This window comes from Thermobia domestica, chromosome 12, assembly GCF_964235325.1.
Source record: "Thermobia domestica chromosome 12, izTheDome1.hap1.1, whole genome shotgun sequence".
Classification (NCBI taxonomy): Eukaryota; Metazoa; Arthropoda; class Insecta; order Zygentoma; family Lepismatidae; genus Thermobia; species Thermobia domestica.
The window spans coordinates 171859778-172127422 of NC_137465.1; the positions used below are offsets into that span (position 1 = coordinate 171859778).

General features: G+C 35.2%; 1 long non-coding RNA gene across 1 annotated transcript; it reads left to right on the forward strand.

Annotated features, from left to right (window-relative positions):
- Positions 1-72317: 72317 nt before the first annotated feature.
- Positions 72318-207203, forward strand: LOC145665816 (uncharacterized). The gene is made up of 3 exons (XR_014127661.1): positions 72318-72552; positions 197753-198208; positions 206533-207203. It is a non-coding gene; the product is annotated as an uncharacterized LOC145665816 (long non-coding RNA).
- Positions 207204-267645: the final 60442 nt, after the last annotated feature.

Below are 267645 nucleotides of genomic sequence, written 5' to 3' on the forward strand. Positions count from 1 at the left end.
AAGGGTAAGTGGGAAGTGTAAAATGAAAAAAGAAAGCGTATAAAAAAGAAGGGAATGTATGTACACCTTGTCTCAAAAAGGTTGAGCGCATTCTTTATTGGTGTTTTGAGGCAAAAATTTTCTAAGTCCAGCTTCGGGTATCTTCGGGAAAAAGTAAGCCAGGTTCGAACCTCCAAGCCAGCCTTTGCAATCGGGAAAAAGTTTGCAGATTTGTTTTTCTTCTTTTAAATATAATAAGACTTGTTACCAAGTGTTTAAAAAAGCAACATTGATTGAAATACTTAATGATACAATATTTCGAAACCTATTTTTTTTTAATGTCAGCACATGCTTGTTTGTCATTTAGCTCTCCATACGTAATGGAACATTTATTTATAAATACGTTAAAGAATCTTTCCATATGTAAAAGAATGCTCAAAGTTAAGAAATAGAACATAATTATCGCCTGAGTACTAAGATAAAAGTCAAAGTAGAACAGAAACAGCGTTTGTAATGGATATGAATGTCATAATTATCTTGAGATCCGTTATACATCGCTAGAAGCATAATTCTACAAGTCCTTGCGTTAGCTCATTGGTAAGCTGTCGGATTTCAAATCTTAAGGTTTTGAGTTCGAATCCCGTCTAGCTTAGTCCTTTTTTTAAAATTATATTTTCCGTAATGCGTGAAAAATTATATAAAATAATTACATTAGAATACATAAGTTGTGTATATATAACATAATCATTGCAGAACATAATAATTATTATGTTTAAAATATAACATCTGAGATAATTTTCACAGTAGGTCGGTATTATATATGAGGATGTAAATACAACTTAAGAAACTCGTTCAATAGCAATAAATAAGTTATGTAGTGTATTTATTTGCATCTATTTGTCATACAGATGTAACTTCTCAATATTATCATTACAGCATGTCATTTACATTCGTGAAATACAATATATTCCTACGGATATAGAAAGTGTATAAACAGAGTATCCAAAGTCGTATCCTGCTTCAAGACACATAACTTTTCCCGATCCCCTTAACGTCACGGGAAGAAACACAAACTCTCTTTAGAACGGAATGTCGTTACTTAGAGTCTCATTCGAATACGTTGAATATGCTTTTGTATATTCATCTCTCTCTCTCTTTCGCTTTGTTTATGTGTGTGTGTGTGTGTGTGTTGCGGAATATCCCAAGTTGAATACAACATTTGCCAAGTATATGAGCATCATTGTCATCGAATACCAGAAATTGAAAGTCGTGTTTCTTCAGGTTGGGTTTGCGTGTTCATGTTAGCTCACTGGTAGAGTACGGACTTACCAATAAAGAGGTCTTGAGTTCAAAGCCTACAGCTAATAATCATTCTTTTGTTAGTAGGATTGCACAGAAATCGGATACAAGGAGTGGTTTACTTCTAGAAATATTTTCAGAAGCGTTTAGGTAGCCCTGAAAAGGGCTGTTTTCGGGAGTTAAGGCGGGGACATTAATATTGTGTCCAAGACCCTTCTGAATTTATTACACGCTCCATTCTTCTGGGCATGGAATCTATTACATGGGTGACAAATCTATCTCCTTCCCCTACCTCCAGCCATGCTTCGGAAACAAGATGCCACAGGTCATCCTGAGTTCTTGGTGGATCTGCCTCAGGCCAACTTTCCCTTAGAGTACGCTTCACTTCTGCCCACATATTTTCCATGAGATTGAGGTCTGCTCCACAAGCGGCCAGTCGATTAAATCAATCTCAGGATGCCCTGCGAACCATTCCTGAATCACACGGGAAGTATGTATTGGCGACTGGTATTGCTGGAACTGAATTACACCATCAGGCTGAAATACTCGTACAGATAGCAGCATGATATTACTGATAATGTCTAAGTACTGAGCATTGTCCAGATGTCCTTCAATTCTATGAAGCTGTCCTGCTCCGCGACTGGAAATCCAACCCCAACATAAAATAGATACATGGCCACTGCGATTGCAAGCACCCACATATCCATGGTCATATCGGGTGCCTCTCGGACGATACACAAAACGGCGTCCCTCCTTTGATGTTGTGAATATGGATTCATCTGAGAAAACTACGTTTTCCCAATTGAGACCCACATTCGCCTGTGCAAACGCGAGACGGTAAATTTTGTGGTCGTCTGAGAGTTTTTCCTTCACGGCAGCAACACGGCCACGTAACCCAGCATGACGAAGCCTTCGCAGAGCTGTATGCTTTTTACCAGGAAAGAGAGAAACTTCCCTTAGCTGTCTAGACGTCCTTAGTGGGTCTAACCGGGCTTCGTTTACTAATCTCGCATCTTGGGCTTCGGTTGACACATGCGGACGACCAGGAGATCGTAAATTATCAGTCTGACCTGTAGCACCATATTTCCGAATCCATCGCCTTCCTGTAGAGGCCGGGACACCTACTCGCCTGCTAGCTGCAGTTGCAGAATAACCTTCCAACTCCCATAAAGTAATTACTGCTGTACGTCTATCCATCGTTACCAATGTTCTGAGCTGTGAGAAGGAAGCAATAGGTAAAAGATAGTACCTGACGTGTGATTGGTTACTTGCACGACACGCCTATTGTGGGGAACAGCGTTGCCAGATCTAGCATAATGATGCTAGATCTAGCATAATTTGCATGTCTCTAGCATCTAGCATCTTGCTTTTAGCATCCTGCCCAAATCTAGCACAATTTCAGCAAGTTTATCAGAAAGCCGTAAAACCTGGAGATGAGAAAGAAGTTGGTCGTGGGAAGAAAAAGAACGGCAGAAATGTATCCTCTTCCATTGATTCATACAGTCGGTAAACCATACAGGCACTCTTATTTTCCGAAGTAAGTTCGAAACGTCTTTGGGATTTTTTGTGGCTCCACCCAGGGTTTTCTAATCCTTTAACTCCGAGGCATGGGCGGAGCTATGGGGGCCATTCTCCCCCCAACTTTTTGACAACTTCACCATCTTTATTTCTGACATTCATGATCATATTTATTCCTGAAATGACAGCTCCGAGACCGACCAAAAATCTGCCGCCCCCCCCCCTAGCAGACGATTCCCAACTCCCCTTATGCTGCGAAGTAATTTTCTTTCAAAATATGTAAACAAAAACTTTGCATTCATTTATACGATATATACGCCATTGAGTCTGGCAACGACTGCATTAATTTAGCTGAGTTAAAATTTTGGTGCGTGAAGTATTGCATTCTTGCTCTCTGTGTATTTTAAGTTACGTTATCGTATCTCAACTTCGTTTTTTTAAACTCCTGAATTAGTAATTATGAGGATCTAGCATAATTTGACCGAATCTAGCATAAGTTCGATCAGGTTTTGGAATAATTCCAAGCTGTGAGTCTGGCAACGCTGGTGGGGAACGACTTGGTCAACGACTCGCGAAAGAAATCTGAAAATGGTGTGCCGTAATAATAATATCAAAAACAGTTTTTATAAAGGAATATTAATACATACGAAAAGCTGTTTAAAGAATGAATTGTTATACTGACTTTACACGTATAAAAACATATACCATATACCAAACAGATTGAGCGATATGATGATAGCTGTTTTGAGACAAACTCTTTCGAAGTCCAACTTCGGGTATCTTCGGAAAACAGTAAACTAAAGCTGCTGGTTCGAACCTCCAAAGCCAACCTTAGTAATCGGGAAACGATGTACAGATATGTTTTTCCTTCTGTTAAATATAATAAGAATGTTGAAATGGTATTAAGTGTAGAAAAAAGTAACATTGAAATACTTAATGATACAATATTTCGAGACTATGTATTCACACTCTCGTTTCGTCATTGTGATTTTCATACGGAAAAGAGCATTTACGTATGAGCTCAGTTATATTTCAGAAGCAGCTTCCGAAAAGCGGTCATGTTAGCTCAGTGGTACACCACCGAGCGTTTAAATCGTGAGTTCGATACCCGTTCAGGTGAAATTCTTTTATGATATTCTACTTTCCTCAATGCATGAAAATTATGTAAAATAGTTACATTACAATTCATCAGTTGTATATATGAGTTGAATATATATATTCATATCATCAGTTGTATATATCAGTTGAATATATATATTCATATCATTTCACGACATAAGTAATTCTTATCTTTAAAATATAACATCTGAGGTATTGACAGAACGTCGGTGTGTTATGTGTGAATATTGAATACAAATTTAAAAAATCGTGTAATAGCAATAAATAAGTTAGGTAATGTATTTATTTGCAGCTACTTTCATCGCAGATAACTTCTCAATATTCGCATTACATCATTTAGGTAGAGCATATCGAAAATCGGATCGTGGTCCAAGACAAAAAACTAGCTAGCCCCAAACTGTCACGTAAGAAATTCGCGAATCGCAAAAGTAAAGTGAAGAGATTGAGAGCGGTAATTCCTTAATCGCTCTCTCTCAACTCTCTCTTATCTGCATTTATACACATAAAAGTGTATGTATGTATGTTCCAACATAACTCATGTATGCCTAGGGCAGGGTTTCTCAACCTGGGAGTCGCGGCCCCTAGGGGATCGCGAAGATAGGCGGAAGAGATAAATATAGTTAGAATCTAATACCAGAAATTATTTTTAAATATTATTTTTAATTTTGTTCTGATAGGCATACTTTTGTTTTTTATATACACTGTAAAGAACAATAAAAAATAAGTCTACTGAACATTTTCAAAGGGTGTAGAATTCGTGTTACTATTCGGTTCAAAGTCTTGTCGTCGCGAATTCTGTCGAGAAATTTGAAGCTTAAAATATACAAAACGATAATCATGCCTGTTGTTCTGTATGGTTGCGAAACATGGTCGCTTACTTTGAGGGAAGAACATAGACTGAAAGTATTTGAGAACAAGATCCTTAGACGAATATTCGGACCCAAGAGGAACGGGAATGGGGAATGGCGGAAACTTCATAACGAGGAACTACATAATTTATACGGTTTGCCCAACATTGTTAGGGTCGTCAAGTCTAGAAGGCTTAGGTGGGCAGGTCATGTAGCTAGAATGGAAGAAAGTAGAAACGCTTTCAAAATCTTGACTGGAAGACCAATCTGAAAACGACCATTAGGAAGATCTAGGCGCAGATGGGAGGACAATATTAAGATGGATTTCGCTGAGATACGAATACAAAGTAGAAACTGGATCCAATTGGCTAAGGATAGAAGTCAGTGTAGAGCTTTTGTGAACGCGGCATTGAACCTCCGGGTTCCATAGGCCATAGAGTTAGTTAGTTAGTAGAGTTGTTTAAAAATGAATTTAAATCAAAGAGGTATGATATAAAACTAATGAGAACTGTATATAGAAATACTAGAAAAATACACATGCAACAAAACCTGCACATTGAAATACAATTAAAATTAAAACCTAATGAGACACCTAAGCATGGTGTAATTTCACTAGTTCAGCAATGTCCGGTTCAATCTTCATGACGAACATTATCAAGCCATTTTCAACTGATAAGCGATTTCTTATCTTTGTTTTAATGTTTACCATAAAAAACACACTTTCGCACAAGTACGATATAGCAAATGGAATTATTACTTTTAAAGCAGCAATCCCCAGACCAGGATATTCTTCTCTCCTCATCAGGCAGAACTTGTCCAAGTCTTCGTTACAAAAAACCAGTTGCAAAGACTTGTCGCATGATCATTCTATTATTTGGTCAAGAAGTTGTGGGCTTAGATCGGATACGTTAATGGCATCTTCAATGAAGGAGTTTAACATCCATCTTGAACCAGCACCTTCGTCGTTGGGAATATAGATATTACAGTTACTGTATCCACTGTCAGTGCCGGGCGCCGAAAAAAGGGGCCACACATTTCGGAGGAAGTGTGTTACTCATGTTAGGAAAGTGCATGTGCACATGTGAAAAATAGAAGGAAAAACGTAATAAAATGTGCTCAAAATTAAGGAAAGGTAGGGTTTATTTTGAAAATGTTATTGAGCTTCGTGCCAACCATGGTGGCGCTTCGTAGCTAGTCTGTCGACGTCACTCATATATACGGTGACATCGTACTATACTCTCGCCCCGGGCGCTGATTTTCCATGGCACTGTTCACTATAAACAAAAAAATGGATTCTACTATTATAGAAATAGGTATGTTAAAAATCCCACACAAGCTTATTATAAAACAAATTATAAAAGGGTCGCTGGCAAGAGCGTGTGATAAAAGGGGATCGTGATAGGAATTAGATTGAGAACCACTGGCCTAGAGTAATTTTAACCACATTTCTTATAGTTTCGAAAAGAGTGCTGTCGGGTTACCTATGGTGAATGGGAGGGGGATACATATAAAAGATTGGTAGAAAATGATCGATATTAGATTCATAGTTTTCGGGGTCGCTTAGATAAATAGTGAGACTTTCAATTTCGCTTAACTCCGATTAAGCTCTCATTAGTAGGGATGGGCACGAACGACTTTTCTTTGAAACTCGACTCGACTCGAAACAGACATCTTTGAGGTCTACTCTTGGACTCGGCGCGAAAAATATCTTCCAACTCGACTCGGATTAGAGTCAAGTCGAACCAAAACGAGCAAAATCCTGTGTGTAGTCCTACCTAGACAATACATAGACAATAATTATTCTATCATCAATTATACTACTATTACTACAAATAATAATAATAATAATAATAATAATAATAATAATAATAATAATAATAATAATAATAATAATAATAATTATTATTATTATTATTATTATTATTATTATTATTATTATTATTATTATTATTATTATTATTATTATTATTATTATTATTATTATTATGACGACACCGTGTACAAACATGAACAATAGATGGTTAGTAAAGGAATACTAAAAGCTAGTTGACTGCCGACGTCGGTACTCATGAACTCTACAAGGCAAAGACATCGTTCATTACTCTAAGCTGTAAGCGTCGGTGGACTACAGATGGTCAACTATTGACCTCTCGCCAGAAATTGGTGGCCCCGCAGCGACGATCCGTGGTGGCCCAAGTTCCATTTTGAAAACTTTACTACCAGCAGCAGAGACGCGATGAAACGCCAACGAACCACAAAATTACTCTCCCAAAATATGTCAAAATGCCTATATGTGTGATTTGTTTATATTTAGGTGAATCAAAAAACACAAAACAAATACCCGGGGTGGACGCAAACTATCAATATTACGATTACTAGGCACGTGTTCTTCTGACTTCTCCACGGAAACGATCATAAAAAGCTTGGTTGTTGAAGGATAAATCATTGACGTCTTAATTTAGCCAATCAGACAAACCCCTACATCTCGAGTTCTAAAAGGTGATACCGTGAACCGTTTCAGATTTATTGCTTCCTGGTGGAGTACTATCCATGAGCAAAATTTGAGCATAATAGCCGACATGCATCTTCGGTGCCTCTTATCTTTAGTACAATTTTAACCAGAGATGGTGTGGGTCAATGAAAATTTGTTCCACGACCCACCATGACCCACTATCACCCACCACCCAAATGCCCCATTGGCCCACTCTGATCCATCAACCATCGTGATCCACTCTGACCCACCACCAACTATGAACCACTCTGAACCATTGTGACCAACTCCGACCCACCAAAACCCATCGACATCAACTCTGACCGATGGCCCACGTCCTCCTCTCCATTGGCTAAAGAGGTTACACTTGTAATAAAACAAGACTGTGAAATTATCACTTATCGGAGTTTGAATTTCTACCGTTAATGGCTCAAGCACCTCTCTGTTACAATACTGGTGGGTCTGACCTTTACGATATATAATGGCAAAGTGTTTCTCATCTTCCAAATTAAAATGAATTTAAATTTATCATATATAATATATCATATATAATTTATCATATATATTTCTTTGTTGCCTTACAGACACATTTCAGTAGAAAATAGGGTGAAATTTGAAAGTTTCAAATCAAGGAAAAGTAGACCAACGTAAAAAAAAACAGAGAGAGAGAGAGAGAAACTAATTTTCTATATAATTAAGCATGCCGTACTAGTTGAAAATGCCCATGTAATTAAGTTTAGAATACAAATTTTATGGCCATTTTTCTCTAACTTTATGGCTTGATTGCCTTATGCTCGGAACTCTCCATATATTAAACACCAGCTTCAGCAATTATAAATAGAAAGCAGTGGGTATAAAATTCAAAAATAACTTTAATTTGCATTACACAATTTGTTTCTCAACTAATATCAATCGTCTTCGATTATTTTTACAAATCAACCCACTACCAATTTCCAATATATAGAAAATGCACCCCCGTCCCCCCGCTCATAAAAGATAATTTTAAAAAATGCCAGGACATGTTCTCTTTATTTTTAATAAAGAGTTATATGCTGAATTTCAGCTCTCAGTTGAACGGCTTGTGAGATACTCAATTTTTCGCTCATGTGGTTCGGATTCCACGTTAATCAGTAGGTCCACGTCTCATATAGCCTCGCTGCTGAAAGGGACGCTAAACTAAACTCAACTCAACTCAATTTTTCGCAAAAATTCGGACTTCTACTCCCCCTAAGGATATGTATTATAATGAAAGTGACACGCGTATGATAACTTCCCAGTTGGGATTGGAGCCTGATTATATACCAAACGTTAATTTATTTGACTTTGCAATTTGACCGTGATGATTACGCAGACATAGTTACTTTCAATTTTTTATGATACATATCCTTATTTCATATGTTACAAATGATTCAAAAATACTTTTTCAAGCAGTTAGCTCCTCTAGAATCTCACAGGCTGCATCCCAAAATCCAACTCCTACTATCCTATGACAATCGAAAAGTGACTGAACTGCTTTTATTAGGAACAAATGACAAAAGAAAAATGGAGATCTTGAAAGTAAAATGTAGAAAAGATCGGTGCCCCCAATAACTACATATTTCTCCGCCCCTTCATCCCGAACTTAAAAATAAAACTTAATTCGAATATGGTTAATTAGTGAATTTATTACTGTTAAATTCCACTCACTACATGCTACAGCTACAACTATGTAACAAAAAATAACAACTGTGAAACATGTTCTGAATTACTATTAGATTTCTTACGCCATTATTAAACATATTAGAATAGTAAAAGAGGATTGTTTGTGAAATAGTATATTTGCTCTTGATTTATAACTTTTTCATACGGAAAAAAAAATAAAATATTATTCAAGTTTTAAACTTTGCACTCTGCAAATATGTTGCCCTCTAGGCAATGGGACTAATGTGAAATGTGGACTATTGTGGACTAATGGGAAATGCTGCACTGTTAGCGGCGCTGAAAACTTACGATTCGATTCTAATATCAAATGATTTCGATAACTTTATGTCGCTACGTAACCACCCTGGGTGCTAATGGGAGCTTAGTTGGACTTGAACTGAAAGTAGAACCATTCACCTAAGCGACCACGAAACTATGGATTCGATACTAATATCGACCCGTTTCTAGCATTTTTGATATGTATCCCGACAGTACTCTTTTTCCAGACTGTAAGAAATATAGTTAAAATTGCTCTAGATATATCAGAATTATGTTGAAATACACACATAAATCCACTTTTATATTCTGTATAAATAGAGAGTGAGCGAGCGAGCGAGCGAGAGAGGGCGACTGAAGGCATCACCACTTCCACATTGCAAAAGCATATATCAGGAATTGAATTGAAAATCTATGTAAAGACTTTCTGCTGTGGCATGCTTCATAAGGACAATTCCAGTCTGCTCACGTGACCTTTGGGGTTCATGAATTTTTTTGTGAGCGTTCCGACTTTGGATTCTCTGTTTATACCTTCTGTTTATGCATCGAATAACTTTTCAAGAACATAAATGACATTCTGTATTATGAATGTTGAGAATTACCCTCTATATGACAAATAGCTGCAAATAAATACACTACATGATTTATTTATTGCTATTGAACGAGTTTCTTAAGTTGTATTTACATCCTCATATATAATACCGACCTACTGTGAAAATTATCTCAGATGTTATATTTTAAACATAATAATTACTATGTTTATTAGATTTAGTAGTACCTGCCGAACATCATGGGAACAAAGTACCGAAGAATAGATATTTACTGTTTATAATGTATTATTATATATATATATATATATATATATATATATATATATATATATATTTAAATAATTGTATTATTAATTGTGGCGTTTCTCTTGTAATTATTATTATTATTATTAATTGTAATAGTAACTGTATCTTTTGACGAAGCCATGAACGCTAAGTTCTTACGGCGGAAAATGAAATAAATAAATAAATAAATAAATAAATACTATGTTCTGCAATGATTATGTTATATATACACAACTTATGTATTCTAATGTAATTATTTTATATAATTTTTCATGCATTGCGGAAAATATAATTTAAAAAAAAGGATTAACCTAAACGGGATTCGAACTCAAAACCTTACGATTTGAAATCCGACAGCTTACCAATGAGCTAGCACAAGGACTTCTAGAATTATGCTTCTAGCGATGTATAACGGATCTCAAGATAATTATGACATTCATATCCATTACAAACGCTGTTTCTGTTCTACTTTGACTTTTATTTTAGTACTCAGGCGATAATTATGTTCTATTTCTTAACTCTGAGCATTCTTTTACATATGGAAAGATTCTTTAACGTATTTAAATGTTCCATTACGTATGGAGAGCTAAATGACAAACAAGCATGTGCTGACATTAAAATAAAAAAGGTTTCGAAATATTGTATCATTAAGTATTTCAATCAAAGTTGCTTTTTTAAACACTTGGTAACAAGTCTTATTATATTTAAAAGAAGAAAAACAAATCTGCAAACTTTTTCCCGATTGCAAAGGCTTGGAGGTTCGAACCTGGCTTACTTTTTCCCGAAGATACCCGAAGCTGGACTTAGAAAATTTTTGCCTCAAAACACCAGTAAAGAATGCGCTCAACCTTTTTGAGACAAGGTGTACGTGTAAATGTAACAGAAAGTGTAAGTGCAGTGTAGGTGTATAGCAAGGCCCACTTAATCTTCTTCCTCACGGAGCAGCACCAGACACGAGACACTCACTATAACAGCCATTGCCGAACTCCCCGCAGAAGTTATAGCCACTCAGGCAGTTAGGAGTCATGAAGCTTAGCGTGATTCCACACGATACCGACAAAATCGGTGGAAGCCCCGACAATATCGTTGTTCTAAAAATCTTCTCCATATATGAAAACAAATAAAAGTAATAATAATCGGGAAAATTATTTTTTAAAACATGGACTACAAAAACTGATCTGAAGAGGTGTGGAGGACGGTACAAAACTTAGATAAAAAGGCCTGTGCCTAAACATGTTTAGATTTAACAGTGCCGTTTTAAGTAGATTTCGTAAACATATTATTTTCGTTTCGATAAGAATTGACGCTGCGGTACATTGGAAACTATATTAGTTTTCATTTTTGTTGAAACAGTGTTACATATTGTATCTATGCATATTATTTTGTTTTCTATGCAATTAACACTAATGTCATAGTAGATTAAATTATAAGATTCGAATTAGTAATTTTGTTTTACATTGCTCCATACATACCTGTCGTTTCTCGTTTCTTTTTGTCCATGAACTCAAAATCCTCGGCAAGGCTTGCATAAACTTCTCGCCAACGCCATGCTTTTTGCTTTCCAATTCTGTACTTGAAAGAGTCCGTTATCTTATCCCATATGCAAGGTCTACATTCCACAAGTTCAATAAGGGTTAAAATATCGTATAGAAAAATTCTTGCCATCTCTAAAATTCTAAGCAAAACTAGAAAGGTAAGAATGCAATAATACACAACCTTTTCATCCAGTACCTTTTCATCCTTTTCATTCGGTACCTAAACTGAAGAACTCTACCAGGGGATCGATCTTGGTACAAAAGGGGGAGGGAAAACTTTCATACATAGCTTTGGTCTTTGTTTTCAATTGCCATTCCACAAACTCTTTTAAAACATGGGGGGTGGGAATAGTTTTGGAAGTGAGAAAAAAGTTCTGCAACAAGTGAAGCATGGAGTCACATCCCTGTTGTTGAAATCACAATCAAGAAAATGCCAAATGAGTCACTTGTCCTTGGAGCTTTGCAAAGAGTGTTTGATTGTGCTGGTTTCATTTCAAAATAATAATTCTACTTGTCAACAAATATTCTATTTTATCATTGCTTATTGAGTGGGAACGGGAAAAGTGATCTGCACACAATTCTGATGAAAATAAAAGGAAATAATAATAATCAGAATTTTTCTTTCATATGCTTATGTTCACAGTGCATCAAACTTTGAAAATTACGCTTAAATTATTTTCTAGAATATAATAAAATTTAAATGCATTAGTATATTTTAAAAATATATAATCAAAGAGAGAGAGAGAGCACAAATAAGGGAGTAGAAAATAATCAAGGGAAATCGGTTATCTAAAATTCTAAATTTCCTATATTCTATTTGATAATAGCTATTTAGTGGGAAACCAGTACCCTTCAGATTTCCCACATTTTATACTTTATTTAATACAAGGAATTAGCTACTCTAAAACAGATGCTGTAAAAAAGTAATAAGCTGTTCCGAAGTTGTTCGTAAGACAAGATAATAATAATAATATTATACAATTGTAATAGAAAAAATTGAAACAACAAAATTCCAGACAAGAAACAAGAATACACAGCGCCTTGTCACTCACTCTCTTCACCTAAACCATTGGCCGGCCGACATTATCGGCCACATGTGCATCCAATCATAAGAAAACATTGTCCCCGACAAAACCGGTGTTGGCGATATCGCCGGCAATATCGGGGGCTTGGCCGACAGTATTTGTCGTGTCGGAGGATCGGCCGATAATATCGGTGGCGTGTGCAAGCTACGATTTGAGTAGATTGAAATCGATTTCACCTCCGACATTATCGGCGCTTCCATCGATATTATTGTTGCCGCGTGCAAACGAACTTATACTGTATCATGCGTAAGCGCTCGAGCACGTGATATTAGCTAATATATTTGGTACTTTTGATAGGTTCTTGTAGAAGCTTTGCCTAACACATACTCTTTCAAACTACGCTCTGAGTACCACCAATCTCGCCCACCATAGTTTATTTTGCTTTAATTGTAAAATTGACTACTTTTAAATGGGTATTGATTAAGAATATTCCGTCATAAAAAAATGTAATTTTACGGGTAAAATGAATAAGTGCACAAGAAAGAAGTTTGTGTAGGACATTAAATCCACTAGCAGAGAAAATTTTCACAATGTAGGAGACCAGTATTAGATGTTTAGAATTGTGAAACTATTACAAGGGCTATACTAGGCTTAAAATGAATGGGTGCATATCAAAGACGACTGTGTAGCATACAATTTCCGCTGGGGAATATTTCTGTACTATGTAAGAAAAATATATTTTATGTTTACAAGGAGAAAGTTAAAGTTCGAAATGATTGGCAAGTAGTTCTTGGTGGTTTTACACGAGAATTTTTTTTTTTTTTTCACTCTCCTCGGTTTTGCGCGTACTTTCTGTTGCTGGCACGCTTATTCCTGCGGAAAGAACCAGCGAGGGCCCATGCTGCACGCCTACTCTGTCCCGGTTAGTTTATTGTTTTATTTTATTGGATATGAAGACAAGAGGTTAGAGAACCCATTTACAGTGTTCATACATTGTTTACATTACTTTTGCAGATACTCTACATCATTACAAATTCCTTTTACTATGTTTTTCTAAAAAAAATTCTGTATTACAACTTAAATCAATTTCATAAACTTTTTTACCTATGTATTATTATAAGTTGCTCTCATTCTCCATGTTCGCGACTTCTCGAGTATATTAGTCCTTGGTTTTCTGGAATAAACAGGGGTAAAGTGAGGGGGAACGCGAGGTGACGCCGTTATCCCACCTCCAAAATATATGTACTGCGTCACCCCAGTTCCTAAAAAATTACAATGGTCAAAGATAGGCAGGGGTTGGCGTGACGTCATGCTGCCACCTACCGTTCTCCTAACTTTTCAGATCCACTTTTACCCCTGGGAATAAACAGTGGTGCTATTCAGCAGGTATGCATCAGTTCGATAGAACCGGTTGTTAAAATATTTTGAGTTCGCAGAACCGTTTGTTATACCCAGACGTAACAGTAAATTTTACCCTTTTATACACAGGAACAGAAAAGTTTAGTTTAACCATCTTTGTTTTTAAACAGCTACAGGATTAAACATATGGGGCCATATGCAGAGTCGTCTTGATGTATGATTAGCATCATACTAAAGGCCTGACTACTGCAGGAAACATATTTCTTATGTAGTCGAACTCTTTAGTATGACACTATACGACTCTATATAAGGCCCATAATCTCTCAGAACAAGGTATAAGCGTTTATTTCTTAATCTCAAATGCTCAGATATCAAGAATGAGAACTGGGTTCACATGAGTGTAGTGGTAAGTGTTATTTATATTTGAAACGCGTAATTCCGATATCAACAATTGTAGATCCATTGCTGGATTAAGGTCGATCCATTGCTTTCCAATACTTTTTGACACCAATCTACTCTTGGATAATTTGTTTCCAAGATATTCGCAGTGCTAGCTAGCTAATTTCGTCACTCCACTTTGTATTAGGATGCTCTGTAGGTCTCTCTCTACTTGTTACTTGTGGTATCCAGTAAAAAAATTTGATTTTGCCTACCTTGTATGGTTTGTTTCCTATATCTATCCTCTCTCTCTCTCTCTCTCTCTCTCTCTATCTATATCTATATATATATATATATATATATATATATATATATATATATATATATATATATATATATATATATATATAGGGTGAGTCAAAAGTCCTTGGACACCTGCATAAGTTTGAAAATCAACGGGAAAAGTGAAAAGTGATGATGGGAACAGAGGTTTGATGAGGGGCCGCAACTTTTGGAGTGTATGTAATTCATGGCAGCCATCTTGAAATCCGCCATTTTGGATTCAAGTCATTTTTTTAAATGGGAAGGGGGGTGTATTACGAATGTGCTACTATTATTTGCCACAAGGGTAATTTCCTGTATGCCATACATCTTGAATCACTGTTAAAAACAGATTAAGATATTTGTAAACACAAAATACAATGCATCTATTACGAAGGCGGCTAACTGCACATCAGTTAGCATTCATATAATCAATTTGTGAGAAATTATAACGGCATACAGCACGAAAATAAGTATGTAGAGTGTATTAGGGAATCGATTTAACCCAGAAAAACAGCCTGACGCCTATTTCTCGCATGAATAATATTTTTATGGCACATTAGTTTATACACATATTATCAAACTGTTTGAGATTGTTGGGGAATCAGCCAAGGAAAAATATACAGCATGTCTTAGGGAATCATTTAAAGCCAAATAATTGAAGTATATTAGTTTTTATTTTGACAGCGTACTGTAAAACTGGATGCATATGCATATAACTACTTTAGGGCTATCATGTTTTTACATTTGCTGTGGATAAATTTTAAAATAAATCCAGCAGAATTGTTTCAGAATTGTTTCACTTAATAGCGTTAAAATCAAATGTAAGTATTCATTCAAGGCGACGAACAGCGATGTTAATCAACCTTTCTTACGCGTAAAATTACAGAATAATGTATAGTGAGTGAAAATGGGTTAGGTTCTGCTTGTTTCTTTCTCAACTTTGATACTACTTAATGCAACAATTAGCACATGATTAAACATCAACATTGTACACAACATTACCCCTGTTGACACTAATGAGTTTAAAAAGACGGATAATTCAAACAATCATAACACTATAGTATTCGGAGACACATGTTCTTCATTTCAGAATTCTTTCCTTGATTATGCCAGTAAGGTGCTCCACATCCGTGCGACACTCGCATACAGAACCATGTTTATACAGTTTTCTCAGCTGCGTGAAGAGTCCCTCGTGAGAGCAAATCAAATTTTCGTAATTTTCGCTAGTAGTGGAGTGTCTGTAAAATTTTAGTATGCGTTATAGGAAGAAATAATTGAAACAATTCAAACTCACATAACGAGAGCCGTTTATTGCCAGTTTAAAAGCTTGTAAAAAATCAAAAAGCCCAGTTTCCTGAAAAGCAGAAATGCAGTGAGTTTCTTCTCATATGTAAACTCAACATACCAACTTCAAAATATCTTAGGGCCGTGGTGGCTCAGTGGTAGAACGTTCACAACTGGTGCATCGGGTCCTTGGTTCGATCCCAGCTCGCGCCAAGTGAACTTTGTGGTGGACAAATACCGTGTGCGTGGGTTTTTTCGGGGTTCTCCCGTTTCCTCCCACTTTCTTCATTCCACCATTTCATCCATTTCTAATCATCACTGTCTCCTTTAGCCTAACCGGCTTAACGTGGGACGTAAAACTCAAAGATTTCATTTCATTTCAGACAGAAATTGCTTGTAACCAAACCTATCCGAAATTACGATGTTAAAAAATATATACAGTAGAACCCCTCTAATCCGTCAGCTTTGGCGTTTGGGGTATGGTCGGAACGCAGAAAAGGTCGAATTATTAGAAAGTACAGAAGAATGCGGATTTACAGTAAAATAAACAATCTCTGAACTCAAAAATGGCTGTATTGTCCTCTACAGTAAAAACAAACATTAAGCACTCCGTGTTCCATAGAGTAAATTAGTTGTGTGTGTGTGTTTGAGGTCTGAGAAAGAGATGACAGAGAGACAGACAGACAGACTCTTGACGAGTTACAGGCTGCACTATTGCAAAGGAGTTGGTCTCTCCCGGGGTCCGTTTTAGCACCATCCTCTGTGCAGTGTTTCTTTCCGGGGGGATGAACTGACATTGAACAATAACAGAAACCAAATACATCAAGTACCCATTCCCAGAAGAAAACCAATAAACGTTCAACCCCTCACAAAACGATCTAAAAGAAGCTTAACACAAGTGCACTCCTAATAAAGAATCCGGAGAAACCACACTGCATATGACGTTTATATTACAGCATGTTTCAGTCTTAAGATAAACTAAAACTTTAATACATATCATTTCTTCTTTCGTATTACAGGATGTGAAGGACGGTTAGATAAAACTACTAACCAAGATGTGATGCGGGCGAATTCTGGAGGTAATAAAAGAAAGTCATCAAAGTTCAAAATAGATCGCCAAGAGGCCGATGAAAGGATAAGAAGAGTAAAGGGACTTATAGACAACGAACAAGAAATCCACAAATTAATGGTGGAAGAATTGAAATATAAAGTCGCAGTGGCAAAAAAGATGTTAGAGCCCAAAGAAAAGGAGATGAAAAGGAACACTGAATATTATATAGAAGAGATGGTGTTCAAGCGCAAGAAATGGTATTTAGCCTAGAACTACAAATTCTGCAGAAACAGCTAAACGACGGCGAAACTGCAAAATCTTGTACCTTAACCGAAACCAACCTTAGTGGAGAACAGTGAAACTTAATTTATTATTTCGTTGCTGACAGTCTCATATACGAGTTTTTTGTTTGTTCATATCTACTGACTTAAGCTAATTTTAGACGGAAGCATTTATCGTAGCAAAAATCGTATCATCGACATCCTACAGTATAAAGTAGTAAATACTATAGCATTTCCCATGGTATTTCTGGTCCGATTGCAGCGCCATGGTGTGTTAAAAATAAGCGAAAGATTTTGTGCCAAATATCCTATGATCTTTGTTTGTTTTGTGTGGGAAATTGAATTGTAGTAAAGAAAAATGAGTTGGAGTAGGGATGCTATTATTATGCTCATTGAAAAATATGGGGAGCATCCTTGTTTGTACGTACAAAGATAAAAGTCATCTGTCTCATAATAAGCATATGCGACAAAGGACTTTAGAAGAAATAGCGACTGAAATCTCTGTTTTTAGTTTCGGAGCCACAATTGCATTATTCTTTACTGATTTGTTTGCTACGTCACGACAAGATGCTTATCAAAATGTTACCGTGTAAAAGCACCATATACTTTTGATGTCATAGAATATTATACGAGATTTTTGGCAGGACATCTGCTACGATAAACGCTTCCGTCTAAAACTAGCCTTACTTTCTTTTACACTATACAAAGATGCTCTTTAGTTTAAAGTGGAGATACGAGGTTTTGCACTTTCGACTCAAAAGTCATGGTCAGAAAATACTGAGATCTTATATAAGTGATTCAATTTATAATTGACTTTCTGAGAACATGTTGGCCCTAATCGATATATCACATGGCTACCTTTCCATTTCGAAAAAAATCACAGATTTCAAAATGGCGGACTTCAAAATGGCGGCGGAGGTTCGTGATCTGCTCTGCTAATTCTTCTTTTGCAAATATGTGAAACTACTACCGTTTGCATTGTCTATCTTTCACTGTTTTCACGATTCAACAGTTTATTTGATGCATTTGAATAACATAGTATAGCCCTTCTCCCAACAACTTTGAACCGCTCCCCCTCCGTTTCTTATGGTGCTCGGCCGCTATAACTTTGCACATGTACATATTTTGACATTCTCTATCAGTCGCACTATATCTCATCCCACAACTCGATTCATCCATTTGGACCCTTTACTTGTTATAGGTACTTTTAAGAGCTCCAAACTCTGGGATGAGCTTTATTTATATATAAAATAAGAAAGTTCCCTCTTCGGGGGGGGGCTATCGCCCCTCCCCATGCATCCGCTCCTGCTATACATTTTTCAAATCACTCTGGACTGAATAACGGAGTAGAATGAGTGAAATTTTATACAGAAGTACGAAAACAATTTACTTATCCTTTGCTGGATGTTGAAATGAAGGATAAAAACCCAAGATATTTTTTTAACCCTTAACAGTTCACTACCTTTGAAAATTAACAAAAAATTATGATATTTCCAGTATGTCGTCTATTTGGTTTGTGTATCATTTGAAAGTAGTTTTCTAAATTTTCCCGCCAATAGTTTTCGAGAACTGAGTTGTGTCCAAATGGTTACTTTGCACAGTTTTCCGTAAAGTGATTTTTGAGTACTTATAGCCATATAGTAATAAAGAAAAGTAGTCTCATAAGAAAGGAGAAATAAATGAAACATGGTAAGAGTTCTTTACTTTATAGGATTTAATATCTAAATCTGGAATATTAATTTATAAGAAAATGTAAGGTACTATCTATGAGTCCACATAGAAAAAATAATAACATTTACATTTCGCTGAAAATACAGATTGAATAAAATATAATATTCAAATATATGCGTAGTTTTATAGAATATTCTTTTTTATTTCATTTTTTATATTTTTAAATTTGAATATATCAACGAAGTGTAACAGTGACTTAGGGGTCTAGAAAAGATATCAATTATCAAGTGACAAAATCATTCCTTATCGTGATACATATACTTACAGATGGAATTCTTTAGTGAACTTGTTACTCCCAACTTACAAAAACGACATATTCCCTTAGATGTGTGGGCTGACCAGTGAGCAACAAACTCTTTCCTTATATTATCACATGGTCACGTAGCAACAGGTCGACATATTTTCACTTGAGGTTCGCCGAAGCTTTCTAAAGATGGTCTCTCTTGTTTAGGCTTTCTGCATGATACTAGTGCAGATGCAGTATCAGCCCGAAACACTTTAAGATGTCTGGGTAATTTCCCAAGTACGTTACACTCTCTTTTGTAAGGTAACCAGCTGTTTACAACAACTAAATTTAGCATGTACCTCAAAATTCTAAGACACCGTCGTTTTGATTTCATTGGTGTACGGCAGAGTTCTATGAACATGTTTGACTTGTCTACACTTCTCATGTGTTTGCCTCAGAAGATAAGAAAAAATCTTATCTTCTGCCTCCTAAATGATTTTGCCTCATTGTTGGAAGAGTTGAGATTTTCATTACATCCTTCAAATATTGCATTTCACACTTATAAAAAGTTATCAATGTACACGACTAAAGACTCAGACTCCTCTATCTTGAATGAGGACGGTGATTTCCTATAATTTTTCAGCAAGACGGAGCTTCACCTCACTATGCCTTATGTTCACGCCAATGGCTTGATAGACTATTTCCGGGACATTGGAATGGGCGACGGAGACGGATAGAGTAGCCCAGATTTTACGCCACTAGAGCTCTTCCTCTGCTATCATCTGAGGAACCTTACTTATCAAGAACCCATCCATGATATCCACCATCTGACGCAGGGAATTTTGCAATGTTGTGAAACCTTTGACATGCTGTTGCGAATCCATGCGGATTGGCAGAGGCGCTTTGCAGTTTGTCTTGCTCAAGAAGGATAGCACATAGAGCAAATAATGCTGTAATGTCAAATTTTCACACTGTGACAAAATAACTTCTGAACCCACAACGGTAGGTGAAGTGGTCTGTATCACTGTTTCCCTGAAATTGAGGTCGGATCAAATGATACCCCACAAATCCCCTTCCATTTTAAAAATCCAAAGTTGGATTCAAGATTACGGCTTCCAAGATGGCCGCCAGGGCAACCATGTCAAACAATATGGTCCATTACCCACCCGAAAAACATATACCATGAACCAAATGTGAATGCCAAGATGTTCCTGTGCTACAGGAGTCTTAACTGACTGATGCCTCACTCTGTACTATATCTCAGGTATATAATCTGGATCGGAATCACTGAAAGTAAGATCAGGTTCTGAATAAGAGGTTCCGAAATCCGATAGATTAGAAGAGAAAGAGATCACTACTGTTGGCCTTATGCTTAGTTTCCTTCCATAAGATATATCAACGGTATCTTCATCTATTTTTTACGAAACACAGTCACCTGCAAAAATGTAAATAGCCTAACAATATTTCTCCTTTGCATCTGACATGAGATTTCACAGTAAAACTTATTTATACACACATATAGATTTACATATATATATTCCATACTGAGCCTTTGTATGAAATTTAAAATTTGACTAATAAACAGAGTACTATGTTTCTTTTTCACGTTAGATTTTCTATAAAAATATCAAATGATACATCAATATAAGCTAGTGCAATATATTGTACTTTTTCCTGTACAAAGTATACGTTTGATCCGTTACCGGACAATGTAACCAAATGGTTACGTAGTATATTTTTATCGCAAATAGTAATCAATTTGTGACATTATGCCGTTTTCATACTTCCACATTGTTGGGCAATGACTTACAAACAAGAACATATTGAGAAAAATAAAATCATAAACTGCTTACCTTCAGTATTTAATATTTTCTGTCTGCTTCCAGCACTGCTTGCAAAACAACAACCTATCCACACACTACTTCCCGCATAAAATTCACCAGAGTTGTCACAAGGGGGCAATAGCTTGCTCTCCCATCGCAGAAAGTATGTACACAAATAACTACAACGAACAATCCGGAAATATAACACTCTTCAACCCAATAGGCAAAATCAAAAAATGTGTAACCAAATGGTTACGAAAACTCGTTAAGGGTTAAGGAAATACGAAAATGTCCGATTTTTTCCATGGTTGGATGATGTGATGAAAAATAATCGATTTTTTTTTTTAACCTAACAACACTTATCTCTGGTGTAAACAATCTCAGCTTCTGTCCTATCCCGTGTAAACTTGTGATACACAAACATCCTGCTTCGAGATTCTTCGAATGAGTGGGTAACCTAGGATGGTGTTGCGAAGCCCTTTCATTACTTCCAAATCGAAGATCAAATTCTACTGAATTCTGAAGTACAGTATGAAGAGCGTTATTATATACTACCTGAAACTAAAGCAGAACTGTGCCGTGGTAGGAGGGCGAGCAGGGCGACGGCCCCAGGCGCCAAAGTAAGGGGTGGCAAAATTCGGGAGGAAAAAAAAGATATATATCCATATATATAAAATGGAAGGAAAAAGTAATAAAAAGTACTCAAAATCAAGGAGAAGCAGGGTTTATTTTTGTAAATTTTCTTGCGCTTCGCGGCTGGTCTGTCGACTTCACTCGTATGTAGTCATACGGAGAAGGGCGCCGTCGTATATTCTCGGCCCGGGCTCTGATTTTCCACAGCACAGCACTGAACTAAATTCCTCAAGTATTAGATATTGAAGTTAACAATCAAACATATTTTTAACCACGACACGAGTGTGATTGTTGGATTTTAATTCTCTCTTCCTTTCTTGTAAAATGTTGCGACTCTCAGCGCTCTACAAGTGCTCTTCTTCAGGACTTCGTTCTCCTTTAGAAGACGTGGAAATAAGTAGTGTTATCAACAATAATACACGAGGTGAAACATGTGTTTTTTTTTGTCTCGTCTCGTAAAGTTTGTAGAAGTATCGTCTCGTCTCGATTTTTTGAAAAAAAAAATTGTTTCTCTCCTCCTCTCGAAAATTTTCTCGTCTCCTTTCATAAATTTATGTGCAAAATTTGTCTTTTTTTTTTTTTTTTTTTTTTTGTTAATTTCATCTAGAAGCTGTCAGAATCCTTCCATATAACAAGAGGAAACCACATTTATCATTGGAGGATGGTTTTCTCGGGATCCTCCCACTTCCTTCATTGCGCCCTTTCACTCATTTTCACTATCTGCCTACACGACATAATCGTGGAATGTATCTAACTGAAATATATAATTTTATATCCAGGAATAGTTTAACTCTACATGAAGGAATTCTATATATGAAGTGTCGTTCGACCACATTTAACATAATATCTTCACGCCCAGATCTTTTAAATATAGTATGCGAAAAGTACACTATGAAACACAATCACATAAAATAATAAAAATTTTGATACGATGTCGTAATTTTGATTCCAAAATTTTACTATAGGCCTACTATTACAATATCTGTTTTATCCTTTATTTATTTGTGCTCTAGTTTCTTTTGTTTTTTTTTTGGGGGGGGATATGGAGATGGGGATTAGTCAGCCTAGTTTTTGTGCTTAATTTTGACAGATCATAAATGAAGTGATCCATTTCACTTCGCTACGACGGTTTTAACAAACAAACAAACAAAAAAAGAAACAAGAATTTTTTTGGGAAATGGTTCTCCTGTTTCAAGATTGAATTTATTTGCTCCTTTTGGTTATATTTTGTACATAAATGGTTGTATTTGCATATGTTAGGAAGGCAATTGAAACCAAATTTTGCTGGCTATGTTACGATTACAAATTGACCTTTCATATTTCTTTGATGGTAATTAAATAAATGAATATAGTAGGCCTATTATTCACATGTTTGAGGTTCAAAAATAGGAGTAAAATGTTTCAACTTACAATTTATTTATTTATTTATTTGAAAAAGTAATAAGCCAGGGCTAAAACAACGCACTTGAAGTGGAATGTGGCTCTTAAGATATTTTTAGTGACTTAAATTAAGACAAAAGAAAGTTAGAAAAGAAATTTGAAGTTCACAACTTTAATTTCTTGTCCCTGTTCTAGTTCCCCCAAATAAACCTAAGACATTGGAGAGGTCGAAATAATGTTTGGTTTGGGAAACAAGTATTCGGAAATAATTTTGGTACGTGGTGAGTAGTTAATTTCAAATCTTTTACTGTATATCCTTTGGTGCTACTCACTTCCTTCAGTAGAAATGTCTGTAACCGCTTTTGCCGATAATACACCTGGATTTGTCTTCAGTTCCGGATTTATTTTCACTCACTGTTCGTTGTCGTTGCCCGCCATCTACTGGCGATTCCGTACACTATTTCGGTACATTTCTCGTAAGCCGCGCTAGATGGCATAAGTGCAATAAATAGTGTTGTAGGACTGCACCGTCTGTATCTTGAGAATTTTATAAAAAAACATCTCATATCTCATATAACAGGAAATACATCTCTAGTTTAACATTATGTGCTTATGCCCAGTGCCGAATTTAGGTTTGATAGGGCCCTAAGCTACTGAACGGGGCCCTTTATATGTCAAGCTTTAGGAGCCCTTTATACGGCAAGGTTTGTTTTTGAGCGACAAAATGTCGCTTTTTTTAAGGTTTAAATATGTATTACTAGCAGCGTTCACCCCGCTTCGCTGCGGTCACCCCGGAACGCAATAAACTTTGTTACTTAGATAATTTTTACTTTTTCGCTTTCAAGTGATATGATAAAAACCATAGAAGATTGCACTAATGTTAACATTATATCGCCTGTCATTTATGTTAACCCGCCCCGCTTCGCTGCGGTCACCCCAACCCGCCCCGCTTCGCTGCGGTCATCCCGGAACGCAATAAACTTTGTTACTTAGATAATTTTTACTTTTTCGCTTTCAAGTGATTTATAGCGCCTGTCATTTATGTTAACCGGCGAGTCACAGGGTCATGCGGGTTGCATATAAGTACGTTTATTTTTATATGATGAACTAATAACAAAGGATTTGTACGTATGGACACCTGAATGGTCAATTATCTCAAGACACTGGTAATTGAAAATTAAAGTGATATGATAAAAACCATCTAGGGTCCAAATCCTAACAACCCCCCAAAAATGAAAGAAATCGGTTCAACCGTATTAGCGTGATGAGCGAACAAAGGATTTTTTCTACGTATGAACACCTGATTGGTCAATTATCTCAAGACACTGCTAATTGAAAATTAAAGTGATATGATAAAAACCATCTAGGGTCCAAATCCTAACAACCCCCCAAAAATGAAAGAAATCGGTTCAGCCGTATTAACGTGATGAGCGGACAAAGGATTTTGTGCGTTCTCTTTTATATATATAGATATGCTAATTTATGGACCTAATAAATATCTAAATGGAAACAAGGGTCCATCATAAGCAGGGCTGGGAAACGGGGCTCCATTATAAGCGGGACTGGATAACAGGGGCTGAGAAATAGAGCCCTATTACATAACAATACAAAACACCATTGTTGTATGTGCGTTTTATCTTATTTGCTTTTTTTTTTTTTTTTTTTTTTGGAAATTACATTACAATCAGTTTTTTTCTTTAATCTTTTCGGCCTCCAAGCAAGTGGGGCCCTAAGCTATATCCTGTTTAGCTTATATGTAAAGCCGGCACTACTTATGCCCAATGGTGCCGATTTCGTTATCACTTTTTGGGACACCATTCAAGTTTGTCAAGTATCATCGAACAATGCGCCAATATGGATTTTAATACAATAATACTTAAGCCCAATCAAACTTCAGGGCCACCAGGATGGGCGCCGATGCTTTTGCCCTAAATAAATATTTAATTTAATGACCCACGTTTATGCCTTTCAGTCTATAGGAGACGAGTAAGGATTGAAAGTGATTATGAAATAATTGGTGGAATGGGAATGTTGGACGAAGTAGGGGAACACCGAGAAAACTTACGATGTTCACTACGAACATTGTCCACCACGAACTAATATTGCCTGGGATGAAATCATGAATTTCTCTGCTTATATGTTTTGTAGGCTCCAAAAGACGAGTAGAACATGATAAGATAATGAAAAGCTACTTTTCAAATTTGGAAAAATACTTTAATTTTTATTATTATCTATAATTGATAGGCAGAGCTGGATTTACGTTTCGTGGGGCCCTAAGCTACTGATGGTGATGTGGCCCTTTATGTGTCCATATGAACGTAAGCACCCTATATACAAAAATGAAGAAACTAATGATATTTTAGGATGCAACCTAGCAGAAGAGGCCTCATTACTTACATCATAGGGCCTACACAATACAAAGCACTGTTGCTATATCTAGATTTTATTTTTTGTTTTTCTTATATTGTGGAAATGTACATTCATTTTTTTCTTTAATTTTAGGCCCCCTTAAAGAGAGGGGGCTAAGGTATAGCTTGTTTAGATTATACGTAAATCCGGCACTGTTGGTAGGTTTGGAGTTTGATGTTTTTTTTAGTACCGAAGCTGGCCCTACAACTTAACGTGAGATCCGAACTCCTAATGGGGAACGAATCCTGGTCTCCTGCACCAAAGGCTCAACTACTTATTCATGAAGGCGCTATCATTATGAGTTGATGATACTTTTAGTCCGTTTCTCTAACAATAGTAGTATACTTAGAAGTTTGAACACTTCAAGGATTGTCAAAACTAATTCTGGATATTAATAAATATCATAACTAATTAAAAAAAAAAGCTGTGCGTAATGAATATACAGGCCTACGAGTGATTTTTATTATTATTTTATTAGAATATGAGAATAAAGAAATACAGTATCTGAAACATCTTCTATTATCCAAATATACACTTCAAAAATGACAATTAAATATGTAATTTTAACGTTGGTTTAAACAGTGATTTCGAAGAGATTAATTAAACTTTTACGAATGAATAATCACAAAAAGGTAAAAACAAAGACGGAGCAAAATCATTGAGACAACTTTAAGAAACTGATTTTTTTTGGGGGGGAGAAGTATTTGACCCGTAATATTTTTTTCTTTAATGTCAAAACTAATGTCAAAAAAAAACTGTTGTTTCTTAAACGCAGTTGGTCTAACTGAGAGACGTTTTGGTCTCCCGTTGTTCTTCATCAATGTCGGAAGTACTATTACTCTGAGAAACATTATGTTAGATACTAAAGCTCCTAAACAAGTTAGTAATAATGATAATGGGGAGAAACGATTTTGTTCTAACCACCTGATAAGCGAGATAGAATATGTGAAAATAGTTTCCGAGGAAAAGAGATGAAGAATTTTTTTTTTTTTTTTTTTTTTTGCCACGAGACTAGAAATTTCTCGTTTTGTCTCGAAAGCGAGGTTTGATTAGAACCGGGAAGTACATTTTCAAATTCGAAACGAAACGAGACGAGAAATGTGACAATTTCGAGACGAGAATCAAGAATGCGACAAGAAATTTCTCGAAAATGAATCGAAATGAAATCTTTCAATTAACGTCGCACGATTATGCCCCATGAGACTAAGGGAGACGGAAGAGTTAGGCAAGTAAATCATGGAAGAATGACAAACATTTTGACAAAAATTTATAAAAGAAGACAAAAAAATTTAGTCGAGACGAAAAAAGCTTTCCGAGAATCGAAGCGAGGCGAGAAAGACTGTTTCGAGAATCGAAAGGAGGAGGGACAGTGTTTCGAGATATTTGAGACGAAGCGAGAAAGTTTCTCCAGAATAGAGACGAGGCGAGAAATATTTTTTTGAGAATCGAGATTAGGCGAGACTTCTACAAGATTTACGAGACTAGACGAAGAAAACTTGTCTCATCGCGTGTCGTATCTTTGGTAACACTACTTATTTTCACGCGTTTTTCTCAGGGAGAACGAAGTGTTAAGAGTTACTGTATCCGGAAGAAGAGTGCTTTCAAATGCTGAGAGTGGTCACATTTTATAATAAAAGAATATAGAATAAAAAACCAACAGTCACACTCGTTTCGTAGTTAAAAATATGCTTGATTTTAAACTTCAATATCTAGTTTACTTGAGAAATTTAGTTTCTGGAATAATAACGCTCTTCATACTGTACTTCAGGCTTCCTCAGAATTTGATACGGTATTCTTCGTTTTGAAAGTATTGAAAGAGCCGAGAAATAACATTTTTCTCTTAATACCTAGATCTAGTTTTCTCCTAATGCTTCTTACCTTAAATACAACAACCTTTTTTTAAAATTTTCATTTATTTTTCATCACATCACCCAACAAAGGTAAAAAAAAAAAAAAAAAAAAACGGCATTTTCGTACTTCCTTGTAAAATTTTCTTGGGTATTTATCTTTTCAACACCAGCATAGGAAAATTGACTTTTTTTTTTTTTTTTTTTTTTTTTAGTACTCCTGTATAAAATTTCACCCATTTTGCTCCGGTAGTTAGTCCAGAGAGTTGAAAAATGTAAAATATGTGTGTGTTTAACGTATTTGACATTAAACTTCTATAAGTAGGTTCCTTCTATCGATGCTCGCACACAAACAGAAAGTAAGATATAAACAAAGTTTATTAATTCATCATAAAGCTTTGAACAAGTCAGTTTCTGTGGAATTTGACCAATAAGTTTGCCTGTGATGAGAAAATTTACATGTTATTTATGGAAGAATATACAATGCAGTATAAGACAGATAAATACATACATCTAGAACATATCTGATATGCTTGTCTTGTGATATCCTTTAACGTAGTAGAGAATATCAATTCACCTGAAAACCCTATTAAGAAATACTAAGATACAGTATATTCTTCTGCTTCTAGCTTTCCCTTGCGAAGTGTGTAATGATGACATTCTATCTCTTGTTTATGTATTGATTTGGGCAATCATGTGGTCAAGAAACGATACACAGTAAAGGTGAAAATCACATGACACCCTCTGTCCACTAGTAGAAACTGGCTTTGTTAGGAACTAAAAGAACAGAGAGAGTAGACCTTAAGATTAAAGGAAAGTATACATCTGTCCAACAATATAATGACCTGCTAACAATTGCAGTGTCCACGAGTTGGAAGGAGGAGAACGTCTTTCTTTTCTTTTTCTTTTTTTTTTACATGCGCAAGGAAGAATTCCGTGAATCCACTAGTAAGCGTTAGAAAAACTATCGTATTTCGTCTTGGGTATACATTACATCTCAGCAACAAACCCACTTATATTTAAAGGTGTAAAACGAAGACTTATTTTCTGAGTATTTGTTAATTTGCGTGGTGGAAAATTTACGCTTTTACTTTCCTGCGTACACCACTTACAATTCGATTTAAACAAACAAACAAATAAAACTACTGGAAATCTTTATTTTGCTATATTAGTGAATAGTAGCGTCATTTCAGATTTTGCTATTTTGAATGGGAGGGTCTCCACCGAAGTAAGAGTTTCAATTTTTATTTTATTTTATTTTTATCTGTATAAACGAATGAGTGTGTTAGCAATGCTGCAGGAGAAAATGACAATTTTAGATATTATTACGAAGAGGAAGAGAAGCTTGTTGCAATATTAAGTTAGTTAAGAGTCTTCATCCCGGCGAAATTAAAATACCGCTAATTTTACAGTAATTATGTGATATCTTCAAATAGATAAGTGATAATCGAAATGTGGAACAAGAGCGCCCTAGACAGTATTATTTTACATGAGATACCGTTATCACGACTCACTTATCTGCTTTCGATTTCGAACCATTTTGAATATCGGCATTTATTTTCGCGTTTCTAAACAGCTGAAAACATAAAGCCACTAGGTGACTTGTGATAACGGTACCTCACGCAAAATAATATTGTCTAGGGCGCTCTTGTTCCATATTTCAATTATATTTCATCTATTTGAAGATATCACATAATTACTGTAAAATTAGCGGTATTTTAATTTCGCCGGGATGAAGACTCTTAAGAAGGAACTGTATCCTGAGGGACGTACTAGAGGCTATGGTGGCAGGAGAGAAAGGGAGGGGGCGAATTGGACTACAATTTATAGACGATATCAAAGCAGAAAAATCGTACGTGAAGCGGTTAGCGAAAAACTGTGGATTTTGGGGAGGAAATATGCCTCCTTTATGAAAAGTGTCTTTCATTCACCTGCTGATCTGTCAACATTTGCCAATATGTTTTGTTTTTGCCCGACTTATAAAAAAAAAAAAAAAAAAAGGGAAGGAGCAGATTCTCAATTCATCCCATATACGTATATATAATGGCAAGAAGGCTACAAGAGCATTAACTTCGCCACGTAAAAAGTCATATATATATATATATATATATATATATATATATATATATATATATATATATATATATATATATATATATAGGGTGTTTCAAAACGACACGACAACGTTTGGGAGGTGATTCCTGACAAAGATAAAACAAAAAGTATAGACCAACCTGGGTGCACAAACGCTTTCTTTCGGAGTTACAGGCTGGCGAAAACATGAAAAAATGAACTTTAAAGGTCTATAGCTGCAATACTATAGGACCTAGCGTAGTCCGGTCAAGATTTTATTAAGGAACTAGTATGTGTCCTATCCAAATATCCATGTTTCAGAATTGTAAGGTACTCACGTAATAGTTTTTAAAGGGGAAATTTGGCTACGGGCGTATAATTTGAAGTACTCACCAACTACCTCTTTAAAAATTGTTGTAGGAGTACCGCAGGATTTTGAAATATGGATATTTCGAATTGACACATACTAGTTCCTAAATAAAGTCTTAACCCGACATCGGTAGGTCCCATATTTGTCAAGCTATGGGCTTTTAAATTCCATTTTTTTATGTTTTCGGCAGCCTGTAACTACGAAAGAAGCACTTGTGCACCCAGCTTTAAATTCAGAGGACACCATATGGCAGTAATGTTGTTTGCACTAGATGTATTTCCACAATTTGTTTAAGATATTCCTAGATAAACTGTAAATAAAGTGTGTTAAATTTACATTTTCTTTTGTATCACTAATCTTTGCCAAGAACTGTCTTCAGTCTAAGCTGGAGAGGAATTTGGATCACTGACAGGGACTGGGTTTGCTAGAATGAATTGTTCGCAATAATCTAGAAAAAATATTTAGTGAATCTACAAAGCTTCTTAAATTAGTATTAACTGTACCTATGACGTCAGCAAAAAGGGAAAAGTCGTTTTTGCACATCGCAAAACTGACACTTTCAAGGAAATGAATGTCCTAACAAAGTTTATCAACATTGCTTATGCTTTTCGTGGAAACAAACCTGATAATAAAAATACCAGAGTTCAACTAGCATGTATTAGACACATTTGCTCCAATCAAAGAGAGGAGAATGGATTGAGATAATTAAATAAGGTGACTAAACGGATAAAATGTTCTGCATTATTTTTTTTTTTAATTTTCTAAAACAGGATTTTATTTAATTTCATATGTCGCATAGCATTTGCATCTAAAATTATGCTGATTAGTCAATGAGTCCAGTTTATATCTTCTATCTCCGATCGTTCATACTGCAACACCCGAAAACATAATCTACCGGCCGCCATTGAATAGATCTTTGCTCTTATTCGCTCTGACCTCTTGTCTCATGCGTATACCTTTCATATATACTACCCCCGAAATATACAGTAATTGTCACATACAATTACCGTTCATATATATTATTTGATTTCTTTGCCTCATTCAGTGAAGAACTGCGTAAAAAAGTGTCAAAGTACTGAAGTTTAAGTTTTGATTCTCTCAGTATTTTTTTTTTTTTTTTTCGATCTGTTTTGTCCTACATATTTATTCAATACAGAAAATATGATTTTGTCACTTATCATGTTTTGCAACTGACGTGTTATGTTTATATATATATGGGGGCCTTTAAGGACCCGCCAAGGGCCCTCAACTTGGATACTGGGTGCAGGATTTTCAATTACTGTAGTGGCTCTCAAATTCGCCTGATCATACCAAATTGAACACTTTTGAGATGTAATTAAACGACAGATCCAAACTCGTCGACACCCTCCGCAGAATTTAAGAAATTAAGTAACTTGTGTGTGAAGATATGGTGCCAGGCCGGTAGCCAGCCCATAATTGTAGGGGGGCCCGGCTGAAGTTACGGGGAGGCGATCCAATCATATTATAGTTCATTTGCAAGCCTACCTTGATAATTTTAGGGGACCAGCAAAAATTTATGGGGGGCCTAGACACCCCTGAATACGGGTCTGTATGATGCGCGATGCCTCCAGTCAGCTACCAAGATTACTTCCACGACAAACCGCACTGCTGCTGTTCTGTGAGTAAAAGTTGGACATGATATTCTGGCTGGTGATGTATAATGAATGCGACAACAACAAGCCATTATAGGCTTACAAAATGATCTTCAAACATTTTATTTTCCGTGACCGATAATTAAATATATATATATATATATATATATATATATATATATATATATATATATATATATATATATATATATATATATATATATATATATATATATTTAAGCGAGTAGTAAGCTTACTTATAGAAGCTTTATTATACCGGATATTTAATTTAAGCTTCGGCCATCCAGTGTGCTTAAACCCTGTATTCACTTGTTCGACTTAGTCGCACGGCTAATCGACTTTCTGCAGGTGTGACTAATTCGAAGCGACTAATGTGTTCAATTATTTCAACCGAAATTGAATGCTGCTTGTCGACTCGCTCTCCTTTGGTCGATTCGAAATTGACTGGCAATTCTAAAGATGTCCAAGCGGAAAGTAATTGGAACAATTTTCCGTGTTATATCACAGTGGTGCCCACCCCCTCATGTCCATGACGCACCCCCCCTCAATTGCCTATCTGTAGGTGTTCTTCCTTGAAAAAAAAAATCTTTTCGATTAATTTTTACACCCTCTCAAACATATTTATATAGATTTTTACCCCCCCCCAAATATTTCAATGACGCAGTTTGCGTCATAGCCCCCCCCCCTTGTGGGCACCCCTGTATATCAGAGTGACAAGAAAAAAGAACAAAATGGTGTTGGATAAGGGAATGGAGATTAAGAAGAGAGTATTTAGAAGCATCCATATACTTCAATGAAATAATTTTCAGAGGAAGATTCTTATGTAGGTTTAAGCACTTGTCATAGTTTCCCAGTTATAACTCTAAACTTGTAAATATAAAATACATGTTCTCTAACCCTACATTATAGAGAAAGATTTCCCTTATTGAAATTAATATGGTAGACAGTCGTCTTTTATATGGACTCACTCATCGTAACCGTAGTATACCACTTGTAAACATAAAATACTGCTTACCTAAATTTTGCAAAAATACTCCGCCAGTGGGAATCAATATTCTGTTAGTCTTCTTGTAGGCTTATTTATACTCAACTCATTTTAACCATAAAATTAACGTTGTTATGACGTTCTACTGTGAACGTGCACATTACATTGTATTAAGAAATCACTAAATAAGAAAAATAATGATTTTTAAACTGACATGATTTTGTAAAATTGCCAAGTTCTTTACTAGAATGACCACTAGTAAGTAGAAACCGTGCAGTCCTAGTTTAGGTACACATACTTAGAATCATAATATGTTCATTTATTTCAGCAGTTTTTTCACTCTTGCAGAAGAGAAGACTTGCATTACTGGATGTAGGTTCACTTTAGAAATGTTTACTTGTTATGGAGACAAATAGAGACTAGTGCCATAAAACTAACATTAAATACGAAAAGCACTAACCAACTTGCTCTAGGTAGCTACTAAAAACGAGAATGTTATCCAAACCACTCAGGGTAGGAGCAGCGAAACCTTTGCTTAGCACAAAATATTAGATTATTTTTAATAGGTCACATCATAATATTTACTATTTTACTAATGGATCTTCGTACTTGTATAATGTAGCGTAAAAGCAATCGGTTTCATGAAACCAAGCTATCTTTGGTTGGTATATTTCATCCGACCTTTTCGAAGCATTTATTTTTGCAACTTCTCTAATAGGCGTTCTAATATGTTTAATTTTATTCCGTAGATTCACAGTTGTAATTTTTAAATTCATTTGATGAATAATTGCTTCTAGTGCTGTTTTTCTAGTAGCAATACTCCTATATTTTCTTTTTGTATTCCATAAGCATTCGTTTTTCTCATATAATCCTAAAAGCAGTATCATCTCAGCCTGTACTGAACGGGCTATTTCCAGGACACTTTCATTTCCGCTGAAAACATTTTGGAATCTGGTGTTTACACTAGGCAACCCAGTTGTCTTCGCTAGGCAATCTGATTCAATCGACTCCAGAAAATAGAACGTCTTTCAATTCAGTAGCCAGTCGATTAGTCGCTTTCGACCAGTAGGCGATTCAGTTGAAGTCCTGTTTACACAGTTGACTGAGTCGAAAGTGTCGTCAGTTCAACTGAATCGACAACAAATCGACTAAGTGTAAACGCCCCATTATGGTCATGTCATAAAGCGTTCAAACACAGTTGACAACCATATAGACCTGAACTTCTTTGTTTAACCCTTTGGGAATCTTATCGTACATTTTGTACGATACGCATTTTTCATCGTACATTGCGTTATTTCTCTTCTATTTGAGCTTTTTCGTCCGGTTTTTTTTTTTGTTTGTTTGTTTTTCAAGTCCAGATACATTGTAGAAGACACTACGTATGGTTTCAGACCGTTCTGCGTCCAGACATAGGAGATGATGACGTCATAATTTTGAAATAGAAATTTTCCCTTATGAACTTTATGTTCATTATTTTTTGGCGGGCTTCTTTTTTCACGTAGAAGATTTAAATTTTGCACAAACATTCAGTCCACCGAGTAGTATTTACCAGATTTTTTGTTCCGATGTCAATGCTAAAACAGGGGGGGGGGGAACCAGAGGGGCAAAGGGTTGAAAAAAGGGATATTTTTACCCAAAAAATCTCGTTTTTCAGGATTTTCCCGCCTCACATACATGATGGGGACGCGTGAGCCATACCATCTGAAAGGCAGTTCCATTCTGAAGAGAAGGACGGTCGAATTATTATTCTAGGGTAATTAGGGCCGTCTCAGTGAATTTTTATCGAAATATACTTCTGTATAGGGTAAAAATGAGGCATGGTAGGAAAATTTTTTCTGGCGGGCATATTTTTTCACGTAGAAGATTGAAATCTTGCACAAACATTCAGTCCACGAAGTAGATTTTTTTGTTCCGGTGTCAGTGTTAAAATAGGGGGAGAACCAGAGGGGCAAAGGGTTAGAAAAGGGATATTTTTACCCCAAAAATCCCGTTTTTCGTCACTTCCCGCCTCACATACATGATAGGACCACGTGAGCCATACCATCTGAAAGGCAGTTCCATTCTGAAGAGAAGGACGGTCGAATTATTATTCTAGGGTAATTAGGGCCGTCTCAGTGAATTTTTATCGAAATATACTTCTGTATAGGGTAAAAGTGAGGCATGGTAGGAAATTTTTTTCTGGCGGGCATATTTTTTCACGTAGAAGATTGAAATTTTGCACAAACATTCAGTCCACCGAGTAGTATTTACCAGAAGTTTTTTTTTCGGATTTCTGCGTAAAAACAAGGGAGTCCAGAGGGGCAAAAGTTGAAAAAAGTTATTTTTAGATCCAAAAAATCCCTTTCTTCGGGATTTTCCCCCTTTACATACATGATAGAGACACGTGAGTCATACTGTCTGAAAGGCAGTTCTGTTCTGAAGAGAATGATGGGCGAAACATGACCCTAGGGTAATTAGGGATGTCTCAGGAAATTTTTTCCCTGAGATCATAGTGTTTTGTGGTAATTTGGGGCATTGTGGGAATTTTTGATAAAATTTCTCCAGCCCTTACTATTCAAGATAGAAACTTGAAATTTGGTATATACATTTAGTTTACCAAGTACTATTTATCAGATTTTTTGGAGGTCTCTACGTTTACACAGGAAGGGGGCAGGGGGGCCCAAAGTTGGACAAAAGCAAATTTTCCCTCAAAATTTTCCCTTCGACATCAATTTTCCCTCTCCTGGTATATGGTATGGGTATGCAAGTAGTACCATTTGAAAGCCAGCTCTATTCTGAAGAGAATGAGGTATGAACCATGATCCTAGGATAAATAATGACGATGCAGTAGCTGCTTGACTGAAAGTCTAAAAAATAGCCCAAAATGCCAGGATCCCCAAAGGGTTAAATATAGAGACTTGAGACTTTTCGCTAAGCTAATCCCTACATTTTCAAATATTTGGAGAATAACTTAAAGATAATGAAGGATATTTTTAAAATATATATAGAAAGTAAGCCACGTGGCTCATACAAGATACTTTTAAACAAAAGAATAAGCCGTTTCTAAGCCTTTTCTTATAGACCGGGCATCCAAATTTCTTATATAAATTTGGGTGTGAAAATTCTGACGTCACAATTGTTGGACACCTAAATTTCTGCACTATACGAAAGGTCTTGGAAAACAATTCACTTTAGAAATTAATTCATTTAATAGCATTTTGCAGATATTTTGTGGCTCATTTTAGAAATTAATTCATTTAATAGCATTTTGCAAATATTATCTGAGTAGTAAAGGTGAGCAGAGCTTATCGAAAAGCCTAAATTGTATTCAGTCACATAATTCAAATCCAGTAGAATTCAAAAACCGGAAATCACCTTTGGAATTTTGAAGTCTCAGAATCTAAATTGGTTAACGAAATTGCAAATGTAATTAATACATATATGAGTATCTACAATATTTATAAAAAGATTTACGGATCCGCTCATCTTTCGTTCCACAGAAGTGTTACCTGATTATTGTACCACTTAACAACCGTCTACATTAGAGATAGCTTGACACAATGAGAATGGAGCTAGCTATTCGGTGTTTTCACTTTGAATGATGTCGTTCTTTAAGCTGTTTTGAGTTCCGTTTCGATTGTTATCCGATATCAATCTCTTTCGATTGTTACTTGAACTTAACCTATCATACTAACAACATAACTTTACTAGATATCATAAAAAGCCCGAATTATTCTTACAACTTCCATATGTTAGTATAATATAATTAAATTACAGTTTTTGTCGTAAACAAAACGAAACAAAAAAATCCTTTTCCTGTAACGTTCAATAAAATCTCAGTCGATCACGTAAAACTTTGGTTAAAGGAACTTTACACTTGAGTTAGCAGTAATTGCTATGGACAATTTCTCTCCCTCCCCTCTCACCAATAACCATTGATTCTTGTGACGTAATTCACTGTAATATAGATACTTCAAATCACAAAATGACAATGATTACTTGGAAAGCAACCAATTTTGGATTGTAAATCTATATTTTGCTTCTTTGTCTTACATTGTTCTTGCAATATAATACAATTTTCTTATTTTACCGATGATTTCAAGCTATAACGGTGTCACCAACTTCGTACTTCGGTTGGAAGTATTCTTTAGGTTAGAGTGAGTGCATTTTGTTAGTTATTTGTTGATAACTGTATTAATCCTGTAAATAAACAAACTGTTCATTTCGGTTGGGCTTCTGCTTCGGCTCAAAACTTTCACCGTGCAGGTCTCAGCCTTGGTGGTAAGAACTACAGTATATACAGTGCTCACGACATTTGAGGCTGTCTCGTTATAAAAATCCATTGTCGTCTTGTTCATCTCGCCTCGTCTCGATTAACCTCGTGTAGGGATGTTAACCGGCTTAGCTCGGTTCAACTGAGCGAACAGCTCGAGTCGGCTTGGTTGAGATGAGGCACCGACTCGGCTGAGGTTAGCCATCGTCTCGAGCCGGTTCGGTTTGTTTTGGCTTGTGTCAGTTGGAGGGTGGGGGTGGAGTGAGCTGTTGGTTCGACTCGATAGGGAGTGAGCTGTGAGCCGAGCCGCTCGAACCGTTGAGAACCCTAAGCCTGGACCAAGCAGTTTTGAACATGTGTGGCTGGCGTCTTCTAACTTTTATCAATTTTTGGTACGAGCCCGATACTTGCTCCTCCGGAACTGAAACCCAGAACCTTGCCTCCTAGACTTCACGACTACCGAGGTCAGCAGTCAACTAGCTTTTAGTATTCAGGTACAAACCACCTATCTTTCATGTTTATACGCGGTGTTGTAATAATAATAATAATAATAATAATAATAATAATAATAATAATAATAATAATAATAATAATAATAATAATAATAATAATAATAATAATAATAATAATAATGTTATAGTAGTAGTAGTATCCTTGGTAATAATTATATTGTCTATGTAGGATACTTGAAGAAAGTACTTCAAACTACACACAGCATTTGGCTCGATTTGGTTCAGTTTGGCTCGACTCGACTCGAAACTGGAGTCAAATTCGAGTCGAGTTTCGAGTCGAGTTGGATTATATTTTTCGAGCCAAGTTCTCGAGTCGAGCTCAAAGATGTCTGTTTCGAGTCAAGTCGAGTTTCAATGAAAACTCGCTCGAACTCGCTCGTGCCCATCCCTAATGATGATGGAAGAATTGGTGAAAGAAGTATAAAATTTATTAAAAAGTATTATGGTTTCTCAAACTCAGGGGACAATTGCCCCCTCTGCCCTCGCCAAATAACGCTCAAGTCTGGGACTCCTACACTGCCAAAAGAAAATGTAGGTGGCCTACTTAAAAAGGTAGGTTATATGCGTAATTCCGGTGGTTTTTGGACTTAACGTACAGCAGACGTATAACTGAAAACGCGTGTTTTATAATACTTTCCGAATAAGTGTACCATCTATACGTACTTTCCGTATGAAACAGTATAGGCGGTCAGGATCTCACATACAACTGGACGTATACCTAGTATAGCATAAAGCTGAGGAATGTAACATAAGTATATGCATGTGATATTCGGAAAACTGTTAGATGTCAGACATCCTGCAACGGCATGATGTAACATCTAAGGACTGTACGTATGTAGCATATGGATAACGTATGCTCCATACTGATTTTTGTAGTAAGCAAGAAGATTCCTTATATTTGTGCAATATACCGCTGTTCGGAAAACTGATTTTTCTCAGTGTATACATGATGCACCCTCAAAGGGCATCAACTCGGGGGGGCCGTGGGGTCTGGGTCCCCCAAAGCTCATGTGTGTCCCTTTACTGTATTTGTAAATTTACAATATTTGGCATAATTTGAATGCAATTTGTTTTAAAATCCTCATATATGCTTTCTGCCTCTGAATTGGCCGCCCCCCAAATTTACAGAGAAATCGGCGCCCTTGGCACCCTCCCTTAATCATTTATTCATACACGTATGTAAAAATAATTTTAAATTTCTTTAATTGTTTTGATCTCAATACATTAACTACCACCTGGATACAATCTTGGTTACTGTTTCTTTTTACATAGATTATGCAGTTTTTATATATTCTGTAGAAATATATGAAATGAACAGTTTGTTTATTTACAGGATTAATACAGTTATCAACAAATAACTAACAAAATGCACTCACTCTAACCTAAAGAATACTTCCAACCGAAGTACGAAGTTGGTGACACCGTTATAGCTTGAAATCATCGGTAAAATAAGAAAATTGTATTATATTGCAAGAACAATGTAAGACAAAGAAGCAAAATATAGATTTACAATCCAAAATTGGTTGCTTTCCAAGTAATCATTGTCATTTTGTGATTTGAAGTATCTATATTACAGTGAATTACGTCACAAGAATCAATGGTTATTGGTGAGAGGGGAGGGAGAGAAATTGTCCATAGCAATTACTGCTAACTCAAGTGTAAAGTTCCTTTAACCAAAGTTTTACGTGATCGACTGAGATTTTATTGAACGTTACAGGAAAAGGATTTTTTTTGTTTCGTTTTGTTTACGACAAAAACTGTAATTTAATTATATTATACTAACATATGGAAGTTGTAAGAATAATTCGGGCTTTTTATGATATCTAGTAAAGTTATGTTGTTAGTATGATAGGTTAAGTTCAAGTAACAATCGAAAGAGATTGATATCGGATAACAATCGAAACGGAACCCAAAACAGCTTAAAGAACGACATCATTCAAAGTGAAAACACCGAATAGCTAGCTCCATTCTCATTGTGTCAAGCTATCTCTAATGTAGACGGTTGTTAAGTGGTACAATAATCAGGTAACACTTCTGTGGAACGAAAGATGAGCGGATCCGTAAATCTTTTTATAAATATTGTAGATACTCATATATGTATTAATTACATTTGCAATTTCGTTAACCAATTTAGATTCTGAGACTTCAAAATTCCAAAGGTGATTTCCGGTTTTTGAATTCTACTGGATTTGAATTATGTGACTGAATACAATTTAGGCTTTTCGATAAGCTCTGCTCACCTTTACTACTCAGATAATATTTGCAAAATGCTATTAAATGAGTTAATTTCTAAAATGAGCCACAAAATATCTGCAAAATGCTATTAAATGAATTAATTTCTAAAGTGAATTGTTTTCCAAGACCTTTCGTATAGTGCAGAAATTTAGGTGTCCAACAATTGTGACGTCAGAATTTTCACACCCAAATTTATATAAGAAATTTGGATGCCCGGTCTATAAGAAAAGGCTTAGAAACGGCTTATTCTTTTGTTTAAAAGTATCTTGTATGAGCCACGTGGCTTACTTTCTATATATATTTTAAAAATATCCTTCATTATCTTTAAGTTATTCTCCAAATATTTGAAAATGTAGGGATTAGCTTAGCGAAAAGTCTCAAGTCTCTATATTTAACCCTTTGGGGATCCTGGCATTTTGGGCTATTTTTTAGACTTTCAGTCAAGCAGCTACTGCATCGTCATTATTTATCCTAGGATCATGGTTCATACCTCATTCTCTTCAGAATAGAGCTGGCTTTCAAATGGTACTACTTGCATACCCATACCATATACCAGGAGAGGGAAAATTGATGTCGAAGGGAAAATTTTGAGGGAAAATTTGCTTTTGTCCAACTTTGGGCCCCCCTGCCCCCTTCCTGTGTAAACGTAGAGACCTCCAAAAATCTGATAAATAGTACTTGGTAAACTAAATGTGTATACCAAATTTCAAGTTTCTATCTTGAATAGTAAGGGCTGGAGAAATTTTATCAAAAATTCCCACAATGCCCCAAATTACCACAAAACACTATGATCTCAGGGAAAAAATTTCCTGAGACATCCCTAATTACCCTAGGGTCTGTAAAATAAATAGCAGTGTTAGTTTTACATAGCCTTTCTACGTCTGATAATCTTTTATATGATTTTTATTTCTGAATGTGATTTTTGTCTGTTTTGCAGTAACGATAGGAAAAGAAAGTATAGCAATCGTGAAAATAATCGAATTCGAGATTTCAATATATTTACAGAGCTATGGTCTTTATATGCCGAAAAGGGAATTTTTGTATGTCTATTCATCTTATGATCCCTCCATTTGTTCATACCAATGTATGTACACTCATTTGGAGGCCATAGGGCCGTAACATGTGGGGGCATGGGGCAACTGCCCCTTCCCCCCAAGGACGCTCGAGGGGGACCACTTTAAGACAAAATTTTCTTACTCCATATACGATACAAACATGAAATTATAAATGAAGCATCAAACAAGTTCACTACATTACATAAACAAAAACAGCACACAAAATGTGGAGCTCCTCCCTGACTAAGCGGTTAGCATACGCGCCTTTGGCGCGGTCGACCCGGGTTCGATTCCCGGCGGGAGCTCATGTGGTTCGGATTCCACGTTAATCAGTAGGTCCACGTCTCATATAGCCTCGCTGCTGAAAGGGACGCTAAACTGAAATTCAACTCAACTCAACTCAGCACACAAAATGTAAATAAAACAAAAACGAGTTGTGGGCCCATTTCAGTAAAAAATGTCTACTGTTAAGGGAACTAGAAATAATATATATTCGTATGGCTTTGAGATTTGTCAATATTGTCTCCTTAATTAATTTGTCATGTATGGAACGGGCCTAGGGACGTAACTAACGGCCCCGCAGACTTCGCCGTGCGGGAGGACCCACAGGCTTAAGGAAGCCCACAAAGAGTAAGAGAAAGATGGAAAGAAGGGGCCTGTTGCGGAGGGAAAACTTTTTCTAGAGGGTCCAGATATTAATGTTCCCCCCTTCCGAAAAAATCTAAGTTAAGGTCTGCTTAAGTATATATAAGATTCTAGAGTTTTTCATTTTCAAATTTTCTTCCTGCTACCCAAAATAAGGGCAATTTACTATCCCACAAGAGGCCGTTTTCTTTTGAGGGTAAGTACTTTTTGAACGATTGCCTTAAAAGGGACTCTCGTGATTTTGTTTGTGAAATGATATATTTCACTTTAACGTCCCACGTTTACGCCCGTTAGGCTAACTGTAAGGGAGACGGATGATTAAGGCTAAGTGAATGATGATTAGGAATGGGCACGAGCCGAGCTAAAACTCAACTCGACTCGAAACTCGAAGCGAATTCGAGTCGAGTCAAAGGTAATTTTCCCGAGTCGAGTTCCGAGCCGAGTCACTGTTTTGAGGTCGAGTTTCGACTCGAGTCGAGTTTGAAAAATGGCTCGCTCGTTTAGCTCGTTTTGAAATCGCTGCCTGATCAGACTGGAAAGCGAAAGCTAGGAGAAATATAAACAATAATGTCGAATACTTTTAGTGTTGCTCACGAGGTGAGACACTGCTCGCATCTCGCCTCGTCTCGATTAACAAGACGACAATGGATTTTTATAACGAGACAGCCTCAAATGTCGTGAGCACTGTATATACTGTAGTTCTTACCACCAAGGCTGAGACCTGCACGGTGAAAGTTTTGAGCCGAAGCAGAAGCCCAACCGGTGTAGGGATGTTAACCGGCTTAGCTCGGTTCAACTGAGCGAACAGCTCGAGTCGGCTTGGTTGAGATGAGGCACCGACTCGGCTGAGGTTAGCCATCGTCTCGAGCCGGTTCGGTTTGTTTTGGCTTGTGTCAGTTGGAGGGTGGGGGTGGAGTGAGCTGTTGGTTCGACTCGATAGGGAGTGAGCTGTGAGCCGAGCCGCTCGAACCGTTGAGAACCCTAAGCCTGGACCAAGCAGTTTTGAACATGTGTGGCTGGCGTCTTCTAACTTTTATCAATTTTTGGTACGAGCCCGATACTTGCTCCTCCGGAACTGAAACCCAGAACCTTGCCTCCTAGACTTCACGACTACCGAGGTCAGCAGTCAACTAGCTTTTAGTATTCAGGTACAAACCACCTATCTTTCATGTTTATACGCGGTGTTGTAATAATAATAATAATAATAATAATAATAATAATAATAATAATAATAATAATAATAATAATAATAATAATAATAATAATAATAATAATAATAATAATAATAATAATAATAATAATAATAATAATGTTATAGTAGTAGTAGTATCCTTGGTAATAATTATATTGTCTATGTAGGATACTTGAAGAAAGTACTTCAAACTACACACAGCATTTGGCTCGATTTGGTTCAGTTTGGCTCGACTCGACTCGAAACTGGAGTCAAATTCGAGTCGAGTTTCGAGTCGAGTTGGATTATATTTTTCGAGCCAAGTTCTCGAGTCGAGCTCAAAGATGTCTGTTTCGAGTCAAGTCGAGTTTCAATGAAAACTCGCTCGAACTCGCTCGTGCCCATCCCTAATGATGATGGAAGAATTGGTGAAAGAAGTATAAAATTTATTAAAAAGTATTATGGTTTCTCAAACTCAGGGGACAATTGCCCCCTCTGCCCTCGCCAAATAACGCTCAAGTCTGGGACTCCTACACTGCCAAAAGAAAATGTAGGTGGCCTACTTAAAAAGGTAGGTTATATGCGTAATTCCGGTGGTTTTTGGACTTAACGTACAGCAGACGTATAACTGAAAACGCGTGTTTTATAATACTTTCCGAATAAGTGTACCATCTATACGTACTTTCCGTATGAAACAGTATAGGCGGTCAGGATCTCACATACAACTGGACGTATACCTAGTATAGCATAAAGCTGAGGAATGTAACATAAGTATATGCATGTGATATTCGGAAAACTGTTAGATGTCAGACATCCTGCAACGGCATGATGTAACATCTAAGGACTGTACGTATGTAGCATATGGATAACGTATGCTCCATACTGATTTTTGTAGTAAGCAAGAAGATTCCTTATATTTGTGCAATATACCGCTGTTCGGAAAACTGATTTTTCTCAGTGTATACATGATGCACCCTCAAAGGGCATCAACTCGGGGGGGCCGTGGGGTCTGGGTCCCCCAAAGCTCATGTGTGTCCCTTTACTGTATTTGTAAATTTACAATATTTGGCATAATTTGAATGCAATTTGTTTTAAAATCCTCATATATGCTTTCTGCCTCTGAATTGGCCGCTCCCCAAATTTACAGAGAAATCGGCGCCCTTGGCACCCTCCCTAAATCATTTATTCATACACGTATGTAAAAATAATTTTAAATTTCTTTAATTGTTTTGATCTCAATACATTAACTACCACCTGGATACAATCTTGGTTACCGTTTCTTTTTACATAGATTATGCAGTTTTTATATATTACCTCGTGAGCAACACTAAAAGTATTCGACATTATTGTTTATATTTCTCCTAGCTTTCGCTTTCCAGTCTGATCAGGCAGCGATTTCAAAACGAGCTAAACGAGCGAGCCATTTTTCAAACTCGACTCGAGTCGAAACTCGACCTCAAAACAGTGACTCGGCTCGGAACTCGACTCGGGAAAATTACCTTTGACTCGACTCGAATTCGCTTCGAGTTTCGAGTCGAGTTGAGTTTTAGCTCGGCTCGTGCCCATTCCTAATCATCATTCACTTAGCCTTAATCATCCGTCTCCCTTACAGTTAGCCTAACGGGCGTAAACGTGGGACGTTAAAGTGAAATATATCATTTCACAAACAAAATCACGAGAGTCCCTTTTAAGGCAATCGTTCAAAAAGTACTTACCCTCAAAAGAAAACGGCCTCTTGTGGGATAGTAAATTGCCCTTATTTTGGGTAGCAGGAAGAAAATTTGAAAATGAAAAACTCTAGAATCTTATATATACTTAAGCAGACCTTAACTTAGATTTTTTCGGAAGGGGGGAACATTAATATCTGGACCCTCTAGAAAAAGTTTTCCCTCCGCAACAGGCCCCTTCTTTCCATCTTTCTCTTACTCTTTGTGGGCTTCCTTAAGCCTGTGGGTCCTCCCGCACGGCGAAGTCTGCGGGGCCGTTAGTTACGTCCCTAGGCCCGTTCCATACATGACAAATTAATTAAGGAGACAATATTGACAAATCTCAAAGCCATACGAATATATATTATTTCTAGTTCCCTTAACAGTAGACATTTTTTACTGAAATGGGCCCACAACTCGTTTTTGTTTTATTTACATTTTGTGTGCTGAGTTGAGTTGAGTTGAATTTCAGTTTAGCGTCCCTTTCAGCAGCGAGGCTATATGAGACGTGGACCTACTGATTAACGTGGAATCCGAACCACATGAGCTCCCGCCGGGAATCGAACCCGGGTCGACCGCGCCAAAGGCGCGTATGCTAACCGCTTAGTCAGGGAGGAGCTCCACATTTTGTGTGCTGTTTTTGTTTATGTAATGTAGTGAACTTGTTTGATGCTTCATTTATAATTTCATGTTTGTATCGTATATGGAGTAAGAAAATTTTGTCTTAAAGTGGTCCCCCTCGAGCGTCCTTGGGGGGAAGGGGCAGTTGCCCCATGCCCCCACATGTTACGGCCCTATGGCCTCCAAATGAGTGTACATACATTGGTATGAACAAATGGAGGGATCATAAGATGAATAGACATACAAAAATTCCCTTTTCGGCATATAAAGACCATAGCTCTGTAAATATATTGAAATCTCGAATTCGATTATTTTCACGATTGCTATACTTTCTTTTCCTATCGTTACTGCAAAACAGACAAAAATCACATTCAGAAATAAAAATCATATAAAAGATTATCAGACGTAGAAAGGCTATGTAAAACTCCCACTGCTATTTATTTTACGAAAACTAATGGGAACACAGTATTATATAACCTTCCCGAAATCTTACTTCCTTAATCAAATTAACCTACACAACTACAATGCTATAGCACTATTTCTTGGTAAAGTGACAAATTTCTTCCAAAATTATACAAATTTGTGGGCCTGCGTTCGACAGTAGCACTGATTAAATCGAAAAATTAATAATACCCATTTTACAATATTTCTAGCGATCGAAAAACAATGAAGGTACGAATCTCCCCTGAAACTTTCTAACTCCAATATCTTAAACTAAATCATATTATGGTGCAGTTATTACTAAAACATCTATTTGTGAAATACGAACATTTTTTTTTTTTTAAAAAAAAAGAAAACTTTATCTAAGGAAGGCTCATGCCATAAAATACACTATGAAATATGGACAAGGTCGCTATAGAGAAAATGGTCAGAAAAAAACACCCTGAAAGTAAAGTGATTTTTTTTCAGGAGGAACTCCATATTATCAGCTAATTAATTAAATATTTATTTATGAAATTTGAACAAAATCGCTAGATTCGTTTTTCGGAAAATCATCCGGAAAAACTCATCATCTGGCTTCTTACGAAAGAAATAATTTATGTCACAGTATTGGGTTAATAAAATATTGATGTATGAAATATAAACAAAATCATTAAAGCCGTTTTGGAGGAAGCCATTTTTTAAAAAATTTTCACCCTTCAGTAAATTAATCATATTTTTGGGGCTAGGGAGAAAATTCGTAAATACGTTGGGAGAACCTTACAAGAAGGTTTTTTTTTTTTTTTTTGCACATAACAAACATAACTTTCTTCTTGCTTCTCATTGCGTTGTCGATCTTATTTTCACTTGCTAGCCTGTCAGTCGAGATACACAAAAAAACCCACCACCTTCAATTGATCCTTCCTGACCTCAGCCTTCTCCAAATTTATTCTATGTATTCCGTGCCATTCCTCTTACTGCGATTACCGTCACTTAATTCCATTATACCATCACTTAATTCCATTCCATAATTTAACTATGATATCATTTAGGAATTACCGAGAAACTTGTGTGAAATTTTGCCCAGAACATATTCTATGTATTCTCCCTATCTCAGTCTAGTTCTTAGTGTTTTCTACATTTTTCATCGCGTATTTTCTTAAAGTAATTAAAACGAATTTAAAATAAATATTTTTGTATTAATATCACGCACTGACCAATTGGTCTGGGAGCACGGAAAATTTAAGGGAGCATAGCTGCGAGCTTTCTTGTTATGATACACTACTTTACTTTTTATTTGGTATCAAATTGAAAAAGTTAATTTTAGTAGGTCGTTTTTGCAACAATGTTACGACGTGTCGGCAGAGAGCGAAAGGACCCGCGACATCGTCTCCAACGCAGATGATTTGTGTTACTTTGTATCACTGTGTTAAAAGCTGATTTCTATGAATATGAATTTTGAATATGTCATTGGAGAATTTAAGACCATGATTCCATTCAACAGAAGCAGAGGCACCAATTTCCGGGGTGTTCCGGTGCTCGAGTACCCCAAGAATCTTTGTGTAATGCTTAGGCAACCACACAAAAATAGAAGAGAAAGCAATAGGGATGCGCACGAGTTGAGTCAAGCCGAGATTTAAGCCTGTCTTGACTCGTCTCGAGAAAATGTTGTCTCGACTCGAAAATATGTTTGTCTCGACTAGACAGTTTCTGTCTCGACTCAACTCGAATTCGAGACGAGACTTCTCGAAATTCGAGTCGAGACAAAATATACGAGTAAAAATATACGTACACATCAGCCAGAACATTATGAATACCTACCTAATTGTCATTGCTCATTTAGAGAATTTATGAAGTTCACTTTATCACAATAATTTTATACAAACTATATAATCAAATATTATTATTATTATATTTGAAGTACAATCAAATATCACGACAGTAGTAGTCCCCCCCGTATATTGAGCCGAGTCAGCAAAAATTTTTGTGACGTCATAGGTCAAAGGTCAATGACCTTGGCCCGGGGTCAATGACCGAGGGGTACCTAGGACCACCCCCTCTAAATTTTGGCAGGGGTACCATGGCCCACCCCCTAAATTTTGGCAGGGGTACATAGGACCACCCCCCTTAAATTTTGGAAATTGCCAAATCTAAAAATTTGGTATGGTAGCCTAGGACCATAGTATGTACCTCTATCAGTATTGGGTGTCTATGTCGTTCCCTTTCATGGGTAAAAAATTGCCAAAAATTCAAATTTCGGAGGTTTTTGACCTAATTTATCCCCTTGGATGAGGTGTTATTACCCTATATAGTTATATGGGCGTATACAGGGGTCCATTCCCTTTCATAAGACATGGGTATATTAATGCACCCCTTTAAAAATTTGGGAGGGGTACCTTGGCCCACCCCTTCATTTTTAGAAATTGCCCAATTTAAACATTGGGTATTATAGTACAGGACCCTAATATGGATCACTATAAATTTGGGTGGTCCACCTCGTTCCCTTTTAGGGGTACAAAATTGCCAAAATATAAACGTAAGCAATACGTTGTACCACGTGTTTGGTTTTCGACCTAATTTATCTCCTTGGATGAGGTCCTATTACCTTATATGATTATATGGTCATGTATAGGGGTCCATTCCTTTCATAAGACATAGGTACATTAATGCACCCCTTGAAAATTTAGGCAGGGGTACATAGGACCACCCCCCTTAAATTTTGGAAATTGCCAAATCTAAAAATTTGGTATGGTAGCCTAGGACCTTAGTATGTACCTCTATCAGTATTGGGTGTCTATGTCGTTCCCTTTCATGGGTAAAAAATTGCCAAAAATTCAAATTTCGGGGTTTTTTGACCTAATTTATCCCCTTGGATGAGGTGTTATTACCTTATATAGTTATATGGGCGTATACAGGGGTCCATTACCTTTCATAAGATATGGGTATATTTGTGCACTCCTTTAAAAATTTGGGAGGGGTACCTTGGCCCACCCCTTCAATTTTGGAAATTGACCAATTTAAACATTGGGTATTATAGTACAGGACCCTAACATGTATTATGATAAATTTGGGTGGTCCACCTCGTTTCCTTTTAGGGGTACAAAATTGCCAAAATATAAACGTAAGCAATAAGTTGTACCACGTGTTTGGTTTTTGGGTCAATTTATCCCCTTTGATGAGGTGTTATTACCTTATATGGTTATATGGTCATGTATAGGGGTCCATTACCTTTCATAAGACATGGGTATAATAATGCGCCCCTTGAAAAATTTGGGAGGGGTACTTTGGCCCACCCCTTAAATTTTGGAAATTGCCCAATTTAAACATTTGGTATTATAGTACCGGATCCTAACATGTATTATGATAAATTTGGATGGTCCACCTCGTTCCCTTTTAGAGGTACAAAATTGTCAAAATATAAACGTAAGCAATACGTTGTACCACGTGTTTGGTCTTTTGGCCCAATTTATCCTCTTGGATGAGGTTCTATTACCTTATATTGTTATGTATAGGGGTCTATTCCCTATCATAAGACATAGGTACATTTGTGCACCCCGGGAGGGGTACTTTGGCCCACCCCTTAAATTTTAGAAATTGCTTATTTTATATATTTGGTATTATAGTACTGGACCCTAACATGTATTATGATAAATTTGGGTGGTCCACCTCGTTCCCTTTTAGGGGTACAAATTGCCAAAATATAAACGTAAGCAATACGTTGTACCACGTGTTTGGTTTTACCTAAGTTATCCCCTTGGATGAGGTTCTATTACCTTATATGGTTATATGGTTATGTATAGGGGTCTATTCCCTATCATAAGACATAGGTACATTTGTGCACCCGGGAGGGGTACTTTGGCCCACCCCTTTAATTTTGGAAATTGCCCCTTTTTACATGTTTGGTATTATAGTATAGAACCCTAATATATATTACTATAAATTTGGGTGGTTTACCACGTTTCCTTTGATGGGTACGAAATTGCCAAATTTTAGTACAACCACGTGTTTGGTTTTGGCTCAATTTATCCCCTTGGATGAGGTCCTATTACCTTATATGGTTATATGATCATGTATAGGGGTCCATTCCATATCCCCTTAAATTTTGGAAATTTTCCAATTTAAGCATTCGGTATCATAGTACATGACCTCAACATGTATCATGATAAATTTGGGTGGTCCATCTTGTTCCCTTTCATGGGTAAAAATTACTAAAATATAAACATAAGCAATATGTTGTACCATGCGTTTGGTTTTTGGCCCAATTTCTTCCCTTTGATGGGGTTCTATTACCTTATATGGTTATATGGTCATGTATATGGGTTCATTTCCTATCATAAGACATGGGTACATTGACGCACCCCTTGAAAAATTTGGGAGGGGTATCTTGGCTCATCCACTCGGTTTTAGAAATTGTTTTAATATAAGCATTTGGTATCATAGTACAGGACTTCAATATGTACCACTATAAATTTGGATGGTCCACATCGTTCCCTTTCATGGGTAAAGAACTACCAAAAATCGAATTTCGGAGGTTATTGACACCTATTTAGCACGTTATATGGTTTATTACCTTTATATGTTTATGTTCCCTTTTAAATTTGGGAATTATCAAATAACAAAATTCGGTAAACGTTTTCTAGGACCCATTGGTGTTCCTCTTATGGCCAAATATTCAAAATTTAAATGTTATTGACCGGCTTTATTATTGAATAAGTACAGGATTTATTACTTTTTCATAAGACACAGGTGTATTTGTGTACCAATCTTTAATTTTGGGAGGGGTACATTTCTTATTGTCATATCAATAATTGGTAATTGTTCTTTGGGTAAATCATTATGATCACGTGATCAGTTATTGACCTATGATGGGATTAGGAGTCCAGGACATTGGTACATTGAAACTTTGTAGGATAATTTGAGAATGCGTCATTGGTATTGATTATTACAGCCAAATATAAACGTAAGCAATACGATGTACCACGTGATTGACCTTGATGAGGTAGTGTACAGGGATACATAGCTAACCTTATTGAATCTTATGACTCATAGTCTTAAGGGAATACATGCTACAACACTGGCAAAGTTATTGTAGATGCAATTTGATTGGTTGATCACTATCTTTCGTGCAATCTGATTGGCTGATCACTATCTTTCGTGCAATCTGATTGGTTGCTGATTTTCAAATCTTTGCTGCATTCAGTTTTTTAAGTTTTGTTTAACATTTAAAAATCTTGGTTTCGTTCAACATTTTGGACTCACTGATAAATATAATCAAAACCGTTTATTTGTTAATCGAATAGTTAAAAACCGGATAAAGTTTGCCGGTTAACCGTGAAACGTAATTTTTTTTTAGTTTGAAATTTTTTGTTTTAATTTTTTGTTTCAGAATTTTGTTTGAAATTTGTTTCAAAATTTTTTGTTTGAAAATTTTTTTGTTTGAAATTTTTTGTTGCAAAATTTTGTTTGAAATTTTTTAAAATTTTTTCGTTTCAGAATTTTGTTTGAAAATTTTTTTTTGTAAATTTTTTGTTTGAAATTTTTTTCGTTTGAAAATTTTGTTTGAAATTTTTCGTTTCCAAATTTTGTTTGAAATTTTTTTTCAAAATTTTGTTTGAAATTTTTTTTGTTTCAAAATTTTGTTTGAATTTCTTTCGTTTGAAATTTTTTTCGTTTCAAAATTTTGTTTCAAAGATTTTTGTTTGAAATTTTTTGTTTCAAAGTTTGGTTTGACATTTTTAAAGTTTGTGCACTTATTAGTAAAGAACCGGAACTGTTTAGAACTAAAACCTCTGGCAACATTGTGGTGCAATAGTACACGTTAGAACATGGTGCAATAGTACACGTCAGAATATGGGGTTGTACTTGAAATGAAAAAAACACAATTCATTGAAATGGATCATTTTATTACACTCCACATACATCCATACCAGATAGTGGTTCTGGATATTGTCGATACAATGTATTTTGAACTTCTTGCACTAGTTTGTCTTTAGCATATAATTTTAATTCCAATTGAAGTCTTTTAAGGTCTATTGCAATATCAATTGGTGGAAACTCAATGTTCATTTGATCACAAATAAACTGTTTATCAATACAGGTATGCACCCACGAACGATGTTGACAATATCTAGATACATGTTGTACAATATGCATAACACATTTTTGAAGGAATATACTTGTTTTGTTGCACACTTCCACTGCATGTTTCACACACTGAAATACGCTGATGAATTTGTTCCATTCTGTTTGTGTTAGATACACCATGTTGCGTGGGACATGGAATGTACTCTTTTTACGTAACAGCACCATCTTCTCTTCGAGGACTGTACGCATCACTACTTCATGATTTGAGCCTAATGATTTGACTATGGTCACATTTAGCTCATCATTCATTTGGTCGATTCGTGACATTCTTCACAGGTCAGTTGTACACCAAATTGTTCTGCTTTGCCCAATCGAATCACTGGGTCAAATGTTCTAGCACTGATACCAATCATCACATGTTTTGTTTATTGGATAATAGCTTGCGAAGATGAATTCTTTATCGTTAGAAGTACACATCTTTCCTCCTGAAAAGCACTTGCTCAAATGATTTCACGGTATTGGTTGATTTATAGTTATTACTGACGTCATTGGTAAGGAATGTGCTGACGTTTGAATTCATGGTTTCATCACAGTTCCTGACGTCATGCTGACCAACCACATTCATACAACTATGTCTGATGTGTTGATGTTTGAATTCATAATTTTGCTGACGAATCCGACTGTGTACTAAATTCAAGTTGATGACTTCGACCCAAGAGTCTTTTATAGCATAAAGATACAGATCCTGTATTTAAGAAACGCAGCAGTTCTTCTTGTTTTGATGCTTCCATGGGTAAATATCTTGCTGGTAAAATTATATACTTATCATTTTCAAGCTTCACTACGATTCTTAATCCAAACTTTGTAGGGATCATTTGGCTAGCTAAGATTCTATAAGGTACATTCTGTTGTAAATCAGTAATCTTGGTAAATGATTTCATCACATCACGTGTGTTTAGAAACTGCAGACAAGTAGCCATGATGACGTTATCATGAATACTAACTCGAACGATACTTATATATGATGCAAAACTGATGACGTTGCATTATCGTGTTCTGACGTGTACTATTGCACCATGTTCTGACGTGTACTATTGCACCACAATGTTGCCAGAGGTTTTAGTTCTAACAGTTCCGGTTCTTTACTAATAAGTGCACAAACTTTTAAAAATGTCAAACCAAAGTTTCAAACAAAAAATTTCAAACAAAACTTTCGAAACAAAAAGAATTTAAACAAAAAAATTTGGAAACGAAAAATTTCAAAACAAAAAATTTCGAACAAAAATTTTCAAACAAAATTTTGCAACAAAAAATTTCAAACAAAATTTGGAAACGAAAAATTTCAAACAAAATTTTCAAACGAAAAAAATTTCAAACAAAAAATTTACAAAAAAAAATTTTCAAACAAAATTCTGAAACGAAAAAATTTTAAAAAATTTCAAACAAAATTTTGCAACAAAAAATTTCAAACAAAAATTTTCAAACAAAAAATTTTGAAACAAATTTCAAACAAAATTCTGAAACAAAAAATTAAAACAAAAAATTTCAAACTAAAAAAAAATTTTACGTTTCACGGTTAACCGGCAAACTTTATCCGGTTTTTAACTATTCGATTAACAAATAAACGGTTTTGATTATATTTATCAGTGAGTCCAAAATGTTGAACGAAACCAAGATTTTTAAATGTTAAACAAAACTTAAAAAACTGAATGCAGCAAAGATTTGAAAATCAGCAACCAATCAGATTGCACGAAAGATAGTGATCAGCCAATCAGATTGCACGAAAGATAGTGATCAACCAATCAAATTGCATCTACAATAACTTTGCCAGTGTTGTAGCATGTATTCCCTTAAGACTATGAGTCATAAGATTCAATAAGGTTAGCTATGTATCCCTGTACACTACCTCATCAAGGTCAATCACGTGGTACATCGTATTGCTTACGTTTATATTTGGCTGTAATAATCAATACCAATGACGCATTCTCAAATTATCCTACAAAGTTTCAATGTACCAATGTCCTGGACTCCTAATCCCATCATAGGTCAATAACTGATCACGTGATCATAATGATTTACCCAAAGAACAATTACCAATTATTGATATGACAATAAGAAATGTACCCCTCCCAAAATTAAAGATTGGTACACAAATACACCTGTGTCTTATGAAAAAGTAATAAATCCTGTACTTATTCAATAATAAAGCCGGTCAATAACATTTAAATTTTGAATATTTGGCCATAAGAGGAACACCAATGGGTCCTAGAAAACGTTTACCGAATTTTGTTATTTGATAATTCCCAAATTTAAAAGGGAACATAAACATATAAAGGTAATAAACCATATAACGTGCTAAATAGGTGTCAATAACCTCCGAAATTCGATTTTTGGTAGTTCTTTACCCATGAAAGGGAACGATGTGGACCATCCAAATTTATAGTGGTACATATTGAAGTCCTGTACTATGATACCAAATGCTTATATTAAAACAATTTCTAAAACCGAGTGGATGAGCCAAGATACCCCTCCCAAATTTTTCAAGGGGTGCGTCAATGTACCCATGTCTTATGATAGGAAATGAACCCATATACATGACCATATAACCATATAAGGTAATAGAACCCCATCAAAGGGAAGAAATTGGGCCAAAAACCAAACGCATGGTACAACATATTGCTTATGTTTATATTTTAGTAATTTTTACCCATGAAAGGGAACAAGATGGACCACCCAAATTTATCATGATACATGTTGAGGTCATGTACTATGATACCGAATGCTTAAATTGGAAAATTTCCAAAATTTAAGGGGATATGGAATGGACCCCTATACATGATCATATAACCATATAAGGTAATAGGACCTCATCCAAGGGGATAAATTGAGCCAAAACCAAACACGTGGTTGTACTAAAATTTGGCAATTTCGTACCCATCAAAGGAAACGTGGTAAACCACCCAAATTTATAGTAATATATATTAGGGTTCTATACTATAATACCAAACATGTAAAAAGGGGCAATTTCCAAAATTAAAGGGGTGGGCCAAAGTACCCCTCCCGGGTGCACAAATGTACCTATGTCTTATGATAGGGAATAGACCCCTATACATAACCATATAACCATATAAGGTAATAGAACCTCATCCAAGGGGATAACTTAGGTAAAACCAAACACGTGGTACAACGTATTGCTTACGTTTATATTTTGGCAATTTGTACCCCTAAAAGGGAACGAGGTGGACCACCCAAATTTATCATAATACATGTTAGGGTCCAGTACTATAATACCAAATATATAAAATAAGCAATTTCTAAAATTTAAGGGGTGGGCCAAAGTACCCCTCCCGGGGTGCACAAATGTACCTATGTCTTATGATAGGGAATAGACCCCTATACATAACAATATAAGGTAATAGAACCTCATCCAAGAGGATAAATTGGGCCAAAAGACCAAACACGTGGTACAACGTATTGCTTACGTTTATATTTTGACAATTTTGTACCTCTAAAAGGGAACGAGGTGGACCATCCAAATTTATCATAATACATGTTAGGATCCGGTACTATAATACCAAATGTTTAAATTGGGCAATTTCCAAAATTTAAGGGGTGGGCCAAAGTACCCCTCCCAAATTTTTCAAGGGGCGCATTATTATACCCATGTCTTATGAAAGGTAATGGACCCCTATACATGACCATATAACCATATAAGGTAATAACACCTCATCAAAGGGGATAAATTGACCCAAAAACCAAACACGTGGTACAACTTATTGCTTACGTTTATATTTTGGCAATTTTGTACCCCTAAAAGGAAACGAGGTGGACCACCCAAATTTATCATAATACATGTTAGGGTCCTGTACTATAATACCCAATGTTTAAATTGGTCAATTTCCAAAATTGAAGGGGTGGGCCAAGGTACCCCTCCCAAATTTTTAAAGGAGTGCACAAATATACCCATATCTTATGAAAGGTAATGGACCCCTGTATACGCCCATATAACTATATAAGGTAATAACACCTCATCCAAGGGGATAAATTAGGTCAAAAAACCCCGAAATTTGAATTTTTGGCAATTTTTTACCCATGAAAGGGAACGACATAGACACCCAATACTGATAGAGGTACATACTAAGGTCCTAGGCTACCATACCAAATTTTTAGATTTGGCAATTTCCAAAATTTAAGGGGGGTGGTCCTATGTACCCCTGCCTAAATTTTCAAGGGGTGCATTAATGTACCTATGTCTTATGAAAGGAATGGACCCCTATACATGACCATATAATCATATAAGGTAATAGGACCTCATCCAAGGAGATAAATTAGGTCGAAAACCAAACACGTGGTACAACGTATTGCTTACGTTTATATTTTGGCAATTTTGTACCCCTAAAAGGGAACGAGGTGGACCACCCAAATTTATAGTGATCCATATTAGGGTCCTGTACTATAATACCCAATGTTTAAATTGGGCAATTTCTAAAAATGAAGGGGTGGGCCAAGGTACCCCTCCCAAATTTTTAAAGGGGTGCATTAATATACCCATGTCTTATGAAAGGGAATGGACCCCTGTATACGCCCATATAACTATATAGGGTAATAACACCTCATCCAAGGGGATAAATTAGGTCAAAAACCTCCGAAATTTGAATTTTTGGCAATTTTTTACCCATGAAAGGGAACGACATAGACACCCAATACTGATAGAGGTACATACTATGGTCCTAGGCTACCATACCAAATTTTTAGATTTGGCAATTTCCAAAATTTAAGGGGGGTGGTCCTATGTACCCCTGCCAAAATTTAGGGGGTGGGCCATGGTACCCCTGCCAAAATTTAGAGGGGGTGGTCCTAGGTACCCCTCGGTCATTGACCCCGGGCCAAGGTCATTGACCTTTGACCTATGACGTCACAAAAATTTTTGCTGACTCGGCTCAATATACGGGGGGGACTACTACTACGACAATTATTAGTTTTAATTAACTGAATTGGGCTGAAAATTAAATCTTGATCTCGAAAAATTAACTATTTGGTCTAGGAATTAATTCGTGCGGTTGGTACGCACACATTGAAGCTGTAGTACAAACACAAAATACATAAATACCTTATAAAAATATTGTTCATCGCTAGCCACCACTTTCGCCCATCTGTCAGGCAATGTACGGATTCCGTGGCGAAAGAAGTCCTCATCCTTGGAAGCGATCCAGTCAGAGACCCATGTTTCGATATCTTCTGAAGAAGTAAACCGCTGTCCAATCAAATCGTTGTTCATGCAATCAAACAAGTAGTAGTCCGAAGGAGCAACGTCTGGTGAATACGGCGGGTGGGGTAAAACTTCCCATCCGACATTTTCTAAATAGGTTTTGACCGGTTTTGCGACATGTGGGCGAGCGTTATCATGTTGAATAATAAGTTTATCATGTCTGTTCTCCCATTCTGGTCGTGTTCTGGCCAGAGCTTGCTTTAAACGCATTAATTGTCGTCGATAACGTTCTCCATTCATAGTTTCACCCGGTTGCAGCAGCTCATAGTACACCACACCTTTCATATCCCACCATATGCACAGCATAACCTTTGCACAGTGAATATCTCGTTTTGGTTGTGATGGACCTGGTTCACCTGGTTTCACCCAGGCCTTTTTTCGTTTAGGGTTCTCGTAATGGATCCACTTCTCATCACCCGTAATAATTCGATGCAGAAACCCCTTTCTGCTCTGTCGTTGAAGCAGCAATTCGCAAATGGTTTTTCATCTTTCAACGTCTCTGTCTTTCAATTCATGTGGAACCCAATGTGACATCTTTTGAATCATTCCCATGGCTTTCAAGCGTTTGGAGACTGTTGTTTGATCAACGCCTAATGCTGCTGCAAGTTGTTCCTGCGTTTGACACGAATCCTGCTCGAGCAATGCTGTCAATTCTTCGTCTTGAAATTTTTTTGGCTGTCCAGCTCGATCTTGGTCTGCCAAGCCGAAATCACCACTTCTAAACCGTGCAAACCACTTCTGACACGTTCGCTCAGCTAGAGCAAGGTCACCATACACTTCCACCAAAATACGATGACTTTCAGTCGCACTTTCCTGCATGTTAAAGTAATGCAGCAGGACACCCCGCAAAAACACTTTATCAGGCACAAATTGCGCCATGTTCACTTAACTACAAACTGGCGTTGTTGACGCTTTAATCCACTGCCCTATACTACGCACGATACGCGATGACAGGGGTTTGCAACACATGTGTGGATACACGGAACTGTGGGACGCTCCGTTCGTTGCGCCATCTCTTGTCCACCCGCACGAATTAATTCCTAGACCAAATATTAAGTTTATGCGTTCTGTACCTTTTTAAAGTAATAAATGCTGGAATTGGTTTCAAGGTTGTTTCTGAGTGAATATTTGCTTCAAAATAATATTAAAAATTATAGAAAGATATTCGAGACATTCGAGTCGAGTCCAGAATTTTACGAGCAGCCTCGACTCGAAAATTCGAGTCAAGACATACATTTGTCTCAACTCGTCTCGGATTTTACAAACTGTGTCTCGACTCGAATCTCGAATCGAATTCGAGTCGAGTCGAGTCGAGATTCCAGACATGTCTCGTCTCGTGCGCATGCCTAGAAAGCAAGGAAATTAAAAAGGAGAAATTCTAATATTTCACCGCATTTCTTAAATGATAGTAATACCCAATATTTTCATAAAGCGGAGGGGATTATATGAAGTTTGGTCAATAGCAGAAATAAAAAATCTTGTAAAATTCCGGAATTGTGGCGCCGAGGGTTACTTTTTAAAGTGGCAAATTGAACGGATACTTTTCCATGCTACTTTAAGCCAAACCTTTTCACATTTCTTACATCACAAATGATCGTCATTCAGAATGTAGTGGCGAGAACTTAGATTGGAATTGGATCCTTAGAGAATTCTGAAATCTGAAAGTTTTGCTGCTCTATTCTCATTCAAGAATAGCTACATGTTTTCCACTGTGAAAAAATGAAGGATAAAGGAAAAATCCATTTTGATTCAAAAATGCCTAGAGGCACGTTGTCACACTAGAAGAACTTGTAGCTGTCATAAAAAAAATCTTGAAACCCGATCTTTCTATTTACTGTTTAGATATTACAACTTTCCGAAAGCTAGAAAGGTATATCCACCCATGCAGCACTGCACTCTAGTGAACAAACAGTGAACCTCCTCATTAAAAACGTGTATTTTGGCTCACTTTCCCTCCCTGTCCAAAAGAATCCGTTGTTTCGGAAGCGGCGAAACTGTTTTTTCCTTTATCAGCGGGAGGGCGATAGCAAGTAGCAAGCAAGACGTCCCAGAAAGTTGCACATGGTTAAACTCCTTGCAAGATGGAAAAAATGTTGTATATCCCTTTTAAGACTATGTTTATATGGTGAAATATGATAGAGTTATAGGATAGGATATGAAATATGATAGGTGAAATATTTAGTTTAACGTCCCACGATTATGCACTGAGTCTAAAGGAGAGTGATGATGAGAACTGAATGAAATTGTGGAATGATGAAAGTGGGAGGAAACGGAAGAGTCCCAAGGCAACTCACGCACACAGGGTTTGTCCACCATAAAACTCATTTGGCGCGAGCTTGGATCGAAATCGAACTAGAGACGCCACGCACCAGAGGTGAACACTCTACCACTGAGCTACCGCGGTCCAACAACAAACATATATGCAAGAATCCAGGAATGGTCAAAAGACGTTCTCATGTTGCGCGACGACAATATTCCCCTACATATCGCGCAAAAAAATGATGCAGGAGTTACGAAACCCTCCTTCAACCACTGTATTCCCCTGATATATCTCCTACGGACTAGATTCGTATTCCGGTATTTGGATTACTTCCTGGAAGGGAATACTCTCCCTGATGATCGGGGTTTCCAACATGCTGCTCAGAGCTTCGTAACACCGGAGACTCTACACTCTTTCGCAAATGAAAGCTGTTGCGTACATTTCATTCACATCAATCTGACACAACATATTTTAGAATTTATCCAATAAAATCCTCAGCTTGAAGTTTAATAACCATTCTTGTAAATGTACCGTATTCGTGATTCATCTACTCAAGGTTCAACGATCAGCAGTTCCTGAGAAATTGCTCCTGATTTAATCCGCTGGAGGATAAGAAACGATTCTTCTGAGTCAGCTGTGTTGGGAAATTCAATAATAATAGAAAAGATTGCTTGGTCTGATGGGTGTTTAAAATTATTACAAGAAATGTGACCCTCACTATTGTGCTGAACGAGGGCCGCGGTGGCTCAGTGGTAGAGCGTTCGTCTATGATGTATGGGGTTCCTGGTTCGATCCCAGCTCGCGCCCAGTGAACTTTTTGCGGTAGATAAACACCGTGTGCGTGAGTTTCCTCGGATTTTTCCCGTTTCCTCCCATTTTCTCCATTCCACCATTTCATTCATTTCTCATCATCATCGTCTCCTTTAGCCTAACCGGCATAATCATGGGAAGTAAAACTCAAAGACTTCATTCCAGTTTTCACTTTCATCTGCTTTACCTTTCAAAAATTCTGAAAAGATCCAGGTATCGAAATACGCCTTTGATTCATCTGACGGAGATTCCAAAAGACTCTTGAAAAGAGCCCCTTCCCCCAACACTTACACACACATATTTTACTATTTAAAATAGTGTTAAAACTGCTCAACGTTTTTAATCCGTCATTTGTATTGTGTCAAATTTAATAAAATATAAAATTAAAAAGCAATTTCCAGGTGCGTAAATAAATTTAAAAAATAAATAAATCTTGAAAGTCTTCTTTCCTGTTGGCTACAAATACGCAAATCATATTTTGAACACGTGTTTTGTTATTACTGCATCTTCTTTTTCCTGTTACAAGTTTCGTTTGAAGACATCTATTACGACCAATTACGCAGAAGACACAATGCTACTAAGACTGTCATAAAACCAACAATAGGGGAAAAAAGTGGTTAGAAACTAATTGCATCCGGCATAATGAGAGGTAACTAGGTCGTAATTTTAAAAAGGTTTTTTCGATTTGTTGCTCCCTCTGGTAGCACAGGACTCAAATTCTTTTCAGAGCTACTTATATTTCAGAGGATTGCTATTAAAACAACTAGCCTTTTCCACCCCTGTGCCCCTGCTTTGGTTTCTTTCCACAGTTTATATGCTACTAAATCAGTATTAGCCAACGAGAAAAGGCATTAGTGTCTGGCCATAAAAATAGCTGGAATTGCAATTGGCTAAATAATAGCCATCTTTGACAATTCGGAACCGTCTTTTGAACAGCAGCGCCATTTAGTAAACTCAGAAAGAGACAGGTGGATTTCCTTTCTTCTTGTTCTGGCACCAGTGCTATTAAACTTGGCTTAGCTACTTTCGGAAGAACGAGTTAACTACTGACCATGCCGTGCTTGTTTCGACCTTCAGATTTTAGCACAACTATGATAAGTAACTACCAATATCTAATGATTTACGTGAAAGAACTAAACGTATCCTTTATAATAGCTTTTAGATTAAATTTTGGTATTTCATTTTACTGATCTATTTTGAGCGGGAAAGTGTTGAAGAATAGTTGGCTACTGCTGTTTACTTAGGGTTTTGTTCTCTGTGTATTATTGTGAAAACTACAAGCACTTAGAATGAATAACTTTTTGACAGCTTTTGCTGTTAATTGATGGTCAAGTAATGAGTTAGCTTTCTAAGTATTTTCATTCCGTGCGTGAATGCTTTCTCGGCATGGTTGTTGCATCTATACTCAGGACCCAACTAGGATCTTTGCCAACCAGGAAAAGCGGATTCTAGCGATTTTTCCTATGCACAGACCGGTAGCCAAACCATTAGAACAGGTAGAGGGAGGAAGATATTTTTTGGGGGGGAAGAAAGAAACTGACTTGATTTACTTTACATTCATATACATATACCAAAGAACAACTGAATGTTCATATGAATGGAACATTACAAATTTAAAGAACTGAAATTTACGAAGTCTTTCAAGACGTTTAGTGGCAACGGTAGACCTATTGTTACTGTTACATTCTATTCTTCGTTAGAATTTAAAAAGAGGTATAATCAGACAAATTATTTTCATGCAAAATCGTAATTCCACCAGATTTAGTCTTATTTACCATCATTTTATATTACTTAAACGTACTGTACATTCGTGATTTGTTGGTATGGATATGATTTTTATTTGCATAATTTATTGAACAAATTTCCACATAGAGTCTGCAAGGCAAGAGTTACAATGAAAGATTAACATCAATATAAGGCAACAGCATTGGGCAAGAGGAAAAAAAATGTACAGCGCCAATAGATATTAAAAGTTATATACGATCCCGTTATTAACTCGTGGAACTAAGAATAAATCCTGCTAGAATCTCAGTTGAATGGAGATCGATCAAATTCCAATGCAGGATTTCTTGATTGTGAAGTAAGCATGTAGAAATGTCACAAAGCACACCATGTGAAGAAATTTGGTTCGTCATAATGTACACAATTTAGAAATTTGAACCTTCTCTCATCCTACATTCTCCACTCAAAATCTTTAGTAAACTGAATGAACAATTAAAAATAAAAAAAATAATATTTAGGTCTTTATTTTTGTCCAGTATAAATTCATTTAATTTCATTTTAGCATTATATTCGACGAATAGATTAGTAGTTTGCATCCTCAACATTATACTAACCTGCTAATCTCAAAAGCACTGCGAGTAGTCTATCAAGCAAGGATGATACCCATAATTACTCTCATACAAATACATGGGGAACTGATTTTTAATTGCCCATATCTTGGAATCAGCTCGGTCGATCACTTCCATCTACTAACTCGATTCATAACTTTTGACTTTCTACATCCTGGTCAAAATTAATGGTGACCCATCAAGTAGTTCTTGAGATTTTCTGTCTCCCGGACGGACAGATAAAGTAAATATCAGGTAATCTAAGCAGTGTTGAGCCTCTGAAGGTAAAAATTGAGAATAATTTTATTGTGAGTTGCAGACAACATTATGGAGCCACAATTTTGTTTGATGAACTTTTGCAATTTTTCTGGCAACATTATGAAGCTGTCGCTGTAGAACTTCCATGGTTTCTGGTCAAAACATTGTGACATATAGTTTCACACGTCTTTTAATGTCATTCAGTGAGTTCTCCAGACAACAAAAAATGTAATTTGACAGTGCCAGGTCCGGGCTATGCGGTGAATACATTAATACTTCCCAGTCAAGTTCCTTCAATTTCTTACGGACTATTGAAGGTGTATGCGGTCTGGAGTTTTCAGCAACACCCGTTTCTGTTGACCAGTATCAGTATTTTGTTTTGAATTGCCAGGTGCATTCACAATAATTGTGAACAGTACAGATCCGAGTCGATCGTTCTACTTGATATCAGTAGCATGTATTGCACGACACCCTTCTAATCCCATCAAACGCACCGCACGAACTTTCTGGGCGTCATTACGGGCTCGCGTCAACCATGATCTTTTCCACTCATTGTTACTGTAGGTTAATATTTTCATCAGTCGTGATCAACCGCTTTAGAAATGGCTCGAGTTTGCTACGCTTCAGCAGAGATTCGCAGATTGAAATTCAGTCTTTGAGCCAGACATGTGGCATGCAAACACCGAGCTTCTTTACATATCCAGCTTTCTACAAATGGTTTAACACGTTTGGTGATCAATGTTTAGGTCTGGCGACGTCAAGACTACTTACGTGCCAGCCTTTCTCGACTTTTGCCAGAATACTTGTGCTATGATTGCGCACTGTATGGGTGATCTTGGACATCGTAATTTTCCGACTAAATCATCCATTGAGTGTTACTTTTCATAACGTATCTTGCCCATATACTGCACAAATTTCTTCACGCCTGCACAGCATGGGCCCCCTTATCAAAGTACAATTGTAAAATGTAGCGTAGTTTTGCAGAAAGTTCACTCTTCATTACCGCACAATACATTACGTCTAAGAGTTCCAACACTTCTTGCACATCTACTATTTTAAACTGTCAACTACCGAATGACGTTACACCTAGCCCGCTGCAAATCATATACCAAGGGATTTGGTACATTAACGCTGTCTCGTGCACAAAAGGCTCACTACTTTTTAGACTACCTAATATATAAAGATTTTTTTGTTAGTAAACCAAACTTCTTTTTTAACTAACTGTTAGATTATGTCCGATTTATATACTAAGGTACCATAAAAGTCCCACATAAAAATCCCTGTATTTCTACAGCATTAAGTGTTATTTTACTCACAAAAATGCAACCACAAGAACCAGTTAGTTTACACATATCCAATGAAAGTTACAGAATTATCGTCCGAAAAAACATTAGAGTCCACAAAAAAAAAAGTGTTTTCATGGTAAGAAAATCAGAAGCACTTGTGAAAGGCCATAGTTTCTATATATTCAATACTGCCCTATTCAATTCATTGTTCCCTTTTCAAGTTGCCAAGTTTAAGTATAATATGCACAAATAAAATGACCTCTTCTTTAACCCCTTTGGGCCGACTCTGCTATGTGGTTGTAAGTAGTGCTGTCGAAATCGGTTTTTGAAAAAACCGAAAACCGGTTTTTGAAAAAAGTGAAATTTCATAAAACCGAAATGTCGGTTTTGAAAACCGCATTTGCGGTTTCGGTTTTGAAAACCGCATTTGCGGTTTCGGTTTTGAAAACCGCTTTTGCGGTTTCGGTTTCGAAAACCGCTTTTGCGGTTTCGGTTTTGAAAACCGCATTTGCGGTTTCGGTTTTGAAAACCGCTTTTGCGGTTTCGGTTTTGAAAACCGCTTTTGCGGTTTCGGTTTTGAAAACCGCTTTTGCGGTTTCGGTTTTGAAAACCGCAAATGTCACAAAAATTCTACAGCACTAATATCAAGTAACGACGAGAAAACAGCAAAGAATCTTTCCCCACACCGGCTCTCAGTTGCCAGATGGAGGGAAATTTCCCTCGGCGGCTTAGGGGAAAATGATCAAAATTTGCAGAAGGAAAAGAAGGTATTTTTTCTTAAAATGTCCTAAAGTGTAGGGAAATTCTATACTTTTACAATTGGCAGAATAAAAAAAAAATAAGCTGCAATTTCTCAAAGAGGCACGGCTATCGTTATTGGGAAGTAAAAAGATACAGAATAAAATATGATCGGTGTTTCCGTCTAGTATAAACTATTGCAGGTGTCTGGGAGTTGCGATAAGAAGCCAGTCGACACATGCAAAACCACAACATTCACATTTATCGGAGTGTCAACAAATCAACAATAAAATTGTGTATTGCGAGAGAGATTTTCTTTCTTTCTTTTCTCTTTCTTTATACTAAGAAAGGGAGGTGGTGCCTTTTTGTTAATAAAAGAAAGAGTGGCAGTACTATTTTTAAAAATATGGGGAGAGAGTAATAATAATATAAAAGATGTCAGTCTAAGTGGATGATATTTCAAATTGAATTTCATGAGTTGCATGTGTAGTGATCTTAAATAGGGATATACCTTATTATATCTCTGAGTGTTGAGTGTTGGCTTATTACCCTATTTTAGCGGGTACCACCCGATTTTCAGGTTATATATTCGTCCCCCGCTTAAACATATCTTAATCACGAAAAACCACCCGCTTTTTGGGATTGGAGAAAAATCTAAGAAAACTTAGTTGATAAAGTGTTGGTATGATATATTCCCCGTAAACCGCTACACCTTTGACAATCTCAATCGCGATTGAGTTAAATTTGGACTCGCGCTCAGGCTCAAGCTCTGGGCTATCTGAGCAGTGCGCGTGTGCAGAATCATTTGCTAATAAGAGATCTGCTCTAATGCACAATGGTTTTCTTTGTATATTTCATGTGTTTTCTATGTAATGTATTGGAGGTTCTATGCGAATGAATATTCGTTTGTAGATGTTGTAACAAACATACTTGAATTATTCATACCTTCACAAGCTACAAGAATGCCGAACGACAATTTCAAGTGTAACTTTAAAGACTCTTATAGAAGCGAATTTACGTTTCTTAGCCAGGGCAGAACTCAGTTTGAAGCAAAATGTACAATCTGGAAAACTGTTTCGTTTGAAAAGTAGGATGCAGGGAAGCAAATTGGACCTCCCCTTATTTTTATATATTTTGTAAACTAGATCACGAGGAACACGAATCTGAAGGCGTTTTGACATTCCGACCTCCGGAACTCGAGATATTAAAACTTAAAGTTTAATATAGACGCTATATGAAAAAAACACAATATTCTCTATACGAAACATTATGTCCTGAGAGATATATAAAGGTAACCAAGAAAGTTCTGTCGCTTTTTGTGGAATTCTGTGTAAAATTGACCCTCATACCGTGAGTTTAATGCGAATGGAGATAAGGCGAAGATCAGTTGTTGGTGTGGGTATATCCGACATTCTACCTGGTTGTGGAAGTTCAGTTACAACGTAAACGTATGTAAGGACGGAGTGAATATGGAACCTCCACAGAGCGTCATAGGGGCGTGTATGCTGTACGAGTTCCAACTTGGATCAAACGCCACTGTAGCGGGGCGGAAGATACCTCAGGCCTTTGGTGAGGGTGTCGTGATTACGCAGACAGTGCAAGAGTGGTTTAGCAAGTTTAAGAACGGTGACGAAACACTCACGAAAGACGCACCACACGTGCCGGAAGACCAACACATGTACAAAATGAGGATCTTCAGGTAGCAATTGAGCCGAACAGACATGTGAGGAACTGGTGCTAACATTCAATGTTAGTCGAGAAACCATTCGCCAGCACCTCCATCAATTTGGGAAGCACTACAAGTTGGGTCTATGTGTCCCAGATGATTTGTTTCCGGGCCAGAAAGTCCTCCTGTGTGTTTGGTGGACTGCTCACGACATCGTGCATCGGGAACTGCTACCGGGCGGTCAGAGAAGAACATCAATGCAACTGTCTACTGTCAGCAGTTGAGCCGTGTTCAAGAAAAACTCAATACCCTGCAGCCAACACTTCTCAATCGCTAAGGGGTTCCCCCATTACGGGACAACGCTATGCCCCACATAGCTAGAATGAGCCGGAACACCATCCTACACCTTGAATGGGAAACACTATTGCATCCGCCATACTGTCCGGATATTATACCGTCCGGTTATCACCTGTTCCTTTCCTTGGACACTCACTTTAGAGGACTCCAGTTCAACTCCGTAGTAGAGGTGCTAAATGCACTTGATACCTTCTTCGCTTCACGGCAAACCAAGTTCTACCGCGAAGGAATCCATGCCCATCCCGAACGTTGGCAGAAGGTCATTGATACTGATGGGTACTATTTTTGATCTTCCAGGTACGTCTTTGGTGACATATCTATGCTCTAAGTGATAGGTCAAAAAGCGACAGAACTTTCTTCGTTACTTTTATACATATTACATAAAACTACTGTATAAGTTCTAGTATCTCGAGATCGGGAAATCGGAATGTCAAAATTCGTTCAGATAATTGCTAATTTTGGTCCAGTTTACAAAATATATAAAAATCAAATAGTGTCCTTTTTGCTTCCTGGTTACTTTATGTTCGAATATCTCGAGTTCCGAAATTCGGAATGTCAAAATTCCTTCAGATTCGTGTTTCTCGTGGTTTAGTTTACAAAATATATAAAAATCAGTTAGGGTCTAGTTTGCTTCCGTTTTCACTGATGTTCGAATATCTCGAGTTCCGAAATTCGGAATGTCAAAATTCCTTGAGATACGTGTTCCTTGTGGTCTACTTTACAAAATATATAAAAATCAGGTGGGGTCCAGTTTGCTTCCATGGTCAATTTATGTTCGAATATCTCGAGTTCCGACATTCGAAATGTCAAAATTCCTTCAGATCCGTGTTCCTGGTGGTCTAATTTACAACATATATGAAAATCAGATGGGGTCCAGTTTGCTTCCCTGCAGCCGAAAAGTACATTGAATAGTCGTCAAAGAAATAACTAAAAAAAAAAAAAAAAAAAAAAAAAAAAAAAAAAAAAAAGCTAAGGATCGAACGTCAGTATTTGTCACCCTAATTTAGCTGTGACTTGTACAGCCATCGAATTATCCCTTTCGCACTGTGCTGCACATATTACCATAATAGTCTTGGAGCAAATAAAAAAAGTTAAAACACACATATAAATCAATACATTTGTCTCGATCGATAGATGCTTTCACAATTGTTAAAAGGTGTAATTAAAAACAGCAAACATTGTTTCTACTTTGAAAAGGACAATCCCTTATAAAACCGCAAACACGGTTTCGGGCCGCTTTCGCTTTCGAAAAGAGCTTTTTCGGTTTCAGTTTGGAAAACCGCATTTGCGGTTTCGGTTTTGAAAACCGCATTTGCGGTTTCGGTTTTGAAAACCGCTTTTGCGGTTTCGGTTTTGAAAACCGCATCTGCAGTTTCGGTTTTGAAAACCGCATTTGCGGTTTCGGTTTTGAAAACCGCATTTGCGGTTTCGGTTTTGAAAACCGCATTTGCGGTTTCGGTTTTGAAAACCGCATTTGCGGTTTTCGGTTTTCAGAAAATCGGTTTTCTCAAAAACCGAAAACCGCAAATGTCACAAAAATTCAACAGCACTAGTTGTAACCTCCTCTTTCTCATATGCTTCCAATCTGTCTACGTGATAATGGCCTTCCTTTCTTTACGCTTCCCATGTCACTACGTCGTAGTGACTTTTGCTTGCAATAAGAGGCCGCGGTGGCTCAGTGGTAGAGCATTCAACTCTGGTGCTTGGGTCCCGCGTTCAAACCCTGCTCCCGCCAAGTGAACTTTGTGGTGGACAAACACCGTGTGCGTGGTTTTTCTCGTGGTTCTCCCGTTTCGCCACACTTTCTTCATTTCACCATTTCATTCATCTCTCATCATCACCGTCTCCTTTAGCCTAAGTGGCATAACCGTGGGACGTAAAACTCAAAATATTTAATTTCAAAACAATTTTTGGTTGCAATAAAATGTTTAAAATAACATAACTTCTAATTTATTTAACAGCGATTTTTTTTATGTATCTTAAAGAAGGTGCTTTGGAAATATGAGTTGAAGGTACAAAATATAAATAACCTTTTGTTTGTACGAGCAAGCAGCAATTTAGACCCTCTCGTCACTGAGGATTATGACTAACACAAGTTTAACTGGATGCTGCGTGGCCACAGTATCAACTGCCAAGTACCAACGATATTACCTGCTGGTTTGCTAGAACGAAGTTTGCTATCTTGTAAGTCGCTTCCTAGTTGGCTAACTACGATGAAAGGACACCACAACTTCTCTGCTCTTATAGTCATCGAACCTTGAATTACGTACAAAAAAGGCATATGTAAGCAATATGCATATACTTATTAAGAAAACACTTCACCATAATGTCCGATGTTCCATGACCAATATTTGCGGATTCGTCACCTTCTTCAAGAGATGTCAACTTTACACTTGGAACACAAGTAGTATTTCCCACGAGATGAGAAATTTCTTGTTTCGTCTTGTTTTTGAGTCGAGAAATGCATTTTCAAATTACAAGCGAGATGAGAACCTCGTGGGGAGATGAGAACACTAAAGATATGCCACATTGACTTGATCCCTAGTCTTCCGTTGCAAGCGCTGCTATCGGATGAAGGAATTCCACTCGCTTTCTCTCGCTTAGCAACAGCTGAACCCTTATTGGCTCAACGCGTGGGTGTGAGGGTGTGAGCTTTAGTTCGCATTTTTGCCACGGATCAAGACATTTTGGCAACACAATAGTTTAACCAAGTCTCAGGTCTCAAACACTGTTTTAGTGTTAACACGATTCATAATATAAAAACTATAAACTGATAAAGCAATTGTACGAACACAATGAAAACCATTTATCGAACTTTTAATAATAAGCAAGTAATTAGGCACATAATATACATAAATAATAAATTTAGTTTAAATGTTGTTATATCACACTCTCGATAGATCTGTCATGATGCGGAAGGATTCTGATAGATGATATCGAGAGAAAAAATAAATCCATAAATTTTACACACAAATTTACAAAACTAGACTATAAAACATTCTAGATGAGACAAGAAATAATTCTCCGAGAACCGAATGAGACTTCTACAATAATTTACAAGACGAGACGACAGAAGCTTATCTCTTATCTCATCTCGTGTCATGGGCAACACTAAACAAAAGCTCCACTGATGTTGGTGAGGGCTAGGTCCACTGAATCGCCGAATGCGAAATCCAGTTATATAGCATGTTCCATTTGTTAGTGAGTGCAAGGAACATTGAAAGGGCTACTAACTAAATCTATAGCCTATGGAACCCGCAGGTCAATGCCGCGCTCTCCCCTGACTTCTGTCCTTACTCAACTGGATCCAGTTTCTACTTTGTATTCCTATTTCTGCGAGATCCATCCTCCAATCTGCGCCTAGGTCTTCCTAATGGACGTTTTTCGATTGGAATTCCAGTTAAAACTTTGAAAGCGTTCTTTTTTTTCATTCTGGCTACATGACTTGCCCACTTGAACCTCTTGATGAGTTGATGACCCTAACAATGTTCGGTAAATTGTATAAATTATGCAGTTACTCGTTATGAAGTTTCCGCCGTTCCTCATTTCCGTCCTTCCTCGATCCGAATATTCGTCTCAGGATCTTGTTCTCAAATATTTTCAGTCTATGTTTTTCCCTCCGAGATCATGTTTCCCAACCATACAGGACAACAGGCATGATTATCGTTTTACGTACTTACGTAAGCTTCAAATTCCTCGTTAGAATTCGTAACGACAAAAGATTTTGAACTGAATAATAATACAAATTCCCGGATTTTTTCGTAAGAGCAAGGTAAGACAAATTTTAGGAGATAAAAAAACGCACATATGTTTGACTGTGAATATTTACATAACCAAACGTCGAAGTCCAATGGAATCAAAAATATGATAAGCGTGATATACAGTACCCTTTGGCCAGTGCAAAGATTTCAAAATACCAGTAATTACTAGAGCCGCTTCGAAATAGTAAACAAGAAGTGAAATGAAGGTTCTGTATTCCTTATTGACAAGACATGTCATGATATCACGTAGAGTAACGATCCGGTCAAACATCCTTTCAGGCTTCTTGGTTTTTTCATCACCCCCTCCAGTCCTGTACCTTTTCATCAAGATATACAAACGTGAGCGGGAAATCATTTTGTGCATGTGATCCGGCGCCACTTTGCTAATTGGTGCAGTAAAACTGTTAAACAGAAAGATTGAGTCTGTCGGTCTCTTTGATCCAACCTCTCCTCTTCAAAAACCACATTTTTTTTTCTTGCTCTCTAGTCGGGAACATTTTTCAGAGCACAAAATGGTCTGCTTGTAAATAACACTCCAATACAAATTCTCACTTCCATGGTATAAAGTAACAAACAGAAAAGAATGAGTTGTCACAGAATAATAACTTTTATCTACAAAATGAAGATGATGAAGACAACAAAATTGAGGAAAACAAGGTAAAAGAAACATAATGTTTCCAGATGTTTCTAGTGATGTCCATTATTTCTCTACACAATTGTAACGGAAATATAAGGTTTGTAATTCTTTTCTTTTCTTTTAATTTTATAATCATGGTGAAGGTTCTTAGCAGTAGTAAGTTTTTTTTTTTTTTTTTTTTTAACGTGAATTGTTTCAGGGAATTGTAATTTTCTTTATTATTTAGCGAAATGAATATGTATATATTTTAGGGAAATAATTTGTATTTCGCATACCTGCACTATTAGTAAGGCTTGCTATACACTATGAGATAAATCCTAGGACATACCTTACATGGGGCTGCCACGTTAGAAGAACTTGTAGCTGTCATTAAAAAAAATCTTGAAACCCAATCTTTCTATTTACTGTGTACATATTACAACTTAATGAAAGCAAGAAAGGTATTTCCACCTATGGAGCGCTGCACTCTAGTAAACAAATAGTAAACCTCCTCATTAAAAACGTGTATTTTGGCGCACTCACCCTCAATGTCCAAAAGAATCCGTTGTTTCGGAAGCGCCGAAACTGGTTTTTCCTTTATGTCAGCGGAAAGGCGATAGCAGGTAGCAAGCAAGACGTCTCAGAAAATTGCACACTGTTCAACTCCTTACAAGATGAAAAAAATGTTTAATGACCCTTTCAAGACTATGTGTACATGGTGAAATATGGTAGGGTTTCAAGATTTTTTAAATGACAGCTACAAGTTGTTCTAACGTGGCAACCCCCTTTTACGATTTTTCCTAGAGTCAAAATCTCAACGTATATGGCACCAGATCGCATGTCATTTTCTATGTTCTGAACGATCTATGAGATTTCTCTTGTTTTGAGCACGCTCTATTTCGGAAAGAAAATCCGAAAAATTTCTATTTAAGCGATATCATGTGAGAGAAAGTGAAAACAAATTTGTTTACTCCCCGCCAGAAAAGATGCTATTTGCGCACTTATTAGTATATACGAGCATACATTTTTATATAATACAAAGTCAATGCACTATCATAATAGTCATGCAAGGCAGGAGGCACTGGAAAACATCGCTGGCCGAGTAGGCTATGCGTTGTGAGACCTGGCACCTCTTTAAAGGAAGTAAAAGATAAAAAAATCTTCACTTGTATGGCACAAGAGGGTAGAATTTCCTACGAGATGTGGCGTAACATTTGTCCTACGTTAAATCCTAAGATATTTCATAGGATTTATCTTGTAGTATATAGCAGGGCCTAACGCTCATTCAAAAATAAGCATTTTTTTAAGCTGGCTCTCACTAAATTTGAGCCACATAGGAAAGTATACGTATAAGCTTAAAAATTAGCATGTCCTAAGAAAATTACAGTTTTCTCACTTCCCCCAGTCATATTTTATGAAATCTGAACAGAATTTAGTGATGATCGATAGACAATATGTTCACTATGTTTTGAACTCCCATAGCAAACCTTCTTTCTTTTGAAGCAAATATAGTGGGAACCAGATTATAAATATATTAATTCGTTTTTTGCATATCTACAGGTTCCTCTATTTGAACCAAATTTAACAGAAGTCATATTGAATAAATGAATTACTCATTTTTGTACTCTACACTTTTTTTCTATTTGAGGAAAATATAATAGGAGTTTAGCAGTTAAAATACTTCCTCCTTTCTTAATATCTATTTCCTCCTGTTTCTAACAAATTTAGTTGGAACCATTGAGAAACTCTTTGATTATTTTTAGCTCCTATACCTTTTACACTTTCAGAATATGTTATGCATAAGTGTTGACAGTCTTATAGAACAACTATGCCAGTCCATTCATTTGTTGACAGGTATCAGAGCAAAAACGTAAGAAGTGTGAAGAAGCGAATTTTTGCAATCGACTCACGTCCTAAGAATAGGTTTCATTAACGCTCTAGTAACGTTCTGTTGACACCAGAAGTGCTACAAATCAATCGTTTCCAGTTTCAGTGTTGATAGCCATAGAACAATAACTATAATACAGGGATGCAAATAACCAATCGCCCAATCTCCCGAGGCGAGTGGTTCATCGATGCGGGCGAGTATTTAATATCATACCGAAGGTAAGTAAATGATTTCTATTGTGAGATGTGGGCTAGTAGCTTATTCCTTGGGTGACTAAAATTTCGTTGCTTATTTGCATCCCTGCTATAATAGATAGCAACATGCAGTTTTTTTTTTTTTTTTTTTTTTGAATCGATCCAACGTTTCAAGAAAGGATACTATCTCCGTATTACTCTATTAAAGCTGGATGTGGAAAGAATTTGCGGTTTCAACAATGATAACCGTAGAACAAAAAAGATAGCAGATAGCGATAAGCGACTACTTAGAATCGATTCAACGTCTCAAAGAAACAAAGTATTTCCACCTAGTAGTAGAAATTTCCTAGTGTTTATGACAAACGAAATCTTTCAGTTTTACGTCCCACGGTTATGCCGTGTGGGCTAAAGGAGACATGATGATGAGAAATAAATGAAATTATGGAATGAAGAAGGAAACGGGAGAACCCCGAGAAAACCAACGCACACGCTGTTTGTCCACCACAAAGCCAGTTTGGCGCGAACTGGGATTGAATCTAGTGCTTCTAGTTTTAATGTTTATTTTCATAGAGAAAAACTTTAAGATATATCTAGAAGGGTTTTCTTTTTAAATCGATTCAACATCCCAAGATTATGTTACATATCCTCCGGTAAACCTCTATTTGTTAATCGATAACTTGCTAACCGGAAGTGTTAGAAATCTGTCATTTTCGACTGTAATGTTGATCGTTTAGAAGGGAAAAAAACGGCAATAGGTAATGTGATGATGTTTTCTTTCGTTCGTTCCTTTTCTTTTCGATTCATTCAATCGATTCATTCAAAGTCTCAAGGAAATACTGTCTCTCTTGAATTACTCTATTGAAACAGAAAGTAATAGAAATTTTGCTTGTGCTTTTGATATCAATATTGATTTCCACTTAACATAAACGGTAATAAATATGAAGAAGCGGTTTTGCGGAATAGATTCAGCGTCCCAAGAATAGATTACACCTCTTCCATTAATCTTCTATTAAAACCAGAATGAGTAGAAATGATCCATTTCCGGTTTCAACTTTTATCGCCATAGTCCGGAAACGGCAACCGATAATTTTTATTTTCCAAGCTATTTAATTTTATAAAAAGATACCTTCTACGGAAGATATCTGTATCTATTAAAATCGGGAATGGTAGAACTTTATTACTTCACAAATTCCATCTCTCACTATCCCTCTATTGCAGTCGGGAGTTATACTGTTTCAATATTGGATTCGCGTAGTTTGGTAGTCTAACTATAGTAGTAAGGGCGCCAGTTGGGCAAACTTTTCTCTGGTTAGTTGAGAGACGGCATGTGACTTGATCATGTGATATGACGTCATAGGTCAATGTCCTCTTGATTTTGATAGGGGTACCTTGGCCCATCATCTCAATTTTGGGAGGAGTACATAGGATCACCCTCTTAATATTTCAAAACTATCAAATTTAAAAAAAAATACTATGGTAGCATAGGGCCGGGGTACGTATGATACCTCTATAAGTTTCGGTGGTCCATCTCGTTCCCTTTTGTGGGTAAAAAATTACCAAAAAATTAAATTTTGTAATCCTCTTTGATGATGTGTTATTACTAAGCTTCGGATTTTTAGGTCCCAAAAAAATCAAATTAGGATTTTAAAAAGTGCATTTTAGGATTTTATAGGTTTTTAAAAACACCGTTTAGGATTTTTAGCGTTATATTACTGAAAACGGAATATTACTACACTTTAAACACTTTGTTAGCTATTTCATACTTAAATATTAACCTTAATTTAGTAAGCTTCATGCTAACCAGTCTTCTGCGTAATAAAAATAATAAAACTCTTCTTACCTTGGACTTTTTTTGATAGCTGAAATATAGTTTAACATATGTATGGTCTGTCGTACTATAGTAGTAGTAGTAGTAGTAGTAGTTTTTTGTCAGTTTTCTTATATTTGAAATTTTATGCAACACCACAAATATCACTTCACTTTTCTAACGATACACTGAGGAAATACGAATGTTCAAATATTGTTTTTCCGGCACTTTTCATGTTTTCTATAGCGCAAAAAGTGGTCACTTCACTCTCTGTAATGGCACTGAACAACAAAATATTTGGCAAGATGTTCTGTTGTGAACTTTTTCCTGTGTGAATTAAACCCTGTTATTGCATTGTTGAAAACTGGTTGACTACGTGTTTGAAAGTATTTTTCAAGTTAAAAATAACTATAAAGAATCATTTAGGACGTTATAGGTTCTAAAAGCTAATTTAGGATTTTTTAGGTCCTAACCCCCCAATTAGGACATTTTAGGTCCTATAAAACTAATATAGTTCTACTTATAGCAACTTGAAATGTAAAGAAAACACGAATATTTTGCATTCACTGTACAGGAATAAAATAGGTTCGAACCTAAGAATCCGGAGCCTAGTTATTACCTTATATAATTATATGGGTAAATATAGGGGTCCTTTCCCTTTCATAGAATGTAGGTACATTGACACACCTCTCTTGAATTTTGGGAGAGGTACATAGGAACAACCTAAAAATTTGGGAATTGTCAAAAAGAAATAATTGGTGAATTTTCTCTAGCATCCAAATATATACAACGTAAATTTGGGTCTTCCATCTTCTTTCCTTTTATGTGTATAAAATTACCAAAAATTCCAAATGTTAAGGGTTTTGACCTAATGTTTCCCCTTTGATGTTTTATCGCGATATACGGCTATATAGTCGAATGTAGGAGTCTTTTTACTTTTATCAGAAATGAGGTCATTGGTGCAATCCTTTTAATTTTTGAGAGGGATATATTTCCCAACCTCGTAAATTTGAAAATTGTTCAAAAACAAATTTTGTTAAATGTTCTGTAGGTCTAGAATATATAACTGTAAATTTGAGTGGTCCTGCTTATACTCTTCTGTGGGTTAAAAAAAAGTCACATATTAGTACTGTACTACTATGTTGAGTTGAGCTGATTTTGAGTTTAACTTCCCTTTCAGCAGCGATGCTATATGAGACGGGGAACCTACTGATTAACGTGAAATCCGAACCACGCGAGCTCCTACCGGGAATTAAATCCGGGTCTCCCATATCAAAGGCACGTACGATAACCGCTTAGCCACGAATGAGCTCCTAACACTACCATGTATTCTGCACGTGATCGGTTATTCAATTAATTTTTCGTCTTTGATGACCCTTTAACACGTTACGTGGTTACATGGTTGAATACAAGTGTCATTCTCTTTTATAAGGTCCATCCCTTAAATTTTGAAATTATCAAAAAAAAGAAGAAGAAGAAGAAGAAGAAGAAGAAGGAAGGAAGGAAAGAAAGAAAGAAAGAAAAAAGAAAGAAAGAAAAATTCCTAAGTGTTCTCTAGAATTACGAATATACAATTCTGCGAATTTTGTTGGTCATGCTTAACTTCTCTGCGGGTAAAAAAAAAAAAAAAAAAAATGTACTCCCACGTGTTGGGAAAGGGGTACATAAGGGGTAAATTTGGGAATTGTCAAATAGTAAAATTTTGTAAATGCTCTTTAGTACTTGAATATATAACTATAAATTTGAAAATCCTGCTTATCCATTTCTAAGGATAAATTTTTTCCAAACCATTCATAATACCACGCAACCGGTTATTGATCTACCTTCTTGTGTTCTTTATGAGAGTTCGTGTCCACTAAAATAGATTATAACATTTAACTATAAAGATAACCAAGAAAGTTCTGTCGCTTTTTCACCCAGCATCTTCGAACATCGATATGTCACCTAAGACGTATCTGGAAGATAAACTTCTGAAAACGTTCTGAAAGACCATGGATTCCATCGCGGTAGAAATTGGTGGGCCGCGAAGCGAACAAGGTATCAAGTGCATTTTACATCTCTACTAGGGACTTCAACTGGCGTCCTGTTAGGTGATTGCCCAAAAAATAGGAAAGGTGATAATCAGACGGTGCAATGTCCGGGAAGTATGGCGGATGCAATAGTGTTTCCTATCCAAGGCGTAGAATGGTGTCATGGGTCATCCTAGCCACGTGGGCTTAGCATTGTCCTTTTACAGAGGACCCCTTTGCGATTCAGAAGTGATGACTCTAGAAGTTTTACTTGAACACGGCTCAACTGATGACAGTACACAGTTGCATTGATACGCTGACCAGCTGGTAGCAGTTCCCGATTCACAATGCCGCGACCAGTCCACCAAACACACAGGAGGACCTTCTTCTGGTGCAGTGCTGCTTTCGGCTGTTTTGGATGCTAACCAATGATGATGGCACCGTAGAGCTTCGTACAGGACCCACATGTCAGCACTGTCCAGAAATGACTCCTTCCTCAGACAAGACCACAAAGAAACACAGGTGTCTGCTCGCGTTGCCTTCTGGTCCGGAGTCAAATCATGTGGGACAAATCGACCCAACTTGTAGTGCTTCCTAAGTTGATGGAGGTGCTGCCGAATGGTTTCTCCATTCACACTGAATTGGAGTCCCAGTTCCTGCCACTGTTTACGTCAAGTGCTACCTGAAGATCTTCATTTTGTACATGTGTTGGTCTTCGAGTGTTGGTCGTCACCGCCCTTAAACTTGTTAAACCACCGCTGCATTGTCAGCGTTGTCACGACACCCTCACCAAAGGCCTGGTATATCTTCCGCCCCGCTGCAGCGGCGTTTGATTCCAGTTTGAACTCGTTGAGCATACACGCCCTTATGACGCTCTGTGGAAGTCCCTAGGGATGCGCACGAGACAAGATTTGAGACAGTCTTGTCTCGAAAATGTGCTGTAAAAGTGATGTCTCGACTCGAAAAATATATATATTTTTCTATTCGAATTTTGTCTGGAATATTCTGTCGACTCTAGCAAGTGATGTCTCGACTCGAATTTTGTCTGGAATATTCTGTCTCTGTCAACTCGACTCGACTCTAGCGCATCCCTAGAGGTCCGATGTTCACTCTGTTCTTACGCAAGTTCACGGTATAAGTGAACTGCCACAACCAAGTAGTATATTGGATATACCCACACCAACAACTGACCTTTGCGTTATCTCCATTCGAATTCAACTCACGGTGTGAGGGCCAAGTGAGCACAGATCTCCACAAAAAGCAACAGAACTTTCTTGGTTACGTTTATACAGGGTGTTTCAAAACAACACCGACAACGTTTGGGAGGTGATTCCTGACACCAAGATAAGACGAAAAGTATAGACCAACCTGGGTGCATAAATGACTTCTTTCGGAGTTATAGGCTGCCAAAAACATGAAAAAATAAACTTCAAAGGTTTATAGCTCAAATGCTATGGAACGTACCGTAGTCGGGTCAAGACTTCACTTAGGAACTAATATGTGCACTATCCAAAAATCCATGTTTCAGAATTCTAAGGTACTCAGGCAACAATTTTTATAGAGGGAGTTTGGCATACAATTTGAAGTACTCACTAACTATCTATATAAAAATTGTTGGGGAAGTACCACAGGATTCTGAAACATGGGTATTTGGATAGGGCACATATTAGTTCGTAAGTAAAGTCTTGACCCGACTTCGGTAGGTCCCATAGTATTTGAAGCTATGGATCTTTAAAGTTCATTTTTTCATGTTTTCGGCAGTCTATAACTTCGCAAGGAAGCATTTGTACACCCAAGTTAGTCTATGCTTTTCGTCTTATCTTGGTGTGAGGAATCACCTCTCAGACGTTGTCGGTGTTGTTTTGAAACTCCCAAGACCCCATCGTCTTTTATTGAACATGAGTATCTTGATACCGGTTGACGTACATAGGACCAAGCCTTAAATTTTGAAATTGCCAAAAAAAAAAAAAAAAAACTTCGTAATTGTTCTCTAGGACTCATGTAAATTTTCTTAATACAATCTGATTAACTAATCACTTTCAAATCTGTGTTTAATCTGTTTGAAAAGTTTTGTGTAAAATTTTCAGTTTGAAAATTTTTAAATCTTGGTATTTTAGTTATTAGTCTTAGTCTAAGATCATTTGTGCAAAGTTAGTCTTGATGCAGTTTGATTGATTGGTTTATCACTTCCAATTATTTGTTTAAAATTTTTAAAAAGTTTCAAAAGTTTTGCTTAAAATTGTTCGATCAGTATTTTGTAATTTTCGTTTGTAGGTACGACTCATAGTCAAGATCATTGGTGCAAAGTTTAGGACTTGAAACCAAATATATAATTACTGAAACCAGTTAATATTTAAGTTACCAAATATTGTTAGGTAACTTACAACTTTCAAATTATTTAATAACAAAAAATAAATAATATGTTTTTCAAAATGTTGTAATAGATGCATGCATATATATATTCAAAATATCTATCAGATGATAGCGTAATAAATCTTTAAAGACACATTGTTTGCTGATAGCAATAAAAGAAATAATATGTTTACAAAATGTTAAAATAGATACACACACACATACTGTATATAAAATGATAATGTAATTTATCTGATAATAAAATAAAGAATACCTTTTACAAAGTGTTTAAATAGGCACACACATATTCAAAATATCTATCAAATGGTAACACTACATCTTTGTAGATAGATTATATAATGATAACAATAAAACAAAGATTTTTTATTTACAAAAGGTTAAAATAGAGATATGCAAATTCAAGATATATATTAGATGATGACATAATAAATCTTTAGATACAAATTGTTTACTGATATATATCTATCATATAATGTAATAAATGTATAGGGTAGGGCACAAAATTTCAAAGTCAGACGTACTCGCCAATTCAAAAATGATGGTCGAAGGTATCTCTCACATACAAATTATGAGAGGCCTCGCCCCCCGACACCCACGGCCTTTGGTTTGACAAAGAAAGAGATCACATCAGGGAATAAAATTTCAAAACCAGACAATGAGATTCAGGATAATCAATTTTGAATTGGACAATTCATATACATGTTAAAAGATATCTTACCTTAAGACTTCACGTTTGTTTAATACACTTTCTCTGCACTGGAGTTCCAGTTGTCGATGCTAGTTTTCGGACCAAAGTCCTTAAGTGAAGGGCCATTGATGTAAATTGTCAGCAAATCATCCAGTGTGTCAGTCTTCAGTGAATTCCTGCAGCATTCTTAACTCTGTTGAGACTACTGAAGCCTCTCTCATATGAAACAGCACTCACATGTAAAACTGCACAAAATGTGACAATTGGAAGGATTTTTTAAAAAATATTCTATGTATTTATTTATTTTGTTATTTATTTATTTATCTCTGACATCGTGACGTCATTGGTTGATCTATTGTAGGTACTGGGCTGTCCCCCAATTCTAGCTTCAAACAGTGGGAGGAAACGATCTCGCGCATTGACGTGACAGGAGGCAAACCATTTCGATTGAGGGTGGGCAAGGAGGGTCGAATTTTAACGTTGAGAAGACTTCACAATCCGTGTTTTCTGTCACTCAATGACAATTAATTTCGTTCGGAACAGAAACTGCTCTGCCCTGTAAGTTTAGGTAGAAATAGGGATGCGCACGAGTCGAGTCGAGATTTGAGCCGCCTCGATTCGAAAATATGTTTCTGTCTCGACTCGACTCGAATTCGAGATGAGACGTCTCGAAATTCGAGTCGAGACAAAATATACGATTTAAAATATACGCACACATCAGCCAGAACATTATGACTACCTACCTAATTGTCAGTATGTCCACCTTTGTCACGGACAACAACAGCGACGCGCCTTGGCACGGACGCAATGATCCTTGGTAGTTCGCTGGATAAAGTTGGCATCACATGTGCACACACAGGTCACCTAATTCCGGTAAATTCCGGGGAGAGGGGCAATGCTGTCTGTCGTCACGTTCAAAAACATCCCAGATGTGTTCGATTGGGTTCATATCCGGCGAGTTGGGGGGCCAGCACATCACTTGGAACTCGCTCCTGTGTTCCTCGAACTACTCCATCACACTCGTGGCCTTGTGACATGGTGCATTATCTTGTCGAAAAATCCCACTACCGTTAGGAATCATGGTCGTCATGAATGGATGTACGTAGTTTGCAAGCAGTGTGCGATACGCCTTGACCGTCATGGTGCCTTCCTCGACCTACACTAGACACATGGATGCTCACGTGAATGTTCCCTAGAGCATAATTAAGCGGCCACCAGCTTGTGTCCGTCCCGCAGAACAGGTGTCAAGGAGATGTTCCCTTGAAACACGACGGAGATTGAATGTCCTTAATAGTCTGTAATCTCTCAGGTAACATTTTAATTTCACCATTCTCAATCAAAAACCCCAAAAATTCAATTTTTGTCCTCAACAATTTACATTTTTCCGGAGAAATGGTAAGTCCACGTTTAGAGAATCGAGACAACACTTCCCCCAACAAAACATTATGTTCCTCGATAGTACTCCCATAAACTACAATATCATCAGCATAGAACTCGGCCCCCTTTCCTCGTAAATCTCCGAGGATGTCGATTACAGCTCTCATCAAGGCTTGAGTGCCTACACGTACTCTCATAGGGAAGCGCTCGTATTCATACAGTTTATCTTGAACAGCAAAGGCTGTCAATTCTCTACTCTCAGGAGACAATTTAATTTGGAAAAAAGCTCGGTGGGCATCAAAAACAGATATCACCTTTGCATTAGAAAGGGAACTAATGCACTTATCAAGAATAGGGCAAGGCAGCCCATTCCCACAAATAAGATTATTGAGCAGAGATAGTTGACCACTAGGCGTGGTGAAGAATCTCTATTTTTGACGAGAAAACAGGCAGATCTATATTCCGAAAGTGAAGGACGAATCACATTGTTTCCTAATAATAGTTCAATAATATTAGACAATTCCCGTTGTTGCGATCGCGAAAAAGAATATTGCCTCTCCCGTACAACTTCATCGAACTTCTTCTGGATATGATATACAAAATCACTCACACAACCAATACGGTGCGTAATAACATTAACTATTTACTTAGTAGCCTATCAACAAAACATCCTAAACTCTTATCTTGTTCTAACAATTGTTTATCAATACCATCAATAATCATCTTTCTTTCCTCGACAGTAATATCCCATTTACTATCATTAGTAGGCTGTAACATATACATCAAAGGATCACCCTGTATTCCATTGACACAATCAGTAACAAAATTATCACCTAAAACATTTTTATGTATCGCAGTATCACTAACATCGAAAACATCCGGTCGTTGAGATGGACCCGGTTCATCGTTATTAAGCGAAATTTCATTATGTTTTATACTCAAATCTCTTCCATACATAACGAAGAGTCACCGCCTACTGCCATTATGACTATTAAAAAGATAACGATACTGCATAACGTGCCATATTTTCGGTTCGATCCCGCCTGCCTTTTACACCAATGAAGACTATTTTAATGCTATTGCAATTTTGTTACAAAATAAGACTTGTCCTCTGCTCTACCGTTGTTGTGGGTGGATAACGTCGTCATTACCAGCCCCCTTCCAGAAAGTTAAACTTTTACGATGAAAAAATCGCAAAGGAAAAAAAATATAAGGTGTCCTTCCTGAGAAAGGTATCCCCAACAGGTATGTATTTTATAACGTCGCTTAGCGCATGTAAAAATGAGAATATAGCTGGAAAAGAGATAATTACTAAACACATCTGAATATTCAGTCTTTATTGGTTGCAGGATTAAGTAGATATTTAACTTGACAAACAACACCTTGGAATAAAGTCGACATAACAAACTTTTATTAACAAAACAAAACAATAAAAAAGATTCAAAATATAACAAGAATAAATTTTCTATAACTGACACGTAGTGTAAAACTTATATGGATCTCGAGTTATCTTCGATTATCGATTTCATACATACACTTAATTATTCCTGAACATCATGGTATATCACATGTTCCTTTTTTTAACTTGAAATCGGTCTCAATATGGCTACTGCCTTCAATTATAATTCAGAGTAACAACGTGAAATAATATTCCAATAATATATTTTTTACTCCTATTTAACTAACAAAATTCTTCAGTAAATGACTAAATACTCTACATTAAATACTCACGTACAGAATAACGAGTAGTAATAACACTAATAAAAATAACCTTTTTTTACAGAAGTTATGAAAGATGTGTTTTACATACCGTTGCAGAGGACAAGTGATGGGCCCTTTCTTTTGTTTCCTATACATCACAGAGAAGACCTATCAGCCAATCAGAATGCAGTACTACAATCACGTGACTTCTACCAATAGCTATGATACCAGATCACTCAATTCAAAAGTAACCAAATATACACATATATATAATATTTGCTGCAGCTCGACAAACAAAAAAGTTAACATCGGAAGAAGGACGGGAAAAAATTTTAAATGATAAACAGCACTGTTCCATAATTTACCAAATATCCCATTTAACTATAGTATAATGTACTTAATATATATAAATACAGAGAAGTGAGGGGTCATTACGCCACAGCACGTTCCTCAGATACATGTGAGGCATGTGCCTAGGGGCGGACATAGACTGTAATTATCACTTGCCATTCATGTGATATTTCCCTCAGAGGTACATAAGGCACATATTGGACACATTCCCATGTACCTGAGGGAACATGATAGTCAAATGCCTGCTATGTAATTGTGCTGTTAGGGTATAGGCAGGGGAGGTGGCATAAGAATCTGTATTATGTTAATTTGACTAGAGAAGTAAGGAGTAGGTCTTATGATTCGCAGCGTCAATGCAATATAATCTTCGGGTTCTCAATTTATGGATTACTTATCCGATACGTTCAGCTAAGCACCACAATATGTATTAATGACAGTGTAGATCGTCTTGTTTTTTTGAAAATAGCCTCTGGAGCCTATTTGCCAGAGCATTCATCTCCAGAGATGAGGGAGAGAGAAAGAGATGTAACGTCTCTAAAACCGATTTGATTCACTAACCAACTATTAAAATTAAAATACTCAATATAAAGAAAGGGAAGATAACTTTTAAAAATATTCTAGAGACACAAATATGATTAAAACTGCAATGTAACTTTTTTCTTATCTTTTACTATACTTATTTGAACATCATAACCTCATTAATATTAAAGGAAATATGTTTAGGACAAAAACTTCTGAAATTTAAAAATTAATCTATAAGTCTTAAATATATATATATATATATACAGGGGCGGATCCAGGATATGATCAATGGAGGGGCTAAACCATAGTTTGCCGCTTTATCCAGTATAAAACAGGATTGAAGTCCATTTTATCTTTTATCCAGTGTATACCTGAGACTCAAGGGGGGCTATAGCCCCTATATCCCCCCTTGGATCCGCCCTTATATGTATATATATATATATATATATATATATATATATATATATATATATATATATATATATATATATATATCAAGAAAAACCTATACAAATAGCCTTATCACCTTTGAACACCCAATTGTAATAGCTGGGCCATGTTTCTACTTTTTTTCTATTTGAGGAGTTTCATATAGAAAATTTCATTTTCTTAACTTAAGGAATTCGTGATATACTAGAGTTTTGGTATTAAATTTGAACTCCCGGTGGGATTCGCGGTTCATTCTCAGCAAATAATTTAACTAAAATAAATTCGATTGATATGATTTCTTCTAATTTGGATTTATTTTAGGACTAATATCCAATCGTCATTTTTTTATTTTATCTGTTTGTTTCTGTTGTCTAAATTCAGCATTTCCAGATTGTGTTTTTATTATTATCATTATTTGATATCAGGAACACATATATGTATATATTTTTTATCGTGAGGTCTTTTCCGTTCGAGATTTCGGTCCGCGAGATTTAGCTAAGCTGGTTTAGACAAAGCAAAATGAAATGAAATGAAATCTTTGAGTTTTATGTCCCACGGTTATGCCGGTTAGGCTAAAGGAGACGGTGATGATGAGTAATGAATGAAATGGTGGAATGAAGAAAGTGGGAGGAAACGGGAGAACCCCGAGAAAACCCACGCACGCGGTGTTTGTCCACCACAAAGTTCACTTGGCGGGGGTTGGGATCGAACCCGGAACCCCAAGCACCAGAGGTGAACGCTCTACCACTGAGCCACCGCGGCCCCCTTAGACAAAGCAAGATTTTGACTCTTGAAGTTTTGTCCAGAAGAGATTTACCGGTGGCGATTTTGGCCGCAAGATTTTTCTTGTGGACTCAAATTTTATGTGTTAAACCATATTAGAGGTAAAATTCTTATCTTTTTACGTGCTCTTACCAACCCGGAGACTGAAAACCTTTTGTAACTCTTAATTCCGAATTTCCGTTCTAAATTTTCGTGTACCTTCTCACCTTACTCACAGTTATACGTTACTAACACATGAAACAGCAAGATTATCAATTATACAACTGGTTCCCATCCCAGGAATCGAACCCAGGATACCTGGCTTTCACCCAGGAGACTCTAGTTCGTTCAAACTATCGAATTCAATATTGAAACAAATCTATAACTTTCTGTTGTGATGAAGGGATAGTGAGAGATGAAACCTGTTGAGTAGTAAATTCCTACCTCTTCTGGTTGTATTAGAGAGATAGGATAATATATCTTTCTTTAACACGCAAAAATTCGTTTTTCTCTACCTGTCGCCTTTTCTGTACTGTGGCAATCAAGTTTGAAACTAGAAGCAGATGATTTCTACTACTTCTGTTTTGAATAACAAGTTAAAGCAGAAAATGGAGACCACTACTTGGATACTGAATTTATTTCCAAAAAAGGCACAACTCGATATCTGTTACCGTTTATATTGAAACGGCAAGTACTAGTAAACATCTTTCACTTCCGGGATTAATAAATCAGCAGGGTAAAAATATCGATCTAAAAAAAAAAAAAAAATCCATTATCTATTACGGTTTCTCTTCTATGTTGATCAACATTGAAATTAGAATCCATTGATTTCTGCCACTTCTTGTTTGAATATAGAATTAATGGAGAAGACGGAACCTATTCTTTCGACACTTAATCGATTCCAGAAACCCGCTTCTCGACTGCTTATAATCGTTTTCGCTGTAACATTTGTGAAGTGACGGTCGGCGACAGAGAGACGGACAGATACAACCGTTCTATGCGACTTCGACACTTATTCATAGATTACTTGAATAATAATAATAATAATAATAATAATACAGTAATAATATTTAGATGTTTATTAGGCAGCAGACAGCATACGTAGCCACAATCGCTCACAGACAACAGGCACATGTTACATGCAACCTACGTTTACAACAGACTAGATTTATTTAACAGGAGAGAAAATACACCGGCAATATCAACTATACGTGCAGTCGAAATCATAAAATAATAATAATAACAAGTACAAAATGAACATACGAAAAATTTTTTAAAAAAGATTACTTATGTAAAAAGTAAAGAAAAAATGCAGTATCCGAAAAAGAAAAAAAGTTTAAACCTAGACTAGAAGAAAAGAAAAGATGATATGAAAATAAAAACTAGGTGACTAAACATTATAGGTCTTTTGGAATTTTTATAAGTTCTAAACGAACTTTAACAAAGTTAGTCTGAAAAATAGATATCTAGAACAGAGTAATATGTTTGTGTGCAGTATCTGTACTTTTATAAATGGAAGATTGTAGAGTAGAAACATTCGAGAAAAAAGGAACAGAATCTCTAATGTTACGGCAAGGACCTCTTATGGAAAATAAGCCATCAATAAAGAAACCTCCATGAAGAATATTATGAAAAAAATATCAGATCGAAAATATAACGCCTATAGGTTAAAGATAGCATGTGGAGTTCTTTAGATATACAAGACAAGGACACGTCTTTGAAATCTTTGAACTTTCATTGCAACCAGGTTCGGAAGTTATTCTGAATAGACTCTATGGCATTAACAAAGTACTTAGCTTTATTGTTCCAAATTACCGTGTCATACTCCAAACGAGAACGCAGTTACACATTTAAAGAATTTTACAATTATTAATATTTGAAAAATTATGGCAAAGCTAAGTTTTAACAATGCTAAGTTTTTCTGGCTTTAGATGTGATTACCGTAAATGTTTTTGGAATAATACTTTATTGTCAAATATTATTTCTAAATCTTTGACATGAATTCCAAATTCAATTCCCTGATTAGCAATTGCATATTTGTAAAGCAAAAGATCGGTTTTCCTCGAAAAAGTTATACCTTGATGAGTTTTGGCAATATTCAAATTTAGAAAATTATTTTCTCATTATTGAACTAATATTTCAATATTTTCTTGCAACGTAATTTGATCATGAACAGTATTGATTTCATTAAAGGCTTTTGTCATCAGCATACAAGAAATATATACAGGTTAACTTTTCAGGTAGATCATTTATGTACAGTAAAAACAGCAAGAGACTAAGAGTGGAACCCTGGGGTGCACCAATGCTAGTTGTAAATGGAGAAAGCATAGCCATTATACCTAACTCTAAATTTCCTGTTACTTAAATATGAATCTAGCCATTTTATTATATAATTTGACAATTCGTACTTGTACAGCTTACTTACTAATAAATGATGAGGTAATTTATCAAACGCTTTTGCAAAAACCAAAGTAAATAACATCAGTCTGACCACCAGATCGAATAGGAGAATCAGAGTTTGAACAAAGTTTAGCAAATTTGTAATAACTGATTTACTATTTACAAACCCATGTTGATTTGTGTCTAACTGATCACAGACAGAGCATTACCAGTAGTTGCACATTATTTATTTTTTATTTCAAAAATTTTAGGAATAACATTCATTATAGAAATTGGTCTATAATCATTGATTTTGTCTTCTTTAGTCTTGGATATAGGTGTTATGGCTACTACCTTCCAAGGATAAATATTTTCATTTTAACTCCAATTAAACAAAGATGTTAACACTGGTGAAATTAACTCAGCCATTCCTTTTATAATGAAAATAGATATGTTCATCTATACCATATACAGATTTGGTCTTTAAGGATTTAATAGCATCTCTTTCATTTTTAGTTGTAATAAGAAGTGGTTTTCTCTCACAGAAGACTTTTGATAATGTCAAATAATTATTTCTATTACTATTAGTTGGAAAGGACTGATAAATGATGTAAAGTACTCTGCAAATAAATTTGCCAACAACCTACTGTCAGTAATCAAAGAATTATTTATAACAATTCCAGATGCAACTTTGTTGTTACCCTTATATATATATATATATATATATATATATATATATATATATATATATATATATATATATATATATATATATATATATATATATATATATATATATATATCCAAAATTTCTAAGGATTACTATTTAATTGATTTTCCGTTTTAATGTAGTAAATACATTTGTCATCTTTTAGTTGAATCTTAAAAGCTTTACGGTAATTGACAAATAATAAATAGTCTTCATAATTTGATTTAATTTTACACCTTTTATATGCTAAATTCTTAGCTTTTAGTAAAAAAAATAGATTTTTTAGAATACCAATAAGGATATTTAGATATTCTAAGATTAGATTTCAGAATACTTTTTTTTTGTCATAGTTGATACAATTACTTTTTCAAGATCCAAAACTGTTTCATTTATATCTGGTTTTAGCAAAATATTATATCAATCAGTATTGGTATAAATGCATAGTAGGTCTAATAACCTTTTGTAAATTGAAAACGTTTAGAAAACTTAATCACTGTACAACCCTTAGGCAAAAACACAATGGTTTCAATCGGATGATGAAAGGAATCAGGATGCACCATGTACTGATTAGTTTTTTTCTTGACACTGCGATAGCATTGGTAATAACAAGATCAAGACAGAAGGTTCAATATACAGGTTAGTATTTTCCCAAAAAACAGATAATAGATGTAACTTCAATTTAGAGTAATAATGTATTCTTGGAAACCGTTCATTATTTAACTAATAAATTATGGAAATATTGAGGTCTCCGAATATCAATAGGGGGTCTATATCATTTTCAAGAGGATTCTACCTGCTAGAAATTTTCAGGTAATTTTCAAAACTCACAAGGAAAAGGTTGGTTGAAGAAAAACACCCTATATTCTTTGCAGAATTACATTTTAATTCAATCCACACATGTTCACTTAGAAGTTCAAGATCAGGCCTGCGATTCACCATAAAGTTTTTCCTTATATCTATCAGATTTATTGATTTATTTTGAGTTTTACGTCCCGTTCAGCAGCGAGGCTATATGAGACGTGGACCTACTGATTAACGTAGAATCCGAACCACATGAGCTCCCGCCGGGAATCGAACCCGGGTCTCCCACGCCAAGGGCGCGTACGCTAACCGCTTAGCCACGGAGGAGCTCTTATATCTATCAGAGATCCACCACCTCTTTGACATGACTCTTCATTATATAATCTGTCGGCTCTAAAACAGATATATGTATCTGGGGAATAATCATAGTCTTTATGAATATCGGGAAACCATGTTTCTGTTACCACAATTACATCATATTTACTGCCATAAATTGAAGAGACAAAGTCTCTACTCGTAGTTCTTAGTCTACGAACATTTTACCAAATTTTAAAATTTAGGTTCGTCATGCCTAATAGGAGAATTATGATTGTTAACAACTTCGCCATAATTCCGTCATTTACCACAGAAAGGTCCAATAAGAATACCTTCTAGTCACACTTTAGGATTAATCGGAAAAAATCTGATTCGTTCACCTCTATATGGAATTAAGAGTGAGAATTATGTTTGCTTTTTGTCTGGTACAAACCACTTTACCCATATTGAGTTCAGGGGCGTCATTTAGGGGGGGCAGGGAGGGACAATTGCCCCCCCCTGAGTTTGAGATTTCTATAGATTTTATCAATAAAATAGTAGTAAATCAGTGAAATACGCGAAATTTTACTTATATCAAGGGGTTTTGCCCCCCACAAGCAAAATCTGAAATGACGCTCCTGATTGAGTTCCTTAACAATGTCTTCAACTTCTTGACTAGTTACTAACGGGTTGAATCTTGTAACAAACAGTGTTTTATTCAGGGCCGGATTTAGCATTTTGGCGCCCCTAGGCCCAATAATTTTTTTCGTCCCCTAGTCTGGTTAAAGTTACTTTCCTAAAAACCTTTATTGAAAAATACAGCCAGTTCCCCCGTGTTTGAGATCAATGTTGTAACGAAGTTTATGCATTATGTTGAAAAATAGTTTAACTTTACTAACAATTATTTGTTCCAATGAACTTCAAAATCAGAATGCTTTATTAGCCTGATTTTTTAAAATCAATTCAAAAAATATGTAAAGTTATGGCTATTTATTTTTATTTCAAGATATTTTTTTTATTTTTTTCTCTCGGCCGTGCGCCCCCTGGGCCTATTGGGAAATCCGGCCCTGGTTTTATTCTTAACTTAGATTTGAATTACCTGAGCCGCAGCCAATAGTGAGTTTCCTTGATTCTCTCCAAGAATCGACAAATTATTAACTTTCTGGACTTAAAATGACTGAGTATTTCTGGATATTACATGGGACAAAAATGAAGGTGTTAACTTAGAGGATTGTCGCTCATCTTCTTCAATTTCACTTCTATCTGTTAAGTTTGGAAATGATTTTAGTCATTGAGGTTAAGAGTTGGTATAAGTTTTTGTTGCTAGTCCTGGTTAGAAGTTGAAATTTTCTGGATATACACTTGTTTACCCATTAACAGTCTCTCAACAAAGAATTTTCTTTCCTTAAATTTACAGTTCGATTTTTAAGTTCAAGTAGTTCATGCAGAAGTTCACTTTTGATTTTGTTTATACTAAATTCAAGTAATTTTGATATCATTTCAATGAAATTACTGAAGACCTCACGATTCAACCTATTACGTTGTGAAGCTTGAGAACAGAGAAGATGGAAAAGTTCCTGCTTAGAAACCATAGAGTCCTGCTGCGAGATACTAAAGCACCTCGACTTACTACTCAGCCTCACCTCGTGAGGGAATGGACAGTTGCTCGTTAATGAAAATTGGCCAGAGAAATGGAAAAGATCTTAAGAGAAATGAGAAACCACGAAGACAAATAATAATAATAATAATAATAATAATAATAATAATAATAATAATAATAATAATAATAATAATAATAATAATAATAATATAATTGTTGACACATTATTTCACATACATAAATCGCCCCCCCCTTCATACACACACGTCAGAAAAAGATAAAAAAGGAGTAGTCACATTGTTTTACCCGCTTTTACCGTAATAGCAGAGCGAAAACTACCTACATATTCATCACTAGTGGCACGTGCGACATTGTTCAGAGTAGTTGGAGACGAACTTCTACACCCGAAAAGCAAAAATGTTAGCGGTACTTTACGTAATAATGATGTTCTAACATGTTTCCTTAATGGATGTTGTCAAACGGATTGGTAGGTCATTAGGGGTTGATGACATGGATTTGGAAAGTTGTTATATTTCTGTTTTTAGTTGTGCTGCCATGTAAAAGGTCGTGTCCTCTTTTTAGAGACTTTATACTGGGTATTTTTAAAAATAATGGAAATTTGAATTAAATCTGTTGATACGTCATTTTGTATTACGTCATTTTGAGAGAATATTTTATTCGTTCACATGTATAACATGTTGAACAATATGTGATAGAATAAAAAAGAAAATGAAATATTTGAGTCCCACCTGTTAGGCTAAAGGAGATGATGATTGTTAAAAATAAGAAGGTGAGAACACTTATAATGTGTGATACGCACTGGAATCGAACCCGGGACCCTTACCACTATTGGTGAACAATGTATTGTACTGAAAATGAGCCTGGTACCCTTAGCACAAGAGATGAATGTTGTATTGCACGGAGATTGAATATGGGACTTTTAGCAACAGAGATGAACGTTGCATTGTACGGGGAATGAATATGGGACCCTTAGCACAAGAGGTGAACGCTGTATTGTACGGGGAATGAATATGGGACCCTTAGCACAAGAGATGAACGTTGCATTGTACGGGGAATGAATATGGGACCCTTAGCACAAGAGGTGAACGCTGTATTGTACGGGGAATGAATATGGGGCCCTTAGCACAAGAGATGAACGTTGCATTGTACGGGGAATGAATATGAGACCATTAGCACAAGAGGTGAACGTTGTATTGTATGGGAATTGAATATGGGAGCCTTAGCATCAAAGATAAATGCTGTATTGTACTGAAAATGAGCGTGGTACCCTTAGCACCAGGGATGAACGTTGTATTTTATGGGAATTGAATATGGGACTTTTAGCACAAAGATGAATGTTGTATTGTACTGTGAATAAACCCGGAACCCTTAACACCAGAAATGAACGGTGCATTGTACTGGGATTGAATATGGGACTTTTAGCACCATTGGTGAACGCTGTATTGTACGGGAATTGAATATGGGACTTTTAGCACCAGAGATGAATGCTGTATTGTACGGGAGACTGAACCCGGGACCCCCAAACACTAATGGTGTATATTGTATTGTACTGAGAATTATTGCAATTCTCACATGTAAATTGGCGAGAAAAAAAAAAAACATATAGGAAATACGAAGTCTGTGTATGTATGATTTATTCATCGTTTTTTATTCCTTATAGTTAACTCCATGTTTACAGCCAAGTTTGAAATACGGAGCGAATGATTGTTGTTCCGTCTCTTACAGAAGACTAGCTTAGAATGCCATTACTTCCGGGTCGTTGCCTCACACGCTTTCACCTTGCTCCCGATAGAACTATGACTTGTGACACGCATGTATAGAGTGTCAATGCACTTTCTAATTTTTATTTCCGCTTGTACTGGAATAACCTTAGACACTTTCTCCTTGACCATGAGAAAACTGTCTGGCAACATACTGAAATATTTTTCCATTAACGATGGTTGTTACAGCGATAGTTATCGGCAGTGATGAAGAAGACAGATAGAAATTTTATGTTTCTTCCCCCTTTAAAAGATGTTTTGGGACAAACACGTAAATGTATTTTTGTGGCAATATCTGATTTTGGCAGAATATCTGATGAACATGTAAGCATTTTTCCTTAATTAGATGAAAACCGTACATAGCCTGTCCTGAATGTCGATACCCTGTCTGAATGAGATTTCTCCAGCGGTTGACGAACTTGAAAATAAGAAATTTTTAGATTTCTCGCTGTGGCAATGAATAAACAATGTTAGCGGACCTTATTTATTTATTTATAATTAATGAAATCGGGTTGAAAACCCTCTGAAAAAACATGATGCTTGGGGGAGGGACATAATGAAATCCTTATATATATATATAGTATTGAAATAAAGTTTGTTATTATTGTTTTTACACAGTTTATAGTGTGTGTGTGTTGAACTTTTTCGTCAGTGATTTTAACAGAGCGAAGTCTGATTTTTTAAGGTGAGAACTTTTTAAATGTCATGTATTATTCACTTCATTATAATTAAGTAAATAATACACGATTTGCTTCTGAGAAACATTATCCGGGAAATAAACCTACGACCATTTTTGTAATCATGACAAGAGGATAAGCTTTGCGATATACTGAAAACGCTTGAAATGTAATTGCGATTTTCGATTACTAAAGTTATTATTATTATTATTATTATTATTATTATTATTATTATTATTATTATTGCATTCTTTCATGCTTGGTACACAAGCTAATAGCAGCTACGCTGTAAACTTGTAAAATATTCATTCTCTCCTAATAAATTAGTCGAACACTTCGTGTGAACTTGTAAATAATTCGTTTGCTAAGCAAACTCAGAACACTTGTAGAGTTTTATTTGCTTAATTATAGGATGCTTAATTATAATATGTTTGATTCATTTGTTACGATTTTTTAACTGTTATACCGATCACTTTAAATCAGTTATACCTAATATATATATATATATATATATATATATATATATATATATATATATATATATATATGTACGTTGTACAGATGGGACTTGAACTGTTTAAGTAAGCTCATTTACAAATAGAGGGCATACTACTACGCTTTGGTAATACAACTGATAATCTTTTTAGGAACGCAAATGTTTGAACTAAGACTAGTATTTGCAGAAAGAAAGAAATGTTTTAGTTTTGGGGGGAGCGCTTTTCCCCTAACATTATTGTGTTTTAATAGTAAATATTACTGAATGTTAGTTATTTGCGTTGGGTGGTAGTTACATAACGCATAGAATAGCTTTAATGTCAAGAAACCCCTAAATACATTGGTTATTGAACACTGTCTTTTGACTTGAAAACCTGTTGTGTATCCGCGAGGCAAAATGAAATGATGTACTCCTATTTGTACCATGATCCTCAATGAAGGGGGCTTTGCCTACCAAATAGATTGCCTAAATTTTAACAGTATTATCTTATAGCAAAAAGAGAATTATGTATGACTATTTGTAGTATATTTTACAAGTAACGGGGGCCCTTCCCCCCCCATTAGTTATGGGTTCCTCTAGATTTTAGGAGTATTGTATTACAAGGAAGCGAATTGAAATTATGTATGGGTATTCCTATTTCTACCATGTCCCTCAACGAGGGGCTTTTGCCTGCAAGATAGATTGCCTAGATTTACCAGTATTATCTTATAGCAAAAGAGAATTACGTACGAGTATTGTAACACATAGCTATAACTGTTGGAGGCCCTACCCCTTAGTTAGGGGTTCTTCTAGATTTAAACAGTATTGTATTACAAGGAAATTATGTATGCCTATTGTAGTATAACCGTATAATTGGCGGGCGACATTCCACCCATTAGTTATAGGTGCCCCATAGATTTAAACAGTATTGTATTACAAGGAAATTATGTATGCCTATTGTAGTATAACCGTATAATTGGCGGGCGACATTCCCCCCATTAGTTATAGGTGCCCCATAGATTTAAACAGTATTGTATTACAAGGAAATTATGTATGCCTATTGTAGTATAACCGTATAATTGGCGGGAGACATTCCCCCCCATTAGTTATAGGTCCCCCCCATAGATTTAAACAGTATTGTATTACAAGGAAATGATGTAGTCCTATTTGTAGTATAACTGGAGGGTCCCAGTCACAGGGTTACTTAGAAATTTTTTTTGAGTCCCCCACGGTTATGCCGGTTTTTTTTTTTTAATTTATTCTCTCGTTTGTTACACAAGCTCGTTTTTTAAATATTTTATTGGATCATTTGCTTTTTTTTTTTTTTGTTCAATCACTTCATTAGAAGTTCCGTGTTAATTATTTGTTTCGAAAATACTAAGCTCGTTTTTAAAATAAGAAGCTCAGAACACTTACAGTGTGATTATTTATTCTCTCGTTTGTTTCTACAAACTTGAACTAAATATGGGAGCTAAAATAAGCTCTTAAAAGTATATAGGAAGTGGGAGGAAACCCACGCACACTGTGTTTGTCCACCACAAACTCACTTGACCAACCAGAGGTGAACGCTTTACCACCGAGCCACCGCGGCCCCCAGGCTTACTTAGATTTTTTAACAGTATTATATTATAGCAAAAGGAAAATCACGTAGCTATAACTGGGCGGGGGCCCATTAGTTATAGGCGATCCTAGATTTTAACAGTATTATAGCAAAAAGAGAATTATGTGTTTTTACCATATACATTGACATGTGTTAAAGTTCCCCATTAGTTAGTTAGTTCTTACAATTGCGGGTTTTTTGAATCGGTAATAACATAATGATGATAATTATGTTCAACTGAAGGGTCCCCCTTAGGGATTTGTAATATAATGAACGTTTGGTGGTTTACTGATAGAAGAATTAACTATGCCCTCACAAATTATGTTTTATTAACAGAACACAACTGCGAGAAGGGTACTTATTTAATGCTATTAGTAGTATTTAATGGCTAAAAAAGAAATATATATATCATACTTTACCTTTAAAATATAAATATATATATTCAGGACTAATAACAAATACGTCAACACGGCTTAAACTAAACTAAAGTTAATTTAAAATTTTTCCGACAGATGGCATAGAACTACAATTTTCTATTATAGGTAATTTTGTATTAAAGTAATGAAAACAAATGATTGAAGAGAATTATATATAATGATTAGTACGGGGTTATTCGATGAAAGAAAGAAAAAAAAAAGTATAGAAGAAGAAGAAATGTAATTTTACTGTTTTAATATGGTTATTGAAAACACATACACAATCTTATTTTTTGTTTCTTGTTGAAAGAATATTTATAAGTTTAAAAATTGATATAGAGATGCATAAGAAAACTGATATACATTTCGTTTGTTCATTTATGACCGATTCAAGGTTTGAACTAGAGACAATGCTTATATGAAGCGAACGTATTTTATTTTTAATAATCACTTTGTTTGAGTTTGTCCGGGTGGAAATATGATTTATATACAGTGAAAAAATAACTTAATTTGTTTAGTCCGTCATATTTTGAGGGAAATGGCGTGAAAGATATATATTTAAATATCGCAGAATACATTTGAATGTGGGAGAATATTTTATAGCTAATTGGATTGGAGTAACATTGAATAAAACCCGAGATTAAATATAATACTTATTATTGAAAATTAATTTCCAAACCTTTGCAGTGTTGTTGTTGTTGTAGGGCATTTAAGGCTAATTGCTTATACGAGTAAGCGCACCTGGGATTTGAACCCGAATACCGCTGTTAAGGTGACTTTGCTTATACGCGTATGTCCGCTCGGAATTTGAACTCATGCACCATTGTTAGGTTTACGTGGAAATTAAACCCGCACGCCGCTGTTAAGATGACTTTGTTTATGCGCGTAGGCTTGCCCGAAATTTGAACTTGCACGACAGTATTAGGTTTACGCGGAAATTAAATCCGCACGCCGTTGTTAAGGTGACTTTGTTTATGCGAATAGGCTTGCCCGGAAATTAAAATTGTACGCCTTAGCACGAAAGGCAATAACATTAAAAAATTATGACATGCGAAATTTGTACTTGAGAACGGAAATATGTTTGCAGTAAAGATGGTAGCCTTAGTGAATACGGTACTATGGTTTTGTTTGCACCAAAAGGCAAAAGCATTAAGGGGTTAGAACATGTTGAACCATTACAAATTAAATTGTGATTCATTTTAACAAAATGCGTCAGCCTTAACGTGAAACTTTTAGGATACAACCGGAAATTGAATTTGTGTTTGTTAGCAGCGTTTATTAAAATATAAGAACATACTGTAAGATTTTAATAATAGTAGCTTAATTTCAGTTAATCAAGGCGTTCAGCAGCATTGGTATATGAGACATGAACCTATTAACTAACAATTATTGGAAACTTTGGGACGTATGCTATTGCCTAAGTTAAATTGATTTTGAGTTTGTTGTTGTTTCGTTCAGTAACATGGTTTTATGAGACGTATACCTACATAAAGTGAATTGATTTTAAGTTTGCTATCCCGTTCAGTAGCATGACTATATGAGACGTGTACATACATAAAGTGAATTGATTTTAAGTTGCTATCCCGTTCAGTAGCATGACTATATGAGACGTGTACATACATAAAGTGAATTGATTTTAAGTTTGCTGTTTTGTTCAGTAGCATGGCTATATGAAACTAGTATTTTACCACCACCACCGGAAATTAAATCCGGGACAGTTTGTACCAATAGCGTGATTATTAGCATTAATCACTATGTTAGGCTACACAGGAACACTAGACTTGATTTAAGTGTGTTATTTTTCTTATAGGTTTTTTCAGAACAAAAACTGAAAATTAAACACAAACACAACTTTAAACTTTGCTCCTGGAAAAAAAAAATTTTAGCACTAATTGGAACCATAAAATCCACACCGGAAATCAGATATAACTTCTTACATGTCGGTCAAATCTTTGTGAAGTTAACCCCCTTTAAAATTATACATAAGTTGTCCAAGTTAAACAATGTAATTGAGCTTGTGATTAGAATAATAGAATTTTATTAGTGTTGATTATAATTGATTTCATTTTGGTGAAAATAAGTTGTACTAATAATACTTTTCTTTATTTTGCAGAAGAAGAAAATGACTGAAATTGAATTTGAAGCGTACACCGCAAACGACTACTGCCGTAAAAAAATAAAAAACCGTGGTGATCGAAAATCATATTTTCTATCATATGTATGCCCACAAAATAAAAAGAAAAATGAAAAATGGCATACATGTGATATGTGTGTAAACATGGAACTTTTAAAAATGTATATAGAAGAAAAAGACAGAAAGTGTAATGATGGGGAAATAATCGGAATACCATGGGACTTGGAGGGACGGGTGAGGGAAAAAGAAGAAGAAGAAAAGCAAGACGAAGACAAGGAGGCAGAAGAAGAAGAAGAAATGGATCAGGAAGAAGAAGGGGAGGGAGGGGAGGTAATTTTGGGGTTTTAATTTTATTTTTGTGTAAATACTTGTAAATATAATGTAAATAAATCATGTTTTGGGTGAATGGGAAAATTTTGAGTTTCCTTTCCTTTGAATTTTTAAAACCTGTGTAACAAAGGTCATAAAAATGTCTAACTTTTTTTTTCCGTATCATATTGAACTTATAGATGCCTTTTATTAAGAGTAACGTTTCGAAGCATAGAAAAAGATATTTTCAGAATAAGAATTGTTGTTAGAATTTTTAAAAGCAGGAAAAAATCTTTATGCTTTTCAGTACGCTGCACTATTCAGTTAACAGTTACCATTGAAGAGTTTTTAAAAGCAGGAAAAAAATCTTTATGCTTTTCAGTACGCTGCACTATTCAGTTATCAGTTACCATTGAAGAGTTTTTAAAAGCAGGAAAAAATCTTTATGCTTTTCAGTATGCGTCACTATTCAGTTATCAGTTTCAATTGAAAAGATTTCAATTTTTTGCTGTCATAACTACTTTGATTTCCCTCCAATATCAAATTGTACTTGAGTTTTCCTTTTATTTTTTATTTTTTATTTTTTAAATTAATATACATAATTGTAGGGTGAAACAAGATTAATGAGATATTTGCTGGTGTCCATAAATAAGAATTAAAACAACATTCTCGTTTACTAATTAGTTGTTGTTATTAAATGATAGTATACTGAAAGAAAAGTCTGAATTTTTTACTTTTTGATTAAATCCGTTTAAGATGAGTGAATGAATTTATTTTATTCACTCACATGTATAAGATGTTCGAAGAATATGTAAGAGAATAAAAGATACTCTCCTAATAAATTACTCGGAGCAACTTATTTTATGCAGACAAGATAGAGAATTTGAATACATTTTCTTTCTGTGAACACTAAAATGTAGTTGGTGTCAGGGAACATACATTGAGAACAGTTTTTTATTCCTTGAATAATTAACTAGGTATTTCTTTTGGGTTTGCGAGCCACGGCAGGTGCAAAAACACGATAATGTCCAACTATCTAAGGTAAATATAAATAAAGGGTTTCAGTGTAGAATAACATGTATGTTAATTGGCATACCATTATCTATTTGGATGAAATGGAGTCCCGTACACTTAGGTCATGAAGATTTGTTGTCTCTTAGACACTTTATAAAAAAGCGACCATGAAAAAACACAAATACTTGTCATAAAATGTTCAAATAATTGGAGCATCCTAGGATCAAACCCCAAGCACTAAAGGTGACCACTAAGCCATTGCAATTGCCAAAGAAGAAGAACTTCAGTTCAGTTAGATACTTTGTGCAGCATGGAATCGAACTCTGAATAAATGTAAAGATTAAATAGCAAATTGTTTCTTAGAAATAAAAAAAAATTACTTACTTACTTACTATTGTGTCTGGGTACGGTTAATTATGAAATTATTTTGAATAATAAATGAAATTTGTGAGTCCCACGATTATGTCGGTTTTTATATTGCTTCGCTTTACAAAGAAAGCTCTTAAAAGTATATAGGAAGTGGGAGGAAACCCACGCACACTGTGTTTGTCCAGCACAATTTATAAGAAATAAATCCAAACTTAATGTTGAAACAATTGATGCATGCGGTAATCGAACCAAAAACCCTAAACAGTGGAAATGAACGCCTTACCACTGAACCCTTATGGCTCCGCTATAAGAAATAAAATAATTGATGCACGCGGTAATCGAACCAAAAACCCTAAACAGTGAAAATGAACCCCTTACCACTGAGCCCTTATGGCTCCGCTATGATAAATGAAATAATTAATGCACGCGGTAATCGAACCAAAAACCCTAAACAGTTAAAATGGACGCTTTACCACTGAGCCCTTATAGCTTTGCTATGACAAATGAAATAATTAATGCAATCGGTAATTGAACCAAAAATCCTAAACAGTGGAAATGGATGCTTTATCATTAAGCCATTATAATCCTATATTGATAAATGAATACCTAATGAAAAAAAAGTCTAACTGTAGAAACCAACTAGCACTGAAAAAAACTAAACATTGAAACTTTGTCAGCATAGTAATCCATATAATTTTATTGGATGCTCAAGGAAATTGTATTTTCAAAAGTGTTAAAATTGAATGTGAATCATTGAGACGGAGCTGTTATGAAAGAATAAAAGTTTGGTCTCGATAAGAAAACAATAGTGAACTATTGCTAACGTACTTATCATCAAATCTTTGAACAAATCTTTTCTGTTTTGAACAGTACATAAGTAAAATTAATGAACAAATGTGTGTCAAATAAGTAAGATTAATATATACTAAAAGATGGTTGTTTTCAAGAACTTGAACTGAAAATTGATTCTACTTGCCTTCTTTTTAAAAAACAAGTGGTTAAATGAAATGATAGGAAAAGGTGGTAGTTTAGTTGACCTCCCCTTTGAACAGTAATGGGGTATTTTATATATATAATCTCACAAAGTTATTGTTCGTGAAGAAAAGTGTAAATAAAATGATGATGATTTCCCACAGGACTATGGTTTGTCACCGCCGCTAACATGGACGCTATCCGCTTAGCAAAGAGGAGGAGGGTCATGTTGGGTGATTGAATCTAATTCAATACAATAGATATATATATAACCTAACGCATTGATATAAACACCCGTTTAAATAAGTAAATGATCTTTGAATATATGTCATATAGACATGAAAAAAGAATACCGATAAATAGGGAATAAATCGGTGATTACTTGTACAAATAAATAAATAAATTTTACTTTCATGAAACTTCAGACATAAGAAGAAGAAGTTTGTAAAACAGTTTATTCTCCTTTGCCATTGCAAAGTTGGTGTTAGTTTTTTTTCTTTCCTATGCTTTTTAACATATAGCATACTTAATGAAAATTCACAGGAATTTCTAGCACTGATCAAATACATAATGTAGGCTTCAGTTTTAACATATATTCACAACTTACTATATCGATTGTCTACAAGATTCCTTAACATTTGCCGAATTTTCGATAGCATTTGTTTCTCCTTATTGTAGGCGATACTTTATTTGTAAACATATTTAGCGAAAGTTCAATAACTATTGTCTTATGATAACAACAGTAATAAATTTTTTAAGTGCGGAGTATTCTGTAGATAAGATAGCACCACTCGTTGCTAAAAGTTGTCACAAAATGAAGTAATCCACCATGTCTTAAATGTAAAATAACCAAAAGCATATTTTAAAAGGATTTAAAAGCATTATTTATCAATACATTGGAATCCAACAGGCTAATTTAAAAAAAACAAGTAAATACAAAAGGAGCTATTGGGGTTCAGGTATAGTGATTTCTAATTATTGCTTTCAATGTGAATATATAGAAATTCAAGCACGCGCAGTAAACGGTTTGGGTGACTTTGTCGCTTGTAAAACTGATGCAAAGATGAAATATTCAAGCTAATTTGGATAATAAAAGAATAGTATCTAAAACTAATAGGGGGTGGGAACTATGAGTTTCAGGTCTACCTTAAACTTGTTTAAACCTGTTTTCATTGGTTAATTCAAACATGTCATTACATCCCACGGTGAAAAGTATAAATACCGCGGTTAAGAAAGCTACATAAGAATATTCTTGTTCTGGTTGTAGTCGATGAAAAGATTTTTTCTTCTTCGTATGGTGGTCAATGAAGATATTTGTGCCTAGTGTTTTTATTTTAGTTTGATCACTTCTTATTTTTTTTTTATTGGTTCGTATGCCAGAGCAGCTACGCTGCGAAATATTAAAAAGCTCGTAATAAATTACTCGAACACTTACAGTGTTATTTAAAATTAAAAAGTCGTAAAAGCAACAACGTTGTGATTATTTTATTCGTTCGTTCGTTTGCTAAGAAAGCTGAGAACTATTATATAATTCGTTTACTCTGTCGAACTGAAAAATGTCTAATGCTGAAAACGTATTGGTTTGTTTCTGCGATAATATTCACATCACCATTCAGTGCTTAATAAATGCTTTTCAAATGTGGGAATCTAAAAGAAGAAGTATGCTTCTTTGCAGTGGGTGTGCACGTGGATTGAAAGACGCAATAAACCATGACTGCATTCTGTTACATAAAAATATATTGAAAACAAAAGTACTAAGTGTTATTATGGATATGGACACACAAAATGAAATTTGGTATACGTTTCAAAAAATGCACGACAATACTTTTAATAAATTAGAACAGTTTTTTCATATATATGATGATGCCATTCATAATGATACATTTGTTAATCAACTGATAGAAATATTTTTGCAGAAAGATTTTAAGAAATTCTTAATTTGGAATAAAAACCAACGTGATAGTGATAGTGATAGTGTTTGTGATTGAAAAAATATGAAGACGTATGGATGAAAATGTTACTCTTCTGTAGGTATATTACATGTACAAACTGTAAAAAAGGCACATTTTGCCATGCTTTTTTTTTTCTGTGAACGTTACAAGTAAATTTTACTCAAGTAAATATCTAAGAAAAATACTTACTGTGTAGTGCAGTGCAGTGCTATCATACTAAACATTTCTTCAAATATTTATGTGTATGAGTTGAAAACTAATTAACACAATACAAATTAAAAAAAAAAAAAAAAACTTGTGTAAAAAAACCAATATAAACTAATGAAAGATGTTTCATATTGCTGAATAAATGAAGACTTTATACAAGCTTCATATTGATGAATAAATGAAGACTTTATACTAATAATAATAATAATAATAAAATCGGAGATTTTTTTATTGTACTTTTTGCAACAATAATAATCGCAAAAGCCTTCGGCTAGCAAAAGTTTACGGACACTAGTTATTAATTGGTAGTAATTATCTTTGTACAGTAAATATATTTGCTTACCACCCTTTATTTCTGAATATATCACATAAAATTCACGACTATTAAGTTTCTTTTCAAAGACAATGGTTTGGTACTTGGATACCAGGTATTGTTGAAATTTTTCACATCATTAATAGTACATCCATTTTGATGTTCAATAGTAACATTAGCATCATCACACAAATCCTTGGCCTGCTTCAACAATCGCTCAGGATTGTTTTTTAACTTGTATACTTGAAAGCAATTTTGATCGGCCTTAGCCTTTTTCGAGGATGATAGTCTTAGAAAGACATTATATGTCCTTGTTTAATGGCATGGTACACTTTTCCAAAAGAGTTGTATATTCCTCATACTTGGCCGATCCACGGGTTCGACATCTTCCCTTGCATGGATTAACAATGTGGATCTTACAATTCACCTTTTTTCCCAAAAAGAAAATGTTCATTACTATTTAAAACATTTTCAACTGTATGGAATAATACATCAGGGTTCAATTTCTTTTTAGGACGTCATGTTGTGTACATTGTTTTAAGTTTAAGGTAGTGCTCTCGATAGTTATTCCTATATAGGTGTTCTTGTCAACATCCTTTAATGCATGAGTCATTCCGAAATCAAACAGATTTCGTATATATTTTTCCGGATCCATACACTTAATGGTTATTTCTGTCCCTTTTAACCCAAAGTAAACATATGTTTCTGATATACTCTTTACTATTTCAAATTCTGATGCATCCATTATCTTAGGTACTTCTTGAAAAACACAATTTAGTTCTTAGGTTCCCCAGAACTAGGAAAACTTGGTTGTGGTAAGCTTGCCTAATAGTAGTTTAGCATTGTCCTTAACAAATAAGTCAGCTGCTTGAACTTTTTCACAAGCCTGATTTTTTATATTATCCTCTCGAAAGAACCCTGTTCGATATAAATCAGAAATATCAGCAGCGGTTTTCACAGCTTGTCAAAATAACATCCTGTCTTCCTTTAAATTGTTTTAATAACTCTGTTAACATTTGATAATATTTTTCATTGGGTACACGCACACCCTTAGAATGATAAGTATCTACCAAACGCTTCCAAAAATCGTTTCTACTCAAAACTACGTACATGCACCCATTGCTATAAAATTTATCTACTATCATTTTCCATCTGTAGTAAACAACTTCGGATGCTTCATATCCGAAACGTTTTGCCATGATTACCACTTGAGTTAGTTCGTTTTCACTTGTAGAAGTCATCTGTAATCGAAATAATGTATTCTTCTATTGAAATAATAATAATAAAAAAAAACCTATAAATTTGTCTATTTCCCACCCATCTTTTACTTCGTTGGTTAGTTCACCCAAGTAGGATCCGATTGTAAGATTGGATTCTCTATTTCGTTGTTGTATAAACATAATGCTGTCTGTGTCACAATATAATATGGCTTCAGGACCTACAGCAGTCAATAGGTCATGAAGACGAAGTCTTGCCCACGATGTGATGAACGAAGCAAGCACAACGTTTGAAAATTTCCAGGGCTTATTCTTATTCTCTGTATTGTGATACGTAAGAATAAGATGTTTATCTCCAATGGGTAATACGCTTTGTACTTCGTATTGTTGTGCCCATAGATAATACAAAAATTTTCCAATGTGTCAACAATCATGAATTGCAACAAGTCCGTTCTTTGTCCACATTTCCCATAAAGCGAGTTGAGGAATATCTTGGAGATATACCTCAATCTTGGGTTCTTCCTGATATTGCTATGATTTAATTGAATGCCCTCATGGGCATGATACTCTTTAATGTATTTTTGTTTGTCTCCTTTGGTTTTGCACCAAACAGGAAATCCTGAAGATTCCTGCTTCATTTAAAGGAAAGAATTCACATAGTCTTTAAGCAAACTATCTGAATTGCTAAGTTTGTAAGTACATGAAATAAAATCCAATCTTGTTTTCTCCGATATCATAATTTATTTATTTATTTATTTATTTATTTATTTATTTTCAATATATATATCGTTTGTGTCAAGATTGCTTTAGCAAACACTAAGTGTTAGTAAATGAGTTACAAAGTATGAAATTGTTAATATCATTATTAATTTCATCCCTAACAAATCATGTACATGTCTATTATTACATATAAATGTTCTAATGATATAATAATGGTATGAAAAACTTTATATAATCACACCTATTTCTTTTCACGATGTATTTAGACATAACAATATAAATTCTATGCGTGCGCATACTCGTGCTAAATTTTCACGCATGTCAGATGCGTGTGTATACTTGTACTTGGTCTTTGCGCATGTCAGATGCGTATGTATACTTGTACTTGGTCTTCGCGCATGTCAGATGTGTATGTATACTTGTACTTGGTCTTCGCGCATGTCACAATATAATATAAAAGCGCGCATGCGTATAGATGTAGTAAATCATATAAAGGAAGTGATACGTTGTTACAATGTACAGTCAAAAGCATTCTGTTTCCGCAGTTAAAAAGCAAAAAACAAATTCTGGTTCTTCATCTTATAATAATAAGAAACGAAAAGGTGAAATTGAAACCAATCTTTCTTTATTGCAAAGTGAATGTGTAAAATCTAAATACATTTCACCACGTGAAAAACGTTTTCAACTTGAAAAACAAAAGAAAATTATTCTTGTACATCCAAATGATCCTGACATTCCTGAAGAAGACGCTGAAAAATATAGGATTATTTATCCAACACAGGAAATTATCATAGACGATACTGTGTATAGACGAAATTTCAGATATCCAAATGAAATACCCTTTGAAGAGGAAGTTGTAGTAAATCAAAATACAATTTCTAATGATATTCTGATATTCAATGGTGTGAAGTGTGGTTGTACTCCTAATGAAGTAAATGAAGTTTGTGTAAAACAGTTACTAGAAAAATATAAACTTTCTGAACCATTACTTTGTGAAGGCTGTGCAAATCGTAGTGAGAAAGAAACTGATCATAAATGTGTGAGTGAAAGTGATGAAGAATTAAATACTATTGTGTGGAATTTCCTAATCAAGAAATCAACACGTGATCAAATATTAAAACAATATCTAAAGATTCATGTGAAATATATAGATGTAAACATTATTCCCCATCTTATAAACAAATTTAATTATTCATATCAAGAAATCACGTTTAATGATTATCATATTTCTGACTTAAGAGAAGCATATCTTGAGCACGATAAAGATGTGTATCAACAATCCAGACTGTGAGTACCAATGTCGTTTCCTAAAGACATACGACAATTGCGAATATCAATGTTCTTCTTTTTCTATAAAAGAACAATGTGTATTAATGTGTATTGACCGTTGGAAACCACCACGAGAACTTTTGTGTTATGGGTGTTTTCAAAACAGGAGCAAAATAGAAGAACACGATTGTATTACTTCGGACTATAATATGTTATGTTATAATGCATGGCGTACAATGGTAAACGGACAAACTTTTGATGATTTATATGAAGAATTTGCAAGAGTGCATTGTGATACTGAAATTGATGATTGGGAATTTACATGGACATTATATAACATTTTATTAAACAAAGATAACATTCAGTTAATTACAGAGTTATTCTTAGTAAAAGATTTACATTATAATATGCATAAGAAATAGTAATAATGGAAAACAAAAACTCTTCTGTTAATCAATTACAAAATAATAATAATAAAAACAATGTGTATAAATTAACAAAGGCACATGATAAAAGACTTTCAGCAATAAATTGGCCAGTATGTAATTGTGCATATACTAATATAAATATAGATTGTATTAAACAATATATCAAGGAATGTATCTGTATGTAAACTATATATATATTATTGAAATTTGTAAATAAAATTTTTTCTCATTTTATATTACATGTTTTATTTATTTCCTTACACATCTTATATATTTTACTTCAACGCGAAAATTTTTTCAATACACTTACAGTGTAAAAGTAAACTATGTTTCAAATATGACTTACAATTTATACGTAGGGAAAAATTCTTTAAAAATTTTTTCATGAAATTAGAACTTTAACAAAAATCCGTATGTTATGATTCGCCTACATAAAATTTGTTTGTGCATTTTATATTGCATGCATGTGAAAAAAAAAAAAAAACTTTTCACATTTTTTAGTTTACGGTTTTGAATTTTCACAACTTGCATTTTCATTTTGACAACTTGCATTTTCATTTTGACAACTTGCATTTTCATTTTGACAACTTGCATTTTCATTTTCGTAACTTGCATTTCTAAAAATTTTTTGAAAATTACATTTTCACTTTTAATTTTGTTCAATCACTTCTTATTTTTTTTTTTTATTGGTTCGTATCTTTTTTATTATTTCGCTTCTTTTTTTTTATTTATTGGATCGTGTTATTTTATTTTATTGGTTCATTTGCTTAGCAAATTCAACTTATTTATTGGTTCGATTTCTATGAAATCTCAGAACACTTGTAGTGTGAACCTACAAATAATTTCGAAAATACTAAGCTCGTTTTTTTTTTTAATATTTTATTGGTTTGTTTGCGAAGCAAACTCGCTAGAGCAGCTATGCTGCGATTATTTTATTCGTTCGTGTTATTTTATTTTATTGGTTCATTTGCTTAGCAAATTCAACTTATTTATTGGTTCGATTTCTATGAAATCTCAGAACACTTGTAGTTTGAACCTACAAATAATTTCGAAAATACTAACTAAGCTCGTTTTAAAATTAGAAAGTCGTAAAAGCAGCTACGCTGCGAACATTTAAATTCCTATGGAAACTCATAAGAGCAACTACAAGAAACTATGTTTTCAAAAATCGCAAACTTGTCAATGTAAAATACTCATCAAACTTTTAAATACTTCAAAGTATTAGTAAAAAAAAAAAAATATATATAAAACACTCATCAAATACCAATTTTAAACGCTTTTCCAAAAAAAAAGTAAACGATAGAAAGCATAAAGGAGTTTCACCTTGTAAAATGTCAATAATACCTTTTATTTAGGAAAGTTTTAATATTAAATAAGAATCAAGAAATGAAATTCGTATATATTTATTTCGGTAATATTATATATATACAAGCAAAATAATAATAATAATAATAATAATAATATATACAATCAACATAATAATATACAAGCAAATAATATACAAGGAAAATAATAATATATACAATCAAAATAATATACAAGGAAAATAATAATATATACAATCAAAATAATATACAAGCAAAATAATAATAATATTACATAAAAGTTAGACAATATATACAGAATCACCGAAAATTAATATTTCTTATTCTTTGACAGTAGAATATCTACTAATTCATTCAAATATCTTGGGTTTCTTATTAATTTGAAATATTCTTCTTCAAATATGATTGTATTTACACACATTCTATGTGAGTTTCGAAATATGTTATAAAGTTCTTTTCTCACATTTTCTTTAATAAAAATTAACCATGTCTCTGTTTCTAAAGCTTCAATGTCCATAAAAAGGCAGCGGTGAGACATTTGTTGCGGACAGTCAAAAAAACAACCCTCACATAATAATACACAATTAGGGTTCCAATTTAAAATAGTGTTTTTGATGCACTTTTCATCCACAAACACTTGTGTACACTTACACTTTTCTTCTTCTTCTTCTTCGTTCTTCTTCTTCATTGATAAGTCTAAGGGCTCCGTTTGTGGTGTTGGTGGTGGTGGTGGTGGTGCTGGTGAAGGTGAAGGTGAAGGTGTAACACTTGCATGTGGTGTGTCGGGTTTACACTCGTCCAGTTCGTCAAATAATCGCAAAATTTCTTCTTCCTCCCCTTCACTAAATAAGTCATGTGAAGGTAGTCTTTCTTCTTCTTCTTCAGTAAATAAATCAGGTGATGGTGTTCTTTCTTCTTCTCCATCCACCTCCTCTTCTTCTGCGGTAAATAAATCAGGTGATGGTGTTCTTTCTTCTTCTTTACTATCTAGTGTCCACTTTAAAGATGTTGGTTGAATGTTTTTTACTCCTAATAATGACGAGGATGCTGGAAGTGTTGGTAAAGATGTCCTCACTCCAACAGGAGATGATGGGATTAATACTGGGTCTTCTCTTAAGTCAATAATTTCTTCCTCTATAATAATTTCTGAGGATACTGGTGAAGCTGGAGAAAAATACTGAGTTTCCTCGTCAATAAATATATCTGGTAAATCTCTCGCAGTTTTAAACTTTTTCCTTGGAGATTCTACAAAGTCAAATGTAGAATCCCAATCTACTTCGTTGCAAAGTTGAATTTCTCGCTGTACTATACTGCCAGACGAATCCATGATGATACTATGCTAGTCTTCTCATCATACCCAGTATATAAGGAAAACTTTATCGATAACATCATATCACGTGGTACTTTAAACATTTTTTCAAACAGTCCTACCACGCCAATTAAAATATTTTCACATATACTTTTCCAATTCTCTATGGAATTTTTATAAATATAGAAATAGCAAACATGTTCTCATATAATCTTTTAAAATATCAACATTTGGTATTTTCACTTTGGTAAAATCATTCCACACATTTTACAACGGTATTCATAAGGCGTACTATTTAATCATCTGTCATCTATGTGCAGATTTAGATACATCACGTGTAAATAAATAAATAGTTTACATGCTTTTAAAATAAAATCTGTTATTTACAACTTCTATTATTATTCATGTCCCTACATACACCAGCATGTTGTCCACGTAAAATAACGGATGCCACAAACTATCTTTGTATTTGCATTCATTCATTCATTATTATTACAATAATATAACAATCTTCTATTGCAATCGTATTTAACACCCCTTCATGTTTCAACATGATCATCATTCAATAGGTGAATGTTCTTTTGCATTCGCGTTCAATAACCTCATATGTTTTACCATTCGTAATGTAAAACTTTCTTTGTATTCATTATTAACAAACTATCATAAAACTTGTTTTTTATTAGTCTGTTTCCAACCTGTGATGTTTATCTTCCGCGTGCCCAAACTTTCTTTTATGTTTTCACCGACATCGCCAAAGTTATTTCTATTAGTTTGTCCACAATTTCTGATGTTTTACATGTGCAATCTTTCTTTTATGTTTTCACCGACAATGTCTTTTGTTCATCTACCACGATACCAAAGTTATTTCTATTGGTCTGTCTGTCCCCAATTTGTGATGTATATTTCCCACGTCCGCAATCTTCCTTTTGTTCACCTACCGCGGCGCCAAAGTTATTTCTATCAGTCTGGCGGTATTCTGTAATGTTTACCAAACGTGTCAACGGTCTTCCTTTGTATTTAAATTCAAGTTTTAGCAAGGCTCTGCAAGCACACATCATCACTCCTACCCAACCGGGTTTTCCAAAAAAGCGCGGGAAAAGTTCAGTTCATGTCTTAAGTTCATCAGCAACAGACGTACGGAATCCACGCTCTGTATATGTACCATCATAGTGTATCATACCGTACACAAAGTTTGCCACGTTCACAACATAGTTGCTTTTAGGAGTATGCTCTGGCATACGAACCATTAAAATAATTACGAAAAAATAAAAAATACGATCCAACAAATTGAAAAGTCACGCATAAATAAATATTTCCCTCCCATCATACAGTATTCAACTCCAATGATAAGGGTCCCGGGTTCGATTCCAGTGCGTATCACACATTATAAGTGTTCTCACCTTCTTATTTTTAACAATCATCATCTCCTTTAGCCTAACAGGTGGGACTCAAATATTTCATTTTCTTTTTTATTCTATCACATATTGTTCAACATGTTATACATGTGAACGAATAAAATATTCTCTCAAAATGACGTAATACAGAATGACGTATCAACAGATTTAATTCAAATTTCCATTATTTTTAAAAATACCCAGTATAAAGTCTCTAAAAAGAGGACACGACCTTTTACATGTCAGCACAACTAAAAACAGAAATATAACAACTTTCCAAATCCATGTCATCAACCCCTAATGACCTACCAATCCGTTTGACAACATCCATTAAGGAAACATGTTAGAACATCATTATTACGTAAAGTACCGCTAACATTTTTGCTTTTCGGGTGTAGAAGTTCGTCTCCAACTACTGTTCAGAACTACTATAACTGGACCACAGAGTCTCATGGCAGTTCCAATACTTAAGGTTGGTTTAAAGGGACAAGTTTTGCCGATAGATCTCACTACAGTCTTCGTATTTCTCTCATGTATTTTTTACCTTTTACGAAAATTCACTATTTCTCTGACAAACTTCAATCGAGAGACGGAATTTTTAAAGAAGGAAAAAAAATGAAATCTTTAAGTTTTACGTCTCACGGTTATGCCGGTTAGGCTAAAGGAGACGGTGATGATGAGTAATGAATGAAATGGTGGAATGAAGAAAGTGGGAGGAAACGGGAGAACCCCGAGAAAACCCACGCACACGGTGTTTGTCCACCACAAAGTTCACTTGGCGGGGGCTGGGATCGAACCCGGGACCCCAAGCACCAGAGGTGAACGCTCTACCACTGAGCCACCGCGGCCCAATTTTAAAGAAGGAATTTCATAACCTAACGAAGGCAACAATCCGTGCCTTTTTTTTTTAAATTTATAATTTTCATTGTTGAAGTGGCTTGAATTTTGAAATGGATATCCAAACCTTTAACAATATAACTGTTTCAACAATGAAGAAAATTCTAAATTAAAAAAAAAAATCGGTCGGATTGTTGTCTTCGATAGGTTATGAAGTTCCTTCCCTAAAAATTTCAAGTCTCTAGGTTAAAATTTGTGAGAGATTGTAAATTTTCGTGAAAGGTAAAAAATACATGAGAGAGATACGAAGACTGTAGTGGCATCTATTGGCAAAACTTGCCTCTTTACACCAACCTTAAAGCTTAAATTGCCATGGTTGAAACTAAATGCTCCTTTTCATATCTGGTTTTGTATGGGACGTGGACCTACAGTTTAACGTGGGATTCGGATCACATGAGCTCCCACCGGGAATCGAGCCCAAGTCGTTATAGTTGATTAAGTAGATATTTTGAACACAATTAATTAGAAGACCATGGAGACGCCTATCCCGCTTGACACGAATTAAAAAAAAATAAAGTTGCTCGCCCCTTGCCTTTGATGCATGAAGTCTCGGGTTCGATCCCGGTGCGACGGCATTGGACACATTACGGTGGTTCGGATTCTACTTTAAACTGTAGGTTCATGTCTTATATAGCCTAATCTTCAATAAGCAAACAAACAATGAGTTTCGATAGCAAGTGAAGATGGTCTATCTGGCTTGGAACCCTCATGGTTTCTTCATTTTATAGATCATTATGTATGTTGTATACAGTGGCGTATTTACGATTTTGTTTCGGGAGGGGCTTTGCTAACTTTCGGGGGGGGCTTTGCCTGGAAATGTGAAAATTCTGCAAAATATTTCATTTACTTTACTATACTAAGTAAGATTTCGTGGGGGGCTTAAGCCCGGAAGCCACCCCCCTAAATACGCCACTGGTTGTATATATATTACGTCTGTAAAGTCCAATCTCCATACCGAGAATAAATAATTGAATGGCACCTGAATTGTAATTAGTCATTCTAACGTGCACTATCTTTAAGAGTACCGGAAAAAAAGAACAAAGCTAAAATAGAGAATAATTAATCAAACAAATTTAGCTTCCTGATTAGAATCTGAGAAGACTTGTGTTATGTCTCCCAAACACCCTGGATACATACGTGAGCAACGACATATGCACACCAAAAGGTTTGACTAATTGAACGCAGACTCTGTACCATGTACCAGCGTCGCGTCGGTATCGTTTGAACATTAGAGAGGAGATCGCCTCTGTAGGTGATGAACAAAAATAAAGGAAGATGAGCTAAACTGCCTTTTCCGCTTTCCTCTTGGTTAAACACTCCACGAAGAGAGGAAGAAAACAAGAAAGAAAACTATACTGTCAAGAATAATCGGATGTTTTCACAGACATATACGCTTTGCGCCATGTTCAAGATATCTTGTTCCGAAGGCGACATTTAAGCTATACCAACAGAGCGTGCTCTCTCATTGACACAGGTTTTCATCGCCAAAACTATTTTCAGCGGAAGGTTTTTAGCATCCACTGTTGCCATCTGACTATTTAACTAAATATGCTTATTGCGATGGTGCGTTTCATTATCATAAATATTCAGGTAGCCAATATCTTCGTTTTTAGAAGACTTGCATTTTACATGATCTACAAACTTCTGCTATTACCTTTTATTAACTAACATATCTGTAAAATGACACCTTCTCAATGTCCTAATCAATATCTTCTTCTCCTTTAAGAATATCTTCACTACTGCTGTTTCCTCCTCAACTTTCACCAATACTTCTTTATTGGCTTTGTACCACTAAGCTATTTTTCAACTTCTCTATACCTACATTAGCAATATTTCCATTCATCTGCATTCACTCTTTTGTAATGCTAAGTTTCTGGGTCCTTAACTCAATTCTCTATACCCATTGTTTCAACTGTAGATACTCCATCCTAGGGGGCGCGCACAGTTGGATTAACCTAATATGGAGGCCCAGAGTTAGAAAAAAATATGTGGCTCCTGCTAACTTCACTTAATACATTTCTGTGAAAGTACAGTAGGGAAGTTAAGGGAAAATGTTTCATATTTTTGGTCATATTTTATTTTATGATGATGATTGTATCTTCATGATTCTTTTTAGATAGCCAGTTGAGATTTTGATCAGAGTGGAGGCCCCTGTCCACCTAGAGGCCCGAGGCTATAGCCCCCCTAAGCCCTTCCTTACCTTAATCCGGCCCTGGGGACGCGCCTCTTGTAGAAGGTGAAGAGCAGTTGACAGAAATAAAGTATGAAATTGTGAATAAAACACTACATGTAATGATTAATTAACATTTAGTTCTTAGCAAACTTTACAGGCGCTACAAGTGTGATATTGTGTCTTTGTCACGGGAGCCTGATGAAGACGGCTGGGAACCAGTGGCGTAGCACACTTTTGCGGGGCCCCCCGCAAAGTATAGAGAAGGGGCCCTAGTTGTAAAGCCGACAGAAGGTTGAAGTTCTACTTCTTTAAATCTTTATTCATCGCAAGACTTCGGGGCCCCCTATACCTCGGGGCCCCCCCGCACTGCGGGGCTTGCGGGGGCAGCTGCTACGCCACTGCTGGGAACCATTACTATACACGAAATATTTTGTTAATCTTTTCTGCAGCTCATTTTATTGAAGGGGCCGCGGTGATAGAACGTTCACCTCTGGTGCATAGGGCCCTCAGTTCAATCCCAGCTAGCGTCAAGGGAACTTTGTGCTGAACAAACACCGTGTGTGGGGGATTCCTCGAGGTTCTCCCGTTTCCCCCTCTCCACTTTCTTCATTCCATCATTTCATTCATTTCTCATCATCATCGTCTCCTTTAGCCTAGCCGGCATAAGTGAGGGCCATAGATTCACAAAAGGTTTTCTTCTTCTTAAAGACTTTGAAACTTCCAGGAGATTGTGCAATTAACTCTTCCACCCCTTAGCAAAATGTTTTTGCTATATAGATCCTTCTTAATTATTTCTTCTAAATCGATATTGAATAATATTAAGATAGGCAAGCATGTCGAATTTCTCTTCCAATTACACTTTCCCATGTCGTTTCTTCTTCTATTTCCTCTCTTATTTGAACTCTTTACATATTCTTTTTTTATATTTCCAGTCCTTACTTTCTTACATGAAATGTTCAAATCATACAATTTGCTAATTTACAGAATGCTGATGACATAACATGTGCTATATCTATCTAACTTGTTTCATAGACACAGGATCGAAATTGGAGACTGCTAAAATAGAAATATGACTAACTTAACAAGCTTTACTCTTTTTCAATTCTCTTTCGTTTTTCTTTCTTTTTTTTCTTTTCTTTTTTTAATGAGGATGAAGTAAAAGTTGTAAGTGGACATAAACACTAAGTAGACTCAAAACAAAATTAGAGCAAAGCGGCTATTTGTTCATATCGGCTCATTTCATGAGCGTTAATGAAAAAAGGTCTGTTCATTGATTCGAAACAATTTTTTTCCGCTTCATTTGATCTACCAGTTAGCAGAATCCATCTTCATAACGAGAGGTCCACAAAGGGTGTGATATAACAATATGAAAAGCTTACTTATGATTGGAGTAAGATTATGTGATTATTTTTTTTATCTTTAAACGTTGATAAATGTTCTTCATTGTGTTCCCGCAATCAGTTTTTTTTTTTTTTTTTTTTTTTTTTTTTTTTTTTTTTGACTGTGAATCGTGTAACACTACAACAGAGTTTGAGACCTAAGACTTGGGTGAACTAGATTGTAGCTGCTCACGAGACGTAAAATATCTCGTCTTTTCTCGAATTTAAAAATATTACAGTAGACCCCTATTTTCGTTTCGGAAGTATTTCTATTAGTGCGAGAAACCTATCATAAGGTCGATGCTTTGCTAGATACATATTACTCATATTCTACGTTAAAGAACGGAAATCAAAATTCTCTTTAATGAATTATCTTCGTAAAAAAAAAAAAAAAAAAAAAAAAAAAAAAGTAAAATTACAACGAATGCACAGAAAAGTTCTGTAATTCGACTAGATTTTAATTTAAACAATGATCAGTACGAGGAATACGCTTGGAGTAAATAGTAACCTGACGAATTATCGATAATAAATAAAATAAAGACTTTGTGTGTCTGTCTGCCTGTGTGTCTGTGTGCGGCTTGGGGACCAGATGAGTGGATCGAGGGTTGCCAATTTTTGGTCACGGGTACCTTGGTTTACACCCCAGTCCAAGACGAGGCGTTCTTTTTTTTCAAAATTCGAACCAGGGGGTGTCAGGGGGCGTTTACCAAGGCATGTAAAAATAATTCAAAATGACCGATATTAGTGTCAAATCCATAATTTTCGCGATCGCTGAGATCAATGGTGACACTTCCATTAACGATGACTTTCAAATTCAGCTACCATAGTATGCGGGCCGGAGGTCACCTGCGCGGAAGGAGGGGGTTCCGAGACATGTAAAAATGATACAAAATTACCAATATTAGTGTCAAATCCATAGTTTTCGCGCTCGCTGAGATGAACGGTGATATTCCAACTGGTGTTGATTTCCAAATACAGCCGCCATCGGCTGGAGACCAGAGACTTTTTTTTCTCAAAATTCGAACCAAGGGGGTCTCACGGGAAGCTTACCGGGATATGCAAAAGTAATAGAAAATGACCGATTTTCTTCCTTTCGTTGTTCAGTTTGTTTACATAGGTATTTTATCTGACCCATGCAAAGAATAGATATTTCTGCTAGTAACGCCATAAAATTGAGCATATCTTCGTCTTACAAGTCACTGTTAAAATACAATAATTGAATGACAGCATATTTGTCAGAAATTAACTGTACTTTTATGATATATAAACTTTCAGTAACGTGTAGATCAACGTCTCATATACACTATTACTGTTCAAAAAGAACGTTCAATTGAGCGCAAGCCAAAATTCTCTGTGTATACAAGAGATGTCAAACTTGATATAAACAAACAAAAACAAAATATACCTTTCGACTATCTTTTCAAATTTTAACTTAGGATTTGGAAGCGTAGCTAGATCTTTTGACAGTTGTAATTTTACAAAAAGCTCCTACTACTACTAATAATAATATCAAAAAGAAGCAAAGACGCAAGTATCTGTTAGTTGGAAGCAGAGATGGATCCTGTCTTGTCATCCCCTTAGTTTTCTTCTTCTTCCTCTTCTTTTGAACTGAAGAACTACCTTCACACCAAAGCAAAGAGGCAGCCTCCACCAACAACCCATTTATCTATGAAGTTAGTAAAGGAAATTGCTGAAACGGATAATTAATTTTCAATTAGTCACTTGTCTTCTGAAACCCCCTTTTAGTTTATCCAGCTGTAATGGTTCATTTTTCGTTTTGGACGGAAGGATTGCTGACTTCTCTTCCTTCCTTTTCTTGAGTTTGTCTGTTCAGATTTTTTTCTTTCTTTAAACACACACACACACATACATACATTGACACGGCACCTTATTTGCGTTTTTGGCGTGATGTTAAAGAACAAAAATAATTTTAGAAAAAAAAACTAAAAGAAATTTTTCTCCACGTTTGAGTACATCTCATTTTTAGGCACTTAATACAGCGACACTGTTTTACTAAGCTCGAAACTGGGAGAAGAATGTTCAGGTGCCACAGGAACCAAATCATCTCTTACGAACACATCAAGGACAAATTTAAAGAGTTCTGCTATTAATCCTCCTCGCTTGCGTCTTCAGAAGTCTCTAAAGCGATTCGCATCAAGTGACAAGTCTTTGGCTAATCTCCATGTGTGACTTCTCTTTACCTATAAGAAACAGAAACTAAACAAACTTGAAAAGTTGCCTTCTTAATTCGATATAGACGTCTTGTTCAACATTAAAATTTAAAAATTATAGATTCTATAATTTGTAGGAAATTAAAAATGGAGTGCACCGTGAAAAACACCTCCAAGTAATATCCTGAAAAGTATGCTATTTAATTCTAATTTGTAATCGGTGTTGCATAACTTTCAGGATATACTAAGGACATGTGGCTTTAACGGTAATTGACACAAATACTATTTCATATAAATAAAGTAGTAAATATAGGGATTAGTGAGTGGTTTGTAGACTACAATGGGTACGCCTATACCATTATCGAGAACTCCACCCAATGATTCGGAAAAACTTCTAGACATTCACAACTCCTCGCAAAGAAATGGCTCGCCGAAAGCACTTGCTAAAAAAGGTGCAGTACTGATACATGAAAGTAAATGATGATGAGAGACTTGAGGTGGAATGAGAATGTGTGAGGAAACTGCAGAATCTCGAAACACGATATTGTCAACCACAAACTCATATGGTCCGGAATCAAACCAGGCGCAAGTGGTGAATGCTTTATCAAGGAGTAGTGTTCCCATGACACATGCCAAGATAAGAAATATGTATTTTTTTCAGCTCGTTTCGTAATTTTTGTATAAGTCTCGTCTCGTTTAGTTTATGTGCAAAATTGATGCCTTGATGTTTTTCTTAGTTTCGTCTACGAGTTGTCAGAATCCTTCCTAATCACGAAAGGTCCACTAAGAATGTGATATAATAACATTGAAATCATATCTATTATTGGAGTAGCGTATATTGTGTAATGACTCGTGTATCTGTAAACATTGATAAATGCTCTTCATTGCGTTCACACAATCACTTTATCGATTTATAGTTTTAAACTACTATGCATTATTTAACACTAAAACACTTTTTGAGATCTAAGACTTGGATGAACTACTGCTGCCCAAGAGATTCGAGAAATTTCTCTTCTTATCTCGAAGAAGAGACGAGAAATATCACAATTTTTTATCTCGCGAGCAACGCACCACTGAGCTACCATGCTTATTTCGCGACTTGTGCTTTCAAATACTTTTGGGGGGGGGTACTGGTGTTTCAGTTACTGGTTCATGTACGTTTGGCTTTTTCTGTTTAGGCTACCAATATAACTACAAATTTATCTCATAATTCCATCTTATCTGTAGACGAAAGATGGATTTCCGTTTTGCCTACACTCAATCGACGAAGGATATTTAGTGTCTGAGGGAATTTTTTTGCGAAGATTCATTAAAGAATTTCATTCCTCAACGTAGACGACAGTTGTGACCTGATTGGGTATTACTCTAGCCAATCACTTGGAGTTTCAAGAGTGCGTCATTCTTTCTTTTTTTCTTTCTTTATTTTAATGACCTTCATTCATTAGCAATTAACTCCACAAAATGTTAAGTTTACTTTTCAGATACTTTTTTGCTAGCAAAATGTAGTTATTTTAAAAAGATTAATTAAATATGTGTCTCGTTTCACAGTGTGAAACTATGATAGACTTCCAAACTATGCAAATTCAATACTCAAACTTAAAGTAGTACATCTATAATTCTGTTCTTCATACGCTGAAGTCATATCTAAACTGCACATTTACTCACCGATAGTTTCATATCGAGATCAATCATGAAATCCTGAACAAATTTAATGCCACTTGAAGACCTTCGGGATGTTTCACATACCAGGAGTAAGTCATCAGCATAAGCTAGTAGGCCAATTTGCTGATCTTCAATTTCTATTTTGTCAGATGTGTCGTTTAGCCTTCCGAGTAATTCACCTATTACCATATTAAATAGCAACGAGCTAAGAGGGTCGCCCTACTCCACTCCCCTACTTAAGAGATTCCGAGATAAGCATAGGCCCTGTTAATAATTGCCACTGTTCTTTTTCCCTTCCGCGTCGAATTTCCAAAATTCCTTCTTTAATGGTACCTTACATCATAAATTCTATGCCCTGTCCAAACTTAAAATTTCTAGCTTTAAAAGTTTGACCTGGGTGTTGATCAATCAGGGCTTCTTCTTTCATATAGAGAGATCTTGATTTCATTGTATAAATAAATAAATTCTTATTAATGACTCTTTGTAAGAAAATTCCCTCAAACACCAAATATCTCAATATTGAGTGTGTGCGATACGTGAATTGGCCAAACGGGAATACATCTGTTACGCTTATTTGTAATTGTTTCAATTACTTAATTATCATTAATATACATGTATCATTAATATACACACTCACTTTGTAGTTAATTCGGCAACACTGTTAGAAAGTAGGCGAGGGAAAGGAACATTCAGGTGCAAGGGGAACCAAGTCATCTTTTGAGAGCACATCAAGGATAATTTCAAAGATCTGCGCAATTCATTTCTCTTGTTTATATCTTCAGAAGTCTCTCGAGCGATACACGTTGGGTGACAAGTCGTTGGCTTAACTCCCATTTGTCAGGAGTGTCTATTCCTAGGTGACCAACAACCATTCCATCTACATTCCATAACATAATGCCCCTCAGACAAATACTTGATTTTAAACTCAATCAATCTACTGAGCTCCAAACACCCTTTCTCTTGGTAAAAATGTGTTACTAACTTCTTCGTGTGTTCCAATTGTATATAGAAACTATATTTCTTTTCTTCGTCCTTCAAATTCAGTTATATTTTAAATAATGATTTCCTTAGTGGAATCTTTACGGGACCATTTAGTTGTAGTGCGACTTCTTCAAATTTGAATTTTAAGTAGCTCAGAATTTTGTCCATTTTGTCCATCCAAGAAAAACTTTTGTACTATTCAAATAAACGAGGAGGGCCATTTCAAAATTTGACAAGCCATTTAGTTGTAGTGCGACATCCTCAAATTCGAACTTAAACTAGCTCAGAATTTTGTCGAATTTTTGTCTATTTTTGTCCATCCAAGAAAAATTTTTGTACCCTTCAAATAAACGAGGGAGGGCTGTTTCAAAATTTGGGACACTTCGATCACCTGTAGTGCGACATCTTCAAATTCGAATCTTAACTATCTCAGAATTTTGGGCAATTTTTGTTCATTTTTGTACACCCAAGAAAAAATTTTGTACCATTCTAATAAACGAGGGAGGGCCATTTCAAAATTTGGGACACTTCCATGACCTGTAATGCATCTTCAATTTCCAATTTTAACTAGCTCAAAATTTTGTTCATTTTTTTCATTTTTGTCTACCTAAAGATAAAAATTTGTATCAATCAAATAATCGAGAGAGGGCAATTTCAAAATTTAGGACACTTCGGTCACCTGTAGTCCGACATCTTCAAATTCCAATCTTAACTATCTCAGAATTTATTCCAATTTTTGTCCATTGTTGACCACCCAAGAAAAATTTTTGTTCCATTCAAATGACCGAGGAACGGCCATTTCAAAATTTGGGACATTTCGATGACATTTTTTAAATATGAATTTGAACTAACTCAGAATTTTGTCCATTTTTGTCCAAGCCTAGAAAAAATGAGTACCATTCAAATACACGAATAAGGGCCATTTCAAAATTTGGGGCACTTCGATTACCTGTAGTGCGACATCTTCAAATTCAAATTCTAACTAGCTCAGAATTTTGTTCAATTTTTGTCCACCAAAGAAAATATTTTCTACCATTCAAATAAACGAGGGAGGACCATTTTAAAATTTGGGACACTTCGATCACCTGTAGTGCGACATCTTTAAATTTGAATTTTAAGTAGCTCAGAATTTTGTCCAATTTTTGTCCATTTTTCTCAACCGAAGAAAATATTTTCTACCATTGAAATAAACGAGGAAGGACCATCTAAAAATTCGGCCAATTCGGTCACCTGTAGTACCAATCTTCGGTTTCGAATTTTAGTTATTCAGAACTTTTCTAGCTTTTGTACATTTTTGTACCAGCAAGAAAAAATAATATTCCAGTGAAATAAACAAGGAGGGCATTTACAAAATTTGTTCACTTCCAATAGCTGAGTGATATCTTCACATTCCAATTTGAACTAGCTCAGAACTTCGTACATTTTTTTGATGAACCGAACCAAGCCGTGGCTCACCTGAGTCGAGCCGATGGGTCATCTGAGCTGAGCCGATGGCTTATCGTAACCGAGCCGGCTCGAGCCGGTTGACATCACTATGAAGATGTCGCACAACAGGTGTTCAAATAGGCCATACTTTGAAATGACCCCTTGTTTATTTAAATTGTAGAAAATCTTTTACTGGTGGTAGAAGAATGTACAAAAATTAGACAAAATTCTAAGCTTGTTAAAAACTGGAATTTAAAGATATTGCACTGCAGATAATCCATGTGGCTAAAATTTTAAAATGTCCCTCCTTCGTTCTTTTAAATATTACAAAATTATTTTTGGTTCTACAACAATGTACACGAATCGGACAAAATTATGAGTTAATTAAAATTAGAATTTAAATATTGTGGCACTATTGGTGATAGAATTGGCCGAATTTTGAAATGATTCTCCCTCGTTTATTTGAATGGTACAAAGTTCTTCTTCGTGGTAAAAGAAATGTACGTAGTTCTCAGTTAGTCAAAATTCGAATAAAAAGATGTCCCACTACAGGTGAAATAACTGGCCACAATTTAAAACTACCCTTCATTGTTAAATTGAATGGTACAAAACTTTTTTTCATGGTGGTACAAAATGAACAAAAGCTAGACTAAATTTTGAATAATTAAAATTAGAATATGAAGATTCTCACTACAAGTGATGCAAGTGGCAAAATTTTGAAACGGCACTAGCTCTTTTATATGAATGAGGACAAAAATTGGACAAAATTCGAAAAACTGGAGCTAGTTAAAATTCGAATATGGAAACAACATACGACAGGTAATCGAAGGGCCAAATTTTGAAGAACCCCACCCTCATTTATTTGAATGGTACAATAATTTTCCTTGGGTGGACAAAAGTGGACAAAATTCACAGCTAGTTAAAATTGAAACGTGAAGATGTCGCACTACAGGTTATCGAAGTGGGCAAATTTTGAGATTGCGTTACCACGTTTATTTGAGTGGTACAAATATTTACATGGATGGACAAAAATCGGTCAAAATTCTAAGTTCGTTAAAATTCGAATTTCGTTTATGTTGCATGTATCAATAACAATGGATAGGAAATTGAAAGTAACACGCATTTTAGACCCAAATATTATTCAGGAGGGGAATGCAAAAGTAGGTATGCACTTATAAGACTTCTTGTTTACTTTATGAGTAGTTATGTATTAGGGTCTATATAATGAGTTCCGGATTATGAACAAACAATAATTTTATGAGTAGAAGTTACCATTATCAATATTGTTGCGTGGTTGTGGAATAACAATGTCCCTTAGCATGTTAAGATACTCGCACAAGTCATAGGTAACAGTCTATTAAAATAGCTAGGCCCAATGACTCATTAACATAAAAGGCTCGCCCAAACTGTAATGCCAGGTTGGTTCAATTGTTGTTCAAATCTTACTTTTTTTCTTAATAGACACAGTTATTCCTATTAACACAGCCTGAAAATTTAAAATTGGCTTCGTCTGACCAACACACATTTCAAATGACGCCATCACCTTTTCCTGCATTCAACGTTACCCCGCAGAACTCTAATTAGCGATCTGGATCATCGTCTAATAAATCCATGAAGTCATATCGATCGATACATTTAAAAACTTAAATGTTGCATCTGGCGCCCCAATGACCTATGGGAACCGTCTAACTCACGAAAAGTTCTCCTCTTTGATTTTTTTTTCGGGGGCAGGCTTTGGATAAATGCCTACACAACTAACATTTCATTGTCGTGGGTAGTAATATTAACCGTTCGACCACTTTTTGGTTAATTACAGATGGAGTCAGTCAGTTTCATCAAATTTATTGCGTAATCTGTAAATTGTTGGTGTATTTGATTGAGGTGTATCAAATTCTGTAATACATTTACTTTGAATATTTTCAGCATTCTTTGTCTTCCAGTATTATTTGATTATCCATTTTCGTTGGTCGATGGTTAAATTATTAGGCATGATTATCGGAAAAATAATTAAAAAATAATAAATATAATTACAATCATAATTATCTAAAAAGTAATAACTATTAAAAATATTAAACTATGTATCTACTTTTGCACTCCCTATATATGAATTTCATATTGTAATGTAGGGCGTCTACTCAATGCCGTGCCGTGGAAAATCAGCGCCCAGGGCGAGAGTATACGACGGCGCCCTCGTACATATGAGTGAGGTCGACAGACCAGCCGCGAAACGCCCCCATGGTTGGCGCGAAGCGTAAGACAATTTTCAAAATTAAGCCCTGTTTTTCCTTGATTTTGAACTCTTTTTATTACTTTTTCCCCTTCCAATTTATACATAGGCACATGACTTTTCCTAACATGAGTAACATTATAGGACCATTTCCTAAAGCAGGAAGAGGATTTAGGATAAGTACATACTAGGTTGTACTGATATAATGCCTAAAATATTTCAAGTAATTCTTCCTTTCTCTTTTTCCTTTTTCTTCCCGAATTTTACGCCCCCTTACTTTGGCGCCCGGGGCCGTCTTCCCTCTGGCCCCCTTCCTCCCGCTCGGCACGGCATTGGCTCTGCTAATATTCAAGTGTACTATAAATTTTAAAAATGAAATCTTTCAGTTTAACATCACACAATTATGCCGTTTAGTCTAAAGGAGACGATGATTTCGCCTAAGGCAAGTGAATGATGACTGAAAAATTAGTGGAATAGAAAAGTGGGAGGAAACGGGAGTAGCCAGAGCAAACCCACGGACGCAGTTGTCCACCACAAACTTACTTGGCCGGGAATCGAACTAGGAACCCCACGCACAAAAAGTAAGTCTCTACCACTGAGACACTGTGCCCCCTTACTATAAATTATGACTGCATACTCGTATGTAGTTGTTAATGTAAAACTGTGTAATACCAAAAATAGTATTTTAGAATTCTGCAATGACGATGAGGCACACATAAAGGTCGTGAACAGATAGTCAGAACTGAAAACCACAAAAACATATCAACCAGTTTGTTACAAGCACAAGAACATTAAAACTGGGTCTGTTCCGGTCAAAATGGGAATATGTAGCCCTATTTATGGCCATTTTGGTCATTTACATAACCTACCACCTCTAAATTCTTTGTCGTCTAGCTATTCTTTCGTTATTGGGTTGGTAACTATGCAGGAGTATTAGTAGCTCAAGTGAAATTGTCCGCCATTATCATCAAAGACAGTAGATGAGTACGGTTTGTTCTTTCATAGATTTATCCAACAAGAAATAAACTTTAAAGAGATAAATATCACGACAATTCAGAAAGGAGAAGGACACACTTTTCTGTTTCTTATTTGAGAAAACATTGTCGTCTTTTACTCAAAGAAAAATCTAACCCCATTAATCAACCTTTCTCAGAGCATCATGGGGAGAAGCTCTTTCATCTGACCGACCGATTTCCCTACTACTACAACAGAAACACACACATATATACACACGCGTCTTCTGCAAAAGCAAATTACAAGAGAAATGCCAACCACAAACTACAACTACTCGGAAGAAAAGAACTTTTAGAAAAGAAAAATTTGCAGATGGTGGTTTAAAACTTATGGTATGGCGCCAAGGAACCTGTACGTAGAGCCACCTACAACTTTGACTCCATCCATAATATTAGCAGACTACCGGACATCATATGTGGAGAAGACAGAGGATTTCTTCAAGACGCACACGTGACATCACTCACAATTAACAGGAAATCAAATCACTCTCATCTTCCACTGGGAACATCAAAAGCCTTGCCGCGTCCTTAAGTATAAATTGGAAGAGACTGCTAACAATATTGCCAAGTGAATTGTTAGTGTTTCTCCTTTAACGTGCATAATTCCATTTTCGACTCCCGGAAGGAAAAGTCTCTATTAGTGTACAACATTCGTAACTCTTAATGTTAGTCGGTTTTCTATTTTTAATTTCATAATGTAAGGTTTATTGCAACCATACATTTTACTCATATTAGATTTGTTTGCAGTGGCGGATCTAGCCAGGGCCGTGAGGCCAAGTCCCCCTCAATATTTTGAGCGATAAAAATAATTGAAGCTGTTATATGTATTTTTTGAAAGTTTATAGAAAGCGTTGTCTTTTATTATTTATTGGAAAATATTTGAAACATTAGATATAACTCCAGTTGCACTTTTTTTTTGTTATGCAATGTACAAAACAATACTTGAGGTCCACAATGTCAACGTACAACCTAGTCATAATATCCATCAGGAGAGAGTTATTTTGGAAACTTCTGCAGGAGCAGGACACATAAAAAAATTGTAAATTCAAAATTGTAAATACCTATCATAGTCTGGGTTCTGGCTGTCCCCCTCAGTTTTAACCTTCTAGATCCGCCACTGTTTGCTTGTTTGTTGAAGCTTAGCGTCCCTGGTCAGCACTGAAGCTATATGAGACGTGGAACTACAGTTAAAAGTGAAATTCGAAGTACCGTCACGTATTCAAACTCAAATGGTCTCCCGTCTGGAAACGAACCCGGAACCACATACATCAAAGGCACGCACCAGCTACTAGACTAGCGGAGAGAGTTTACACATATTAGGAAAACTGTGTTGAAAGCTCATTCGCTGATACTCAATTTTGAATTACTCATTCAGACCAATAGTATAGACACTAGTATAGATGTTTTGGAAGGAATAGACGGGCAGTTTTGTTCGTCTAACCTTCACCATAATATTCTGCTTAGTGTTGCCAGTAAAACGAAACGAGACAAGAAATAAGATTTTCTCGTCTCGTCTCGTAAATTTTGTCGAAGCCTTGCCACAATTCTCGAAAAGCTTTAACTCCTCTAATCTCAAAAATTTTCTCGTTTTATGTATATGCAAAATGTATGACCTGATTTTTGGTTTCTTAGTTTCATCTAGAAGTTGTCAAAGTCCTTCCGCATCACAAGGGATCCACAAAATGTGATAATAACAAGAAACACCATCTATACGTGTATTACAATGCTAGGTTTATATGTTCGTCTCCAAAGAAAAGTTTACATGTTTGTCTCCAATCCTTTCGACAATAAGAACTCGAAAACCACAAGTGCTAGAAACTAGGGATGGCCACATTTTCCGGGGAAACGGAAAACGGAAAATAATTTTTCCGTAAACCGGAAAATTGAAAACGGAAGACGGAAAACTTTCCGGAAAAGTGGAAGTCGGAAAATTTTCCGGGAAAACGGAAAAACAAAATACGAAAAATTTTCCGGAAAAACGGAAGACGAAAAATTTTCCGGGAAATCAAATTGTTTACTTGGGATAGGACATTAGTCATTTTACATTAAGAAAAATAACGAAAAATGGTGTGCGAAAGCAAATAAATGAAGGAATGCTCTTCACCATCTAGTGTACCCCAGTGTTGCCATCTTGCAACTATAAGCGTCACGAATTCCAAATACCGATACTATTGACTATACATACCGTAATATGTAGCATTACTTGAAACTAGCGCCAGCTATTCATATAATGATCTATTCTATTTTAAACAACCTCTCTTCCATTTTAAACAAATTAAACTTACAAGAATATATTTTTTTATTACACCCAAAATAGGATATCAAGTTTCTATGTGGATATAATATGAAACAGCATCAATATATGAAATTACATTAATTTCACTGTTCTTAAGTCTATCTTTTAGGCTAGTGCTATTCAATCGGGGGTACGCGAAAATGTTTCTGGGGGTACGTAATACTTCTTCTGGGGGTCTGCTGGAAATGTCTGTTGACAGTTGACTGCAAATGAAATTCGAAAACTTGTCGATTTGTGACGTTTATATTTATGCTCGTAAAGAGTACAACGAAATTAGTGACAGTGCTATTTCACAACTTCTTCCATTTCCACCATCATATTTGTGTGAACAGAATTCCTCTGCATTAATATCAATAAAAACGATGCATAGAAATTCCTTGAATCCAGAATCAGCTCTGATTCTCTCACTCTCTAAGATTCGACCAAAAATCGAGAAGCTCAGTCATCTCATTAACAGTTAATTTCGATTTAAGTTTTTGAACTTTTAACATTGTTCTCAGTGTACGAATTATCGTGGAGAATGAGGGAGAAATCCTCCTCAGTAGAACTAAATGTCTCCCATATGTTTCGGAATTTCCCATGTTAATTTGTTTGGATGTGCACTTTATCCCACTGTAAATAGCCTTTTGATTGACACACTGTTTATCCTTTTGTTGGGTCTCTATTTGTTCCCGTTTTTAATCAACAGAACATGTGTATTAAATTTAATAAGTTCATTTCGATTTAATATCTTTTAAACAGCTTCAGGAATACACAATTGGATGGCGAATTCTGTCAAGGGATACGGGAGAAAATAAGGTTGAATAGTGCTGTTTTAGGTAGTGAATCCTGTCGTCAAGCCTTCTCTACTTTAGGGCTTTTAAGTGCTCCCTGATTACCCATTTGAAGAAGTACTCGCGGTCTTTCATTTTGACTTTGCTCGTATTCCATGAAAGAGTATATAATTATCTAAGTAGTCCCTTGATGCCTGTCGCACTGACACAGAATCTCCAAATTTTCAACAGTGCAGAAAACCTGTTGAAGATAGAAAGACTAGAATAAATAACACAGACATTCTAATAAAAATACTTTAATACTAATATTCTTACTCTTAGTACTATTGTCATATCAGACTTTCACGATGTAGAAAAAAAAACACTAAAACAACTCTATGTCTATTATTATTTCATTGTCATGATCTTTCGAGCTTCTTCTCTTTTTCTTTCTTTCTTTCTTTCTTTCTTTTCTTTAAGGGAACTCAAAAAGAAAAGCATGTCTTACACAGAATGTAGGGTGGGGTGCTGATTGCCACGGGTGCTGACTGCCACAGCTAATTATTGGTGCTGATTGCCACGACTGGCGCTGATTGCCAATATCAAGGTGCTGATTGCCACAATGGCGTGCTGACTGCCACGAGCCTGAGAGAAAGTTGCTAGACGTAACATTACCGGATGCCAAGAAGCATGAAAGAAACGTGATGAAACTTAGGATCGTGTTGTTCAGACCAACTCCTAACAAAGGTAAGCAGGTCTCTGTATGTACACTCATGTCCAAAATTATTGTCGCATGACTATAAATATGTTGTTCTAGTAATATAATTTGATAACGAATTCGCCCGGTAATTCTTATAATGTTAGTATGTTTATAATCGGCAAAGATAAGTATGTGGTAAATTTCATGTCAAAAGAGCAGTAAATAAGAACAATGAAAGGAAAATAAAATTTTCTTGTCCATTTAGTTACATTTTAGTTTTCCCATTATGATTTCCGTATTTATAATTCTTTTCCTATGAAATTTACCACAAATATACATTTCCTGATTATATACATAGTATCAGTATTAAAAGTACTCCGCAAAATCATTATCAAATTATATTCTTATAAGAAGACAGTTATAGATATGCGACAATAATTTTGAACATGAGTTTACTTTCAGTTTTGTCAGGGAGCAGTGCGTACAAAATTGGTATGATTTATGTGTTCTCACTTTGAACTCCCTATATCAGCATGCGCAAACTTCCAAGCTGAATATTTCGAACAGTTCTCAACGTACAGGAGTTTTATTACCTGTTGTAATCAGTATGAATTGGTCCTTCAAATGACATGCTTATTTTTCTGCAGGCGAGTGCTTTCTCCCAAACTTCCCTTGTCAGCTGGCTTCAGACCATCATATCCATTAAATAATACAATAAAACAATTAATATAAACAATGAAATGTGCAAATTGTACATATAACAGAAAAGACAACCCCTTTATAAACATCCAAGTGTATGTCGTTTCACTTAGTGAGCAACTTTGTAACTTATAGGATGCCACATAGATTTGCTGTGATGATTACTAAATTAATTTCTACTAAATTAATTAATAATCATAAATTTAGTATAAGGAGTTAATTTCTCTCTTTCCAAATACAGTTTCTCCCAGGCTCGTGGCAGTCAGCACACCGTCGTGGCAGTCAGCACCTTCATATTTGCAATCAGCGACAGTCGTGGCAATCAGCACCAATAATTGGCTGTGGCAGTCAGCACCCGTGGCAATCAGCACCTATCCGAATGTAGTATATATCTTTCTAATGTTGTTGATGAGAAAAGGAGAAATATGTATAATGACAGATTGTTTCATTTTTTAACAACAAATGTAACGACCGTTAATTTAATATTTCACAGTAATTACCGGAACATAAGTTCCCTTGAAAGCAACTCAATTTATTACCATGGCAGGACTGATTCAACTTTTTCTTAGTTGAATTTCCACAGTTAAGCTGTAGGGTAAAAGAGAATAATTAAAAATACAAGTGAATGATGCTAGAATAATTGAAACAGAGAAGGAAGCAGGAGTCAATGCGTAAAATATAGCTTTGATCTCTTGATCTGCAGATGGTACCTTACCCAGTGACAAACAATATCACTCCTTGTTAATTGCGGAGCCATGTTTCAAGAAGTCTATGAAAATGACACCGCACTACCGCACTGATGCCAGGAAAAGGGAGGGTATAATTTTCTGGCCTGATCTGGAAAATTCAGATTTTTTAAAACCGCTGCAACCAACGTTGGATACTGACGTTCAACTTCCTACGAATTGATGTGGCTAATTCATCACTGGCTTTGAACAGGAATTCCATTACCGACTGTTACCGGGTCATGTACTTAAGTGTCTTTTGTGGTTTACCTGTGAATAATAGAAAATAACAATTATTATCATTTTGAAGCCAAAGAAACAAAGTCTGTTCACCTAAAATTTCATCATCATATTCCAAATAATAAAGATGTACTCATCTGTGCAAAATTTATTGAACGCCCTTTGTAGCTTATCGACGCTTTTTTTCAGCGCTCCGTCACAGACAGGAAAGTCTCATTGTTGAATATACGTTTATACGCCAGGACAACAGCGTACGCAGAATTTCATCAAGGTGCAGGCCAGCAACTAGAGGGGGCTAGGGGGCCTGGCCCCCTAAACTTTTCGTGGCCCCTCCAGACCTCAACAAAAAAAAAAAAATAGATATGTGCAAGAGAATTTTTAATGACTTGACCCCCTAACATATCCATGCCCCCCCAAACCTCTGTGGCTGGTTGCGGACCTGTCAAGGCGGAGAGGGGTGATGATGTCAAGCTCCCAAATTCATATCATTTGGGATATTTGTACACATACCTTAACATGATACACGTTTATTTTTGCATAATATCTTGTTCAAAGGAATGAGTTAACACCGTGAATCCCCTTGCGGTAGAGCCATTTGAAAAGGGTAAAGTATATTGTACTTTGTAATATATAAAGCTAGGTAAAAAGAGTCAAATATTTCGCCCTAGGTTCCAGCCTATTTAGCCAAAGCGCTAATCAGCGCCATATTAGGGTCTAAACACTTTTAAACACTAATACCGTAAAATAAATAACCGTAAATCAAGTTTATCAATTTCTTTTATTATTATTATTATTATTATTATTATTATTATTATTATTATTATTATTATTATTATTATTATTATTATTATTATTATTATTATTGCGAGGACAATATAAGGTAGTCATGAGCAGTATTGTGTTTATAGAGTTTCTCCAGTTTTTCTTCCACTATCTTCATATTTTTCATAATTATTAATTTACGTTTAACATCCTTTACCTTTAGCCTACAGGACATTGCAATAGTACGTTATAATAAAAACGAGACATTATTTAATTTTGTTTATTACTAGCTGAAATGTCCGTTCTTTGCACGGGAAAAACAGGTTTTGAAAAATACTTGAACTGACTTCCCCTCCCTTTGGATACACATTTCAATGAAATTTTTAATGTTAAAAATCCATAACATACTCTATTTTGGGGGATAAATTTTGTACTCTTCTGGTCTTTTAGGACGTGCTCTATAATCGAAGTGACATAATAAAAATCCAGCTTAAGATAAGTTCCAAAATTCATTTCCTATGTTCCCAAATTCATTACAAATGGTTCAGCCTTTTCCCTGTGATGCAATGACAAACAACAGACAACGTACTTTTAATTAAATATGAACTAATTACTTGCTGAGCAAAACTATATATTTTCATTAAAATTCAACATGTACATAGTTTTCATTCATGCAAATATATAGTTTTGCTCAGCAAATAATTAGTTTATATTTAATTATAACAAAGCAAAGCTTGTACTTTTAATGTTAAGAAAATTATAAGAAAATGTACCGTGCACAACTCTCTCTGTATCAGTGTGGTTGCATACCTCCCAATGGTTGTTTTCACTTAAAATTATTGCTTTTTTGGAGCGAAAATGGTTTTCGCCCGACACCTTAAAAATGTCATGGTGTCTAACTCCAACATTTTTTTATTTTTCAGGTTGTAAGTCATATGTATAGCTACCAACTTTAGTTGAAATTGTTCCTAGTATTCCAGAATTATGCTCGAACATAGAAAATACATATATGCGTTTTGTATGGATTATGGAGTTTTTTTTGTTTTTTTTTTAATTCGTTGTTTATATTGAAATACGTACTAGATTTCCCTCGTAGCTAAATAACGTTTCTATCTTCTGTACTGGAATTCACGTCTGGATCTCACGTATTACTCGAATTCCACATAAAACTGTAAGCCCAAGCAGGTAGACTCACAGTGTGTTTTAGGGAGCATGTTGCGTACATGGCTTTGGAGGGGGGATAAGGTTTCATTGAAAATGACATAATTTAACTTTAATTAGAAATATACAATGATGATTATTTTAAGAACGCGTACTGTGAAGGAGAACTTATTAAGAATAATAGGCCCTATTTAAAGCAAATGATACGTTTTATTTTATTGAAAGGACAAAATCATGGCAAAAGGGGTTAACTTATGTAGATTGATTCCTTTTAAAATGAAAGGAGCACGGGCTTTCAAGTGGAGTAGTCACCTATGTATATGGCATGCAATTCAGTACAAAATGATTATCATTTTTGAGGACAACAACTGGATAAGTATTTTTGCACTATTTGGAGAGGAGGGAGGTAAGTGGTAAATTCGAGAGTTTGCGCCTATGGTGGGGCCCTCCACCGAGCTCAAGTATCACATAACTTGTAAGCTGATAAGGATATTGAATTCCAAAACATACAATTGTCTGCAGCTCGATTCGTTCCTAAAACTTTTAAATTTGGATTAAATTTATGCAATATTTTTTCATTCAATTTGTATCTGACATTTTTACATTATTTTTAGCGATAACCATGAAATAAATATAAAAATGGGTAGACCCTCTTAGTAGTTAAGTGCTGAGAGTTCTTGTTTTTCATGAGGGAGACCCGAGCTCAGGCCCATAGCTAGGGAAGACCAGGGGGATTCAATTACCCTGCAATCACCTTCAGATCGCCCTCTAATTTTTTTGTTTACAAAACATAGTGCAAAAAATAAACAGCCAAGATAAAGTTTCGATTTGGATTCTTGGTAAAGTAGAGAACTCAATTTAAAAATTTAGTATTTCGAATCCATTGTTTTATTCCGAGAATAGGTGATTTTCTTATTTATTTATTAGTTTTTATATTGAGGATTCATTATGGTTTTATTTTTTTGACCTTACTAACTGACAATCAAGGGCGCCCATCAGGGGGGCATGGTGGGGCGCCCCCACCCTCGAGAGGAAATTGTACTTCGGAATATCGAAAACCCAATAGAATTTTTAGAATAGTTACATCAAAATTTGAAACTATATTTGAAATGTTGCTTATACTTTCCTCCCTTGGAAACCACAACATGGGCGCCCTTGCTGACAATGATTCCTTGAAGCACTGGAAGAAGATCATTTCTTGTCTTTCAAAAATTCAATTGTTTTATCATAAGCAGTATTTCATCTATTGATGTCCTAATCCTAATCTAGCTGCTTCGCTTTTATTATTTTTTTTTATTTTTGTGAAAGTTGTAGACAGTTTTTTCTTCTGTGAGCAGATAGTCACTTCATGGAAAAAGATGTTAACTTCCAAAGAAACGAAACGATACTTTGGGTTATCACACTGCCTTTTACTAGTAACTAGGTACTAGGGTTAGCAACACTATTGAGGAACTACTTTGGCAAAAAGCTAATGTTTTTCCACAGAAAATTTGAAATTTATGTGGAGAGTAATCAATCACAACCTGGATGAAGAGGCATCCTAACCGGACTTTAACTTTATTGCGGAACAGGTGCTCCACTCTGGTTGTGTTACAAAGCAACCATTGTATATAATCTGCTCAAGATGAGACAGACAAGGAAGAATTATGGAGGCGCGGCGCAATGTTTGTCTCTAGCACCGGGAGACATTCGTCTTGTAAATATGCCGTGAGACAATGAGAACTTTGCTGCAAACTGCTCACTGATGCCATCTGTGGAACAGCTTCCGCTCTTTCTCGTTCTTGATCATGGATGTTTTGTCATTTCTTGCTTTTTTTTTTTAGGAAAAAAATGTTATTTTGTTTCTTTTAGTGTAAAGCTACCGCTCGTTAGCTCATGCTGCCATCCGAAGCGAGGTGGCTGGGATGTGTTGACGTTTCCCTTTGATCGGTGCTTGTCGTCTGTTCTGATGGATTGGCACACACTTCACAACACATCACACATGTACGTATGTACTATTACTACACAAAACACGTATTTTTCTTCTTCTTTTTTGAGTGTTCAGCACAATAAGATCCAAGATAAAGTTTTCTTTTACCAGTAGATTAAACAAGATATCAGAAACCTGGCATGCTTATTTAGTAGTTGTGTGAGTGTGACTGTATTGTCAGTACACAAGAGTCCTGGGATCGAACACGTGATGCAGCGAAAAAGGCGAGGGAACAAGACTCAGCAAGATACTATTGGACTTCACCGTTTTTGAGAAATAATAGTCCATAAATTGTTATTTTGGATTTTAACGTCCCACGATTATGCACCGAGGCTGGAAAAGGATAAGATGGATGATACTAATGGAATAACGAAAGTGGGAGGAAACGGGAGAACCATGAGAAAACACTTGTCTACTACAATCCCCACTTGGCAAGAGCTTGGATCGAACTAGGGACCCCACGCGCAAAAGTAAGCCCCGTATCAATGAGAAGCCGCGGTTCCCATAAATCATTATCATCTTCTGGCCCCAATCTAAACAAAAATGTTAGCTACACAACAATTGGATAAACTCGAATTGCTGTTTATCGATACATATAGCTATCATCAATGCTGTCCGTTAGAGTTGACCACGTGCAAGGGCGCCGATTTCTCTGTAAATTTGGGGGGTATCCCATTCAGATGCGAAAGGTATATATATGAGGATTTTAAGACAAATTGCATTCAAATTATGCCAAATATTGTATATTCATAAATACAATAGGGGGCCACATGAGCTTTGGGGGGCCCGGGTCCTCCGGTTCCTCAGGATCGGCGCCCTTGACCACGTGACAAGAAATTATTCCAGTATCGTGGGCTACATTAGTTCACCCAAGCCTTAAGTCTCAAACACTGTGTTAGTGTTACATAATTTGTAGTATATAAACTATAAATTGGTAAAATGATTCTACGAACACGATCGATGAAGAGCATTTAGCAACGTTATAGATACGCAGGTCATTACACAATACATTCCAATTATAAATATGGTTAACATGTTATTGTAACCCCATATCCTTTCGTAACGTGTAAGGATTTTGATCACGTCCAGATTAAATTGAGGAAAAAAAAGGACAAAAATTTTGCACATAAATCTACAAAATGGAACGAGAAAATCAGAGACGGGAGAAGAAAACCTTTTCAAAAATCCAGACGAGACAAGAAAAACGTTCCTTTAGAATCAAGACGAGGAGAGACCTACAAAATTTACGGAACGACAGGAGATAAAAAAAAAAAAAAAAGCCTAATTTCTTGTCTCGTCTTCAAATATAAAATATTTTTTTCAGTTAAGTTCCAATCAGTTTCTTTTCCTTCTAATTACATCCACCTACTTATATTATTATTTTATCTCGTACTGTTTTCAGGATTTTCACATTTCGTTTTTTCATTCTACCGAACTAATTTTCTCGAGTCTTCTCTATACTCATAGTGAGAAAGTACCTGTTCTTTTTTGCATCACTTTTGTGCAGTGTTCATGTTTGTACCTTCTAAAGTTCAATACCCTACTCTACATAAGTGATTTTTTTTTTTAATTAAGGTTTTCATTCAAAATCTTACAAAAAAATATAAAAGTTTCTTCTAAATTATTCTTTCTCCCCCGTGGTTTTATTTCATGTTCGCACTTCATTTCTTCACCTACAAAATAAATAAATAAAGTAAAAAAATAAAAATAAAAATAAAATAAATCAATATTTCAACATGCTTTGGACATTTTTTGTTGGTCGTTGTTTAAGGTGTCTGAAATTATATCACTTTCAAATTTGAGGAGTGAAATCGTTAATCCAATATAAAATTCTATCGTAATGCTACAAAACTGATATTTTGACTGATTCCTGATTCCCGGGTCTGTCCAGGTAGCCTGGTTAGATCGGGTCTGAGAAGAGAGACTTGGATGAGCCCGGACGGTTGAAGTGATCCGGTAACCAAGATTTGTTCACCACTGAAGTGAAATAACTTCCTAAAATAGTCACTTATAAAATATGGTTGAAATCCATTGAGTAAATCATCCAACAAAAATCTCTCTCTCTCTCTCTCTCTCTCTCTCTCTATATATATATATATATATATATATATATATATATATATATATATATATATATATATATATATATATATAAAAGTTAATCTATATATAACTAACTCTACGGCCTATGGAACCCGGGAGTTCAATGCCGCGTTCACAAAAGCTCTCCATTGACTTCTATCCTTATCTATTTGGTCTAGGAATTAATTCGTGCGGTTGGTACGCACACATTGAAGCTGTAGTACAAACACAAAATACATAAATACCTTAAGAAAAATATTGTCCATCGCTAGCCACCACTTTCGCCCATCTGTCAGGCAATGTACGGATTCCGTGGCGAAAGAAGTCCTCATCCTTGGAAGCGATCCAGTCAGAGACCCATGTTTCGATATCTTCTGAAGAAGTAAACCGCTGTCCAATCAAATCGTTGTTCATGCAATCGAACAAGTAGTAGTCCGAAGGAGCAACGTCTGGTGAATACGGCGGGTGGGGTAAAATTTCCCATCCGACATTTTCTAAATAGGTTTTGACCGGTTTTGCGACATGTGGGCGAGCGTTATCATGTTGAACAATAAGTTTATCATGTCTGTTCTCCCATTCTGGTCGTGTTCTGGCCAGAGCTTGCTTCAAACGCATTAATTGTCTTCGATAACGTTCTCCATTCATAGTTTCACCCGGTTGCAGCAGCTCATAGTACACCACACCTTTCATATCCCACCATATGCACAGCATAACCTTTGCACAGTGAATATCTCGTTTTGGTTGTGATGGACCTGGTTCACCTGGTTTCACCCAGGCCTTTTTTCGTTTAGGGTTCTCGTAATGGATCCACTTCTCATCACCCGTAATAATTCGATGCAGAAACCCCTTTCTGCTCTGTCGTTGAAGCAGCAATTCGCAAATGGTTTTTCGTCTTTCAACGTCTCTGTCTTTCAATTCATGTGGAACCCAATGTGACATCATTTGAATCATTCCCATGGCTTTCAAGCGTTTGGAGACTGTTGTTTGATCAGCGCCTAATGCTGCTGCAAGTTGTTCCTGCGTTTGACACGAATCCTGCTCGAGCAATGCTGTCAATTCTTCGTCTTGAAATTTTTTTGGCTGTCCAGCTCGCTCTTGGTCTGCCAAGCCGAAATCACCACTTCTAAACCGTGCAAACCACTTCTGACACGTTCGCTCAGCTAGAGCATGGTCACCATACACTTCCACCAAAATACTATGACTTTCAGTCGCACTTTTCTGCATGTTAAAGTAATGCAGCAGGACACCCCGCAAAAACACTTTATCAGGCACAAATTGTGCCATGTTCAGTTAACTACAAACTGGTGTTGTTGACGCTTTAATCCACTGCCCTATACTACGAACGATACGCGATGACAGGGGTTTGCAACACATGTGTGGATACACGGAACTGTGGGACGCTCCGTTCGTTGCGCCATCTCTTATCCACCCGCACGAATTAATTCCTAGACCAAATAACTGCATCCAGTTTCTACTTTGTATTACTATTTCTACGAGATCCATCTTAATATTCTCCTCCCATCGTCGCTTAGGCCTTCCTAATGATCGTTTTCCGATGGAACTTTCAGTTGTAACTTTCAAAGTGTTCCTACCTTCTTTAATTCTGCCTACATGACCTGCGCACCTGTTGTTACTTTTTATATCACAAAATAGGAAATGTCTTACAATGTTTGGTAAACGGTATAAATTATGCAGTTCCTCGTTATGAAGTTTCTGTCATTCCCCATTCCCGTTCCTCTTGGGTCCAAATATTCGCCTTAGGATCTTGTTCTCAAATACTCTAAGTCTACGCTCTTCCCTCAAAGTAAGCGTCCATGTTTCGCAACCATACAGCACAACAGGCATGGTTATCGTTTTATACTTTTTAAGCTTCAAATTCCTGGACAGAATTCGCGACAACAGAAGATTTTGAACTGAATAATAACACGAATTTCCTGCTTTTAGTCGTCATTTCAATTCTTCGTGAATATGGTTTTGGTCTGCTGTATGGTTGCGAAACATGGACGCTTACTTCGAGGGAAGAGCGTAGACTTAGAGTATTTGAGAACAAGATCCTAAGGCGAATATTTGGACCCAAGAGGAACGGAAATGGGGAATGACAGAAACTTCATAACGAGGAACTGCATAATTTATACCGTTTACCAAACATTGTAAGACATTTCCTATTTTGTGATATAAAAAGTAACAACAGGTGCGCAGGTCATGTAGGGAGAATTAAAGAAAGTAGGAACGCTTTGAAAGTTACAACTGAAAGTTCCATCGGAAAACGATCATTAGGAAGGCCTAGGCGACGATGGGAGGAGAATATTGATCATATATTTATATCTACAGATTCAACATAACATCTTTAAAGGTTGTGTCTGCTTCTGCTATGCTGCTAATAAACCACGTGCCTTTTCGAGTTGGTAACCATGGGAGCTTGAGAGGATTTTCTTAATGTGATGACGCAGGAGAATTTTAACTAATTACTTTCAGCTCTCAACAAGAGGCGGAAGCAAGGACACGGTTAGAGGGTTGTTTAATGTTTGCCCCTCTCTTTAGTCTTCAGCGGAAAATCCTATTGACCCATATTTCCTTTGCAACAAAATTTCATTAACTCCTGTTTTAAAAGCCCACACATTTTTATATGTAAGACATACTTAAATTGGAAATTCAACTCCATTATTCATCTTTTCCACTTTTATCGTATGCACTAAAGACAAAATTTGCAAGAGTTAATTTATAATTCAGATTAAGGTAAAATTATGAAAAAGGCAAGTGTATTGTTTGTCTTTTTCCAATTTTGTAATAGAGGGTATATACATACAAACATACAGGCACCCCCCCATATATATATATATATATATATATATATATATATATATATATATATATATATATATATATATATATATATATATATATATATATATAATAGTGAAACCTACTAAGTGGCTCAGTGGTAGAGCGTTCGCTTCTGCTGCGAGGGACCCCTGGTTCGATTCCAGCTCGTGTCAAGTTGACCTTGTGATGGGCAAACACCATGTGCGTGGGTTCTCCCGTTTCCTCTCACTTTCTTTATTTTACCATTTCTCATAATCACCGTCTCCTTTAGCACAGCCGACATAACTCTGGGACGTAAAACTCAAAAGATTTCATTTCATTTCAATTCAGTTATTATTGAAATGGAAATTAAAATTTTCACAGCTTAACGTCTCACGATTACGCCCGTTAGGATAAGACAAGTGAATGATGATGGAAAATTTGGGGAAATAAGAATGTAGGAGGAAACGGGAGTACCCAGAGAAAACCCACGGACACGATGTTGACCGGCACAAACGTACTTGGCCGGGACTCGAACCAGGGACCCCATGCACCAGAGGAAATCTCTCTACCAGTGAGCCACCGTCTCCCAAACTAATTATTAGGTATTGGCAACGAACAACATAAAGATTCATTTTTTTTAAACTTTCGTAAAAGCAGGGCATTTATTTTCAGGCACGACACTGATTTTTTCGATGTCATCTATTGATTGATACATGTATCACCTTTGGCCAATAACAAAACAAGAAAAAAAAAACTTTAAGAGTTAATCATAACTTATGTCTATATCTAATCTTTGTGTACTGTCGTCTGGCTAGTATCATAATGAGAAGCACTATGAGAGTATACTTTGGTATTACGTTGTGGTTTCATTTTTAATGGGCGGCGTGGTTATCGTAGCTACAGTGTCAATGTTTGAGGACTGTGGTTTGCCAAAAGCTTCTTTATATTAGGGATGGCAAACATTTTCCGAATTTCGGAAAATTTACTTTCCGGAATCGACAACTCCACTTTCCGGATTTCGAAAAAAATCCAGAATTCGGAAAAATTCAGGATTTAGAAAATTCCGGAATTCAGAAATTTTTCCCGAAATCGTATATTTTTTTTAAATTCCGGATTTTATCCGAATTCAGGAATTTTTCCCACATTGGATTTTTTTCCGAAATCCGGAATTTTTCCAACCGGATTTTTTTCGAAAACCGATTTTTTCCGAAATTTTTTTTTCGATTTTACTTTCCGGTTTCCCAAATGTGAAAATTCAGGAATTGGCCACTTCTGCTTTGTATATTTACTCTGTATGTCCGTGTGTCTGTCTTGAAGATACAAAATCTCAACAACTACGCGATGAATCTCGATCAATTTTGGCCGGAGTATAGAGGGTTAAAAGTTCGAATTAAGAGTTCGTTGATGGATGTGACCCACCTAGTTGATCTTAAGATATAAACAACCACAAATCGGTTCCCCATGTTTTCCTATGGGAGTAATTATGGACATCATCATTACTTGTCAGACTACCCGCGGTGCTGTTGAGATCATGCTCACGATGCACGATGCTCATGGTACTATCATGCTCACGATGCAAAATCCTAATGTGTCTATAGAATACACAAACGAAATGAAATTAAATGAATTCAATCTGAAAAAATAAAAAAAAAGAAAAAATACAGTAGTAGAGTAAGGTTACCTTTATAATACCGAGCATAGATAGTTCAGTAGCTGTAATAGAGACAAAACTATAGGAAGGGAGGCATTACTTTTCGATCCATTCTCGTATATAATCCCTTAAGACAGTGCTTAAACTGACATCAGATGAGGTGACGGCATAAAACAAATATGACCACTTAGAGCAGTAATTTTGACAGAACCTTAAAAAATATGTCTACTCGTGACTTCCTCTGATATTTTTGACGTAAGAGACAGAGATGGAGTGGGTCAGTGGGTCGGTGGTCAAAAGCATGTGACCCACTGTGACCCACCACCCACCATGACCCACTGCGACTCACTACCCACCGTGACCCACTGCGACTCACCGACTCAGTATGATCTACCGACCCTCTCTGCTCACTGCATTGTAGACAGTATCTTCTGAAGACTGGTAAATTTGTCTCCGTTTTACTTTCAAGACCTTCATTTCCCTTCCTTTTCCACTTGTTTCTGTCTACTTACCTGAGGTGAGTAACTAAGTGAAAAATGAACTTCAGGCACTTTTGGATATTGATATTTTTAATTGTAATAATAGCAATAGGACTTATACTACTACTTGGCTTTCGAGACATGTGAGTGTTTAGAGGAGCTAACTACTGGAAAAAATACATTTTTGGATCACTGTAATATATAAATTATTATATAAAAAATTGAATGTAACTATGTGTGCCTGATCATCACGGTCAAATTGCAAAGTCAAATGAAATTACTTTTGGTATAAAGCTAGGCCTTAATCCAAACTGGGATGTTACATTGCTTTCATTATAATGCATAATATCCTAAGGAGGTAGTGAGGATCCGAATTTTTGAGAAAAAAATTGAGTATCTCGTAAACCGTTAAACTTACGGAGCTGAAATTCAGTGTATTAGCTCTTTATTGAAAATAAACAGAATGTGTCCTAGCATTTTTTTAAATTCTCCTTTATGTGGGGGTGGACTTTCTATATATGGAAAATTGATAGTGAGTTGGTTTGTAAAAATGATCGAAAACGATCGATGTTATTTAAGAAAAAAATCAAACAAAAAATACAATGCTTGGCTTTATATATCCATTGATTTCTCCTATAATAATTGCTGAAGCTTATGTTTATTATATGGAGCGTTTACACCACAGAGCAATCAACCCATAAAGTTGTGAGAAAAATAGACATACAATTTGTACCGTAAGCTTAATTACACGGAAATTTTAAGTTTGGATTGTACGCATAATTATATGAAAAGTTTAACACTTTTTTTCCCCCCCTTTACGTTGGTCTACTTACCTTGATTTGGAACTCAATTTTCATCCTTTTTTCCACTGAAAAGTATCGATAATTCAACATTATGATAATTTAATTGAAATTCATCGTAATTTGGCCCATGGCAAACAGCAGTGTGGTAATTGAAGGGGAAGAAGAAGGGAAATTCCCATTCACCTCTTAGCATTTTCCAGGAACCTCGTTCCCTTTCGTTTTCTAGACGGGGTACGGAACTTGGTAATGGCATCAAACCTTCATGTGTAATTACAAAAATTAAATTTATAAACAAATAAGAAATCATCAGTTTATCAGGCTTTAATTCATAATTTATTCACAAGATTCCCTATCGAAGGCGTGGTAGATGAAGTTTCTGTTCTCCATGAATCGACATTGCCAACTGACATGATCGATATGGAAAAGATGTATGGTGATAGAGAGAGATACTTCTTGCTGAGTGTTTCAAAACTTACCAAGAAAAATTGTTATCAGACTTAAGTCTAACAAGCAGATTGTCGATGAGGAGTTGCAGAAATCAGGTAGAAGTATTATCAATTTCCACGACAGAGTGCGAAAGGAGATTTCCCCTTATGAATGTACAGATGACTGACATTAGAAATAGACTAAGTGCTCAAACATTGTCTAACTTGTTGTTCATCAATGGCCCACCGCTAGACAAGCTCGAAATAGACGAGCTAGTTATTTCTTGTCTGAAGGATGGACATCATTCCGCTGTGGATGATTTACCACGAAAAAGTTACCAACAGGAAATAAACTTGATTTCAGATTTGTTTTAAGGTGGAAAATTACGAATTATGGAAAATGTAGGTATACTTGTATTACTAATGGCTTATTTGTATTATTCAACTTTGTACCTAATTTTTAGTAAATCTTTTCTTTGCTTAGGTAAACTACTTTAAATAAATATTCATAAGAATTGCAATTATGCATATTTGTAACTTAAATTTAACGTGGTGTTTTAGTGATTACACAAATTACATTTATGAGCATACTTTATGGAGATGCTCTCATATAGGCTACCCAAACACCTTTATACACTATGAAAAACTGATTTTTGAAGTCTTTTGTGAGAAAAATACTGTGAATTGAGAAACTATAACCTTTTCCATATTTTACAGAGGTATTTTCCTGCGAATAGAAGTTTCTTTTGGAATGCGTTCAGAAATTAACACTTGCAAGAATACTCTCTTAGTACAAGTATATTTTAGGCACACACTAATTTCCCCCCACCTCGAACTGTTTCAATTTCCTCACTGACAAACACTTTACCATTTTATATCGTAAAGGTCAGATCCACCGTTATTGTAACAGAGTAGTGCTTGAGCGATTGACTAGAAATTCAAACTCCGATTAGTGACAATGTCAGTTTTGTTTTATTACAAGTGTAAACAATTTAGTCAGTACGGAAGAGCCCGTGGATCGTGTTCAGAGTTGATGACGATGGATTTTTGGTGAGTCAGAGTAGGTCACGGTGGGTCAGAGTGGGTGATGGTGGGTGGTGGGTTAGTGGGTCGTGGGTCACGGTGGGTGGTGGGTCAGTGGGTCGTGGGTCAAGTTTTCATTGACCCACGCCAACTCTGGTAAGAGAGAGAGAGAGAGAGAGAGAGAACTAATATGTAAATGTTTTACTCTTCACTATCATCAGCCTAACAGAAATAAATATTTATATGTATTCCATTCAATAATATGGAAACTTTAAATATTGCTAATCACCATGATATTCAGTAAATAATTACCAGCACATAATACAAATCCAGTGAACAGAGAAATGTTTTGTGCAGCCAGTTTACGATTTAAAAAAAAAAAAAAAAAAAAACTAATTTTCTGTCAGCTCAAAGTGTAAAATTCTTATAATTTCTACATAAATGTGGACCTCTAAAAATATACAAAACGTTGTATATACATAGACCTACTTTAAAACACAATTAGAATATTAAACTTTTTTTTTTTTTTTAACCAATCTGGCTTCTGAAACTTAAATCATAGTATCCACCATAGTTTCTTAAAAGGTTCATCTTCATTCTTTTTTCGTTGTTGGTATCTTCTGTAGTTTGCACTGCGCCTTCCTTTTCGTAATCAAGACTGAACATAAGGCTCAGGATTAAACATATGTACAAAGTACATTTTTTCTACACGGAAATTACAATTTATATCAGTTATTTTTACCGGTATGTCATACCGGCCGAGTTTCTAACTTTCGGATGCATAACCGGCTCATACCAATTCACTTTAAGCACTGCCTTAAGATTAGAGAAATGATTGTGTGTGTGTGTGTGTGTGTGTGTGTGTGTGTGTGTGTGTGTGTGTGTGTGTGTGTTTGTTTTGGACTTTAAACAATTAAACAGATGTTGAGACGTTTACGCATAAGACGTTCGAATTTTTTGCAAGAGCTCAAGTTGAGACGAATTCTATAATGAAAACTTCAGAAGGAAGAACACAAAATATTATCTATTGTAACATTGTGGACATTTGCTAATTATCTGATTCTTTTAATGCAAAATTCTTACAATTACAGTCCACAAAAGGTTATTTGCAGAATTGACTGTTTCAGGTTGGGTAACATGTGGTCTTCACCTTCCATCGCAGTTATTTCATACTTTTTAAACAGAAGTTCCATACCTCTTAATTCAAACTACTCCCCAACTGCTGGAAAAATGAATATATATATATATATATATATATATATATATATATATATATATATATATATATATATATATATATATATATATATATATATATTATGGTTCCAACAGAGACAGGACTTGGTATTACACATACCAAAGACATGCGATCAAACATTTGCCTAGATAGAAATACTGATGTTTATCGAAGAGCTTTGCGTGAATTTTAGTAGGTAGGCTATATAAGACTTGGGCCTACAGTTAATATGGAATCGTACAGCGTTCAAATTTCAACGCTTTCCCATTTTGAATTGAACCCGGAGCCCCGTACAAAAGACGCGAGCATTAGACACTAGACCAGCGGAAAGAGCAAGATCCTTGTTGAATTACAAGCATATTTGTGTTTCGTTCTCCTGCAAATTCTTCTTCGTGCTTTTGGGATTAATATTCATTATATGTGAAAAAGAGAAAACTTCACATGAGTTAAGATATTCTGTCATCTTACGTAACAAATATTACCCTGAGTATGTTGGTCAAGAAAATAGCACATAATCCTTTTCTATACAAAGCTTCTTCGTGGCAAAGCGGTTACCGTACGCGCCTTTGGCGTGGAAGATCCGGATTCGATTCCCCGCGGGAGCTCATGTGGCTCGGATTCAACATTCATCAGTAAGTTCACGTCTCAGAGACCGTATAAACCAAGGACGTTATAAATAGAGGATCTGCCCATATGTATCTTCACCCTATTAACTCTGTGAAGCCAAAAAGCAACCGAGCATCGGCACGTCTGATTGGCTACTCTCGTTTTTACCATCGTTTGATTGGCTATTTTCGTTTCCGCCATGATTGTTGACTCAAAACATTGCGATCCTATTGGGCGGAGAGGGTAGAGTAGGGGTGGCGAAACTGTGACGTATAGCTTCAAGATTTTGTTGTAAGGGCAGATCCTCTATTTTATAAGATCTTTGGTATAAACGGACGTTAAACTCAAAAGCAACTCAATTCATTTTCTATACATGGTTTCGGGTTTGATTCTGGTGAGGGCAAAAGTGTCTGAATAATGATCCATCATCAGAGATAACATGTGGGTTATGTCTAGACACCCAGAAATAGTGACTTTAGGAGTTATGCGCTTATTTGTGTCACAAAGTTGAACTACGTACCTGGCCGCTTCAAAGTAGTGTTATTATTTATTTATTTATTGCATTAACAAAATTCAGGAATACAGCTGTAAAGTCATTATTCACTGGAAACAGTTTAATGAACTTTTTTTTTTAAAAAAAAAAGGGGGGGTGTTGGTCAGAATCTAGACCTATATGATTGGTTGATCGGGTTTAGTGTTCATTCCAGAAGTAAGGCTATATGAGACGTGATCGTAGAGCTTAACGTGGGATCAGAACCACATGAGCTCCTGGCGGAAATCGAACCCGGGACTCCTGCACAATCTATACTTACATGTACTACGACTACCTCAGTATTCTTCTGATAGGACTGGGGAAATACTCTTGGAGGAACCTTCATTAGGGTAAATTAGAATCTCAAACCTCCAAATTGAGATACTTTCACTTACACCTGCGGTTTAAATTAAGGTTTCCCCTACGCTTTATTGTTACTTCAGGGTCTTGTTGATCATTACCTATCAGACAAACTGCTGGAAATTTCCTATAATTTTACAAGTTACGAAACAAGAAGCCGAGGATCGGATTTTCCCTGAAAGTTTCGTAAACATGCAAGGTGATCTCATTTTGATTCAGATAGTTATTCCTTTTTCACGTAAATTAAATCATTGAGAGAGGCAAAGACGAAAAGTATAGCAGCCTACTTAATGCATATATGTATGACGGTTAATTTGATAAAAATGAGCCCAAACGTTCTTCGTCGTTATGATACTTAACACAATCGAGTCAACTGGCAGCAGATGAAACATGTTTTATTTTTTTGGTTTTCGTATGTATTTAAAAGTGTGGCCTAAAGTCAAAATATTATTTTAGAATTCCCCGCGGAAGAACCTTCTGCCAACAAAATAACATACAACGTCACACCCAAGTAAAGAAAAGGGGGGGATCCAATCACTGACATGAATGAAAGCAGGGCGGAGGAAGGAATGTCTTCAGTATCTCCAATCAGCCGGCAGAGTTGAAAATGATGTCATAATCACGTGACTTGTCGGCAAGACCCAATTATACGTGAAAACTAACAAACATACAACCATTAAAAAAAAAGAAAAAAAAGAAGACTGGAACGCGGTGGACCAAAAGAAACGAAATTATAGAATAAAGAATACCGACTATGGCCTCAGGGAATTGACTGTGAGTGACTCGCTCTTTTCGACCATACCTCTCCCACTCCTCCCGTGTTCCCAAACCTCTCCCATAATTCCACTCTGTAAGAACTCAGCACACTGGTTATGCAGTGTAGCCTTTTAATCATAATCCGAATGGACACTGATAGCAGTTGTTTTATTTAATCAAAACAACCTAATGACGAAACAACCTTCCCGGTACTCTTTGTCCCAAAATACAAGGGCGGAGATCATGAAAAAAGAGAGAGAGACATTAATGAAGCTTGGAGTTTGCGTGTATAAGACAAGCATGTGTGAGTGTGTATACTTAAGCCTAAGTGGAAGGCAAGTGGAAGAGGAAAGCTGATGTAAAGGACATGGCGTCGATATTAAGGAATGTGGCGGTTTGTTATTGTTACGAAAACAATAGAAAATCATTCCTTTTTCTGTGGCAGTCCTCCTCCCCTTTAAAAAAAAAAACTTCATAAATGGGCTCTTTTAGCTTGAAAATTATCATTCCAATTTGACCGCAGTGATATCATTTGTTCGGCCCTGGCAACACTTTTAGGTAAGCTTTAATTGAAGGTTGCTGTGCAATGGAGATACAATTGATAAAAAAAAAAAGAACAACGAACGAGACTTGCCGCTTATTGGCGTCTACTTTACGTTTCGTATTTTCCCCCTCTCTTTCTCCTTATTTCACATATGTTCCTCTTCAGTTTTGTTTTAAATTATTATTCGTATCTTAAAATCTTTAGATCTTGTTCAAGTTAATCATGCATATAAGAATACTCTCAGCAAATGGTCTTCAATATTTTTATTTTTACTTTAATATTTCTTTCCACTTACTTGTGGCCTTTGTATATCGTTAATTTTATTCTTTGGTTTTCATAATATATGCTCAGTTTTGAGAAGATTGGTCTTGAAGAATGTTCCTCAAAATAAAAATTGTCAAAAAAAAAAAAAAAACTACTAGGGCTTAGACGTCGATCCGAGGTAGGTTATTAGACTATCCCCCCCTAGCTCCACCTTCTTAGGTAAAAATTTAATCTGCCTAAAATAACACTTATAACACTGGACAAGATGACAAATGGACTTGTCTGGACAGGTTACTCATGACATTTTTCAGCCAGTATTTGTTGTTAATTTGTTTTCGCTGGGCTCCAAAGTCGTGAGCTGCATATGGAACTTTAAAATCGTTATGTTTCGCATTGTTTCGCAATCTTTGAGTTTAACGTCTCACCATTATTCCCTTTAGGCTAATCGGATGACCAAGGCAAGTGGATGATGATGATGATGATGGAAGAATTGGTGGAATGAGAATGTACAAGGAAACCGGATTAACACCGAGAAAACCTACGAACACGATATTGTCCACAAGAAACTTACTTGGGCGGGGATCAACCAGGGACTCCATTAACCAGAGGCAAGCACTCAACCACTGAGCCACCGTGCTTCCTGTATTGCTTTATAAATATGATAATGAAAAAAGAGAGTTGCAATTTTTGTTTGTTTCTGAAAGAGGAAACTTCAAGAAGCAAATAGATCAAATACAAGCAAGGGGGGAGAAACTTATTTACATGAAAATAAAATGAAACACCGACATATGCTTTCTTTACTTAGCAGACGTATTGTTTGGAAACCAAAATCCGAGTTTTAGAATTGAAAATGAAATGAAATCTTTGAGTCTTACGTCCCACGTTTATGCCGTGTGGGCTAAAGGGGGCTGTGATGATGAGAAATGAATGAAATGGTGGAATGAAGAGAGTGGGGGGAAACGGGAGATCCCATAGAAATCCCCATGCATACGGCGTTTGTCTACCACAATGTCTACTTGGCGAGAGCTGGGATCGAGTTGAGTTGATTTTGAGGTTAACGTTCCTATCAGCAGCGAGGTTTTATGAGACGGGATCTACTGATTAACGTGGAATTCGAACCACATGAGCTCCAGTCGGGAATCGAATCCGGGTCTCCCACGCCAACAGCGCGGTGGCTTACTGGTAGAGCATTCACCTCTGGTGCCTGGGGTCCCGGGTTCGATCCCAGCCCCCGCCAAGTGAACTTTGTGGTGGACAAACACCGTGCTCGTGGGTTTTCTCGGGGTTCTCCCGTTTCCTCCCACTTTCTTCATTCCACCATTTCACTCATCTCTCACCATCACCGTCTCCTTTAGCCTAACCGGCATAACCGTGGGACGTAAAACTCAAAGATTTCATTTTTCATTTCACGGTTTACTCAGTCCTCAAGTTTTCTGAACTTTAACAAGAGGGATTCAACATATGAAGGGTGTGAGGCAAGAACATGGTAACCCTCAATTTTACTATTTTAAGAAATTAGAAATTTTCTGCTGCACAATCCATTTTGAAAGTCGGAAAGCTGATTTTTCACATAAGACTATACATGAAGGACTGAACGAAGCGGTATGCGTTGGTGTCTATCTGCTGCATAACTCAGCAATTGAAAATTTGTTGGTTACCATGTTCTTGGCTCACACCCTTCATATCATTACGGAACTCTTCCCACCCCACCATCACCAAAAAAGAAAGGACTACGGAATATATTTAAGTTAAGATAAATATAACTGTACAACAAACATGACTGAGTGGAGCTTTTGCACTTCTATCGGGAAGTTCGGGATTCAACCCAGCATTCGACCATTCTGACAAAGCTTTTCTTCATTCCATCTGTGAAGTAGAAATAGTGCGTGTACTGTGAGTTGGCCGACTTCCTTTCTTATTGTTTTTAAATCGTTGTTATTACTAATTACCAGCAGTGACGGTTTTGCGAAGGTTAGAGAGGCGGTCTTTCGGACTGAAGCCTGTTCCCCAAAATTACGGAATGTCTAAAACAAAGGAAATATCTATTAGTTATGCCTTTACTCATAACTTTAAGCTCCCGTCAAATAAAAATTACGAATGATTAGAAAAACTAAACATTAGTAAGAAAAACACCTCCCAAAATACTCTTCTAAATCCGCCACTGATTCTCAGTATAAAATGATCTTCAAGGTTGTATTCGGAAGATTATCGCTAAATATATAAACGAAACGAAATATTATGCCTGTACTCCTTTCCTTGTAAACTTTAGAGCTTTCCTTGTAAGTTCAGAAAATTTCCTTGTAAACTTCAAGCTCCTCCCAAATAAAATTAGGACATTTTAGAAAACGAAACAATCAGAGAAACCCCTCCCAAAGTACTTTTCTCAATCCGCTACTGATTATTTGTATAAATTAGTATTCAAGATTGTATCCGGAAAATTATTGCTAAATCGTTGCACAGCTACAGTATAACAGAAATGTGGAAGTACGGTTTGACGGATATATTGAAAAACGTACGCTTTGACGGATATATAGAGAAACATAAGTTTAACTTTTGCGCTAGAAGTTAGAGTACTAAGCTCTCAGAAATGAAACACGGATGACAAACTATAATGATCTAGAGAAGAAAAAAATGTCCATAACTCAAAAGTTAAACAGCCTCTAAAATTGCCCTCAATTACTACATTCTTTATGTTAGCTTTAATTCGTAAAACATGTGCTCCATCCATCTTGATGGTGAATTTCAGAGCGAAATATGGCATTTAGGTCATGGAATTCTTATCTAACTATAGAATATACTATAAGAAAGCCATTTAGATAGAAAAATCATGAAAATGAAAAAAGCCAAAATTTCCAAAATTCTCGTTTTTTCCCAAAAAATCCGGCTTTTTATGTGAAGAAAACCATCGATTCAAAAAAGCCGGCTTTTTTGCATCTCTACTTCCTTGTACACTAAAAACATCACATATTGTTTCCAGTTTTTTTTTTCTCTGTGCTAGTCTAGTGATTAACATGTGTGCTTTTGGTGTACGTGATCCTGGGTTCAAATCACGTAGAAAAGGATTTAAAAAAATGAATTTCACAATCATTCACTTTGATTAATCGTCCAGCTCCTTTAGCCTAAACAGCATAATCGTATGGGACGTTAAACTATCAAACTAAAACAAAAAAAAAAAAAAAAGTTTTATCTTTTAAGCCCAGGAGGGCTCTCTTATTAATTGAACTGTACGAGTATACCCAAAAGGTGTCATCCTCACACTTGGTGCAGACGAGGGCTCTGGAGAACATTAATTTGAACCCTAAAGAAAAATGAACTTTTTTCCAATGTCATGGGGGGGGGGGGCGATCTCAAGATGATAGTTCAGCAAGGCAGTTGGGAAACCGGGAAGGGACCGCGGTGGCTCAGTGGTAGAGCGTTCACCTCTGGTGCAGGGGGTCCCGGGTTCGATCCCAGCTCACCGTGTGCGTGGGTTTCCTCGGGGTTCTCCCGTTTCCTCCCACTTTCTTCATGCCACCATTTCATTCATTTCTCACCATCACCGTCTCCTTTAGCCTAGCAGGCATAACCGTGGGACGTAAAACTCAAGGATTTTCTCAAAATTATAGAAATTGTGTTGGGAAATGAAACGAAGGAAATATTTGCAACAAGACCATAAACAGTAACATGAGACAGTTGTATCCAAAAATGACAATCAGTGACATGCCCATTGACATCAAGGATCAATTTGCGTATGAAAGCACATTATCTCAGCATTGTTTGGCTTATTTTCAACGTAAGTCAACTAACCAACTAATGGTTGCTTGTCTTTACAAGACATTCATATATATATATATATATATATATATATATATATATATATATATATATATATATATATATATATATATATATATATATATATATATATATATACAGGGGCGGATCCAGGATATGATCAAGGGAGGGGCTAAACCATATTTTGCCGTTTTATCCAGTGTAAAGCAGGATTGAAGCCCATTTTATCTCCACTATATATATGTTCTCCACTGAAACAACTACCACCCTTCAGGTTGTACAGGACAATAGAAATCAACCCTCTCTTGAGTTAGCTCTTTGCTATACTTTGTTATTGTTTCGCTACTTGTTGTGGTATATATATGATATTTACATCGATGTGATTGGTTGTTATGCGGAATTCCTTTATTATTATTATACTACAACAATAGCTTGTGTTGAAAAACATTTAAATGTTGACAAACGTTGGAAACGTCTGAAGCGTTGGCCTATCACGCAGCCGCCCCATCCCATTTAGCTTGTGTTACGGGAAAATACCTGAAGGATACAAAGATTAAACAAGTTCATGGATAACATGTGAAATAACACCTGAGAATGAAAACAGCGTAGCTCGGCGAAACTGAGAAAATGGATATGTTACACTAAATTTTCTTAGTATTTGAAATAAAACTTGCACTAGGATTATTGTAAACTTTGATTTATAAATACTTCATAAATATATACATACAGTATATTTTAATGATCCTTGTGTCTTCTGATTTTGACAGGATTCTGCACATCACGTCCTTTCTAGAGTCATATCCTTAATAAAGTAATTATTATGATTCAACCTTCCCTGTATCAATTAATTAATACATTACTTTATTCATCATTTGTATATTATTTTTTGATATTAATGAATACATTATTCATTCAATATATATATTACCATTATTATTTCTTCATTCTATTCTCCTTTCTTCCTTCGTTTTCTATTTTTTTAAATATACTATTAAAATTCTTTTCTTTATCTGCAGGTTCGTTGATTCCAAACATGATATTACTATAATCAATTATAAGAAATTAACTTATACGGAGACGCGAGGCTTCATCTGTCATATTCAAGATCATACAAACGTATGTAGTTTGAAACCATTAAAATAAACTTGTTCCAGAAATAATATCCAAACAATATTTCTCGCCACGATGTACATTCTATAAAATGAGATCCATTTCACTTCGTTATTAAATATATTGGATTTCTGTAGTATTGGATTTCATGGATATATTCGCAGACATAAAATTTTGTAACATATAAAATTTACTTTATATTCTAAAATTTAGATTATCATTGTTATTGATCGGTGGAAGAAACGGTTCAGGGAGAGAAAAGTCTCTCCGACCTAAACTTTAAAATTAATACATTTTTATTTCTTTCATATTTCCTGCCACAAATAAATAATTAACATTAAACATATTTTTTACCTCCAAAAGATATATTTAATTCTGGATAGCAAGTCTTAAAGGAGATATTTAAATTAATCTTCAATCTTCTTAAATTCATCAACTATTTTATCTTATTGATTATTATCGATTCGAAAAAAAAATATTAATTTTATGTATATTTTAATTTTAGTATCTGAGGGTACAGACCAGTGTCAAATTTCCCCTTGTCAAAATACTAAGTAATGCGCTGAGGTGTAGGTATAAATTAGCGGCGCATTACAAGATATTCTGGAAAAGGTTTCTTATTTGTTTGAACCGGAATAATCTGGCATGGAAAAATCTCTATGATTGCTTTACAGATGGAGCATCAACTATTTCACGGACAAAATCCGGATTAAAAGGTAAAATATCTAGCTTCCTAAGTGAAACGTATACATTGTATAACTCATCATCAGGCCGGAATGCATACGTTGTATATGCCGGCATCATCAAGGGCCGAGTTCAGTTTCCTGTGTCACAGATATGTGGTATTCATCTAACATTGTTAGATAACTGAAGAGTTACGACGAGATGCTGAGACTTCAGCTTTGCTAAGAAAAGCAAGTTGGTGTCGAAGGTTTATGATGAGTTTGTTCAACATTACTATCCCTTCAATTTGGTTCGGATCTACAGTTGGCTTAATCCCTGTTTTTAAAAAAAAAAAAATTTAAAAAATCAATTGGGTGTCATCTGCAGTTCCAATCGCTTCAGTTTTTTTTATTTATTTTTGACCCTTCAGATGTTTCTTTTTTATTATTTGGGAATAAGTGGTAATCAGATGAAGCTTGATGAGGTGAATAGAGTGGATGGTTCAACGTTTCAAACCCTAATGTAACCAACTTGTTCATTACAATATTTCTCTTGTGAGGAGATGCATTGTCGTGAAGGTAAACATGAAGTTTTCGGGTCAATTTTCCACAGTGTTTCTTCTTCAGCTCTGACTGAAGCCTGTCTATAGTAATAATGCATACTACGAACCGGTTATGGTGTATATTGTTGTAGTTAATCAAGAAAGATTATTCCATCCTGATCCCGGAAAACTCTAGATAACCCTTGAACTGGACTTTTGCACCCGAAATTTTTTTCGCCTCTTGCAACGACTGTGATGCCATTCTTATTCTTTTGTTTCTGGACTATATAAATAGATCCATGTTTCATCCTCCGTCAAGCGTGGAACAAAATTAGTGGGATCCTGCTCAAATTGAGTCCAAACGTCTCTGAAAGCAAGCAACCTTGCATATTATGGTATACAGGCAAGTATTTGGTCACCCACTTGGCGGAAGGTTCTCTCATGTCAAGATGGTCACGAATAAAAACACTAATGCGTTCATAGAAAATGCCTGGATCCTCTGTTATCTTTTTAGCAGAAATGAGTCGGTCTGAGAAAATCATATCATGCACCTTTGCAATTATTTCGGGCATAATCACTATGAAGGGTCTCCCAGGGTGGGGTTCATCTTCAGAGTCATAATGCTTTGTCCTAAATTTGACAACCCAATTCTTAACAGTAGCATAGCAGGGAGCGTGGACCCCCTATTGTTTGTAGCATCTCATCATGGGTGATCTTTGCAGACTTCATCTGGAGGAAGACTAATTTGATGACTGCTCTAGTTTAAACATCATTGAACTACACTTGCTGGCACATCATCTTTACTCCTTACCTGCAACAAAACTAGACTCATTAGCTCCAGTGCTTGGAAACATGTAGCTTTCAAACAAAATAAAATTTATTGAAATCGGACAATGGGAATAGGGTAAAACTAAAGACTTCCAAGCATATCCTCGTAAGTAGGTCAACTTTTTTAAAAAAATAATTTTAGTTTAGCGACCTTTTCAGCAGCGAGGCTATACGAGATGTTGACCTACATTTTAATGTGGGATCCGAACTACTAGAACTCCTGCCGGGAATCCAAGCCGGGTCTCTGTCGCAAAATGCGCGTACGAGTTACATAGTTATGGGGGAGGTTCTTGAGTGGGTAAAGTGGGTAATGAACTCCTATATGGAAAAGTGGAGAGAAAATGACAATGGAAGCTTATATGTTGACCTCACATCACCCACTAAAAAGAAATCTATTTGCCCACAGTCATTTGTGACTTGTAGATAGTAGAGAGTTAAATAACTAACATTGGAGACCCAAGAATTTTCGTCCCATGTTCTAAGAATCTGTATATGGAAGTCTCAGATTGGTTCAATACACTTAAGTTGAACGTCTCTTATCAGTATCGAGGCTACATGAGACATAATCTACTGTTTCAAGTGAAATCCAAAACATTGTTTTAAGTGGAATCCGAACCACTGTTTCAAGTGGATTCCAAACCACTGCAAATGTGTTTTTTTTTATATTAAATAAGTGCAGTCTTGTTCAGCAGTGTGTTTATTTTTCTAATTTCATTTGCAAGACGTATGATTATGATTGTGTGTCAAACTACTGTTGTAAATGGAATCCAAACCACTGTTTCAAGTGGAATCCGACCGAACCACTGTTTCAACTGCAATTCGAACCACTACTCGGATTTCCTTCTAAGTCAAGTTTACTTTTCTCCCACCAGGAATAGTCTTGCTATTGACGTCCCCATTTAATTCTAATCAATCAATCAAGCGCACTGAAAGCATACATGTCAGGCACACAGAGGGAATAAAGTAATATCCTAAAGACGGTAATATTACTTTGGTGATAATATTGGAAACATAGCTTAACAATTAAATAAAATGAGTGAAAATGACACAATACTGTGAAAACTTACACCCAATTCATTAGGCCACGACCTAGGATCGAAGTCGCGTCTTCACGCTCGAAAGGTTATTGCTCTCGTATGCTACTTAATTATGGCAAGTCTTCGTGTTTCCTGATTAGGTTCTTGTAATGAGGACACCATTACACACAAAGGATTCCGGTAGTTGAGTCTGCGAATGAGCGGAAGGCGTGAAGCCACAGAGAGAACAAAACATATTTTTCTATTCAGTATGAACGTGCTAATTGAACAACGAATGCTTTTTATGGTTATTGATTTACACATTTCTTGTTTATTTACATATCTAAATGGCTACTCCTACCTGCATAATACACAATATCATCGTTACCCTATAGGATCTGGGAAGATTTTAGGAAGCATTTTCAAGTCATTGTAATGTTTCCAAAGTAATAATACATAGGCTACTAAATTTTGACAGAAGCACAGCTTATACTTAACTTGAAAGACCAAGATGGAAAACAGCATGAAAATCCATATTTCATCGATTTCACACTATTAGTGACATCTCATGTTACTGTAAAAAATAGAACTTTTACTAATTAGAAAAATTAGTAAAAAAAAATTTTGAAAAATGAAAATTACTGTAAAAAAAATATCTGCGGACGGTTGCGAGTCTCTTGCATAGTAAATTTTGATTATTGTGTATTTATATTGTAGATAAAAATATAACTTCAATGGCCCAGCGGCCTAGCCATTCTGTAACACCGTTTCTCGTGAGGCAAGCAAAGTTAAGATGGGTGCTGTAGGGATGGACTGATGGACAAAATATCTGAGCAACCAATTATCCGATGTCTGAAGAAACAGATAATCTGGATAACGAATAATATCCGGATAAAGTATAATATCGGGAAAACGGATAATATCTGAATGACGGATAATAAATAATATCCGGATGACTGATGACGTTTAATATTGTCATGACAAAAAAGACACAATATCTGGTTGATAATTATTGATTACTATAAAATACTTGAGAGATAGTGTTGTTTGAGTTTTTTTTTTTTTTAACAATTGTTTATTAAATTCAGTTTGCTTGCTGGCATTCTGAAGTTCTTGCGTCATGAGGATAACTACTCAAAGGAAAGAAATGCAGTCTAGAAATCCAGCATCGACGGCAAGGCAAGTTTATATACTGACATCACATCACCCCAAAGGCATAAGTTACATAATAATTTAATAATTTTCGAATAGTTTTCGAATAAGTTAATAATTTTCGAATAGTTTTAGTTGCAACGGAAAATGGTAAGTGGATTGCTTAGAGCAGTGCTATTCAAGCAGGGGCGACCGAAGATGTTTTTGGGGGTACGTATTTTCTAATCCTAAAATAAGCATGTTTCCAATATTCATTGAATGATCATAGTTGGAGAAAATTTTGAAATTTCCATGTTTTTTTTTTTTTTTTTCGGATGTGCTGTTAATCCCCTTGTAAATAGTCTTTTGATTGGCACACTGATTGTCCTTTTGTTGGATCTCTATTTGTCCCCCTTTTTAATCAACAGAACATGTGTATTAAGTTCAATAAGTTCGTTTCGATTTAATTTCTTTTAAGCAGCTTCAGGGGTACACAATTAATGGCGAACTGCGTCTAGCGTACGCCAAAAATAAAGGTTGAATAGCACTGGCCTAGAGAATGCTTTGTAACCCGCTCGCTCACTTAAGCAGATTCGGTTCGTTTTCAATTATATTTCAATACCTTTCCGTTCCTTCAAATTTGATTCAATTTGCGGGAACAAAGATGATATAGATATATTAGATATGACCTGTTGTTACAGTAAAGTGTTAAATGTTTACTATAGTATAAAGTCAAATAAGATTTTTAATTAATAATATAGTAAGTATGTATGATTGATTTGATATACTGTATAATGGAAATACTTTACGACGAAAAGAATAGAAATTTATTTGAGACAAAGGGTCCGTATTTAGTGCATGCTTATGAATGTATGAGATTAGTTTCCAATATATTTATGTTAAATTTTGTTTTCTAATTACTGATATTATACGTTCAAACAAGATAATTTTTCCCATCAATAAAATTATTTCAAAATGAAGAATTTCAAGTATTCTATGAACAGGGATATGATATGTGATTATATTACGTTTTTTCCCTCGATAAATAAATTGATTTACGTAATGATTACTGGTAGCGACAACTAGGAGTAAAATTCTGTACTAAACTTGATTTTGAGTTTTACGTTCCTTTCAGCAACGAGGCTATATGAGACGTGGACCTACTGATTAACGTGGAATCCAAACCACATGTTATCGAACCGCCGGGAATCGAACCCGGGTTTCCCACGCCAAAGACGCGGACGCTAACAATTCTGTACCAAATTATCAGCTTTCTTCATATTCCGAAAATGTTCTTTTTCATCTAAAACTTTGCAGAAGAGAGAGAAAATTCAGTTTAGAAAATAATGATTGTGAAATTCAGTAGCGAAGAAAACAATCATTGTCCAAATTGTCAGATTCAATACAATTATTAATTGAATATTTAGTGAAACAAATTGCTGTGAGATTATATGTTTAATTTAAATTAAGATTTATTTTCCTTCGATTTCTGAAATATTTAAAACAAAATAGCAATGGGATTCATAGGGAGAACTGGGATGAATCCAAGAACATAAAGAAACCTTTCATACCTTTCCGGTGTTCGGATTACAGAAATCTAAATTACCAGTTAGTTTAATACTCATTGTGTTCAAAAGAACGATTTAATAATAATAATAATAATAATAATAATAATAATAATAATAATAATAATAATAATAATAATAATAATAATAATAATAATAATAATAATAATAATAATAATAATAATAATGTAGGTTTTAAAAAAAATTCTCAGTGCAAGTCCTCTCCTTTAAATGTCGACTAAAAGCAGGAAATTTATATTATTATTCAGTTCAAAATCTTTTGTCATCGCGAATTCTGTCGAGGAATTTGAAGTTAAAAATATATAGGGTCTAAAACGATAATTATGCCTGATGTTCTGTATGGTTGCGAAACTTGGTCGCAAACTCTGAGGAAAGAACGGAGATTGAAAGTATTTGAGAATAAAATCCTGTGACGAATGTTTGGACCCAAGAGGAACGGGAATGGGGAATGGCGGAAACTTCATAACGAGAAACTAGGTCGTACATATTTTATACAGTTTACCAAACATTGTTAGTGTCATCTTCTAGCCAGGATGTAAGAAAGTAGGAAATCTTTCAATGTTTGAACTGGAAGTCCAATCGGAAAACGACCATTAGGAAGACCTAGGCGCAGATGGGAGGACAATATTAAGATGGATCTCGCAGAAATAGAAATACAAAGTAGAAACTGGATCCAATTGGCTACTAATAGAAGTCAGTGGAGAGCTTTGTGAACGCGGCATTGCAACCTCTGGGTTCTATAGGCCATGCAGAGAGAGAGAGAGAGAGAGAGAGAGAAGAGCTCTCTTGATATCGACACTCACATAGTACGTTTTCTCTCTACTGCTGGGCACAACAAATGCAATACTCGTAAATAATAATAATAATAATAATAATAATAATAATAATAATAATAATAATAATAATAATAATAATAATAATAATAATAATAATAATAATAGTGAGTCAATAAAAGGCAAAGCTATGAGTCAATATGTTTGTTTCCTAATAATTGTCAAAAGATCATCCCTAACTTAGTGGCTGAAAAACCTGCTTTTGATATACTTGCTCCTGAGTTCGACTTCCAGTTGGAGAGCATTTAACTTAGTAAAGGATTTCAGATTCCGCTTTAGACTATAGATCTCTTCCTAGATTACTTTCCTTTTTTTTTTTTTTTTTTTTTAGTAAACATAAATCAAGTAAAATCAAAAACTTAAAAATAAGTTTAAGAGTTTACAATCCATACTGATTACTTATATTTTAACAAAGAATCCGAATTACATGTGCTCGTATCAAGAGCGACCTAGTTAATGTTATCCACGAGAAGAGAAATAAGGTTTTCTAAACCTTTCTTGTAAATTTATGTAGTAGTCTCGTGTCGTCTCGTCTCAATTCTCGAAGAATTCTTTTTTCGTCTCTTGCAGATTTTCCAAAAGCTTTTTACGCAAAATTTTTGTATTTCGTTTTGTTCGGTAAATTTATATGCAAAATTTGTCCCCTGATATTTTTCCTAATGTCATCTAGAAGTTTCAGAATCCTTCCGCGTCACGAAAAGTCTACGATTGTTGTGATATCACAACATTTAAACCGTTGGGATTGTGTAGTGCCTTGCATATCTTTAAACGCTGATAAATGTTCTTCCTTATGTTCGTACAATCACTTTACCATTTTATAGGTTTTATACTGTATACGAGAGATAATTGTCTTGTTTCTCACCTGTCTCCAATTTGAGAATGTATTTCTCGTCTCGCGGGTAGCATTAAATCCAATACAACACTCAGCAGTTGGCCCTCGTAGCCAAATGAGCTAGCGCAACATGGTAGTAAGAAAAATCGTTTTGGGGGGGCGCGGTGGCTCAGTGGTAGAGCGTTCAACTCCGGTGCTTGGGGTTCCTTGTTAGATTCCAGCTAGCGCCGTGTGGACTTTGTGGTGAACAAACACCGTGCTTGTGGGTTTTCTCGGGGTTCTCCCGTTTCCTCCCACTTTCTTCATTCCACCACTTCACTTATCTCTCATCATCACCGTCTCCTTTAGCCTAACCGGCATAACCGTGGGACGTAAAACTTAAAGATTTCATTTCATTTTTTTCAACACAGCAGATAAAGCATTCAAACTATTTAAAAAGTAATCTGTTGACAATTGCATTTACTTCTGTTCTATATTTACAGGTATATGTTGAATTTTTAGTCATTTGAAATGCCGTAGTTTTACGGTTTGAATTACTATTAGTATTATCACTGTCTTAATATATTAATAGGGAAACACTATATATGCTCAATTCCGCTTACCCCATAATTATTGCCAAGCTTCGCTACGGATGACCATATACGTTCTAATATACATTAACAAAATAAACAGAACTTACAAGAAAAACATGTTTTGTTTACAATTCAGTTCATATTATCACCATCATCACTGTCTTCTTTACCCTTGGTGATACATAGGGTAATACGAAACGAAGCATAACAACTTCATGACTTAAGTCAGGGTATAAGAATGTGGTAGTTTCTGGTAGACTGTGGTGGTTTCTGGAACATGGCATTCATATTGGTAGAAATATTTATGTGTAGTAACATCTGTAATACGTGTCGCTATGATTACCATGCAAAGTAGAATAACAAAAGTAGATTGGATTCGGAGAAAAGTAGAACAATTTTTAGCGTTTTAACATTTTTTTTTTACACAAGACAGATTTTTTTTCAATGTTTCATGGTTTGCGCATTTATTATATAAATGTAAATTCGTTGTCAGGAGTGGCGTATGCAAGATGGATTTCGGAGTTTAAACTCCATGTTGAGTAAGATATAGAAAAATGAACACCTACTATATTAAGTTATTCATACTATATACCAAAATCACGCTTGTCCTGAAATTATGTCACATTGAGTGCTTTAACTCCTCTTGATGAATTTCTGCGTACACCACTGGTTGTGAGTAATTAGAGCTAAACATTTACTTTAATTTCAAAAAGATTTGATAGTCAACTTGGTCCCAGATTGGAATTCAATATTATTGTCGTTTAAATATTTTCGATATTATCTTGAATTTATTATCAAATTAAATTAAACTAATAATTATATGTATGCTTACTATCAAGATCCTTTGAATGCAGAAAGTTATTTTGAGCTTATTTGCGTTAATATTTCAATTAAATAACTTACCAAAATATTATTTCTCATTTAAAAAAAATACTCTATGAAAACAGAATATCTAATATCTATGGGAAAGCAGTACGAAATGTAATAATATTTTCTTGAGTTTAGAATTCATCCACAATACAATTGTGATTTTTCTTCCTTCTTTCCTTCCTACTTCCTTTTTTTATTTTTTTTTATATATAACTGTAGATAAAATACCTTACCATTTTGTTTCATAGTTAAACTTCCAATCTCCGAATCTTGTATCATTTAAATACGTAGTTATCCCTACGACTAAAAACTTCTTCATGTGATATTTTCTCTGTTCAGCTCTTTCTGCCTAAAAACCTTACCCTTTGTTTAATAGTACTTCTTCTGTGTGTCAATAACTCTATTTCACAGCCCTTTCTGCCTAAAAGTGTTACCCGTTTGTTTCAGAGTATTTCCTGTGTCTGTTCATATCTCTATTTCACAGCTCTTTCTGCCTAAAAGTCTTACCCGTTTGTTTCAGAGTATTTCCTGTGTCTTCCATATCTCTATTTCACAGCACTTTCTGTTTAAAAGTCTTACCCGTTTGTTTCAGAGTATTTCCTGTGTCTGTCCATATCTCTATTTCACAGCCCTTTCTGCCTAAAAGTCTTACCCGTTTGTTTCAGAGTATTTCCTGTGTCTGTCTATATATCTATTTCACAGCACTTTCTGTCTAAAAGTCTTACCCGTTTGTTTCAGAGTATTTCCTGTGTCTTCCATATATCTATTTCACAGCACTTTCTGTTTAAAAGTCTTACCCGTTTGTTTCAGAGTATTTCCTCTGTCCGTTCATTAGGCATGTAACTTGTAGGGGTGCAGAGGCAACTATCCTCCCATTTAAGTTCCGTCCCTTTCAGAGGTCAAAATAAAAATTTCTAAGTGCACACGACACGATACGCACATGAATGTATAAATGAAGCATGTAATATGTTCGCCACGTTCCCAATTTAACACGCACACACACATACCAAGAACAAAAACTCTTAAATAAACAAAAAATGTGATCTGGATCCATTTCAGTAAATGTCTCCTACTAGGTTACCCAGAAATAATATTTAAGGCTTTAACTTATATCAAATATTGCCTATCAGTTTAAACAGCGAAACATGGAATGGAACCAACATACCATTTCCAAAGGAACTGAAAATAATTTCAAATGTTGCTTCTGCTGCCATCATCTGAACAAACAAACAAGCAAATAAAAATCGTTTCTTGAGTTTTAAATTCTAAGGGATTCTAAATTTCAAATTTTATACTTTAAAAGGGAGCCCAACTTCATATATTTTTTTTTCCTAGGAAGCCAAGTATCTAATGGTTTGCCTCCGAGAAAAATTCCAAGTTACAGCACTGCTGTCCATAAGTTATTAGTTCTACTTCATAGCACTCTCTAATTTTTTTTTTTTTTTACAGTATTTGCTCTCTCTATCCATAACTCAATTTCAGAGCATTTGTTACGCCTAAAATTTTTAAAAAAGAAGAAAAAAAAGAAAGAAAAGAAAATCCATACTACAAATTCTTTTTATTTGATTTAATTTAGTTTAGCGTCCCTTTCAGCAGCGAGGCTATATGAGACGTGGACCTACTGATTAACGTGGAATCCGAACCACATGAGCTCTCGCCGGGAATCGAACCCGGGTCTCCCACGCCAAAGGCGCGTACGCTAACCGCTTATCCACAGAGGAGCTCTACTACAAATTCTGTTTCAACTTTTAACCATTCCATGTTCACAATCCTTACTGTTCTGTTTCATAGCTTTTGCTAAGTTATTGAGTTTTTCAAATATTAATTCTATTATACAAATTAAAAAAGGAACTTTAAATGTAAACTTCTTAAATTTGAATATGTAACATAAACTTATTTTATTTGCTGTAATATATAAAATAGTGTTATTTTTACAAAATAAAATAAACAATTATATAAAGAACCAATTTCCTTATTTTAAATGATTTTTTTCTGGTTAATTTGTTACATTTTTTTGGGTAAAAAGCACCAATAAAAGATCTCTTTACCATTTTAGAAGCAGCTGTCTTGTCTTGTCCCCAGGGGCACCACTATTGTTAAGTGGTTGGATACAAATTGTTTCCAACAACGTTAGAAATATATATATAGTTCCTTCTCATTCTTTTACTATAGTATTCTACAGCACGAGAAGCATTATTCTAAAACATGGCCATGAGGAATGTATATGCGGAGGGATAAATTGTTAGGTATGAGGTGGGGAACGAGGGGAAAATGAGAAGTGAAATAACGTTATTTTGGAAAATGGGAGAAGGAGGGAATGGCGGATAGCAACAAGTGTTTGAAGAAAGAAATAAAAAGAAAGGAAAAACAGAATAGAATGTGTCCCTCTCTATCTTTACCTCTCTTGTTCAAATGTTCTTTCAAATTTCTTACCAACAATGGCTGGCTATATACTTTGGAATTATTATTAACAAAAATTCCTTGTTCAAGTTGAGTATATAACGCCTGGCCATCAGCGCTATAGAAACATACATGGTTATGATAATAATAATAAAAAGAAATAAAAGGGTTGGAGGAAAAGGTAATATTGGGTAAATGAACGTACCTGGCCACCCTGGTTTCTGGATGCTGAGATGTTAGCAATTGCAATGCGTGGAGTGACCTTTTTCCACAACTTCTCGATCGGCTGCCTTTCATCTGGAAAAGGAACCTGCTAATTGCGATGTCTGAGGCACTCCTCTTCCCCCGCCTGCTGGCTTCGCGGCGCCTTTGATCTTCCTCAACTAGAAAGAAGACCGCCTGACCCCCGGGACACAGGCCGCACAACGAGCTTCTGCTTTATGACCGACTCAAGAAGTTAGAGGGGGAAGAAGACAGCAATGCGATCGGCAGTGTTGCTAAATCCTGAATCTCATCCTTTCACTGCTTATTTAACTAGAATAACTTGATCAGCTTGTATCTTCTTTGTTTCTCTCTCTCTCTCTCTTACTATTCTTTCACTTCGCTTTCAATTGCATGTGTGATCTTGTCTATTACATTAACGTGAACATAACGCAAAGGAAAATTATTCGTGACATGTTGTATGAAGAAAAGAAAGGAAGAATAAATATGATTTAATATTGCTGTACTGGTAACTTAGATAAAGAGCAAGTTTTAAACATTTTCTAACACGATTTTCATAAAACCAGTGAAAAAAATATGTTTCTTTTTCTTGTCTCTTTTTAAAATTAGAAACAGGAAATTAAAATTTGACTGCTAATTTTAAACCAAAAAAAAAATTCTCACACATTTGAATTATTTGAGGTCGCTGTAGATTGTTTCGTAACTCCCAAAATCTCTGGATAACAATGAAAAACATATTCTACAATACTAATAGCACATAACAATGTCCAATGACGACAAATACATCAATTGATAGATCTCAATAAACTGTACAAAATGATATAAGTGAGTGTAATTCCTCACTAGTAGTTTTGGAGAAAATTTCTTTCTCTTTGTTTCTTGGTAAACGTAATGCTTAATGCTGTACGACAAACACATCACTTAGAATATTAAGATAAAACAATATATATATATATATATATATATATATATATATATATATATATATATATATATATATATATATATATATATATATATATATATATATATACAGGGTGGGCCATTTTAATTAATCCACGGAAATATCTGAAAAATGATAAAACATAGAAGAAATGTTTCAAGTACACGTTATATATTGCTAAGGGGGAAACCCAATTCCGCCAAAAGTACCCCTCCCCGTCCCCCCTAAATGGGGGTAACGGGGGGTAACTTTGAAATGTCAAATGGGAACATGGGTCGAGTAATACCTCGTTTGAAAGGTCTTGGAAAACTAAGTAACGCTGTACCAAAAGATGTTCCATATTGTGCACCGGTTTCAAAATGGCCGCCATAATATGGTTCGGAAACTCCAGTACCCGTAGTGTGAAAACCATGGAAGGTAAATGAATGGAACAAAATTGAAATACGTAAATATCATAGGGCATATCGAACGGTGTGGTCCCTGTGATCCCAGTGGCCTCCCTAAAGGGATCTTGGGGGCTAATTTCAAAATTTCAAATAGTAACATGAGTCGAGTGGTACCTCGTTCGATAAATCTTGCAAAATCTAACATATTGCAGGAGAAAACGATTGATGTGAAATGGCAGTGTTCTCAAAAGGCCACCGAAACATAGTATCCGTGTCAGAGAAAAGGTTTAGTACCCGTAGTATGAAAGCGATTGGAGATAAATCAACAAAAGAAAAACTGGAGTAGCTAACTGACGTAAGGCACATCGAGAGGTGTTGTCGGGGTGACTCCAAGGGCCAACTGAAAGGTATCCGGGGCCAACTTGAAAATTTCAAATAGCAGCTTGAAGCGAGTAACATCACGTTACATAGACAAATTAATATCAAACAGCTTCTGTAAGAAAATTTTCGACATGAGACACCGTTTTCAAAATGATCGCAAAGACATGGTGACTGTGTCTAAGAAAACGTCTAGTGCCCATAGTATGAATACGGTTAGACATAAATGAAAATAACGAAAATTAAATAGGAAAACCACGGAGGCGTTCCAAGGCTCGAGAATAATACAACAGAGATAAAAATATTAGAGTAAAATTGCCATAATGTATAGAGATAAATCCAAGTCCTGCAAAATAATCTCTCCCTGCGCTCTGTATGTGAGTGGGGTGGAAAGTAAAGTGAAAGTTCAAACGAGAGCTCTACTTTAATTCGTAAATTAAGGCTAACCTTACAAATAGGTATGGTGTGGTTGAAACATTTGTTTGTGAGGATGACGCTGTAGTGACTAAAAAAAAGAGATTCTTTTATGCAATGCGTGCTGGTTATTCAGAAAGCATTTCGTGGATATACGTACACACCGTTTCGTCCTTCAAGCTCACAATATGACATGAATGCTAATAGATAATCAAAATGTAACTGTGGCCATCCGCGTTAACTTAGTGCACCAATTCTCTATGCATGAAGTCTGCCTTCCAAACAGCATTGGGTAGGTCAAGCGTACGCCCGAACCGTTGTCCGGTCAGACATTGAAAATTTGAAGTTAGCCCACAAAACCCCTTCACGGAAACCGCTGGGATCACAGGGACCACATCATTCGATATGCCCTATGATATTTACGTATTTCAATTTTGTTCCATTCATTTATCTTCCATGGTTTTCATACGGGTACTGGAGTTTTCGAACCATATCATGGCGGCCATTTTGAAACTGGTGCACAATATGAAACATCTTTTGGTACAGCGTTACTTAGTTTTCCAAGACCTTTCGAACGAGGTATTACTCGACCCATGTTCCCATTTGACATTTCAAAGTTACCCCCCGTTACCCCCATTTAGGGGGGCGGAGAGGGGGTACTTTTGGCGGAATTGGGTTTCCCCCTTAGCAATATATAACGTGTACTTGAAACATTTCTTCTATGTTTTATCATTTTTCAGATATTTCCGTGGATTAATTAAAATGGCCCACCCTGTATATATATATGCGCGGATCCAAGGGGACTATAGGGGCTATAGCCCCCCTTGACGCTCAGTATAAACTGGATAAAATGGACTTCCATCGTGCTTTACACTGGATAAAGCTGCAAACTATGGTTTAGCATCCCTTCATCATATCCTGAATCCGCCACTACCTGATACGGATATCTCTCTCTCTCTCTCTCTCTCTCTCTCTCTATATATATATATATATATATATATATATATATATATATATATATATACGTATATGTATCCTCTCCCTCTGCCCAAGTTTGGGGCTGAATTTGGATTTAAACAGCATCGGAAGCGTCACTGTTTATCTCATCGTCCCCGAAAACTATGGATTCGACACTAATATCTGTCATTTTAGATCATTTTTAAATATCTTCCCCTCCCCCTCCCCTATGTTGCACAATGAAATGATAAACATCATATCAAACATAACGTTGTAAACTTTTTATGGTAGATTATAGTTTCAATTTAAGCCAATTTTATTTTGCCTATTTCATCACACTCCTACCTAAATAATTGCTTTAGTGCCTAATGTTACCTATTCTATGCATTTTCTTCAAAATGAGACTTTAATGGGAAAAAATATATAATTTAGTATTTCAAGAAAGGATTCTGCCTCTTCCGAGAAATATAAGTGTTGTTTGTAGTGATAAGATGTCAAAACTTTGGACTGCTGTGTGTACTGATAAATATATAAAATTTGAACTGTTATGTGTAGTAATGATAAAGTGTTGTAGAGAATGTATTTACCAAATATACATGGAATACATGTCAAGCTTCGTTTTCATATATATACAGTAAAAGAAGATATTAACGTACAAGTATATTTCTATATTCTTTGAACATTATCTAAAGCTTGAATTTAGTTTTTAATTGTATTGAGTATTTATCTTCATTATTTCGTGTTACATTTTAGTGCCTATTTTAATGCCTTTTTTTTTTAAATGTTAAGTGCTTATTTGCCTGCCTATTTTCCAGATTTTTAATGTCTAAACATCTGGTCTCTATTAGTTTCCATTGGTATGGGAGATTGTTTCTCAGGTAGGTGTCCGCCATCATGAGACTCACATATCGCGGGTCCTGTGTAGCACACGATTCATGATAGAGGTCAATACTTCTGCTCTGAGTGCCCGTATTCCTGCACGAATATTGTCAATGACTTGCTGTGTTGTTTGTGATTTTTTCATATATTCTATATATTAGTTTAAACGCCCCATGATTATGCCCTTTTAACTGAAGAAGATAGATGATTAACGAAAGTTAATGATGATGAAATTAAATTTTAGTGTTCACCCCCTGGGAATCAAACCCGGGGCCACGTACACAAAGATAAAACTGTCACCGAAGTATAGACTATATGTTTTTCATTATGACGCTAGGATTTTGACAAGACACACAATAAAGCTATTGAAATAAAGTGTAAAATTATGATTCAATATTAAACTTTATTATTATTATTATTATTATTATTATTATTATTATTATTATTATTATTATTATTATTATTATTATTATTATTATTATTATTATTATTATTGTCTATAATATCTGAACACAAGGATATCAATGGCTGGATCACATCAAGCGAAAGCGACTGACATACTTGAGGCCACATTTTGATGCGTAGTTTTGGAGAAATTTGAGAAAAGCTTATTTTTATGGCGCCAAAATGAATACCATTTGTTGCAAATTGATCTTTTTTTTTATCCTGCTGGAATTAGAGCTACCAGAAGTCCATTTCTATCTGGACATATTATCTTTTTCTGGCCCTAAAAATCGTTCGGACGTGTTTGTAGGAAATTAGGGAAATATTTTTTTAAGGGTACAGACATCTGTTTTAAGATTCCTAATACTGTATATATATGATTCATGTATAAGTATATCCAAGAAAATACTAACTGTAATCACGGAGAGAAGAAACTTAGTATTTTCATAATTTGTGTTGTAAAATATATATTTTTGTGAAATCTAAAACTGTTCTTTTTCTAAGGTCTGTCATATGGTAACCGTTGCTGGAATAGATTTGTTAAAATAAATGTTTATGTACTTGAGTTATATAAAAAAAAATATGCAGTATTAAGTAGCATATTGTATCTACTTTTAATTCGTTCGGACGAATCCTCCTAACAGTGACATACGTAATCTCAATGCTGATACTTCTAATCCTATCAGTGATACAAATAATCTTAACAGGTGACACAATAGTCTTAATAGTGATTCATCGTGTCCTATCAGTGATGCAAATAGTCTTAACAGTGACATGCGTAGTCTTAACAGTGATAGGGCCTACACCTAGTAATAACAGTAACGCAAATAGGGTATAGTCTTAAAAATGACACACATAGTCCTAACAGTGACACGCATAGTCTTAACAGTGACACACATAGTCTCAACAGTGACACACACATAGTCTTAACAATGATATATCTAGTCCTAACAGCGACACACATAGTCTTAACAATAATACATCTTGTCCTAACAGTGACGCAAATAGACTTAACAGTGACACATATAGCTTTAACAGTGACACACCTAGTCTTAACAGTGATACACGTAGTCTTAAGAGTAACACACATAATCGTAGCATAGACGCACATACTACTTTCAAATCTAGTGATTTGCTACTTAGTGAATACTACAGAGTAAACTTGCGTGGGATACCCGGGTTCGATTCCCGGCGGGAGCTCATGTGGTTCGGATTCCACGTTAATCAGTAGGTCCACGTCTCATATAGCCTCGCTGCTGAAAGGGACGCTAAACTAAAATTAACTCAACAATACAGAGTAAACTTTTAGTATAAAATTTACAGCGAAGTACTGCCAAATGATTTTAAATTACGGCGATTCAAGGAAAACTGTTAAATTAATATTAAAGTAATTCAACTTCTAAAATGCTTTATTTTTCCGTTATGGCCTTCTGTTTCTTAAAACCAAATTATTTTTAATACGTCATCCATGAGGTCAGAGTTAACTTTAATCATTAAGAAATAAAAGTAAAGATTAAACAGAAGCAAAGGAATTGAAGCATTGATGAAATACATTGTATTATTTTTTTTTTTCTTTTTTAAAGAAAAGAAGAGAATTCAAATATTGATAAATCGCATGAAACTTGAACACTAACAAATATTTAATTATGCTAGTTACTTTCTTTTTCTTTTGTAGTGTTCCTCACAAGAAAAGAGCAGAGGCTATTTCGTCTCCAAAAGGTGTTGTGAAGGAAATGTCTCGTCTCGGAAAATGCATCTTATGTATTTATTTAGGCTATATTGGAAGATTTATGTTTCGTCTCGTATCTAGTCACGAAAATTCCGTTTCTTCTCGTCTCATGATGCATTCTGTGTGGCCCGTGTAGCGTAGTCGCTAACACTCTGGCTTTTTTTTAGGGGAGGTACCAGTTTTGATCCTTGGTGGGGAGGCTCGATCGAAAAAGTATGGAAGCTTTTTCAGGCCAGTAGCCTTGAGTGAGATTTTTTTCTTGGGGTTTCTTCATTCACACCAGACAAATGCCGGGATGGTACCAAACTTAATGGTCTCAGGAAGCTTCTTTTCTGCCCTACTCCTTTCTTCCTGCAATTCCTCGGATAGTGTGCTCTCCGAGAGACGTCATCCTCATACATGACGGGCTCACATGGACATAAATACCGAAAGCCCAGAAAACTAATTCCTAATCCTAATCATGCTCAACACTAATCCTTTGATTTATATGGGAAACTATTTCTCTCATTTCTTAGAATTGAACTGAATTTTGATTATGTAATTTTTATATTTTTAATTTGAGCCTAGTTATAACGACCTTTCCTTTTTCAAAATAACATATAAATTTCATATTATCCACACACAAATTAAATTTTATTGTTATATACTATAATTTTGATTGAGCACTTCTCAATAATCCAGATTAGATTTTGGAAACAAACTTGACAACAATTCAGACAGTTGGTGTTTTATACTCAAGGCAGCCTTAAATTATTTACATGATTATGAAAAAAACTATTTAAATATTTATATTCACAATAATTTCTAGCTTTTTAAATTTTGGTGAACTACAATATAGCCTAAAAAAATTAACTTTCATGGAATAATTAACATTTAAACAGACTTTTAGAAGAAATCAGTAAAAATAGTCGTAAAACCAATGTAATTCCAGTTTCATTTCAAAGGAAACAGATAAGTAATTCTCCATATAAATCAGTGGGCTAATAAACAAGGATAGCGTGGCTTTTCAACATAGTAATAATCTATTGTAAACTTTATTGACATAAATTACTATATTGAGAAATCCGTGATATTTTGTTACAACTATAGTAACTACTGTATTTTATAGCCTATATGAAGAAAGTTTATCTAAACGGAATATCCATGTTAAGTACTCAATATTAGGGATGGCTGGAACCGGTTCCTGGTGGAACCGGTTTTCGGTTCTGAACGGATCCGGTTCCGGAACCGGGTTTTCGGATCCAGGTCTCGAACCGTTTCCTAAGATCCGGTCCCGGAACCAGGTTTTTCGGGTCCAGGTCTGGAACCGGTTCTCCAATAACCGGTTCCTCGTGGAACGGTTTCCGCCCTAACCGGAACTTTGTGGCCATCCCCACTCAATATCACTCTAAAACTACTTTGTCGATTACCATCATTTATGGAATGATGACTAGTCTTCACCTGCTAGTCATCAATGCTTCGATGTTTATCTACTACGTAAATATGTTCCTTGTAGCTGAATGATTAGTGATGATGCATTTAGACTAATATGCATTACCTTCGGTTCGATTTCGAATAAGACCACACAAACGTAAGTGTTTATCTGCCAACATGTGGCAATTGAGAAGCAAAATTTGCCAAAGTCGAGGTACCAATCTTTGGTACAGAAGGCCAGTAATCGAAACTAACTATGATGTTAGTTCTCGTCGCTGGTCTAGTGGCCAGCGCGCGTTCTTTTGGTGGATAGGGCCAGAGTTTGATTCCCAATGGAGAGCATTGAACGCATTATGGTGGTTCAAATTTCTCCTTGGAGTGCTAGTTCGCATCCTTCATAACCTCAGTGCTGAAAAAGAGGCGCTTAATCATATTATTTTACACTTAAAGATAGGCTTTTTATTTTTAAAAAATATTTTTTAATTATTATTATACTATTTGAAGGATCAGTGATCATGTCATTTCTACTTCTCAATAATAATAATAATAATAATAATAATAATAATAATAATAATAATAATAATAATAATAATAATAATAATAATAATAATAATAATAATAATAATAATATAAAACAAGAAAATTTAAATCTTCAGAAGATACAAACATATGACTTCCAAAATATGTTATTATACATAGACCTTATATGAAGAATCCAGAAATTAGGTGTGTTCTAGCTCTTGAGCTGTTTATCACTTATACAAGCGTAACATCTTTACGGCATAATACTTGTAGTACATTTCTGTAAAATAAGCAATACCACTATCACTCTTTTTTCGTAGAACTCGGTACACATATCACTCTTTTGTAAACTCACACACGATTTATGATCATATTAGTTATTATTCGTTATTTGAATACATTTGAAAGTGTGAGTGTGACAGTTTCCAGCCCACTTGTAAAGACTATTTCTTATTTATTTATTTATTTTTTTTAACAGGAAATACTCTAGAAATTAAAATGTACTCCAAAACTAACTCATTTTTCTGTAGGCCTATACTTTATATGTCTACTTTAAAAATGGAAAAGTATTTATGATCGAGGCAGATTTTAACTTGAGCGTATGTAGTTCATGCAGCGAAGTTTCGAGTATATGCATATTAAATATTTTGATAAAATTCCAGTATTCATTTTAAATAGAAAAAGTGTACATATTCTACAGAATACAAGAAATCAAAGATGATATTTTAAATTTAATATTCACAGCACAATGTGTGCGTCTATAAGTAAATCTATCCTTCTATTTAAGTCTTAACCATAAAAAAGGGAAACATAGAAAAAATAAACTGAAGCATATTCTCAGGTGAAATAATTTACATAGTAATACCAGAGATTCGAACGGCAAATTTGCTAAAATTGCACATTTGCAAAAATTAAGGAACTACTAGACTTATTTGCTATTATCGCTGAAAAACAATCGACTTTCATGGATTTTTTTAAAAAATGAAAGGAAAACTTAAGTACATACAGCTAATCAATGGACTCATCATTTACTTTCTTATCCTGAAATTAACGTTTGATTACGGGTTATTTTTATTTATTTATTTATTTTTATTTATTTATTTATGTATTTTTGCTGGAGTATACTACGTGTTTTTCTCGATGGGTGCTGCAGCGGAAGACACAAGCCCCAACCAAAAGATAAGTAAATTTCTGAGGGAAGGAGAAAAAGCAAAGAATTCTTGACCACATGATTGACTCTCCAAGATCGTTTTTAATCATATAGAAAGCAATTAATTGTGGACAGAGAGAAGAAGAGAATCATTTCAAGCTCAGCTTCCTCCAACTATTTTGTATCAGAAGTCATTGTGTATAACATTTTCTGTTTACTGTATTGCTAATTTATTTTCAAATTGTTAAAAAAAAAAAAAAAGTACTGAATACGTATGAATTGTCCGCTGTGAAGAAGTTTCTGTAACGTTTCTTGAAAAAGAACTGTTTATCCACATTCGCCTTGAGAGTGTCCATAAGAGTAGGGATGCGTTCGAGTCGAGTCGAGACAGAATTTTCCTGACAAAATTCGAGTCGAGACATCACTTTTCCAGCACATTTTCGAGTCGAGACAGTCTCAAATCTTGTCTCGTGCGCATCCCTACGTAAGAGAGGGATCTGTTCCATAACAATATATATATATATATTTCTTGCTGCGGACCCCTGTCCCCCCCCCCCGAAAAAAAAGTTCGTATGTTGTCCTCTAAGGGAAATTTCATCAGAAATATACGCAAAGGGATGTTCCGCGTTTAATCTTTCTGAGAAAGATATGCAAAAATAAGCACATGCCACCTTAAAATATGTATTCTAACATCTGAAACAATGTGAACTTGAGAGCTTCAACCCCAACTACCCCTTGATGAAAATCTGGATACGCTGTTTAATTTCACTGTACCTTATTTACTTGTCTTGTTTATTATTATTATTATTATTATTATTATTATTATTATTATTATTATTATTATTATTATTATTATTATTATTATTATTATTATAAGATAAATGTCTTCAAATCACTAACCAATTTTATCTTCTTTACCACAGTCGTTAATACTTTATTAAGCACATGAATGCGTTAGTAATTTATTTATGCCTACCAACAACTTAACGAGTGCTACTTATTCTAAAGGTTTTCTGTAATTAACTTAATATAATCAGCAACTATTTAACCTAGTTTGAATTTAAAGGGATATTTTGCCATCTTAATAAATATGCATACATAAATACGAACACTTTGTTTTTGAAAATACTTAACGCAAGTTTCAAAAACAAACCTTCTTAGTAATTATCATATTTGTGGTTTCGTATATCTGATAATAGATAAAACCAGTTTCCCCGTGTGCAAAAATGATGTAATTTGCCATGCACGAGTTGTCACTCATGATCGCAAAATTAAGAAATTTCTCACACTCCTGTTTCTGTGCGTGTTTTCCTTCGGTCCTTTCGAGTCATTTTGTTTTTCTTTTTAATATATATGTGAAATAAGGGTTGCTTACATGCAATGCTTCTTCACTCTTTGTAATACAAGCCGACATATATATGTGATTCATTTCTAACATAGTAGCCACTTAATAAAAAATAGTATCTTACAGAATGAAACAATTAAGAATGAATCAGTGTTTATATTGTATATCATTATTATAGGAGTAATATTGGTTTATTATTACTAGAGACCGGATGTTCAGGCACTAAAAACCTGGAAAATAGGCAGGCAAATACTCACTTAAAATGTAAAAAACAGACAGTAAAATAGGAACTAAAATGTAATTCGAAATAATGGAGATAAATAGTGAATACGATTAAAAAATAGATTGAAGTCACAGATAATGTTCAATGAATATAGAAACATAATGCCCTCTTTTACTTTCCCGTATATAAATTGTAACGTACCACGTGTTTCTGTTTACGTGTGTGTGTATATATATATTTGTGTGTGTGTGTGTGTGTGTGTGTTATTGATATTATATAAGTACGGTAATAGGTTATATCTTCCTAATGAAGGCTTATTTTGAAGAAAATGCATAGAATATTCAACATTAGCCAGTAAAACAATTATTTAGGCAGTAACGGACAATATAGGCAAAATAGGCAAAATAAAATGGGCTTAAATCGTAACTATAACTCCCCATATAAACTTTAAAACGTCATTTTTGATCATATCTTTAATATTAAAGAATGGGCATTTTGCTTAACATTCGGTCTATAATTATTACGGGAGTAATATTAGCTTCGTCTATTCCACCTAACACACTAATTAGTTTCTCGGTATTTTATTAAATAGCTTATGTTTGTTTAACTTTAGCGTTTGCGTTACCAGACATTTACGTTCCGGCTACATGAAACATGAATCAACAGTTTTAGATGCAATTAGAAGCACGGTTACTTCAAATTTTAATGCTCTCTAGCAAGGAATCAAACTCAGGACCACGTGTACCCAGTGACGCACTTGCTAGCCAATAGATCATTTTTAAAATTAGCTAATACACAGAAACATTACAAACGCAGTTCCAGAAAAGAATGTTGTTTTGTTTATAAAATTAATGCACAAGAATTAAACTTCTTTAATATTAATAATATTAATAACTAGTAAATTTCGTTTCACAGTGTAAAATTGCGGTAGATTTCCAAACTATGCGAATTCAATACTCAAACAACCATAGCTGCTAGTTATAATAGACGAGTAAGATCAAAGACAAAACCTGTTCTTCGGACGCTGAACCCATATCGAAAAGCCATTATTCGCTATCTCTTATATTTTTGGTCTATTGGAAATTAGCAGTAAAACCAGAAGTGGAAATTGACGTCTTTTTTATCACTTCCTGTTGTATTAGAGGGATACAATCAAAGGTGAAACATATTCTTGGTACTGAATCCATATAAAAGAAAAAACTGCTTATCGTTGTTTCCGTTTTATCCATTATGCAAGCAGTATTGTAACCAAAAAATCATAGATTTTCACCACTTCCGGTTTCAGCAGATGTGGAAACCGGAAAGTCGAAACAAAGCCGAAACAAAACTCATTCTTGGGACGCCGAATCGGTGTCCAAAACAATTTTTCGATATCTCTTACCGTTTTGGTGCTATGAAAATCAGTAATGAAACTCCGAAGTACTATTAAATTTGAATCGCTACCGGTTTTGATAGAGTATTGTAGGTGATGATAATATGTTCTCTTGAAAGACGCTGAACTGATTGCAAAATACGGCTTGTCGCTATATCTATTACCGCTTTTGTCACACGGTGATCAATTTTAAAACTAAAAACGGTTTATTTTTTATTCATTCCGGTTTGAATAGAGGGTAAACAAAGGAAATATGACGCTGGATCGATTGCAGAAAATTACCCTATGAAAATGTTCTATGAATATCAATATTGAAACCAGTGCTAGTAAATTTCAACCACTTTCGGTTTTCGTAATATGTTGTGGCCGATGATGATTTCTTCTCTCCAGATTCGAAATCGTTTAGAAAAAGCGCTTGTTTCTATTTATCAAGGTCTACCGTTTCTGTCCAATAGCGACGAACGTTGAAACCAGAAACAGTTGATTTCTACCATTTAGGGTTAACGAAGCAGATGGAATCCGTTCTTGTCACACTGAATCGATTGCAAACAAACTGCTTCTTGAAATCATTTACCGTAAAACGGGGCTACTTTGACAGGTTTTGGACTAGTTTAGATGTGTACACGGGACACTTTCTGCAACCAATGAATGATACTATTCTCATCATAACAATAGGTATCTAGACTATCACATCCACTACTAAACCTAAGTTTCTACAAGTAAGTTTTGGCGGGAAGAAATTAAGAAAAACCGGTCAAAGTAGCCCCAGGGGTGGGGCTACTTTGACATCTTATGTATTTGCTGCATAAGGTCAAAGTCACTTAACGTATGGAGTTATTTTGACATGGAATTTATGTAAAGTGTATAAAACACTGTTTTGGTCATGTGTAAAGTACGGTATGCTGTATACTTGATAAGCACGAAATCTTTATTTTGTTGTGGTACATCATTATACACCACTATACAAGTTTAACTAAAGCTTTACTTTTAACATCTTTTACTTTGAACATACACGGTGCTTTACCTTACATTGTTACTTTATTTTTTATTCTACTTTATTTTTTTACTTTACTTTACTTTTAACATAATTACATATGTATCGGTATGTTATCTTTACATGTAACAATGGAAAGAAAAACCTTAGTTGTCAACATCACAGTCGTAACAAGCATGTTGAGGATTTTTTGATCCACCATTACAAAACCCATACATCCATTTTTTGCACAGGACACATTGAATCCACTCTCTATATCGTCGGAGTGCGAATTAGATTATTCATTTTTTGGGGGAATAAACAGTGGCGGATCTAGAAGTCCTTATATTATATATTGGGGGACACGAAGGATATTGAGAGGGGGTAGAAATACAATGGAGAAATCCCTCATCCCCTCCGGCAATTCGCACCGTGAACACCATATCAGACTTTATCTATGAAAGTATATGCAACAATTCTCACAGGAAGCACGAATTGCTCATCTGTCAAAGTAGCTCCACTCTATGTCAAAGTAACCCTAAATGTCAAAGTAGCCCCGTTTTACGGTACCGTTTTTGCTCTTTGAAAATCAGTATTGAAACCGGAAGTACTAGTAAATTTCATTCACTTCTACTCTTGGCAGAGTATTAAAGATAGTGATGATATGTTTTCTTGTTGTACTGAACCGATTTTTAAAAAACACGCTTGCCGCTATCTATTACCGTTTTAGTTCTATGGTGATAAACATCGAAACTTCATAAGATGCCTTTTGTTGCATAAAACATAGCTCCTGGACATGCCTTTTGTCGAAACTTCATAAGATGCCTTTTGTTGCATAAAACATAGCTCCTGGACATGCCTTTTGTTGCATGTTAGTGGAAAATATTTTCATCTACACCCGCGGAGAGACTCTAAATTCACTGGGATTGAAGATAGGACTCCACACATTGACCACAATCAGAGATATGACCCCGGGAGAATTTCCCCAGGGGAACCTTTTGAAACCATCTCGGGAGACTTATCTGTTTTGTTCTTTTACCCTGAATGTACGAATGTTTCTCGATTACGAAGGATATTTGACAGACCTGCTTGGTGGGAGCTGGCATGGAACAAGGGACCCGACTTTCCGTCAGTTTTACTTCTCTTGCGTTTCAGTACAATACTTCTTCATCAGTTTTATTTTTCTTGTATTTCAACATTCATTTTTCACCAATTTTATTTCTCTTATATTTCAATATACAGTTTTTCCGCCAGTTTTATTCCAATTGCTGTTTAGACGATACTGGATGCTTTATTTTCTGTGTTTGACACTAAGTATAGAACTAAAAATGTACATCAAAACAAGTTATTCAAAAGATATATTTTTTTAAAAAAATCCACTATTAGATCCGTATTACATTTATCTGTTTCTCGCCTCCCTTCGCGAGCTCCAGATTGTAGAGATCTGCACGGGCCGAATTTTTCGGCCCGAGCCCAATCCAGCCCGAATGTACCTAGGCCCGGCCCAGCCCGGGCCCGAAAAGTTTTGGAGATTTTCGGCCCGAGCCCGGCCCGGCCCGATAAGTTTTTTAAAATTCTTGGCCCAAGCCCGGCCCGGGTCCGAAAAATTTTAAAAGTTTCATTTTGTAACATTTTTCACGGGCACACTTCTTCAACGTTTGCCTTTATTCTAATTATTGTTTAATGAAAGTTAATAATTATTAAAGAATTACAATTAATCGGCCCTAGCCCGGCCCGACTTGAAGAGAAATCAGTGTCGGCCCGCCCAAGCCCGGCCCGGCCCAAAGAAATAACAGAGCCCGTCTGAGCTTGGCTTCGGGCCTCGGGCTGAGCCCAGCCCGTGCAGGTCTCTACCAGATTGACAAATCCTGCCGAAGACAATGAATGACCTGTTATCTTGAAGTGGCATAATCCGCGTGCCATGTGTGGATTGTTTCCTTGCTAGAATAATGTGAAGAATTTTATTTCCTTATTTCCGTGTTAAAGACTGAAAATGTGAATGGCTGACAGCACTAGAAAATAGGGACAATTTATTAATATAAGTTAATTTTGACTGTATAATTCTACAAACAAACAAACAAAAAAATGTCCAAAGATGATACACATGCCAATCGCTAGACCCTATTAAGCTGAACAACATGATATGAATGAATGCAAATCCTCATGCATAGTTTTCGAGAAAGTCAAGACAAACGAACTATTTTGTAAATCTAAAAATTGATTATGAAGATTGTTTGAGCATAGCATATGTGGTCTTAAACCATCAATAATTTCAAAAATGAATATGAATATTGAGCTTTGTATTGGCCACGCAAGCCCTTAGCTAGGGGGTTTGTCAAGGGGAACTCAGCCTCCTCTGTGACCACTTTTACCCCCACCCCCTGCTCTGAAACTTCCAGTTGTTTTTCAGATACAAACATGTTTCAAAAATTATGCAGTCTAGAATGTAAGGTGAATTGTTCCAAAAAATTATCTCACCCCACTCTCTGTTTTAATGTTCTGGCTATGGGCCTCCCGCATAACAGTAGGGAGGTGAGTATCTCAATAGAGCTATCATTACTACTCCTGCATCATTTTCTTAAAGGTAAAAATCTGATAAATTGGTATTGACAAAAACTGAATATACTGTGTACACACTGTACGGAAAAGTACATTCTACCACGAAAAACATCTGCTCTATTATCCAAACTGATAATGGAACAGAAGTAATTTGACATTTGTTCTTTTCTTAAAATTTTCACGCAACCAATACAACCCTGATGCCCCATTTGATCTTATTATACATAGTGATACTACAACAACAACTGTTCCCGTCCTTCTGTCATCAAAAAGCGCCGAAACGCGTAGTGACAAAGATAATTGACATTGAGTATATCCTGGTATTAGTGGTAATAAAAGAGTCAAGCGGGCCGAAGCGACCGCAGATTGAAAACGGGTAATTGAGCGGCTTCTGTTCCAACACCAATTTATCCCCTCCTTTCATTAAAAAAAAAAAAATTAAAAACCAATAGAAAATCATTCTCTTTCTCTGCCTTCTATTGAGGGCTGTTTCCTTTCTCACTTTTTGAGGTCCACAATTCAATATCAGAAAGAAAATGAGTTTCAACCACTACATGAGTGTTAGATACCTATTAGAGAGGGCGTTCTGGTGTGTTCTTTTGAAAATACCCAATTTCTCCCTTTTACATTTAGTTTGTATACGATTCTGGAGTCGAAACAGGAATCGGAATTCTAATTTTAAAAGTTCCGATTCTCACGAACTGAAGAATCATATCAAGAATTTTTTAATGACTAAATCAACGCATACGATGTTCATTAGTGCAAATAAAGACAATCCCCAATTTACGTAAGAAATGCGTTCCGTAAACCTTTGCGTAACTTAAATTTTACGTAAGTCGAATTTATAACTTGTAGAACTTAAAAATATATATGCAATATTTCTTCTTCTTCTTCTTCTTCTTCTTCTTCTTATTATTATTATTATTATTATTATTATTATTATTATTATTATTATTATTATTATTATTATTATTATTATTATATGTTTTTACATATTGGTATTATTTTGTAAATGAAGCATCATGCATCAGTATTTACTAGAATATAAACTATGAATGTATGATAAATATACAGATTGTATAAAAATATTCTTTTATATAGGAAAACGGGAGAATCCCTAGGAAACCAACACACACACACATATGATTTTTATGCACCATAAATTCCATCTGGCGCTAGCTAGGATCGAATCAGGGACTTCACGCACCAGAGGTGAGCGCCAGGTGTACCACTAAGCCACCTCGACCCCAAGAAGTAAATAATGAAACTTTCTCTAAACAGATACTAACTGTAAGTTGTACATTCCTACGATTTAACATCAGTCCAATAGACGGTGTACTCTCATTACTTATATTGATTTTAAGAAACCAGATTTTTAAAAGAGAGTTTTTGTTTTTTCATGATATAATAATGCTATCTATTAATACATATAAAGTAAATGCAAATTATTAAGTCATTAAAATATCTTAACATCTAGATACGAAGCTAGTCTGCACTACTTTCACGAACGATGATCCGTGGCAACAAATTCACTTATAGACAAAGTAGTGCAGAGACCTAATCTTTATATCAAGTACGAACAAGCTACGTTTGTATAGGGCTACAGTTGCTAACACAACAATCCAACATTCTCCAAATTTTAAATAGGGAACTCCATTTCGTCTGAGAAAAGGATATTGTAGTGGTAATTTGTGAAGTACTTAATACACAATTTTCCATTATACGACCAAACTGCAAAATTCAAGAAAAACTATTGAATTTATTGATAAATAACAGTTCAGAAAATATATATTTTAGTATATTCAAAGTAATTACTAATTGAAAGGATAGTTTGTTAAAACGTACTAAAATCAAGCAAACGGAAAGAAATTGATTAGTTATAGAAAAATTTGTAGAAGAAAATTGAATAAAAGAAATAATATACCTATATTAATTGTATATATAATTAAGCAGTAATGGGAATGTCTAATAAGTGGGTTAAATATAAATCTTTTTTTTTAATCACCTGGAGAAAATATCTACTTGTTCGTCCCTAAGCAAAGTTAAGTCTTGGATTATTTTATCTTGCTGAACGTTGTAATTAAAACAATCAATTGAAGAATCCAGAAGTCAACACACTACAGTAATTCATATTATATTTGGCTATAATAATCAGTAAATAAAGTGAACAAAATTATCAGGTCTTGAATGTAATTTTAATTAGAAGTGATTGGTCCACAAACAGTAAGTAATATAAGTGATATTTGAAAATTCTATACACATAGGAAATGCAAAAAAAGAAAGAAAAGGCTTGTGTAGGATTTTTAATGTAAGTTACCTATTGCGGAGACCTCATGACACCCGTCTATTTCTTTATTAATAGTAGTAGAATCCATTTCTTGCATATAGTGGATACAGTAACTTCACTAAAACCGAATGGATTAAAATTAAATTTGATCAGTTCATTCATATTACAAATATCGAATCCGATTCATCATACTGTTTCAAAATGGAGGCCGTTTGAAACTTTTAAAACTTCATAACTCCCTTAATTTTGGGTCATATGATAAAAAAAATAAAGTGATTCCAAATTTTGGTTTTAAAACTTGGACAATTGTTAAAACAAAAAGTTATTGAGTGTTTTAAATGACTTGATAATGTGCGTCATGCAGGTTGCACTAGTGAAATTAAACCATGCTCAGGTATCTCTTTAGCTTTCAATTTTTATTCTATTTCAATGTGCAGGTTTGTTGCATTTCTATTTTTCTGGTATTTCAATACACGGTTCTCATTAGTTTCATATCGTTCCTCTTTCATTTAAATTGATTTTTAAACAACTTTGCACTTGTTGAAAATGTTTACTAGACCTATCTTTTGTTGTTCTTAACAGTATGTATAAAAATAATATGCCTATCAGAATAACATTTAAAAATAGTATTTAAAAATATTTTCCGGTATTAGATTCTAATTACGGTTATTCCTTCCGCTTACCTTCGCAACCCCTATGAAACCCTATCGCTACCCCCTTAGGGGTTGTGACCGCAGGTTGAGAAACCCTGGCTTAAAGTATGAAGTAAAAAGAAAACTAATAAAAGTGATGGCTTCAACAAACTTTGGAATAGAAAATCGGAATTTCAAAAACAAATAATACAAAGTTTTCTTTGTTTCGCACTTCTAAAATGAAATGTATTTCAATACTATAATTTCATACTTTTCCATGTTTGCATAATTTTAATTAAAATCAGATATATTCAAAATAAGCTCTGAGAAGAAAGTAAAATATTAGATATATTTTGACTTAAACATATTTATATTAATAAAAATGATTATTTTTGTACTAATGTATGCTAAAAAATTATATATAATTTAAATTATTTTATTTATTTATTTAAACTTCTATTTGCATATACTCTACCTCATAAATAAACAACAAACTAAGGCCATTTACAAGTCACAATTAAAATGAATGCTCATAAAATTATTTTATGTACCGGTATGTATATTCTACAATCAAAACTGGAATCATAAATTCAGTTCCTAAATTGTCACATATCTGATTCCTCTGGAACAAGAACCGATTCAATATGATTTTTTATGTGACTTTTATAGTAATTGTCTACAGCTTTCGACCGCAAACAAAAAAGCAACGCCCTATAATCACCTATGTCACAGCCAATTGACGTAATAATCGAGTTTGGCCGGGTTATTATTGCTTTCACCTCCGGCCATGAGTCATGTGGGATACAGTCGATTGCAATGGCGCGTCACTGCTCACCTCGTATGTTTGGAAAACTATAATTACGACTCCGGATGTGAATGAAATTGTCACTTCTATGATCTCAATACGCGACAAAATTGGATTGGTCATCATAATTTTGGGAGACTAAAAACTAATTAAAAAAAAAGAATTAAAAAAGAGAAGAACCTCTTATAGACCTATGCTGTAGGCAGATTGGCTGTTTAAAAAATTTCATTTTGTAGGGGAACGGAATAATCAATATTTAGAGCTGACGTAAAGTCAATAAGTTCTATATAATTTTTGTTTGTTACGAAATAATATAAATGTTCCTATTGCAAATGAAAATATCCTAACAAAATTCCATAGACTAAAGCAAAGCGTCTTAATAAGTTTGTGTACTACCTTGTGATCAAATGGCTAGAGGCATGTCTTTGGTGGAAGTAGTCCGAGTTCAATTGTCTGTGTGAGAGTTCAATTGCCTTCGATTTTGCGTTGACCACCCACTATCTATGGCCATACACATGGGCGCCGATTTCCCTGTAACTTTGGGGGGGTCGATTCACAAAGAATATACATGTAACAATAGATATAACAATAAAAAATACATATAAAAATATATGTTCATAAAAATACATGGGGCCCACATGAGGTTTGGGGGGACCTGGCCCCCTTGGCCCCTCAGGATCGGCGCCCTTGGCCATACACAAAAAGGCATTTGATTGCAATGTGGCGTTTGCTGTCGTTGTCCTGGCACTACAGAGACAGACTGTGGCTTACAAAATAGATTTCCACACAACTTGTCTAGTAGTGTTAATCTTGAAACTGCTACCAGAATGCTCTCTATAGACACTACGATCAAACTGACCTCCGATCTTCAAACTAGGTTTGGCATGCGCTCTAGAAACACCTACTCTGTGCTGCAAACTTTATTGAATCAAATTATGCATACTTCATGTTCTTCAACGTATTTCCACCAGTATAAATCCTGTCTTCACCTGGTGAAACAAACAAAAAAGCAATAAAAACCTCAAAAGACCTTTAGATGTCAGTAGCGAGACACGAATACAAAATAGTAGCGACATCTCAAGTTTTGCTTCGGAGGTAGGGGCAAGCTCTTCGATATAAATAAATTTTCACTTATTCCTTTAGTGCTCAATTATACAGTATTATTGATTAAAACGTATACATATCCCAACTCAGGGAAACATTTTTCTCCCTTGTGACGACCAAAATGAAGTCCTTGGCCTGGAATCTTTCAGTAATGAAACCAAAATATTCACTGATAATATATGCAGACTGGATTATTATATAGTAACAACTTAGCAGTAAATGCCTCCATAGGTTAGTAAAGATCGTTGCAGATTTGAAGCAAAATCTTCCAGTTTAAAGTACCACGATTAGGCCAGTGAATGATGATGGAAAAATTGATGGAATGAGAATGTTGGAGCAATCGACAGTGGCCTGAGAAACTCCACGAACACGATGATGTCCACCACAAAATTACTTGGCCGTATATCGAACCAGAGACCCACGCAGCAGAGGCATGCGTTCTACCACTGAGCGACCGTGCCCACCGTTGCAAATTTGATTACAAGTGGAAGTTTGGTCTCCATTATCCTGTAACAGATCATATAACAATAAAAGTAAAACGTATTGGCTAATGATATCGTTTATTATCCCTATAAATTTAAAGTAATGAGTTTTATTTATCATGTACGCAATGATTGTAATGTCGATAAAGGGCTTCATAACAGAAATTCTTCGAGTCTGGTGCTTGATTTTTTTAAAAACCTTCTACCTAAGTAGCACATGAAAGAAATTAAGTTGAATTTTCAGTATATTTGGATCCATTTCCAGGAATACAGAAAAACATAAAAGCTAATAACAATAAAAACTTATCACATTAACTTTTCTTTAAATTTCCTTTTATATATATACATATAGAGCAAAAATTGAGATAATTTTCTTTTTATTGTTTCCTTTTTCTCTTTCTTTTCCGAAACAAACTTCTTTCTGACATGTGAATCAATTTTCTCAGACACACAGGTAGATTCACGTACGCTGTGCGTGCAACGTCTTATATAGAAAGAGTTGTCAAACTGTTCTTTCATATGCATACAAAAGCTGTCATTTAAGAGCATAAAATCTTAATATTCACCAAAGCGTCGTTATGGCTTTTTCATCTTTCAAATGTATTTTTAATATTTTGATTTCTTCTAACCGCTTAGAAAACAGAGTAAAAAGTTTATATAAAAATTCAGTTTTAAGGGATAATGGTTTTTTAAAAAAGAAAGAAAATAAAATACTTAAGGAAATTCCATTAATAATAAAATTCACGACCCACTTTGATTGAAAAAAGAACTATTGAAAATATATAATTTACCTATTAAGAAATGAAAGTAAACTTTTAACGTCTTTTGAAATGCAAATAAAATATTGATGAACATTTATTATAATATCTTTGACGAAATTGACACTGTTGAAAAGAAAATAATAATAAAATAAAAAAGATTTCTTGACACTAACTCCCAGTAGTGTAGCCATAATGCCTGTAATTTTAAAATATATATATATATATATATATATATATATTGCTGCGTAGAAAAAGCACGCATCAGATGGTTCTCTTAATTTTTAAAAGTTTCATAGTTTACAAACTTTAATATAATTGGATAAATAGTACTATTTTTTCTACTACATTATCAACGTTCAATGGAAAAGCATGTCCAATGATAGGACATATATAAACCAACAGATCTCAATTGAGTTGAGTTGAGTTGATTTTGAGTTTAACGTCCCGTTCAGCAGCGAGGCCACATGAGACGTGGACCTACTGATTAACGTGGAATCCGAACCACTTAAGCTCCCGACGGCAATCGAACCCCAGTCTCCCGCGCCAAAGGCGCGTACGCTAATCGTTTAGCCACGAAGGAGTTCAGATCTCAATTGAGTTAAATAAAGCGATATAAGTGACCGTAAATCACCATGCAGAGTTTTTTCTTTTTTTAAACGGGGTGGTGACTTAGTGGAAGAACACTTACGGATAGTGTTGCCACGAGACGAGACGAGACGAGACTTCAGGCTGTCTCGTCTCGTCTCGTGCAAAGCATGTCCCGTCTCGTGTCTCGTCTCGAAAAAATGTGCTCGTCCCGTCTCGTGTCTCGTCTCGAGAGGTTCTGTCCCGTCTCGTCTCGTCTCGTCTCGTTTGTCTCGTTTTGTCTCGTCTTGTCTCGTAAAAATATAGCAGCATACCATGGGAACGAAAGTAAAATGTAGCAGGCTGAACCATGCTAATCAAGATACAACTAACAAGGGAAGAGAGGGAGATGATATATCGAAGTGGAAGATGGCTTATATACCAATCGAAAGCACTAATGACGCCTATTACAAAACTGTAATAAAAATTTTCCGAATGCATATACTATGCGAGTTATATGAATATACAGGGTGTCCAAAAAATCAATTTCCACCTCTTGAAATCGCAAACGATGAGACAGATGTCAAAACTGGAAAACACGTTTTTGATCATTATAAAAGTACAATGTATCAAAGCAAACATTGTTGTCCCAGGGCCACCCGCAGAGTCCCAGGCGGGATCCAACTCAAAAATTACAAAAGGTAAGGGGGTCTAGTAGTATATCGTTCGAAACTTCTTGGGAAATGAAAGAAGACGAACAAGTCCCAGCTCTCTAAAATTACCCTGTGCAAAATGGCGGCCGGTCAAACTGTCAGCAAAAACGTCATTGTAGAGTCTATGGCCACCCTCCAAAGAAAGAAAAAAAACTGAAATGGTAAGACAGATGTCAAAAAAGAAAAAGATGTGTGTCATCTTTTCAAAAGTACAATGATTGAAAGTAAAAATGTTTGTCCCAGGGTCCTCCACAATGTTCCAGACGGGGTCCTACTCAAAATTTTCAAATGGCAAATATGGTCAAATAAAGCTGTTGAGAAATAAAAGAACAAGGAACAAGTCTCGATCCTCTAAAATTACCGTGTATAAAATGGCGGCCGGTCAAAATGTACATCTTCATTTCGATTTTCTGAGCACGTTCACTTTCCATTTTGCAATCGGCACTTGTTTTCATTCTGAGACATTTGTACGTATTTACTCTTCCTGGTGCAAGGAATTCTTTCGTTTGAATCATTTTATAATTGATAAACCAGATAACGAACATAAGTACCACTGTTGTGCAGTCATAAACATAAATAAGTAGAGGTAAGAATCTTTACTTCTGATGGCTCCAACCTCTACTTATTTATGTTCGGGGAAGTACATTATATGTTAACTAGTCATTTCTATACTCAAAGATGTCAAATGTTGTCGTTTCTTTTCTTTATATCTTAATTTGCTTTTATTTTATTATTATTTTTTTCTTTATTTATATATTGTTGGGCTCAAAGAGCAGAATCTCACAGTAGGGGCATTTCCTTTCTTTCCGTTGAGTACAAGAATTAAAGTGAAAATAAACTAAAAACCCGGTTACAGAAAGAACAACTAAAATGCAAGATGTTTGCACAGTATTATCGTAGAGCGTCCATACTTGTTCTATCTGCTTTCATTTAATAACAGCTTTAAACGATGTGCTACTTGACCTCCCTTGCCATTTGAACAATTTGAGTATGACCCCGCCTGGAACATTGTGGAGGACCCTGAGACAAATATTTTTACTTCTAAGCATCGTACTTTTGAAATGATGACACACATGTTTTCCTGTTTTGACATCTGCCTCACCGTTTCAGGATTTTTTTGGGGGTGGCCATCGACTTTACAATGACGTTTTTGCTGACAGTTTGACCGGCCTCCATTTTGAACAAGGTAATTTTAGAGTATTGAGACTTGTTTCGTCTTCTTTCATTTCCCAAGAAGTTTCGAACGATATGCTACTTGACCCCCTTACCTTTTGTAATTTTTGAGTTGGACCCCGCCCAGTACACTGCGGGTGGCCTTGTGACAAGAATTTTTGCTTTGATACGTTGTACTTTTAAAATGATCAAACACATGTTTTCGAGTTTTGGCATCTGTCTTATCGTTTGCGATTTCAAGGGGTGGTAACGGATTATCTGGACACTCTATATATCCATATAACTCGCATAGTATATGCATTCGGAAAATTTTTATTACAGTTTTGTAATAGGCTTCATTAGTGCTTTCGATTGGTATATAAACCATCTTCCACTTCGATATATAATCTCCCTCTCTTTCCTTGTAAGTTACAAGTATTACCCAGAACACACAAGACAAGAAATGTCACGGTAGCTACACCGTGAAGCCTTCACCTCTGGTGTATGTGGTAGTCGGTTCGATCTCGGTTAGTGCCATGTGAGCTTTGTGGTGGACAAACATTGAATGTGTGTGGGGACCGCGGTGGCTCAGTGGTAGAGCGTTCACCTCTGGTGCTTGGGGTCTCGGGTTCGATCCCAGCCCCGCCAAGTGAACTTTGTGGTGGACAAACACCGTGTGAGTGGGTTTTCTCGGGGTTCTCCCGTTTCCTCCCACTTTCTTCATTCCACCATTTCATTCATTACTCATCATCACTGTCTCCTTTAGCCTAACCGGCATAACGGTGGGACGTAAAACTCAAAGATTTCATTTCATTTCATTTCATTTTTCAAATGTGTGTTTTTCTCGAAGTTGTCTAGTATCCTACCACTTTCTTCATTCCACTAATTTTCCCATCATCATCCATTTGGCCAAAGTTGCCGAAAGGTTTTAAAAATAAATTCAAATAAGCTCACAAGGCAAGGACAAATAGTTTACAAGATAATATATATCTGCTGTTAGTTGTCTGAGGCTTCTCGACCCTGGCTTCTTTTTTTTTTTTTTCATTCTAAAACTGAAATTTGTTTCACCAGTTTCAATACACGAATATACAGTAAATTGCTCATAGGTACGTCGAAGATGAAGACACTAATGTTAAATAATGTTTACACGACAAGCAAAGTTCGATGTAAAGGTGTCATCATCCCCGACACTATCGTATACTATCAGCCCACTTGCTTTATAGTGTTTGTATATATATATATATATATATATATATATATATATATATATATATATATATATATATAGAGAGAGAGAGAGAGAGAGAGAGAGAGAGAGATGGAAAGATATATAGATAAATAGAGAGATAGATATGTATGTACACTTTGATTTCATATATTCCAGCCTTTAGGTTTCACAGTGTTAACCCATAACAATCCAAAAACTACTTTCCATTTTAGCATATATAGATTTGTTGCAATTATTTTTTTTTAAAGCTCGGAACCAAATAATTTTATTGAGTAATGGAAAGTATTTGATTGAAATTTTATATGTTACTGCACACTAAGCTCTACTTAAAGTGCCTTAGTAATGGGAGCTGAACGACACATCGGACGAAATAATGCTTGGGGCCAGTCTTCATCTCCATGGTTCAAATCTGTTCCCATAACCGCAGGGTGTGTGCTACTATGTGGTGCTTGCCCCGTTTGCGTAACAAACTCATGACAGTACACCCAGATTAGCTAATGGCTAAAAAAAAAAAGTTGATTTTTGGGTGGCCATTTTGGATTAAAGTTCCTTATATTGTCGGGATCTATTCGCAATCATACAACGTACATCTTCATACCAAGCCGAGCGGTCTGCGGCGATAGACCATCGGCTTGAAGGTCCCGGGTTGAGTCCCGGAAGGGTCATGTGTATGGATTTTAACAACATTTGTTTTTTCGTACTGTCAGGGGGGGAATCGTACGGGATAAAAGGATTTCAGTCTGAAAAAAATGGAGAGAATATCCTCCCCAGGATACTTTCATGGGAGTAAGGAATTAGTAAAAATATAGGATATACATTTTATAGCAAGTTTAAAAACATGGTTTGGGTATCCTATTTCTTTTCTGTTAATTATATTCTTCAATGTTCGAATTTTGATCATTCTCATGATATTTTGTGCTTTCAACGGAGTTCCATGAATATTATACCAAATGTTCTTTACACTTATCAAGTTCGAGAGGTTTAGTGCGCCTGTAAGAAACAATTTCTGAAGATAATTCAGGTCCTAATGAATATTATTCACTAGGAAAGGGAAGTATTTCCCTCCTCTCGAAGCAGAGGGCAATTTCGCACTCTTGTCAAATGAAACATTTCCGCGTAACAAAACGAAGGTCCCCCTGTAAAACCTCTTCACCTAAAGTGTTATTGTTAGTATCATAAATTTGCTGAAAGCAAACAATTTGAAGGGTTTGTCGATAATATCTTTGCTTCTTTTGTGGTCCGCCCGCCTTCCAAACGAAGAGGTGAATTTTACAACATGACTGCTGTTAACTCTTTATAATAAGCGAGCGATTGGTAAAATGGTAAAAGTGTGTTTTTATATGTGTGTGTATGTGTGTGAGAGAGAGAGAGAGAGAGAGAGAGAGAGAGGAAAGACAAAATTTTAGTTGCAAGATGACATACTTCAATTGCCGTTTTCGGTTCATATAGCAAAAAGAATACCGCCACCAGAGAATAAAGACAAGTGTAGACCTTACTGAGTTTTCAAATTGAATAGATGGTGGTGGTAGTTCGGTTTCTTGACCTTGTAAAAATATTCCCTGTCTTTGATTTTGTTTGTCATCATTCCAGCCAGAAATAAAAAAATGAGAATTCCTCAGTTTACAGCAAGGGGAATTGGGGACAAGACATTAAGGATGATATTCCTGGAAGCTCATGTATCACGATTGTTTCATTCAATAGACAGAGGACACTTTTCTATGAAAGCTTTTCAACATGTTTTCTCACAAAGGGGATTTTCCTTTTGCAATCTATATGACCACTGGCAATTTCAATCTTGGCCATTCCCGCCAGCGTTTTCATTTTCGAGACACGAGACGAGACGAGACATTTCACGAGACGTCCCGTCTCGTCTCGTGTCTCGTCTCGTTTCCGAGACGGGACAAGTAGTCTGTCTCGTCTCGCGTCTCGTCTAAGAGGGTTCTGTCCCGTCTCGTGTCTCGTCTCGTTTACGAGACGAGACGAGACGAGACACGAGAAATGTCTCGTCTCGTGGCAACACTACTTACGGAATCTCTGATTCGATCCCGGGCAAAGTAAGTTTGTGATGGATGACATCGTGTCCGTGGGTTTTCTCGAGGTATTCCAGTTTCCTCGCACTTTCTCATTCCACCAATTTTCCATCATCACTAATTTGCCTTAATCATCGTTTTCCTTTAACCTAAAGGGCTTAATCGTGGGACGTTAAACTGAAATTCTCCAAATTAACAATATTTCTAAGTTGCACAAATATGTGTGTGATATTTCTCTTAAATACTTTAGCATGGCAATTCTACTGTAAATTTATGTCCTAATGTTTATTCCTAAATATTTTTATCTTTCGTTCAATAGTAGGGTCTTTATGTTAACACCTTGTAACAATTTCACAGTTCTGCAATTTTAGTGCTTTATTCGTTGGCTGTCCAACAGAAGTAAACTAAGAAAAATCCGTTCCCCGGACAGCGGTATATTGGACAAATATACGGTATTCTTTTGCTTACTACAGAAATCAGTATGGAGCATACGTTATCCGTATGCTACATAGGCACTGCCCCTAAATGTTACATCATGCCGTTGCAGGATGTCTGGTATCTAACAATCTTCCTTATATTACATACATACCTAGGTATATGTATGTTACGTTCGTCAGATATGTTATATACGTTCATTTGTATGTGAGATCCTGACCGCCTATATTGTTTCATACGGAAAGTACGTACAGATGAAACACTTATACAGAAAGTATTATAAAACGCGTATTCAGTTATACGTTTGCTATACGTTAAGTGCAAAAACTACAGGATTTACAAATGTAACATACGATTTTACGTACGCTACATAGGATTTTTTTTTTCACAGTGTAGGCTAGCATGTCGAAGACCTAGTTTTTGTATTGGCGCTTTTTGTTTTACTGGAATAGATTGTTTACTTACTCATGTACTGTGTATATTAAAAAATACGCTGTTAAATATCAGATTGTATCTATTGTACGTAGTTGGTCTTCTCCTAACTGGACACACATGTTCCGTACACTAATGCACATACTACTTGAAATAATACGTCAGTTGTAGAATAAAATAGACCCCACATACAACCGATTAATGGCACTTCTTGATTTAAAATACGGACTTGTAATTTTATTTGTAGGAGACAATGGAAAGTATTCAAGATCACCCGATCTGAAGTAGCACTATCTATTGTCTCCCACGAATCTATGTGTGAACTGGAATTTTAAATCTGTTAAGATATTAAAAAAAAAAAAAGCAATATTTTGGAAAGCGTTTCACATTCCACTTTTCTTAAAGTGAATTTTTAAGATGGAATTGAATCTTTCTTTTAATTGCACTGGCGCAAATCCCGGGAGGGATGAGGGAGACATGTCCCCTCCAATCTTGAAACTGGGGGGACTATCCCCCCAATAATCCGATTTGAAATGTGTTTCTGGGGAAAATGTGATAATTTTTATTCGATTGGCACAAAGGAATGCGAGATGAAATTGTCCCCCCCTCAGAATAAGCCTCAAATCTGCCCGTCTCCCAATGTTGAAGACAACTCTGCTCCCCTGGTCTTCCACAACATTGTTTTTCAACTTCATAAATATTTTAGACATCGCTTAAAAAAATAAAAGATTATGGAAACGGTCTTACCAGTCTCCCCCTCCCCAATGTTCAAGATAGATTTGCGCCTTTGTTTAATTGTAACATTAAAACAAAGATTATTTGTGAAAAATCTTACCATGGAGCAGTGATGACGCCAACTTTAATTTCTTGGAAGGCAACTGGAGGGATAGAGACATATTTTGGGAGGTCTATTGGGGACAGTTATTGTTTGCATACTAAAAGTAGTTCTGTTTTACTTGACTTACATTACAACACGTCTAATGGAGCAGTCGAGAGGCAGGCTAAGCCACGGAGAGAGAACTCGCCCCTTGACCTTCTCTAGCGTCATCACTCCCATACAGACATTCATACTTAACATTTTATTATTTAGAACGAATGCACCTATTACTCGTTATTAAATCCCTAAGTTAAATATAGATGCCTTAATTTCTTAAACATTATGTATTTAACAATAAGCATTAAAACATAGTTGTATATAATGGAAATATACTATTAAGTGTGCTATTTGATTTCCCACACACATGAGAACGGAAAGAAAGGAACAATATTTCGAGAAATGAATTCCGCTAAAGCTCAGATCTTCGCTCGAAGTCAAAAATAAGGTAAAACTTGAAAACAAACATCTAGTAATGCGTTCAGTTAAGATTTTCCTTTTCAACTATATTTTCTATGTATATCTGTACTTATCATATAGCGGCTTCTTAAAGTTCACGAATATCTCTAACCCTTAAAAATAAATATAACATTTACAAGTAAATACCTATTTTGTGTTCTAAAATTAAACATATTTGGGCTTGTTTTGATGCTGGAGCTAAAATTAAAAATATCTTGGCTTGTTTTGATGCTGCAGCAGGCTTCGTAACAATTTTTTCCTTTCCTTTCTTTAATTGGGCACGATTATAGATGAAACCGTAATGGAAATTCGATTTATCACGGATCTCAGTAGAAGACAGGCTGACATTGAACTTACTTTTTAATTTGGTTCCTACTACATTTAATCCAATAGTTTCTCAGAAATAATAAATACTTTTAAATAGAGAAAAAATGGAAGAATATACCTTTTAATCTTTACTTTAGAACAAGCTTAAATATTTTAATATTACGCTCTAATTACGCAGTATTTCAATAATTTTTTCGTACCAATATAGTTAGCATTTAAGTAGTGGTATACGGCGTAACAGACTATTGTTCTTTTTTAATTCCCAGTGGCTCATGTGATTCTGATCCTACGTTAAGGTATAGGTTTACATCACTTGTAGCCTTTGTGCTGAAAACGCTAAATTAAAGTGTAAAACTCACAAATCAATCACATTAAAAACATCAATCATATTTGTAATAAACCAAGAATAAATAAGTCTTAACGTATTTTGGAGGGATGAATTTCCCAGCATGCCACACTCGTAATGTGAACATTAATTATAAGTATATTATCCGTATATAGGACTAAGAATGCCTTTGGTGCTTGTGGTTGCTGGTTCGATTCCCGGCAAAATAAGTTTGTGGTGGACAACATCGTGTCTGCAGGTTTTCTCGTGGTACTCCCGTTTTCTCCCACATTCTTATTCCACCAATTATTTCACTTCCTTAATCATCTGCCTCTACCTTAGCCTAAAGGGAATAATTATGGGACGTTAAACTGAAAGATTTCATTTCGTTTTCATATGTATATTATATGTATATTAGGGCTCACTCGCGCTCAATGTTTCTGGCCTTAGTGCCATTCCTTCACTTAAGTAAAAGAATCATTTTCAGTGCATTTAAGAAAAAAATTATGGTTATTATTTCTTTATTCAATCATTTTTAACAGCTCGCCTATGAGGTCTGCAACCAGCCAAACTTTCGTGATGGTATGAGCTGTATAAGCAGCAGGCGCTCGTTAATTATGTTAACATAATAATTAATTTATTATTTTTGACAGTAAAACGTTAAGCTAGAACAAAAGTTACATATAAACAGAAACGTCACAAGATTTTTTTTTTTCAGGGGAGGGAGCACAAAAGACCGATAGCAAATATACACATCTTGATGCACATTATAGTTCACGTAAAATAATTCTTGATGCCCATTGCGTTACTGTAGTTGATGAGTAAGCAAATCTAACATGTTCTGACGTGTATTAGGAAGATCCATAGAGGAGGGGGCAATTACCCTCCTTTATTCCCCGCTGCAAGCGCCTACGTAGGAAAATATTGCATTGTTATTGGGTTAACGTATTTATCACAAATTTCAGTGCTCTAGTTAGTATGAAAATACATGAAGTTCCAAAATTTGACTGTGACAAACATAAAAGTAAACTAACAAAATAACTAAAACAAGAAAGAAATGCGAAAAATGATACGAAATACGCCTGTGAAATCCATAAGTACATAAAAGTGATACGTCGTTAAATATTAACTCTCCCCTCTTCCTCCCTTCTCCTTCGCAAAGACACATATTACAAGTAGTCAAACGTGACTTCTTGCTGCATTAGGACGCTAAACATGCTTTCATTTATCTAAAGATAGGCTATAACGGTCCTTTTTGATAAGGAAAACCCATTGTTTGCGCTTACATAGGTCTTTACGTCTTGCGTTTCGTAGATACTGACTGAATAACAATTGCCTCTTATTGGAGAGAGAGCTTCTGTTTCTCGTATTATTAGCTGCCCTATTCCTTCCATCGTGTCACTCTACCATTTTCTTCTCCGATCCCTGTAATTTGTGGATTTGCGTGCTTGAGCTTTTGTCATGTGAAATCAGAGGTCAGAAAACACGAATACGAGTGATGGTTGTGGCCAGCTCGTGCGAATTCATCCAGTCTTGATTCCCGGACTTTTGTATAATTCACACCATCAGCCCCGCCTCTCTCTTTGCATTAGTAACAAAGAAAAGAGGGAAAAAGTAACTTCTTTGGGAAGAATACCAGATTGATTTAAGACAAATGATATGATAGAGACGATAGTTTCCAACCCCATAGTTTCTTTTTTTTTAAACTCTCAGGTAAATGAAACTTTACAACAAAACTTCTGTTTTCTAGAAAGATATTATACTTAGAAACATTGTGAAGAGATTTTTAATGAATTTCTATTTCGTTTATCTGTTGTAGTTCCTCCTTAAATTGAACATCTACTTATAACGCACACGTTGCCCTACAGAAGTGTGTATAACAAATTTTAAAATAGTAGGACTCACTTTCTACATTTGAGAGGCTCGCGGGAAGACAGTGATATGTCAAAATTTTCAACTTTCAAGTAAACTAGAAGAGAAAGTGAAACATTTCCATACAATGCAATGTAATGACCAGGGCCCGGATCTTGTTGACAAGTCAACTTTTTTCTGTTACGCATAGGACAAGGCAAGTTCAAATAAAAACATTATGCATCAACTCTTGGTTCTAAAAATATATTTTTTAGGGTCAACTTTTGGTCACTTTTTGCCATTTTGAAGTTTCAGGTCAATTTTTAATATTTTAAGGTAACTTTTAGGTCACTTATTGTCTTTTTATTCTTTTTCTTCTACATAAGGAAATCTTAAAATGGAAACTGTTTACGGATTTAAAAACACGAAGTTAAATTATATTTTTCTTGCTTCCTGATTATTGGGGTAGAAAAAACTGCATTCCTAACAAGTTAATGAACACTAAGCTGTAGCTGGTTGGCGAAGGCTGGGAGTTCGTAAGTGACCAAAGCAGATGGTTGTAGGTTGTTTACCACAAAGGATATGACTACGTGAATAACTAAAAATAGATTAGAAGACGTTCAAAGATTTTAAACAGGGATTTTATCTATTATTCTAGTATATACAATCTACACTTGCGAACTTTTATTCTTTAAGTGTGCTTCCTAGTTTCAACTCGAGAGTGAATTGATGCTTTCAGTATGTAGAATGCCGAGGCCTAAACCATCTACAGTTTCTCATTTAAGACAAATTGTTTCTGAATTTGGTGAGGATGTTTTTAGTACTGACGGTACAATATTGTTTTCCAAGGCATGTGAAGTAAAAGTGGCAGCAGAGAAAAGAGACACTGTACAAAAGCATATCAGAAGCGAAAAACATTTACGCGCAGTTGAAAACAAACATGAAACCAAGTGTTCGCAGTTGTTACTTATGGAGAGTGCTTCGAATAGTAAAGGCAAATCCTCAGCTTTCAAAAGAGTTGTGTTAAGTTTTAGTGTCTTCAATTATTCCTCTTTGGAAACTCAACAATGTGAAATTGTGGGATATCCTGGAACGTCATACAGGTTGTTGCATTCCAGACGAAACGAATCTTAGGAAAAAATATATGCCAAAGTGTAACTAGGACACAATAAGAAAAATAAGAGAGAAACTTTGGACTCAGATAATTTTTGTTTCTATAGACAGACTAGTGATGTGAAGGAACGCTATATAGTCAATATTATTGTTGGGGTAGTGAAAGCCGACGAACCTAGCAAAATATTTTTGCTAACTGATGAAGTGTTGGAATCAGTCAACCATTTTACAATACGCCACACGTATGTAGACTTTTCGATAAATCGATATCCCTACTTTGGCATGAAGGTGTCCAACATGAGCATATTGTTTTTGTAACAGATGCTGCTCCGTATATAATTAAGGCTGCTAATTCAATAAAATCGTAACAATGTTTACAGTTATCTACTGCAATGCTGAATAAGGTATGAACTAAATTTTCTGACGATTACAAAGTTCTTGAGTTAGTTTGTTGTATCACAGGTTATAAAATGTTTATATGTTGCTTAACTGGATATAGACCTATATATCTGTAATTCAAATATGAAATGCTTAGCTATTTACTAAATTGGTCAAAGTTTAGTTTTAATATTATTGCTTTTTTAAACCAAAGACACAAATGATCAATGGACTACAACTAACTGAAACAAAACTTTTGAAAATGAGTGAGAAATGGTAATTAAAATCCAATAGATATTCAAAAAATGTCAATGTCTTAATGAAATAAACGTTTAAAAAACTGCAAGTTTTAAGGTCAACTTTTGTGAATTTTAGGGTCATTTTACAGGAATTTTAGTGTCATTTTATAGGTTACTTTTTAATAAAATTTTAGGTCAACAAAATCCGGGCCCTGGTAATGACACATACCAAACAACCTTTTCTTTCCATTATCAGATATATTTCCAAAATTAAGATACATACATACTATACTGTTCTGTGTTCCGATCCCAACCCATTCCACTTAATATACGAGGGTAAGTCAAAAATTATCCGCAATTTTGACAGAACTCTTCTCACATTGTTCATATTGACGTCTGTCCTCGTTTATTTTATTGTTGTGCTGTTTGCGATAATGCTATGAAAGTTTGTTCCTAATTTCTCCTTTTGTCTTTCTTTTGTTGCAGATAGATCATGGCCACTCCATTAGAAGTTTGCACCAAAGAGGAACAACGAACAATGATCCGGTTTTTGTGGTCGGAAGGTGTATCAGGTTCCGCAGTCAAAGACTTTCGAAACAATACAAGGACAGTGTCTTGTCGCAACGGAGTGTCTACGAATGGATGGTCGCACAAGTGTTACGCACAAGGAAGGAACCGGACGACTACGGTCACAAATGATGACAACATTGAGCGTGCATTTGACATGGTTTTGTTAGACAGACGAGTAACTATTGGTGAAGTGACACATTGTCTGGAAAGAGGCCCGTCAATTCACCTCGGACAAAAAAGTAAAGGACGCAGTGCTTGCGTGGCTCGCGGCTCAACCGAAAATATTTTTATCTGAGGGCACCGGGAAGCTTGTGCAACGATGGACCAAGTGTGTTGAAAAGTAAAAGGGCTATATTGAAAAATGATGTTAAGGTGAGTTTCCTATTTGTATTGCTAAATAATAATAATAATAATAATAATAATAATAATAATAATAATAATAATAATAATAATAATAATAATAATAATAATAATAATAATAATAATAATAATAATAATAATAATAATAAAATAAAAGTTATAGCTACGTTGCGGATAATTTTTGTCTTACCCTCGTATAATTCAATTTCAGCTGAAGTGGCGCTTATTATTGTCTTCCACCGAGCCGCTCATTTGTTGATATTCTTCTTCTTTAAGTTACTCCATATAATTCAGAAAAACGGATCTAAACTTAGCAAAGAGCCTTAAGCTAGTGATTTTGAATAAATAATGTTCGAGTATTTAATGAGGTTATTTGTTAATTCTGTGAGGCATTTCGATACAACTGTAGGATAAAGGAAAGTTAGTTGTATCAGTGAATTGAGTAAGAAAATAGTTTATGGTGGAATCTATGAGGATTTTTTCCCCAGGTTTTTTGTCATTATCGGATACATTCGTCATCTATTCGGCTTGACATTGTCTAATATATCTAGTATTAGCACAGGATTCTCTGTGATATTAGTGACATTGAGAAATAACGACAGCTAAGGTAGTTCTTAATAAAACTATTCTGTTTCTAACACTTATTTACATACAACACTCCTCTCATGAAATTTGAATAGATGTATAAAAGACATCAGTTGTTTGATTCAAATCAGATACAATTAGGGAAGATCATTGCTCAATAGATAAAGAATACAGTACTATGTATTAACTGTATCAAGGCAGTTTCAGATACGTCTGTGAACAACGAAATATGAGAAGGAATTTTGGAAGGAGATCTGAGTCCTACGTATTAAAAGTGCCATCCCAGGATTTCCTTAGCGAGATTCAGTTTTTTTTTTTTTTTTGGGGGGGGGGGGTTCTCAGATAAAAACCTTGAAAACCTTAGTCTGGGAGGAGTCGTCGAGAATCTATTTGGTAGCTGTCAATTTATTTTCGAAAAAAAAATATGTATGTCTGTTTTACTAAAGGAAGGAAAAAAATAAACTTCTATGCAAATGAAAATGAAAAAAAAAATAAATAAAAGAAGTAAAGAGAATTAATTTTACATCTAATTTCATTTATATTGTGATCGTATTAGGTGGTACCCCCCTCAAAAGAAGGGAAGATCCAGTAAGAATAGTTAACTGTCTGCAGTGTAGGTCCACCGGGAGAAACGGAATTCTCTTTTCTAATGTTCTTACATTTTGCAGAACTGGGACTCCATCTATGAGAAACATCAGGGCATCAAATAACAAATGAGTAATGAAATTCTCGTTCAATATAATAATAATAATAATAATAATAATAATAATAATAATAATAATAATAATAATAATAATAATAATAATTTAAAGTATTCAAAAGATTTTAAGGTTAGTGTAAAGGGACAAGTTTTGCCAATAGATGCCACTACAGTCCTCGTATCTTTCCCATGTATTTTTTTACCTTTTACGAAAATTTACAATTTCTTTTATACATTTCAACCTAGAGACTTCAAATTTTTAGACAAGGAACTTCACAACCTAGTAAACGGAACAATCCGTGCCGATTTTTTATTTACAATTTTCTTCATTGTTAAAACAGTTCAATTGTTAAAGGTTTGGATATCATTTCAACAATCAAGTCATTTCAATAATGGAGAAAATTCTAAATAAAAAATCGGCACGAATTATTGCCTTCGAAAGATTGTGAACTTCCTTTTCTAAAAATTTAAAGTCTGTAGGTTGAAATTTGTAAGAGAAATCGTGAATTTTCGTGAAAGATAAAAAAATACATGGGAGAGATACGAAGACTGTAGTGCTATCTATCGGCAAAACTTGTCCCTTTAAACCAACCTTAATGCAGAAAATGTTGTGATATTCTTCAGGCCTCCCGTAACACATATCTCTCAATAACAGGCACATCCATAGTACTTACATATTGTATTTATTTGTCTCGGTATATATATATATATATATATATATATATATATATATATATATATATATATATATATATATATAAAATTACGAGTCTCCTTTTCTCTTAAAGTTCGAGTAAGCTCTTTATATCGAATAAGAATTATTCGTAGCTCATATGTATTTAGCACAAAAAATACATTGTGCAATTTGAGAATAAACCTTCAAATGAAGAACAAAAGTATTTTACAAAGAAATGCATAAATCTTCATAATTACTGAGTTCTGCCTACATTTTCAGTATTTAACAATAATAGGTTACTTTAGTACAGCTAGTAAGTGAATCAAGATTTTTTTTTTTCAAGGGACATGTACTTGAGAAGAAAATTACTACAAATATTTTGAAGAATTTGTCAATATAAACGCATCTCTCAAAGATGGTTTGTTTCTTTACAAAGGGGAATTTTTGCCTCATTCTCCAAATAATTCAGACTGTGAGTACGGTGTTCCGATTTTAGCCTATATTTATATTTATAATTAATGTGTTCACTGTATACTACATATAATTATCGTATGATCTGTGAGTAATGTAAATTTGTGTAACCTCCGTAAGACGGGTCTTTTCTCATTTACGGGCAAAAAATCACGTTCTTTCGGTTTTCGTTATTCAGAGTTATCACGGTTTGATGATAAATAAACAATAATGAACGATGGTAGTAACAGTTTACCAGTAATTGTAAATTGTAATACTAATCTCATTGTATGTGTCGTACATCACTAAACTTTAGCAACAATAGAATGACAGCTTGATTGTCTGTAATTGGCTGTAATTTTACAGTCAAAAAATTTTACATTGCGGCGAGAGTTATCTCATGGAAAACTCAATCCAAAGCAGCGTTATTTGATAGAAAATGTTTCGTTTCATACATACCATTCAAGAACGATCTTTTCACAAATGTCGGTTAGCAACACTACATACTAGTACATTATTACTGCGAAAGCTAAACACGACGCAAGAAGACTTTTGTCCTTAAAGGCAGTGATTTTGCCCTCGACATTTTCTATGATATCATCAATTCCAATTGTTCTTTTATTGAGTCATATCACTCATCTGTGGTCACAAATCAAAAAGTCTTTCATTTCCATCAGTGCAGTACATTGGAATTAGACTAAGGCGAGGCAGGAGAAATTGTTTGCTCAAATGGGATCGAATTATTGAATAGAACAACGCAGAAAGGTGGGGGGTGGGGGAAGTGGAGCAACGAAAGATTGTAACTGATCATGGAAGTGAGTGACCGACCATGCCATGCAATTGTGAGTCAACAAAAATTATCATGTCAAGCTAAGCCTTGTGAGACATGGATAAGTTACCTGCAATTTACAGACCATTATTATATACTTCTAATATTTTAAAGATCAAAGACATGTCCCATATATGATATTTTTGCTAAAAATTCATTTCAAAGGGGCTTTATAGATTTTTATAATTATATGAGTATGATTCTGCTGTCGTATAATTATGTAAATACTTACGTATGATCTTCAGATAACCTCCTACATGAGGGATGGTTGAAGTATCCAAACGATATAGGAATAATAGATATTGAACAGCGGATATTATTTTTTATTATACATTATTATGTATGTATGTATGTATAGTATAATTTATATTATCAGATACTCGTCTTTTATGATATTATTATATGAGTTTCATTGCATGTACTGAACATATATTGCATGTATCATATGTCTACTATCCAGGAGTGCCTGTCGTTGCAAAATGTTGTTTGCTGCCTGACAAATAATAATAATAATAATAATAATAATAATAATAATAATAATAATAATAATAATAATAATAATAATAATAATAATAATAATAATAATAATAATAATAATCAGAAAATGCGGAGACACATCAGAAACAATTCAAGACATCACAGGATCATACCATATAATGGACCCCACAGACTATCTACAAAGACACAACATTGTAGCAAAAACCATTTTCTATTCTATTCTATTCTTTTTTCTTTTTTTTCTTTTTTTTTTTTTTTTTTTGCACATAACATGGAATTAATCACCCAAAATAAGCCAAACTACAAACACTAGATAAGTCCAATACTTGAAAATGATAAATACAAACTCTTCTGGGATCGAGAAATCAGAACAGATATAACGATACCTGCAAACAGACCCAACATCACATTATCAACAAAATAGACCAAGAAGTCATACGTGTAGCAGTACCATTGACTCATAACATACACACAACATTCAGTACGAAAATAAGCAAATTTAAAAACCTGACAGACGAGATCAAAAAGTTATGGTAACTTCAGAGAGTTACAATAAGACCAATGATTATGTCAGCTACAGCAATATTGTCCGTAGAAGTAATAAATGCGAAAGATCTAACAAATCTACAAAAATCAGAAACACTAGACATCTGTCATATGATCAGAAAGTTCCTTGGAGAATAACTCTTCCAATGATCTGCAATTGAGAGAAACAGCCGTCAGATTATTAAGCTGAAGCCGGTTTAAACCGAGATACTAACTAACTAACTAACTCTATGGCCTATGGAACCCGGAGGTTCAGTGCCGCGTTCACAAAAGCTCTCCACTGACTTCTATCCTTAGCTAATTGGATCCAGTTTCTACTTTGTATTCCTATCTCTGCGAGATCCATCTTAATATTATTAACCGAGATACAGTAATAATAATAATAATAATAATAATAATAATAATAATAATAATAATAATAATAATAATAATAATAATAATAATAATAATAATAATAATTATTATTATTATTATTATTATTATTATTATTATTATTATTAAACTAACTAACTAACTCTATAGCCTATGGAACCCGGGGGTTCAATGCCGCGTTCACAAAAGCTCTCCACTGACTTCTATCCTTAGCTAACTGCATCCAGTTTCTACTTTGTATTCCAATCTCTGCGAGATCCATCTTAATATTGTCCTACCATCTGCGCCTAGGTCTTCCTAATGGTCGTTTTCCGATTGGTCTTCCTGTGAAGACTTTGAAAGCGTTTCTACTTTCTTCCATTCTAGCTACATGACCCGCCCACCTAAGCCTCCTAGACTTCACGACCCTAACAATGTTGGGTAAACCATATAAATTATGTAGTTCCTCGTTATGCAGTTTCCGCCATTCCCCATTCCCGTTTCTCTTGGGTCCGAATATTCGTCTTAGGATCTTGTTCTCAAATACTTTCAGTCTATGTTCTTCCCTCAGAGTAAGTGACCATGTTTCGCAGCCATACAGAACAACAGGCATGATTACCGTTTTGTATATTTTAAGCTTCAGATTTCTCGACAGAATTCGCGACGACAAGAGATTTTGAACCGAATAGTAACACGAATTCCCTGCTTTTAGTCGACATTTAATTTCTCCGTGAATATGATTTTCCTCTGTTATTATTATTATTATTATTATTATTATTATTATTATTATTATTATTATTATTATAGACCAATTTCTCTGTTGAGTATCATACCCAAGGTTTTTGATAGGTTGCTGTATAATTATTTGTATAATCATGTTTGTCCCAATATTACTATCTATCAACATGGCTTTATAAAAAATAGATCAACTACACCTAACTTGACATGTTTTATGGCTGATACTTTTCCTATTTTTAAGAGTAATGGTCAGATCGATGTAATTTATTTCAATTTCTCTAAAGCCTTTGATAAGCTACCATATGACATCTTAATTTACAAATTGAAACATTATGATTTTTCCATTGTATTTATTGCCTGGTTAGTATCATACTTGTCCCAAAGAAAGTTTGTGGTTAGGTACAAGGGAAGTCTTTCAGATGTACATAACATTTACTCTGGTGTTCCGCAAGGATCAAATCTCGGGCCACTTCTATTCCTTATGTTTATTAATGATATAACTGAAAATTTGGATTGTAAATGTTTGATGTATGCATATGACTTCAAAATCTAAGAAACCATTGTAAATTTGGATGATTGTTTGGTGCTTCAAAATAATATTAATAAAATACTGCTTTGGTCTAAAAACAATGTACTACCTTTAAATTGTAACAAAACTTTTTCAATGAATATTATGAATCAAACAAATCCATTTTTTCACTTATAATATAAATGATACTCCAATTAGAATTGTAGATACTATTATAGATTTAGGTATTTTTTTGACAGTAAATTGCTTTTCAGACAACATCTTGAGGATGTGCCCTCCAAAGCGAGAAGGAATCTTGGAATTCTGAAATGGATGTCCAAAGATTTTAATTGTGTCAAAACATGCCTTATTCTTTATAATTCCAATGTTAGAAGTCATCTTGCATATTGTTCAATTATATAGAATAGAAGTATAGATTATATATCTACTACTTTGGAGACAATTCAAAATCTTTTTCTTGCGTGGTTACGCCGGAAGTTTAAATGTTATGAACAGGGCCCAGATCTTGTTGACAAGTCAACTTTCTTCTGTTACGCATAGGAGAAGGCAAGTTCAAGTAAAAACGTTATCCATCAACTCTAGGTTCTAAAAATATAGCTTTTTAGGATCAACTTTTGGTCTCTTTTTGCTGTTTTCAAATTTCAGGTCATTTTTTAATATTTTAAGATAACTTTTAGGTCACTTATGGTCTTTTTATTCTTTTTTTCTACATAAGGAAATCTTTAAATGAACACGGTTTACGGATGTGGAAAAGACGAAGTTGAATAATCTCTTTTCTTACTTCTTGACTATTGGGGTGGAAAAACTGCATTCTTAACAAGCTAATGAAAACTAAACTGTAGCTGGTTAACGAAAGGTGGGGGTTGGTAGGTGGCCAAACAGATAGTTTTGGGTTATTGACCACAATGAATGTTATCACGAGAATAACTAAAAATGCATTAGAAGGCGTACAAGGGCTTTAAACGTGTTTTTATCTATTATTTTCCTGTAGTCTAAACTTGCTAAGTTTTATTGTTTAAGAGTGCTTCCTAGTTTCAACTCGGGAGTGAACTGACGCTTTCAATACTTACAATGCCGTACAATGGACTGATCAATGGACATAAGTGATCAATGGACTGCAACTAACTGAAACAAAACTTTTTGAATATGAGTGAGAAATGTTAATTAAAAATCCAATGGATATTAAAAAATGTCAATGTTTAATGAAATAAAAGTTTGAGAAAACGTAAGTTTTGAGGTCATTTTTTGTGATTTTTAGGGTCATTTTACAGGAATTTTAGTGTCATTTTATAGGTCACTTTTTAAAATTTTTTAGGTCAACAAGATCCGGGCCCTGGTTATGAAGGTATGTCATTGGATGAAGTTAGGTTGTCCTTAGATATTGTAAGGTTGTCTGAAAAAGGATTATTCTGGATCTTCAAATGCTACATTCAATTCTTCTCTGTAATTCTTTCCCTTTCGATATGTTATTTATCTCTTCATTATTCAGTATTCTGCATCTTTCTCCTTCTTTTACTTGTACATATACCGTCCATTTCAAGTATGTGTACCATCTTCGTTCTTTAGTGTACGTACAACCAGCTATCATATAAGAAATCCGGAAATATTAAAACCTATTCACTTTCTCAATGATGTTCCTCTGTATAAAATCTTATTAGTGGCCAATGATTTTGCCAGTGTTATTGACATGTTTGATTATAATTTTAGCAATATACAGAGACAGTTATATAATGATTTCATAATCAGCTGAGAGTATTACTTTTTTTCTTATATAAGAGCATGTTTGTTTTATGCATGATTTTTTTTTTACTTCTTCTGTGCATGTTTCATTTGTATTTTATTATGTATTATGTTTATTTTTGCCATTTGCATGTTTTTTTTTTGTATGGAAATTGTAAGTGGATAGTTCTGTCTGTAATTTCCAGTATGCAATAAAAATTATTATTATTATTATTATTATTATTATTATTATTATTATTATTATTATTATTATTTAGTTTTGCAGAAAGTTAAGCTGTTTCTTGACTCGGGAAAATAAACTTGTAGATATGTAGAAACTTGGTAATGATAATTGGATGAGCTAGGAATTGACTACAAGCCTACGAACTATAAAACGTGATAAACGTATTCTTGAAAGAAAAAATATCACCCTACTTTCGCCCATGTTTAATTGGAACACGTCGGCTACATGTATGCTTGCTCAGTCAATTCGCAATACTTAAATATAGTCTAGGGACCACTTATTCAACTTTTCTTCTGGGTACGTATCTGGTTATTACTCTTACATGTACTGTCTGTGTACATTTTTTGATGAACATATAAGATTTAATCATACATGTATTAGGTGTATAAGCTATATTTTTTTTTCCCTTCAACATGCAATTAACTTTTGTAAACGTCTCTATATTTTCCTTCTTTTTTTTTTATTTTAAAGCAAGAATGTGGCAACGCTGGACCACCCTGTTTATGGCAAATGATGTGCATCGTCAGGAGCGGACGAAATGAAGTTTTATCCGTTGGCCCCCCGGCCGAGCTCAATCAGACCCAATGATGTAATTAACACAACGTGGGCACCAACAGCACCGCCAACCAAAGTAATTAATCAATTCAATAATAGCTGCTTTCAAAAGTTACAAAGGAGGGAGGGGGAATCATCGCAAAACACCAACAGATGGCACCCGCGTCACAAGGAAAAATGTTTCTCAATGTTTTGCTGTAGGGCGGCGAGTCTGTTGTCTACACAGCGGCTGTAAACGATTAGAATGAATTAACAACGTTAAGTAATATCAGGAAACGGAGGCTAATTTTGTTCGCAAAAGATATTGGGACAGTTGTCGCTGAAAGGCTCAAATGCACAATTAACTTACAAGACAATTTAGCAATTGGAATAAGAAAACGTTGTGGACAGTGGTGTATTTAGGATTTTGTTTCGGGGGGGCTATGTACAACACGGGGTAGCAGGGGGTAATTGCCCACCTGATTTTGAGAATTAAATATATTTTAATCGATTGTCTACTAATATAGTATGAAAAAACGTGAAACTCGTATGTCGGTGGAGGATCTTACTCTCCCCCCCCCCCCAAGCAAATTTGAAATGACGCTCCTGCAAATAAAAGTTGAATATTTGTAATCTCATTTCAACTTAACTGATTTCATTTTAGAAAAAAGAAAATGGAAATATTCAGTTTTATCTGTGTAAGTTTTACCTGAAAGAAAATGTTTAGATAAGTTGAAGCTGAAATATACTGTTTGCAGTTTTAATGGCAGGAATTGCAGATGCTTATGTGATATTATACAAAATTTTAGAAGTGAATCTACCTTTTATTGTATTTATAGAAGAAAAAGGAAGCACCCTCTTGGTCTACCTAATTTCCAGCGTTACTTATTCCCCTCTCTTGATTTTCTTTGATTCAAACATTTACCTTTCTCTATAAGTAAACGATGTAAATATTCCTTTGTTATATTAACTAAAGTCCCGTGATATTGATATCCGTGCAAGTTGGTGTGCAACACACCATTTTCGCTTATCAGTCTCCGCTTAATTTTGGTGTTACTGACGACAGTCTACTTGAATCACAACTAACAACGGTCGAAAGTAACAACTAAGAGAAAGAAACAGAAAATTAGAATAGGCGAAAAAAAAGAAAGCAGTTCTTATATGAAATGAAATTTGACAAATACAGTATTATTTCTGAACAAAGAGCATAAGAAAATGGAAAATCAGTGAAATTCTTAGAAATGGCAAGAAGGATTATTGTTGGACGTGGAATACGAAAAATTAAAAATTTATTTCGGGTTGGGAAGAGGCTCGAGCCCGATAGCCACCCCTAAATACGCCACTGGTTGCGAGTGTTGTAAAGAAGTTTTTCACAAATAAACCTCCCAAAATAATGCATCAGAATCTGTTATAGCGGAGAAAAAAAATTCTGCTTCATTGATTTTTATCAACTCTTAATTATAAAAGCAGACTACATTTACTTAACGTTTAACAGGTTTTTCATATCTAAACTCTTACTTCAATGGACCGTGAAATCAGGAACGAAAAATCCGTATACCATAATAAAGACAGTTATCAAAATACTGGAAACATCTGAAGTTGGAAACATGTTAGTTGCCTACGTTCGAAAATCGTTAGATGGATAATACAACTGTCAAGCTGTGATTTCATCTTTTCCTATTTGTGTAGTTAGATTTGTCTTTCTGAATATCAGAGGAATCTTTTTATTTGTAATGGGATTCATCTTTCTAATTGATAATATAGTGTGTTTATTGAATGGGAAGTTGTAAGATTTAATAAAATATATATCTAGCATGGTAATAATAAATTCTGATTTATTATATTGATCGTTTCATTATGTTAGTGTTAATATTTGTCTTTCAATATTGTTATTGATTATTTCTCCTAATCATAGAATGTTCCTTGGATGGGATGGTTTGGGGTCAGTTTTATAGTAACGGTCAGGCGACGACCGCAGCGCCGGGCTGACCGTGGTAGTGTGTTAGAGCAGACTACGTACTACGTGAGGAGTAGTAGAACTGTAGAGTACAGAACTGAACAGGTGGTAATAATTTAAAATGGATGTTCTCTCTGATTTCCAAACAGGGCAAATCGTTGGTGTTCGATTATGTTCTGCGACGGTGACGAAAGTGGCAAGTATGTTGACTGTCTTAGGAAACAGTGTAAAATGAATACCTCACGGCATAACAACATTCGCTAAGGGGAACAGTGGTTGAAAGAAAATATTCAGTGACAAATTCTGCAGAGCATTATTACTGCGGTGCAAGTAACGGAGAGGATTCTACCCAATGGAAGTTCAGATCCCTCCGACTATTTAAAGCGTTGACCCTGAAGGAAAACAAGCGAACAGAAAGCATCTTTTCTGTTATTTTTCCAATTAAAAAAGAAATAATAACACAATTTTTAAGAGAGAAAATCATAATTTTGACTTTTGTCATTTTTTCTTGAAAATGGGCGATATAATAAAAAGCAAAAGTTTTAAAGATTGTCTTGAAGCCCGTCTCAAATTTCGTACAGAAATATGGTTTTAACATGAAAACATATTAATTGATGTGTCTGTTTCTTGATTTAAAAAAAAAATCAGATTAATATTACTTGTAGCCAAAACCAAAAGGGAAATATCCTAATAAATATGCGTCATTACTATGACAAGTTATATAGCTTAAATTACTGCAACTTGAGTATAATAGTTGAGTGGTAGAGATTAGAGAGATCACTTTGGTGCGCTTTGTAGGATTGCTTCCGAGACGAGACAAAAATTTTCGTGACGAGAGAGAGATCTCTTCTAATGGAGATACACATTGAGAAAAATCCGTTCTCCGGACAGCGGTATATTGTACAAATATACGGAATCCTCTTGCTTACTACAGAAATCAATATGGAGCAAACGTTATCCTTATGCTACATTGGCACTGCCCTTAGATGTTACATCATGCCATTGTTGGATGTCTGATATCTAACAGTCCTCGTTATATTACATACATATACGTATTTATGTTACTTTCGTCAGCTGTATGTTACATACGTCCATTTATATGTGAGATCCTGACCGCCTATGTGGTTTCATACGGGAAAGTACGTGCAGATGGAACATTTATACAGAAAGTATTATAAAACATATGTTTTCAGTTATACGTCTGCTGTACGTTAAGTCCAAAAACTACAGAATTTACAAATGCAACATACGATTTTACGTACGCCATATACATTTTTTCTCAGTGTACACTCTCCAAAACAAGAGGTCTCTTTCACGACACATTTTTGAGACAGCACAGCCTCAATTGTTATCTCGTAGGCAGCATTATGTGTGAAGGACGCTGATTTCTTTCCAGTGTATGTGAGAGTGTAGAGGACTACTTCTTATTCGTGGGTTTTCTCGTGGTTATCCCGTTTTCTCTCAATATCTTCATTTCACCCACGATTATTAAATTAATTATCATTCACTTTCACTTATTATCCGTTATCCTTTGCGTACAAGGCATAAAGAGGAAGACAATGACTCAGCGGTAGACCATTTGCCTCTGGATCTAGCGGTCATTGGTTCGATCCCATACCAAACGAGTTTATGGTGGGGAACACTGTCTCCGTGGATTTTCTTAGGTTCTCCCGTTTCCTCCCAATTTTATAATTTCAAATATTTCTTCATAATCATTTGCTTTGATTGATCATCCGTCTCCTATTTCCTAAAGGACATAATCATGGGACGTTAACTTCAGGATTTCATTTTACTTATTTATTTTTACGAGATATCAGTGGATTATTGAAGTATTAAGATTTCATTTATTGTATCCGCACAATCTATACTATTCGAATGATGAGTTTGTGAAGTAATTGGAAGTAACAAAGCAAAACCAAAGAATGATTTTACATGATAAAGTAGCAACACTTATTTAAATTTCATTATTTGTAGCTTCAATTTACCTCTTCTCTCAATTCAACTCTGAAGGTAGCGGGGGACAAGTATCTCAGACCATGCTAAATACATAATTTCCCCTATTTATCTGTAATTTAGCATTTTGAACTTTTCTTGAGGCTTTTGCTGTGATTACAGTTTCTTTAAAAAAGCAAGAGAGAAAGGAAGAAATGCATACTTTTATACTTTGTAACTCAGAGCATGTTAACTCTACAGAATCTAGAAGTATCGAGGCATCGTGTTAGAGCGTGCGCACTACACCTTTCTTTTGTGTCCGTGTGTGTGTGTGTGTATGCATATTTCTGGAAGCTAGGATTCGTATTTAACGTCCATCTGTACATCATTCACCAACAGAAAATTTGAGCGTAATTGCTGGGTCATTATGCTAAACAAAAAGTCTTAAAACCCTGGAAGTTGTTTACTGGAAGGCAATATACAGAAACAACTGGAATCATCGTGGCAGATACAAATGTTGCCAATTTACCGTAAATTTCAGATGAGATATGGATAAATATGTTTCTTGTGTGTTTCGGTTGTCTTGAACGTCAGCTGGTACTAGTGGAGCAATCTTTGAAAGTTTTACGAGATTTATTTCATTTATAATATTCTACAATATTATTCGTGTTTAACGGGAGAAATAATTCTAAAAGAGAGACATAAACTAACAATCGATGGAACCTATTCAGCTGAACAAAATCATGTGCGTGCATATGCTGATGCGTAGTTTTCGAAAATGAAATGAAATGAAATATTTCAATTTTACGTCCCACGATTATGCTGTGCAGGCTAAAGGAGACGGTAATGATGAGAAATGAATGAAATGGTGAAATGAAAAAGTGAAAGGAAACGGGAGAACCAAGAGAAAGCTCATACACACGGTGAGCTCCTGGGGCGGGTGAATGAGAGGGAATTTCTCTCACTTAATAGATATGGAAGGTTAGTTTTCCTCACTAAAACTTTACTGGGAAATGAATAAAATGACACAGTTGTCAGAAGCTTGGAAATTACAGTAATTCACATATAGGGCTAGTTAACAGACATTTGACATATGTAGACCTAGTTCATGGGTGACCTAAAGATTAACAGTATCCCTAATCGTACAGATTCAGTATTTGTAGATATTTAAATATGTAAACTTTCAATGTCGAAACATTCTTGTGCTAAGTTTTTTTCTTTTAGTTTACTGTCTCATTCTCAGTTCTACTGTTACGATTTTGTACCAGGGGCGCATCCACGATGGACGGGTATATTTAATTTTACGTACTCATCGGCAGTTTCATTTGACAATATTAAGATATTTTTTAAAAAATCACAAATTATGCTAATCATTAAAATTATGTAACAAAGCAGGTAAGAATGATTTACTGTACGACCAACAGGACTAATAAAAATTGCTAAATTTCTCTCGTCTCAAATATATTATCCAAAACATACAGTTCTTTATCTTGAATACAATAGATACACTATATTTTTGATCATGGAAAATCGCTTTGTTTCAGTTGAATATTAAAGAAAAATAAATTCAAATGAATTTTCATTTGGTTTAGTTTTTTTTTTTCCCGATTGAGGTAGAGTCAAATTTTTCTTCACCTGTCGTCTTTTGACTCTTCATTTTGGCGGAATAGAGACAAGTATAAAATTATTAACCGCAAAAGCGACGACTTGGAAACTCCACGACAGACAAACGCCAAGCAGCGTTTACATTCGCCCATACCATTTTAATCAGTTCTTTGAGTCTATCAATCAATATGGTTTACCTTTAGACACTAAGAATCAGGGGCGGATCCAGGACCGACTTCTGGGGGGGGGGGAGGTGGGTTTTCATACTGCTACTTTTAAGGGCTCCAAACTTCAGAATGGGTTTTATTTATATATATAAAATATGATAGTTTCCTCTTCTGGGGGGGGCGATTGCCCCGATCGCCCCCCCCCCCTGGATCCGTCCCTGCTAAGAATATTATAGAGTTTCATTTGGAGCTTATTTCATTCTTACTAACTGCAGATAAACTGTAGTCAGCATTACCAGTGATGATTTCAGACGACTTTTCCCCGGGGGAAGAGGTATTTCAATACACAGAGTGAATGTAATACTGTGATAACATAGGTAACCCTTGTTGATCCCATCGTCGAATTGTTTCGGGGTTGAAACTTGTCCCCAGGCCACCCCCCTAAAATGCTCACTGATCATTACAGTTAGGCTAAACCAATCACAGCTTAACAGTGTCAATCTTACAAAAAAAAAAAAAAATCTAAAAAATGCTTAGTACTGTATAGCTTTAGTTATAACAGCAGTTGTATACGAAGCGAGTGCCTGTAGGTAGCCAGGTAGAAAACATCTGCTGGTTCCTTTTGAATTATACACTATCAAATCAGATTAAATAAGGCAGACTTTTCAATTTTGAATGCCGACACTTCCGCTCTTTCTCTCTCTATCTCTTTTTCCCCCCTTCAATTTTGTGAAACTAAAGTAGCTGATATTCTCTTGATACGAAATAACAAACCATCCTTATTTCAATTACAGTTATTTCTGTAATCAATTAACCTTTGGGAAGAACCCGCGGCTGACAGCGCCATCTCATATTCAACATAAAAAAGTAAGTAACGGAACGTAACAGGTATATCAACAGAAGAAGCAGGCACTAACAAAAGAATAATTGATGATTTGAAAAAGTATTTTTTTAAAAACGAGATTGTTCCCATCTTTTTCATTTCCTCTCTCTCATTATTTTTTAGGAAAAAAATATTTAGCGTTGGAAAAATAAGCTTCATATGCTTTACTGATCTTCACCATTAGTTGTATACCTATTTGAATTTGTGGGTCAAAGAGACGAAATTCAAAGATGTCGTCCTGAATTTTACATCATGATAGTTGGTTTTTGATAGGAATCAGCAGCGACCATTTTGGCATAACTTTGGAGAGAAACGTTCAGATATTGTTTTTCTTTTGTCACTTGTGGGATATCTGAGCAAATGTATCCAGATCTTGGGGGACATAGGCTCGTCAGCCCCTCAAATATTGGTGGCCACGATGGAAGTTTTGAATTCCGCTAGAACAAATATTTTTATACTCCTATGAAATAATAATTATTTATAAACCAGCAAATTAATATTTTTAAAATTTTTTTGCAGTTTAAGAGCATTAAAAATACCTGTCATTTGTCGATTGCGGAATTTTGTACCACGTTAATATATTTCATGAATAATTTCTTTAAGTTTAAGAGGAATTGTTTTAACTTTTGTCTAGCTGACTTTTAGGCTTTCATTATTATACAAGAATATACAATTATTTTTTTTTCTTTGAACTGCTCAAGAAATTTTTTGTCTTGTTTTGAAGTTATGACTTTCGCGGAGAAATAATCCGTGCGCAACTAAATAAAATTACCTCTATTGCAAATCCATTTTAAGATCTGAGCCTATAATATCACACTCTATCGGATCTTCAATGCCGAAGACATTCTAACTAAAACTAACTAACTAACTCCGTGGCCTATGGAATCCGAAGGTTCAATTCCGCGTTCACAAAAACTCTCCATTGACTTCTATCCTTAGCCAACTGGATCCAGTTTCTACTTTGTATTTCTACTTCTGCCGAAGACACCCACTAATGATAATTCATCCTCTGAAGACAACATCCAAACTATTAAAGAACTTCTTCAACTTCTGAAGAATTTAAACTTGACCAACATAGTGCACACGCTAAGCATCTACATGCTAAAGCTGAAAACTGAAACAGATTTGTTCAGCAAATTCACCATCGGCATGGATTTCTTCTCGAAACTATTTCCATGAAGTCATGAAACCTTTCCAACATTTCAGCACTTCATTTCTTGTTATAAGATGCATTTTTCTTGATTGTTTTGTAAATTTGTATTTTGTAATTTTATGTTGTCCCCAGCCAAACATATCAATAAATAAATAAATAAATCCTGTTAACCATCTCCAAGTGAAACTACAAATAAATAAATAAATAAATACTCACGGCCCAAGAGAAGATGTTATCTTCTGCGGCGCGCCAATCTTCAGATGGGAATGAAATTGCACTACTTGGCACTTTCTATAAATTCACCCTTTGCCGAAAACAAATGAGCAATTGTTTCACTGCAGAAAGGTTTGCTAAGTTCCATATTATCCAGTTCAACATTATGGATGTTGCACAAGTAAAATAGAATAACAAAGTTTTTTTTTTTTTTTTTTTTTAATGTCAAAAATTTGTGTGCGATGTGTATATTATACTGTAAGATCAGTTTTCAGAAAGATTCAAAACAATCTATATAAACATGACAATATATATACTGTAGGTTATAGACCTACAATGGAAGAATATTAAGGTTTCTGAATAGGCAAAATAATAAGTTATTTTTGCTTCTTAATATGTTTCATGATCAAGAAAGTTGAAAATTTATTAGTTAATTGAAAAGCTATAGTTTATTTAACATTTTGTGTTTTCCATTATGTTACAGGTATTTTTACTTTAGAATTAGATTTGTAATATACATACATTCACCAGTTTCTGGCCATGGTATTTTCTTAATACAACTGATGAGATATATGACATGAGATGTATATATATTTATAGAAGTTCTGAACTATTCGAGTCATTTATGACATATTGTTTATCAACACATGTAATGGATATGTTGTAAATAAATATACACACTTATTAACCTAATATTCCAATCCAGTAGTTTCCAACCAGTGTATCGCGAGACTGGTGTGTCACGCAGTCTCACAGGATGTGTCACAAAACTTTAGAGTTTAAAAATCGTAAATCAATTTTGAGACAAACTGTACTAGGCAACTCCTCCAGTGGAAGAAATCATGCTTATTACTGCATAGACTCAGTACTTCTATAATTAATAAAAGATCAAGTAAGTGTGGAGTGTCGTAAGCGTTGAACAGTGTATCGTCAGTCAAAAAAGTTTGGAAACCACTGTTCTAATTTAGTATGAAATCAAAATAGAAAGAACCACTTATTACAACAGTCCCATTTCATATCTTTTTTGCGGAACAAAATTACGCGCTCATCTAAATGTGTAACTCTTTCAATTCGACTAATGCCATGTTAAGTGTGTTCAATATCTTTTTTTTTTCCCTCCCGAGAAGCATATTTTTATAAGCATGAAGTGGTTTAAGACATAAATACTCCTATACTGATGTTACAACCTACAGTAGACTTTCCGATCACTCTCAGTACCCTATAACCTTTACAAGACAGAGTCCATTAGAAAGATGTATGCGACTTCAGTGACACCCGCTGACAGAAAATAAAAACAAATTGGATCAAATCTTGCCGAGATTAGGACATATCTCGTAAAGAAAGAAAAAAGGAAACAGAGACATATATTTCGGAAAGTTTGGTTACCGCGACTTGTCAACCGACCGTCCAATTTCGTTCTCTAGTCGTAGTATTTTCTATCGCCTAAAATTGCTCCTCTGCAGGGGAGTTGCTTTCCAGTGCTGCTCCCTAGCGCCTACGCTGTCAAAACAAATGAGGACAGATTCTCAAACACACATACACACACATAATGTCGTTGGTCTTTCTTCTTAATTAATGAATGACCCATTGATTTGCTAGTTGGTGGGCAAAAATTCTGCGTTAAATGTCCTGGGAACAATCCGAGTGTCTGGAAAACCCTTGGCTCAATTACACCCCTTAAGCAGCGCCATTATTTGTTTTGCACTGAATCCCTCTCTCTCTCTGTCTGTCTCTGATGAATCTCAATTGGCCTACTCGCAATAAACTCTTTTAAAGAGATTGTTTGTTGTCTTTTGGAAGATGAACTGTTGTGTGATGGTTTGTTCAGAGATCAAATAAATCAAGGAAGAACAATTTCTGCCAGATAATTAACCATGATGTTATTTAGTGTTCTGAGGGGTATGGTTGTGATTCAATCGGGAAATATATCTTCACCTGTTATTGCTTTCTGTCTTAGAATCCACAAGGACACGCCGAACTAAAAGGGATACGAATTACTTCTATGTCCTTTCCTCATAATCATGATATTTTGAGCTAACTTTAAAGAGTTCAAAATTTCATGAACTTCCAGTCATGTTCAAAAATAATCGAATTTCCATTTACCATTTGAGAACATTACATACTTCCATATTAGTGTCGTTAAAAGTATTCCAATATTCCCTTCTGTTGTTCAAAGTGTCGTTTCCAATATTCAAATAATTGTTCCAACAATTTTATCCAAATAACATTTCCAATAATTGAATACTCACTGTAGAAAATAATGGAAGTGTCATCTTGAAATTGTTTCACTTATTTTATTTATTTTTTAAAAATACGTTTATACCTTAGTTAGCATTTTCGTAACAAATCTCGCTGTCTTCACTGACCATCTAGTTGATACATTGGAGAGTAGTAATCAAATAGATGTAGTTTATACAGATATTGCGAAAGCCTTTGATAAGGTAAACCACACGTTGTTAGTGAATAAACTTAAATTTCTCAACTTTTCTGATCAGTTAATTGCTCTTATGAAGTCATATTTGATGGACAGAAAACAATATGTGGTTTATAAATCCTGTAGATCATTTGAATATATTCAATTTTCTGGAGTCCCACAAGGATCTAATTTAGGGCCGTTACTTTTTATAATATTCATTAATGACCTTCCTAATTGTATTAAAACATCACATAAACTACTCTATGCAGACGATCTAAAATTATATAGGAGAATTACAACAGCACAGGACTGTGTCAGTTTGCAGGAGGATCTAGACAGAGTAAAAGAATGATGCAAGAGCAACTTGTTAAACATAAATTCAGATAAATGCAAAACCGTGTCCTTCACTAAGAAACGGAATGTTGTTAAATTTCAATATAAGATAGATGGTAAAGAGTTAAAGGGGGAACAAACTATCAAAGATTTGGGTGTAATATATGATAACAAACAATCATTTGAGCATCATATAAATCAAATTGTAAATGACGCAAACAAAAATCTTGGATTCATTTTGAGAATGGGAAGGGAATTTAATAAATCGAATGTTTTACTGAAATTATATTTTTCATTTGTTAGATCAAAATTAGAATATGCGTCTATTATATGGAACCCCCACACGAAGAAAGACTCTATTAGAATAGAAAGAGTTCAAAATAAATTTCTGCGGTTTCTGGTGTACAAGAGAACAGGCATCTTCCCCACATATGAAAATAGTACTTGTCTTAATGAAAATTTTAACATAATGTCTCTCAATCACAGAAGAGTGTTAAATGACATGATATTCTTATACAAAATATTAAATAACAAACTAAATAGTAAGGATTTGGTCTCTGCCTTTCATCTCAGGGTACCCAATGGAAACATACGTGTGGGCAATGGAAATTTCTTTTATTGTAAGAAATCTCGAACAAATGCAACAAAACAGTCACCAACGTGGAGGATGGGTGCAGTCTACAACAAACTGAGTAAATGTAAAAATGTTCTGGATATACATAGTATGGGTCAGAATAGATTTCGCAAATATATTATAGATATTCTATGTAACACTGGTATGAACACTGTAATTGGGTAGAATAACCTGTTGTGTTCTTCTTCTTAAATAAATAAATAAATAAATAAATAAATAAATAAATAAATATGCTAGTTTGTATTTCTAAGCAATACTATTTTCTAGTTTGTGACGCTTGAGCACAATTTACTATTGTTTGTCTCTACTGTTAGAGTAACTATTGCTTTTGGCACTTACATTGTTTTCTACAGCGACTCTTCAATTATGCATTATCCGAATAAATGTTCTAATATATATATATTCGTTATCTAAATAACTATTCGAGTAATTTTTCGTTATCCAAAAAAAATGTTCGAATAATTGTATATTATTTTAATAGTAGATAGAGCAATTCTAAATTATCTGAATAATTTTTCTAGTAATTATTCATTATCCAAATTATTGTTGGGATGACTATTCATTATTGGAATAATATTTCCAATAATTATTTCGAGTAATTATCCCTTATTGTAATAATGTTATAATAGTTATACATTATCCAAATAATTACATCGCTCTGCATGCATTCTGATGCCTTCAAACGAATATTTTCTGAACTGGATTTTTGCACTGATTTCAAATATGTAATGAATTTTTCTTCTATCACGTCAAGTTTTTTGAAAATTAGATATATTCAGAAATCAAGGTTTAGAGGAAAAACTACTTATGTCCATAGGAAAAACTATTAGAAAATAGGAATATATCCTAATACTTTTTAGAAGATTGACATTAATTTTACTGTGGGCGAGTCCTACGTTGTCTTGATATCTTTATAGTCAGATGATAAAACTATTCGCAGTAGTAATGTGTTATTTTGTATAAATTAAGTTACTGCCGCGGCAACTGTGATTTGAGCGTTGAAAATAACAGAACATTGTAGAACTGGCCCTATTAAACTATAATCTGCAATGGATTTGCGTTGGAATTGAAATGACAACTGTTATTTTCACTTGTACTTCCAGCGACACTTTCTTAGGCATTTTAATGTCTTTGGCGTATTTCACTGTGTTCTGCTTTTGCATAGACTGCAAAGACGATACAACTCAAAGCTGGTGTTTACGTGACGGTAAAATAATATGACTTCCAATAGTTATACTAATAATCCAAATGTGTTTTGTTACATTTGTGAAAGCTATGTGTTGTGTAAACAAAGAGGAAATATCACAGATTTCGTATTAAAAAAAAAAAAAAACTATTTAGCTTACTTCGGAATGAAAATAGTGGCCAGGATAAATCATGGGTGCCTCATAAGGCATGTCATACATTCTTGGAAAGTGTGAGGTTATGGATGGCTGAGAAAAAGAAGAGCATGCTTCGCTATCCCCATGGTGTGGAGGAAACCCACGACTGTTATTTCTGTCAAGAAAAAGTTCATGGTCAAACGCGAGAACGAGGAGACATAGTGTATCCAAGTCTTCGATCTGCAATGAGACCTTTAGTACTCAACCAAGATCTAGGCATTTCTCCTGTCCTATGTCCCTCTAGTAGTGCATCTCCTGATAAATCATTTGACACTGAAGAAAAACCGGATGAGTCACATTCAGAAAGTGATGATTTTATACCAAGTGTGACAGTGATAAAGCACGACTATTTACCTTGTAAGAACTAAATGACTTAACCTGTGATTTGTGTCTATCGAAAGAAAATGCTGAACTTTCTTTCACAGCTCGTATATTTACTGGTCCACAGGTAAGAAAACTTCTCAACGACCCACGTTTTGAGAATACCATACCTAAATGGAGAAGAAACATGGCATAACTTCAGGAATGTTGTGAAGAACTTCCTGGGTAATAAGCGAAGCCCTGATTATGAACATATTGTAGAAGAGTTGCTACAAAGATCTTAGAAATATTGGGTGTAATATGAGTGTCAAACTACACTTTTTACATGCACATTTAGAAAATTTCCCCACACAATCTTGGTGTCTGTAGTGAAGAACACAGTGAACGCTTTCACCAGCACAAAGGATATTGAAAAGAGGTATCAAAGTGGTTAGATCATTAATATGATGGCCAACTACTGCTGGTTGCTGAAAAGAGAGGATACAGACGTTATAACTCCTAAAAAATGGCAAAACAAAGAAAATTGTTTCATAAATAGTAGGCTTTCAGTAGGTATGATTAATTTTACAGTCAGAAATAATATTAAGTGTAGGTTGGAGCTATCATTTCTTATACGTTTAACCTACACTTAATATTGTTTCTGACTGTACAGTTTTGAGTGAACTATGGTATTTGTTTTCATTTGTGTATATTTAGTTACTTTTGTCATTTTTCAACCAATGTATATACATGAAAAATATGTATTATGTATTCTATATTATAATGTAGTTTGTGCGCATTGATATAAACATATCCCCCATTTCCAGAAAAACGTGACGTGATCGGGGAAATTGATGTTATATTCATAATCAGCGCCCCAAAGTTATAAGAAAACGCCACTCAAACCAAAATCATCGGAACATTTTCCAAAATGCAGAACAGTGTTATTCATTACCTAAATAATTGTCTGAATAATTATTCATTATCTGAATAACAACTCAAGTAATTATCCATTATCTGAATAATTTTTTGAAAAATTATACTTTATCCAAATAATTGTTCAAATACTTATTCATTGTTCCAATGATTATTGATTATTTAAATAAGTGTTCAGATAATTATTAATTATTCGCTATCCAAATGATTAATTTATTTATTTGTTTATCGACACAAGAGGTATTACTGCCCAATTACAGTGTCAACATATAATTCATAATTTTAAATTATGATACTAACACTTAAATCAAAATAATACATTTTTCTTGAAAACTTTTTCTTTTTTTCTTTTTTTCTTTTTCTTTTCTTTTCTTTTCTTTCTTTCTTTCTTTTTTTTTTGCACGTTACTCAGTATTACTCTTTTGAACGACTTTTGAGAACTATTAAATATATCTACATTTATTTAAACCCTTACTGATTTTATTGTATGTAGCACAAATTCTTCATGTAGGTGACATACGAAGTGCATTTGTACGTGCCTTCCTGCAGTAGAACAGATCACTGTTTTCCTTGCGTGTTTCGAGAGATGGAACCTGGATCATTATCTTTACCATTACGTTTACAATCTATTTTGTTGTACAAAAATCTGTGTAAGAAAATGAGATCGTTCAAGGCCCGTCTTTGTCCAAGTGTCTGAAGTGTAAAGTTACCAAGTAAATTATCGTATGTCTGATTCATATTTTGGATAAAATCCTGTCCTTTTGTATGTGAGAAAACACATGAATTTGCTTTGTATCTGCTAATTTTTTGGCTACGTATTTTCACAGAAATGCTCCAAATAAGTGAGGAGTTTGGATGTTACGTAAGGAAAGTAAAGCGTCTTCAAAGAGTTAACATTCGTAAGTTCTTTGGTTGTGTTGATAAGAAACCCAAGATTTTTATATGCATCCTTCGTAATATTTACCACATGATACGAAAAGGTTTTAGTTATTTATTTATTTTGCCAAATATCACACCTAAATCTTCAATTTTTTCTATTTTTTTCAAACTTATTCCATTGATCGAGTAAATGAAGTTCGATTCGTTTTTCCTTGACTACTATATGCCATTGTTTTACACTATTAATATTTACTTCAAGTCTATTGCTAGTACACCATTTTAATATATTTGTCAGATCTTGTTGCAAGAGTAGAAAGTCATCTATAGATCTCACATCTACAAATATTTTCAAATCATCTGCATAAAAGTATTTTATGAGATTTATGAATATAAGAAGACAGATCATTAACAAATAATAAAAACAAAAGAGGCCCAAGACTAAATCCCTGAGGGACTCCAGAATTTACACGAAAGCTTTTGGTTTTATATTCTTTATGCAGAATGGGTTGTCTACGTTCACGTAAATAAGATTTTTTTAAAGAAAATTGTCCGATAATTATTCATTATCCGAATAATCATTCCGATAATTATTCATTATCTAAATAATTATTTACCATCCGAGTAATAGTTCAAATAATTATTCCTTATTGTAATAATGATCGAATAATTATTTCTCATTGTAATAACATTCGAATAATTATTAATTATTCGAATAAAAGTTCCAATAATTATTCGTTGTACAAATAATTGTTAGAATAATTATTCATTATCTAGATAATTGTCGGAATAAATTATTCTTTATCAGAATGTAATTGTTCAACCAATTATTCATTAACCGAATAATAGTTCGAGTAATTATTACTCATCCAAATAATTACTCGTTATTCAAACAATTGTTAACAAAAATATAAAATAAATGTGCGAATGGTTGTTCATTATTCGAATAATAATTCACGTAATTATTAATTACAAAATAATTGCTGAAATATAATAAATATTTAATATCTAAATAATAGTTCGAGTAATTATTCATTATGCGAATAATTGTTAGAATAATTCTTATCTAAATAATTGTTAGAACAAATTATTCATTAGCCGAATAATTAGGCCTATTTGAACATATACATGAATAACAAATTTTATTTGAGCACTCGAGCAATGATTATTAGAAGAATGTAATATCCTAAAAATGAATTATTTAAACTTTACAAAGACTAGTACATATTCTTATCTGCATCTAGAAAATTCATTTCCTTTTTCGTCGCTAGTATAAAAAGAAATCTCTGACAGTTTTGTAAAGTTTTAAACTACCATTCTACATGGTAAATTTAAAGAAATATGCAGAATAAATACTTTGTTGATCGAAGAATATTAGGGATGCGCACGAGACAAGATTTGTGGCTGTCTCGTCTTGAAAATGTGCTGTAAAAGTTGTCTCGACTCGAAAAATGTATATTTTTCTATTGGAAGATCCGTGTCTCGACTCGAATTTTGTCAGCAAAATCCTGTCTCGACTCCTCTCGTGCGCATCCCTAAAGACTATTAGTGTTACCAGGACTTAATAGAATTTCATATAGAAAGTCTTCGTCTAGAAAGTAAAGAACGTTTTAGCATGGTTAAATATAAACAAAATATATCAGCACAAAACTTTATTTACAAAGCCACAGGACCTCACTCTACTTTTCTATGTAACCGCCATAGTTGTCAAGACACTTGTTATAACGTGGGACCACTTTTTTCAATGCCGATGTTATACTCATCTGCCGCCAAAGATTTGAAGCAGGCTGTCACTGCTTGCTTGTGTTCCTCATCGTGTGCGAACTGTTTTCCACTCGAGGCCTCATCCTGGCGAAATTAAAATACCGCTAATTTTACAGTAATTATGTGATATCTTCAAATAGAAAAAAGATAATTGAAATGTGGAACAAGAGCGCCCTAGACAATATTATTTTGCGTGAGGAGCCGTTATCACAAGTCACCAAGTGGCTTTCCGTTTTCAGCCGTTTAGAAACGCGAAAATAAATGCCGATTTTTTAAATGGCTGGAAATCGAAAGCAGATAAGTGAGTCGTGATAACGGTATCTCATGTAAGATAATATTGTGTAGGGCACTCTTGTTCCACATTTCAATTATATTTTATCTATTTGAAGATATCACATAGTTACTGTAAAATTAGCTGTATTTTAATTTCGCCGGGATGAGACCTCTTAAAAAGATTCATGTAAGTGGTCAAAGTGAAACGTCGGTTTTCCTGAATTTTTCTTCGATTTTTTCCTTCAGTTCTTCCGTAACAAATGATTGCCTTCCACTCCGATCTTCATCATGCATGCTGGTCCTTCTGTGATTAAAAATAATGCACCATTTCCTAACTGATGACTCGTTCAACTCACTATCACCATAAACAATTTATTTGCCTATAAATTTCAATAGGCTTAATTTTTTGCTCGTATAGAAAATGAATGACACTCCGTACTTCACATTTGGAGGGATTTTCGATTGGCGCCGCAAGTTTGAATCGCTGCGAAAAGAAGAAGCGTGACCGCACAGCATTGTGACTCGGCTCACACTGAGGTGAAGAAAGGAGCTAACTGTTGTGCACGTGATCGCAGAAGTAAAGAGTCGGTGCCGTGCTCGATGTACAATCGTTCTTTACTTTCTGGATGGCCCTCGTAATATGTACTGAAACTTGGTGACTGTATGCATCTTTTTATGTTCAGTATCTTTGTAAATATTATACTTTTAAATAGACACTGTTTTGTAACCAGATTAATAATTTACGCTAACTTCCAGAATGATTTAAAAGTTTGCGAGCGCTACATATGTTCTACTGTTAAAGAAGGAACACTGTTTATTCTTTCTATACAATTTTTATACAATTTTATGTCGTTTCTCAAAATCTAAAGAAAATGTCAAAAATATTTTTTTAAAAAAAAATAACGGATGTAAATGGAAAAGCTCCTTTTTGCGCAATTGTTGTGGTTACACATGTTACATTTGTGGCGTAGTTAATGTCACTGTTTTCACCTAAAATTACGTACATTTTATGCGACAAAATTGTTATGATGGTTTCCTTCCTGTATATTTGCTGTATAATGTATTCACTATAGAAGAAGAAATAGAAAAAGAAAGAAGTACAAAATGGGCCAAAATTGCATCTGTTGAAGCATGAAAATGCGACATTTTATCATTCATTATTTCTTGTTGGTTCACTAAAAGCCGACAGTGATTGACTTTGGTAGGTGGTAACCACAAAATGGCCAGTTTTTGCAACTTCACTACCGTAATGTAGGAAAAAATATATAATTCCTTTTCTCTCAGAATGTTTCAATGATTTACAGTGTTTTGGTTTTGTAAATGATAGTAAATGAAACAATAATAACAATAATAAATAAATAAATCGCTCTTACCACTTCCTTCAAAACAAATTTCTCTCTGGGAAAGTAATTTGGAATTTAGTTCAGACCCTGTTATATTAGAGCCGAGGAGATACAGGTCTACGTGGAATTAAACGCTGCTGTCTGAATCCAAGTTTATGAGACGTGAATCTACTTTTTTCTGTTTTTTTTTTTAACACAAATCACATGTATTAATACTTCCACCGAAATTTCCCACACCAAAGGTGAGTATGAAAACAATTTAATTACCACGAACATATATCTATGTATCTGTGCTGGGACAAATAGGGAAACTTCCCTCCAAAATATCCCTTTTATTAAATTTTGCGCCCTCTGATGTAGACCTGGCTACAGGTATCCGAATATAATCTACCTTGAAAAATACTATGGTTTGTATGTAATATGTGTGCCAAGTTTCATTACAATATAGAATAGTTGCGAGGGAAAACATTTCGTAATCCTGTTTGTCAATTTCAGTTGGCAAAGCAAATTTTAACTCCTTCCCATGAAATACTGCAGTATCGGAGAAATGGATCTAATGACAGCATTCTTATCCTTCTAATATACCACGCAATACACTCAAACCACTTATGTTACCACTTAATTATCATGCTAATAAATATACAGCAATTCAACAAAATAATAATTAAAACAACACTCACTTTCCTCCTTTTGCTTTGACTACGTATAGAAATAGAATTTTCTGGATGTAAGAGAAGGGATGCAACGAAAACATTATACCTATATACTTCTTTCTCAAAATATGTGCATGACTTGTGAACCTAAGATACCGATATTTCAGTACTTTCTTTTCACTGTTTCAAAGCGAAGACAGAAATGTTGCTACGTTAGCTCAAAACACGTAACACGTAACTTCGAGTTGACTTGATTTTAACGCCCTTTTCAGCAGCGAGGCTATATGAGACGGGACCTACTGATTAACGTGGAATCCGAACTACATGTGCTCCCGTCGGAAATCGAACCCGGGTGTCTCACGTCAAAGGCACTTACGCTAACTGATTAGCCACGTAGGAGCTCTGTAACACGTAACTTTGTTTGAAGGCCAAGCTTGAAAGGACGTATTCAACTTATACCTTCGTATGCAACTGCGGAAAATGTGTTTTGTTATTACGTAATATCCCTTAAAAATGAGACCACAAAATTTTTGGGAAGCGCAGTTAGGTGGGCAATTGTCCTTCTTGAGATTGAGAAATACATATAGTTTAGTCAATCGTATATTAATAATAAAAAAAGATTAAAATTTTATATCCTTTGAGAACATATCCCCTTCCCCCAAGCAAAATTGGAATGACTCTACTGTTTGATTTTTCTCATAGTAAAAAGATATTAATATCTTTTCCTGTGATTCTCAAGTACTTATACTTTGATAGGCCTTGCACTTAGCCTTTAGTGTAGTGCTTTGGCACACAGGTACGTTTTGCCAGCCCTTCACTCCTTGGAATTTCGAAATAAAACTTATGTCAATCGTTTGTACTACGTTCGTACCGGAAAGTACCGCAAAAAATTCATTTCGACCACTTCCGGTACAAAGATATAACAGTTTTAATGTGGGGAGGCTGTGGAAACGGCAACCCCGCAGTTTAAAACTCTTACATCTTTGTACCGGAAGTGGTACAAACAAAAATTTTTGCTTTACATTCCGGTACAAACGATTGACATACGTTTTATTTCGAAATGCCAAGATGGGGGGATAGCGAAACGTACCCTTGGCCCATACATATATACACCCACACAACAGAAAAGAAAGAAAATAGTATATTTATAGGGAAAAAAGAGGAAAAGGGGTTGAATTACATTAGCAAGCCCAATGCATACTTTCTGTGTGTATAATGAAGCAAGGGATAGAAGGTTAAAAAAAAAAAAAAAAAAGCCTTAGTACAAGTAAAGAATTGAGGTTGCATCAACAACCTGCAACTGATAGAAGAATTCTTATGACGATTGCCTTCCTCAAATGACATTAAATATCCAAACTAGACATACAGGTTGTCGTCCTAGATACGACAGTCTTATGTACGACAGGAACTGTTAACTCTCCTATGAGCGACCGATTCAATCTGTTAACTGGCTTATGGGTCACCGATTCGTTCATATTAAGAATGGCGTTAGTTGGAAATAGCTATTCAGATGTAATGTATCTCAAAAGCTTTCTTTTATTATTGAAATATTTTTCTCACTTTATTCATAGAGTCTTAGGAAGTCTAGAAAGTAGATAGTTTGCGAAACTCTGACACGTTTAAGTTTTCCAAAATTAAATATATTGCTTTGCTTAGTGAGTAATTAGATTTGAATTAAATTAAGTACAGAAAGCAAAGCTTTCGAGGAAAGAAGATATTACAATTGGATTTTAATATTTAATTACATAGGAATACACTTTTCATGGAAATAACTTTGTTGTCTCGCTGTTATTTCATATATTTTAAGTCAAATATCTCAAAATTAAGATAAGTTTTATTTGCACTCACAGTAGAGGGTAAATATATTTCGCGAACAGTATCACTGATACACACATTTTTCATAGAAAGGTGTTCGGACGCTAATAACGCCAGAGGTAAACACATTTTACAAGAGGAAAACTTATCATCTTCCATAATCTTAATGTAAATGAATCGGTCGCTTATAGGACAGATAACAGTTTCTGTCGCTAATAGGACTGTCGCTTCTAGGACTAGTTCGACATACAGTACACAGGTGCACCTCGAGGCAGCAGTTCCATTTCAGATTTTGCTTTGGGGTGGAGGAGAGCAAGACCTTTGATACGTTTCTCATTATTACATGATTATAATATTGATAAGAAACTACATTATGCTCCAAACTTAGGGGAGAAATTTCTCCTCTAACGGTTCAAATGATGACGTCCTTGCCTTGAGGGGAAAATGTATTGTCACTACATAGACACAAGAAATCTCTTTTTCTTCTCGTAATCCAGAGTTTTTCGCATACTAGCAATCAGAATAGTTTCAGACTATTTTTTACCCTCATTTTCTACATATTAATAAATATAAAGAGAAGCTCTATAATAAATTTAACGTATCATTTAAAAAAAAAAACTGTCCAAATGTGGTGAGGCATTCAGACCTCCTAGTCACCAAAGTTGTCAGAAAAAGTTGTAAGTTTGTACGTTACAGTTAAGTGCATAGAAAAATTTACATTTCTTTTTTCATGATATCTAAGGGTTATTCACAATGGACATGGATCCTTTAAGCTCTGAACGAAGTTTCAGATAAAAATTTTAATCATAAAATTAAAAATAAATAAATAAATAAAACTTAATTCCTTTGTAAAACTTAACGCACCATGTATCAATCGATGGGTTTCACTATATTAAACGAAATGACATCCGTGAGTATAAATTCTCATGCGTAGTTTTCGTGAAAATTTACGAAAACGTTTTTTAATGGTGCTACAATAGTATATTATATCATTCGTAGTAACTCGTAGTAAGAGGCTCAATAAATAACACGTCACATATTGAAATTAAATCTTATCTTTCAGTTTGTCTCCTTACGATTATGAACTTTAGGCTAAGAGAGATGGATGATTTAGGCAAGTGAATGATGATGGAAGATTTGGTGAAATGAAAATGTGGGAGGAAACGGGACTACCCGACAAAACCCATAGACGTGATATGATCCAGCACAAACTTATTTGGACGGGGATCGAACCAGGTACTACACCGACCAAAGGTGAGCGCTCTTCACGTCACATAATAAAGTAAAATTGACATTAATAGAAAGCTCACAAAACGCTTCTTTATGACACTAGCAACAAACTTATGATATACGGTATGGTTATAGAGATATGATATAATTATTAACCTAGAATTATCATTTATTTAACTGATATTTTTCTTTTAGCGTTGTTGTATTTCCTGTAAGGAAAATATAAAATGTTCCTTTTTCCTAAACAACTCACAGAAAAGTTGACAAGTTTTATTATTACTATTATTATTATTATGTATTAATAATACGTGCATATGAACGGGTCTTGCATATTGAGCAGCTGTGCAGTCTCATTTGAAGTGGATGATAGAAAAATACTTTACTTGCTAAATCGAAAGGCCACTAAGTACGTAAAAGAGAATTACAGGTTGTAAGAGTATTATATAAGATGATAGTCGTAATTTTAAAATATTCATTGGAGAGGAATGTAACATGACAGGAGAAAATTATGCAACATGCATTATTCAGCTTGAGGATTCTACTTTGATAATGCATTTATATATTTCAGTGTTGCCATTTAATTATTATACTATGTGTGTTTGACTTATAAAGTATATATTTAAAAGAAACAAGAAAAAAGAACATACTCTGCTCAACATGACCTACAGTAATAACACAATGGAATCTAAACAAGCAAGAAGTAACATGTGGTGCATACTGCGCTATTTATTATATGTATGCATGAAACCACTTTGCAAATTTGCAATATGACAATTTAAAGTAACACATATAATTTTCAGCTTGATTCCGGAAGCAAATATTTTTCTCCTCGTGCAGAAATAAAAACAAATTTTATAAGTACAAAACTACAATCAGATCCAAACCATCCCATCATTACCTCTAATAGACATTATTAAATTGGCTATTGTTAGGTGTTATGAGTTGAAACATGAAGTAAGTACTTAAAACATTTTATTCAAGCAGTCTGCATCTGTTTGTTTTTACTGTGTAAAGTTATGGTTCTCAACCTAATTCCTATCAGTAGCGTACCCAGGAATTTATTTCGGGGGGGGTCCAAACTAAATATGAAGGTATTTTATATTAAAATTCCTAAAATTGCCCCTAAAATTAGGCTAAATTTTTAAAAATTCGAAATTTCTGGGGGGTCCGGACCCCCCGGTCCCCCCCCCCTGCGTACGTCCCTGATTCCTATCACTACCCCCATTTTATCACATTCTCTTTCCAGCGATCCCTTCATACGAGGGTCACTTACGAAAGTTTTGAGATACGCATTGTTGTGGCACAGTATTTGAATTCCAACAATTGCGTTCCGTAGTGGTATCCAGAGCGAAGAAGCGAAGCAAGTTTCAACTCGCCTCGTTTATCGGCGTGGCCGTATCGCCTTCACTTGTTTGTTGATGTGAGCAGTATTTGGCTGTCTAGAATGGAGCTCGAAAGGAAACATTTTCGGGCAATGATCCTTTACGATTTCAAAAGTGGTTTGAACGAGACACGAAGCCTTGACCGTTTGCAGGGGGCATTTGGGGACCTTGCTCTTTCCCGTGCTACAATTTTTCGATGGCTTGGTGAATTCAGAAGAGGCCGGGCATCGCTTAAAGATGAAGAGAGAGCTGGACGTCCGGCAACAGCTGTGTTAAATGAAAACATTGCCGCTGTGGAACAAATGATTCGAGAAAATCCTCGAACAACTTTCAAGGACATTGAATCTACAGTGAACATTGGATCGCCAGCAGTAACAAAAATTCTTCATGATCATCTTCGGCTCAGGAAGGTTTCATCTCGTTGGGTGCCTCCAAGGATGTTATAAAATAGAGGATCTGTCCATACGTATCCTCATCATATGATCTCAGTGAAGCCAAAGAACAACCGAGCATCGTCTGAGCCGACACGTCTGATTGGCTATTCTCGTTTCCGTCATGATTGTTGGCTCGAAATATTGCAATCTTACTGGCGCGGAGTGGGCAGAGTAGGTGTGGCGAACCTGTGTTGTATGGCTTCACGATTTTGTTGTATGGGCAGATCCTCTATTTTATAACATCCTTGGGTGCCTCACACTTTGACTGATCAGCAGAAGCGCATGCGTGTGGAATGGTGTGAAGAAATGCTCGCAAGATTTGATGGAGGCAATTCTCGACGCGTCTCTGATATTGTTACTGGTGATGAGACTTGGATCTATCAATTTGGCTCTGAAAATAAACGTCAGTCTACAGTTTGGATCTTTCCAGACGAAAATTCACTCACGAAGGGGAAGCGACCGCGAAGTGTGGGGAAGAAGATGGTCGCAACTTTCTTCTCCAAATCTGACCATGTTGCAACTGTTCCACTTGAAGAACAAAGGACTGTTACAGTTTAAATCCAAATTCAGTTCATGCAGTTTAAATCCAAATTCAACCCTTTATGTCCAAAATGAAATTATTTTCCCCCGTGCGAAGAACGGATATTCTACTAATAATATTGTAAAATTAAACTTCTTAGGATGCTATGACGTTTTCATTCAAAGTTGAAACATTGAAGTTATTTCCTTTTCACTAGATCAGTGCCATAACACCTGAAATAGTCCTAAATCAATATTTGATATGTAAGGCTTCACATATTCTTGACTTTGACACATAATGAGGTATAGTTAGCACCACATTCGGAACCCCTTAACCCTCCATATTGCCCGTAGTGCCTATTTTACAGTGAGCCAATTCCGAGCCGCGTTTAGAACGGAAGTTGCAAAAATAATAAATCATATCTCTGTCGGGAATCGAATCTAAGCTATCCGGTTGGTAAGTAAACGAATTGCCCACTACGCAAGCAAAAATGTTCCCAGCGTTGAGGAGTTGTTCCTGAATCTATTCTCGGTACGCGCACTCGTTCGAAGAAGTGTACAAGCTTTTTCAGTCCAGCCATTCTGAGTGAGATTTTTCTCATTTATATCACCAGGCAAACGCCGGGATAGTACCTAACATACAGATCTCAGGCCGCTTACTTCCTTCCCCAATCCTTTCCTTCTTTTCTTTCCTCGGATAGAATGATCGCCTAGGAATGTCATCTCTCATACGGATGACGGGCTAACATGCCCAAAGTCCAGAAATTCAATTTCCTAATTCTAATCCTAGAATTGAGTAAACTCACTTATACTAAAGAAGCACAATCAAGTTAAAAATGGTATGAGCTGAAGTTCATGCTTTAAACTCATAATTTGAAAATAGATTAAGCTTAACTCACGTTCAGTTGTTCAGTTTTCTTTCTTCACTTTTCTTAAACACACGTACGTGAAATTACAAATAAAAGCTAGCTACTATGTTGCGAGTTGTTTTCTTTTTAAATTATGTAAGGTCTTAAATACTGTTCAACTGGTTATTGTGCTTCTACACAATAACAAAATGCCTGTGTTAATTTAGCACAATCCTTCAGTATTGCCTGAGTTGTGTTAAATATTGACATAGACTATACCTGGAGCTACTTTAACTCCATCGAATTTTGGAGTCAATTGTTAAAATGGTAGTGGTTAAAACAACTACGTGATATGGTAATTTGTGATAGTTAATTTAGCTACCTGATTTGGTAACTTGTGGTGGTTAAATGAAATACCTGACATAGTAGCTTGTGATGGTTAAATCAACTACTTGATATGGTAACTTATTGTGGTTAAATCAACTACCTGATATTGTAACTTGTAGTGATTAAATCAACTACCTGGTATGGTAACTTGTGATGGTTAAATCAACTACCTGATATGGAAACTTGTAGTGGTTAAATAAACTACCTGATATGGTAACTTATGGCAGTTAAATCAACTACTTGATATGGTAACTTGTAGTCAAGGGCGCCTATGTTGTGGTTTTCTAGAGGGGGCCAAGTATAAGCAACGTTTCATATATAGTTTCAAATTTTGCTGTAACTAATGTAAAAATTCTATTGGGTTTTCTTGGGTCTTGGGTCTTGGGATATTCCCAAGTACAATTTCCTCCTAGGGGGGTGAGCGCCCCACCTTACCCCCCTGATGGGCGTCCTTGCTTGTAGTGCTTAAATCAACTACCTTATATGGTAGCTTGTGATGGTTAAAACATGATATGGTAATGTTACTGGTTAAATCTATTGGTGTTGTTTCGTGTATAGCTGCCATACAATTAAGTTCACGAAAACATTTGCTTTCTAATTAAACAGAAAAAAAAACTTATATGTGGTTAAAACGAACGAAATATAGTCGATGAGGAATGTCCGATTTAGTAACCTCAATTCCTTGATGATAGAAGACCATTGCCAAAATGACCAGCTAAATAATCAAACGTCATGTCAAATGTTCATGGCTTAGCTCCATTTTGAAGACTCTCTATAGATTAAAATACACTGAGAACAATTGTAAACATCGAAAACAGGCGACAGCACGTCTGATAATGTAAATTTTGACATAAAAATTCATAGGTTCGCAAAACTATTTTGTGGAAGATAACAGAACATACGCGTGTATTATGTTATTCGTTATTTGCTACAAATGTCAAATATAGAGCGTAAAGCTTTACTCATAGCTAAAAATAATAAATAAATAAATAAATAAATAAATAAACTAATAGGTCTACAAATTCTTAATGTCAGTTACATAGATGTTTATGATTTTCCTGCAAGGCAATATGATCGTTAAAAATTACCATGCATCTATCTGATTCACTTGATTTTGAGGTGGTTTTGAGTCATTGTTCTTAACAAATGAGAAGCTTCATTGACGAACAATACAGTTGGTTGTCTGTGGTATTTTCATACTGCAAAATTAGCACTGTAGTGTTATATTGTTTAGCACCGCCTGTATCCAAAGCTGTAACACTGAATCCGTGTTGAACACAACACTGGAGGTTAAAATAACACGCCGAGGTAAGTGGTAGTCATCCTGGGTCACTGGTAGGGCTGTAACTTGTGGAAAGGGGGAGGAGGGGCAACTGTTTCCCCAGGGAAGCACCCTGCCGCTCGAGGGGGGGGGGGGGCTCTTTAAGACAAACCTTTCTTACTCCATATACGATATACGAACGTGAAATCACCAGTATAAATAAAACACCAAACAGGTTCACCACATTACATAAGCAAAACAGCACACAAAAGGTAAATAAAACAAAAGTGAGACATGGGCCCATTTCACTAAAAAATGTCTACTATTAAGGACCCTAGAAATAATATTTATTCGTATGGCTTTGAGATTAGTCAATATTGTCCCTTACATTCATTTGTCATATATGGAACGGACCTAGGGGCGTGAGGGAGGCCCCACAGGCTCCGGGGGGTTCAGAAAAAGTAAGAGAAAGATGGAAAGAAGGGGCCTATTTTCGAATTTTGCGTGAGGACCCAAAACAACCTTTTCCAAGGAGGCCCAAATATTATGCTTACTATATGCATACTAATATTATGATTACTAATGCTTGCCCATCCAGAAAAAATTTAAGTTACGGCGCTGGTCATGGTCTGTTTTAAAATTGAGTTGTATGACTGTCATTATGATTATTATTATTATTTTGTTGTTGTTGTGTAAAACAGCAAGTGGTTAACCTATTTTACTTCAACATAATAGATCGTTTCTGATTGTGAAAATGAGTGCTTTTAAGCTCAAAATTCAATAACAATATTTTGAGTGAAACTCAGCTGATGCTATTTTTTTTTCAAAACCAACATACTCCACACTCCATACAAACTAGTGCATAGACCTACTTCATGCCCCAACGATTTGTGCTTGTTTCTCATACGTGCTTCTTGTCTCCCCAATTTGTAATTTCAGATGCACTATTGAATTGTCAAAGCTTCAATGCTACTGTACTACTAATAATAGTAATAACCATACATGCAGCAATTTATATTTATTTCCAGCAAAATTCTGTATGCTATTGTAGTGCAGTACTATTTTTTTTTTTTTTTTAATTTTTTACCAGGTTTGTTTCTAATGAAACCACAGCTCTTACTGAACAGTTATTTTGCATTTGAACGAACCCCCTCTTCGTTACAACAATCGTAATAGTTGCAATCAAGGTTTTTTACCTGTTAGTTCCTTGCACCTCTCCCCTCGCATGCATTGGTTTACTACCAATACTGTAACTGGATTATCTATATATTAAAATGCTACGTTTAAATGTTTGTGAGCAATTCATTTCGTCAACAAGATCTAGGAAACCACAACACCTAGAATCATGTGTTATTTTGAATTTCCAGTTCTCATTCAAATTTTCCAAAAATAGAAAAAGGGGCTGTTATATTTCTATTCAACGTTTTAGAAGTCTTTTAAAGCCCAGATCCACAATGTTGCTAGGGCGTTGCCAAAATCGATATCCTTTCATTAGGCAACCATTAGAAGAACTATGTATTGCGGGTTGACAGACATTGCAGGGGTTTTGCTTTAATTTGAATTGGCGTTACATGCTGACAACTTCAAAGGCCTGTAGAGCCGCAACGAGGCGTATTCGCATATGGATTTTTAAGAAAAAATATATATCTTTTTGACATCTTCCGTCACTCCAAGTTTTCCATAAACTCATCGTAATGTCTTTATATTGTGAGTCCCTCCTGCGTCGCTTTTGTCTGTGAAGGAACACGTATAAATCTAGTGAGGAACATTCATGCTCGTAGCTATTAGAATGATGCACTGTTAAGACAGCGTAAATTCATATAACTCATTGTTTTAAAATGAAACAAAACACAAATGCTAAAAGACATAGTGAAGAAGCGTTTTCGGTTATAGTATATTTGTTGGAATTTCAGTGTACGTAACTGTTGGAAGATCAGTGAGAGCTGCCACATTAATATGCGTGTATATTCATTCGATATCCTTTGTTTTACGATTCTGTACAGATATATCCATACTTGAGACAGTAGTGTATCTAGCCCGGGACTGAGGAACCTAGCCCTCCAGCTATTTGAGTGACAAAAATAATTTAAGCTATTATTTATGTATTTTTGAAAGTTTATAGTAAACTCATAGTCTAGGTTCTGGTTTTTTCCAGCTTTTATCTTCTAGATCCGCCACTTACTTGAGAGAAGTAAAGATTTAAGACCTAATGATAATATTAGGTCGTTATATCTCATTAACTATAATACGTACTTTACTCTCGCAAGTGCCATAATAAAAGTCTAACTTTCATTTTCATTTGTGGCATATTATTGAACCTGTTATGTCTAATGTCGGCTGCGATTTTTTGAGCCATAAAAATTCTTTGCTTTAAAACAATCGAATGAAAATTTACCTTTACGCCTGTTATTTTGTTCGGCTCAATGGGCACAAAAACCGGTTTTTCGGTTCCGAAAAACCGAAACCGATTTCTGAAAATTAAAAAACGGTTTTCTCCAAAATCGGTTTTTACTAAAACCGGTTATCGGTTTTTCACCGGATCCGGTCTGGTTTTCTCCAAAACCGGTTTCAGTTTTTTCCAAAACTGGTTCTATTTCTCACCAAAATAGTGTTTCGTTGTTTTCCGTAAACCGATTTCGTTTCCACAGAAATATTGTAGTTTTATGTTTTTTTTCCAAAACAGTTTTTGCAAACCAGTTTCGGTGTAAAACCGAACCGTTTCTGGAGAAAACCGAAATATCGGTTTTTCGGGTTTCGTTTTTTTAAAAACCGGTTTCCAGTTTTTATTAAAAAAACGGTTTTGCCCATCCCTAGATTCTGGACAATTTATATTTTACGATATAGTGCTATGTAAAATTTATGAAAATATAATAATATCTTGATAAAATTCACATCCTTTATTTAAAAAAATGCCGTGCCAGTGTAGTCGGTAAGATATCTACCTCCTACTTGGGTATCCCGAGTTATATCCCCCTCGTGCCAATACAGTTCAGAGATTCACCCAGAGTCTCTAAAATGAGTACGGTACCTAGTACAACGGGGAAATAAAGCCGGAGACTGATGTCGACTCCATGAGGACCGAAGTCACAATGTAGAGCCTTTACCTTGATGTATATACAGTCCTTGGAACTTCTTGGCCTGTCCTGAAAGAGGGGGGGGGGAGGACTTCACCTTACTTACATTTTAAAGGGTGGGAGTCGTTTCAAAATTCAAAGCAGTAATAATAATAGTAATAATAATAATTAATGAAATTATTTGTCTTACGTAAAGAGATTTTCATTTAAAGACAGGAAATTTATGTTTTCCTTCTCTGCACGTACGGAATAATGTGATGCAGTACACAACATGAATTATATTTTCCTCTTTGCTTTCCTTTACGTTCTTTCTGTTCTCATCTCATAAACTAGAAGCACTTCTGACAGAAGTCTTAATTACACCAAAACAAGATTTCTTAATTACGAAAGTATGAGAGAGAGAGAGAGAACACTACCCTCCCCCTCTCTTACCCATACTGACGGCCTTACATGCTTTTATGACTTAAATAAGTGTATGGCGACCGCCAGGATAAAATACCACATACGTAATTATACAATAATTATATATGTAACAAGATGGTAAAAGAAAAATGAAGGACGGCCAGTGGTGAATAAGATTTAGTTCTCGCAAGATGACTGACAGTAAGCAGATTCTTGTAAAAGAACCAGAAGAGAATCCAACCAAAGAGAGAGAGACAGAGACTGAGAGGGCCTTGTAGCACAAGATGCTACGAATGACTGATAACGCGTCAAGTATGAGAGAATACATTAATAACAATATCATGGGATCTTGATTTTTGCTTTAAGGTGCCCTCCCTATCTTACCAACATTACGAGTTTTTTTTTTTTTTTTTTTTTTTCGTAAGAGAAAGACAAGACTGGACCGGACTGAAGAAAATGGCCCCTAGGTACTCAGTCACCTAGGTGTCTACAATTTCTCCTCCTTCACTCCCCACAACAACAGCTTTTGAGTTCTTAATTAAAGAGGACGCCTCACAGCGAACTCCCAATTCTGTCACGCATACCTCTTATTTCAGATACTAAGTGACGATCACAGCTGCTTAATTTCTTCTTTTCTCTCTCTCTCTCTCTCTTCTTTCTTAGTTAACCGCTTTGCTATCTCTCAATAATATTAGGAACTTATTTCAGGGTGGCCAAGTCACACCTGTTTTGCAATTTAAAAAAAAAAAGAAGGAAAGAAAAGGCTGTAGGGCCATGAGAATAAAATATTAGTGAAAAATGGCCCTCCTCATCGTTGTGTGTTACCGTGGGAATTCATGGATAACGCCACAAGATCGAACGTGATCTATTTTGCTGATTTTTGCTCTGCTCTCTCTCTCTCTCTCTCTCTCTCTTTAAAATTAATTTATTTTCATAAAAAGTCACCATATCATAACTGGTTGTATTACTTTTATTAAAAATTTGTTCTATTAGCAGTACTTTTACTTCCTCTTTCGAGAATTATAAAAATTCGAAAGCTTCGGTCTGCTTTGACCATACAGGGTGTTAATGAACTCAATGTCACAAATTTAGTCTAACAAACATGGATCCGAAAACACACTCTTTCAGAGTTTTAAACAGACGAAATTGTGAAGCATCACGTTTTAAGACGGCTTGCTCCTCTCGCAAGTGGTACAAGGAATTATACAGGAGGAATGAGTATGAGCTCTCCCTAAATATCCATGATTCACAATTCGCCAGTAACGGCGTAACAAATTTTATAAAGAAAATTGGAGTATGGGAATACACCTTTAAGTACTAATGAGAACTCTTTGCGCGAGTACCAGAGGATTGTGAAACATGGATATTTAAATAAAGTGCATGCTAATTTCTCTGTAATTCCTTGAGCTGTTTGCGAGAGGTCTCAGTTTTCGAGTTAGGTTGTTTTGAAACGTGATTTTTCGCTTTTTTGGCATTCTATAAGTCTTAAAGGAGGCATTTTCCTACTCATGTTTCTTTAAACTATAGCAGGGCTAACAAGAGATGATCTCTGAAGTTTCTTACTACATGCGGAGGGAAAATGCAGCCCCTATTTTGGTTCTAATGTTACCAACCACGGCCACTCTGTCTCACACCATTAATTAAATTGGCATTATAGATATACACGTGAGAAGTGGCAACGCCACTGCGAGCTGTCAGAAACCTCTTGCTGGATCCTTTATAGCAGAATACCTGTTTTTTACATTTAATTTCCAATACGTTTCGTTTTGGACATAAATAGTCGAATTCGGATTTAAACTGCATCGGAAGTTTCGCTGTTTACCTCAACGACCCCGAAAACTCGATTGGACACTAATATTGGCCATTTTTGATCATTTTTACATTCCCCCTCCCCTTCCGTAAGTTGCACCGCCAAATTGAAATGATAAAAATCACCCCAGGCCCGAACCTCATCTAGATCAATATGTGGCAAATTTGATCTAGATCGATCGCGTAGTTCAAGAGTTATTAAACTATTATTTACTTGTATATATATCAATGTCTCCTCAATGAAATGATAAAAGTCATCCCAGGCCTAAACCTCATCTATATTGAAAATTTGACCGAGATCGGTCGGGTGGTTTAAAAGGTATGAAGTCACAAACATAGAGTAACTTTCATTTATATATAGATAGATTCTTTTTTTTTTTTTCATTTCTAATAAGAAATCATCTTCTAAATTTACGACACAGAGTTCGTTAATACCCTGTATAACGTGTGATTGTTATACATTACAAGTGATTTTAAATAAAGTTATTAATATTGCAACATCCTTTCTCTGTCATGTGATGCTACTCGTCCTCTATCCCAAGGAGCTAATATTTATACGGCAGTATGTTAATATCCTCAAAACCTTATGTGTGTTGTAACCAAAATGAATACCATTACATGATGATATTCAGATTCCCCTTTTTTTCGAATAACGAAGTTTCCCCATCCGTTAACCCACAGTCCATAGGATTTCTGCAGATGGTTATTATCAAAAGTTAGAATTGAAGATGGCATATTCCTCCCAAATGGATGTAATTCCCGGGGAGAAACTGAGTCGGTTGATGAATCTATTGAGGTTTAATAGAGATGTCAACATCGAGGCTATTTGTCCCCGTCACGTTCAACACGACTGCCGTAAATGAAATTTAAAAATGAACTTATTAAAACATAAGAAAAAAAACTGCTGTAAAGTAGAAATAAAAACCTAAAAGAAGAGATAAAATAATAAATATAAGAATAACAATATATAACAAATAGTAATAAATAACAATAACTAAGTCGATTATCACCTGAACAGAGTCACTCTTTCCACATTGACTGAGCAAGGGAAATCAAGGTTCGTCTGTAAGATATGAGATTGGGTATGAGGGAACACAGTAAACACAACGTACGGAAGAGTTCTAAAATCTTAACATACATACTGTAAGTTTTAGAATAATTTCCAACTTAACCACGCTACTCATGTAAAAGAATGTGAAACATTTTACATCCACGAAATAGTGTACTCTGATAGTCGTCGAGAAACCGATACAACATACCATACAATACACAAACAGAAGTACAACAATAGCTATAATTCGTTTGTATAACAGTTCATTCACCTTCATGGGCTAATAAATCATTTGACCAGCGTAACGAATATGGTAAATAACTGCAACAACCGATAATCCATCACATAATTTATCCTCTGGTAGGAACCACCAAGATTCAGAAAGATGTTTGGATAAAACCTGATTTATTTTTATATTCATTATGATTAACTACCTTTGTTAAGTTTGAATATATATATATATATATATATATATATATATATATATATATATATATATATATATATATATATATATATATATATATATATATATATATATATATATATATATATATATAGATCTATATATATAATTGTAAATAATAATAATAAAATGTTTGGAGTAATGTCGCATTCCACCTGTTTTCATATCCTAACTCATTGTTTAGTGTTAATTTATTTATGTCGTTTCTTTCTTTTGCAAACCAATGCAATTCTTCACGGAGTGTTCCTTGGAGATGCTAGACAGCAGGTAAGTAGGGTCTATATAAGTTTCCTACTTAGAGCTCCCTCGTAGCTAAGCGGTTAGCGTACGTGCCTTTGGCGTGCGAGACCCGGGTTCGATTCCCGGCGGGAGCTCATGTGGTTCGGATTCCACGTTCATCAGTAGGTCCACGTCTCATATAGCCTCGCTGCTGAACGGGACGCTAAACTAAAATCAACTCAACTCAAGTTTCATACTTATTTATGCTACTTAACTTTGTTCTATAACTAATTTTATTTCATAAATGTCATGTTTTTACTGCCTTTATATCCTTTATTAATTTATATTACTTTATCCTTTTATTAACTTTCTTGTTTTATTAAAGAAATATATTTCCTAATTCCAGATACGCCGAATCGTAACAAAGCTAATAAGCCCTCCATATGAAGACAACATACGTGATTAACGTATGCAGTCTAACTTCTAGCTTATGAAAATACCAGGTAAAAAGACTCAAATAGTTACCATGTTGGTATGCTCAATAGACTGTAACTGATATCCAAAATACAAGGTTTCATATAATACAATAGCGGAGAGGCATGTCTAACATGATGGTAGCACTGACATATGCAATAAACAGCCTTATCGCAGCTTACTTGTCAACTAGAGATTTGGTTAATTTTATAATTGAATCAGAAGTTTTGAAAAGGTCATGAGTCAGAAAAGTAGTTACGAGAACATTGAAAAAAAAAAGCTGTTTACTTTTTAAAAATTCTGATAGACATGAAATGATTGACCTCTGTTTCAAAAAGTAAAGTTTTCTTGCCATTGTACAAAATGAATAACTTGTTGGCATAAATTAGTGTTAAGAAATAAATAAATAAAACGTTGGACTAAAGCAAAATCGACATTTTCTGACTCATGATCTTTTCAAAACTACTGATTTAATTAATATTTCTGTTTACTTTACCCTAGCCATTTGAATTTTATGGATTGATGGATTATGGATTACACCCTGTAGGGAATACTCTCTACACCTATTGACAATTGATGAAATATGCACTTTTGGATTGTGCATGCGCGGCTTCCATCACGCTGATAAGAACCACCATCCATAGCCTTTGGAATTCGAAATAGGGCTTACTGAAAATTATCTTTTACGCGATTTTGGACAGCCCTAGCTCTGAAACTATGAACTTTTCACCATAGGTCTATATGAAATTTTTCTCTTATTTTGATGTGAGGAATCACCTCTTACAGTTTGTCGGCATAGTTCATTAACACCCTGTACATATATATATATATATATATATATATATATATATATATATTATGTATTAATTATTGTATAATAAATATGTATTAATATTACAAAGCTTCGAATCGGTGATCAATTCTTTGTTTCTACAGAATGTTGTAACCAGAGATAACTATTAGTCTTTCTTAATATTGAAAACCTTAGTGTTTCTAACAAGGTGTAATCAACTTATTAAGTAACTTAATTTTTATAAAAACGTATTAATGTTAATTTTGATTTTTTTTTTCTAACTAAAATATATTTTTTACATTCTTCCTTTTTCATGTAAGTGTAGTAGATAACATTCAAAGTCTGAAAAAAAATTCTAGATCTATTATTAGGATAATACAAATAAGACTTATAAAATTGTAATATTAGTAGTACGTCCGTCGATTTCTCCACACATTAATTCTTAAACGAAAGCGAATTTTTTATATTTTTTGTTGCAATAGCTATTATTTTGATCGATTTCGTTAATGAAGTCAATCCATTAATATATTCAATGGGTAACGGTGACTTTAAAGGCGAATAACCATATCCCTTTTTCTACTATTGAAACAAAGGTGGTAGAAGTTACACATCACACCGTTAGATGGCAGCAAATATCCTTCACCAGTTGACATCTACCGAACTAAATCGGAACTTGATCCTCGTAACTATCTAACAGAGTTTATTAATGATTTATTCACTTCAGCAAGTGTTTTCATTTTCAGAAGTAAACAAAATTAGTACGAACTATTTATTGTTTTTATATATAAAATAAAAGCGTTTTTCCAATTTAAAGAAATGTTACAGGAAAGAAATGTTATTGTATCGGAATGAAATGTGTCGTTACGCAGAAACGAATCGTATCATAAGAACAAAAGATTAAAATATTATCCAAATAAGGATCATATCATGTTATTATCAGCAACTAAAAGGGAACAATAAATCAGTAAATCAAATTTAAAGAGTGAAATAAAAGATTGGTAGTTACAATCTCCTATTGTCATGAATGACAATATTTTATTAATAAGCCAAATGATTTACAGAAGAAAGTTAAGTACAGTAGAATAATGGATATCTTTTCTAACAATGTAGTCATTTAACTGCAAAGCATTTAATAGTATTGAATTCGACATTTAACAAATCATGTAAGCTTTAAGCATTCAAATTTGCCTGTAAATTTTAGTGACCTTCCCAAATCATGTCACATGCAAATAGACAGTTTAGATTTTCTAATGTCGTACTTTAGCTATTGCAGGTGAAGTTTAGCTTTGACCAATCAGTGTTCTTTCCTTCTGTATTAGAAATTTTTGCGTACGTGGAGTAGAGGTCTGCACGGGCTTAGAACCGACCCGGCCCGCGGGCCGGGTTCGGATTGTAAATTTTTAAATGCACAACCATATTTCTCAGGCTTTTTCGGGCCTAACTTTGTAAATATAGTGTACAACGATAATTATCGGAACATTCTTTGTGGAGAACTTTTTAAGTACATCTAAATTTGTAACTGAGATGTGCTTTTACGTAAAATCTGATTATCATTGTGGAATTGAGAGAAAAACTAACTGTGTACTGGAGAGAAAAACTAAAATTAACAGAAATAAACATACTGGACCTTATGCAGAGACGTTCTGAAGTGTAATTAGTGCCATACTAAAGAGTTCGACTAAGATATGTTTGCTGCAGTAGTCAAGCCTTTAGTATGACGCTAGTCTTACGTCAAAACGACTCTGCATAAGGCGGACTTAGTTTATCTGTGAGTAAAAGTTTCGGCACCAGGATGTGGATTCCATTCTTTTTACTTCACAGCAATCGACAGTGACTGCTTTGAGAAATATCCAGTACACATCCATTTAGATAAGAATTTGCACACATTGACATTTTGTTTTAAATATTTGAAGTATTCATGTTTCCATTTCATTAGAATTTATATAAATGAAACGAAATTTTTAGCTTAACGTCGCACAATCATGCACCAACACCAAGAGAGACGAAATTTATGTAAATGACCATTTTCTTAAGAGAATTCATATAGTTAGTAAGTGAAGGTTAGAAACGATACGATAACCTTTATTTCGTTATTCTCTCTGAATAAGTTTCTGTAATTCGGGCTTATTTCGAGCTCATTTGATTATCACATAAGTTCGGGCCGGGCTCGGACCGAAAGGCTAAAACGTATTTCAGGCTCGGGTCGGGCTTCACATTATCAATTCACGGGCCCGAGCTAAAAATTTCGGCCCGTGCAGACCCCTAACGTGGGGACTTCTAAGAGATTCCTTCTCTTACGACTTGTAGATTTGGTGCAGGAAGCATGATAATTTTTTTATTGTAAACCTGGTCACTTTATATGAATTATTATTTTTGTTTCTTTCAACTATTTTTTCTTTCTAATTTGCCAAAGGGCCATTATATTGTATTTAAAGTTTACAAAATCTTAGTAAAGCGCTAATGACAAAATATTGTTGTTATCTAATAATTGAAAAATAAGAAGTATTTTAAAATCTAATTTACCCTACGGTTTGCTTTCATTTTTTCATAATTTTAGCCGAAATGTTAATTACTTTTATCTATTGACTAGTGCAAATAGTAAAAATTGTTATACTACCACTGTTTTTTTGGAGGGGCACTATTTCCAAGCACCTCGCTTCTGCTTCCAACGATTTAAGAAATAATACAAGTCCTGTCCTTGTGATTTTTGAAAAAAATTGTTAATGCACGTACACAACATTTTAAGATATTACAAAAATTTTAGTTCAGTTTCACCCACAGAATTAACATTAAGATTTTCATGAATAAAATTAATGATGATTTTATTTTCATTCGTAGTTCGTGATCTCATTACAGAACCAAGTTCCAAAATTAGATGAAAAAATCTAAGTATATTTGCATTCACTGTAACAAATAACCAGAACGTTATGCAGAAAATGATCTGAGAACATCAACATTTCTTTGTGAAAGAGATCATTTCACGTTGACTGATGCCTACATTGCTGTTCAGACATCAAATTTAATACTAAATTTTCTTAACATATGGAAATGGCGTTTAGGTTGTTTATCTAAAATGGTGCAAGTAATATATGAGATTAATGACGTATTTGTGTTTTCGTTACGAAAAGGCAAATATCAACAGATATAATAATCTGCTATTTTAACTATGAACATTGTTATGTATACAAGACATTGATAATTAACAATTTCTTCAAACAAAATTAAAAAAAAAAAAACTATCAGTTATTGCTGGTAACGAACGATCATACATTTTAGCGGAACTAAAGTTAGTTTTATTATTATTATTATTATTATTATTATTATTATTATTATTATTATTATTATTATTATTATTATTATTATTATTATTATTATTATTATTATTATTATTTTCTAGAATACTACGTAGACTTCAATGCAAAGACGCCGATTTCTCTGTAAATTTGGGGGGGCCAATTCAAATGCAGAAAGGTATATATATATATATATATATATATATATATGAGGATTTTAAGACAAATTGCATTCAAATTATGCCAAATACAATGGGGATGCCCACATGAGCGTCGGGGGGACCCGGGCCCCCAGGATCGGCCGGCGCCCGGTGTCGTCCCACTTGCGACATTCCTATTAGCGACAGGAACTGTTAACTGTCCTATGAGCGACCGATTCAATCTGTTAACTGCTCTATGAGTCTCCGATTCGTTCATACTAAGATAATGGAAGAAGACAAGGTTCTCTCTTCTTTAACTTGTTTCACGCTAATGCGATTTAGAACCTAACAAAATGTACTATGAAAAATTTCGCTCTACCTGATTTAATACGTGAGACTACTCTCATTACACTAACAATATTTTCTACGTTTTTTCTAAATATTTTTGAATTACTTTCTATGAATACAATGACTATATCAAGAAGAAGACTAACTAAATATTTAGAGTAGCTCCGCCTTTGTCTATGATTCTAATATAATTAAAAATTTCATGTTAAAATGATGCGGAGCACAAGTTTAGATTGAATATGTTTATGGCATAAGAAAGAAATCTGAAAGAGGTAGGGGCGCCCGAAGAAAATTTTCTAGGGAGGGGCATCTTCATGGTTGGTGTATCATGTCTGGTATATCTGGTATTTAATATACGTGGTTTGCTATATTACGTATACATTTTAGTGAGCCAGGGGGGTGATCCCTGCCTTCCCATCGGGCGCCCATGGAAAGAGGGTGTTCACCACTTGAGGATATAAAAAAAAATCTAAATATATATATTTTTTCGAAGAAATTATTACACAAGTTACAAATCTCTCACAGGACTTAACAGTTCGTCTAGTTATAAGGGATTACTCGTATTTCAGATTGCTATACGACAAATTTTTATGTATAAGTCAAAACAAGGAAGGAAGGCAAATTAAGCAATTAGTTTACGTTTTTGTAGCTTACAATAGGGAGGAAGGTAGTTTAAAGACTTTGTTTACCTTTTGGATTGTTTAGAGTGAACTGCATTGTAATTGGTGAGATTGGTTGAGAACAGCCAATCAGATGTAAAGGATCTCAAAAGCTGTCTTTTATCATTGACATTTATTTTTCATTTTATTCAGTGTCTTTTGAAGTCTAAAATGTAGATAGTTAGCGAAACTGTTACACGTATAAGTTTTTCAAAATAAAATATATTACTGTGCTTAGTGAGTAATTAGATTTGAATCAAATTAAGTACAGAAAACAGAGCTTTTGAAGAAAGGGGATATTACAACTGGATTTTCAATAATTACATAAGAATATACTTTTCATGGAAATATCCCTGTTGTCTCGCTAAGATATTTGATATGTTTTATGTCAAATCTAACTCAAAATTAAAATAAGTTTTATTTGCACTCACTGTAGAGGGAAAATATATTTGATGAACTGTATTACTGGCACGTACATTTTTCGTAGCAAGGTTGTTCGGGCGCTAACAACGCCAGAGGCAAACATATTTCACGAGAGGGAATCATATCATCTTCCATCATCTCAATGTAAATGAATCGGTCGCTCATAGGACAGATAACAGTTCCTGTCGCTAATAGGACTGTCGCTTCTGGGACTAATTCTCGGCGCCCTTGCCTCAATGTGACCTATTGCCTCATTTTTGTCTTATCTTTGGATAACACTTTAGTTAAAAGGACATAGAAATTTCACAGTTAGTGATAATAATTTTATGCTATAAGTCATTAACCATACTATGTAGTGTCAAAATGTCATAATGTATGTCTTGCTAGTGTCATAACGAAACGTTGAATAAGGGTATATATTTCAGTCAATTTTATCTCAAGAATACTACACATATCATTTTTTTTATTAATCATTAATTTCTATTGATTGGCAGATATCTTACCTTCGACAATTTTTTTATTTATTAAAACCTAATAACATTGTAAATTTTTTGATCGTGAAAAAAAAAAACGAATTCGAGATTTCAACGGTTTTTCACGTTTCATAACCCATGTAAGCTGAAACCCCGTGTCCCTGTGTTCATCGGTGTGTTCATACCGATATAAATGTGCTCACTCGCAAGAGCCCATATCGTTTGTTCAACGTATCCACATCAAATCCTAAACTTGAGTTGTTTTTTTTTAAATAAAAATTCTCCAGAACTTTTTTTTTTTTAATTTTCCTTCTACATGAAAATAAGGATAGTTTACTAAAGGATTTTATTTCAATATTTCATCAATCAACATTACATTAGCAACCTACAGTTTGATATAAGTTATTTTCCTAGCAAAAATCCTGAAGAAGTAGTTTAGTCGTTGGGGGTGAATTCTATTGTAACGATTTTCTGAAAAAAAAAAAATCAGGCAATTTTGCTCATATTGCAGAATGAAATGTTTCATTAAATAACCTGCAAATAGGGCATAACTCATTTGTGTCGAAAAGATTCATAAGCGGTAGTTTTACTATTGAGATAAGGTTTTTATTTTTTATTTTTTTTTTTTTTGAACGACTTTCTCGAAAACGACTCAGGCTATTTTCTTCATAATTCATAATTAAAGGTTTCATTAATAACTTGACACTATGGCATAACCAAATCATTCGTCCTAAAAAATCCATAAAGGGCAGTTTACTGTTGAAGGTGAATACCTTTTCGGACAATTTTCTCAAAAACAACTGAGGGGATTTTGTTTATATTTCAAAAATAAATATTTCCATTAATTGTCCTATAATATTACATAAATTACCTTCTTATGAAAATATTCACTATTAGGAGGTTACCGTACTTTAAAAGAAACAGTTTCCCCAAATTTTGTTTACATTTCAGAAACAAATATTTTATTAACAACTTGAGTGTATTACATAAGTAATGAATCATAAAAGATCCACAAAGAGTACTTATATATATATATATATATATATATATATATATATATATATATATATATATATATATATATATATATATATATATATATATATATATATTCAGTTATACGTTTGCTACAGGTTGTTACATAGAAATATATAGTCCCTGTACACTAGTTACATATAGTACAGTCTATGTACACTAAGTCCCAAAAACTACAGGATTTATGCATGTAACCTACGTTTTTACGTACGCCACATACATTTTATTTTTTCTCTGTGTAGATATAAAATTGTGTTCATCTCAATAAGATGTATTAATCGTTATGTCTCACCTTTGAATATATTTTGTTTTCGTGAAACAACACTAATAATGTTATAGGATATATTTAATAGGTTCTAATTAACTATTCTGACTAACTTGTCTCTGGTCATCAATAATATATTAAACCTGAAATTCTTGTATATCCTGCAACACTTGATGGGAAGTACGTTCGTGAGCTTCTTTGGAGGTCCTTCCGTTTGCCCACGGTGAAGTTTTAATTAGGAAGGTCTCTACTGGTAACCCCCCTTTCCGTCTTCCCCGTTCAATTCAACACGGGTACAAAACTCGGCGCCCACACACACACACATACATACTTACATATTATGTATCATAAGCCTTTCCTCCCCCTCCCCCCTCCCTGGTTTTTGGTTCTTTTGCATAGGCACGAACTCCTGCCATTACGAATGATACAAGTCGGAAGGTGAAGGGAAGAAGTCGACTCGAAGACGGAACTAAATAAAAACATCAGTTGTTTCCCCCCTCCACCTCCTTCCCCAGTCATCACTACACTCACGACGTTGAATAACATCATTAATGTTGGGGAATAACAATGATTTATACATATAACATGCATACAGGCTTAATAATACTAATAAAAATGGAAGACATTATAAAAATGAAAGTTGTATTTTGTATATAAAAAATCCATCTTACGTGTAGTGTATGTATTATGTATTCTAGATATGGATAACTAACAGTTTCTAAGGCCTAACACCTGCATCAGGACTCCCCTAAGCTACGTATAATATGATCTAGCGTTTAAAAATAGGATAAAGTCATATCTATGATCACAGATAGTAATTTATAATTATCCTACTGAATCAGTTTATCACGTCACCTTATTTCGAAAATCTACCATTATTATAATGATATTTCATAAAATTTCACGTTATTAAATGAGCTGAGCGAAGCGAAGCTCTTATACTCGGGTTAGCCGTTTGGTTGTCCGCGAACTCCTCCTAGACCGTTTGGCCGATCTCAACCAAACTTAGCACGCTGATAGAGTATGTCGTGCTGAGTGACAACATAGGTCGAAATAAAAAATCCGATGTACCATCGAGGAATAATGACCGAAAAACGCTTCCTCCTAGACCGTTTGGCCTAGGGATGGTACCGAGACCGAGACTAGTCTCGGTCTCGTCTCGGTCTCGTCTCGAATTATCGAGACGAGACCGAGACCGAGACGGCCTTTTATCTACCGAGACGAGACCGAGACCGAGACGGGCCTCTATAAATCGAGACGAGACCGAGACGAGACTTAGGTCAGTCTCGAAAGTCTCGGTCTCGTCTCGAATATTGATATAGACAACTATTAAGATTGACCTTTACTCAAAATTTCTTTCGTTGCTGTATTAGGTAATATGGGAACGGTTGACTAATGTTCAATGGCGTATTTAGGGGATGGCTATCGGACTGAAGCCCCTCCCGAAATACATTTGTAATCATTTTTTCGCATTGCACGTACAACACAAATATTTCTTAATCGTTCTCAAGCCTCTCCCGAAACAAAATCCACTGCTGATGTGTATAGTCATCTCTCTCTCTCCCTCTCAACACACACACAAACGCACTTATGATCGAGGGAGGGGCTAAACCATAGTTTGACATTTTATCCAGTGTGTATAACCCCTTTAACACTCCCTTTGGATCCTCGCCTGTATAGATATCTAATATAAGTAAAAGAAAGAGTTTGTTTGTCTGTGTGTCTGCATGCCTGTCTTTCTAATTGCCTGTGTGCGGCCTGGGGACCAGACGAGAGTCCAAGAGTTACGAAATTTGAGTGACAAGTATCATGTCCCAGGCCTCAGATCAAGAAGAAGCGTTTTTTTTTTTTTTTTTTTTTTTTTTTAATCAGGAGGGTAGAAAATGACCGATATTAATGTCGAATACATAGTTTTCGCAGTCGCTGAGATGAATGATGATACTTCCATTAGCGATGACTTTCAAATTCAGCTACCAGTGCATGCGGGCCGGGGTTCACCTGCTGGGGAGGGGGTACCCAGACATGTAAAAATAATACAAAATGACCGATATTAGTGTCAAATACATAGTTTTCGCGATTGCTGAGATAGTGATACTCCCACAGGCCTTGACTTCCAAATACTGGTCCCATCGAAAAATGGGTATTTCATCTAGTAATAGTGATATATATTAAAAATGCTGATTTTTTTTAACATGTTGTGTGAAATATGGAAGGGGAAATTCTTCCAGATACTCTGCAATACCACTAGATAAACAAGCAATGTTACCAACGCAACATAAAGTTGTAATTTCTCAAATTGCACTACGTTTGATATTACATATTTCTGTTCAGTTAATTTAGTTTAGTGCGTGAGTTTTCTCGGGGTTCTCCCGTTACCTCCCACTTTCTTCATTCCACAATTTCATTCCTCTCTCATCATCAGTCTCCCTTAGCCTAACCGGAATAACCGTGGGACGCAAAAATTCAAAAATTTCATTTCATTTTTAATTGAGTTTAACGCCTCTTTCAGCAGCGAGGTTATATAAGACTGAACCTACTGATTAACGTTGAATTTAAACCACATAAGCTCCCACCGGGAATCTAACCCGGGTCTCTCACGCCATAGGCTAACTGCTTAGCCACGAAAGAGCTCTACATATTTCTAATTTAGATGTTAAATTAAACCACAAAAGCACATATATTATTCAGTGTAACAAAGGACAATACATATCACTAACATCAACATTTTGGAGATCTCTAATAACTCAAATGGCAGGAACATTATAACATTAGTGTTCAGTAGTTTTAATTACAACAAGTCGCAGTTACATCATTTTAAGCAGTGTTGCGAACTTAAATAAATTGCTAAATATTATTATAAATATAGTGCAAATAACGTAGCTAAAGTGCAAAATATTTTTAAATTACTCGTAATTTGTTTTATGGTGCAAGAATGTTTTCAAAACACGATGTTTTTCATAGTCTATTTATAATGTTAATGTCAAAGTTTTCGTTCCAGCAATACATGTAAAATCAAATTGTAACTGAAATTAAACGTAACTGACAACTTTTCAGTAGCACTAGTTGTTCCCCCTAAGCCTTAGGCCTGGTGTATTTTTTTAGATTAAAAAACTGATTTATTAAAATTTTAATTACGCCCTAACTGCATTTCATTTGTTATAGTTTGACCACCAACCACCTCAAACTCGATCCATATCATATAGCTATATGCAATTATTCAAAGACTTACAGTTAGTAATACACATTGTGTTGATTTTTGGTTTGTTTTGTTTTAGTTTAACGTCTCACGTTTATGCTAGGGCGGCTAAAGGAGACGTGGAGTTACTGATCATAGTGGAATCCGAAAAACTTCGGTCGTTGAACATTACCGCCACCGGGAATCGAACTCGAGACCATGCGAACCAAAATCAAACGTACTAGCCATTACAGCAAATGGGGGTTCTTACATTGTGTTGATTTAAATAATCGAGTCAGTGTTGCCAGATCCGAAGATCAAAAAGTAACGTGTCTGCGCTCCAGAAGTAGAGGATATGAACTATTTGTAGCGCAAATATATAGAAATGAATTATTTGGCAACTAATGACTGGTACTAATGAAATAATGTTTAAATAGATCGGAAAATTTTATGGACATATTGCAAGACGAAATTATGATCGATAGACAAAAACAATTTTAGATTGTATACCACGTGACAAAAACAGCCTAGGAAATGTCCGCATACAAGAAATTGTGACAAAATCAGGAACCACTGGGGAGTAACCTGGAAAAGAATTACCCAAGTTAGATAGTTGTAGAGAAAACTTGGGAAGACTTCATCCAGCAGTGGATTGATAATGCTTGATTATGATGATGGTGATGATTTTATATCAAGACCTGAGAGGTAAACTAAACCAAGTCATAATTTCGTAATTTTACAGGAGAAGCGAAAAACCGGTTCCTTAACTAAGATCTATAATACTGTTTTTCAAACTATACTAAGTAGTTTCAAAGTAGTAAGGTGGCTTTAGGCTTACATTATTACACCACTAGAAAGAACATAGTCTATTTAAAAAAATATTCTAACTCAATTTGACCAAAAAGTGACTTAACATAGTCTACCATTAATGTTATATATATATATATATATATATATATATATATATATATATATATATATATATATATATATATATATATATATATATATATATATATATATATATATACTGTATAAATTTACTAGGTAAGGTGGGATAAAATTGGATCCAAAATTTAACGAAAGTCATACAGCGAAAAAAATATATTTTTGACTATTTAATACTTCATGTTGCTGCAAAACTAAGAAAATGAATACAAAAGAAAACTAGAAAGTTAATAATCACTTGTTTTGGCGAGAGAGAAAAAATTGATACACTTAGCTCGAATTACCTATATACTTATATAATATGTATGTTTATGTTTCGCAAGTAATTTTCAATCAATATAAAATTTCAACGTACTGAACGCACAATTGGTTTTCTAGAATAAAGATCACATGCACCGCTAAGAGCTCAGGAATAAGCTTAATCTATGTTACGGCAGTGGATATACGTATGCGTATGTAATGCATTACAACTTTAGGAACTTGTATAAGAAACAGAATGTACTTAAATTTAGACGCGAACCATGCGAAACATCTGACTTTGAATCAAACTTGTTTCGTGATGCAACCCGAGGCCACACATAGCAAAGATAAGTGCCGTAGCTCCCACACAAAGTTTAGGAATTTCGTGTTATAAGGTGTCAATTAAACACGTAAATGTGCAACGGTAATAAAGCATTTGATCAATTCTAAACAAAATATATTGTAGTAATAATTTACCCTATTTGTTCAGATAATGAACGTTATGTTATGCTTTTAAAGTGACAGTCAAAACAAAATGTATTGGACAATAAATGAGAAATTGTAAAATTTCAATTTCGGTACGATTAAATACATTCCTGCTGCTATGTGTTGCGTTATAAGTTAGAATGTATTGAATAATTCTTATTCTAAGGAAAGAAATAAACTACTGTATAGTAGTGAAGTTAATTTAATAGAGTTTAATTGTATAGGCAGTGCTGAGGCCATATGAGAAAGTCTTTTGCTGAAAATGAAATATGGGTTACTATTAGAATTTTATCTCAGATATGATATACCCACTGATGATTGAAACTAGAACACACGCATGGAAGGCATCAGCGCTAACAAATTAGCTCTGAAGAAGTACACCATACTATAATTCTAAGTCAAGAATAAGGCCAAAAATAAGAAGCAGAAATGACAGACTTTACAATAATAATACTTTTACAATTTTAATTTCACCTATTTATTTCGAGACTTTCGAGACGAGACCGAGACGAGACCGAGATTTGGCCCTCGAGACCGAGACCGAGATCGAGACAAGCATTTGTTGACCGAGACGAGACCGAGACCGAGACGGCGATTTTTGACTCGAGACGAGACCGAGACCGAGACAGCTATTTTTAAACCGAGACGAGACCGAGACTGTACAAAGTCTCGTCTCGTCTCGTCTCGATACCATCCCTAGTTTGGCCGATCTCAACCAAACTTAGCACGCTGATAGAGTATGTCGTGCTGAGTGACAACATAGGTCGAAATCAAAAATCCGATGTACCATCGAGGAATAATCACCGAAAAACGCTTGCATAGACTTAACATGGGGAAAAAGTTTTCACGCGATTTTTTTGTCAACAATTAAAAATGGCATTTATTATTGCATAATGGCCAGGAATGATTACGTAGTTTAAGCTCGCTCAGCTCATTTCATTGCAATCGGGTACATCCATTGCATTCCTAGTAATAACTGATTCATTTAATAACTCTCCTAACGTTAACTTCCGTTGACGTCTATTTATAGTAAGTTTTAAGATATCGCTGTTCATTTTGGCAGAGTCGCTTCGTCTGCCTATTGTAATAAAGGCTTACGTGTCTCTCAACCAGACAAGAATAAGATTTCGCTGTTATGATTTATTGGGATTGCAAGAAGGGAAAAAAAAATATCTCCAGAAATTAACAGTGCGCCTACTTGTAGACACACACGCTCCATTAACATTTTTAACGATCGAAAATTGCCCAAACTGTGGACGAGGGAAACCGTCTGAAAACGGAGATCCGACGGTGTTGATCTTGGTGGTCGCTTACTCATAATATTTAAGACTTGTAGAAATTAGTAGTATTAAAGTTAGGGTTGCCATAATTTTTTGATCCAAAATACGGACAAGCCTTAAAATGACGACCCATCAAAGACAAGGTGCCCAAACACAGAATAAATATTTTGAAATTTCTTACCTAAAAATCACCTTTTTAAGTTTATCAGACAACTGTTTACTGTAATACCTAAAATATATTAGAAATTAACGTGTTTTATAATTTTTTCATTAACACAAATATAATAAATCATGCCATTAAATTACGTATAAGGTTATATGGAAGAACAAATAAAGATGTTGAGGAAGAGCAGTTCGGGTTCAGAAGAGGCAAGGGCACAAGAGATGCTATTGGATTATTAAGGGTGATCGGTGAAAGATTTATAGAAAAAGGGAAAGAGGTGTATGTTGTATTTATTGATCTAGAAAAGGCTTTTGACCGCGTGAATTGGGAATTGTTGTTGGGAGTTCTAACAAAGATAGGGTTGGAATGGAAAGATAGAAGACTCATAAGAAACTTATACATGAACCAACAAGTAAGTGTTAGGATAGGGGAAGAACTGACGGAAGAGAGTGCAATTGGAAGGGGAGCTCGACAAGGATGCTGCCTCTCGCCAACACTATTTAATGTCTATCTAGAAGAAATAGTGAAAAAGAGCCTACATGATGATGATGGCATTTCGGTAGGAGGTAGAATGATTAGATGTATAAGATTTGCAGACGATATGGCGCTTGTTGCAGAATCTGAAAAGAAAATCAATAAAATGTTAGAAAAAATGAGAAAGGGCTTTGAAGAATATAGGATGAAAATAAATGTTAGAAAGACAAAAGCCATGGTGATTGGAACGAAGGGGTCTGTGTCAAATATAAAAGTAGGAGGGGAGAAAATAGAACAAGTGAATAGTTTTCGATACCTGGGTAGTGTTCTTAGTAATGACATGAAATGCGAACGTGAAATAAAAGCAAGGATAGGAATGGCGAAAGAAGCCTTTAAAAGAAAGAAAAGTCTGTTTTGTGGGACCTTGAACAAAGAGTTGAGAAAAAGACTCATAAAATGCTTCGTGTGGAGTGTTGTACTGTATGGGGCGGAAACGTGGACATTACGTAAAGGTGACGAAAATCGACTGGAAGCCTTCGAAATGTGGGTGTGGAGAAGAATGGAAAGAATTAGTTGGGTCGAGCGGAAAACGAATGCGAGAGTGTTAGAAATGGTGGGTGAGAAAAGAACACTTTTAGATATTATTAGGAAGAGGAAGAGAAACTGGTTGGGACATTGCCTAAGAAGAGATTGTATTATGAGGGACGTCCTAGAGGGTATGGTGGCGGGAAAGAGAGGGAGGGGGCGAAAGAGACTACAATTAATGGATGATATTAAAACAGAAAGATCATACGCGAAGACGAAAAGGTTAACGGAGGACCGTGGAGCATGGAAGCTTCTCAGCTGCGGCAAGTGACCTGCCAATAAAGGCAGAATACCTATGATGATGATGATGAAATTACGTATATTAAATCTAACCAATAGAACCCTGGAATGGGAAAATAAGACACTTTTGAAAAACATACCCTACTTTATGAATAGTAACTAAAATATATAATAAAAATACTTTTTTTTTTTTTTTGGCCCGAGATTTTAGCAATTCCAGACTCGGAAATTTTCGAGCAGCTCCAAAAACTGACATTTTCGTATTTTATGCTTTGTACGATACGGACACGGACAGGAACCCAAAAATACAAACAGTCCGTACAAAATACGAACATATGGCAACCCTAATTAAAGTTTCTTTCCAATAATCTATAAAACCATATATTATTTCCATTTAAAGTAAAACTTAGTAACCAAGAAGTCAATGATAACATTGTGGTTGAGCAAAAATTGGTACAGCTAGTAATTATGGATTACGTGCTTTCATTTAAGATGAAACATAAACCATTTTCATTTCATTATACAGTTGGACCTCGATAATTCGAATTTCCTCATAACTCAATTTTTTTCACATTTCCATGAACTCTCCATTACACTCAATGTTAAAATAACATCTGAATGTTTAAAAATTACAACCCTGATAAGTCGAATTTTAAGGGATCCATAATCATATTTAAAAACCTCGGTAACTCGAACTTTCGTATTTGCGAACTTCGAAGTTTACTTCTATAAGTTGAATTTCCCTTAATGTGACCTTGATAACACAAAGCTCCAGTTCTATGTTTTCACGTCATGTCATCGTTGCTAATCTATACTGTAATTGTATTTTACTCATGTCTAGTGTTTTATTTTTACAAGGAACTTTAATAACTGCGAGTAGAAATTGAATGAATAAAATTTCGTGTTATAGAGGTTATATAGTTACTTTTGATGAGGAACGCAGTACCTCGATATCTCGAGTTTTTTGTTGTGGCCATCTTGGTAACTCGAACCTTGATTACTCGAAAAACTCGATAACTCGAATTTTTGTCTATTCCTTTCAGCTTCGAGTTATCGAGGTCTCACTGTATATCTGGGTCTAAGAAGTCATTTTAAAAAGAAAAGAAAGAAAAAATAGCACAATAGGTCAGTACAAAACTACAGATACGTTAATGTAGCTGTTTCGATTAAAGTTTCAAAGGCATATTAGTTGTAATTCATTACGTACAGATTAAGAATTTGGGTTCCTTTTTTTAATCTACCGGTAAAATGACTAATTGTATATAAAAGATAATTGTATACTAACCGTATTAGGTATTAATTGCCACTGACGGAGTATTTCTGGATTGTAGTACAGCTGTTTACAAGTGTAGGGTTACTAGTTTGAAATCATTATAAAATTATTTGCAGCCAGCGAAGGATTTCTGCAAAGTGTAGAGTTTACAAGTTTATATTTATAAGTGTAAAGTTACTAGGCGTGCTATAGGGACGCATATCACTGCGAAAACAACATAAACGTATTTTAAATACAACATACAAGCATTAACTTAACCTAACCTAACCTACTCTACTAATCTCATGTAGGCTAAACGGCATCGGGGATGTCACTGTTCTTCTCGGCGAACTCGAAAACTGTTGATCGGACGTTTTCGATTATTTTTACGCCACTTCTTCCTCGATCCCTCACTCCCATGCCGATGAGATGAATGTGGACTTAAACCACAGTGAGAGTGTCACTATTCATCTCAGCGAAATCAAAAATATAATATTACTGATTTAATAATAACATCGGACATTTATGATTATTTTTAAATGTCACTCTATCTCACGTTTCGCCTTTATGCCAATGGGGAATGGATTTGGACATAGACGTCATAAAGATGGGTGAGTACTCATCCCAGCGACTCCAAAAACTATGGATTAGATACTAATGCCGATCATTTCCGATTATTTTTATATGTAATCCCTTCCCACCCCTACCCATCATCCCTTTTCACCACCATGACAATAACGTGACCAAAGCCTAAGTTAGGGCATGGCCTGCTTATGTAGGAAACGTCATCAAATTCGGTGGAGTAGTGTAGGAGGAGGTGGCAGCCAAACATCGTTACCTTTATTTTTATTTACATAAAATAAAATGAAATGAAATCTTTAACGTCCCACGCTTATCCTCTTTAGACTAAGAGAGACGGATGATTTAAGTAAATGAATGATGAAGGAATAATTAGAGAAATGAAAATGTGGGAGACAAAGGGAGTACCCCGAGAAAACCCACGGATACAAGGTTGTCCACCACAAACTTACTTGGTCGGTGATCAAAGCAGAGAACCCACTGATGTGTTATTTATATAGAAAATGTTCCGAGTAAACTAATGAAATAAAAACCTAAGTTAGACCAGGGTCCACTCATGTACCAAGAATCATTAACATCGACCTGCCGGTGTAGGCGGAATTGACCGTAAACAGTTTTACATTTTACTTTTTTTTTTTTTTTTGTATAGACAGATTATCTATTTATTAGGTCTTGTATAAAATCTTCATTATATAACTTCATTGTTATTTCAAATACAGTGGACTCTTTTTAATTCGAAGTCCAAGGGGACACGAAAAAACTTCGAATTATCCAAAATTCGAATTATCCAACAACATTCATTTTCACATATATAACAACAAACAAACCAAAGTACTGTGCATCAAAAACATATTCATATGGTGTAGACTTTACCTTTAAAGCAGCTTATTATTTGCGTGATCGAATACCGCAAACTAACAAACGATATTGATTCCACATAATTCAAACTACGTGTGCAATGGAATATATCTACGTACAACACTACAACACACATTGAATAGCCCAGACAATTAAACACCAGTAACAATTTGAATATTCTGTTCTCACTTTTAAGAAGTCGTAAACCTCATTTGCTTAAATTTGATTGTTTTTGTACGGTCAATAAATCTTGAATTTCATGTATTGAGTGGAATACGATATTAATAACATTTGGTTGACTTTATCAATAATTCATCTTAAATTTTCAACCAATTCTGAAACAAGATAAGATTGGCACACGCTCTCTATCTTTACTTCTTCCCCAACTCACCTTAGCCTTTATCATTACATAGATTTTCTATTTATCTTTTGTATTACTCTTCCCTATGGCTGCATCTGGATAACTGAAAACACGTTAAAACTCTATTTCTCTGTTTACATCTGTCCAACATTAAAAATTTTGAACTGTATTTACTTCGAATTATCCAAAACATAGGTTCAAAAGTTCGATTTATCCATGATTTTTTACTATTGTTTTCAATACAGTTTTCAAGGGGAATGGACTTCTGTTCGAATTATCCAATATTTCGAATTATCCAAGTTCGAATTAACGAGACTCCACTGTATTTTACATATTCAATGTAAAATGACATATTCACGTAAAATTACTAAAGGCAACTTTCTTATCCTCAAATAAAGTAGACCTATCTTATTATTATTATTATTATTATTATTATTATTATTATTATTATTATTATTATTATTAATATTAATAATAATAATAATAATAATAATAATATTATTATTATTATTCACAGGTATAAATAATAGCTGGCCCCAGTCACCTAAGTCACTAACAATTAATTCTTAATAGTTATTTGTATAATTATATAAATATAGATTCACCCTCGAAATTTCATTTATATCCGTATTCCCCCATTGCAACCAGAAATGTAGCACGGTTGTCTAGTGACTTCTTTTCACGCACGATCTTTGACGCATCTAGAGCGTTCACCTCCGGCGCTTGGGGTCCCTGGTTCGATCCCAGCCCGCGCGTGTGGACTTTGTGGTGGACATTCACCGTGCTCGTGGGTTTTCTCGGGGTTCTCCCGTTTCCTCCCACTTCCTTCATTCCACCATTTCATTCATTTCTCATAATCACCGTCTCCTTTAGCCTAACCGGCATAACCGTGGGACGTAAAACTCACAGATTTCATTTCATTTTTTTCTTTGACGCATCGGGTTGCACGGATTCGATTTCCAGTTGAAAAACTTTGAACACATTACAGTGCTTCGGAGTCCACTCCAAACTGTAAGGCTATTTGTTAGCAAAAGAAACAAATAAACAAAAACTAAAAGTAGAATTCAGTTTGCAGTATCAACATTAGTCACAATAAAGTACAAACTGAAGGAGATATATTCAAAAAGGAAAAGAAAGAAAGGAAACATGCATCCCAAGAAAAGAATCTAACCCTTGTTATTCTAATGAAACCGGAAGTGTTAGAAATTTGCTACTACTTCCGGTTTTAATATTGATTTCTGTAGAGTAAAAATGATAAGACACAACAAGATATGACTTTTAGTATAATAGATTTAACGTTAAGGTTCCTTCACCGCCCTCAAATCTCTATTGTTCTTATGAAGTTGATTGTAGTTTTCACAACGTTATTTGTTTTGCTTTGTAAAATTCTTTTACGTGGCAGGGAGCGTATGTCAATTTTGATCAAAATGTCAATACCACTGTGCAAGATCCCCTGCGTGAGAAACCATATTTGTTGAATATATGTTCCCCATTGAATCATAATCATTCACTAAATACGTATAATAAAGTACAATTACGGATATCGGAGAATATTAGCCAGTAAACTACAATTACACGTTCAGTGGACAGCGAAATCAAGTCCAATTTTGATCATTTTGGAGATGCTTCGTCTTTAAGATCTCTATCTGATGCTTCTTCAGAGTTTAAAAGCTTCACTGTAAAGCAGGAGTCCGAGATTAACTTACTCTATGGCCTTTGGAACCCAGAGGTTCAATGTTACGTTCATAAAAGCTTTTCATTGACTTCTGCCCTTAGCCACGCAGACCACATTTCTACTTTGTATTCGTATTTCTGCGAGATTCATCTTAGTATTGTTCTCCCATCTGCGCCTAAGTCTTCGTAATGGTTGTTTTGCAATTGCATTTCCAGTTAAAATTTTGAAAGCGTTCCTATTTCTTTCATTCTGGCTACATGACCTGTCTGCCTAAGCCTCCTAGACTTGACGACCCTGTGGTTTTCTTCAGACCAACGAGATCATGTTGGAAAATGTCCCATCTTTGGATAATTTTTCGTTAAATTGTCAGTTGAATTGCAGAATCTCAGAATATTTAGAATAGTTAGCATTATGCAGATCTAAACCAAAAATTAATTTAACAGTTAATTTCAAATTTGGAAAAAGAAAAACAACTTATCTCGACAGCCCCATTTAGAATTCTTTAGACTCACTGAATGATCTTGTTTTGTAAGAGGACTTTTTCTTTGCTTTTTGTTAGGTTATAATACTTTTAAAGAAGGGGAAAAAAGAAAGCTGAATGCGCAAGTGGTATTTAACGTGTGAAAACCACAGTTGTTGATGCCATATTATATGCTGTTGCCCTTCAATGAAGCAGAGGCGCTCTTGCTCCCGGCTGGATGTAAAAGTTTATAATTTCATGTTGTACCACTCCCTCATCACATACTGCAACCTCTTGTTAAAGTTTTCCCTTCCTCTCGTTTCACTTACAATATGAAGATCTTTCTGTACATCTTAAAGGGATGGAGTTGTGTCTTAATTTCTCCTTCATCATCTGCAGTGATTTCCAATCCCCACAAAGGCGCCCATAACGCTTCCTTTCCCATGCTCAGATAGCTGGAACTGGAAACATCGGACGGGGCCACACACTAAGAGCACGGAATAATTTTGAGCAACTCACTTTAGGCATATCACTTAGAATGTGTATTCATCCGCGATTTTCTTTTGTTTTCTAAGGTTATTTTTGTGAACTTGCTACATAACTGCATAATAACGCAAGTGTGAAGAAAATAAGAATCCAGGAAGCATAATTACGACTAATTTTTGCAAAGTTTTTAAAAATAATTATTTTAAGTAAAGTTGGATATTACCTAACCGTATTTTACTAATAGCTCTTTCTCCGCGGTAACTCATACCTTTCTTCCTGAACTTAAAAAAAAGTCAATTGTATCATATTATTTTTGTTTAATCATACTTTAACAGTGAAATACGTATGATCGATTTAACCAAATCGATTTCTCCGCAGTAACTTGGTATAAAAGTTATTAAAATGTAGTCATTTACGTGGCATAAGAAATGAAGCAACATTTGTGGGAACAAAACTGAAATGGTTCAGATATAACGATATGTTGTATCATTTCTTGCAATCTAAACTTATAATTTTGAGCGATACTTGATTGTTTTTATATGCACTAGTCAGCTATCTCAATAGAAGAAGACGAAGACAAAATTATGATTTTTATTTTGAATTAATGTTTTCATATACTTTTTAATGTATGGAATGCAATGTTTTGTAACCATAACGACGGATTGCTCGCTGTTATAGCAATAAGAAAAACAAAGAAGAAGAGATATAGGCCTAGCTACTGTTATGGTTAGCTGATCTAAAAATTTGAATAAATGACATATTGTGCTATAGTGAGTGAATTATTTTGGTTTATTCATATGGCTCAATAATATTTTAAGGATCAGGAGTGATTTATATAGAAATCCTATCTATATATAAAAACTACATAAAATGACTGACAAAATAAGGGGCACTTCCGGTTGATGTAGAAAGTTGAAATTTGGCATGACTGTAGGTTTTCGGGATTAACCAACAGAAAAATCGCCAAAATTGAATATTTTAAAGTTTTATGGGGTCTAAAGGGGGAATGAAGCTATATTATGTTGGGATGGGGGGATGTTATTTAATGTTATATAGTCTCATGTTTTACGTAGTTGGAATAATATCTTGAAATTCGGTTTGCTTGTACGTTTAAGTTAGCGAAACCCAAACATATCACCAAAAATACAAATTTCCAACTTTAGAGTGGTCTTATGGGAAACTGAAAAATCTTTCCCATGTTATTTAGGATACATGGGATATCTTCTACACCCCAAAATGTTTAGGCACTTCCCTCAGGATTAGAATGATGAAATTTGGCATGATTGTAGCCTTCCTGGACTAACTCACAGGAAAATTGCCAAAAGTGAATATTTTTAGTTTTTAAGGGGTCTAAAGGTAGATGAAGAAATTCACATCTTATTTAAATGGGTGTGTTCTTGAGATACAAGATCTTATCTTTTAGGCAGTTAAAATAGGAAAAGCAACTTGGAATTCCGTAGATTATGGGTTTAAGAGATAACGAGGCCGTACCCCGAGCAATTGTGGGGACTGAGGGCGGAGCCCCCAGCTAGTCGAAGCTAGTCTAATATATAAAATTTAAAGTTACTATGTTTGTAACTTCACACCTCTTGGACCACCCGATCGATCTCGATCAAATTTTCAACGTAGATGAGGTTTGATGGAATGATGTTTATCATTTCATTTTGGCAGTGCAAGGTAGAAGAGAGGGAGGGGGAGATATTTAAAATTGATCTAAAATGACCGATATTAGTGTCGAATTCATTCTTTCCGGGGTCGATGAGATAAACAGTGACACTTCCGATGCTGTTTAAATCCAAATTCAGCCCCAAACTTGGGACAGGGGGAGGAGGGGAGGATATATAGTCTATTCGTACACAAACAAACACACACACACACACATATATATATATATATATGGTAAATTGGTAAATTTGCTTTTAAAGCCAGTAAGAATATAGTCCGTACAATATTTTAACTAATGAAAGCTGTTCCCATTTGAGAAAAGTTTGAGAAATGCTAGTCTAAGATTTACTCTATACTTCAACACTACCACAATTTGCTTATTAGGACCAATCTAGTGGGACTATAAGATTGTAATATCAGCACGCCCGTCCGTTATTCCACACGATAACTCTTGAACGAAAGGATTTTTTTTTATTTTTTTATTTTTATTTATTTTAGTTTTTTCTGCAATTCATAACTAGACCGATTATCTCAGATTTTGATGTTTAAGATGACTTTAACTCTGGCTATCCTATCATATTCCTATATGGAAATAATATATGCTGAGGTCAAATTAGGAATGGAAAGGCAACCGGGATAGATGACATACCAATTGAATTCATTAAGAATATGGGAGACAAGGGCAAGAAAGAATTGTTCCGACTGCGCAATATAAAACAGGAGAATGACCAAAAGACTTTCTGAAAACAATCATGCTACCGATGGCTAAGAAATTGAACTCAAAGAGTTGTGACGATTATAGAACTATTAGTCTCATATCTCATGTAGCAAAAATTTTGCTTCTAATTCTGAACAGAAGGTTATATAGAAGTACAAATGAAAAAGCTGAGGACGAACAGTTTTGCTTCAGGAGAGGTAAGGGCACAAAAGATGCAATTTGATTATTAAGGATGATCGGTGAAAGGTTTATAGAAAAATGGAAAGAGAGGTATGTGGTATTTATTGATCTAGAAAAGGATTTTAACTGCGTGAATTGAAAATTGTTGGAAGTTCTAAAAAAAAGTTTGAATAATAAGATAGAAGACTCATATAACAAACCTACGTATATGAACCAACAAGTAAGTATTAGAATAAGGGAGGAAATAACAGAGAAGAGTGCACTTTGAACAGGAGTTCAACAGGGATGCTGTCTCTGGCCAACAGTATTTAATATCTACCTAGAAGATATAGCGAAAAAGAGCCTACATAATGAAGATGGCATTTTGGTACAGAATGATTAGGTGTATACGGTTTGCAGATGATATGATGCGTGTTGCAGAATCTGAAAAGAAAATCAGTAAGATGTTAGAAAACTTGAGGAAGGACTGTGAAGAAAATGGGATGAAAATAAATGTTAGAAAGACAAAAGTCACGATGATCGGAACGAAGTGGTCGATGCCAAATATAGAAGTAGGCGGGGAGAAAATAGAACACTTGACTAGCTTTCCATACTTATTGGTGGTATTATTAGTGATAATATGAAATGTGAAAATAAAAGCAAGGATAGGTATGGGGAAAGAAGCCTTTAGGAGAAAGAATATATTATTTTTGGGGACCTTGAATGAAAAGTTAAGAGAAATACTCATAAAATGCTTCGTGTTGAGTATTGGTTTGGTTTAGTTTAAAGTCCCACGGTTATGCGTGCTAGGCTAAAGAAGACGTGGACCTACTAATTATACTTGAATCCGAACCACTTTGGTCGTTCAGCTGTACCCCCACCGGAAATCGAAGTCAAGCGTGCTAACCAGTAGACCAAGCGAAGGTTCTCGTATGGAGTATTGTACTTCATGGGTCAGAAACATGGACATTATGCAAAAATGATGAAAAACGACTGGAAGCTTTCGAAATGTGGGTGTGGATAAGAATGGGGTGAATTAACTGAGTCGAACGAAAACGAATGAGAGGGTGTTAGAAATGGTGGGGAAAAGAACAATTTTAAATATTATTAAGAATAGGAAGAGAAACTGATTGGGGCATTGGCTAAGAAGGAACTGTATTATGAGGGACGTGCTGGAGGGTATGATGGCAGGAAAGAGAGGGAAAGGGCGATTGAGACTACAGTTAATGGAAAATATCAAAATATAAAAATTCTACGTGAAGACACAGAAGTTTGTGGAAGACTGTGAAGCATGGAAACTTCAAGAAACATGCCAGTAACAGGAGAATGCATATGATGATGATTATGATGATGATGATGATGTCAGATTTTTTATAGGTTCATTTTCAGGTTAAAAATCAGTTTTGAAGTAAACAAATATTTTGGTTTAACTTCTAAAACATATTAGTGAGGTTTAAACCTCACATAATTGGGGTAAGAGAAGGTATATACCTCACATGCTTGGGGTATGAAAGGATATTTAAAGCCTAAAGTATTGTAGTTGTTTGGCATAAGTTTAACCTCAAATATAAGACTTTTCGCATTAAATCTCAAATATGTACTATATATATAGTACATATCTGTACATGTATAGTACATATATTGTATGTATGTATGTATTGGTTAAAACATTTCAAAGGATATGAGAGAGTATATAATATTGATTGCTTCAACTATCAGCATAAATTCATTCATAAAAATGCATTTCGCATGATCCCCTTTGCAATCTTTACCAGAGTTTCAGTAGCGGATCTATTCCGGGGCCGGGGGCCTAGATTCCCCAGTTTTTGAGTGAGAAAAGTAATTTTAGGCTCTTACTTATATATTTTTGAAACTTTATACTAAACTCATGATACACATATCACAGTCTCCTTTCTGGCTGCTCCCCCAACTTTTTACTTTCTAAATCACTGCAGAGTTTATTTATCATTAAAATAGTAAATTATCTTTTTTAAGAAATAAAAGAAACTCTCTGTCGGTCCTTGTATATATTACTCCCAGAAACCCATACTTAAATATGTTACGAGGCCCATTTCATAACAAAGATATTCAGAGAATCATTTGAGAGCTTTTGATTAGCGAAAGAAGGGTGAGAAAGAAAAAGAAAGAAAGGACAAGGCAGAATGTAAAGATGCTAACAGAGTCCGTTTTGAAAGAACTTCTTATTCTCCTTACGCTGCGTGAATATCACCGTCAGTTTATGCGGCGACCACCTAAGTAGCCAAACATGTACCGCGCGCGGATGTGTTAATTTATAATCGATTTAGAGGCCGATTCGAAAGCTCTGAAGAAGTGTGAATGAACACACGAAACTAAAAAAAGAAAAGAAAAAAGAGAGAAAGAAGCATCCTTTTCTTTATTATTACTATTATTATTACCGCTGTCGCGCTTCTTCAAAAGATTAAAAAAGTCGCCGCTCTTGGATTGCAAAGGAACTTCAGCCGGATCCCGCCGCGATGGCTATTGAAGAGTCTGCGATAATTTCATCATTAGCGCAATAGTCGGTAGACATTCCTTTTTTCTCTCTCTCTCTTTAAATAATAATAATAAAAAAAAGTCATACTTTAGGTTTATAATCCATCGTCTCAGGTGAGACCCGAAGACCGCCAAGGATATAACTCATAATCAACTAATGCGCCCGTGGTCCGAGCGTGGCGAATCTATGGAGCAGAGCGGCGTGACGTAATGCGCGATAAATATGTCACATTGAGACGTACCAGAGGGATTAATTGCCCCGGTGGAAACTACCGGGACCATAATCCACCATTGGAATACCACGCGAAGTATCTCTCCCGCTCTCTGTTCCGTTCTTGAAGGTTCAGATAGAAGGCGGCATAATCGTGACGAACGTTTAATTCCTCTACGGTTTACTTCTTGGATTTAGAAGAGGGAAGGTAGTTTGACCTTTAATAAAATGCAATGATCAACAGTATAATAGGAAGGACTGACAATTAAATAGACTACAACATGTCATTGTTTAGTAGATATTTTAAGATAATTTTTCTTTCTCTTCCATACGTCAGATGTTATAGACCTATATAATTGTGTATAGACTAACGGTTTTTCACAGGCTCAGTGATACAGTTTTCATCTCTGATGACAGGGATCCTTGGTTCTGTTGCAGATCTTGTGAATTCGTTGTGTCGTGTCCAGGGGTTTTCTCGAGGTTTTACCGTTTCTTTCCAGGTTCTAATTTTACTAGTTGTTTAACACTCGCCCAGCGAAGATACTAGAAATAACGCTTCCGACGAAGATAGGGTCATTTTTGACCCATCAATATTTTAATTGTTTTTTTTTAAAGAAAAACATAGTATTATACTAATTTCCAATTAATTTAAAGCTTGATATTAGTCATGAGCATATTGATGTTCAGTGGCGGATCTAGAAGGTAAATATTGGGGGGAGGAAGCCAGATACCAGACTTTGATAGCTTCAGCATTTTTTTCTTGCTTTATAATCAGTTCACTAAGTATTTCATCTTAAGTTTGCAAAAAACTTTTGCTCGGACATTATTACCGCACAGAGGACACGCACAGTTTATTTACAATCTTCGTCTGCAGAGTGAAACTGGACTTAAATGTTTGATA